Below are 278,255 nucleotides of genomic sequence, written 5' to 3' on the forward strand. Positions count from 1 at the left end.
GAGTTGGAAAGGCTTCCTCACTCCAAGAGTTATAAACGATTTTGCCCATATTTTCTTCTGGTATTTTTAGGGGGGGCTTATGCTGACAAATTGTGTGATCCATCACTTTTAAAATGAAGTTCAAGGCCAAGGTTATGGCACATGTGATCAGGAGTATCCCACATGGAGAGGCAACAAGAGAAATAGAAGCTAGCTTATGAGATTCTCAGGGGGAGAAGATGCATCCTGTTTGAAACATGTTGAATTTAAGGTGCCTATGGGACCCCCACGAAGGGATGTCCAGGAGGCAAGTGGATTCAGGGATCTGGAGCTCAAGAGAAAATTTGAGCCTGGAGATAGGTATTTGGGAGGCAGCCCATGCATGCCAGTTAAAGCCACAAGAATGTGTGTAGTGTCTGAAGAGAGGTTCTCAGATGGAACTCTAGGGAGTGGTCAAGGTCAGGCCACAAACACAATCATGAATAGAGAACTGTGGGGGCTTCCTCTTTGTGGGCCTTGGGGCTTGGCACAAAAACCACCTCAGAGACTTGTAGGATAAACAGAGGCCCTTTATGCCAAACATGCACAGATGTCTTTGCTCCTGGGGAGTGGGGAGAAGGCAAACAACTTCCCAGCAGTCAGCCCTACCCAGCAGGTGTGGAAGAGAGAACTTGTGAGGGACACCTGGGTGGCTTCGTTGGTTATGTGTCTGCCTTCTGCTCAGGTCATGATCCCAGGGTCCTGGGGTACAGTCCCGCGTGGACTCCTTGCTTAGCAGGGAGCCTGCCTCTCCCTCTGCTTGCCACTCCCCCTGCTTGTGCGCTCTCTCTCTCTCTCTCTCTCTCTCTCTGACAAATAAGTAAATAAATAAATAAAATATTTAAAAAAAAAAAAGGAAGAGAGACCCTGTGATGGGGAGGGGAAAAGGCTCAGTCTTGCAGGTAAAGTCCTCCCCTCTCCTCCCCACATTTGATCTAAAGCAGGACCTCAATAGGTGGTAGCAAGTTCCCAAAGGTAAGTGGACACAGGGAGCCGCCCCTAGCCCATGCTTTCCTTGGACCATAGTAGAGTGGACAAGAGCCCAGAACCTAGACCTCTACTTTCTGGGTTCAAATCCTGACTCTCCCCTTTGCTAGGGTGTAACCTCGGGCAAGTTACTTAATACTGCCGTGGCTCAGTTTCCTCCTCTGTAAAATGAGGACAACAATAGTACTTACCTCACCGAACTGCTATGAAAATTAAATGAGTTAATATTTACAATGTGCTTATATTGGTGCCTGGCACATAGTAAATGCTATATAAATATTAAATTTAAAAACAGTAATTTGGGGTACCTGGTTGGCTCAGTGGGTTAAAGCGTCTGCCTTCGGCTCAGGTCATGATCCCAGGGTCCTGGGATTAGGCCCCGCATCAGGCTGTCTGCTCAGTGGGGAGCCTGCTTCCTCCTCTCTCTCTCTCTGCCTGCCTCTCTGCCTACCTGTGATCTCTGTCTGTTAAATAAATAAATAAAACCTTAAAAAAATAAAAACAATAATTCCATTCATTCATGAATATTTATTGTCCAGCTACCATTTGCCAGGCACTGTTGGAGGTCCTGGAGACACAGCAGTGAATAGCACAGGTGAAAAACCCTGTCCTGGGACGCCTGGGTGGCTCAGTTGGTTAAGCAGCTGCCTTCGGCTCAGGTCATGATCCCAGCGACCTGGGATCGAGTCCCACATCGGGCTCCTTGCTCATCAGAGAGCCTGCTTCTCCCTCTGCCTCTGCCTGCCATTCTGTCTGCCTGTGCTTGCTCTCTCTCTCTCTGACAAATAAATAAATAAAATCTTAAAAAAAAAAAAAAAACCCTGTCCTCACGGAGCTTTCATTCTGGTTAGGTGGAGAGGAGGGGTGAAAACAGACAATATAGAAAATAAATATAAAAAGTATAAGAAAATATATGGTGTGTCAGATCCAGGTGGAGACATGAGAGACCTGAGAAGCTGGCAAGGCCTCCAGCCTTGCACCTGAAGCACAGCGGGGTGCAGGAGTTGGAAAGCAGGAGGAGACCCTGGACAGGCAGCAGAGTGGAATCCCTGCAGGAATCCCTGCAGAGAAACCGGGGCCGCTCACCCCCTCGGGGTAATAATCATCATCATCACTGCCATATAAAAGCAGCAAACACTTCTATAGCATTTATTCCGTACCAGGCCCCATTCTATTCACTTTACATATATCATCTCATTTAATCCTACAAGGTTGGTACCATTATTGTTCCCATTTCTCAAATGAGGGAACTGAGGCATAGCTAAGTTCTGTAACTTGCCTTCATGAGCTGTATGATGAGGGGAACAACCTAGAATTCCAGCCCAGGTCATCTGGTTCCAGTATAGGTAGGATGTTGGTAGGCTGGACCTGCAGGTGGGGGGCACCGAACGGGCTGCCATGCCTTGGGACTGGGTAGGGCCTGACCTTCCCACAGACTGGAAGGAACACACAAACAGAGCCCTAATACCTATACATCCCAGACCCAATATACTTAATGCACAGTTCAAGGTTGTTCAGAGGGCCTAAAAGGAATAACCCCAAAACCATGAAATAGAGATAAGGACTCAGCTCTGGAGAACTCTTTCCCCAGAGCCATTCTCCTTATGTGGTCCCTGCTTCCTACCCTCTCTCCATACCATTCCATGAGGCTTTAAGCCCAGCCTCCTGTGACCTTAAGTCACCATTCCAAAGCCCTGGGATCCCACCCAGAGACCACAAATACAATATATGAATGAATAAATATCATAATCCTGGGAAATTTAACAAAGGCACCAACAACTCCAGACCCAGCTGGGAACCAAGAAGGCAAACCATCAAGAGGCCAACAGAGAGGCAGGGGGGCACTGGTGATCCTAGAGAGAGCTGGAACCCACAGTCGTAAAATTCCACGGAGGGGGCAACCCTCGACAGTTCGCAAGACCTTTCCATAGCCTTTCTCACCTCATTTGATACTGTTCAATTCTTACCTTAGGCAAGGCAGAAATTACGAGACCAAGTTATCAAATTGAGAAACTGAGTCCCAGAGAAGAGCGATGAGTTATTTAAGACCACATGCAGGACTGGGAGTCAGATGTCCAAAAGCCCTTCCATTGTCCCACTCAGAGAGACAGAGTAGGAGAGAGAGAGAAGGGGGAGGAGGCAGGGAGGCAGAGGCTGATATAGAAGACCCAAGAGTGGAGAAATCCTCCTTCATGATCTCCAGGAGACCCTAAGGGGCAGGGCTTAGCCTCCTGAAAAACCCTCCAACCCTCCTGTAGGTTAATCAGAGCAGCACACCATCTTCACTTCTTCATTCCCAACCCCAGGCAAGCTGGGTTCTGAAGGGAAGAGAAGGATGAAAGCCCTTCGAGTAGAATCAGACAGCATTTTACAGTTTCCAACCTCATAATCAATGAACTTTAGAGCAGGGAATACCCATAAAGATGATTTCTCCATCCCTCTATGCTACCCATTGCATATAGATGGGAGATGGAGGCCCGGAGACAATGAAGTCACTTTTCAGAAATCCACACCAACTCAAAGGAAATCTAGATTCTCCTTACCAGGACATACTAGAGAAGGGCCATTCTTTCTTTTGGTTGACACTGTAAGTTCCCTGGAAAGAGCCCTTGGAATCCAGGAGACCTGATTTTTACTCTGGCAATGCTGAGACTCACTGAGTGGCCTTGGGAACTCCTCTTACATAATGCAAGTTTCATAAGTGAAAGGTATTTTGTCTCTAGGGCCCTGATTTTTCTCTGACCCCTTGAACAGTCTCTGCGCTATAATAAGTGCATAATAAATATCCATTGAATGGTCATCTAGAGGGCTAGGGCAGTGTCACCGTGAGAGGCTGACGCCTGAAAGACAAGACTAGGGAACCACAAGCTTTATCTTCAGATACATGAAGGGCTCAAGTTCTGTCCACAGATATTTATTGAGGGCCCATATTTGCTGGCTACTGGGTATTCAGGTAAGAACAAGACTGCCATGCCCTGACCTGAACAGCTCACAGTCCACTATAATGTGGAATGTGTGCACATTTTTTTGTGGGCTTCAGAGGGTAGACCCCGATGCTAGGCAGGGAGTTAGATGTAAGGGGCAGACTGCTCAATAGAATACAGACACTTTTCTCAGCTTTAGTTGCCCTGAAATGTTCTCATGCTCAGAAGGTGGTGAGTGCAGCGGAACTGCAGTGTTCAAGCAGGGCGCCAACCGCCCACCTGTCAGAGGCTGAGCCAGGAGTATGCGGGAAAAGAGATTTCTGCCTTGGGTGAGGTCACTTTCCACCCCCAGATCCTCTGCCTACAAAACCCTGCAATTCTCTGACGCTGGATCTTATTATTTTCCAAATTTCAAGGTCTCATGATACTGACAGCAGCGAATTCTAAGTTCTCTGTCTGCCCACACCCCCGGACCCAAAAGAAATGAAGCCGATTTCAACAAGGGTCCTACCACCCACTGCCTCAAAAGGTCTTAAGGGATAGTCAGTAGTCCCCTCCCCGCTTCGTGGGGGTGGAGGGGCGTAGCTTGGGCGCGAGGGTGCCGGAGACTTCGTAGGGAGAAGGGTGTTCCAGAGACCAAGTTGACAGCGCCGAGACACGTGACATTCGAAGCGTCACGTTCTGTGGTCCGCGAAGGTGGGACCGGGCCGGTCATGTGACGTGGGGGGGTTGCCCATGGGGTGATGTGAGATGCAGGGTCTGTCAGATTACGCACCGATGACGCACTCCCACCCGGTTTGGCAACTGGATTTCCGTTGGAAGATGGGACAGTTCCGGCAAAGGGGGCGGGTTCTCACGTCCTGGCAGCTTTGCTTCCGTTCGGGGCGCTACAGCTTCCGACCTCAGCCTCTCCCTCGGGCGAGGAAGAGACGCGACCCCGTGCGCATGCCCCGATCATCCCAGAGGGGCGGGGCCGAGGCTACAGGAGCGGGAGGGGGGGAAAGAAAAGGGAATTCCAACCTGTGGGATCTTGGGGGGGTCCCCGAGGTCGGCTTCTTCCCATTGACTGTGGATGGTGCCCGGGACAGAGCCTCTGGTGGCTCGTGGGGGAGCTTGGGGGTCTGCAGGGTGAGGGCGGGGGGGAGTGTCAGTGTCAGAGTACGAGTGGGATACAGGAGTTCCAAAACTTAGTCTTGAGGCCCTCGGGGCTCCGGCACGGGGGAGAGGGAACTCGGGCCGCCATGCGCGACAGGACCCACGAACTGAGGCAGGTGAGAAGTGGGGGCTGCTGGGTTGGGAACGGGCGGACTGGACAGGGTCTGGCTGGAATACAGGAATCCTGGACTTCGGGGCAGGGAGGGGTGGCTGAGGGTTAGGAAGGAAAGACCCGGAAGTCCCTGAGTCCTGCGGGGAGAGAGCAACAGCAAGGAAATGATGCCAGTGACCCCGGCCCTGGTAGGGGGATGACAGTTCGGACGATGAGGACAAGGAGCGGGTCGCGCTGGTGGTACACCCGGGCACTGCACGGCTGGGGAGCCCGGACGATGAGTTCTTCCAAAAGGTAAGAGGCTGGGGTCCTGCCTGTCTTCTTCGTGAGGGGGCTGGATGACTCGATTTGCAGCGCGGTCCGGAGTACCCCCATATCTCCTTCAGCCCTCTCGGTCACCTTCTCCAGGTCCGGACAATTCGACAGACTATTGTCAAGCTGGAGAATAAAGTCCGAGAGTTGGAGAAGCAGCAGGTCACCATCCTGGCCACGCCTCTTCCCGAGGAAAGTGAGCGAAACCCCAAGTGCAAACGCATGCTCAGCCGGAGGGATTGTGGGGATTGTAGTTCCGCGAAGGTGGTGGCCAGGGAGGTTTGTTGAGGTAGGGGCTGCTGTTTGGGAGTCATGGGTTTCTCTTGCTCAGGTATGAAGCAGGACCTGCAGAATCTGCGCGAGGAGATCAAACAGCTGGGGAGGGAAATCCGATCGCAGCTGAAGGGTGAGCTCCCTAGGACCTCAGATGGATCCTTCCCTGTGGTCCTGCCCAGTTCCTGGTATGTCTGGGGAGTGTGTGGCCCAGAGAGGCCAGTTATGTTTCCAGATCACACAGCAGGCCTAGGCCTAGAAGCTCTTTCTCCTGGCTTCCAGTACATAGTATTTTCATAGCACATGCCAGCCCCTTAAGTTCCTTTATTTGTAAGGAAACCATTTACTTCTATTTTTGCTGCCTAATGTGCATTCTTTGGAGGGGCAGATGGGGGTTTCTCAAAGAGTCCTCTGTATTCCTGTGGGAATGCTCTGATGTATTGCAAAGAAAAATATACTTTCTCCCATCAGAGGCTCAGAATTAGTCATTTATGATAAATTATAATTCCCAAAAGAATCCCATGGAGATAAGCACCTCTCTGTTGTATGGATGGGGTATGGCTCTGGCCCTGTGTCCTGATCTCCACATGATTTTTTGAAATCACAGCTCAAATTCCCTTCCCCACCAATACCCTTGTGTCTTCCCACAGCCATAGAGCCCCAGAATGAGGAAGCTGATGAGAATTATAACTCAGTCAATACAAGGATGAGAAAAACACAGGTGGGTTGTTAGTCCCAGAACTAAGACATTTCACATCATTAGATGGATCATTAGCTGGTTTTCAGATGGGGAAACTGAGGTTGAAAGAGAGAAAGGACTCACCCAAGGTCAAGACTCCCGATTCCCAGTCCACTTAACACCCTATCACCTTCTCCATTCAGTGACAAGTTGCTGGGTCCCCAGATATGATCTGGGCTTGACTGTGGAAGGCATGCTTTCTAGAAACCAAGATGGGAGGTCAAGCTTGAATAGGAGACAAAGACCTCACTTAGATAGGGTTTGGTAGCTAATATCCCTGCCCAGGGAAGAAGGGGGAACAGTCATAAGTAACTGGGAGGTTTCCTGCCCACGTGACAGGGACATCCTCTGCCCCATGGGCAAAATTCAAGAAGTCAGCAAGAGGAACTTCCCTGGAAGAGGAAGGTCACTGAATCAAATCTTAGCAAGGAAATTTGAGGCAATCTAACTGCCCCGCTCTGGGTTCCCAGTGAGGAGTTACTTGGACTTCCTGGAGGTCAGAGTTGGAGTAGGAAGGCCCAGAGCTCAGCAAATCCCCTAGATTGAAGATAGAGCCGTTTGGGCATCCTGCAGGGGTGCAGCTGAAGGCAGGAGAGCAGATAGGTCTCTGAGGAAAGTACTCCAAGGATTGAACACATTGAAGGCGGCAGGGGAAAAGACAAGATGAGAGGACATTTCAGGGGGAGCCTGTGGTGGTCCCTGGTGTGAGAGGCTGAGGGCCCAGATGGACCCTGTAAAATCCAGCAAGTGGACTGCCCTCCAGGTATACTAGCCCACCTTTGGTCTAAGCAGTGAGGCTGGTGTTCAGCAAGCTTTCATAGGTGTTTATTAGCTGTTTTTTTAGCTGTTTGGGATACAGCAGTGAACACCGGAGCCCTATCCTCATGGAGCTTATGTTCTGGTGGGGAGAGACAAACACCTTAATAAATATGTACATTATTTTAGAATGTAATTAAGTATTCAGGGAAAGAAACGAGGAGAAGAGGGATGGAGAGTGCCAGGAGAAGGCAGGTTGCAGTGTTTGTAAGGTAGAGAAGACTTCATTCAGAAGGTGATCTCTGTGGGGCACGAGCATTCTAGACCCAGGGAGTAGTAAATGTAAAAGTCTGAGGTGGGGGTGGCTTTCGTGGAGGCAGGAGGAGTCCACCATTGTTGGAGAGAAGGAGTGAGGCAACAGCTGGAAGAGGTAGGTCAGAGGGTACATGGGGGAAGGGAGGGTTATGTAGGCCCAGAAAGGGCTTTGGCTTTTAACTTGGAGAGAATGGTGGCCGCGGTGGCAGGCACCTAGAACAGCCTGTGCTGTTTGCTCGCTGTCCTCGTGGGGGTGTTGAGGCCAAATCCTTCTGGGGTACCCAGCCTATATTCTCTTCCATTAGCATGGGGTCCTCTCCCAGCAATTCGTGGAGCTCATCAACAAGTGCAACCTGACGCAGTCCGAGTACCGGGAGAAGAACGTGGAGCGAATCCGGAGGCAGCTGAAGATCAGTGAGTTGTGGTGTCTGGCCCACAGAGTCAGGTAACCTGACGCAGCTCTGAGCCTGGCTTTTCCCCTTCACAGCAAATGCTGGAATGGTGTCTGATGAGGAGCTGGAGCAGATGCTGGACAGTGGGCAAAGCGAGGTGTTTGTGTCCAATGTGAGTGGCCACAGCTTAGCCTCCCTCTTTTGGGATTCTCATCTTCTCCGAGGCCTGGCCCCTTCTGGTTGAGGGAATACGGAGGCCCAGAGGGGAATGAGTTAGCATGCTTAGCGTCACGTGTCAGGGCCCCAGCCCCGGTTCCAAGTCCCAGGGCTGCCTGAGAGCTCAACGGGAACTTCTGACCTGCTGCCAGGTTCCCTGTGACCTGTCTGTCCATTGCTGTCCACTCCCCAGATACTGAAGGACACACAGGTGACTCGACAGGCCCTAAATGAGATCTCGGCTCGACACAGTGAGATCCAGCAGCTTGAACGCAGTATCCGTGAACTTCATGAGATCTTCACTTTTCTGGCTACCGAAGTGGAGATGCAGGTGGGCCCCCGAGACAGCTGGCTGGGCTTGACCTGAGACCATGTTCAGTCAGAACCCCTGCTGTGACTGTCAGCCCATCTCCACCCTCAAGCCTCTCTCTCTGAAGCTTTCGTCCCCCATCTCCCCCAGGCTGGCCCTCACTCCTGAGAGGGCCTGCCTCCGCAAATCTGGATGAGGCTGGGTGGAAGGTGGTGGTCTTTTGTGGCCCTTGGCTGTATGGCTGAGGGTAAGCTTCCGGCTCTGTCCTGGGGGAGCTCACTCGCTAGTGCGGCAGCCAATAGCCTCGTGCAGCTGGGAGTCACGGGGAAGGGACTTCATTCAGTAGGAGAACCAGGACCTGAAGGCTGGCGGTGCCATGAGGAGGCAGGGGTGGGGAGGGCTTCACAGCTGTTGAGAGGCAGGCCTAGAAGAATGGGCAAATTCAGACAGATGTACGAAGGGACAAAAGTCCACACTCTGTGAAAAGGTATGGGCCTCTTAAGGCACTTGGCCCAAAGTCACAAAGGAAGGTTGTAGCGGGTAAGGGAGCAGGGCAGAAGGGACCACAGGATAAAAGGGAGCCCAGAAGCCACCCTCAGGCATGTGAACTTTTGTGGTCCTGCCCCACACCTTGTTAGTGCTGTTTGCTGCCAGAAAATGTCCTTTAGGCGGCTAGGGCGAACAAGCAGAGGAGTTGCGGGGCCCTCTGCCCCCAGTCATCCCTACCTGCCTGAACCACGCCCTCCTCTGAGCAGGGGGAGATGATCAACCGGATTGAGAAGAACATCCTGAGCTCCGCAGACTATGTGGAACGTGGGCAGGAACACGTCAAGATTGCCCTGGAGAACCAGAAGAAGGCCCGGAAGGTGAGCCTCTCCTCCCATTCCTTCCCCTCTCCTCTCCTCTCCTCCTCTCTCCTCCCCGACCCTGGTAGCCTTCCCTCCCCTCCTGAGTGAGTGTCCCTGAACTCCTCTCCCACAGAAGAAGGTCTTGATCGCCATCTGTGTGTCTGTCACTGTCGTCATTTTGGCAGTTATCATTGGGATCGCCACATTGGTTTGAGAGCATCGCACATTCTTGGTGAGATCCTGTGGGCCTGCCCCCCGGCCTGCCTCATCCCAGGCCCCAGCCTTGCCTCCTTCCCTCAGACCCTCTTCTCCCTCCTTCCCTTGCAGGCGCTAAAAGCACCAGAGACCCACGTCTGCCCTCGCTCCTAGCAACTGAGAGAAGAGGGCAGGACAGAGCCTCCAGCTGGACCCCTTCCTCCCACTGGCCCTATGCAGAGGGCAGATGGTTCTCCTGGGGTCGGCAGCCACTCATTCTTGGGGGCTTCCCCAGTCAGGCCACAATGCCTGGGGGGAGGCCTGCGGCGTCCGGTTTGGCGGGGGCACATGGTTTTGTAAGAAATTAAAAAAAAAAAAAGTGCTTGGAGCCTGCCCTGTGCGTGTGTGTTCCTGGAAGGGGTGGCCCAGGGCCTTCAGGTATCTAGCCTCCCCTTTTCCTGGCCATCCTTGGAGCCAGGCCCAGCCCAGAGAGACTCAGATCAGATTATTGTAGGTGCTGTGACCCCAGAAACTGGCATTGCCCTTCTACTCTCCCACAGGAGCAGGTGGGACAGGGAGGGACAAATGCCCCTATCTGGCTTAGTACTGCCCTTGGGTAAAGACTACTGGGAGTACCTAAGCCCAGAGCAGTGAAGCTGGGCCAGGCCAGCCTGGGCCAGGTGAGATGTGTGTGGGCATTGGTGGGCATGGGAGACCAGGGAGAGGCACCATGAGTAATGGAGGCTGTTACTTCAGATACAGTAAACAGGGAAAGGCCTATCTCAGAATGAGTGACATTTGAATGGAATATTGAGGAGGAGCCAGTTACAAGGAAGAAGCAGGGGGAGAGTTACCAGGCAAAGGAGAGCAGCCCTGTACCCAGAAAAAGGCATAGCCTTTGACAAGAGTTTGGCCTGGAGAGCCAGGGACTCTGGATCAACACACCTGGTTACTAAGGGGTTATCTGGCTGAAGCAGTAGAGGAGGCTGAAGAGCCTGACCCCTGGTTTCTATGAGGTTTCTATGAGGCACCTAAGCTCCAGACCCCAACTTTCAATTTCTAAGAGTTCCAAGTCCAGAAGCCTGGTTTCCAGAGCTGGGTGTCCCTTCCCCAGACACCTGATTTCAGGGGAAAGCTAGCTCCCAGCTCTGAAGCCTGGTTGGAGTGGGGCGGCGCCTGACCCCAAACCACGGTCTGGGTGCCGGGTTCCAGCCACCCCGACCCATCCCACTTTCGATCCCACAGGTCCCTGCTGCTGCTGTCATCGCTGCTGCTCCAACCTGCCCTTGCCCAGCCCATCTGGCCTGCAGTACCGCTTTCTTCGGGTGCTGGGGTAACGCGAGCCCTAGAAGGGCAGTCTTGCCCTTGGTCTTGTCCTTGGTGCAGTCTCGGACCCTGCCCCTGGACCTGGCCTGGGGAGGAGCCAGAGGGCACGATTAGGCCCCCACGACCCTGGCCTGCTTTGCCTCCATCCACCTGGGTACCCCCCTGCAGCGCCTCCCAGTGGCCCTAGAGAGACTCTGGCTTGGCAGTTGCAAGGCGCGTGCGCCAGGTCCCAGCGTTTGCTTGGCCCTGGGCGTGGGGGGCGTGGCCTGGCCAAAACTGGAAAACAATTGGCCCGCGGAACTAAATGTTTTTCCTAAGGAGCGTTAAGGATTGGTCTGTAGTTCGTCCAGGGAACGCCTTGGGGAGTGATTAAACCACAACCAGCCGTCTGCGGATATGAGGACTCAGTGAGTCCTCAGTCACCCCCTAAAGTGATTGGATCATAGGGCGGGGCATGACCAAACCTCTGATTGGGGGTGGGGGAGGGCTACAGGCTTGAGAGAGGCTGACCAGGATAGGTGAGTCGGGGACTTCTCTCCAGAAGGTGTGGCTGGGTCCCTCTCCCCAGCCCCCGAACTTGGCAGCTGCTCGAGTCTGGGAGGCTACCCGCGCCTTGGTCCTGCCGGAGACAATGTGTCCTGAATACAGATGAAGCCCTAGATACCTCAGGAAAGAGCTCCTCGTTCTCGCCAGTGTGCAAACACAACCTGGATGTCCACTCGATGGGAAAACCGCGGGGCCAGACGGATCTTGTCCCAGTAGAAGACTGATTTAGATACGGGACTCCGGGCTTCCCTAATTCTCCATCTCTTCCCCTGTGGCCTGCATCTTCAGCGGAATACTGTCCTCTCGGTCGCCTTTGTCCACCCCCTCATCTTTCTCCTTCGGAGGAAAACTGCACAACCCGTTGGCAGCTACTGGGATCTGATAGAGACTATCAGATCTGTGACGAGACGGAGTCACATCTATGCACCTGGGGTGTCAGTGTGTGGTATGTGACTTGGGACTGGCTTTGCTGGACGGCGCCACCCCTGAAAGCCTGCCTATGAGTCTGCCCCAGGAAGTGGTCTAGAACCTCCTGACAAAACTAGATGGCCGAGTGAGGCCTTGGATGCCAGGCCCAGTAGTTTGAACTTTTCCTGTGGGCTAGGGGACACACGGAAGGTTTTTGAACAGGTGAGTGGCAAGTTTGGGGCAGACTTACCAGTCAGGTGGACCTGTGCACTGGACATTTCACAGCCTCTCCCGCATATACCCTTTCACTGGGGGGAACTGACCTGAATGAGGGGTTAAGGGCAGGTTTTACATGGAAATCTTCTCTTGGCTGCTGTCAGCCCAACTTTCAGAGAACAGGGTCTTGTTTGGATGTGGTTTTTCTTTTCTTTTTTTTTCTTTTAAGGATTTTATGTATTTATTTGAGAGAGAGAGATCACAAGTAGGCAGAGAGGCAGGCAGAGAGAGAGGAAGGGAAGAGATCATGACCTGAGCCGAAGGCAGCGGCTTAACCCACTGAGCCACCCAGGCACCCGGATGTGGTTTTTCCAAATCCATCTTGCATCATAACTTTTCAGCTGTAGCTCTCCCTGCTTATTGCCTCATTCACTCAGTATTTTATGGTTCAAATTACCAGGAAAAATAACATATAAATTGTCTAGCCGGGTCAAGACTTTACCCTTGATCATGATGTATGTGAAGTGTTTATATGGTACGAAACACTGCAGCAGAGTGTGCATAAAGGAGGAGTGGATGGGCTCAATGACTGATATTTCTTTTTTTTTTTTTTTAAAGAGTTTATTTATTTGACAGAGAGAGAGAGAGATCACAAGTAGGCAGAGAGGCAGGCAGAGAGAGGAGGAAGCAGGCTCAGTGCTGAGCAGAGAGCCCGATGTGGGGCTCGATCCCAGGACCCTGAGATCATGACCTGAGCCGAAGGCAGAGGCTTAACCCACTGAGCCACCCAGGCGCCAATGACTGATATTTCTTGTGCAACCCTGTGATAGACTGTATTATTGTTCCCAATATATACTGTCCTTCCTACTGGACCACTCACTATAGGGTTGTATCCATTCGTGCCCCACTTAGGGGTTGGCTCTATGTCTTGCTTTGGCCAATGGATTGTGAGTAGAAATGTAAAGTATCACTTTCAGATAGAAGCTTTAAGTATCAGTGAGTAGGCTGGCAGTTTGCCTTTTCTTTTCCCGTTTGCTGCAAACCACTGATATTTGAAGACTAGTTGTGGCCACATCAGAAGAAGTCTAAACCAACTGTCACAGAGCTAGTACCCAGAAGCGGGGCGCTACCACATTAAAAAATGAAACTGAATTATGTGCCATTGGCTTTGGAGCTGGACAGCAGCTGATGAGGAAACCATGAGCAGAAGTTGGAAAGATGGTGGTGTGTTAGGCTGTGGTGAAGCATTTGGTTAAACTGTAAGCTGGAAATAAGTAAGAATATAAATCATGTCCAAATGAGCTTGGGCCTTTAGGGAAAAAAGAATTTGAGAAAGAATATCAGCAGCATGACTTGATTGCTTTGGGGGTGCATTTGACAAATTACTGTGAGAAAGAGATAACTCTGAAAATAATTGGCCAGTTTTTAAGCAATGAAAGATACAGTTGACAAAGCCCTTAAGCTGAAAAGTTTGAGTGAAATTCATCTTTGTGGCAAGGGTCTTTTTTTTTTTTTTAAGATTTTATTTATTTATTTGACAGACAGAGATCACAAGTAGGCAGAGAGGCAGGCAGAGAGAGAGAAAGGAGGAAGCAGGCTCCCCGCTGAGCAGAGAGCCCGATATGGGGCTCGATCCCAGGACCCTGGGATCATGACCTGAGCCGAAGGCAGAGGCTTTAACCCACTGAGCCACCCAGGCGCCCCTGTGGCAAGGGTCTTAATCAAGTGTATGGCTTTCATGCCTTTTGTAAAAACCTCTGAATTGATCAAAGTGGTTCCAAATAAAGCCTTTCAGTTAGTGGAGGTGATTCAGAAAAGAGAGATTAAGAGTACAACTCTCCCAGAGGAGTTAGTAGGCTTCATTTGCTTACAATTAACTCTAAAGAGAGAGGCATGTCGGAAAAGAATTGTGGCAGTTAGCCCATAGAACTGACTGGAATCAAATAGATAAGACGCTTTTTTCCCTCCTCACAAAAGCCACTAGCTTGGATTTTCAAAAGACCATGAGTGTTCAAGATCTTGAGAGCTCCCAAATTTCTATGGACATGAAGGAGACAGAAAGCTACTTTGCCTCTGAAGGGCATAACCTCCAATGTTTTCTCAAATGTGGCCAAGGAGAATACATGGGAAAGGATGAGCTACTCTATGGGAACCAGGGAACTAGCTCAGGAAGCAATCCCACCCCCAGGTAAAGGTGGTGGGCCTTCGAACATCTGCCCAGCAGGATGCTGCAGTTACCATGGATCAGTAAGTTGCTGTGTGTCTCCCATTCTTCCTTCTAAATGGGAGTGTTTACTGCTATTATCCCATCCCTGTTCCACTTCAGATGTTGGATGTGCATGAGGAAGTGGGGGCATCATCAGTTATTGATGATGTTGATGATGGTGGTGGTGGTGGTGGTGGTGATTTTGGTTCATAGCTCTCTGGATCAAGAGAAGCTACCTCTGGACCTGATACGAGACTGTTAGTGGTCCTGGACTTGAGCATGTTGCCGTGATTAGATGGGTCATTTGGGTAGTCTCCCTGGGGAAGGATATGTATATATCTTGCATGTAGAAAAAACACAAAGGCCATATTTGTGACAAAGAAGGCAGACTAGGAAGATTTCACAATTGTTCAAAACCCATCGTTCATTAACCCTTGCTGTGGGGCCCCACCATATGAGAATATATTTCCCTACCCCACAGATATCAGCTTTGGGGATGTGGCTTGCTTCAGGCCAAGGAACTCGAGTAGGAGTAACATGTACCACTTCCAAGAGGAAGCTTTAAGAGCCATCACGGGGCCTGATGCCTTTCTTCTCTTCTTTGTCTTGAGATTGAAGGATTCCAGATTGAGGCTGTTCCTTCAGACTAGATTACGATTCTGGAATGAAGATGAAGTAGAACAGAGCCACAGCTGTCCCATGGAGGACATTGGTTCACAACATACTCAGAAGCTTCCCAAGTGAAACCTGAAACCAGCCCCTGTACACAGAGCACAGGGAGAGACTGAACAAAGAGGCAGGCCACCGCAGATCAGTACCCGGTGGGGTTAAGAAGCAAGGGGACTTACATGCCACCAGACACGTAGATCTCTGCACCTCCCACCAAATCTTAAAAATCTATATAGAGGCCTTGGGGTGCCTGGCTGGCTCAGTAAGTAGAACGTGTGACTTTTGATCTCAGGGTCATGAGTTCAAGCTCCATGTTGGGCATGGAGCCTACTTAAAAAAAAAGTTTTTATAGAGGCCTTCTCTGGGTTCAGTCATGTCTACCATCCAGATGGTCTCAACAACACAGTGCTCTCTCAAGCCTGCATCCTTGGGGCAGCCTCTGGGGGCAGAGAAGTCAAGCCAAATGGACATTCCAAGGACAAGGGAGGGGTATGAGGAGCCTTTGATTACAGGGGAGGGGGGCTGCCGCTCACAGGTCAAAGAATATCAGTGAGAAAAACACATTTGTTGTGAACCACTGAAATTTTGGGATGGTTGTTACTGCAGCATAATTTGATCCTAGTTGATGGATAAAAGCTCTCTCCATGTTGCAGAGACTCTATTCAGTTCTCCTTTCCTTTTTTAATTTTTAATTTTTATTTTTAATATATATATATATTTTAAAGATTTTATTTATTTATTTGACAGACAGATCACAAGTAGGCAGAGAGGCAGGCAGAGGGAGAGAGGGGAAAGCAGGCTCCCCGCTGAGCAGAGAGCCCAACTTGGGGCTCGATCCCAGGACCCCGAGACCATAACCCAAGCTGAAGGCAGAGGCTCAACCCACTGAGCCACCCAGGTGCCCTTTAATATATTTTTTAAAGATTTTATTTATTTATTTATTTGACAGAGAGAGATCACAAGTAGGCAGAGAGGCAGGCAGAGAGAGAGGGAGAAGCAGGCTCCCCGCTGAGCAGAGACCCCGATGTGGGGCTTGATCCCAGGACCCTGGGACCATAACCTGAGCCGAAGGCAGAGGCTTAATCCTCTGAGCCACCCAGGCAGCCCCATCCTATCCTTTAAAAAAAAAAAAAAAAATTATTTATTTATTTGTTTGAGAGAGAGAGAGAGCGCGAGTGAGCGCACAGAAGGAGATTGTGAGGAAGAAGCAGACTCCCCACTGAACAGAGAGTCTTACGCAGGGCTTGATCCCAGAACCCTGACATCATGTCCTGAGCCAAAGGCAGATGCCTAACCAACTGAGCCACCCAGGTGCCCCGTAGTTCTCCTTCCCTATCATCGAGACAGTCAGCATACCAAAATGAGCTGAGGTAGTTCTCTGAGGTCTGAGGCTTTTCCCTTGTTTAGAGATATTTACCCTCAGATCCAGTGAGCCTTGCTGGTTCTTGCTGGTTCTTGGCAACCTGTGGTAGCTGCTTATGTGAACTAGAAAAACGTCTGGGGGGATGGGGCCCAGACTTTCTACCATCAGCTTGGTGCCTGGTAAATGCCAATCAAACATATATCCTAAGACATATCTTAGGATACACCATATATATCCTGAGACCACAATGGTGCTATTACAAAGGACTTGTCCAAAAGGAAAAAAAAAGTAAAACCCAAACTTGCCTTAATTACAAAGATATCTGCCCTTCCAGGAAGCCCCAACATAATGGAGTAAGTGGCAATTTGTTCTTTTGCTTATGGGTACATCTGCATGAAACAGAGAACCAAACTAACCATGGCTTATGCAAGGTAGGAGTTTATTTCTCTCTTGTATAAAAGTCCAGATTAGTATGGTAGGTCTTTGCATGAAGTCATCAGGACCAATGCATAATAATTTAAAAAAATAATAAATTATTTGTTTAAGATTTTACTTATTTATTTGACAGAGAGAGAACAAGCAGGGGAATGGCCATCAGAGGGAGAGGGAGAAGCAGGCTTCCTGCTCAGGGAGCCCGATATGGAGCTTGATCCCAGGACCCTGGGATTGTGACCCCAGCCAAAGGCAGATGCTTCAGTGACTGAGCCACCCAGGTGCCCCAGTAATAAATTCTTTTATTTGTCTTATTGCTGTTCCATCCCTGGGATATTGCCCTCACCCACGTAGTCTAAGATGGTCCACCACCACTTCCACAGTTGAGCCCTTGTGAAGCAGAAAAGTGAAGGGGATGGCTTGCCCTTTACCCTAAATTGCAGAAGTTTTACCCAGAATTTCTGCTCTAATCCTATTGGCTAGAATGTAGTCACATGGCCAAGAAATAGATTCTTCCCCTGGGCAAGCTTTTTGTCCTGCGAAAAGTTCTAGGGAGAACTGGGAAATTATTCCCAGGAAACAAGCTAACTTGGGAAGGATGGCTATTGGGGGACAATCCACAGTTACAGCCCCATACTACCAGTGTTCACCCATCCCAATTGTATTAGCTTCCTGTTACTCCTGTTACAAAGTCCCACACATGTAGTGGTAAAACAACATGCATTTATTCTTTTACAGCTCCAGAGATCAGATATCCAAAATTAGTTTCAGTGGGCTAACCCATCAAGGAGTCGGTAGGGCTGGCTCCTTCTGGAGGAACCGTTTGCTTGCCTTTTCCAGCTTCTGTTGGATGCCAGCATTCCCTGACCAGTGGCCTCATCCTCCAAAGCTTCCATTGTCGTATCACCTTCTGCTGTGATTCTGACTTTCCTGTCTCCCCCTTATAAGGATGCTTATGATTACTTTGAGCCCACCCAGATACTCCAGGATAATCTTCCGTCTTACAATTCCTAATTTCATCTGCAAAGTCCCTTTTGTCATATAAGGCAACATTCTCAGGTTCCAGGGATGAGCGTGTGGACATGGTTGGGGGCAATTGTTTAGCCTCATTTCACATGTAAGTGGAATTAAAAAAAAAAAAAAAAAAAAAATATATATATATATATATATATATATATAAAGATTTTATTTATTTATTTGACAGACAGAAATCACATGTAGGCAGAGAGGCAGGCAGAGAGAGAGAGGGGAAGCAGGCTCCCTGCTGAGCAGAGAGCCCGATGCAGGGCTCGATCCCAGGACCCTGAGATCATGACCTGAGCCGAAGGCAGAGGCTTTAACCCACTGAGCCACCCAGGCGCCCCTTAAGTGGAATTTTTAAAAATGTATTTATTCATAAAATATTTATTGAGCAAGAGTTACACACTTGGTATTTTGGAAAGTGCTGGAGAAATAGAAGTAAAAATACAGACAAGTTCTCGGCCTTTCATGGAGTTATTTTAGTGGAAAGGACAAGTAAAGAAATAACTAAGACATTCCAAAACCATGACATGTATTATTAAAAATTAAGCAGCATTCTATGACAAAAAATGACAAAGGATTGGAGATGGCCATGTTAATAGGTAGTTAGGAATGGCTTCTTAGAGAAGGTGACTAATCCAAAGGACAGACCCGGGAGCTCAGGCCAGAACTGAGCCATGGAGGATTATTTCTAGTCTGGAAACCTAAGGGAATTTGCTCAGCCGGATTTTGGAATTGCTTTGGATTAGTGACTCCTTTCTACCTTCCATTTCTCCCCATTTTGAACCAGAACGTCTATCAACTATTACCCTATGCATTTCCCACCATTGCAAGTTGGGAGTGCCTGACTTGTTTCTTTAGTTCTATAGTCCACAGATGGCAGGAGTTGTGTTCTAGGAAGGATTATAACCAGAGCCTCATCTGCATCTACTTTTGGATAATGAGATTTAGGACTCTGGACTTGATAAGATTTGTATGAGATTTTTTGGACTCTGACTTGATGCTGTAATGGGATGAGACTTTTAGGGACCTTGGGAGGAAGTGAATGTATTTTGCATGTGGAACAGACATAAATATTTGAGGGCTAGAGGGTGAACTATAGTAATGAGAAAAATGGTCCCCAAAGATTCCAACCCCTAATCTCTATGAATATGTTACCTTACATGACAAAAGAGACTTTGCACAGGTAATTAAGTTTACTAATTGGTTGACCTTAAGATAGGGAGAGTATCCTGTTATTCAGGTGAACCCAATGTAATTACATGAACTCTGAAAAGCAGAGAAGCTTCTCCAGCTAGCAACAGAAGAGGAAGACAGAAGTCAGAGAAATTTGAAACAGGAGGATTTGATGTGCCATGGCCAGTTTTGAAGGGCCCCCAGCCAAGGAACGTAGAGGGCCTTTAGAAGCTGAGATCAACCTCTGACAAACACCCAGCAAAGAAAACAGGGACCTGAGTTCTACAGCCAAATGGAACCGAATTCTGTTAATCACCTGGATAAGTCTGAAAGTGGACTCTAGGTGAAAGCCTCCAGATAAGAACCCAGACTGGCCAAGACCTTGACTTCCGTTTTGTGAGACCCTAAGTAAAGGACCCCGCTGAGTCAGACTGGACTTTGGACCTATAGAACTGTGAAATAAGAAATGGGTGGGGCGCCCCGATGGCTTGGTCGGTTGAGCAGTTGACTCTTTTTTTTTTTTGGCAGAGATCTCAAGTGGGCAGAGAGGCAGGCAGAGAGAGAGGGGGAAGAAGGCTCCCCGATGAGTAGAGAGCCCGATGCAGGGATTGATGCGGGGATCAATCCCAGGACGCTGGGATCATGACCTGAGCCGAAGGCAGAGGCTTTAACCCACTGAGCCACCCAGGCGCCAAGTATTCGACTCTTGATTTCAGCTTAGGTCATGATCTCTGGGTCCTGGGATCATGCTCAGTGGGAGACTATTTCTCTCTCTGCGCCCCACCCCCGGCTGGTGCTCTCTCCCTCTCAAATAAATAAATAAAATCTTTATTTTTTTTTAAAGATTTTATTTATTTATTTGTCATAGAGAGAGAAGCAAGAGTGAGCACAGGCAGACAGAGTGGCAGGCAGAGGCAGAGGGAGAAGCAGGCTCCCTGCCAAGCAAGGAGCCCGATGTGGGACTCGATCCCAGGACGCCAGGATCATGACCTGAGCCGAAGGCAGCTGCTTAACCAACTGAGCCACCCAGGCGTCCCAATAAATAAATCTTTAAAAAAAATGGTTTTTTTTTTTGTTTTGTTTTTAAGATTTTATTTATTTATTTGACAGAGAGAGATCACAAGCAGGCAGAGAGGCAGGCAGAGAGACAGGAGGAAGCAGGTTCCCTGCTGAGCAGAGAGCCCTATGCGGGACTCGATCCCAGGACTCCGAGATCATGACCTGAGCCAAAGGCAGCGGCTTAACCCACTGAGCCACCCAGGCGCCCCTGGGTGTTGTTTTTAAGAGGCTGAGTTTGTGGTTTTTTAGTATGCAGGGATAGAAACCTAATACTGGAGCCAAGACTTGAATGAAGAGAAAGAGCATCATGGATGGGCAAATCCTGGGCAGTGTTTTCCATCCCCAGGGAAGAGCAAGTGTAATGGCCCCAAGCCTGGGAAGAAACAAACAAATTTGTTTGTTTGCTGGGACCTGCTCTGTAGGAGTAGGTAGATGAGATCAGAGCAGGGATAGGGACTGAAAGGAAGGCAGGCCCCAGGTGGAGGGATTTCTATTGAGAGGGGACTATGTGTAGGGAATTGAGAACTGGCTTCCAAATCTTGGTCGAATCCAGAATGACTGCCCCACCTATTAAGCTTGCTGACTTCCCCTTATCTCCTTCGCAGCCCTGGCCCTGGAGCATTCTCCTGGGAGAAGCCCATAATTCATCCAGCCATTTGGCTGGGAAGCAGGTGATGACTGTCATCCATAGTACGGACGGGCCAGTGATACCAGCTGCTGCTCGTGTCAGCAGCAGGGTGTGTGATTTGGCATTCCTGAGATGTGCTCCCCCTGGGACAGTCGTGGTAGAGAGCCAGGGGGCAAAGGAAGTGAGGGCAGAAGAAAAGTGAAGGCCAGAAGTTAGACTGGACATTATCCAGATAATAAAACTGGACACAGACATCACAAAAAAAGAAAATTACAAACCAAATCTATTAATATATAAAAATTATTATACAGCATAATTTTTTTTCTGGAATGCAAGGTTGGTTTAACATCCAAAAAATCAATTGATGTAATTTTTTAAAGTTTATTTAAGTAATCTCTAAACCCAAGATGGAGCTTGAACTCATGATCCTGAGATCAAGAGTTGAAAGCTCTTTCAACTGGAGCCAGCCAGGCACCCTTCAATTAATGTAATTCTGAATATATTTAAAATATTTTATTTACTTATTTGAGAGAGAGAGAGAACATGAGCGGGTGGGGTGTAGGGACAGAGGGAGGAGGAGAAGCAGACTCTGAGCAGGGAACCAGACCCAGGGGTTGATCCCAGGACCTTGAGATCATGGCCTGAGCTGAAGAGAGATGCTTAACTGACTAAGCCACCCAGGTGCCCCTAATTCTGAATATTAATAAAGAAGAAGAACCATATAATCATCTCAATAGAAAATACATTTGAGGTGCCTGGGTGGCTCAGTGGGTTAAGCCTCTGCCTTCGGCTCGAGTCATGATCTCAGGGTCCTGGGATCGAGCCCCGCATCGGGCTCTCTGCTCAGCGGGGAGCCTGCATCCTCCTCTCTCTGCCTGCCTCTCTGCCTACTTGTGATCTCTCTGTCAAATAAATAAATAAAATCTTAAAAAAAAAAGAAAATACATTTGAGGGACTCCAACACCCTTTAATTACAACAATTAAAAAAACTTAAGAAACTATGAATAAAATGAAACTTCCTTAACTTGCTAAGTATCAAAAGGAATCTATAAAAAAATTCACAGTTAATATACTTAAATGGTGAAAGACTGGATGTTTTCCCCCTGAGATCAGTTCCCTTTAACAATGTACTGAAAGTTCTAGCTCGGGCAGTTAGGCAAGAAAAATAAGTAAAAGGTATTCAGATTACAAAAGAAGAAGTAAATTATCCAGATGACATGATCTTGTATATAGAAAACCCTTAGGGATACACACACAAAAACTATTAGAGCTAATAAACTAGTTTAGCAAGGTTGCAGAATATAAGAATAATGCACAAAAATCTATTGTATTTCTCATTGCTAGCAATGAAATAATCCAAAAATGAAATAAGAACAATGCCATTTATAATAGAAACAAAGAGAATAAAACAGTTAGATACAAATTTAACAGAAGAAGAGTAAGATTTATATGCTGAAAGTGATAAAAACACTGGAAAGAAATTTAAAATTTAAATATATATATATATTTTTTAAAGATTTTATTTATTTATTTGACAGATAGAGATCACAAGTAGGCAGAGAGGCAGGCAGAGAGAGAGAGGAGGAGGCAGGTTCCCTGCTGAGCAGAGAGCCCAATGTGGGGCTCAATCCCTGGACACTGGGACCATACCTGAGCCGAAGGCAGAGGCTTTAACCCACTGAGCCACCCAGGCGCCCCTAAAATTTAAATATATTTTTAAAAATATTTTATTTATATTTATTTATCAAAGAGAGAGCACAAGGCAGAGGGAGAAACAGGCTCTGCACTGAGCAAGGAGCCTGATGCTGGACTGGATTCCAGGACTCTGGGATTCCAGGACTCTGTCTGGCCAAAGGCCGACACAACTAACTGAGCCACCCAGGTGTCGTGAAATAGATTCTTTAAATCCCAAGTTCATGGGTCAGAAGATTTCACGTTAAGATAGTAGTATTTCTCAAACTGATCTACAGATTCAATGCAATGCCCATCAGAACCCCAGCTGCTTCTTACTTTTCACAAAAATTGTAAAGCAGATCCTAAAATTCATATGGAAATGTAGGGAATCCAGAAAAAATTGAAATAGAAGAATAAGTTAGAGGAATTACAAGTCTTCATAAAACTTACTACAAAGCTACAATAAGCAAAATAGTATGGTACTAGCAAAAAGAAAATAAAGAGATAGATAGATGATAGATAGATAGATAGATAGCTACATCTACATGGAATACATTGAGATTCCAGAAATAAACTATGTGTACAGTTAGTTTACTTTCAACAAGGGTATCAAGAGAATTCAGTGGAGAAAGAACATTCTTTTTTTTTTTTTTAAACATTTTATTTATTTATTTGAGAGAGAGAGAGAGACAGTGAGAGAGAGCATGAGCGAGGAGAAGGTCAGAGGGAGAAGCAGACTCCCAGTGGAGCTGGGAGCCTGATGCGGGACTCGATCCCGGGACTCCAGGATCATGACCTGAGCCAAAGGCAGTCGCTTAACCAACTGAGCCACCCAGGCGCCCAGAACATTCTTTTTAACTAATAGTGTTTGGATAATTGGATATGCATGTGCAAAAGAATGAAATCACATATAAAGATTAGCCCAAAATGGATCAAGTATCCAAATGTAAGAGTTTTTAGCTATAAAACGTTTATAGGGGCACCTGGGTGTCTCAGTGTGTTAAGCCTCTGCTTTTGGCTTGGGTCATGATCTCAGGGTCCTGGGATCAAGGCCCACATCAGGCTCTCTGCTCAGCAGGGAGACTGCTTCCTGCTCTCTCTGCCTGCTTCTCTGCCTACTTGTGATCTCTCTCTCTCTGTCAAATAAATAAATAAAATCTTAAAGAAAGATAAAAATAAAGCCTCTGCCTTTTTTACCAAAAAATGTTATAAATTTTTTTAAAGATTTTATTTATTTATTTGACAGATCACAAGTAGGCAGAGAGGCAGGCAGAGAGAGAGGAGGAAGCAGGCTCCCGGCCGAGCAGAGAGCCTGATGCCGGGCTAGAGCCCAGGACCCCAGGATCATGACCTGAGCTGAAGGCAGAGGCTTTAACCCACTGAGCCACCCAGGCGCCCCTGTTATAAATTTTTAAAAAAGATTTTATTTATTCATTTGACAGAGAGAGACACAGCGAGGTAGGGAACACAAGCAAGGGAAGTCAAGCAGGGAACCTGATGTGGCGCTCGATCCCAGGACCCCAGGATCATGACCTGAGCCGAAGGCAGACATCCAATGACTGAACCACCCAGGTGCCCCGATGTCACAAATTTTTTAAGAGGATTTATGTTTAGAGAGAAAGAGTGCACATGGGGTGGGGGAGGAGCAGAGGGAGAGAATCCTCAAGCAGACTCCCTGCTGAGCGTGAAGCCAGTTGCAGAGCTCCACTCTAGGACCTTGCGATCATGACCTGAGCCAAAATCAAGAGTCAGATGCTTAACCGACTCAGCCATCCAGGTGCTCACAACTTTTATAAACTTTAAGCCTTATAAGTGTAAAACTAGGTTGTAAACTTTGTATGTAAGGTTTCTAACACTTGTAGATAAAAACACAGGCATAATTCTTCATGACCTTGGATTAGGAAATGGTTTCTTATGTATGGCTCATGAAGCACAAGCAACTAAAAAAAAAAAAAAAAGATAAATGAGATATCCTCAAAATTAAATTTTTTTTCTTTTGTGCTCCAAAGGGCACCCAGAAAGTAAAAGGACAATCCACACAGTAGGAGAGAATTTTTGGAAATCATAAGAAACTTCTATCTGGAATACAGAAACAACATTTGCCCCTCGACAGCAAAAAGCCAAACAGCCTAATTTAAAAATGCACAAAGAACTTCAATAGACATTTTTCCAAAGATGAGGTACAAATGGCCAATAAGCAAACAAAAAGATGTTCAACATCAGTTTCTTTTTTTTTTAATTAAGATTTTATTTATTTATTTGACAGAGAGAGATCTCAAGTAGGCAGAGAAGCGGGCAGAGAGAGAGGGGGAAGCAGGCTCCCCGCTGAGCAGAGAGCCTGATACAGGGCTTGGTCCCAGGACCCTGAGATCATGACCTGAGCTGAAGGCAGAGGCATAACCCACTGAGCCACCCAGGTGCCCCAAGATGTTCAACATCAGTTTCCACCCAGGGAATCCAAATCACAACCACAAATTCACACCCACCAGGATGGCTATAATCAAAAGATAATAGCAGCTGTTGGTAAAGGTATGAAAAAATTGGAACAGTCATACCCTGTTGGTGGGAATGTAAAATGGTCCAGCCACTTTAGAAAACATTCTGACAGTTCTTCAAACAAGAGAATTGAAAAACATGTCCAGGGATTCCTGGGTGGCTCAGTCAGATAAGCATCTGCCTTTAGCTCCAGTCAGGATCCCAGGATACTAGGATCGAGTCCCGCATCCTGCTCCCTGCTCAGAGGGGAGCCTGTCTCTCCCTCTCCCTCTGCCTGCTTCTCCTGCTGCTTGTGGCGCTCTCTCTGATAGATAAATAAAAAAATAAGAAAAACATGTCCACATAAAAACTTTTACATGGGACGCCTGGGTGGCTCAGTTGGTTAAGCCACTGCCTTTGGCTCAGGTCATGGTCCCGGAGTCCCGGGATCGAGTCCCGCATAGGGCTCCCAGCTCCGCAGGGAGTCGGCTTCTTCCTCTGACCTTCTCCCCTCTCATGCTCTCTCACTCTCTCTCTCTCTCTCAAGTAAATAAATAAATAAAATCTTTAAACAAAAAAATTTTACATGAATGTTCATAGCAGCATTATTCACAGTAGACAAACAATGGAAAACCCAAATGTTCATCAAGTGCTGAAAGGATTAGAAAATGTATTTCTGGGTGCTTGGGTGACTCAGTCGTTAAGCGTCTGCCTCCGGCTCAGGTCATGATCCCAGTGTCCTGGGATCAAGCCCCACACCAGGCTTCCTGTTCCTTGGGAAGCCGGCTTTCCCTCTCCCATGCCCCCTGCTTGTGTTCCTGCTCTCACTGTCTCTGTCAAATAAATAAAATCTTTAAAAAAAGAAAAAAGAAAAGAGAATGTATCTCCAAGGGGCACCTGGGTGCCTCAGTAGGTTGTCACTCTTGATTTCGGCTCAGGTTATATCTCAGGGTTGTGAGATCAAGCCCAGTTTTGGGCTCATGCACTGGGCTTGGAGCCTGCTTGAGATTCTCTCTCCCCCTCTTTTTGCCCCTCCCCCCTCCCTCCCTCCCTCTCAAAAAAGTAAATGAAATTGATCTCCATACATTGGAATATTATTTGACAATGAAGAGGAATGGAGTACTGACAGCATAGCTGAACCTTGAAAACGCTGTTGGAAGTGAAAGAGGCCAGTTACAAAGAGCACATATGGTGTGATTCTGTTTGCATGAATTGTCCACAAGAGGCAAGGCAACTCCAGAAAGATAGAAAGTAGATTAGTGATTGACCAGGGCTAAGGGAAAGGAGTTGGGGTTGGGGCCAATAGGGAGTGATAGCTAATGGGTATGGAGTTGCTTTCAAGAGGATGAAAATTAGATTTCAGTAACCCTGTGGATATACTAAAATCCCAATTCAGTGATACTCTAAACAGGTTAATTGTACAGCATGTAATTTATATCTTAATGAAGCTGTTAAAATACTTAAAAAAGGGACGCCTGGGTGGCTCAGTTGGTTAAGCGGCTGCCTTCGGCTCAGGTCATGATCCCAGCGTCCTGGGATCGAGTCCCGCATCGGGCTCCTTGCTTGGCGGGGAGCCTGCTTCTCCCTCTGCCTCTGCCTGCCATTCTGTCTGTCTGTGCTTGCTCTCTCTCCCTCTCTCTGACAAATAAATAAAAAATCTTAAAAAAAAAAATAAATAAAATACTTAAAAAAAAAAGTCAGACCATCTGAGTCCTTAGGGAGCAGGCACTGGGGTATGGGATGCCTGGGGTATCAGAAAAGGGGGACCAAGAGATGGGTGCACTGTCGGGTCTCAGAAAGGGAGCAGAGGCTGTGGATTCCTTCCAAACATCCAGGGGACCCACTTCATCCTTCACTATAGATAGATACCCATGGTTATCTGTCGATTAGGGAATATGGTATCTTTGTACCAATTTTAAAAAGATGCCTAGTCATTCCCAACATAAATGATCTTGGGCAAGGTTACAAAGCAAGTTGGTAGTAACCCAAATCCCCCTGTTTCCAATACCCCAGTCCAAGTCTGTTTCTTTCCTGAACCCTGTCAGTATTTGGTTCCAGCCTGGACAGGCAGAAAGCCTGGGGTCAGTGCTTGTCCTGCTTTGGGCAGTGAGTGTCCTTGGCCAAACTGGTGTCTCCTCCTGCAGCCACGACACCCTGGTCCCTGCTGGTGCCATGTGGCCCCCTTGTCCTTGATGGTCAGCAGGAATAAGAACCTTTCTAAAACTAATTTCTGAGGATTGGTCATGACGACTGTAAGTGAGGTCCATGACATCAGGGGACACTTGATACTTCTGTTCCTGAAGCTACCTGGTGCTGCCAAAGTCCCCTTTGACTGGCATGTGGGCCTAGAGAGGGACTGCACACTGGTCACTTCCTGAGGCTGCCAGCTTGGTCTAGAGTTGGTAAGAATAAGTCTAGAGATGATAAGAGCATGGAAAGGAAGATCTGGTTCCCTGAACTTTGGCTTCATTTTGGCTTATAAATTGGGAGGTCCCTAGTGGCTGGACTTTATAATAATCCAAAATCAGTTCTGGAGTGTCCTTCTAAGAATATTCTTTTTTTTTTTAAAGATTTTATTTATTTATTTGACAGAGATCACAAGTAGGCAGAAAGGCAGGCAGAGAGAGAGAGGAGGAAGCAGGCTTCCTGCTAGCAAAGAGCCTGATGTGGGGCTCGATCCCAGGACCCTGGAATCATGACCCAAGCCGAAGGCAGAGGCTTAACCCACTGAGCCACCCAGGCGCCCCTCCTTCTAAGAATATTCTATAGGAATTTGAGTACGAATGTGTGATTAGACCCAGATGGGAGTATAATCATACTGCTTTGCATCTTATTTTTTTCACTTGACATATTTTGGGGAGACCTTTCAACAACAAGAGTTAATAAGTGTCATTTAAAAAAATAGCTGCATAATATATTTTACAGTGGCTAGCCTTATTTAATTAGTCCTTTGCTAATGGACTTTTTAAAAAGATTTTATTTATTTATTTGAGAGAGACAGTGAGAGAGAGTATGAGAGAGGAGAAGGTCAGAGGGAGAAGCAGACTCCCTGTGGAGTTGGGAGCCTGATGCAGGACTCAATCCCAGGACTCTGGGATCATGACCTGAGCTGAAGGCAGTCGCTTAACCAACTGAGCCACCCAGGCACCCTCCTGTTTGCTTTAAAAAAAAAAACCAAAAAACAACTTCTGTGGGTTTGGTCTGAGCTGAAGGCAGTTGCTTAACCAACTGAGCCACCCAGGAGCCCTGCTAGTGGACTTTTAAGGTATTCCTGGTTATCACAGATTTTGCCGCACTGAACATTCTTACCTTCAGTTTTGCTGTGGACATGGAAAAAGAACTCGTGGTGTAAATTCTTTGACATGTGCTTGCCCAGCCATGGGGTATATGCACTTAACTTTTTTTTTTTTTTAAGACTTATTTATTTCTTTATTTGACAGAGAGAGAGAGAGAGAGAGAGAGAGAGAGAGATCACAAGTAGGCAGAAAGAGAGAGAGAGAGAGGGAAGCAGGCTCCCCGCTGAGCAGAGAGCCCGATGTGATCCATCCTAGGGCTCTGGGATCATGACCTGAGCTGAAGACAGAGGCTTAACCCACTGGGCCACCCAGGTGCCCCTGCACTTAACTTTTTAATAACCATGACCAAATCATCTTCCCAAAAGATTATTCCAATTCACACTAAATGTGGGGCTTCGTTTCTTTTCTTTGAAAAGTTGTGTAGCCTTCCAGAGTATGGATAGGACTATAATTTAACAGCCTATCTTTTCCCACTGATTAGAATAATCACATTTTATGTAAACTAAATTCCCAGAAATGGGGCTGTTTCTAAACCTTTGCCCCCACTCCATTGGCTAATTTATTCTTGTCCTAATAATAACCTGTTTTAACATCAATGTGTTGCTGTTTATCTAATATGTCAAATACATCACCTCCATTTGTTCTTAAAAATGTATTATGTAGAATTTTGAGTTTTCAAAATTTGGGTTTTCAGGCCCCTTTTGGGGGGTTGCATGGGGGCTTAGTCTGTTAAGCCTTCAATTTGATTTAGGCTCAGGTCACAATCTCAGGGTCATAGGATCGAGTCCCAAGTCAGTCTTCACAGTCAGTGTGAAGTTGGCTGGAGATCCTCTCCCCTCTGCTGCTCTGCCCCCTCCCCACTCACACCTGCCCTCTCTGAAATAAATAAATACAAAAAACGACAAAAAAACCTTTTTGGGGCCGCTTGGGTGGCTCAGTCGGTTAAGTGTCTGCCTTGGGCTCCGGTCATGATCCCAGGATCCTGGGATCCAGCCCCATATCGGGCTCTCTGCTCAGCAGGGAGCCTTCTTCCCTCTCTCTCTCTCTGCCTCTCTGCTACTTGTGATCTCTGTCTCTGTCAAATAAATAAATAAAATCTTTAAAAAAAAAAACCTTTTTGGATGACAGTGAATCTAAGGATTAAACTAAAAAGAATCAACATTTTTATTTTATATTTTTAAAGATTTTATTTATTTATTTGAGAGAGAGCAAGCAAGAGAAAGCATGAGAAGGGGGGTCAGGAGAAGCAGACTCCCCGTTGAGCTGGGAGCCCGATGTGGGACTTGATCCTGGGACTCTAGGATCACGACCTGAGCTGAAGGCAGTTGCTTAACCAACTGAGCCACCTAGACACCTGAAGAATCAACATTTTTAATATGTCTTTCCATTCAGGTACTTGGTATGTCTCCTTTCACTTAGGGGTTACAACCTTCAGAACAGGGATACTGGGGCGCCTGGGTGGCTCAGTGGGTTAAGCCGCTGCCTTCAGCTCAGGTCATGATCTCAGGGTCCTGGGATCGGGTCCCGCATCAGGCTTTCTGCTCAGCAGGGAGCCTGCTTTCCTCTCTCTCTCTCTGCCTGCCTCTCTGCCTACTTTGATCTCTCTCTGTCAAATAAATAAATAAAATCTTTAAAAAAAAAAAAAAGAACAGGGATACCATTTTCTTCGTATGTGTTTTGCATGTTTCTTGTGAGGCTTATTCCTTCATAGTTGATGGGTTTTGTTGTTACTATGAATGGAACCTCTTCCTCCCCTAAGTGGGTTTTCTAGTTTGTTATTGCAGTATATGAAATACACTAATTTTGGACCTCAGTGGATTATCTATAAAAGGATGGAACTACTCAGTAAAAAGTTTCCATGACGAAATAACAGTGGGCTAAACAAAGATAAGTAGATTTGTTCATTGTTGTATCAGTGACTTTAATACACTTTTGATCACCAAAAATCCCCAAGAAGGGCACAGGGTATTTCCTGTACTTCCTTGACCAGGGAACCCTTTGTCAAGACATTCTGAAAATATACATTGGGAAACAAGCCAGCCAAAGACACTTCTGGTTTCTAATCTGTCAATCCAGGGGTCTCCACTGAACCTTATCTGATGCCCAAACTCCCAATCCGTTTCCCGCAGCCAAAACAGAAGACAACCCAGTGCCAAAGTGAATGCTTTAATGAGTGTTGCTCAGAGGACACGTGTCTCTCAACAGCTGCTGCCTGCCTCCATTGTCCCCCAACTCTTTTTTGACAAGGAAAGCTAGCTGCCCGGGGGACAGGAATCTGAAGTCTAAAGAGCAGGGGCAGAGAGGTTCAGGAGGCACCCTGTAAAGTCTGGGCTCCTGGCAGTGAGGTGGAGGGGGCATGGGCCTCAAGCTGGTCCCTCTTCAGGCATTCCTAGCAAAGCCACAAGGGGCTCCAGGGGCGTGGGGGTCCCGATGGGCACAGGGTGGGTGCGCTCGTGCTTGCGCAGGTCACTGGCACTCAAGAAGGCCTTGGGGCAGTGGGGGCAGGTGTAGGGGCGCACAGAGCTGTGGGTGCGGCTGTGTTTGCGCAGCCCTGCCCGGTCAGAGAAGCTCTTGCCGCACTGGGTGCAGGGAAAGGGACGGAGCTCCGGGTGTGAGCGCTCGTGCCGCCGCAGCAACGTCAGCGTGGAAAATGTCTCCTTGCACTCCCGGCAGGCAAACTGCGGTGGCTTCTCGTCCACCTCCTCTCCCCCCACCTCGCCTGCTCCCCGCAAGTGACCAGGAGCCTCCCCAACCCCAGCATCTTGGCACTCCACATGTTCCACCGTCATGCCCACCACTTGCCACTGGGTGGCCATCACACCACCTGATTCCGGGGGCAGCCCTAGCAGCCCTGCTGGGGGGTCACCTAGCCCTGCACCTGCGGTGGGGGCAGTGGAGCCCTCGCCTGCCACGCTGACTGGCAGGGCCAGCCCCACTACCAGCTCCTGCTGTGGGGGCGCCCCTGCGGCTTCGCTACTTCGATGGGTCCGCTCATGCTTCCTCAGGCTGGATGATACCACGAAGGACTTCCCACAGGCGTTACAGTGGAAGGGGCGCTCACCCGAGTGCACCCGACTGTGCTTAGTGAGACTGGCTCGCTCGGCGAAGGCTCGCCCACACTCCTCACAACGGAAGGGCCGCTGGCCCGAGTGCACCAACGCGTGGCGCTTGAGGTCCCAAGACGCCACAAACGTCTTGTCACACTGCAGGCACTTGAACGGCCGGTCCCCGGTGTGCACCCGCCGGTGCATGGCCAGGTCTGCGGGCTGCCGGAAGTCTTTGCCGCACTTCTCACAGCGGTAAGGCTTCACGCCCTCATGTGCCCGCTGGTGGCGCCGGAAGCTCGAGGGGTCGGAGAACATGCGGCCACAACGCGGGCACAGGAAGGGCTTCTCGCCAGAGTGAGTGCGCTCGTGGCTCTGGTAGGAGCTGAGCTGCGTGAAGCCCTTGCCACAGGCCGGACAGCGATAGGGCTTCTGCGCCGCGTGGATGCGCTGGTGGCACGTGAGCGAGGATGAACGGGAGAAGCTCTTCCCACACTCCGAGCAGAGAAAGGGGCGCTCACCGGTGTGGGACCTGTGGAGCAGGGAGGACCCGGCATGAAGGTGGCAGACCTGTCACCCAGCCCCTGCTGCCTGTCTGCACTGTACAGTAGGGGCTCCTAACGTCCCTGGGGACCACAGGGCTGCACCCGAGAGTGGGAAACCTTCCGGCTGGGTGTCTAGATCCCAGATAAGACCTTGCTCTGCACACCAAGGCCAGGCTCCACTCCCACCTACCAGCTTCCACCAGGGATCCTCTGGGTGGCACAACTTCCAGCCCTGCCCCCTTTCCAGCCCAACGCTCGGTCCACCCCGCCCCACCCAAGCTAGAGTACCCACTACACCCTGGTGCTCGGCTCTCCCCACAGCCCCGCCCCCTCACCTTCCCATTGGCTCTCCTCACTCTTTAAGACTCTACCCCTGTTCCCAGGGGTCACAGGGCAGCCTTGCCCCACCTCCACTCCACTAGTAGGCTCTTCCCCAGCTCTTTCCCCGACGGGATCACCCCCAGCACCGCGCCCTCACCGCTCGTGGTTGCGTAGGTCCTTGAGCTCGGCGTAGGCCTTGCCACAGCGCTCGCAGCCGTAGGGCCGCAGGCCCGCGTGCGTGCGCCGGTGCTTGCGGAACACTGAAGGGTCGGCGAAGCTCTTGCCGCAGTCGGTGCAAGCGTAGGGCCGCTCGCCCGTGTGACCACGCTGGTGAATCTTGAGCTTGGAGAGCGCGCCATAGGCCTTGGGGCAGTGAGCGCAGCGGAAGGGCAGCTCGCCGGCATGGGAGGCCAGATGCACGCGCAGGCACACGGGCTGCATGAAGCGGCGGCCACACTCGGGGCAAGGGAAGGGCTTTTCGCCAGTGTGACTGCGACCATGACTGCGTAGCTCAGGTGCTGTTTTGTAGGCCTTGGGGCACAGCGGGCATGCATAAGGCCGAGGCTTGGCCGATGCACCTGACACCTTGTCCCCGCCAGCATCCTCTGCCTTGGGTTCTGTCTCTGGCTTCAGCTTTGCTTCCGCCACCTCTTCTGCGCAGTCTACAGGACCATGTGTGGCAGCGTGACGCGCGGCCCTAGGCGCATTTGGAAATGTCTTGGTACAGGACAGGCACTTGTAGCGGCGGCCAGAGCGTTTGTAGCCCGGGGCGGGGGCGGGGGCCGGGGCGGGGGCCCCGGCCTCCGCAGACTCCACCTCCATGGCTTCAAAGGGTGGAGCTTCTCTAGGAAAGAAGCAAAGTTAAGACACAAGCCACGTCCCTTTGGCGTTCTCTAAGGCCTCTCCTTGCTAAGGCCTCAAAGGGGGACTCTGTCTTATCTGCATTTCTCTCACCAGGGATGGTCATATCTCTCCTTCCAAACATTCCTGGCTCTTACACTCTGAACTGGCGTTTCCTCTCTGGTCTGTTCATTGATGAAAGAAGTTGGACCAGGTAACCTTTCAGGCGTCATCAAAATGTCCACCTGTACTTTTTTCCCAAGCCTCTGAGCTTCTCCAAAGGCTGTAGCATTCCCAGAAGGCCCATGTTCCATCCATCTCCCAATCTTCCTTCAGCTCAGCAGCTAAGACCTGTGCCAGGGTACAGGGTCCCATGCAGGGCTGAAGACACAGAGGTTACCTGGATGTGGGCCCAGCCTGAAGGCTGCCAAGTTCCCAGGGAAGACAGAGGTAGGTCCCAAAGAAGGCAGAACTAGTGGGCTAACGGGCGACTGGCGCCATCTGTCTGAAGTGACAGGTCCCCAGCATATGTATTTTGTCTTTCCCTTCTGGTTAGTCAGAGGCAGCAACTTTTCACACAGAATTCTGGCTTTGCACAGCTGCAAGGGACTCCACCCCATACAGGAATCCTGGTCCGCCCTCTGCTTGGGAATCATTGTTGGGCTCCTGTTCCCATAGCTCTGGTAACGGGGAACTCATTACCCTCAGGGCAGCTTGAGCTGCTAGCAGTTGGATGTGTCTCAGTCATAATCAATATATCTGATTTAGCCTGGCCTCCTGGGGCTCTAGCTAAGGCCCCTTCTTTCTCATTCCACCCAGCTGCTCCTGGGGATCATGGCTGATAGGAAATAGGATTAATGGCTGCATTAGTCTTAACACCAGCTCATCCTCCCAAGGGGATGAAAAGAAGAGGATTATGGGCAGATCCACTTAGGGAGTACTGGGCAGCAGCTGCTGGGGGCAGCCAGTGTGGGGGGTAAGGATGCTGCTATAGGCAGTGGTGGGAGCCAGGTGTGTCCAGAAGCTAGTCTGGGCAGAAGGAGGCCTGAGTCTAGTGCTCCCTTCTAGGCCTGCTTCCTCATCTGTATACCTCAGGGGTGTGGCTTCCAAGTTATGACCCACAGGAGCCCTTGGGGTAAATGGCACGGGCTAAATCTTTAGAGACAGTACCTTTCTGCCTAGTGGCCCTGCCCCAGTCTCCCGCCCCTAGACACAAAAAAATGCTATGTGTACAGGCAGCCAGAATCTTCATTAGGTATCATGTCATACTTTGTCCCCTGCTCAGTAACTTTTCATGACTTCCATCACACCATGCAAGCTCCCAGGTCCTTCCTGGCTATTACAAAGCCCATCAAGCCTTTCTTTGAGCCCCACTTCCCCCAGGAAGCTCTTCCTGCATCTCCCCTATGGTTTTTGGCCTCAATCCCACACAACTCTGTTCCAATCTCAGCTTGTTTTAATTTGTTTCCCACCCCCCCCCTCAATTTTCCCACTAAGTGCTGGGGCTGGAAGGTGAGTTAAAGGGCATGAGGCCTAACCTTCCCCGTGGCTAGAATTCTCCCGAGAATTTCCAGGGGATTCTTCCCTATCTCTGGATGAGGCAGTCACTAACTCCTTTCTAGACCATCTCTGAACAGTCTGACTGATAAAGTTTCCCTTAAATAAAAATGATAGTTCCTGTTTACTGAGGACTTGCCTCGATAAAAGGCAGTATCCTAAGCTCTTTACATGTATTAACTCAAACTTCACGTCAACACTGTGAGAAGTGTTCTGTTATATATATTCCTTTCTTACAGAAAAGGAACCTGAGGCCCAGACAATCAGTGTAGCATTGTGGCTAAGTGTCCCATCTCTGAAGTCAAACTGCCTGGCTTCCAATCTTGCCTCACTCACTTCCTAGCTATGACCTTGTGCCATTCACTTCATGCCATGGCATCTCGATTTTCTCATCTGAAAAATGGAGATAATAATAGTACTTCCCAGTGTTGGTTGAATTCTATGAATAACTGCCCTCGATTATCGAGAGTCTTCTTAGAGCCAGACACTTCGTTGAGCATGTTACCTTAGTTCATTCTCTCATAGCTTCCTGAGCTAGAGATGCTTGTCCTCATTTCACAAAAAAATGAACTGAGGTTCCAAGAGGTTTAGTGACTAGCCCATGGTCACAAAGATAGACTCACAGCTGGGGCTTGAATCGAGGTGTTTAATTTGCCTTGAGTTACTGGGCTCTTGCATCAGTTGTCTGGGCCCTCCCTACGCTGATCAGAACCCAGAGTTCAAGCCACATCTTCATGCTCTCTCATCCCTGGGGAACGCCTTGAGACCAAAACCAGCACCCTTTATGTGTCTGTTTCCCTCTCCGAGGGTTTGACCCCTGCCTGGGTTCCAAGCTCTGGGCTTCAGTGTTCCTATCTGTGAATCAGAAGTCAGATAGCTGGAGGTGTACACCTCTCCTCCTAAAGCACTTCCTTGGGGGAAAAGGTAGGGAAGCATCAGGTTGGTTGCACTAGGAGCCCACCACGAAGAGCAGGGGAACATGGAGGCTAAAATCCCACCATTAGGGGTGCCTGGGTAGCTCAGTTGGTTAAGCATCTGCCTTCAGCTCAGGTCATTACCTTGGGGTCCTGGGATCTAGCCCTGCTTTGGACTCCCTGCTCAGTGGGCAGCCTGCTTCTCCCTTTCCCACTGCCCCTCTGACCACTCATGCTCTCTCTCTGTCTCTCAAACACTCTGTCTCTCAAATGAATAAATAAAATCTAAAAACAAAACAAACAAACCAAAAAACCCTAAAATCCCACCATTAGCTCCTCACTTCATTATTTGCCAAGGACCTTCCACCCAACACTCCCTAGACTGATATTTCTCCAGGTCAGGTCCGTGAAACCCCTGCGTGACAGTCATCATCCAGGAAGTATGGGACTTGGACACACGCTCTTGGGGTCACATCAGCCGACACTTAACACTTAAGAACCAAAGACACATCCTTAGGTCTTCACAAAGCTTCTAGGAGAGGGGCATTGTTACCAGGCCTCTCTTTCAGAGATGGAGATGCAGGCCCCCGTAAGCACTTGTACAAGGACACCTAGCTTGTCAAGAGGCCCAGACTCCAATCCAAGTTTTCAGGCCCCTGGGCTGGGTTCTTTCTCTACCAGTCTGTATTTACTTCAGGTTTATGAGCCGAATCAGGAGACTTTCCACTGCTCCCAGGACAAAGACCTGCATCTTTTCCATGTGGAGGCTACTTCACCTCCTACTCCTCTTTGCGGTCTCAGAAGGCTCAGAAGGCACCTGCCCACTCCCTTTCTTTTCCAAAGAGAGCTAAATTCCTTTCCACCTCAAGGTCTTTGTACTAGTAGCTCCCTCTGCCAGAACCACTGTTCCCCAAGGATCACTGTGTAGCTAACGCTTTTATTTCATTTGGGCCTCAGTCCCCTGTCACCTCCTCAAAGAAGGCTTTCCCTGACTACCACCTTCCTTAATGCCGTTTTCTATTCTTGCTAATCACTATTCCCTCCTCTTCAGTTTCCCATATAGTGTCATCTGGATAACATTCCTTGCAAGCTTACCACTGGCCAGGTATCATTCTATGCATTTTGTGGATACTACTCAGGCTAAGCCTCACGACTGCTTAGAAATGTCTTATGACATTTATGAATGAGCACATGCATGGAGAAGGCCCTGTTGAGGCTATAACCAGAGGGAGGACACCTACAGGCCAGGAAAAGGGTCCTCACCAGGAAGTGAATTGGCCAGCATCTTGATCTTGGACTTCCCAGCCTCCAGAACTGTAAGAAATAAATTTCTGTTGTTTAAGCCCCTTCAGTCTGTGTGGGTTTTTGTTGTTGTTGTTGTTGTTGTTATGCTTAGCCTGAACAGACTAAGTTAAACAGTATTATTTCCCCATTTTACAGACAAGGATACTGAGGGAAACAGATATGAACTCGTGGCCACAGCTAATATTCAAAGCCAAGTGGTCTGGCTCTCAAACTTCTGCTTTCTGGGTTGCCTGGGTGGCTCAGTTTGTTGAGCACCTGCCTTCGGCTCAGGTCATGATCCCAGGTTCCTGGGACTGAGCCCTGCATTGGGCTCTCTCCTCAGTGGGGAGCCTGCTTCGTTTCTCTCTGCCCCTCCCTTGCTTGTGCTCTGTCTCTCTCTCTCAAATAAATAAATAAAATCTTTTTAAAAATCCAGAAAACAAAAAACTTCTGCTTTCTGTGCTGATTGTTGCTTATACATTTTATGTTGCACTTGCACATTTTATGGCTGGATTATTCATCCTCTGTCTCCAGCACCAGAGTCTAGGCTGGCAAAGAGCCAGGAACCTTTATTTATCAATTATTATTATTATTTTTTGTATCCTGTACACCTAGAACTGTGGCTGATGCCCCAAAACAAAGTGAATGAATCAACCTCTGAGACAGAATTCAAACCCAGGTCTATTGCCTCCCCTATACTGGGGGTTTGTGAGACTATCTGTCAACAACTATTTATTAACTGAATTTCTCTGCCTTTTCAAGTTCACAACGTCCAAATACCACCCAGTATCCCACAGTGCGTTCACTGTTCTGGTGAGGGAGGCTTGTCTTTGCTTCACTACTGGTTTAGGAGGGAGATGCAGGGCTGCTCCCTGAACAGGCTGTAAATGCTAGAGAGGCATTGATTTAATTCCCAGACAGCTTAGGCTAGGACCCTGCCAGCAGGGATGAGGTTAAAAAAGGAATCAGTTTTTATCCCTTCTGCACCTTGGTCTCCCCATGTGTAAATAAGCAGACATCAGTAAGGCCTCAACAGGCCATGAGACCTGATGAGATGGTGAATGGGGAACTATAAACCGTGCAGAAGTGAGGGCTAATCATCTCCTAAGCCTCCAAGCTAGTCAGTTCACAACCTAATCCTAACCTACTTTTTCAGCCTCAGCTCCAGTGGCAGTGTCCCCCTCCTAAGAGCAAACTAATCCCCAGCCTCAATTCTCCAACTTTCTCACCTAAATGCATCTCCGCTTGCAGTTCTCTCTGCCTCCGGAGCCCTTGCTTGCCTTCTCCCATGGGAAAAACTCTTGCATCCTTCAAATACCCCCTTCCTCGGTGCCCTCAAGAATACTGAATAGGCAGTAGAGGTAGGGGCGCCACGGCGCTCTGGGCCTCAGTTTTCTAAACAGTAAAATGGGGTCTCTGAGGTACGTGGGAGTTTGAAGGGCTTTCGGGCCTAGAAGCGCTGAGAAGGGGCCTAAAGGTGCAGAAACCTTGTGCCTCCCGCTCCCACCAACTATCTACACGTCGGCGCCCCCACCAGACAACCCCTGCCCTGCGGGGCTGACTCGTCTCCGAAGGCTGGGGAAAACGTGGCCTCAGAGAATGAGTCAAGAAGGAGTGAACGAAGAACGAGAGAATGAACAAATGAATGGGCAAAGGGCCGGACGCCGGACAAAGGCCTGCAAGATGGCGTTCTCTAGGACCGCGGGAGGGGCGACCAGGACCTCGGCCGGGGAGGGGTGCCGCAGGCGCCGGGGACCTTGTTAGGCGGGCCGCGCGCCTGGGACAAAAGCCCGCAACATGGCGGGCTCTAGGACCCCCAAGGCCCGCACCGTACGAGGCGGGCAGCCGCGCCGGCCGAGCCCAGGAGTCCGCAGCAGCGGGCCCGTGGGGACAACCGGCGGGTTCTAGGACCCGCTGGGCCGGAGCCCGCCGGCGCCCTCCCGGGGCTGCACTCCTCCTGCCCCGCCCGCGCTGCTCGCGCCAGGCCAACCCCATCCGCCCTCTGCACCCGCGGGAAACTGAGGCCTCTCGGACTGCGTCCGCGCTGGGGCGGCCCGGGGGTCCCCGCGGCTTCCCGCCGGCATTTCCTACCTCCGCGAACTTGGGTTGGGTCCGTGGCGACAGCAGCAGCTGCTCTCGCCGATGGAGTCCGGGACACTGCCAGGGAGGGGCAGGCGCTAGGACCCAGCGGGGGGGAGGGGGAGGCGGGGCCGGCAAGCGGAAGTGGGCGGGAGCTTTTCCCGCCCGGGAAGGAGGCAAAGTTTATCCCAGCACTGCAGGCGAAGGTGGCGGAGAAACATCTTGCAAGGGTTCTCTTTGGGTGCTAATGACAGGGGACGCCAGACAGGTTTACGGTATATACCGGGCTACTGCTAGCTTGGGGACAGATCACCAAGAACTGGAAGGCGGGAGGAGAGAAGGGTCATGGCAAGATTTGTAGTACCCAAATCCGCTTCTATTCTACCAAATTTCTCTCAGTATCACGGAGTGAACGAGATTCCCTCCATTTGCCTTGGGAAGTTTCTCAGGGAACCCCACGAAAAGTGTCGCTGAAGTATCGAGGCCAGAGCAGCAGAACGCTTTTTTTTTCCTCTTTTGCTTTCGTCCAATATGCACCGGAACAATTTTCGCAGCTCTTGCCGGAAGTGTGGCTAATGCTGGTGCAAAACTACGTACCGATTTGACCCTCCTGGGCGGGGTCAGAGTCGTGTTTCAGCAACCTCTCCCTCAACCCCGGAAGTGTGTCTGTGTAGAACTGCTGTCTTGGAGGCGGCGCAGGAAGTGTTCTCGAGACAGAGGTTTCGAGGGGAACCTTTTGCGGCTAGGACACTTCCTGTTTCCTAGTAACAATAGGAAGTGTCCGCGGAGCTGGGGGTAGACTCTGGCTCCGGCCAGCTGCGGCCTCTTTCCCTCTCCCTTTTCTCCTTTCCTTCTTTCCCTCCTTTCCCGCCTTCAGGAGCCCTGGCGAAGTGTGCGTGTGTGGGAGCGCGAGAGCCCCCCCACAGCCACCCCTTGGGGCTCGCGGCTGCAGTTAGGGTGAGGGTCCCAGTGCGCAGGCGCGCTCCCGTTCGCGGTCCCCAACGGACTCACCCGCGGCGGGAACGAAAAAGGGGCCACGCGAGCGAGGTAGGGGGCCCGAGAGGAAATTGGCCGAGGAGATGAGTGAGGCGAGAAGACCCGATTGGTGGTTGATCAGAAGAGGGGGCTCGAGCGAAGGGGCTTTGTGAGGTGAGAAGTCGGGGAGCAGGTTCTGTGAGGGGGTTTAGATCCCGAGATACGAGTTGTGTGTATAGGGGTCCCATGGGAGTGAGGAATCAGAGCCAGTGAAGGCCAAGGTGTTGGAGGAGGCATAAAGGTCTGCTGTGGACAGAGTAAGGGCTTTGGAAAGAAGATTGCCCCAGTCATTGGGTTTGCTCCTGTGTAAACTGGGATAACAGCGCTGCAGTGTGTCTCGATTCAGTGACACAACGAATATTCTTTACTTAGCACAGTGCCTCGCACGTGGTAATGCCCACTTAGCATGCGTTGATGTCATCGTAAATATTTCAAGAGGAGATAGGAGAAAAAATGAGAAGGGTGTAGTGATGAGGTGTAACAAAAATGTAGGGAGTGGGAAACAACCAGAAATGGGTTGGAATTTCCAAGATACATGATAATTTGGGCTCAGTGGAAGTAGGTGAAGGAAGTGGCCAAGAGAGTCTTTTAGAAAGGAGACCTTGTGACCCTGAAAGGAATAGGGGAGCTGGGGGAACAAGCCAGTGCTTTCTCTGAAGAGGATTCTGACCCTACCTCTCAGGTCCTCAGCTGTCAACTGGAGTAAAAGGCTGCTTTTCAGTGCCTGTAGGCCACTCTGTTTAGCTGAGGGGTCAAGGAGAGAGGATTGGACTTCTCACACTGAAGGTCCTAGAAAAGGTACAGATTTCCTTTTCAGAGGTCATAGGAGATAGGTTGGTTGGTTGTTTTGGGATTATACAGCAGTGAAGGTTAGGGACAGTAGATTTTTTGGATTTGGTCTGATGAATAGAGGTAGGTGGGTCTGTGATCAGAGATAGGTTGCATCCCTCTAGGCTTTAGTTTTCTTACCTATATCTCTAGGGATGAGTTAGGCCTAGGGGAGCTTCCATATTTGGGGAGCTTGTGTGCAGGGAGGCCTTAAAAGATGGGTGCTTTCAGATCTAACAGAAAGCAGGTCCCTGGGCATTATTGCTTGGGGAACATTTCTGTGAGCTCTGATGAGCTTGTTGCTTATAGAGCCATGAGGCAATGTTAACTCAGGCCTGCCTTCTGACCACTGCCCCCTCTCCCTAGGCCGTTGCCCTGCCACTAGAGGAGGATGCTGCTGCCGCCTGCCTGGTCTTCCTGAACCTCCAGATTTTTGCCACACTGCCTCATGGAGGACACGCCCACCTCACTCAGCTGCTCTGACTGTCAGCGCCACTTTCCTAGTCTCCCGGAACTGTCCCGGCACCGAGAGCTGCTCCATCCATCTTCCAAGCAGGACAGTGAGGAGGCAGACAGCATCCCTCGGCCCTACCGCTGTCAGCAGTGTGGGCGGGGCTACCGTCACCCAGGGAGCTTGGTCAACCACCGTCGGACCCACGAGACTGGCCTCTACCCCTGTACCACCTGTGGCAAGGACTTTACCAATCCCGTGGCCCTCAAGAGCCATATGAGGACTCATGCTCCTGAGGGCCGCCGTAGGCGCAGGCCTCCCCGATCCAAGGAAGTCATTCCACACCTGCAGGGGGAACCAGCATCCCGTGACTCTAGGGACCAGAGGCTCAGCCCTGGGGAAAGCTGGATGAGCCAGAAAAAACAGGCTGAAGAGACATCTGGCTGTGAGTCTGGGCCTGACCCCAGGGCAGCTCTGAGCACTTGGAAAGATCTACCCACCAGACAAAGAGAAGGCTGGCAAAGCCAGCCAGATTCTGAGGGGGGTGCAGAGAGCTGGGGGCCCACTACTAATTCTGCCAGAGCCACCCCGCTCCCCACCCCAGCGAGCAGTCTCCTTAGTAATTTGGAACAGTATTTAGCTGAATCAGTAGTGAACTTCACAGGGGGCCAGGAGCCCACTCAGTCACCTCCTGCTGAGGAGGAACGGCGGTACAAGTGTAGTCAATGTGGCAAGACTTACAAGCATGCTGGGAGCCTCACCAACCACCGCCAGAGCCACACCCTTGGCATCTACCCTTGTGCTGTCTGCTTCAAGGAGTTCTCTAACCTCATGGCTCTGAAGAACCACTCCCGACTCCATGCCCAATATCAGCCTTACCAGTGTCCCCACTGTCCCCGTGCCTTCCGGCTCCCCCGAGAGCTGCTGGACCACCAACAGACCCATGAGGGTGAAAGGCAGGAGCAGCTATGGGAAGAGAAAGGGATGCCCACCACCAACGGGCACACAGATGAGAGCAGCCAGGACCAGCTCCCGACTACACAGATGCTGAACTGCTCCGGGGAGCTCAGCACCTCTGGGGAGCTGGAGGACGGTGGCCTAGAGGAGTACCGGCCTTTCCGCTGTGGGGACTGTGGCCGTACTTACCGCCATGCTGGGAGCCTCATCAACCATCGTAAGAGCCACCAGACAGGAGTCTACCCCTGCTCCATCTGTTCCAAACAGCTGTTCAATGCAGCTGCCCTCAAAAACCACGTGCGGGCTCATCACAGGCCCCGGCAAGGAGCTGGGGAGGATGGGCAGCCATCAGTGCCAGCAACTCCCCTGCCCATGGCTGATACCAGCCACAAAGAGGAAGAGGTCCCCACCACCACCCTGGACCACCGGCCCTATAAGTGTGATGAGTGTGGTCGGGCTTACCGCCACCGGGGGAGCCTGGTGAACCACCGCCATAGCCATCGGACAGGAGAGTACCAGTGCTCACTCTGTCCCCGCAAGTACCCCAACCTTATGGCCCTGCGTAACCACGTGCGGGTACATTGCAAAGCTGCTCGCCGCAGTGCAGGCCCAGGGGCTGAGGGGCCCCCCAGCCTCCTCAAGGTAGAGCTCCCTTGTGACCAAGTGGAAGCAGAGGCAGCCCCGCATACAGATCAGGGGCATGGGTGCAAACATGAAGAGGAGGCAGCTGATGTCCCACCAGCAACAAATAAGACAGCACCCCAGATCTGTAGCACGTGTGGGATGCTCTTTGAAGACCTTGAGAGCCTTGAATGTCACAGCCAGATCCACGGGGAAGGGGAAGACAGCAGGACAGAGACCAGGGTGTCCCCTCCTCGGGCATTTGCCTGCAAAGATTGTGGAAAGAGCTATCGCCACTCGGGCAGCCTTATCAACCACAGGCAGACCCACCAGACGGGGGACTTCAGCTGTGGGGCCTGCGCCAAGCACTTCCACACCATGGCTGCCATGAAGAACCATTTGCGACGTCACAGCGGGCGGTGGAGCAGGCAGCACCGGAGGCGGGCTAGCAGTGCTGGCAGCGGCGGAGAGGCCAGACTCCCGTTGGGTGGGAACTGGGCCCAAGAGTTGGTGGAAAATGAGGGCCCAGACTGCCTGCAAGACCCTTCTGGCGGAGGCCCTAATGGAACTGAAGGCAACTTGGAACGTGATGGGGACTGTTTGCAGGCCGAAACTGAAAGGACTGGATGTGGGCTTGAGCAAGCTGAGGCCCATATCCAGGGTGCTAAAGAGAGCAGGCATACTGAGGAAGGGCTGGAAAGGAAGGAGGCCTGTTTCCTAGACAACTTGGATATCCCAGGCGATGAGGAAAGTGGTGGGACTCGCTTCTGTGATGGTCTCACCAGGCTGGATGGAGACCCGAAACCAGCCACTGGCCAGCCCAGCTCCCCTCCCCAGTCTCCCGAAGCTGGACCTGGCTGGCAGGCTGAGGTCTCCCACACGTGTTCTGACTGTGGGCATTCTTTCCCTCATGCCACTGGCCTGCTGAGCCACCGGCCCTGCCATCTGCCAGGCATCTATCAGTGCTCCCTCTGCCCAAAGGAGTTTGACTCTCTTCCTGCCCTGCGCAGCCACTTCCAGAACCATGGGCCGGGGGAGGCAGCCCCTGCACAGCCTTTCCTCTGCTGCCTCTGTGGCATGATCTTCCCGGGCCGGGCTGGCTACAGGCTTCACCGGCGCCAGGCTCATGACTCCTCTGGCCTGACGGAGGGCTCAGAAGAGGAGGGAGAAGAGGAAGGAGCCGCAGGGGCAGCCTCTACCCAGAGCCCTCCGCTGCAACTCTCAGAAGCAGAGCTGTTGAATCAGCTGCAGCGGGAGGTGGAGGCACTGGACGGAGCCGGTTATGGGCACATCTGTGGCTGCTGTGGTCACACCTATGATGACCTAGGGAGCCTGGAGCGTCACCACCAAAGTCAGAGTTCTGGGAACACCACAGACGAAGCTCCCAGCCACTTAGGAGAGCCCAGTGATGCCATGGGAAGGGCTGCAGGTGGTGACCGTGTCTTTGAGGGCACAGTGACCTCTCTGTCTGGGGAGGGCGAGGACACAAAGTCTGGAGAGGGAGCCGGTGCCATGGTTGTGGACAGCCTTTGCAGGCCCGGTGAGGAGAGCGCGCCAGAGGCCCAGCCCCGCCCCTTCCGCTGCAACCAGTGCGGCAAGACCTATCGCCACGGGGGCAGCCTGGTGAACCACCGCAAGATCCACCAAACTGGTGACTTCACCTGTCCTGTCTGCTCCCGCTGCTACCCGAACCTGGCCGCCTACCGGAATCACCTGCGGAACCACCCGCGCTGCAAGGGCTCTGAGCCCCACGTGGGACCCATCCCGGAGGCAGGGGGCAGCGGCGAGGCTCAGGACGTGGCCGAAGAAGGGCTGGGTCAGGCAGACGGGGGAAGGTTCCAGGAAGACCTGAAAGTGGAGCCCTTGGAGGAGGCGGCAAGTGTGAAAGAGGAGGAGTGGGAGGAGGCCGCGAGGAAAGGGGAGGAGGAGCTGAGGCTGGAGACGGCGGAGAAGAGCTGCCAGACTGAGGCCAGCACCGAGCGGCCCTTCAGCTGCGAGGTGTGTGGCCGGTCGTACAAGCACGCCGGCAGCCTTATCAATCACCGCCAGAGCCACCAGACCGGCCACTTTGGCTGCCACGCCTGCTCCAAAGGCTTCTCGAACCTCATGTCCCTGAAGAACCACCGGCGCATCCACGCCGACCCCCGGCGTTTCCGCTGCGGCGAGTGCGGGAAAGCCTTCCGCCTGCGGAAGCAGCTGGCCAGCCACCAGCGGGTCCATGCTGAGCGGGCTGGGAGTGGGGGCGCCCGGAAGCTGCCGCGGGAGGATCGGCCCTTCAGGTGCGGGCAGTGCGGGCGCACCTACCGCCACGCAGGCAGCCTCCTGAACCACCGGCGCAGCCACGAGACGGGTCAGTACAGGTGCCCCACGTGCCCCAAGACCTACTCCAACAGCATGGCCCTGAAGGACCACCAGCGGCTACACTCAGAGAGCCGGCGGCGGCGAGCGGGGTTGTCCCGGCGGGCAGCGGTGCGATGTGCCCTGTGTGGACGGGGCTTCCCTGGCCGGGGATCTCTGGAGCAGCACCTGCGGGATCACGAAGAGGAGACCACAAGTAGTCCGGGAGACACAGAGGGCCATGAGGGGAACCTGGCCAGTGACCAGGGACCAGAGGACAGAGCGGGTGGTCCTGAATCAGTTCTCCAGCTGGAGGGTGGAGCCAAGAGGCTGGGGGAGCAGAGTCTGAGTCCCATCATGGCAGCGGAGCCGGGATTCCGGGACGTGGGGAAGGCAGAAGGGAGGCAAGGAGAGGGGGGACCAGTGAATCATGGTGGAGGTTGGGTTCCTCAGGGTCATGTACTGGCCAAGCCAGCAGATCAGTCGGAGGAAAGTATCCCCAAGAGTCCTTGTTGTCATGGCAACACCCAGCCCAATGGACCCAGTCTGAGTCCTGTGGATAGCTGGGACAGTGGAGACAGCCGACTTCAGGTCCAGCCAGAGAGTCACCCCTTTTCCTGCACCCGTTGTGGCGAGATGTACTGCCTGTCGTCAGAAGGCCCTTTGAACCGCCACAGCACCCCTGAGACGGACTGCCATCATTGCCTGCCCTGCCCTGAGGAGTTCGCGAATCCTGTGGCCACTAAGAGCCACAGCCACAACCACATAGCTGCCCAGACCTTTGCCTGCTCTGACTGTGACAAGGCCTTTCAGTCCCATCACGAACTAGCCAGTCACCTGCACACACATGCCAGTGGCCTCAGTCAGATGCTACCCCAGATACAGGAGGCCACAGGTCCTGAAGGTGGGACTGTGGAGGATGAGGTAGATACCCCTGGCCAAGGGGAAATCCAGAAGTCCCCATCAGAAACCCCCAGGGTCCCAGGAGAGGATGCTGGGAGAGCTAATGGGGGAAAAGGAGTAAAGTCCACTGTGGCTGAAGAGGAGGAACGGCCCTTCCGCTGTGCCCAGTGTGGGCGGTCCTACCGCCACGCTGGGAGCCTGCTGAACCACCAAAAGGCCCACACCACTGGACTTTACCCCTGCTCCCTCTGCCCCAAACTTCTACCCAACCTGCTGTCCCTTAAGAACCACGGCAGGACCCACACAGACCCCAAGCGCCACCGCTGCAGCATCTGTGGCAAGGCCTTCCGGACAGCTGCCCGGCTGGAGGGTCACGGGCGGGTCCATGCGCCTCGGGAGGGGCCCTTCTCCTGCCCTCATTGTCCCCGCCACTTCCGCCGCCGAATCAGCTTCCAGCAGCACCAGCAGCAGCACCAGGAGGAATGGACGGTGGCCAGCTCTGGTACGGGGGCATGAATGGCTTGGGCAGAGGATAGAAAGGTTCCAGAGGAGGTGGGCACAGAGTCGGGGTGGGGGGGGGCACGGAATGAGAGGAGAGGGTCATACGGCTTCCAGGAGGTGTGAAGTAGGTGTGGGGGAGCTTCCATATGGAGGAAAAATAGTTTGAAGATGCTGCCTTGTGAGGGCTGAGATTGAAACCCTGGGTGAGGTCAACAGCATGGTGTGTGTGATGGTGGGGTGGGGTAGGGGCATGGGCAGCTGCTGAGCCAAAGAGGAAGGGGCTTTTTATTTGGGGAAGGGAGGCACCTATTACATCTGGCTACTTCCCTGATCTAGCAGAAAAGGAATGATTTCCAGAGGAAAAAATGGTCTAGGCAGTGCTCTTTCCTTGAGGCAGGGAGCAGGAGAGTGAGGAAGGGCGTGGGAGCCACCCCCAGACTCGACTGCTCTGTGGCTTTTGTGCTGACTTGGCCAGGGAAACCAGGCCACTGATTGGCCCCCAGCTCCCTGTCCCTCTTCCCTGCATCTTGTCCCCCTCCTCTTTTCTTGGAATCTAGACCTTTGGTCCTTTGCTAGTGATACTGCCCCATGTCTCATCTTCCCCTCATCGAACCCTTTCTTCTCTCTGCTGTGCATCTCCTTTTTAGGAGCCAACCAAACCACTCTTTCTACCTGCATACCCCCGTTCCTGCCAACACACCTTTAACTGGAGGACTGAGTCACAGATAATTGTTTCTTTGAAGCCAGGCCCAGCTGTAGTAACAACAGTCATTAGCCCCTGTCTCCCATCCTCTATCAGGGGAATCTCCATGGAAAGTCACCCCACCCAGCCCAGCTGGAGGATGAGCCTGCGGGGGAGTGGGGCAGCCTGTTTCTGAGCCCTGGGCTCAAGCCTTCAGCTTCCCCTCGAGATCTCTAGGCCTTCTCCCAGGACCCATTCCATTTAGTGGCCACCGAGGGTGGGTGTCCCTAAGATGGCAGGTCCTTGACCAGAGATTGTCAAGGAGGGAGGGCGTGGTGGGTGAGAGTCCCCTGAGAGAGCTGACGAGATGGCTTTCAGGATAAAAGATTTCTTGTGACCTCAAGGGAATGAGCGAGAAGCCAGTTAATCAGGCCTGGAAAAATAATTGGGAGTTTCTCATGTAGGCTTCTGGGGCCACGGTGGGGGCGGGGGTGGGGGCAGTGGGGGCGGTGGCGGCAGGATGGCCTACAGGGCTTGGGAACAGGGTGCAAGCTGTGTGCAGTTTGCTGCCCTCAGTGACCTCCTCTCTTTCTCCCCAGGATCCCCAAAGGCACCAGCGGCAGGGAGAGGGGACTTGTCATTGCCCCCTCCTCCCACCCCCACGACCTCACTTCTGGATCCTTCATCCCAGTGGCCTGCAGACCTCAGCTTCTCCCTCTAAACTCCCAAGTCTCCAAAGATCAGAATACGGGCGGGGTGGAGGGGGCGGGTTGCAGGGAAAGGCTTGATCTCCATGTTTTGCTCAGGAGTAGTTAGGCATCCCCAACTCTCATTCTCCTCTCCCACGGTGCAGAGGACCCGGATCTGGCTTCTTGCCCAAGGAGGGGGTAAGGTTTTCCTCACGTCCCTGTCCTTGAAGACCCTCCTTTTTCCAGCCTTGGTCACTATGCTCTTCCCTATGACGAGCCCTGCAAGAAACCCGGTGCCAGGCTCTGCCACAAATTGGGGCCACTGTCACCAGCCAGATTCCAACGCCAGGGAGAGGCAGAATCAGAGAGCTACAGGTGGGAATGTTGCCTGTGGAAGGGGAGCCTTTTGCTACAATTTGTAACTTATTTTCTAAAGTCTATTTTGTAACAATTTATTTAAGTTTAGAAAAAAAAAAAGGAAAATTGCTCCCCTCCACCCCCCCAAAAAAAACCTCGAATTTTCAAAGTAAGTGACTGGTGTGATCCTATCTGGGTCTGAAGAATAGGGAAGGCTGGGGACGCCTGTGTCTGACAGCAGAGCTGAGTGTGTCGGGGAGCATCCCGCAGGCGACATCTCCCCGTCCTGCAGGGGTTGGGAGTGAGGGCAGCCGCCGGTCCAGAAGGGCTCCAGCCCTGAGCCCACTGGGCTGGTGGGCCTGCCCCGGTGCCTGGAATCATGTGCAGGCAGGGACTACAGGAGAGGGACATGGGTGGTGACTCAGAAATTGTCTGACGGTGTCTGCAGCAGCATCGCAGAGCCACCTATCAACAGCCAGCTGGTTTGCCTGTCAGAGGAAGGAGGGTAGGGTTGACCTCATCCTCAATACTCTCCCTCCCTCCCTGGAAGGTACTATTTAAGCCCCATGACAGATAAGAAAACGGAGGTTTGAAGAAGTTGGGAGGCCTGCTCCAAGGCAGAGTGATGAAGAACCAGTGTTTTGCCCATGACCCCACCCAGGGAGCTTGAGGTGGGCCAGAACTATCTTTCCCCGGGTTGAGAGAGCATGCGGGTTGAGAGAGCATGCATCTAGAGAGAGAAGTGTCAGCAGAGAGGCCCTAGGGCCACATACTCGTGTTGGCCAAGCAGCTTCCAGTCTCGGCCTCGGGTTCTGGCTCCTCAGCAAAGTAGACCTGCCAGTCCAAGCTGCTGACCCAGTTCTCATAGGCGGGAAGCGCCACGAACACTGCAGGCCTTGCGGGGCCCTGGCAGGCATCTCCAAAGCTGTGTAGCCCAGCCAGGAACCATGTGCCCCTCACCTTGTGCACCAGTGGTGCCCCAGACAGGCCCTGTCAGGGGTCAGGTGACAGTGGGTGACTTTCTCTTCTCCCTAGGCAACTGTGGGGGCTGAGGCTCTGGCCATTTGGGAACTAGTCAGCAGAAAGACCAAATTTTGAGGGACAGGCAAGTCTGGAGGCCAAGCCTGGCTAAGGTTCGTTCATGAATTAGAGGATAAAGATGTCAGCCCTCTAGGGGGTAAGGTTTGGGGGACCGGGGCTTACCTCACAGTGGGGTGGCTCACCCACGACACTGGAACACACCATGCCTGGCAGAATGGGGACACTGTCGCTCCCAAGAGTTGTACGCAGCCGACTGCAGGCCCTGGGTCCCAAGAGGGTCACAGGCACTGTCTGAGGGGAGCTGGTGCCTGTAGGGCAGGGGACAAGACCCAGCTGCCCAGCAGCCTCTAGGCTGGATGGACAGCTGCTGGTGGGCCTGTCCTACGTACCTGTTTCTGGGCGGGGCAGCCCCAGGACCCATCCGCGTTCCCCATCAGGCAGATGGTGGTCAGAATAGGGCAGGCAGAGCGGCCGAAGGTTGGGGCCTAGTGTCACGGGTTGGGCCAGCAACAGGAGGGCTACATCATAGCCCGCCTCTGGATGGGTGTAGGCCCCATGCAGGATGAGTTGCTTCAGGCCCCGCTCCTCTAGTCCGGACCCCAGCCTGATGCTCCATTCTTCTGGGGTCTGGCGCCTGAGCAGAGGCAGCATTGACAGCCACGGGTGTCAGGGCTGCCGGCAAGGGCAGGGGGCACGAAGGCAATAGAGACATGGCTCACCCAATGAAGCAGTGGGCAGCAGTCAGCACGACCTCCTCTGACACCAGGGCTCCGCCACAGGCCAGCTTCCCCTGGTGCATCAGCCTGGCATCCCAGGGCCATGGGGAGGGGGCTCCTGCCTGGGGGCCTTCTCTCCTCAAGGATCCACAGGCTGGAACAGACAGGATGACCTCACCTGCCTTCTTGCTAAGTGCTCACTGCATGTCTGGCCCTGTGCAAAGTGCTTCCCACAAACTATCAGATCCTCACAATATCCTTTTAAGCTGGATTTTGTTACCCTCGTTACCAAAGTAACCAAGTCCCAGCGAGGTTAAGTACTTTCTAACTCAGTAACCACAGGCAGGTAGCCAACTTGAGACTCAAAAGCCAGGGCCCAAGCTTTTAAACCCTGATGGTCTAGCCTCATGGGAGTGGCCCAGCTCATCATACTCCCACCCCAGCTGTCTGCACCCCCAGGGCTTGAACTGGCCCCAGAATTCCTGGCTCACTAGTACTTCTCTTACCATCAAGACACAGCTTCCGCCCTAGGAACTCTTTTGCATGTTAGTCAGCCTGGCATCCCAGGGCCATGGCTAGAATTTTGAGTGGGAGCCCTGCCCTGTCCCATCTCCCTAGGTCCCTGCTTAGAAACTTGGAGCTTACTCCCACAACCTTCAGTTAGACCTCAGATCCCTCTTCTTACCTAAGCTCCAAATGCACAGAGTTCTTAGGTATGTATGCCTCTCAGCCCTCAGTAGGGCTGTTCCTCTCTTAAGGGCTGAAAGGGCCCTTAAAAGCTGCCTAATTCGCCCCTGACAGTGTGTGAATGCCTTGTCCCAGTTCTCTGTTCTGAGCTGAAATTGGCTTTGCGATGCATCTATCTGCTCCCCAGAGGTCCTTAGCCAGGCCCGGTTGTCCCCACCTGTCCCACTCCTAATGCCCCCCGCTCATACCTACACAGCTGTCCTCGTCACTGATCTCCGGGGTCCCCGGGTTCTGGGACAGGAAGGCCGCCCCCTGAGCTCGAGCGCGCAGCCAGGAGCTGTGAGCGGCCGTGCTGGTCAGCAGCACGGGGGTGTCTTCTTGGGCACAGCTTGATGCAAAGCTGATGATCCCAGCCTGAACCCAGCGTCCATCAGGCTCACGGCACAGCACGGGGCCCCCAGAATCTCCCTGGAGCCAGGCAAGGGAGTCAAGGGTGGACACTTGAGCCCCAGCCACAGGCAGACCCCCTCTAACAGTGGCATGTCCACCTGTCCCTAGGAACTGAGTACCAAGCCCGGGGCTAGGCCCCTTCTCTTTCTTTCCCCTCCCTTATCTCCCCCATCACACCTGACAGGGACCCTGCACCCCAGGCTGGGCACCCCCACACAGCATCCCAGGTCGAGCTGGGCTGGCCAGCAGCCGCTGGTGCAGCCGGTTGTAGAGACAGTTACAGGTAGGGCGGCTGATTAGACGCAGGCGCAGATTCCGCAGAGTCCTGGGAGCTGGCAGAAGAAAGGGGCTTGGTGGGGAGCAAGGGAGATGGAGCAGAGGGACAGCTGGCAGCTGAGGCTGTGTGACCCTGGGCAAGCGTAGTGCCTCTCTGGGCTTTAGGCTGCGCCAGCACTTACCACCGTTGGTGTCCTGATCCCAGCCTGTGGCCCAGCAGGAGGTCCCGAAAGGAAAGCGATGGGTGGGCCGGGGCAGGCAGAGGGGTGTGCGGGCCGTGGGCTGGGCGAGCCTCAGCAGGGCCAGGTCTGAGCCCTGGCTGTAGTGGTTGTAGGCCCTTGGCAGCTGCAGAGCTGTTACCCCCACCGCCTCGGCCCCTGGGCTCAGCCCCTCACGTTGCAGAGAACCCAGGACAACTGACCAGGAGTTCAGTTCTGTCATTGCTGCCCTAGAAGGGGAGGGATATAAAGCTGGGGCATTGAACACAAGAGGGGACAGTGACACCATGAGAGACACCACGGGTAGGTGAAGGATGGACAGAAGTCAGCCCGAAGCCTTAAGCCAGGTTCTTCCCTTCCCCAACCTCCATTTGCTCGCTTATAAGGCTTCCACCATGAAAGGTTCAGATTAACCTGATAATGTGTGCCTAGCACGTGGCCTGTTCTCAGGACATGGTACCGTGTTACTCTAGGGGCACAGCGTGGGTCAGTTTTATGGAGTTTGGGGACATAGCATCCACGCCCCCCAAAAGCCAGAAACTCTGCTTGACCCCAGCCAGGACTCACTTTTCAAAGCAGTGAGCAGCAGTGAGGACCCAGGTATCTGCCACCAGGGACCCGCTGCAGAGGTGGACCCCCCGCCGCCTCACACTCGCTTGCCATGGCCACTCGCCAGGTACTGTGATGCCTTCCTGAGGCTCAGGGGGGCCAGGGCCACGCTGCCCACAAACTGTAAAGGGGTGGGGGATAGGTCAGACTGACAGAAGTCCCCGTCCTGCCCTCCCCACAGGCCTGAGCCCATGTCCCCAGAGCTTACCGGGCTGAGCTGCTTGAAGACCTGGGAAAAGAGACACGGGTGAGACTTGAGGGAACCTTACCTGCCTGGCCCAGCCTTGGTGGAAGGCAGACGTTTTGGGGGACTGGCCCTGGATCCTTGCCTATGATTGTGTGGCTACCTTACCAGCCTCTCCCAGAATGAAAATATATGAGGTCAAGAAACAGCTTTTATTGGAACCTATTCAGCGCGTATACTCAGTAATTAATTCTCCTCCTTCAGCTGTGCTCAGCACTCCTAGGCCTGTGAAGGAGAGCCAGGGTTCAGCCTGGGACTGGCCCAGCCCTCCTCCAGGCTTCAGAACCCCCAACTCCAGCCCCCGCCACTGAGTCAGGGAGGCGGCCTGCGTATGTGGAGAGCATTAGCTTAATTGTGCCCTCAGCCGTGATGCCTAAGAGGAAGGATTAGAGGCAGACATCATGTCCAAGTTGGGGAGGGCGCCAGGAGATGGAGACTCACCCCACCCCTGTTCTGACGACTCAGAGTCCCCCACCTTTCCAGAATCTGCCAGAAACTCTACCAAAGGATCCCCTGCCCTGCCTCTTTCCCATCACAGGCACATCGGCATCTGGGCCAGGAGAGGCCAGGAGAGATGGGACAGAGAGATGAGGACACAGAGCCAAAGGGCTCCCAGAACCTGCCGAAGGTCATTCTGGAATTAGAGAAGTAGAGAGGCAGAGAGGGGTGCAGGGTACACACACAGGCACAGCGACAGCAGACATGGACTGTCATCTGGCCCAAGAAAATCCCACCTGTTCTGACATAGGTGGCCTGCTCCACAGGCAGACACGGTTACACCAGCACCAGCCGACTGTCGCCCCACGGGCTCGCACCCTCACACACCCTGAGCTGCAAGCCTGCTGGGACAGCGGGCGGCCCACCACACCACTCCCCTCCCCGCTCACCCGCAGTGGCTTACCCTCTACGAGGACCACTGCTGCCAGGATGAGCAGTGCTGGCCCCCAGCCCTGCTGCATGCTGCTCCCGGCCACTCTGCCGCCTCTGCTCAGGTTTTCAGAGGCCGCCTGGGTCTCCCTAGCTCCACCTCTGCTCCGCCCCCCGGCTGGCTAAGAGTCAGGTGTCATTGCTTTTCCTCCAGCTGGAAGGGAGCCTGCAGCTCCTAGGTGGCTGTGACTATGTTACCCTGGGCTCTTCAGCACCCCTCCGTGGGGCTCCACCATGGCCAGACTGCATGGGTTCAAATCCTCATTCCCCCAGTTACTGCCTAAGTGACCTTGGACAAGTAGCCTGTCTGTGGACTTAGAATTGCTGAATGTGAAAATGCTTGGGCCAGAGTCTGACACAGAGAAGACTTGCTCCCAGCATGGAAGCTGTCCTCTGGGAACTGGGAACTGGGAGGGGCACTGTGGGCAGAGCCTCCCAGGTCACAATTTGTTTCAGCTTCCCTAGCTCTCCCCCAGGCGCACGAGCAGATGGGTCTCACATACCTTCTCCCACCTTGCTTCAGAGGCCGTGTGTGTGGGCCCGGGACTCTCTGCCACTCGCTGCAGCGAGTTTGACAAATCCCAGAACCTCTCTGCCACCTTCCCAGGGACCAAGGTTACAGCGGCGCCCACCCTTCTGGCAGGTGGTGGAAGATTCAGTTGGGAAGGAGGAACACTCAGGGTGCACCCTTTTTCTCTTCCCCACTTCTAACTCAGGCCAGCCCAAACTACTCAGGAACCCTGACCCCCAACACAGGCAGTTGTGGTAAGGGCAGACGTGAGCCAGACAGCCCCAGTGGATCTGAATCCCCAGCGCCCCTTAACCCCCTCCCTGGCGCCAGCTGTGTGGTCTTAGGTAAATTACTTACGCTCTCTGTATCACAGTTTCCTCTTCAAGATGGGGATAAGAACATCTACCTCATACAATTGGATATGTAAGGGTTAGAGGAGTTAACATATGTCATGTTCTTTTTTTTTTTTTAAGATTTTTATTTATTCATAGACAGAGATCACAAGTAGACAGAGAGAAAGGCAGAGAGAGGAGGAAGCAGGCTCCCTGCTGAGCAGAAAGCCCGACTCGGGGCTCAATCCCAGGATCGTGAGACCATGACCCGAGCTGAAGGCAGAAGCCTTAACCCACTGAGCCACCCAGGCGCCCCCGTATGTCATGTTCTTATGCAGTGCTTAGCATGTGGATAGGTGCTTAGTACATATTAGGAAAACTAAGACAGAAATACTCAAAATGTGTTCCTGGTCCTCAGGGTGGCCAAGACTGGCTTGCGGTGGTAGATAAGGCAGCTGGAGGGGTGAAGGTTGGACCATAGGAAGAACTTCCCAGTTAGCACGCACAGAAGTAGAAGGGTAGTTTGCCCTTTCAAGTGTGTGCTTGGCCCCCAAGAAGAGAAACCCTGGCTCCCGTTGGGCAGCAAGGACAAGCTGCCAGCCTCTTTTTGGGGGGTGGGGCTGATGGCACCCCAAGTCTTACCAACTCCACACACTGGAGAAGGGACCAACCATCCTTTCCAGGTAGGCCCTACACTCTCCCTCTGACTCATTTGCTTCCAATCCAGAGGAGACGAGACTGGGGGAAGCCCAACACTAGGGTCCCTCACAGACAGATGGCTCAGACTTAGCCAGTTTATTTAAGAAATTTTATTGCTCAGAACCTTCCCTTCTTGGGCAATGGCAGGAGCTTTGAAACCCAGCCCTTGGGGACAGAGCCAGAGGCACTGACGTGGAGGAAAGAATGTGGCACATTTGGTCCATTGTCCTGTGTGGGAGTATGGTGGGGTCAGGCTGCAGACTCTTCTAAGGACCCAGACATGGGCCCCTGGGCAAGGCTCCCATGCCAAGGCAGAGCGTGAGGTCAGCCTGGCTTGGGTGAGGGCTCAGTGCCCCTTGATCTTGCCCTGCGGTTCCCGGACCTTCCGGAAGCTGAGCACCACCAGGCCTACATTGATGGCATAGGTAGTGATGCAAACGATGCAGAAATCATGGAGTACGAAGAACAGGATCCAGGCCAGGTAGACAGAACCGACAAGAGACACCAGGGAACTCAGCATCAGCAGGATAGATGCCCAGCGGGCCCGGAGGCAACCTGCAAGGCAGACAAGGCTCAGGCAGGGCTTCAGGGACTGGCCATCTCTAGAACACTGCCTTGACTTCAGGGTACCACCCAGACCTCAGGATCTGCTTGAGAAGAGTCTCTAAAATGAGAGACTCTGATGGGCCTCACCAAGGCCTTGGTTCTCCTATTTGTTCATTGAGCCCTAGAACCCAAAGAGTGAATTTCCCTGCTGAGCTCTGCATGTGATGAAAGAGATGCTGTCCTTGGAGTCCCCCCAGAGAGTAACTCCTGAGTCTTTCCCACAAAGTGGAGTGAGTCCTAGGAGGTCTTTAAGGGCCCTTCTGGCTCTGACAGGACCTTAACCAAGTGATAGACTTGGTAGTTCCTGCCCCCTCCAGGGGGCTCACGGATGTGCAGCGGGCTCTAGGCTGTCTGGGTCACCGAGATTCCGAGGGATGGGGCTGGGCGGGCCAAGGGGGGAAGGGGCCTATCAGGAAGAGGTGGAGCCTTAAGGGAAGGGGCGGGGTCACTCACCTAACAACAGCTGTAAAGTGTAGAAGATGCAACCGAATATGCTATTGGATTGATTGAGAATGCTGTCCTGGCCGAGCACATGTTCCACCAGCCCGAAGCCCCGGCCCCACCTGGTGGAGGGCAGGACCCCGGTTAGGAGTAGCAATCCAGTGCCTTGGCCCTGTCCTGGAGGGGTGATTTCCAAAAAGCCACCTAGGTTGTACTTCCCCTTCCCTCCCCCACACCCTCCTGAGTCCAAGGGTCGATGAACTCCTGGCTACCCTCCCTTTGGCTACGTCAGGATTCCATGTCCCTGCCCCGGTGTTCCCCTATCCCCAGGCCAGGGCTGGCCATGGCTCCACCATATGCCCCTCTTTTCATCCCTAGGCCTTCAGTAATTCTTAAGATGGCAAGGTAAGTAGAACGGTTGACCTTGCTTTCCTGGGAATCAGGTGCAGAATCTCTCTGCCCTGGACCTCTAAATCTCCAGCTCCCTTCCCGCCCACTCCCCTCTTATGTATTCTGTCAACCCCAGGCCCTCAAGCATAGTCAGAGCTGGCCACCTTATCCTAGTCACGGCCATCCTCAAGACCTCAAGCCCATCATCGGTCCCCATACGCTAAGCCATTCCCCCTTCTACCCGGTTACCGTTATTCCTTGGCATTCGGATCTACGTGCTACTCCCCAAAACAACCACAGTGCCCAGTACTACCTGCACCACCCGGCCCCAGCCCGAGGCCCCACACGCCTTTCTTGGAACACAGTCTCCCCAGGCAACGCCCCCTCGAGCAGCCCCGCCCCCAAGCGTCCGATCCCAAACTCCAGAAGCCGCCGGCAACCTGTCCCCCAAGACGAGCAGACCAGCCCCGCAAGCCTTCCACTCCCATACTCACCTGGAGGAGAAAACGCGCGAACAGCTGATGGCAGTGCCCACGTCGCAGAGCGCGCGATAATCCCGGTCCCGGGCGCGCGCCGCCTTCACGTGCAGCGCGTAGAGAGAGAGCACTAAACCCGCGAGGCACAGCGCCAGCCGCACCCATCCGGGGTTCCCCCAGGTAGCGCCCATGTCTTCAGATCCCGCCCGGAGGCACTAGCCGGTAGGGAACCAGCCACGGAGCTGGGGGAGGACAGGATGTGGCCACGCCTTCTCCCGCCCCTCTGGGCGATTGGCCTTACTGGCCTCGCACTCCCTGATCCAATTGGTTGTTCCTACGACTTTGATGGGCGTGCGGTGGTAAGGGAGGAAAACAGGGAGGAACGCTAGGTTTGGAAAACCAGATTAGGGACAGGGGTAATTACGGGAGCGCACGGCCTGCCAGGCATCATGGGAGTTGTAGTCGGAGTGGCCGCAATGCCTTAAGGGAAATGGAGTCTCCGAGTTTTAAAAATTATATTAATGTGGCTAACCGTGTAGAGTTTACGCTATGCCGAGCTCTGTTCTAAACTTTGGAACATCCAGGGATTAGGGACCGGCGGACCAGGGAACTCAGAGAATACTGCGATCCGATAAAAAACCAGCATTTTCACTGAAATTATTATTTCAGATACTATTAGGACCCTATAATCTCCAATCGTCCTATCTTGCTCAGTTTTCCCCTTCTATCTCATCTTCAGCGCCGCCTGCAGGCCAGTCTCTCTCTCTCTCTCCCCGCCTCTCCCTCTTGCCCTTAAATTCCCAGCTCCACACTGGATGTGTGCATTAACAGTGAATTCTGGAACACTGAAAAGAAATTTAAAAAATAAATTAGGGGAGCCTGGGTGGCTCAGTGGGTTAAGCCACTGCCTTCAACTCGGGTCATGATTCCAGAGTCCTGGGATCGAGCCCCACATAGGGCTCCCTGTTCAGGCTCCCACTCCTCCTACTTGTGTTCCCTCTCTCACTGTGTCTTTCTCTCTGTCAAATAAATATATAAAATCTTTTAAAAAATAAATAAATTAATTAAAATTTTTAAAAAATTCCTAGCTCCATTATCACGCCGCACGCTTGACATTATCCTAACCTCTGTTCCGTCGTGGTGCCAGCCTGGCAAAAACCTGAGTCTGGATCAACCCCACAGTCCCTCTTTTCCAAGCCTTCCGTGGGCTAGCTGCGCTGTTTCCCTCCCAGACATCACGTTTGTTGATGACCCGTCTCTCCTACACCTCTCCTGCCTTCTCATCTGCATTGAAAGTCGCTTCTCTTTCCCCATTTTAGAAATAGTAACAAATTTCCCTTCACAATAGAGTTTTTGGGAAGATTTTACAATTCCAGCGTGTACTTTCTCACTTCTTCCTTACTGCCCAGCACAGCATAAACTAGCTCCTGCCCCCAAATACTCCCCTTACAACTAATGGCTGATGTCATCACAATGCTAAATCCAATGGGTATGTATATATGTGTGGGGTGGGGGTTGGAAAGAGAGAGAGAAAGAGAAAGAGAAAGAAAGAGAGAGAAATCTCTATACCCAATGTAGGTCTCAAACTCAGGACCCTGACGTTAAGAGTCACATGCTTCTCCTACTGCGCCAGCTAGGTACCCCTCCAATGGATATCTTTGAGTTCTTATCATGCTTGACCTCCAACAGTGGTAGTCACTCCTGTCCAGGAACTCTTTTTCTCTGGATTCTGTGATATTTCACTCTCCTTCTGGCTCCTCTCTCTGTGCCTGCTCCTTCTCAAACCCATTCTTTCAGGCAGCATGGTCCCCAGAATAATGGCTCCCAAAGATGCCAATGTTTAATCCTAGCGACCTATGCATATGTGAGTTTCCATGGCAAACAGGAATTAGGACTGCAGATGGAATTAAGCTTACGAATCTGCTGGCTTTAAAACAGATTATCCTGTGTAACCAATATAATCACTTAAAAGTGAAAAGGGGCAGGGGGAAAATGAGAAGCAGGAGCAGAAGAGAGTCAGAGGGAGGTGTGACTATGTAAGGAAGGTACAGAGAGGATGCAGTGTTGCTGGCTTTGAAGATGGAAGAAGGAGGTCATGAACTGAGGAATGTTGGGTGGCCTCTAGAAGAAGGAAAAGGCAAGGAAATGGATTCTGCCCAAAAGTGTCTGGAAAGGATCTATTGATATCTTGATTTTAGCCCAGTGAGAGCCTTGTTGGGCTTCTGAACTGCAGAACTATAAGAGAATAGATTTATGTTGCTTTAAGCCACTAAATTTGTGGTAATTTGTTATAGCAGCCTTAGTCCTATGTCTTGTCTCCAGTATCCTATGGGGTCACATCAGCCCTAGGCAGTGCTGGAAGATACTACAGAGTGGTGTGAATACCAGAAGGTGGGAATTGTTGAGGACATACTGCTGTTCAACAAATCATCTCAACAAAGAATGGCATGAAACAAAAACGGTCATTTTATTTTCTCTTACAGATTTTATAGGTTGGGAATTTGGGAAGAGAATTTTGGCTCAGAAGCCCGGGTCCCATTGTTGCAGTCCAATGATGGCTAACGCTGGAACAATGGGAGATTGAAGTCACTGAGGGCTAACCTAGTGATTCTTTCTCCTTCTCTTGTAATCTCAGGATCCATATAGTCTCTCTGTAGGGACTAGTCTGGGCTTCCTCACAGTATGGCAGTCTCCAGGCTACAATAGTCAGCTTTCAAAATTGTCCTAAATGATTTCCATTTTCTAGTATTCATATCATTCATTGTGTAGTCTCTTTCCACACTAGATGGGGGCCAACCTGGGCCCATAGGCTAATCCAGAAATTATCGTGTGTCATGTTCATGGGTAAGTCATAAAGATATTGTGGCTTCCATCTTGCTCCTTCTTAGATCACTGGCTCTGTGTGAAGCCAGTAACGATGTTATGAGGACACTCAGGCAGCCCTAGGGAATGGACCACTTAGTAAGGAACTGAGGCTTTTTGCCAACAACCAGCATGACCTTGTTAGGCATGTGGGAGAGCCACCATGGAACTGGATTCTCCAGCACCAGTCAAGCCTTTAGATGCCTGTAGTTTTAGTCAACATCTTGACTGGAACTTCGTGAGAAATCCTGAGCCAGAACCACCTAGCTTAGCTGCTTCCGGATCCCTGACCCAAAGAAACTGTGAGATACCAAAGGTTTATTGTTTTGAGCACTGCGATGCTCTGGGAGTAATCTGCTACACAGCCATAGATGATGAATACAGGACAGTCAGACTGCGGCTTAGCAAGGCAGCTCTGGATTCTAGGACAAGTGCTTCAGGGAATGAGGGGGAAGCTGTATCATCTCTTATGATTTAGCTTTAAAAGTCACATGGTAGTGTCCCAGCTCAGTTGGTGGAGCATGTGACTCTTGATCTTGGGGTTGTAAGTTTGAGCCCTACGTCGAGCATAGAGATCACTTAAAAATAAAACTTTTTTTTTTAAAGTCACATGTATCTCTTCCACTGTAACACAAGCTCCTCTGTTCCAAGGGGAGGAACATAGGACTCCGTCTCTTGATTTGAGAAGTGTCAAAGTCATATTCTAAGACGTTCATGTGGGGTGGACCATTTTTGGAAATACAAACTACCACATGGGAAGGTATTGTTTTCTCCTCTGTCTTTTCTTACTCTCTCCAGGTCACAGCTTCCAACCTCTGCCCTGAGCCTAGATCTTTCTCCTGGTTCCAAACCCCATTGTAGGATCACCTCTTGGATGTCGCCACCTGGATGCTTCCCAGGCCATTCAGATGCAATGCAATGCCTCCCAAAATGAGCTCCTTAAACTTCTCCAAACCTGTTCCTCCTCGGGCTTTCCCATCCACCCAAGCCACTGCTCCAGCATTACTCTCTCAATCCCTGTAATCTATGCAGACCACTACCCTGGTCCAAGCTACCTTCACCTCCTACCCAGATAAATGCAATAGTCTCCTCACTGGTCTCCCAGGTATCCTTGCCCCTCATCCACAGACTGATTCTCCACATCACAATCAAAGTGATTCTTTCAAATGGGAAAAAAAAAAAACAACAAATTAAGCCAACCCCATGTACAAGAAGGGAAATAATCAAGATTAGAGCAGAGATCAATGAGTTAGAAACTAGAGATATAGTAGAAAACATCAATGAAACTAGAAGCTGGTTCTTTTACAGAATCAATAAGATCGATAAACCACTGGCCAAACCAATTCAAACGAAAAGAGAGAGGACACAAATTAATAAAATTATGAATGTAAAGGGAGAGATCACAACTAACACCAAGGAAATAGAAACAATCATCAGAAATTATTATCAACAGTTATATGCCAACTAGTTAAGCAACCTAGAAGAAATATATGCATTCCTGGAAACCTATAAACTTCCAATTGAATCAGGAAGAAATTGACAACCTGAATAGACCAATATCTAGTAATGAGATTGAAGCAGTGATCAAAAACCTCCCAAAAAACAAGAGCCCAGGACCTGACAGATTCCCTGGGGAATTCTACCAAACATTCAAAGAAGAAATAATACCTATTCTCCTGGAGCTGTTTAAAAAAAAAAAAAGAAAGAAAGAAAGAAAAAAAAGAGAAAGAAACAGAAGGAAAACTTCCAGACTCTATCTATGAAGCCAGCATTACCCTGATCCCCAAGCCAGGCAAAGACCCCAGCAAAAAGGAGAATTTCAGACCAATATCCCTGATGAATATGGATGCCAAGATTCTCAACAAGATCCTAGCTAATAGGATCCAACAGTACACCATGTACCAGGTGGGATTTATCCCTGGGATGCAAGGGTGTTCAACATTCGCAAATCAATCAATGTGATAGAACAAATCAATAAGAGAAGAGAGAAGAACCACATCATCCTCTCAATTACTGCAGAACAAGCATTTGACAAGATACAGCATTTGTTCCTGATTAAAAAGCTTCAAAGTACAGAGACAGAGGGAACATTCCTCAACTGCATAAAATCTACATATGAAAAGCCCACAGCAAATATCATTCTCAACGGGGGAAAAACTGACAAGCATTTCCTTTGAGATCAGGAACACAACAAGGATGTCCACTCTCACCACTGTTGTTCAAAGTAGTACTAGAAGTCCTAGCAACAGCAATCAGACAACAAAAAGAAATAAAAGATATTCAAATTGGCAAAGAAGAAGTCAAACTCTTTCTCTTCGCAGATGACATGACACTTTACAAGGAAAACCCAAAAGACTCCACCCCCAAACTATCAGAACTCATACAGCAATTCAGTAATGTGGCAGGATACAAAATCAATGTACAGAAATCAGTTGCTTTCTTATGCACTGACAAGAAAATATAGAAAGGGAAATTAGAGAATAGATTCCATTTACTATAGCACCAAGAACCACAAGATACCTTGGAATAAACCTAACCAAAGAGATAAAGGATCTGTACTCAAGGAACTACAGAACACTCATGAAAAAAATTGAAGAAGACACAAAAAGATGGAAAAGCACTCCATGCTCATGGATTGGAGGAATAAACATTGTTAAAATGTCTATACTGCCTGGAGCAATCTATACTTTCAATGCCATCCTGATCAAAATTCCACCAGCATTTTTCAAAGAGCTGGAACAAACAATTCTAAAATTTGTATGGAACCAGAAGATACCCTGAATTGCTAAGGAAATGTTCAAAAAGAAAAACAAAACCGGGGGCATCACGTTGCCCGATTCCAAGCTTTACTACAAAGCTGTGATCACCAAGACAGCACGGTACTGACAAAAAAACAGACACTTAGACCAGTAGAGCAGAGTAGAGAGCCCAGATATGGACCCTCAGCTCTATGGTCAAATAATTTTCGACAATGCAGGAAAAAATATCCAGTGGAAAAAAGACAGTCTTTCAATAAACGGTGCTGGGAAAATTGGACAGCTATGTATAGAAGAATGAAACTTGACCATTCTCTTACACCATACACAAAGATAAACTCGAGATGGATAAAAGATCTCAATGTGAGGCAGGAATCTATCAAAATCCTTCAGGAGAACATAGGCAGTAACCTCTTCGACATTAGCCACAGCAACTTCTTTCGAGATATGTCTCCAAAGGCAAAGGAAACAAAAGCGAAAATGAACTTTTGGGACTTCATCAAGATAAAAAGCTTCTGGGGCACCTGGGTGACTCAGTGGGTTAAAGCCTCCGATTTTAGCTCAGGTCATGGTCCCAGGGTCCTGGGATCGAGCCCACATCGGGCTCTCTGCTCAGCAGGGAGCCTGCTTCCCTCTCTCTCTGCCTACTTGTGATCTCTGTCTGTCAAATAAATAAAATCTTAAAAAAAATAAAAAATTTTAAAAAAAGATAAAAAGCTTCTGCACAGTAAGGGAAACAGTCAACAAAACAAAGAGGCAACCCACGGAATGGGAGAAGATATTCGCAAATGACACAACAGACACAAGGCTGATAATCCAAGATCTAATAAAGAACTCCTCAAACTCAACACTCAAAAAACAGAAAATCAGGGGGCGCCTGGGTGGCTCAGTGGGTTAAGCCGCTGCCTTCAGCTCAGGTCATGATCCCAGGTCCTGGGTTCGAGCCCCGCATCGGGCTTTCTGCTCAGCAGGGAGCCTGCTTCCTCCTCTCTCTCTCTGTCTGCCTCTCTGCCTACTTGTGATTTCTCTCTGTCAAATAAATAAATAAAATCTTTAAAACAAAACAAAACAAAACAAAAAAAACAGAAAATCACATCAAAAAATGGGCAGAAGACATGAACAGACACTTCTCCAAAGAAGACATACAGATGGCTAACAGACATGAAAAAATGTTCATCATCATTAGCCACCAGGGAGATTCAAATCAAAACCACACTGAGATACCACCTTACACCAGTTAGAATGGCCAAAATGAACAAGACAGCAAACAACGTGTGTTAGAGAGGATGTGGATCTTACACTGTTGGTGGGAATGCAAGTTGGTGCAGCCACTTTGGAAAACAGTGTGGACATTCCTTAAGAAATTAAAAATAGAGGGGCGCCTGCGTGGCTCAGTGGGTTAAGCCTCTGACTTCAGCTCAGGTCATAATCTCAGGGTCCTGGAACTGAGCCCTGCATTGGGTTCTCTGCTTGGCCTGCTTTCCGCCCCCTCTCTCTGCCTGCCTCTCTGCCTACTTGTGATCTCTCTTTCTCTGTCAAATAAATAAATAAGATCTTTATTAAAAAAAAGAAATAAAAAATAGAGGTAATAGGGTTACTGACTGGCTCAATCATTAAGTGTCTGCCTTCGGCTCAGGTCATGATCTCAGGGTTCTGGGATCAAGTCTCACATCAGGCTCCCTGCTCTGCAGGAAGGCTGCTTCTCCCTCTCCTGCTCCCCTTGCTTGTGTTCCTTCTCTCACTCTCTCTCTGTCAAATACATAAAATCTTTTTAAAAAAGATTTTATTTATTTGATAGACAGAGATCAAAGTTGGCAAAGAAGCAGGCAGAGAGAGAGGAAGGGAATCAGGCTCCCTGCCAAGCAGAGAGCCCGATGCGGGGCTCGATCCAAGGATCCCGGGATCATGACCCGAGCTGAAGGCAGAGGCCCCAACCCACTGAGCCACCCAGGTGCCCCAATAAATAAATCTTTAAAAAAAAAAATAGATGGGCGCCTGGGTGGCTCAGCGGGTTACGCCGCTGCCTTCGGCTCAGGTCATGATCCCAGGGTCCTGGGATCGAGGCCCGCATCGGGCTCTCTGCTCAGCAGGAAGCCTGCTTCCCCCTCTCTCTCTCTCTGCCTGCCTCTCCGTCTACTTGTGATCTCTCTCTGTCAATAAATAAATAAATAAATAAAAAATAAAAAAAAAATAGAGCTACTCTATGACCCTGCAATTGCACTATTGGGTATTTGCCCCAAAGATACAGATGTAGTGAAAAGAAGGGCCATCTGTACCCCAATGTTCATAGCAGCAATGACCACAGTCACCAAACTGTGGAAAGAGCCAAGATGTCCTTCAACAGACGAATGGATAAGGAAGATGTGGTCCATATATGCAATGGAGTATTATGCCTCCATCAGAAATGATGAATACCCAACTTTTGTATCAACATGGACAGGACTGGAGGAGATTATGCTGAGTGAAAGAAGTCAAGCAGAGAGAGTTAATTATCATATGGTTTCACTTACTTGTGGAGCATAAGGAATGACATGGTGGATATTGATTGAAGGAAGAAGTGAATTTGGGGAAATCAGAGTGGGAGACAAACCACGAGAGGACTGTGACTCTGAGAAACAAACTGAGGGTTTTTGGAGGGGAGGGGATGGGTGTTGGGAGACCCTGGTGTGGGTATTAAGGAGCACTGGGTGTGTGGTATCTAAACAATGAATTTTGGAACACTGAAAAATTAAATTAATTAAAAAATGTTTTTGAGGACATTAAAAAAAAAAAAGATGTGATCCTTTCAGGGGTGCCTGGGTGGCTCACTTGTTAAGCATCTGGCTTTGGCTCAGGTCATGATCCCAGAGTCCAAGGATGGAGCCCCGAATTGGGGTTTTTGCTCTGCGGGAGGTCTGTTTCTCCCTCTCCCACTTCCCTCCTTGTGCTCTCTCTCTCACTGTCTCTCTGTCAATTAAATAAATAAATAAAATTTTAAAAAACAAAAAGAAAGTGATCCTTTGAGAAATGGATGATTGTAGGGGTGTTTGGCTGGCTCAGCTGGTAAAGCATGTGACTCTTGATCTTGGGGTCATGAATTCAAGTCCCACTTTTGGCCTAGAGCTTATTAAAAAAAAATAATGATGTAGTCCTGTCACTTTCTGCCTTTCAATAGCATCCCATTTCAATAGCTCAGAAAATAAAGCCCCAGATTTCCTTCACTTATTTAACAAATGTTTATGGAGCCCATGTTATGTGCCAGAGATTGTGTTAGGAGCTTGGGATAAATCAGGAAAGCAGACAAATATTCATGCTCTGGTGTTACATTTTATTTTATTAAAGATTTTATTCATTTGAGAGAAAGAGAGAGCGAGCACAAGTGGGAGAGGGGCAGAGAGAAGCAGGCTCCCTACTGGGTGGGGAGCCCCACACGGGGCTCAATTCTAGGACCTTGGGATCATGACCTGAGCGGAAGTCAGATGCTTAACCAGTTGAACCACCCAGGCACCCCTGGTCTTATATTTTAGAAGAGAAGATAAAAGGGGCATCTGGGTGGTTCAGTTGATTGAGCATCCGCCTTTTGATTTGGGCTCAGATCATGACCTCAGGGTCATGGGATGGAGCCCCACGGTGAGGCTCAGGGCTCAGGGCTCAGGGCTCCATGCTCAGAGGGGAGTCTGCCTGAGATTCTCTCTCTCCTTCTCCTTCTGCCCCTCCCCCTACTCTTTCAAACAAATAAATAAGTAAATCCTTTTAAAAAGATGAAAAAGTGCACAATCAATACATAAAGTATATAGGATCTTGTTGGTGACAAATGCTACAAATAAAATAAAAACTAGAGTGAGGGGAATGGAGGTGACTGCAAGTTCAAATAGGATGGTCAGTGTGGGCTTCATTCAGTTGACATTTGGGGGAAGGCTTGAAGGAGGTGAGGGGTCAGCTATGTGGGTATCTAGGGAAGGGCGTTCCAGACAGAGAGGACAGCCAGTAAGAGGCTCTGAGGCAGAACCTACCTGCTTTGCTTAGGGAGCAACAGGGAGGACAGTGTGGCTGGAGCCATTGCGTGTGGGGGGTAAGGACAGAGAGAAAAGAGCAGAACAAGTCTTTTAATCGTTCTGTAAAATAATAATAATAGTTGCTGCCTCATGGGTTGCTATGAAGATTAAATTAATACAACACACGACTCATCAAAGAGTGCCCAAGCAGTGGTGGACTGTGCACGAGTGTTATGAAACGCCCGGGTGCATGTCCACCCTCCGCCGCCAAGTGTCAGCAACGAGTTTAGGCCGAGCCGGGGGCCAAGACAGCCAGGTCAGTTGGGGTGAAGTCCTGCCCAGACGCCTCCGCCTCTGGGCCACTACAGCAACCCTCTCCCGGACACGCCCCGGCCACGTGAGCGCCGAGCTCTGGCACACTGCAAGCACTCCGAGTCCTTTGCTTCTCTGCGCATGCTGTCCTCCCCACCGGAACCAGCCTTCCTTCTCCCTTCTTCCACCGGCTGGAGCCGTGCCTGCCTCCAGAGCTCAGAGGCCTCGTGGCTCCGTCCAGGATATTGCCAGGAAGCTGGAAAAGAAAGGGTGGGAATGGTGTGGGGATGAGGGGGCGCAATGGAAATCCAGAGACTCAGGGAGCCCTATCCTCGTGGTATCGCAGACCTTCCTCCAGTTTCCTCAGGCCCTCTGGCCGTGGGTAAATGGTCCACCTCTGCTGAAGTTTAAAGATAGCCTTTGGGCTTCCAAAGATGTTTGCCTGCTCCATTTAATCCTTTTTTAATTTAAAAAATTAAAAAAAAAAAAAAACAAAAGGATGCCTGGGTTGTCTCAGTCAGTTAAGTGTCTGCCTTGCACTCAGTCATAACACCCTGGGATCCTGGATGGAGTCCGCATCCGGCTCCTTGCTCCCTGGGAATCTCCTTCTCTCCTGCCTACCATTCCCCCTGCTTGTGCTCTCTCTGACAAATAAATAAGTAAATACAATATTAAAAGAAAACATATCAAAAATTTAAAAAGTGAAAAAATTTTTTTAAGATTTATTTAGTTGACAGACAGATCACAAGTAGGCAGAGAAGCAGGCAGAGAGATAGAGAGTGGAGGAAGCAGACTCCCCATGGAGCTGGGAGCCCGATGTGGGGCTCGATCCCAGGGCCCTGAGATCATGACCTGAGCCGAAGGCAGAGGCTTTAACCCACTGAACCACCCAGGCGCCCCTAAAAAGTGAAATTTAAAAAAATATTTAGAAAATACATAATCATGGTAAAGAAAAATCCGATCAGTACAAATACAAGTACACACACATACACACACACACACAGTAAAGTCTCTCCATCACCTCCTGCCTAGGAAAAGTAAATAGTTTTTTTCACTGGTCTCTGCATTTGGTCTCACCAACAACCAATCTTGCAAACATTATAGCAACAGGATTCTATCTAAGGAGCAGATCAAATTAAAACTCTTCAATGACTTCTTACTATCTCAGGATGAATTGCAGGCTCCTTGCCCTTCACGATCAGGCTCTAGTCACCCCATTCGGCCCTTCTTCCTAGACTCCACATGGCTTCAGGCATATCCTCAGATTATCCAGACTATTCTCTGTCTTGTCATGCCCTTCCCACTAAGGCTTGGGTACCTGACCACATCCTACTCATGCTGCACCTGTACCAATGTCCCAGACCCTATCTGATGCTTCCTTCCTGTGCAGCCTTCATCAGGATTTATGACACTGAAACTTTCTTCTTCTGTGGGTCAGGGGAGGGTCCATTTATTTGATTCAATACCCCAGCTCCTCTTCTGCACAGAAAAGTCACCCAATAAGCATGTCAGGCATGAATGAATAATAACATACTCACATCGTGCTAATTTCATGCCTGGCACTGTTCTAGGCACTTTACATCTATAAACTCATATACCCACACAATCCCAAGTTTGGTACATCCTAATTTTACGAACACAGAAATTAAAGCATGAGGCAGTTTAAGTCAAGTCATTCCAGATGGTAAAAGTGGCTGAACTAGGGTTTGAACTAGCAGTCTGGTTTTCCACAAATGAGTCAAGAAATAATGGTAGGGAGGGATGGGACCGCAGGGAAGGGAAGCAGGAAGGATTTCGTCTGTGTGCTTCACATCTAAGGGTCTTCTCGTCCTCTCCTATTTCGCTCCCAGGAAGCCTGTTTTATAAAACAGGAGACAGAGACCCAGGGAGACCACAGGAAGGAGCCGTGGAAATTTATTTGGGGGTCCAGGAGCAGGGCCGTAGCTGATATGGTCTGGCTCCAAACTACAACTCCCAGGAGGCACCGGGCCCCCAAAGCCCATACGACGTCACGGCGGCAGAGGGCGCAGGCGGCTCGGCTCTCCCGGCCCGTCTACTGTTGGGCCATCCGCTCGGACCTCGGCCCTGGCCCTGGCCCTGGCCCTGGCCCTGGCCCTGGCCCCGGCCCCGCGGTAAGTGGAGCAGCCGGCGCGGACCCTGCCTGCCGAGGCTTGCGGCGCGTGCTCGTAGCCTCCGGCATTGAGCTGGACCGCGGGGTGCGCGCGGACCGGGGTGGCATCTACCGTAAAGGGGGGGATCCGGGCCGAACCAAGTGACCCTGCGGAGGGGGAACCCAGACGGCGACTCCCGGGCCGCTACTTCGATGCAGCCGGCCCCCGGGGGCACAAAGCTGTGTGCCACACACAGGCAGGCCACGTTCGTGGGGGGCCCGGGTCTGAAGGCGCTGGGTAGGGGTCAGCCCCGCCCCCTGAACGAGGGTGCCCAGGAGCACCGGGGAGGGGTGTTGTTTTCGGGCTGGACGCGTCTGAGGATCCCCTCCCCTCCAGGCACCAGATAGAGCCTCAAGTTGAAGAATAGCCCGGGAAAACAAGGTTGTACGGGCCCGGCCCGTGTGTGTTTGGGGAGGTGGTTGCATGGGTGGGTATAGAGATTGCCCGGGTCTGATGATACCAGTGTCCACGTGGAGAGATGGTGCAAATTGTCTGGATTCGGATCCTTACAACTACCCCTTCCCTTTCCCTGGCAGATGGGAGCTGCTCCCTGGGGGCTGAGCTTGTCAGCATCCCTGACCTGCCGTCGTTGCTCCTGAAGTCAGAGAAAAGCCCCTGCCCACCCATACACCCCCTGCCCCGCTTTGGGGTCGCCTTGGTGTATCCGGCGCTCTGCCCTAGCAGCTGCCTAGTCTGAAAAGAAACAAAGGAGCAGAGCCGGACAATGATACTGGCGTCTGTGCTGGGGAGTGGTCCCCGGAGCGGACCTCCACTCCGGCCCTTACTGGGGCCTGCACTCTCGCTCCGGGCCCGCTCCACATCAGCCACCGATACGCACCACGTGGAGATGGCGCGGGAGCGCTCCAAGACTGTCACCTCCTTTTACAACCAGTCGGCCATCGATGTGGCCGCTGAGAAGGTGCGCAACTGGGCAGAGGTCCGGTCTGGAGCTGGGGACGATGTTCAGGGAAGGGGTGGAGCTAATGTGGTGGGGACGGGTGTTGCAGATCCAGTCCTCAAAGTCCCCTCGCCCCTCCAGCCCTCAGTCCGCCTCACTCCGACCATGATGCTCTATGCTGGCCGCTCTCAGGATGGCAGCCACCTTCTGGTAAGATTCCAGCCCCCTTGGTTGGTTCTTGGTTCCTGCAGCCGGGGCACAGCCTGTCCGGCCCTGGTCCTGACTTCCCTCATTTTTCCTAGAAAAGTGCCAGGTACTTGCATCAAGAGCTGCCAGTGAGGATTGCTCACCGCATCAAGGGTTTCCGGAGCCTTCCTTTTATCATTGGCTGCAACCCCACCATACTGCACGTGGTAAGGTGGCCTCAGGGGGTGTGAGTTTTTCTAGAGGGGACTGTAGATCAGTGTGCCCACTGCCCACGAGGCGTATCAGGAGATGGGACCAGAGTGGGAGAACCTTGTCTGCCAAAAGGTTTCAGGGCCAGAGGGCTCAGACACAAGACCTCGGAGGCCAAAGCTGCATATTTACTGAGACTTAAAAGGCCACAATGGAGGTTTAAACCAAGTGCATTGGGGTGGATGGCAATCCCCATGGGTAAGCATGGGTGGCTGTTCTCTACCCAGTGCCCACAGCATCCCTGTGAACTTCCACACCTCTTCCTTGCAGCACGAGTTGTACATCCGTGCCTTCCAGAAGCTGACAGACTTCCCTCCGGTGAGGGCTGGGCCAGGGCAGGGTGAGGGGCTGAGAGGTCAGGGCCAAAATATCCAAGCTCATGACTCTGTGGCCTGTAGATCAAGGACCAGGCGGACGAGGCTCAGTACTGCCAGCTGGTGCGACAGCTGCTGGACGACCACAAGGATGTGGTGACCCTCTTAGCGGAGGGCCTGCGCGAGAGCCGGAAGCACATAGAGGTCAGGGGCAGCACAGTGGGCACCCGGGCCTATTGGGGGGCCTGGGAAAGGCACGGGGTTTCTGAGGACCCACTCTTCACAGGATGAGAAACTCGTCCGCTACTTCTTGGACAAGACACTGACCTCGAGGCTTGGGATCCGCATGTTGGCCACACATCACTTGGCGCTGCATGAGGACAAGGTGGGGGTGTTGGGATCTGAGACCTACCAGATGGGGTGCTGGGATCTGAGACCTTCCAGGTGGGGTGCTGGGATCTGAGACCTTCCAGGTGGGGTGCTGGGATCTGACACCTACCAGGTGGGTGCTGGCATCTGAGAACTTCCAGGTGGGATAGACAGGACCAAGCCAGGGTCCCCTGGGGCTAGGGGCTGGGCCAAGGGCCTGGAAGAGGCTTGGGGCTGCTTCAGGGGTCCAGAGATGGCAAGGTGTGGGTCAAGGTACTGCTAAGTCCTGACTTTCTTTCTCCTGCCAGCCTGACTTTGTTGGCATCATCTGCACTCGCTTGTCGCCAAAGAAGATTATTGAAAAGTGGGTGGACTTCGCCAGGTGAGGCTAGAACAGCTAAGGGGGTGGAGGGCTTCTGGCTGGGAAGGGTTGGGTCTGAGCCCTTGCCTGGGACAGGGTTTCTCAAATGTGGCACTATTAACATTTTGGGTCAGATAAATCTTAGGGGCTGTCCTGTGCTTATTCAGATCTTTAGAAGGAATCCTGGCTTCTATTCAGTACAACTCGCAGTTGTGGCAAGGAAAAATCTCTCTAGAAATTGCATCTGGGGTTGGTGGAGGCAGAACCACCTCTGTCTGAGAATCACTGGCTAGGTTTGCTCCTATCCACAGACGCCTGTGTGAACACAAGTATGGCAATGCCCCCCGCGTCCGCATCAATGGACACGTGGCCGCCCGTTTCCCCTTCATCCCTATGCCGTTGGACTACATCCTGCCTGAGCTCCTCAAGAATGCCATGAGGTAGGCTGGCTGGATATGTTGGAAGGGGGCAGACAGGAACTGGGGTGAGGCTGGGGCACCACCGCCTACTGGTGTTTCCTCCCCACATAGAGCCACGATGGAGAGTCACCTCGACACTCCCTACAATGTCCCAGATGTGGTCATCACCATCGCCAACAATGATATTGATCTTGTCATCAGGTTTGCCCTGAGTGGGAGTTAGGCTGGGAATGTGGGGGTCGCTATTTCTGCCTTGCTGCATGACCTTGAGCCAGGAGCTGCTCTACTCTGAGACTTGGTCCCTGGTCAGACAGAATGCTCTCTGGTTTTGAATGCCGTGAGCTGGATAGGAATGGATCTGGGGCTGGCTGCAGGTGCCAAGTCCTATCCTTGTCAGCAACTGAGGGGCCTGGAGTGGGGAGTTAGGAGTAACCAGTCCACGATGTTGGGTTGGTAGTAAGTGTAAAATCCCATGACCACGATGTTGGGTTGGTAATAAGTGTAAAATCCCGTGAGAAGGTGTAAGCAGCTAGGGGCCCAGGCAGAAGTGAGGATGGAAGGATGTTCCTTAAAAAAACAAGGGCCAGGGTCTGGATGGATCCCATCCCATCCTTGGGTGGAAGGGGCAGGAAGGCAGACTTGGCACTGTTTATTTGAGAGGTAGTGAGGCTCCCACCAAAGCAGAGCCAAGCCTATGTTATCAACATCTTGCCAGGATTTCAGACCGGGGTGGGGGCATCGCTCACAAGGACCTGGACCGGGTAATGGACTACCACTTCACTACAGCTGAGGCCAGCACCCAGGACCCCCGGATCAGCCCCCTTTTTGGCCACCTGGACATGCACAGTGGCGGCCAATCAGGGCCCATGCACGGGTGAGGCCCCACCTGGCCAGGATGGAGGGGTATGGGGGCCCCAGGAGACCTAAGCCTCTGAAGCTTCTATCCTGTCCCCCTGCCCATCCCAGCTTTGGCTTCGGGCTGCCCACCTCACGGGCCTACGCGGAGTACCTCGGCGGTTCCCTTCGACTGCAGTCTCTGCAGGGCATTGGCACAGACGTCTACTTGCGGCTCCGGCACATTGATGGTCGAGAGGAAAGCTTCCGCATCTGACCCCACAGCCCTCGGCCTACTTGCCTGCCTCACCTGGGCCCCACACCCTGCCAGGACCTTTTGGGCGAGGCAGGGTGCCACCCTGGTCCACATGCTGCTGCATCTTGGGTCTTCGGGCCCCAAACAGATGGAATTCCATGGAGCTCGGTGCCACCCCTCCTCTACAGAGATCCACTGCTTCCCTGCCTCCAGGTCTTGGAGGAGAGGAAGTGGGGTCCCTTGAGGCCTCCAGCACCATCTCCTTTATTCTCGTTCCTGGGGAACCCCGACCTTGACCTGCTGTTTGTTATTAAAGTTCACATTTTGAATGCCCTCTTGGGCCCCGTGTGTGGGGAGGGCAGGTGAGCTTTTGTTGCCATCCTGTTCTGGTTCCCTGGGCCCTTGGGTTTATGTAGCTTGTGTCCCAGTCTCGAACTGTCCAGACAGCCTGTCAGGCCAGGTATAGAATTGCCCCCAAATCTCTTTTCATTTAACAAATGTTCAGTTTTGTTTAACATGTTTCTGGGTCCCAGGCTATATTGAAGGCCCAAGCTGGCCCAGCCTCAGGCCTCAGTTCTGACACCTCCCTTCCTGGCAGTCACAGATTCTAGAGGTGAAGGTTACCAGACTGGGCAACCTCCTTGAGCCACCTGATTCCTGAGTAAGGTTAAAAATACTGCCTGCCAGCTGTGCCTGCTTCTGCCAAGAAAAAGGAACACATAAAATTATATCCTGGCAGGCCCCAGGGGACAGTGGGGCCCTGGTAGGGGAGGGCAAAAGGAAAGGGCTCCAGACAGTAGGTGGGGACCCAAGGGAGGGGAATAAGGGCCTGAAACCCTGCTTGGTAGGACTGGTGATAGAAGTAGGGGATTGAGGAAGACAGAAATTGTATCTGGAGGTCAAAAGCCAGGTGGTGGAAACCATAGTGACTTACCAGGCTGAAAATCCTGCTGGCTGTGGCGCAGGGGACGTGCTTGGAGTCTGGCCAGGAAATACAGGCTTTTATCCTGTAGGCAGCACGAATCCATGGACAGATTTTCAGCAGGGCAGAGATGTTTCCGGTTGGATTTCCTAGAAGCAGACGCTGAAAGGAGGCTTTGTGTCTATGTGATTTGTTGAGAAAGTGCTCCAGTTAGGGAGTAGGAGAAGCAGGAAAGGGAAGGGCAGGAGGCCAGACAAGGATATCATCTCAGGCAAAAGTGCAGGGCTAGCTAGTAAGTTCTGCCTTAGAGTTGGAGGCAAGAGAGCTAAGTTCCACAGTCATTGATGAACTCTGCTTGATAATCATTGGTTAATGTCTGTATTGGAAAGTAGGGGTGGATAGGTACTTAAACTTCCAAACTGAAAACTTCCCTTTGCTTTTTTAAGATTTTATTTACTTATTTGAGAGAGAGAAGAGGACAGAGAGAATCCCAAGCAGAATCTGTACTGAGCCCAGACCCCACCACAGGGCTTGATCTCATGACCCTGAGATCATGACCTGAGCCAAAATCAGAGTCGAACACATCACTGAGATCATGACCTGAGCCAAAAGTGGGAGTCGGATGGATATGAAATCAACTGAGCCACCTAGGCTGAGCCACCCAGGCGTGTCCCCACCCCACCCCCACTCCTCCCAGCCCCCCACCTGCCTTTTCAGCTTTATTTAGGCAAAACAGCTTTATTGGCCCAAGGGATAGTTTGATAAAGAGCCTCTGGCTTTTGAATGCACATCAGAAGTAATCTGGATCTGAAGAAGCAACAAAAAGAGATTCCAAAGGGTCTGGGTGAAGCATCCACACAGTTCTAGAAATAACAGATTTGCACATTAGAAGGAGGATTAGAGGGAGACTAGTCAAGAGGTTGGTGTAGTAACCTGGATCAGGGATTTATAAAGCCTGGGCTAATCCTCAACTAGAAAGGACAGCAGCCCTGTAACAAGATGTTGGGTGAAGTCAAAAGTGAGGCACCAGAACCATGGGTGGAGAGAATAACAGTCTTGAAGATGGGGGGGGGGGGGGCGCGGTAGGATGGGGAGTAGGAGAAGGCACTGTGATTTTTTTTTTTTAAAGATTTGTTTTAGAGGGTGGGGAGGGGCAGAGGGAGAGGGAAACCATCCTAGGCAGATACTGTGCTGAGCACAGAGCCTCATGAGGGGCTCTATCTCATGACCTGAGCAGAAGCCAAGAGTCCAAAGCTTAACTGACTGTGCTACCCAGGCGCCCCAAGGCATTACAATGTTTTTTTCTTGCCTGACTTATTTCTTTGGCTTATTATGCAGCCAAACACTTGGCATTCACTGCTCACTCTCCCACCAATTCTCTGATTTCCCCAAGTTACTAGTGCTTCCCACTGCCATCACCTCACCCCCAGCGAACTCCTCTAGTTCTTGATCTGAAACTCGAGTCCCAACTCCGTTAGAATTGAGCATTCCACTCAATTAGAACTGCTTTTAATCCCAATAACCAATCTGTAAGTCAAAGAAAATTCAGAGAATGGCCAAAAAGAATGTTTATTGAGTACCTACCCTGTTTGACACTGTGCAACACACTTTATATACCAAAGAGATAGGTAAATATATGGCTTACCCTTTATATAGCTATATGGTTTATACACTTATATATAATTTAACCTTCACCGGCACTCTGAGGTTGAACAACCTTGCACAATTTACCCAGAGCAGGGTCAGAACCCAAGATTCCTCACTAAGCTCAAGATGCTCTCCAGTATGTCCACTGCCTTTGACTAGTTTGTTTAGGGGATGTCTGTTATGCAGCGCCTGGTTCTTTTCTTAGAAAGGTTTCATTTAAAAAAGAAAAAAAAAAAGGTTTCATTCTATGAGAGCAATTTACTGGCTATCTCTGGACACAGCCATCCTGTTCCCCTCACCCTGACTGAAGGAAGGCGGCTCCTTCAATCTTTATAAAAGGGGTGATCTGGATTAGTCTGGCGGAGATGGGCGGCGAAATGGTGGGTGTTAAATCCGGGCTCAAAGCCTTAATGCCAGGCAGCCAGGGAGGCCGCTCTAGCTCGCCCCGGTACCGGGTAAAGTGGGGGTAGCACCTCTGCCAAGGGGCACACCCTCGCTTCCTCGGGTACCAGGCCCTAAAAGACCGGGCTGAGTCATCACACCAGGAAAATCTCCTCTTTCAACTCGGGGTCCAGCCATATTTCCAGACTGAAAAAAATTCCAGGGCAATTGGCACAGAAAGATCAAACTTGGGCCGGGGCGGGGGCAGGCCGCACTAACCAATGAGCTCTTGCTATGTCACAGATCCCACCCTCAAGCGGGCAGCGGCCTCTGCCACGCGTCGCTGACCCGGAACTAAAGGGCTGCGCGGCGCCGGATTCTGGCGTCATCTCCACTACAGCGATGGCGGCGCAGGGAGCAGCTGCTGCGGTTGCGGCGGCGACTTCAGGGGTCGCGGGGGAGGGCGAGCCCAGGCCCGGGGAGAATGCGGCGGTCGAGGGGACCGCCCCGTCCCCGGGCCGCGTCTCTCCTCCGACCCCGGCGCGCGGCGAGCCCGAAGTCACCGTGGAGATCGGAGAAACGTACCTGTGCCGACGCCCGGACAGCACCTGGCGTGAGGGCGGGGCCCAAAAGGCCACGGGGCGGGGTCTGAGGGCGTGTTCTCTGAGGGCCTGGGGTCATGGGGGCGGGACTTTGAGGGAGGAACGCGGAACTTCTGGCGGTCCCCGGCGCCGCCTCCAAACCCCACTAGTCAAGACAGTCACCGAGTTCTTCTAATGCTATGTAGAGCTCCCATTTCACTTGCTCGTCCAATCTCAGGCTTCATTGCCTTTTCAACAAAATCTTGGTTCTTTGCTGGTGTCTCTTGTCTCTGCGACTTCCTCTTCCAGCCCTCTTTAACAAGCGCCAGTGAAGAGGACCTACGGAAACAACAAAAACGAGCTTCCCTTCCCCTTCCCTCCTCTCATCTTCAGAATAAAACCCAAATTCCTTAGAATGGCGTGCATCTTTTTGACCTTTCTGGTTCCTAGCCACCCCTAGCAAAGGCCCTTACCAGAGCAGACCACATTGTACCTTCTGAAGACCATATGCCTTTTACCGCCTTTGCCCGCTGCTTTGCATGTCCTTTCTTTCCTTTCTCCTGGTTCGCCTGGCTAGCTCTTACTCAGCCTTTTAACATACCATAACTCCTGTGATGCCATTACTGACTCCCTTCAGGCAGAGTGAGTCGTTCCCTTCTGTATGTGCCTGCAACATTTTCTTCATACTTCAGCCATGGTATATGTGACCTATGTTGTCATTGTCTGTCTGCGTCTTCCTCTGTCAAAGTGGGAATTTCTGGAGGGCAGGACCTCTGGTGATTCACTGCTATGTCTTCTCTACCCAGCAGTAGCACAGCATAGGACCAGACACACAGTGGTTGTCTTACTCATTTGTTGAATGGTCTGCTAGTTGTCAGGTACTATGCTAAAACCTTTAGAAGCATTAAGTCACCCTCTGAGATGGGCACTATTATCCGTGTTTTGTAGACGAAGAAACTGAAGCTCAACCAAAATAATTTGCAGTTAAATAAAGGACGTGGGGAGCTAGGGTTATATATAAACGCAGAGCCAGCCCTCATGACTCCTGAACAAATGAACAACTGAGTATAAAACAAACATTGAGTTTGGAGCCAGACTTAAGCTCAGTTAAGTGTTAACTTCTTAGCACTTTGTACATATGTGAGCCTGGGTAAGCCTCAGTTTTTCACCTGCAAAGTAAGAGTAACAGTTCCAACCTGGCCCACTTAACAGGCAGTGATCAATGGAATGGCAGATGTGGCCAGGTGCTGTTAGCTTATGTGTGACCCTGGAATCTGGAAACTGCTCCTCCGTGTGAAGGATCCTTCTTGTTCATTCCTGCCTTCCTTCCTGATAATCCTAGCCTTTTTCTTTCACAGATTCTGCTGAAGTGATTCAGTCTCGAGTGAATGATCAGGAGGGCCGAGAGGAATTCTATGTACACTACGTAGGCTGTGAGTGACTTGGGGATATTCGGGCCTGGGTTGGGGGAGAGGGGTGGAAGGGCAGCTCACTCATGGCCCATCCTCACAGTTAACCGGCGACTGGACGAATGGGTAGACAAGAACCGGCTGGCGCTGACCAAGACGGTAAAAGATGCTGTGCAGAAGAACTCTGAGAAGTACTTGAGTGAGCTGGCTGAGCAGCCCGAGCGCAAGATCACTCGCAACCAGAAGCGCAAGCACGATGAGATCAATCATGTGCAGAAGGTCCGGGCCCCCTTCCCTTCTCCAAGGCCTCAGGAGGCTCAGCTGCCTCTGCCAACTCCCTTGAGTCCCGGTGCTAGAACCACAACAGCTTCAGTTTCTTAAGCTTCTACAATGTGCCAGGGACTTTGCCCATGTTTTGCCAGATAGTCTTTGCAGAGAAAAGTGAGGCTCAGAGAGGGCAAGCACTTGGCTATAGTCTCACAACAAGGAAGTGGCACAGCTGGGACTGGAACTCAGGGCCTCCTGCAGCAGTAGGCTTCTTTGTCTCCTATTTGCCACGCCACCTTAGACAAAGGTTTGAAGTCCAAAAGGAAGGAAAAGAATGAATGATTTTGGGCACTGCTGCTGCCCAGCACTGTGCTGACTCCTGCACATATATAAGCTGCTCATATCCTTCCTGACCATCCAGTGCCATGGCGATCATGGTTTCTGTAGATGAGGAAGCAGCATCAGAGAGGTTAGGTAACATGCCCAAGGTTACACAGCTAGTAAAAGGGTGGGCTGGAATTAGAATAATAATGGCAGACATTTATTGGCTTGTGAGCCGAAGTTATAGGCTTAGTATTTTAATATATGATCTCACTGAAGTTTCACAGCAGCCTTGTGAGGTAAGCAGCGTTATTATCTCCAGTTTACAGGGAGGAACAGATAAGTTTTAAGAATCTGGTCAGGAAGTAGATTTGCCAGCTTCTGGATTGTCTGACTTCAGGGCACCAGAGTCCTTAATCATGACTTCACCACGTCCTTAGAAACTCAGGCTACTTGATCCAAAACCTGGAAGGATCCTTCTTGATCCAAAAGCTGGGTATTTTTATCCCCAATCCATGCCACCCGTGGGGGTTGCTCTTCCCTCCACTCTGAGCCTCAGTTTCTTGATTTGTAAAATGGGGAGCGCAGATGAGACCAGGATTTATTGAGTTCTCAAGCACTTAGACATTCCTTAGTTTCAGCCAACTGTGATTTCCTTTTGAGTGCTCATTGTGTGCATATTCTGTGTGCTTGCTTCTGAGTGCTCATTGTGGCAATGTTTTTCCAACTGGGGGGGGCACGGCCAAATTCAGTGGGTTGTAACAGGCTTTTAAATTTAAAAATGAAAGAAAGAGGGGTGTCTGACTGGTTCCGTTGGCGGAGCATGTGACTTGATCTTGGGGTTGTGAGTTCCAGCCCCATGTTGGGTGGAGAGATTACTTAAAATGAAAATATGGGGCGCTTGGGTGGCTCAGTTGGTCAAGTGTCCAACTCTGATCTCAGCTCAGGTCTTGATCTCAGGTTCATGAGTTCAAGCCCCGCATTGGGTTCCACGTTGAGTGTGGGGCCTGGTTAAAAAAAAGAAAAGAAAAGAAAAATAGGGTAAGATAGGAAATGTCAGAGTACGTTGCACTTTATTAAACGTTATATATTGTTTTTGAGAAGCTTTTATTTCACGTACAAATACATGTAATGTGTATGCACGGACAGGTCAGCTGGGTTACAGTGCTAACCATTCCCGGCTGTGGATCGTGATAAAAAAATTTTGAAATACCCTAAGCTGCAAAGACCCTGCAAGGTCTAAGGCAGCAGTGTCCTACTGACCTTCCAGTGATAGGTGGAAATATATCTGTACCGTCCGATAGAGTAGTGCCGCTAACCATATGTGGTGACCGAGCACTTGGGATGTGTTTCGTGTGGCTAAAAATTAAATTTGTGTTAAATTTAATGAATTCAAATAGCCACCTGTGGCCAGGTCTCAGTTTCTCTTAGTTCCTCGAACAGGTTGTGCTGGCACATTAAAGTCTCAAAAATGTACCTGGAAGCTGGTAGTCAGCAGGGATGACAATGGGCCAGTTGTGATAAAATCAAAGGATGATGGATAATCGGGGAGTTAATAATAAGCAAGGTTCTTCAGAGCCAAATTAATGTTTAATTTTAAATAAATTGTAGCATTTAAGAAAAGTGTTTTTGTAATTCTTTAACACATACACAGAAGAGGATTGTCTTTTGTGAGAATTGGGAAGTGGGTTTTTAAAGAGGCATGTGAGGAGAAAAATCCTTCTTCCCTCATCTTTGCAGGGGTTAGGCTTGGAGTTGGACCAGCCAGGGGCCTGTGTTCAGCGGTGCTGGGTACCAGTTCTGTAACCTGACCTCTCTGTGCCTCAGTTTCCTCTTTGTGCCATGTGGATGACGAGCGCTCCTGTCTCAGGGTCTTTGTGAGGGTTAAAGAAAATAATGCCTGTGGCGTGTTTGGCACTTGAAATAAATGGCAGTTAGCTAGTCCCCAAAGGCAAGTGACCTCATCTCTCCCTGCCTCTTTACTTCTCTAAAATAGAAATAAAAAGGCTATGTCTCAGCGTGGCTGAAAAGGTTACATGAGGCCACACAGGCCAGGTGCTTAGTGGAAAGGGATCTGGGGAAAATGCTGACCCCCTCCTGCCTTCCCAGCCACAGGGCAAAGCTGCCATCTCCCATGGTGTAGGTCATAGGCCTTCCTGGGGTCCCTTTCCATTATCAGGCTGTGTGCTTGGTTCCTCCTACAGAGTCTGGCTTAGGAACAGGATGTGCTATGAGGGTGACATGACTTTTAGTCCCTGATTTCTTTTTTTTTTTTTTTTAAAGATTTTATTTATTTGTCAGAGAGAGAGGGAGAGAGAGCAAGCACAGGCAGACAGAATGGCAGGCAGAGGCAGAGGGAGAAGCAGGCTCCTGCTGAGCAAGGAGCCTGATGCGGGACTCGATCCCAGGACGCTGGAGTCATGACCTGAGCCGAAGGTAGCTGCTTAACCAACTGAGCCACCCAGGTGTCCCTAGTCCCTGATTTCTAAGGACTTGGAAGATTGGGGAAACTAAGTGGCAGCAGGGAGAGTGGATTGTTGTTAACAATGCATTACAAAACTTGGAAGGGAGAGGGCGTGTTCTGTGGCGGAAGGATTCAGTCAGGTCTCCCAGAGGGGGTGGGCAAGGTGCAAGGCCTTGAAGGACAGGAAAGAGCACAGTAAAAACAGTTTACACACGATGGCTCACAAAACTGCCTCACTTCACACTCCCCTGCCTCACGCTCCATGCGAGGCTGAATAAGCAGTTTTTGGAGGTCAGGGAGAGGGAGCTGCGTGCGCACAGCATGAAGGCCACAGAAAGAGGGGCGTTGAGAGCGTAGATGTGAAGGGGCTGTGCCTGGAGGCTGGGAATCCGTGGAAGCTTAGTTAGGGGTCCAGACTGGAGATGGTGGCAGTGGCTCTTCGGAGTTGGCCAGAGAAGAGTTTTAGAGAGGGACCAATGGCAGAGACATCAAGGAGGAAGAATTGACAGACCTTGGCCCCTCATCAGATGCCAGGCTAAGAGGAGGAGGAGTCCGAAGAGCAGACCTGCTATTGGTCTTGGGCAGCTGGACTGAGGGTGCTGCTTCCAGTGAGAGGGGGACCCCAGGAGGATTAAGAGGTTTGCGGGGAGGACCGGTTGAGTTCCTTTCTGGATACCTAGAGCCTGCTGTGGCTGCGGAAGGGAGCAGGCAGCTCCCTGGATCTGGTGCTCAGGAAAGAGGCCCAGTCACACTGGGAAATCCAGCACCAGTTCCTGCTCTGGGCACAGAAGATAAGATCCGGTATTCATCTGTCTCATGACAGTTTGAGCAGAGCTGGATTGATCCTTTTGTGTAGCTGAAGCTCTTACCAGCCCGAGGGCTGGAACCAGACCTCCTGATCCTAGTCCTGTTCATCTGGCAAAAGGTCCAAACTTGGATGTGTGGATGGATGGGTAAGGCAGGAGAGGAGCTTGGCCCAGCCAGCTTCAAAACCACGTCAAACAAGTTAGCTGTTCATGTGGTTATTAGTGTCATATAGGGGATGAGATCTGGAAGACAGGAGGGAAGCACTGGGTTCTGGTGCAGGGGATACCACTTGACCACCACTTCTGTTTACCTCTGTTCACGGCTCTGTCCTTGCACAGACCTACGCAGAGATGGACCCCACCACAGCAGCCTTGGAGAAGGAACACGAAGCGGTAAGCAGGGGCCGGGCTCCTGACTGTGGGCCTCTCCCTTGCCTGGCTTTCCTTGGCCCTGAGCCAGCCACTGCCCTGCCCTCCCACCTTACCCGCAGATCACCAAGGTGAAGTATGTGGACAAGATCCACATCGGGAACTACGAAATCGATGCCTGGTACTTCTCACCGTTCCCTGAAGACTACGGGAAACAGCCCAAACTGTGGCTCTGCGAGTACTGCCTCAAGTACATGAAATTTGAGAAGAGCTACCGCTTCCACTTGGTGAGACGGGGCTCCCTGGACCTGGCGAGAGGGGTGTGCAGGCTGAGGGGCTGAGGCAGCAGCCATAGGGAAGAGAGACAGGTCCAGAGGAGTTGAGTGCGAGGAAAAGCTGCCCGTGGCTCAAGAGCCCTGGGTTCTAGGCCTGGCTTTGCCTGGCTCGAGTGACTGTGGCCAATTTGCTGCCTTCCCCCAGGCCTGAGTTTCCTCTTCTGTGGAATGGGGATGGTAATCCCAGCCCTTACCGCCTCCTCAGGTCAACCTAGACCCCACATGTTCATCAAGGCCGGCCCAGTGCCAGATTCCTCAGGAAAAAAGAGGAAGTGAGCATAGCCCCTGAGCAGTGGAAGGTGTGGACCAGATGGGAAGCGTTGGCAGAGGCGGGATGGGGGTGTGGGATGCTGGGGGCTCACAGCACTAGCACAGGAGGGCGGGTCCGGAAGGGCGCAACCTGAGGCAAATGTATGCGGTTAAGGGATTGCCACTGTCATGGATGAGAGCCCTCCAGAGTCCTCCAGAGCCAGGCTGACCTGAACTTGAGACCGTCTAGCTGTGTGATATTCAAGCCAGTTACTTAGCCTCTCTGTGCCTTGGTTTCTTCATCTGTAAAATGGGCTCTGTCTCCTCATGTAGTTGGGAGGATTACTTGATGTAGGTGAAGTATGGAGCCCAGGGTCTATAGATGGGGAAACAGAAGTGGAGACCTGTTGCAAGCCACACACGGTGGGATGGGGGCTCCCAGCAGAAAACCTTAAGGTCTCAAGCCCTCATCTCCCCAATCCACACCCCCAGGGCCAGTGTCAGTGGCGGCAGCCCCCCGGGAAGGAGATCTATCGCAAGAGCAACATCTCTGTGTATGAGGTCGACGGCAAAGACCACAAGGTGAGTTAGGGGGCCTAAGTGCTTTGGGGAGGTGGGGGCAAGCACCTCCTGGGTGATCCTCATTGTCACCAAAGGGTAGAGGCCGGTCTGAGGACAAGCCCCAACCTGGGAAAGGCCTGTGAGATCATGCTTAGCCTGGCGAGGGGCCTGTGGTGGGGCACAGTAAACACCCGACCATGGGGTACCAGCCTTGGGGACCAGGTTTCTGTTCTGTCCCTGAAGACTTTTCTACTGATGGGGTGGCTTAGCTTGGGTGAAGATTGTTGTGCCAGAGGCTGCTTCTAAAAGAGCTTTCTCTTTCTGCCTGAAGGAAAGCTTTCTTCCCTGGGAGGGGATGGCTTTGTGTGAGACTTGCTGCCCAAGAGCTGTGTAGCTCCGAGAGCGGAGTTCCCGGTTTCTGGCCGCAGGACCTCAGGGGGCAGGGTGGGGCATTTGCAGCCTGCTTTGCTGCCATTGAGCACCTGGCCTTTGCCTGGTCAGTCTGGGAACCTCTCACCAAATGTCCCTGTTTCCCAGGGCAGGGGGACAGACAGTAGAGGGTAAGGCAAAGAGGGCAGGTTTCTGAGTGGTTCCTGCTTCCAGTTGTGCTGTGGTTGATTAGCTGACCTTGGACAAGTTACTTAACACTGTTTGTTCCTGTTTCCTCATCTGTAAGATAGGAGTCATGATAATGTTTACCCAATAGGATTGTTGGTGGAACAAATGAGACAGCAATGTCAAGTACTTAACACAGTGTCTGGTATCAAGAAGATGCTTAGTAAACATGGGCCTTTATTATTATTGGTGACCTCCTTGTGTTCAGCCAGCCTTGAGATAAATAGCTCAATGGGAAGTATTTGCTCTTAGCCTGACCTGGGTCCCCTGGTTTGCCTTTCTGAGCATGAACAGTGGGAGTGGCAGAACGGGCTCCAGCAGGAGGTGTGGGTGTTCTTTCTAGCTCTACCCTGTGAACTTTGAAGCCTCAGCCAAGGACTTCCCCTTCCCAGAACCTCAGTTTCCTCCTAGGTAAAATGGGCTAGCAATTCTGGACTTCACAATCGTTGGGTCAAATAAGAGTGGATGTAAAAGGTGTCATAAACCAGAGGGCCTCTTGGTCTGTGCCATGAAGCCATCCATTCTCCGTCCTGATGTTGGTCTAGCCTGGGTGCATAAGGAGGGCTGCCGAGGCCCAGCAGAGGAGTATGGCCAGGTGGGCAGACAGCTCAGGCTTTGCAAATCGGCTCAGAGCCATCCATTCAGCAAATATTTATCAAGCACCAAGCTTCCCGCTTAGCCATGTGCTGGCTGTTGAGGATACAGCTATGAACAAGACAGAACTTGTATACCAGTTTGAATCCTGCCCTAGCACTCAATAGCCTTAGATCAGCCACTTACCTCCTCTGAGCCTCGGTTTCCTGATTTGAAGTGTAAGAGTTAATGTCCCTGAAAATTCAACTCCTACTTAGCACTCAGAAGTGGTAACTGATTGGGATGCGTGGCTGGTTCAGTCAGTGGAGTGTAAGACCCTGATCTTGGGGTTGTGAGTTCCAGCCCCATGCTGGTGTAGAGATTACTTAAGAATAAAATCTTAAAAAAAACCAAAAAATCTTTTTTGCCCATGAGTCCTATCCCCATGCTTTAACTAAAAAAACAAACAAACAAACAAAAAAACACCTTTGGGGCACCTGAGTGGCTCCGTTGCGTGTCTGACTCTTGATTTTGGCCCAGGTCATGATCTCAGGGTCATGAGATCAAGCCCTGCGTCAGGCTCTGTGCTCAGTGTGGAGTTGGCTTGGGATTCTCCATCTCCCTCTGACCCTCCCCACGCTTGCACATATTCTCTCTGAATAAATAAATAAAATCCTAAAAAAGCCAAAACAACTCACCTTTTTGCACCGGGGAGAAAAAAAAGAAGTTGTCATTGATTAATCCAGCTGTCTGGTTTTTAGTTTCCCTGTCCATCAGAAAATGACTGTAAGACTCCTCTCAGTTCTAAAACTGCTATTCTGGGGAGGAGCCCACTTCTCCCTAGTGTGGCACTGGCTGCTCTCTGAAGGCTGGCATTTGCAGAGCAGGGTAGCAGCCACTGTCCAGGCCTCACTGAAGTTGGGGGTGGGGAGCAGCTACACCTGCTCACTGAGCCTGCCTCCACCTTCCCCACCCCTCAGATTTACTGTCAGAACCTGTGTCTGCTGGCCAAGCTTTTCCTGGACCACAAGACCTTGTACTTCGACGTGGAGCCCTTCGTCTTTTACATCTTGACCGAGGTGGACAGGCAGGGGGCCCACATCGTTGGCTACTTCTCTAAGGTGCTGGATTGGGAAGCCCAGGTTGAGGGAGGGTGGGGACTCTGACCTGGAGAGGTCAGGCTGAGCCTCCCCAGTGGTCCTGACCACACACTACTGTAGGAGAAAGAGTCTCCAGATGGCAACAATGTGGCCTGCATCCTGACTCTGCCCCCCTACCAACGCCGTGGCTATGGAAAATTCCTCATTGCTTTCAGTGAGTGGTTCCTGGCCTGTGGAGGAAGGGGCAGCCAGGGCGGGGGTGCCGGGGCAGGGCTGGGTCCTCCGGAGCCTCCTTCCCTCTGCCACCAGGTTATGAGCTCTCCAAGCTGGAGAGCACGGTCGGCTCCCCAGAGAAGCCACTGTCTGACCTGGGCAAGCTCAGCTACCGAAGCTACTGGTCTTGGGTCCTGTTGGAGATCCTGCGAGACTTCCGGGGCACACTGTCCATCAAGGACCTTAGGTGAGGGCCCTGGAACCCTTAAAGAGGAAAGGACTCCTCTAAGATGCTGTGATCCTGTGTCCTTTTCCCCTTTTGCTGTCCCAGTCAGACACCACAAGGGGACTGTCTGCAACATCTGTGCTAATCCTTTTCTGCAGCCAGATGACTAGCATCACCCAGAATGACATCATCAGCACCCTACAGTCCCTCAACATGGTCAAGTACTGGAAGGGCCAGCATGTGATCTGTGTCACACCCAAGCTGGTAGAAGAGCACCTCAAAAGCGCCCAGTATAAGAAACCACCCATAACAGGTGGGTGGGGGGCTGCCCAGGGTGTGTGTGGTGGGGGGTAGGTGTTAAGATCTCCTGGGATCCAAAGCCACCTTTTGGCTGTTATGTGATCCCAAACTAGTTTGACCAGCTCCCAGGACGGAAGCCCCGCCCCCTCCCCAGGACTCAGTATGCCCTTGTTCTCACCTGGAGGTGAAACCTGGCCTGGGCCCAGGGGCCCAGCCCCGCCTCTCATGCCTCTCTCCCCACAGTGGACTCAGTCTGTCTCAAGTGGGCACCCCCCAAGCACAAGCAGGTCAAACTCTCCAAGAAGTGAGTGGGCTACGCCCCTGCTGCCGGACCCGTGCTTCCCTCCCTACCACTCCCCTTCCTGCCTGTAAATATGTACAGACCTGTTTCATCACTTTTTTTTTTTTTAATAAAGTAAATTCTGCCAGTGGTTCTGGACTTTGGAAGTGGGAGGGAGAGGCCAAGAGCTGCTGTTCTTCGTCGCACGTCACACACACAGCCAGTGGCGCTCAAAACTTCACTCGTGCTTGTTCTTTCTATCCCTCACCCCAAGCCCAAGTCCAGTTCCGGTGGGGGCTCAGTCCTCCGGAGTCTAGAAGTCGAGGTTCAAGGAGGGCATGGCAGCCGATGGGGCAAGATTAGGGCCTTTTTTGTTCTTGAGAACATGCCGCCCAGAGGCACCCCCAGCTCAGGAGACAAGAGGGGGAAGTGACGGGGCTCGTCAGGCAGATGGAGTGCTCTGGGTGCTGGAGCCGGCCCTCCGGCAGCAACTGGCTAGGCAGGTGCCCCGTCTTCTGGAAACAAAGCGGGGAATCAGGGCTCATTTTCATCATTAAGGGTCCTCAGGGGCTCCATAGGAGTCCAACCAGCAGGTGAAGGTGGACAGAGGTTCTAGCCAATACCACAGGTGGGAAACCACCTGACTGTGGGTTGTAGTCCCAAAGAACAGACCCAGAAGAGGGGGCTCCTGCAGGTCCGGGGAGGAAGGAGTGGCTCCAGCCAGTCCCCAGGCCCAGAAGATGTAAGGAAAGGGCCAGGTCCATTCCCGGGCCAGGTGTCTGTCCTCGGGTACAGTGTGGAAGTCCAGGAAGCAGGGTCAGCTCCAGGATGACCCGCTTAGCAGATGAGGCCCAGGGTCAGGCCTAATGGCAGCAGAAGGATGAGCCCCAATAAGCCCCGGACTGGGGCTGAGCTGAAGGCCTGATGGTTGACACAGAGATGGCCGTCAGGCTGGGATTCCTCCACATGGGGCACCACATGAGGCTGGAGCTCTGTCACGTGATAGTGAATCCAGGAGGCATAGCTGGAGGTCAGAGTGTACACACCAGGCCTGTTGGGGGCCCCACAGGCATCCCCCCAGCTTACGATGCCTGCCAGGTACCAGAGGCCCCCCACAGGGCAGGAGAGTGGGCCCCCAGAGTCTCCCTGAAAAGAAATAGAGTGACTGTCAGGATGAAGCCCCGGGGCCTCAGGTCAGCCCTGCCAGACACGCCGACCCTCATCTGCCAAGAGGCACTTGTCTCCCAGGACCCCCTGCATTTACCTGGCAGGCATCTTTGCCCCCCTTCACGTAGCCAGCACACACCATGTCCTGCTGGATGCTGTGGGGCTCCTCGGGCTTGGCGCCAATGTTGTATAGACACTTACACGTCTCACGGCTGATCAGTGGCACCTCAAGTTGCTGTAGCTGCCGGGGCGCCAGGAGGCTCACTGTGGGAGCAAAAGATGCTCGCCTGGGGCCTCCTACCCCTGAGTCAGGTGCGCCCCCCACGCATGCCTCTAGAGGTCTGCGCCCACCTCACCTGAGGGTGCCACGTGGCCCCATCCAGTGACAGTGCACTGGAGGCCATTGGGGAAGGAGGCGTTGGCCGCAGGGAGGCAGATGGGCCGGATATGGCGGGAGAAGGTGACAGGCCTATTGAGCCGGAGGAGTGCGATGTCACCCTGGGAGCCCTCCTGGCGGTAGCTGGAGTGGGAGATGACCTGGGCCACGGTGCGGACCTCGGCCTCAGAGCTGTAGGAGTCCAGCTGGTGGGCCCCCAGCTTTACTTCATAGTCTTCCCTGAGGTGCTCCCTGCAGGCAGAGGGGCCAAGACTGGGACCCAGGAGATCTCTCCTAGTTCCCTGATCCCTGCTAGGGATCCCTGTTCCAACCAACCCCAGGTTCTGTTCCCAAATGAAGGGCATTTTAGATTCTGAACTGCGTATTAGTTTTATTCTGTGACTTGTGACCTCTGACTTTCACTCCTGACACATCCTTTCAGACTTCATTATTGCTACCCCTAGACCCAACCCAAGCATCCCAACCTCTGGCCTAGATTGATCCCTCAACTTTGACCTTAGCCCATTTTTGACTCCCTGCCCAGCTGCCCTCTGCCCAGCCGGTACCTTGGGAAGCAGTGAGCGGCGGAGAGCACCCACTGCTCAGACACGAGAGAACCGCCACACACGTGGGTGCCATCGTAGGTAATGCTGACCTGCCAGGGCCACTGGCCGGCGGCTGCGCCACTACCACCAGTGATGCGTGCTTGGAAGGTCACACCGCAGGAAGCTGTCCAGAGAGGAAGGGGAAGGGGTCAGGTCCTTCTGGGGCGCACCCCCTACATCAGGTTCCTCGGGCCTGCCACGTCGCGACAATCTGGTTTGGAGCTTGGGAAGTGAGTTCACAGGAGCCAGCCACCTGTTTGTCCCCGTCCCACTGCTCAGTGGGCATGGTTAGTTCTGCCCCCTTACCATCCTCATTACCTAACCGGGTTTCATCCAGCTTCCTTTCTCTCAGGTCCTACCTTCCGTCCACTCCTCACAAGTCAGAAGATCTTTATAAATGACAAATGTGATTAGGTCACACCTCAGCTGAAATCCTTTCCTGGCTCCTCACTGCCCTTAAGATACATTCCAGACCTTCTATGACACTACCACCTACTCTAGCCATCCCTCGGGACGCTTCCTGCCACACACACTGGGCCACACACTTGTTTGCCTCTAGACCTTTGCTTATCCAGGTCACTCTGGCGCTCGGGCATACCTTTCCGCACCCCTTCTCAGCTCAGCAAACCTATTTGCCTGTGGAGGTGATTCAAATGTCAGCCTCTCCTGACTGGGCAGGCTGAGTTGGACGACACTGGCAGCTCTTGGCGGGGGGTGTGTGTGTGTGTGTGCATGCTTCCCCCAACACTGTCCCATCACACAACGGTGGTGCTGGTGTCTGCGACTCTGTTTCAGCTGTCCCCAGTCCGGGCATTCCCTAGTGACAGGGACTGGAGCAGATCTCCTTGTCCCCCTGGGCCAAGTCCAGGGTTGGGCACACACACAGCTGGAGTCATGGATATGTGTTGACCAAACAACTGGACTCCCACCCGGAACATCTTGTTTCCAGGACAGCCTCACCCCCACTAAGGCTGTGGCCGTTTGGAGCCGGACCCAACAGCCCATCACAAAGTCACCTTGCCTGGTACAGCGAAACTGTCCAGCCAAGCTCCTCCTCCTGCCCTCATCATAACGACAATAGCTACTATCTAGTGGCTGATCAAGCACCTCACTGGGCTGCGAGAGGGCTTTCACTTCCTTTATGTCCCGGAGTCCTCACTGGGCCACGGGAGACAACCAACATCGACTTCATTTTTGAGGCAAGAGGACTGGCCAAGAATACACAGCTAGCAGTATGCGGTGAGGCTGGGCGTGAAAACCAGATTCAGAGTCGGGTGGTGTGCCTTGCCAGGAAGTAACCCTTGGTTGGTTTTCCGCAAAGGTCATACCTTTGGAGTCAGACCTGGGTTTAAAATCCCAGCTATCAGGGCTCCTGGGTGGCTCAGTGGGTTGGCCTCTGCTTTCAGCTCAGGTCATGATCCCAGAGTCCTGGGATGGAGCCCCGCATCGGGCTCTCTGCTCACGGGGAGCCTGCTTCCCTTCCTCTCTCTCTGCCTGCCTCTCTGCCTACTTGTGATCTCTGTCTGTCAAGTAAATTTTAAAAAATAAATAAATAAAAATAAAATAAAATAAAATCCCAGCTATGCCTCCAACTGGCTGTGTGCTCTTGGGCAAGTCACTTCTCAGTACCTCAGTTTCTTTCTCCATGGAATGAGGGCTATAATCCCCATCTCCTGTACTAATGGGAGGATTTACATAAGGCAATAAGGGTGGGTAAGACGGCCCTCCTGGGAGAGGGGGTCAGGCACTCAGGAAACATTCCATTGGAATCTGAATCCAAGTCCCCTTCGTTTCCCCTCCCCCACACAACCCTCACCTTCATCCCCATCAGCCCCTGGAGGAGAGAAAGAGGGAAGGGAAACAGGAAAGACTAGAGGTCCCAGACCCCTCAGCACCTGCCACTTCTCCAGAGGATTGTCCCTCACCCTGTGCCCCTCAGGAGGCCAAAGCTGAAGGGAAGGGGGAGGCCCAGAGCTAGGGAGGTTGAAGCCGGGCGTTCCTGAGCCCAGGATAAGGGATGTGCCCAGAAAAGTGTTATAACCTCTGCTTATGTCCACCACCCCTCCCCCGAGCCCCACACTCTGACCAATGCAAATACTCACCAAGTCCGGACTGGAATAATCCAAGAAAAAGCAGAATGGCCACAGCCCCCAGCCACCCAGGCCCCAGGCCTGCCCTGTGGGCCATGGCCCAGGACCAGGGCCCCTGGGGAGAGACACCAGGCACCGAAGGGAAGGTACCTAGGGCTGGTTTCAAAGACAAGTTCCAGGTATCGGCCCCAGAGGGAAGGGATCTTGGAATCCGAGCTGCGAAGGGGGAAGAGACGTCCAAGGCTAGCTTCCAAGTCAGGGATAAGGCACAAAGGGAGACGCTGGGGTCTGCACAGCCCGCCTAGTGGACACGTCTCCAGCGGGGCCTGGCTAGTAGAGACCTTCCAGAGCGCGGATCCCTGGGGAAAGGCACCTACCTGCCTGCCCCTCCCCTAGCCCCGCCCTTCTTGCTTAGCTCCACCAGCTTTTCCTGCTAACAGAGTCCTAAGCCCTCCCAGACCCCCAGGCTCTCTGTGTGTGTTTCTGTGCGCATGCGCGCGCAAATCCCTGATAGACTCCCTAGAATGTGACCCCACTGCCCCCTGTCCCAGGTCTTGCAAGTCTCCCAGACCAGTTATGTCCCCCAGGGCCTGGCCCAGCCTTGGTTGTCCTGGGGCGGTTGTGGTTCTGACCTTTTTTTCCCTCCTTAGGCCTGGTGGCCAAGCCCAGGACACCTGGGGCTGCTCCAGGCCGGCCATTTCATTCAGGCCCCTCTGTAGAGTCTGCAGCGTCACCTGTGTGCGGTGAGGTGTGCTGAGTGGGATGGCAGAGCCAGTCATCTTACAGATATTTCCTGAGTGCCTACTATGTTCCAGGCACAGGAGACAAAAACAGACACCATCTCTGCCTTCGCTGAGCTCCCCGTGAAATAGGGTGACAGGTCTGAATCAAATAATCACACAGAAATTATGGAATAATTTCAAGCCAGGCACTATGGTAAAGAAGAATGGGGGCTCTGGGGGCCTGTTCACAGAAGTTTGACATAGGTTCACATCAAGAAGGGCTCCTCAGGAAGGCTGGAGGGGCTCTGGGAAGGTGTCAAGGCAGGTAGAGGAGAAGGGCAATCCAGGGAAAACCTTCTCAGGTAGAGGAAACAGGTGGCACAGGCTCACATGACGGAGGTCCATGGGACCAGTTTGGGGGTCAGGTTCATCCTCTGACCCTGTATGGGTCTGTGGGCAACTGGGCATGTATGTTGGCTTCAAGCCTCAGAAAAATAGAGCCCCACTCCCCCACTTACTTTCTATATGGGACCTCTTAGCCAAAACTTCAGGGCCCCTCCTGGAGGGCAGGGAATTCCTAGAGTCGGTGAGGGGCTAGAGGCTAATTGCTGTGGAGGAGGGGGCAACATTGGACACTGTGGTGGGTTTGGGTAGAGGATGGGTGTATGAAATGTTTGTGGGGGATGGCATATGGGTGACTGTCTGGGTACAGGACCCGGGTGGGGAGGTAATACTCTTTGGGATCTGGCAGCTAATGATAAGCCCGGTTCTTTAAGAACCTCTGTCCAGCTCCTTAATCTCCCAAGAACCTCCTACTTCCCCTCCCCTATTCTCTGCCCACTCAACCCAGAGATGGTGACTCCAGCCCCAGAGGGGACCCCTCTGCTACCCTCATCAGCTGGCTTCCACGCCAAGCCTCCTCTTTCCCCTGGTCTCCATTTGTCCCTTTTCTGTACTCAGACATCACCTCTTCTGTGACCCTTTCCAAATCCCCAGCCATGGGTGTACATATGTGCCCCCTTTTCCCTTGGGAGCACTTCAGGGGCTGATCTATCAGACCCCAGACCCCCTGACTTCGTAATTAGCAGGGAATGTGGTTGAATTCACACAGGGAGGGGCACTCATAAATGGTGGGTGAGAGGGGACGCCTGGGAGGCTAGGTCGGTTAGGCGTCTGGCTTTGGCTCTGGTCATGATCCCGGGGTCCTGGGATGGAGCCCCGAATCCACTTCTGGCTCCCTGCTCAGCGGGGAGCCTGCTTCTCTCTCTGCCTCTGCCCCCAACTCCCTTGCTCTCTCTTTCATTCTCTATCTCAAATAAATAAAATCTTTCAAAAAATGAAGGGAGAGGGAGTGGGATGTACACCCAAGGATGCATGATGGTGCCCTAACTCTGGGGACACTGAGCAAGATGTAAAAATGGGGGACCATTGAAGAATATGTCATGTGTGAACTGGGGACCCTGGAGGGTGCACACTCTGGGGGTGTATATGAGAGGGCAGCTGTCTGTGGATATAGAATATGGTAGACCCTGGACTCCCAGACTGTGACCCTTCCTCAACCCTCACCCTCAATCCTTGCTCTGGGAGGCGGGGCAAGGGCAGTAGGGTCTGAGCTAGGGCTGAGGTGTCTGGCAGGTGCTAGGGATGCTGATTCTACTGGGGAGGTGACACACACCCAGCTGCCACCCCACCTCCCCCGCCCTGGGGCAGGAATGAGGGGCAGCTGCCACGTTATCAGGGACACATTTCCTGGGAGCCCAAGGCCTGACTCACAGAGGCCCAGAAGGGATGGGCCCTATTCTTGGGCTTCCCCCAGCCCCTCGGCCTGCCCCTAGCCATGCCACAAGGCCACGTGTCTGTGTTTACACCTTTATTGTCCGCTTCCCGCTGCCCCCAAGGATTCCCATGCCCGAAATAGCCGGGCACGGGGACCCAATTATCCAAAGCCGCTGCAGCCCAGGTGGGTGGGGCGCTCTGGAGGTTCCGGCGAGGGAACAAAGCCGGTTGGGCCACATTCCAGCCCTACTGGGCGGGAAGTGGAAGGCAGGAGGGAGTAGGGGGGAGGGGAAGGTTGAGCGGCCAGAGACCCCGGCTCCTTCAGCCATGGATCAGGGGGGTTAGTAGCAGCAGGAATAGAGCAGCCTGAGGGGAGCCTGAGGCCCTGGCCATGTCGGGGGGACAGAGATTGCTGCCTTCTGGGGGCCAGTAGGGGTAGCCACTGGGAGGCAGAAAATGGGCCTCCTCCACTGTCTGGGAGATCCAGGCCTCTTCAGGGGCAATGGCAGCAAACAGCTCCCGGCTCCCTCGAACAGCCATGCCCATAAGGACCCAGGAGCCCTCCTCGGTCTGGCACAGGAGTGGAGGTGCTGAGGTCACCTGCGGTATCAGAGTCAAATCCCAAAGGGTCTCTTACTCTTTCTTCCTCCTGATTCCCTGCCCCTTCGTAGAGTCCAGCTACAAAGCACTGCTTGTCCCCATCCTTAGGCTTCCTGGCCCCAGTCTCTCTCTGAAGTCCGGCAAGGAAGCGCTGCTTCTTCCCACTTGGGGCCCAGCACTCAAGAATTCCAACCCCGTTCTCTCTCTAGGACCTGGTTGCCCAGCACCACCTCTCCCCTCCCTTTACCTCACATCTGTCCTCCTGACCTTCTGAATACAGAACACAGAGAGTCCCAGAGGGCAGAACGCCCTGATAGAGACAGTGACAGAGTCGAGGCATCAAGATGGAGACAGCTGCAGCCACAGGGACTAGAGAGGAGAGAGAGTTGTCACAGGATTTCTGGCCTTCAGTCACTTCTCACCCCCAGGACCCTGGGCTCTCACCTCGGTCCCGGGAGTTCTTCCAGCCCAAGACCCAACAGCTGGCCCCCAGGGGGACACCCCCTGGGTGAAGGCAGATGGGCAAGGCTGATGGGGAGGGCTCCACCTGGGAGCTCAGCTCCAGGAGGGCCAAGGGGGGCTGAAGTCCCAGGTGCCGGGGCAGGCGGATGCTGATGACCAACCGGGATACCTGGTGGCCCTGTGGGAGGGGGATGGCCCCTGCCCGGCCCAGGTATACTTCAATATAAGGGACGGTTGTAGAGCCTGGCCTGTTGGAAAAAAAAACCCAATGTCACCTCCTCCCCCAGTCCTATAGTGTAGGGGACAGGGCAGAATGAACTCCAAGGTCACTCCATTCATGATTCCTCCTTCCAAATCTCTCTTCAATCTCAAAACACTTGTTGCAATTCCCTGTACTGTCAGAACCCTAAAGAGAGAATATCCCACTATTTTAAGATTCCTTTTGCCCATCTCAATTTTCCCCTCTTGTCCAAGAGATGGGTGAGACCCACCTGAGGACACAGTGAGTGGCTGCCAGGACCCAGCCTGGGGCCACGAGGATCCCAGTGCAGACTCGATCTCCAGCTACGTGCACCTCTGCCAGCCAGGGCCATAGGACCCCCATCACAGCGGGCTCTGGTCTCAGGCCACAGGCTAGGGAGAGGAGATGTCCACTTAAGTGGGGGCTCCACAGCTGAACCCTGAAGACACTCTCATGGATCTCAGCCCATGTAGGAGCCTCTAAGTCCCAAAGCCCTAAGGAGACTTTGAGCCCTCACCACCATGTTCTGTGGTGGGGGGACAAGTCTGTGTCTCAGTCTCCTCCCCCTCAGGACCCCAGTCCCAGGTCAGCTGGTCTTCGAGGTAGGCTCCCCGAGTCACATGGCTGATCCATGGGCCATGGGTCTGCAGCGGGTAGAAGACTCTGGGACGTAGGCAGCCACTGGAGAGATCGCTGATTCCGGCCAGGAACCAGGTCCCCTCCTCCTGACACAGAAGGCTCCAGTGAGAGTAGTTCTGCAGCAACAGTGTGTGAGCGGTGGTAAGCAAGCGGTTCTCAAAGGTCCTGGGGCTTTTCTGTACTCCACTATCTCTCCCCGTACTCAGGCATAACAAGTCCCCCTTCCTCCCAGCCAGGCTCCAGTACTAATCAGTCTAAGTCAGCCCTCACTTTAGGATCCTCTTTAAACTAGGGGTAGCAAGAAGGCCAGACATCCCCCAGGGCCCATCCCAGGGCCCTTCCAAGAGTCCTCAAGGGCCAGACTCCGCCCCCAGAACCTTCAGGACCCGCCTTAATCTCCGCCCCGGCCCCGGAGCTCGCGGCCTCCTTCCTAGGCCCCTCAGCCCCTGCCCCGCCAGCCCCGCCCCCGTCACTCACCCAGCAGCGGCCCGCCTCCTCCTCCTCCTGGTAGGCGGGGCACAGCGCGTGCGGCGGGTCTCCCGGCGGCGGCACCGACGCCCCCTGGCGGCCGTACAGGCAGTGACACCACCAGCCGCTCAACAGCTCCGCCTCAAGCTGTGCGTTGGGGCCGGCCGGGAGTTCTGGAAGGGAGGAGAAAGGGAGCCCGCGGTGCGGAGGAGTCCCACCCGACAACGTACGGCCGCGCGCAGGCCCCCTGCTCACCCCCGCGACCCCAGAGAGCCAGGCGGCAGCGGCTCCTGGGCAGGAAATAGTGTTCTGGTTGAGGTAGGCACACTGGCCGCGGGGCGGTGCTGAGGTTCACGGGCGCTCGCAGCTGCAGCAGCGCCAGGTCCGAGGCGTCGTCCCACGAGGCATTCTCGTGCGGCACGAGGCGCGCCACCAGCTCTGCGCGCGGACGCGAGGGCAGCAGCACGCGCCAGCTGTCCAGGTCGCCGGGCGAGCTGTCTGGGTTGATGGGGCTGCGGGATGGGGGAAACTGGGGACGTGGCTGGATCCTACACACTCAGCTCAAAAGCCACGCACGTCTGGCTTGGACTTTGGACTTCCAGAGAACTGTGTACTGAGAACCCAGCGTCCTGGATCGAACCTATACTACCTCCTACTTGTCCCCAGTAGACCTGGGCCCTGCTTTGCAAGCTGGTCCTACACCTGCCAGTAAGACCCCTAGCTCCAGACCATTGTGCCCCTCCACCTCTACTCCCACCCCACACAAGGGAAGGGCCAGGGTCAGGGAGATAATGTCTCAGGCCAGTGCGGGGGGTGGGGGGGCCGGGCAAGAGTATGTCTGGGACTGGGTTTTCACTCACTCCAGAAAGCAGCTGGCAGGTGCCAAGACCCAGCTTTCAGACACCAGCGCCCCACGGCAGGGTCTGGATCCTGGCACCATCACCTGGGCCTCCCAGGGCCAGGCCCCTGGCCTTGGGGCCTTCCCGCACTCTGAGGGGTGAGAGGCCTGAGTCAGGGGGCCTCCCAGACCCCCAGCAGTTTCCACCCCAACTCAAATCTCTCATGTCCAGCCACCATCTAGGGGTCCTGCTCCCTCACCTGGCAGGGCAATGGTGCAGTTCTCTTCCCTGGGCTCCCGCGGACCTGACTGGGGCTCCCAGGAATGGGTGGGAAAGGCAGGCCCAGGCTCTGAGCCCATCACCCGTTCCCGTATCCATGCCTCGTAGGGAGCCACAGCCGTGAAGACTCCAGGACGGTTCCTTCGTCCACAGCCAAAGCCAAAGCTGGTGATTCCCGCCTGGAACCATCGGCCACCTTCCTCACAGACCAGGGGACCCCCAGAGTCTCCCTGGTGATAGATAATCCAGTGTTACAGGATCAACGCAGGGACCCACCAGTTTATACTGGGTCACCTCACGAAGGTTCTGCACCTCTTCTTCTTGCCCAATACAGAGCCACATTCTAGAAATCTGTCCTCTCTGAGCCTTGTCCTCTGCATTCCCTACAACTTTATTTTTATTTTTTTATTTTTTATTTAGTTTTTTAAAAAGATTTATTTATTTATTTATTTGACAGAGAGAGATCACAAGCAGGCAGAGAGGCAGGCAGAGAGAGAGGAGGAAGCAGGCTCCCTGCTGAGCAGAGCCCGATGCGGGGTTCGATCCCAGGACCCTAAGATCATGACCTGAGCCGAAGGCAGCGGCCTAACCCACTGAGCCACCCAGGCACCCCCTCTACAACTTTAAACAGAAGAAAGCCTTGTAAGGCAGAAAGGCTGATGAGCAGCCAAAACCACAGGCACAAAGTTAATGCACCAAAGGCATTACACTCTACAGAGATCTGCAGGTCTTGTTCAGAGCCAAATGATTCTTGTTCAATAAATGGCTCAAATAAACACTGTTTTGGGTTTCTAAGTGCAACCAATTGTTAAAGTAAATCAGAGATGCCAACTTCAGGAGGAAGAGGCTTCTAGAAATAAGCCATTAGAAAAACAGCAAGGGGGGATGCCTGGGTGGCTCAGTTGGTTAAGCAGCTAGCTTCGGTTCAGGTCATGATCCCAGCGTCCTGGGATCGAGTCCCACATCGGGCTCCTTGCTCGTCAGGGAACCTGCTTCTCCCTCTGCCTCTGCCTGCTATTCTGTCTGCCTGTGCTCGCTCTCTCTCCCTCTCTCTCTCTGACAAATAAATAAATAAAATCTTTAAAAAAAAAATTAAAAAAAGAAAAAGAAAAACAGCAAGGGGGCGCCTGGGTGGCTCAGTTGGTTGAGTGCCCAACTCTTGTTTTTGGCTCAGGTCATGATCTTGGTGTCATGAGATCTGGCTTGTGCTCAGTGGGGAGTCTGCTTGTCCCTCTCCCTCTTCTCCTCACCTTGCTTGCACACTCACTCTCTCTTTGTCACTATCTATCTCTAAAATAAATAAATAAAATTTTTTTAAAAAGCAGCAAGAAGGGATAGTTTGAAAGCAAGTAAGCAGGGATAACTACAATGAACAAACACTAAAGCAGCATTGTTCCTAAGGCATCTTCTGTAGTCTGGGTCAGGCATCTCTGTGACCTGAGGAGGTCCCAGAGAAGGCTTGGAATCATTGAGAACTGTGCTGTGCAGTGTGGTAGATGCCACCCACATGTGGCTATCTGAATTTAAATTTAAACTAAAAATTTAAAATTCAATTTTTCAGTCACACCGAAAATGTTTCAAATATTCACTAGCTACTGTGGCTGGTGACTGGCATACTGGATAGTGCATGGTTTAGAGCAATCTGAATTGTTTGCAATCCTGTTCAAGAAGGCAGGGGATTACGTCCATAGGTTCTGGAACCTCATAATTGGGAGGGATCCTGAAGACTGTGTAGCTCAAATTCCCATCACCACCATGCATGCTTGAGCATCCTCAAAAATGTGTGCCATTGGGGCGCCTGGGTGGCTCAGTGGGTTAAGCCTCTGCCTTCGGCCCAGGTCATTATCTCAGGGTCCTGGGATCAAGCCCCACTTCGGGCTCTCTGCTCAGCGGGGAGTCTGCTTCCCCACTCCCTTCTGCCTGCCTCTCTGCCTACTTGTGATCTCTCTCTCTGTCAAATAAATAAATAAAATTTTTTAAAAAATGTGTGCCATTGGGGGCGCCTGGGTGGCTCAGTCAGTTAAACATCTGACTCTTTCTTATTTTAGAGAATAAAAAAAAAACTTATTTATTTAAAGATTCTATTTGTTTATTTGAGAGAGAGAGAGAGAGAGAGAGAGAGCATGAGTGGGGTGGGGGGAGGAGCAGAGGGAGAGGGAGAAGCAGACCCCCCCACTGAGCAGGGAGCCCAATGCGGGACTCCATCCAAGGACCTGGATATCATGACCTGAGCCCAAGGCAGATGTTTATCTGACTAAGCCACGCAGGTGCCCCTATTTACTTATTTGAGAGAGAGAAACACTCTCAGGGAGGAGCAGGGAGAGGGAAAGAGGAAGCAGACTCCCGGCTGAGTAGGCAGCCCAGATTCGGGGTGATCTCCCAAGCAGGAGATTAGGAACTGAGCCCAAACCAAGAGTAGGACGCTCAACTTACTGAGCTGTCCAGACACTCCAAAGCATCTGACTCTTGATTTTGGCTCAGGTCACGATCTCAAGATGGTGGGATCGAGTATGGAGTCTGCTTCTCCCTCTCCCTCCCCCTGCTTGTACTCTCTCAAATAAATAGATAAATCTTAAAAAGAAATATGTGCCATTGGAGGAAAGTTTCTGGGGAAGATGGCTAAAATATACTATGTGCTGGCTTTCAGCAAGATAACTGGGAACTTCTATAAAGGATTAATCCTTCTTCTACTTTTTACAATTTTATTTTTAAGTAATCTCTACACCCAATGTGGGGCTTGAATTCACAACCCTGAGATCAAGAGTCCCCCGCTCAATGGACTGAGCCAGCCAGGGACTCCAGATTAATTCATTTTTGAAAAAAATAACTATTTGCTGAATATCTACTAAGTAACAGGTGCTGTGCTGTGGCCTGGAATGTGGGATGATAATAATAATAGCTAATACTTATTGTAGCTCTTATTAAAGACCAAGGCACTGTCGTAAGTATTACATATTCCTGCTGTCGTCGTAACCACCCTATGAGGTAAGTAGTGCTATCACCTACGTCTTCCAGATGAGAAAGTCTGGACATATGGAGGTTAAATAATTTGGCCACGGTCACACAGCTAATAAACGGTGGCGCTGGACTTGTCAGCAGGCTGACTCCCTCTGGAGTCGCGCATGTAACCTCTGCACCACCGTAAGGAACAACGGCCTCTTGTTGAGCTCCGAGTTCTTATAATCTCATCCATCCCATCCACTGGCAATCTTGCCCTCTTTTTGTAGATATGAGAGAGATGAGATTGCTCTATTCCTCTTGTTTCCTAATGGTCAGGGCTCTGCCTGGCCCTGCGGGGCAGATGCGGCGGCCTCCCCTCACCTGGCAGCTGTCCCTGCGGCCCTCTGGGTAGCCAGCACACAGCATCCCTGGCAAGAGCTGGAAAGTGAGGTTGAAGGGGCCGGGCCGGCTGTAGAGACACTGACAGGCGGCCTCTCCCAGCAGCCTCAGCTCCACTTCCTGTAGCACCCACGGGAGAGGCAGGCGGTCTGCAGGCAGAACCAGAGAGCAAATGCTGTGAGGCAGATATGAAGTCCCCTGATCCCCAGCTCAGCGTTGTGCCCTTGAGGCGCCTCCTGGACATCTCTGTCTAGATGTCCCGTGGCACCCGAGCCAGCTATGTTCAAAACCAGTCATTGTCACCTCCCGCTCCTCTCTGTTCTTCCCACATCCTCATCTCAGGGATTGCCTCACCCAGAACCCAGTGAGAGCTTCCACGGATGGTTGTGCAGTGGAGAAAGTTATCTAGACGACACAAGATGCATGTGGGGGCTAAAATCACTGAGCCCCAGTGTAGGTTGTATAGTCTTGAGAGGGTAACCTTTTCAACAAAGACGCCATTTAGCCTAGCGTGGTCCCACACTAAGTTGACAAGTTGGCAAGCATGGAGTCTGTGCATCATCCTTGACCCCATCTCAGCTTCCCTTCCCCAATCAGTTCCCAAGTCCTGAAAACCTTTCATTTATGACTTCTTGGAATTTTCACTACAACTGCCCTAGTTCAGGAGGCACAACTTTGGGTCTGGATGATTGGCCTAGGCTTCTACTGGTCCATTCCCCAACCCACCCTTCACTTTTTGCTGACAGAGAAATGTTATTTTTTTTTTAATTTTTAAATTTTTAAAAAATTTAAATAAACTCCACGCCCAAAGTGGAGCCCAACTTGGAGCTTAAACCCATGACCCTGAGATCAGGACCTGAGCGGAGATCAGGAGTCGGATGCTTAATTTACTGAGCCAGCCAGGCACCCCCTGACAGAGGTATGTTTTTAAAACTCAGCTCTGATCTTACCAAAAACAATCAATGGACCCCACTGTTTACATCTGAGGCCTCAGCCCTTTCCCGAGGTGAACCTACCTTTGATGGAAACAAAGTCTCAGATTCCAGGAACGGGTGGGGGGAGAGTTGTGGACAGGGCTCCTTCCCTCCCCACCCGGTCACGTGATGGTGAAGCTGTACCTGAGGGTCAACCAGGGAGGTTTGGGGATTGTCCTAGGGATCCTGGAGCTGGTGGGGGTACTCTGGCCCTCGGTTTGACCTTAAGGCTTTCATGGTCCAGCCCTAGCAGCTTTTGTGGCCTCTGTTGCCTCTTCCCCTTCCACTCCAGCCTCACAACCTGGCCCTTCTCCAATTAATATGTCTCATGTGGGTTCCCAGAGTGGCCTCCATCTCCCCCTACTTTCTTGTAATGCTAACTTATGTCCTCTTTACAAAGCCTCCCCAGGAATCCCCTGTTCTGGGGACGCCTGGGTGGCTCAGATGGTTAAGCATCTGCCTTTGGCTCAGATTGTGATCCCAGGGTCCTGGGATCGAGCCCCACATCAGGCTCCCTGCTGAGCAGGGAGTTTGCTTCTCCCTCTGCCTGCTGCTCCCCCTGCTTGTACTCTCTTTCTCTGTCAAATTAATAAAATCTAAAAAAAAAAAAAAAAAAAAAAAAAAAATAGAAAGAAAGAAAAAAAAAAGAAAAATCTCCTGTTCTGGGTGCCCTTTGTCAGGATGGTCTAGGGTCATCACCAGACTTCCCAGGTGCTGAGAATGACCCTTTCTTGTCATCTCTCCCCTTGATGGGGGCCCCTCCAAGTACAGGCTGTGGCATCTTCCTCATCCTTGCCAAAGCCCTGGGCACTACACAGGTCTGATCACGGCACATGCAGAATAATTGTGGGGGCCTTGCTAACATGGAAAGGTAGCACTGGATTATAGGGATGATGAGGAATGGGAAAGTGGTTTATTTCCCCCCACACCTTCCAACATAGTGTTTGTTTATCTACTGAATTTCTAGCTTGTCTGCCTACTAGAACTTAAGCTCTGAGAAGGCAGGGAGTTTTGCTTATGTTCGCTGATATATCTCTGATGCCTAAGTCAGTGCCTGGCCCAAGAAGGTGCTCAAGAAGTAACCTGTTGAATGAATGAAAGATGAACTGAATGGAGGAGAGTGACTTGGGAGAAGACAGGAGGTGGGCAAGTAGAAAAGGAGTGAGGGGAGGGGAAGATGGGAGGAAGAGGAACAGGGGAAAAGAGGGCAGAAGCTGCCATCTGCTGAATGAGCTTACAATATTCCAGACGCTATGCTCTAGTGCACGATTGCCTAGGGCAAAAATATCTAACGTGCATGAGTTACTGCTATGTTAGGCAGCGTGCTATAAACCTGACAGGGATTTTCTCATTTAATCCACCCAACAACCCCATGGACTGGGCACTATTTTCCTCAATTTTCACAGGAGGGAATGGATTGGGTGAAGTGCTTTGTCTAAAGTAGCAGAGCTAGGGTGGGAACCCTAGTCAGATCCTAAATCAAGGAAAGAAAAATCTGGAAAGAAAGGTGAGGAGGGAATGGGGGTGGATGAGTCCGGAGTCTTAATTTGCGAGCCCTGGGGGAGGAGGATTGACGGAGATGGGGTAGGGGCCTTCGCAGCCGCTAGGCAGAAATCTGCGCTCCAGGGCCCCGCCCCGTGGGTTCCACCTCCGGAGCTCCAGCCCCAAAGACCCACTCACCGCGGCCGCGGCTTTTCCAACTCGCCCCGAGGTCCCGCCCCGAGGACCGCTCGGGAGGCTCCACCTCTCCGGTTACCCACCTCCCCGGTTACCCACCTCCCCGGTCCCCTCCCCCCCCCACCTCACTTACCTTCTTCCTGAATGTCCCCCCAGCCCGTGGCCCAGCAGGCCGCGCCGTGAGCGAAGCGGTGCGAGGCGCGCGGCAGGCAAACCGGCCGTACGGCGGGGCCCAGCTGGGCGGGCGAGGCCAGGCGCAGCAGGGCCAGGTCTGCGCCCAGTTCCACACGGGTGTAGTTGTCCGGCACGAGGATGGCGGCCACCGCGCGGATGTGCGCGCCGTCCAGGGGACCGTCCTGGGAGTGCACGCCCAGCAGTACGGACCACTCGGTCGCAGGCTCCAAGGTCCCGTTCCTGCGCCGAGGCCCAGGCAGGAGGGGATTAAGTTGACCCTAAGATGGGGGCCGACTGTCGTGGGGGGTGGGGGCTCAGAGGCCAGGGAGAAGGTGGGATTAGTGGGAACCCAGGAGGGGCGGAGTCGGATCTAGATTTGGGGCTGGGGCGATCCAGGTTGAGATAGGTTCCCCGAAGGGGGAGGAGTGGATCCGATTTTGAGGCGGTGGATAGAGGACACCGGGCAGACGGAATTCAGATTCGGATATTTGGTGGAGTGGTGGGGCGAGTCTCCTGGCGGCGGTGTCACCCACATTCAGAACCAAGATACCCCCGCAGAGGGGCGGGGCGGGGGGGACGCGCGCAACTCGGTTCCAAGTTAGCGATTGAATACACTGGGTCGAGCTGCGGGGCAGGCTTGGCTTTTGGAGAGGGTTCCGACGTGGGCGAGTACTCACGTCACGAAACAGTGAGCAGCCGAGAGCACCCAGGAGGGGGCGATGAGGGAGCCCCCACAGATGTGGCCCCCACTCTGTTGCAGGCTCACCTGCCACGGCCAGCTGCCTGGCTGTGCGTCTGAGCCCCCCACGATTCGGGCAGAGGGCTCAGGGCGACCGCAGTCTGTGATGGAGTACCATAGAGGTCATAGCCTGCCGGGTCCCTGACACCAGAGGCCCAAGCAACTCAAGACAAAGCCTGTCTCCCACCCGACTTTAATTTGCCCCTTTGAACAAAGAATCAAGAGGATGTAGGCACTGCTAATTTTCTGGACACTTCCACCTCCCTCCTCACCTAACCAGACTTATCTTTTTTTTCTTTTTTCTTTTCTTTTTTTTTTTTTTTTAAGATCTGAGGAACCCCCATTCTTCCTTACCTAGATCATCTGGTTCTTCCTGGGTGGGACTGAGAGCTGGGGGTTGGGGGGTAAAGAGGGGAAGGTACTGTGACTTCCAGCCCCTGACACTGCCGGCCTCCATCTTCCTGTTCTCCATCCCTTACCCCCTACCTGTCCCTTCCCCAGTTCCCTTTTTCAGCGTCCCCCCTGTCAACACCATGCTACTCCTCCTCCTATCTTTAATGCCTCCCACGTGATTTCCCCCAGTGTGACTGCCTTACCTGAGTCCTGGAAAGCTCCTGGGATGCGGCTGAAGGCTGGAAAGAGGGAAGCAGGAAGAGGCTGGAGACCTACACTTTGAGATGCCCTCCGTGACTCCCCTCCCCCACAAGCTTTACAGCTACTCCATCTCCCCAGGACACTCGGGCCCCTATTCCCCTCTCATACACTATTCCTCTCCCTTCTGACGCCTTACTCCCTCCTTTTTCTGACGTCCTCCTTCCCTTCCTCTGACACCCCTACTACCCACACAGAACCCAGAAGTCCTGCTTTCTGACTCCCCAGGTACTAGGACCCAGGCCCATTAAAGCCATCTCCTGTCCCCTGAAGTTACCGAGGATCACAAGTGGAAGGAGCAGGTGCTGGGACATGGCACATTTGAGTCAGCTGGAGGCACGGAGATGGGTGAAGGTCTGCTCCCAGCCACAGCTCTGTCACTGCCTAGGCAGCCTGTGACACCCAATGACCCAGGACCAGCCCCACCCTCCCTGGCTGGAGCCCATCTCTGGCAATCTGAGAGGATCTGGGGCTGGAAGGGGGAAATAGGGAGCCTAAGGCCCCACCCAGAGCGCTGTGAGCATCTCACATCTCTGGAGGCCCAAGGTGGGGGTGGGAGGCAGATGTCCTAGCTCCAGGACACTGTTGGGTGGGGGATGGAGGAATGGAGAACCCTGTGGGCAAAGGTGGAAGGAGAGGACAGCCAGGTGCTGGGAGGCTGATGTACTGGGTCCTTGGTGAGGCATGGCTGTAGGTGAGCCCAGGCCCTTGGGACAAGAGGAGGTGGCCCCTCAGTGGCGTGACTCACCTGAGACCTCACCTCTGTTCAGGGTGTGGCTTACCCCAGTGGCCTGGCCTTTTCTTCTCACACAGCTCTGGTTACTGGAGTTGCTGGCCAGGTCTGGGAAGGGAGCTCTAGGGAATTCAATCCCATCCCAACAAAGGGATCACAGATTCCGTCTGGTTGGGCAGGGCCGAGGATTCTGGGGTGGGGGTGGGGGCTGAGCAGCCTAGCAAAACCAAGAAGGACACCACCCTTTTTTGTGTTAGAGTAGTCTCCATTGTGTTGTCATTCTTTGTGTGACCCTGGGAAAGTCACTCAACCCTTAAGTGTATATCAATAGGAGGCCACTAAGAAACATGTGGTGCCTCAAAGAGGAATTATGGGGAGTTTAGTGAAGGAACTATTTACAGAGGTACAGGCAGGGTTAAGGGAAACCAACAAGGGCTGATGAAGCAACCCTGGGGCTAGCAATAATGGAGAGCTCTGCCCTGCCCCGCTGGGAGGAAGCTGGGGAGTAAGTCTCCATCTCAAGTTCCTCCTACCCTCTGATCACCTGCTAGCTCCTCCAAGCTCTGAAACTTCCCGGAACCAGAGTGATCCGGAGCCCGTGATGTGGCCCATAAAGATCACTCTGGGGAAACAGATCAGGATGGAGAAGGGGTGGAGGAGAATGGAAATGGAGAGTCACAGTATAGCCACACACAGGTTTCCCCTGCCACACATGAGAAGAGCATTTCTTTCTTTCTTTTTAAAAAGATTTTATTTATTTATCTGACACAGAGAGAGAGATCACAAATAGGCAGAGAGGCAGGCAGAGAGAGAGGGGGAATCAGGCTCCCCACTGAGCAGAGAGCCTGATATGGGGCTCAATCTCAGGACCCTGAGACCATGACTCAAGTCAAAGGCAGAGGCTTAATCCACCGAGCCACCCAGGTGCCCAGAGAAGAGCATTTCTGTGAAAACTTTTGGAAGTAGAAATGACATAAAGCAAAGAAGCCATTACTATCAATTTATATGGAAAATATTTTGAGCATTCCCAGATCTAAAAAATCACCTCTCTTAGGCTCTCCATTCTTTCTTCTTTCAAAGATTTCATTTTTAAGTCATCTCTGCGCCCAGTGTGGGACTTGAACCCACAACCCTGACAACATGGGTTGCACGTTCCATTGACAGAGCCACCCAGACGCCTCTCTTTTAGGCTTTTCCGATACTTTAGGACATATTTTGGTAACAAAAGCACAATATAAATTGAGATCAAGCACAGATGCTTGCATAGTTCAATGGTATGATGGCTTGCTGCTGAGACACTGAGCGTAGTTCTGGGGAGGAGATCTTGGAGTGCTTGCTGCCTGAAAAGCCAACCCGGAGCCCTATTTTCATTTTTCACCTTTTTTCAAAAAAGTGAAAATCTTCTTTGGATTTCTTTTGGTTAGCAAAAACACATTCAATGTAGGCTTTCCTAAAATCCAAGTGGCACAATGCGAACTTTTGAAAAGCAGGGGATACCTGAATGTCTATTTTCTTACCAATAATATAGGCTAGTAATAATATACAACTCTGTTAGTCCAGTTTCCCTAGAAAATAGGGGCCTGGGTAAAGGCCACATTCCTCGGGCAGCAAGAGCAGGGGAAATGAGATGTGATTAGGAAGGGAGTAAATGCAAACACAAGGACCCAACAATGGACCGAGTTAATTGATAAGTTTGCTAACCTTAGCTAGTCCACAGAGACAATGAAGGTAAACTCGGTGGAAACAGCTTCAGAATCATTAACACAATCCTGGAGTTTTAGCTTGTTTGTTTGTTTTTAAAGATTGTATTTATTTGTCAGAAAGAGAGAGCACTAGCAGGGGGAGCGACCTGTAGAGCAGGCGGAGGGAGAAGCAGGCTCTCCACTGAGCACGGATCATGACCTGAGCTGAAGGCAGATGCTTAACGGACTGAGCCACCCAGGCGTCCCTGCTTGTTTGTTTATTTAAAGTAAGCTCTAGGGGCGTCTGGGTGGCTCAGTGGGTTGAGCCGGCTGCCTTCGGCTCAGGTCATGATCTCAGGGTCCTGGGATCGAGTCCCGCATCGGGCTCTCTGCTCAGCAGGGAGTCTGCTTCCCTTCCTCTCTCTCTGCCTGCCTCTCTGCCTACTTGTGATCTCTGTCTGTCAAATAAATAAATAAAATCTTTAAAAAAAAAAATAAAGTAAGCTCTACGTCCAATGTGGGGCTTGAACTCACAACCCAAGATCAAGAGTCACAATTCCTGGGGTTTCTAAGTCTCCTCAGATACTCGTTGGAAAGCATTAGCCCCTCCAACGATGAGGAACCAGTCATTTATACAACAAACACTCAGAGAAATGAGGCAGTGGGCAAACAAAGGTATGAAAGCAAAGAGGGTGTAGGTTGGTTATGGCAAAACGTGCAAGGCATGAACACCTTCACTTACAAACCGCTGGCTGCAGTTCAGTAGTTCTCAAACATTTTGGTTTCAGGACCTCTTTACACTCTTTTTTTTTTTTTTTAAAGATTTTTATTTATTTATTTGAGAGAGAGAGAAAGTATGAGAAGGGGGAGGGTCAGAGGGAGAAGCAGACTCCCCGCCAAGCAGGGAGCCCGATGCGGGACTCTATCCCAGGACTCCAGGATCATGACCTGAGCCGAAGGCAGTCTCTTAACCAACTGAGCCACCCAGGCGACCAGGACCTCTTTACACTCTTAAATATTACTGAGGAATCTAGAGAGTTTTTGCTCATGTAGGTTATATCTATCAATATTTACTACCTTTGAAATTAAAACTCAGAAACACTTAGGGGAGCCTGGGTGGCTCAGTTGGTTAAGTGTCTGCCTTTGGCTCAGGTCATGATCCCAGGGTCTTGGGATCAAATCCCACATTGGGCTACTTGCTCAGCAGGGAGCCTGCCTCTCCCTCTGCCTGCTGTTCCCTCTGCTTGCGCTCTCTTTCTCTCTGACAAATAAATAAATGAAATCTTAAAAAAATAAGATAAAGGGGCACCTGGGTGGCTCAGTGGGTTAAGCCGCTGCCTTCGGCTCAGGTCATGATCCCAGGTCCTGGGTTCGAGCCCCACATCGGGCTTTCTGCTCAGCGGGGAGCCTGCTTCCTCCTCTCTCTCTGCCTGCCTCTCTGTCTACTTGTGATTTCTCTCTGTCAAATAAATAAATAAAATCTTTAAAAAAAATAAGATAAAACTCAGAAACACTTAAAATTACTTATTAATTCACTAAAATTAATCTGTTACATATTAATGAGGATAACACATTTTTTATGAAAAATAACTATTTTCAAAAAAAAATAGTGAAAAGAATGACATCGTTTTGAAAGTGAAAAGAGCAAAGAGCAACATTTTTGCTAACCTTGCTAGAGTCTGGATGAATAGACTACAGCTGGATTCTCATAACTGCTTTTGCAACCAGCTTTTTGGAATATCACTGGCCAAGTAGCCTTTGGAAACCTGTATTGTAGACTCGATATCATGAAAATAGTTTTAGCCTTAGGGCACCCCTTGAAAGGGTCTTGGGAACCCTTTCAGGAGCTCCCAAACCATATTTGAGAACTGCTGCTCTAAGACAATAATTCCTCTTTTTTTTTTTTTTTTTTAAGTAAACAACATCCAATGTAGGGCTCAAACTCATGATCCTGAGATCAAGAGTCACATGATCTATTGATTTAGTCAGCCAGGAACCCCAAAGGCAAGAAGTCTTAATCCTTTCTCCAACTCAACAGATTTGAGGAATAGGACTTGCTCCTTTAAATGTGCTGATGCAAAATGAACAAAATTTTCGGAATCCCTAAGTAAGAAAGAAAGTTTTATTGGAGCCCAAGGTAGGACAACTGCCTGGGAAACACAGTCTTCACAGGGAAGAAAGTGCTCCAAAGAATGAACGGTTCTTACAGGGTTATTTACAGGATTATATACTTGTTTATATCTTACAAAAGTCAAAAGATTATAGATTAACATATAGGCAGGAATCATAAGTTTTAATGTCAAGGAATTCAGGGAGTAGGAGCATCAACCTTACCTTAAGGATAAGATGGCTTTCCTTTAGGCTACTCATTTACAATATATGCTTGGTAGGCCATAAATCGGGCTTTTGGTTTTTTGTTTTAATCTTTATAAAGATTTTATTTTTGGGGGTGCCTGGGTGGCTCAGTTGTTAAGCGTCCGCCTTTGGCTTAGGTCATGATCCCAGAGCCCTGGAATCGAGCCCCTGCATCGGGCTCCCTGCTCAGTGGGGAGCCTGCTTCTCCCTCTGCCACTCCCCATGCTTGTATTCCCTCTCTCGCTGTGTCTCTCTCTGTCAAATAAATAAAACCTTAAAAAAAAGATTTTAGGGGCACCTGGGTGGCTCAGTGGGTTAAAGCCTCTGCCTTTGGCTCAGGTCGTGATCCCAGGGTCCTGGGATCGAGCCCCGCATCGGGGTCTCCGTTCAGCGGGGAGCCTGCTTCTCCCTCTCCCTCTGCCTGCCTCTCTGTCTACTTGTGATCTGTCTGTCAAATAAAGAAATAAAATCTTTAAAAAAAAAGATTTTATTTTTTAAGTAATCTTTACACCCAACGCAAGGCATGAACTCACACCCTGAAATCAAGGGTTCCATGCTCAGGGTGCCTGGGTGGCTCAGTCGGTTATGTTTCCAACTCTTGATTTCAGCTCTGGTCTGTCACAATTTCGGGGTCCTGAGATCAAGCCCCACATTAGGCTCTGTGCTCAGTGGAGTCTGCTGGAGATTCTCCATCCCCATGTCGTCTCTTGCTCTCTCTCTCTCTGATTCTCTCAAATAAATAAATAAGTAAATAAGTAAATAAATGTTTTTTTTTTAAAGATTTTATTTACTTATTTGACAGAGAAAGATCACAAACAGGCAGAGAGGCAGGCAGAGAGAGAGGAGGAAGCAGGCTCCCTGCTGAGCAGAGAGTCCAATGCGGGGTTGGATCCCAGGACCCTGAGATCATGACCTGAGCTGAAGGCAGAGGCGTAACCCACTGAGCCACCCAGGCACCCCAACAAATAAATCTTAAAAAAAAAAAAAAAAGAGTCGTGTCTTCTACTGACTGAGCCAGCCAAGCACTCTCCGGCTTTTAGTTTAAACAAAGTTTATGTAGTCATGCTGAGTTAGAAAGAAATGTAGGGGCACCTGGGTAGCTCAGTTGGTTGAGTGTATGCCTTTGATTCATGTCATTATCTTGGGGTCCTGGGATGGAGACATGGTGGAGTCTGACTCCCTGCTCAGTGGGGAGTCTGGTTATCCCTCTCCCTCTGGCCTCCCCCTTCACTCCAGCTCGCATGCGCGGGAGCTCGCTCTCTTTCTCAAATAAATAAATTAAATATTAAAAAAAAAAAGAAGTCTAAAATGACTTCCCTTATATATCAGGCCTTTAGGGAGTTTTGTCTATCATCAAATAGCACAGTGGCTCACCAAAGCAAAGGTTCTTGTGGGGGGAAGGGGGAACACTTTCCTTTAGGGAGACAGATTGAAATTTCTGGGTTGCAAGTACGGTTTGCAAAAGCTGCCCCTGGGAATTCTGATAGTTCTTCCAGCCCAAGATGTGTTTGCTTGAGAATCACTGTTCTAAGCTTCCTAACAACCAACAAACACAAAGAGGGAAACCCAAGCAGAGTCTCCTCCAGGTACTAGGATGGAAGCTAATTTTCTCCTGCAGGTTCTAATGGAGAGGAAACTTCTGGGTAATGAACTCTTCCTCAATAGCACCATTATGGCAAAAGCAACAAAGAGTGTCATGAGGTTGATTTTTATTGTGCTGCTTAATGGCAGCCAATAACACTATAGTCAAACCACAAGTCAATAAAATAATTATGTGGTGGTTGCCTCTGGGTAATAGAAACAATAATAGACACACCTGGTTCTCTGCTGGTCTGATCAGTGGAAGGGGAACTTACAGATCAGCTAACGTACTCGTTTTCTATTGCCGATAGAACAAATTATCATACAATCAATGGCTTAAAACTATAAAAACTTGTTACCCTATACTTCTGAGAGTTAAAAATATGTCGAGTTTTGCTAGGCAGGGCTGGGTTCCTTCCTGGAGGCACTAAGGGAGAAGCCATTTCCTTGCCTTTTCAGCTGCTAGAGGCTGCTCTCATTCATTGGGTCCTGGCTCTCCTCCTCCATCTTCAGAGCCAAGAAGGTTGCATCTCTCTGACTTCTTCTCTTTTGCATAAAGAGACTTCTTCTCTTCCCCCGCAATGTGGGGCTTGAATTTATGACCGGAGATCAAGAGTCAGACGCTCTACTGACAGCCAACCAGAAACCCCTCTCTGACCTTTCATCTGTCTTTACATCTTTCTGTCTGACCAAACCAGGAAGGGTTCTCCGAGTTTAAGGATTCACATGATTAATGGGCCCAAAGTCCTTTTTGCCATATAAGGTAAAATATACCTTAAAAATAAATAAAACATTAAAAAAAAGAAAATTGGCAGTATTGACTTAAGCTGTATGCATACTTGTATTATGATTTCAAAATACTTACGATTAGACACAAGAGAAACAAGTGTGCCAAAAGACACGAGCATAATATAGTGCCCATAGCAGTTTTATTCACAAAAGTCAAAACCTAGAAACAGCACAGATGTCTCATAACCAGAAAATTGATAATTTATACCACAATTTATTATTGTGGTGCTTTGATACAATGGAATACTGTGTAGCAATAAAAAAGAATGACCCGTTTTTTGTTCACCAAAGAGAAGGATCAGACTCTATGATTCCAATTATATGCAACTTAAGAGTAGGGCTCCTAGGTGGCTCACTTAGCTAGGTGTCTGCCTTCCGTTCAGGTCATAATCCCAGGGTCCTGGGATAGAGTCCCCCATCAGGATCCCTGCTCAGCTGGGAGTCTGCGTCTGCCTCTGCCCCTCCTCACTGCTTGTGCTCTCTCTCTCTCTCTCTGTCAAATAAAGAAATAAATCATTTAAAAAAAAACAAACCTTATCCTTAAAAAAAAAAGTCTATTGATAAAAAAAAAAAACCATCAAAAACAAAACTAGGGGTGCCTGGATGGCTCAGCCTGTTAAGCGTCTGTATTTGGCTCAGGTCATGATCTCAGGATCCTGGGATTGAGCCCTGAGTTGGGCGCCCTGCTCAGCAGAGAGTCGCTTCTCCCTGCCCTTCTGTCCCTTCCCAACTCACCCCCCCCCAGCTTGTGCTCTCTTCCTCACTCTCTATCTCAAAAAAAAAAAAAAAAATCTTAAAAAAAAAAAGAACAAATAAAACTAATTGATATTGATGAAGTCAGAATATTGGTTACCACTGTGGAAGTACTGACCAGGAAGGAATAAAAAGGAACTTGCTAGAGTGCAGGAAAGTTCTATATCTTGATCTGGGTGGTGGCCACACAGGTGTACACAAACGGACAATTTCATTAAGCCGACCCTTTAAGATTAGTACACTTCATGCACTTTACTGTAGGGTTGTTACACCTGAATGAAAAAAGACAAAACACATTTTGCAAGTAAGTGAATTCCAGGGTCAGTTAAGGATAAACAAACTGAACCAGATCCAAAAATGCTTTCCTAGACCACAAGCTTTGGTAGAGGGTGGAATATTACATCAGATACACCAGGGAATAAGGGTTATGTAGTTTCTGAAAGTTTAGCCAAAATAATGAAACCCCTTAGCAATTGGAGAAGCAATAAAAACATGCTTAAGCAAAGTTGTTGCCATCACCTCCCTGATAAAAAAAGATAATTTCTTTAAAAAAAAAATTTGGTAACAGGTTACTTATTTTCTGAATTGGCCTTCTCAGTAAGAAGGTTATCACTGACCTAAAAAAAAAAAAAGACATCCTTCAGATAATCCTTTAAAAATATTGTTTCTCTCATAGGTCAGTTACTTCTCAAGAAAACTGGAAGAAAAATATTGTTTCTCTCAGCCAAGCTTTGAAAGGTGCTGGATGGAGGGAGCAGGAGACTGTTTCAACAGGTTAAGGGCAGAGCCGCCTACGTGTCACAGAAGCTACTGGTGGGCCGGTGGCACTGCGTCTCCTTGTGGAGAGAGAATGTGCACTCACGTGAAGTTGCTCTGCTTCTGGTCAGGGCTGCTCGGTGAAGAGCTCGTGGGCAGGACCATGTGTCTCCTCAGAAAAGAATCGGGAGTGTCTGCATTAATGCGCCCCAGAATGGGTGCCCTTACAGAGTAAGCCTGCAAATATTTCCGTCTGGGTAACGTTCAAGCAGATGTAATCGCCCATAGGGTCTGGCTAGATGAAAACAGAGGATGTTCAGTTAAAGCTCAGGTAATCAATGAGTAATTGTTTTTGTATAACTATGTCCCTTGCAATATTGGGGATATAGTTAAACTAAAAAATAATTTGTGTTTTTCTGAGATTTAGATTTAATTGGGTGTCCTGTATTTTTATTTGCTAAATCTGGCTACCCTATTACCTTGGCCATAATATTGTCTTGCTAAGTTACTGTGCTGTTGCCTCTGCTTGGGAAGAATGAGACTTTCTGGAGTGAGCTCCAGAATAACTTGAGGTAGGGTCTAAAATGCCTGGTCCACCTTACTTGTCGGGGTGATCTTCTGAATGGGGATATTTGAGAAATTGTTGATGAAAGTTGAGGACATACTGACTCCACTCTGTAGAAGGCTAGTTAGCTGATTCAGACCCGCCTTCTGGTGCTCCCCCTTGTGACGGGAAGAGTAACTGCTTCTCCTCCCATTTCACTGGGAGACACCAGCACCACCTGCCTCTAACACCTGGTCTCCAGGGACCAGAGTGGTCACCACAAACCCCCAACCTTTCTCTCAATATAGTGCCTGAGCAGCTGAGGCCTACTAGAGCCAGAAATTGCCCCAGGAGGTGCCTGGGTGGCTCAGATGGTTAAAAGTCCACTTTCGGCTCAGGTCATGATCTCCAGGTCCTGGGATGGAGCCCAGTGCCGGGCACCAGGCTTGACAGTGAGCCTGCTTCTCCCTCTCCCTCTGCCACTCACCGTGCTTGTGTTTTCTCTGTCTCTTGAATGAACAAATTAAAATATATATATATATATTTTAAAGATTTTATTTATTTATTTATTGGATGAAGAACATTTAATTTCCTATTGAAAATATTGAGAAAAAAGATTTTATTTATTTATTTGACAGAGAATGAGAGAACGAGAGAGGGAATACAAGAAGGGGAGTGGGAGAGGGAGAAGCAGGCTTCCGGCCCAGCAGCGAGCCCGATGCAGGGCTCCATCCCAGGACCTTGGGATCATGACCTGATCTGAAGGCAGACGCTTGATGACTGAGCCACCCAGGTGTCCCCAAATTAAAAACAAAACAAAACAAAAAAACTCTTTAAAAAAAAGAAAAAAGAAATCGCCCCAGGACTCAGTACTTTGGTCTCAAATGAGCAGTCCTACTTTAACTAAGAATACCTCACTATTTTTTTAAAAGATTTATTTATTTTGGGGGAGTAGGGGAGAAGGAAGAGGGAGAGAGAGAATCCCAAGCAGACTCATGCTGAGCACAGGGCTCGATGGTGGGCTCAATCCCGTGACCTCAAGATCATGACCTGAGACAAAATCAAGAGTTGGATGCTCAACCAACCGACTGTGCCACACAGGTGCCCTAAGAGTACCTCAGTTTATTGAGAGCTGTTACGTGCCATTCGGAGGGTGGTTCCTGAGAAACAGAGGGAATGATCTGACTTGTGTCTGGGATAGAGACCCTCTCCCTCAGCGGAGAGCAGCTGTGGGGTTCTCCTGCACAAAACAGAAGAGTGTGGCTGAGCCAGTGCAGTCCCTGCAGGTGAGACAGGTGACCAAGAGGATGGAGGTGAGGGCAAGATTTTTGATAAGTGGCTAGAAGCAATAGGGCCCTGACTTGGAGGCTGAACCAGGAAGCTTCTGGACTCCTCTGGTCAACAGGGGGCGTGGGGCAGGGTAGGACCTCAGGCATTCATACCACAGCAGTTACTTCTCCTGTGGGTGGTTTTTGTTCTCTGAATTCTAAACATCGAAAATGAGTATATAGGTACCAACTGGCTCATTTACCAAATGAGTAAAATGAGTATCAACTGGCTGGCTTGGTTGGTAGAGCATGGAACTCTTGATATCAGGGTTGTGAGTTCAAACCTCACGTTGGGCATAGAGCTTATTGCAAATAAATATATAAATTAAGTATACCTAATTAATTAATTAATAAAATGAGTGTATGAGGAAGAAAACTGTAGGTAACAGAAACCCATTCAGACTCTTACTACAGAAACAGGTGCATTATTATCAGGATATCGAGGGTTTCTCATTGAATCCCAAAAGCTCCCATGGGACTAGAGCTATATGTGCTAGACTTCTAGACCTGTACTGTCCACACAGAGGTAACTAATCACATGTGGCTGCTAAAATTAAAATTAAAACTGATTAAGTGGAAATTGATATTCATTTCCTTAGTCACACTAACCGCATTTCAAATGCCCGATACCACGTGTGGCTAGTGGTTCCCACACTAGACAGCAGATATGTAGAACATTTCTTTACTGCAGAAAGTCCTATTGGACAGCTGCTGTTCTAGATTATGTATCCAGCTTACTATTGCTCCTATCTGCTCCCATGGTCCACAGGAATGGGATCTTGGATGCTATTACATCAAATTTTGAAATTATTTGCCCCTGCTTAAAAAATTTTCTGTGGATGGAGTGCCTACTTGTCCCAGTTGGAAAAGGATGTGACTCTTGATACCAGGTTCCTGATTTTGAGCCCCATGTTGGGTGTAAAGATTCCGTAAATAAAAAATTAACTTTATGGTGTGCTGGGTGGCTCAGTTGGTTAAGTGTCTGACTCTTGGTTTCCGCTGAGGTTATGATCTCCAGGTCATGAAATCAAGCCGCATGTAGGGTTCTGTTCTCAGTGTGGAGTCTGCTTGTCCCTCTCCCTGCTCCCTATAATAAATAATTTTTTAAAAAACTTAAAAAGACAAACTTTAAAAAATCTTCTGTGGCTGCTCAAGGCTCTTATAATTAAATTGAGCTGCTTAGTATGGCCAGCAATGCCCACAAGAAATGTCCTTGATGCCTTTTTCCAGTATCATACTACCAGTCATTTTGAAAGGCACAACCTTACGTCCCTGGCAAGTTCTTGGTCCAGAACCATAGACTCAAGCTGGGCTGATCAGGGTGTTAGAATGAATGGTGGTCTGCAGGGGATCTTGACTGGCCCTGCCATCTGATAGATCATTATTTCTCATAGTTCTTTACAGAGGAGCACCTGCTTTGTATCTTGGTTTTGGAATTGGGTTAGCTGCTTTGGTAGTTGACTCTTCCTAGAAATGATCTTAAATTTCTGATCACTACAGGCCATTGCCTGGGTTAGGTTAGTACACGAACTGTCAAAGGTATGACAGGTTGATTTGTACTTGGCCCCAATCAGCTCATAGAAGAAATCATGTGGCTTTCTGATCCTTTTTCTGCTGGGGACTATTCCACAGAGGAGATATCTCGGGAGATTTGGGTTTACCCAGGCATCTGCAACTTGATTTTTACCCTGCTTTCAGATTAGTTTTTATAATAGATCATAGTTCAGTGGTTTTAATTCTAATTCAGGAGCTGGCAGACTGGCCCTCTGGCCAAATCCAGCCATCAACCTCTTTTTGTAAGTCAAGTCTCATTGTACCACAGCTACTCCCATTCATTGACCTGTTGTCTAGGGCTGCTTTAGTGCTACGAAGACAGGGTTGAGTACTTGCTACAGAGACCTTTACAAAGCCTAAAATATTTACTGTCTGTGCTTTATGGAAAATGTTTAATTGACTCTTGTTCTAGATGGTCAACTTGTGGACAAAATTCCCATTTTTATTATTTAAAAGATTTTATTTATTTATTTGTGAGAGAGAGCTGGAGGGAGAGAGAATCTGAAGCAGACTCCACGCTGAGTGAAGAGCCCCCTACTCCGGGCTTGATCCTGTCACCACGAGATCATGACCCGAGCTGAAACCAAGAGTTGGGTGCTTAACCAACTGAGCCACCCAGGTGCCCCTAACATTGTATCGTTTCTATCAATGAATAAAACAAAGATCACCAAAGTTTGAAATAGCTTTTTTAGCTGAATGTGTTTGACAGAAGAAGAAATTCACTGGGAGGGTTGCTGAGTAGGAGAGGTCAAGAGTTCTGAATATTAAGAGGGGGTTTTTATGGTAATATGCTAATTAGGAATGAAAACTGAACACTTTGGATAGAATGGAATGAATCCATAGGTTTGACCCAGGTGGTTAAAACAAGGCCCATTGTTCATTGGTCAAGAAGGAGTCTTCAGTTCCGTCCCATAAGGGTCTGGCATCTGGAACTCACTCAAAGTCCACGCCTATTTATTAGTTTCAGCTGGTTGGAACTAGCTGTGATGAAATACAATATTCAGTTTTGCTATCTCGTAGACAAGTCTTGCTCCAAATGGAAATCTTCCCATTTAGGAGATACACTTTGGAGCCCCTGGTGGACTCAGTTGGTAGAGCATGTGACTCTTGATCTTGTGAGTTTGAGCCCCATGTGGGGGGATAGAGTTTACTTAAAAAAATAAAAAAGAAAAAAAAAAGAGATACATTCTAGGTGTGTTTCCTGCCTATTTCATTATACTATTTGAGATTGCTAGTGTGAGAGCCCACTGAAACCAAAAGGAAGGGGGAAGACGGTGAAAGCTATTCCTTTCCTTTTTTCTTGCTAACCAGACCCCAATTTTGTTCAGCCGCTGGATGGGCAGCAATATGTTCATGGAGGTAAGGTGCCCTGCCCTCTGCCCTGAAGTTCTGAGCCTCTGGGTTAACACTGCTCCTCTTTATCAGAAATTGATCCAATTCTGACCCACGGACAGTCTGCTGGGGCTTCTGAGAAAGAAGAATTTTTTCAAGGAGAAAGAATCATTTTCACAGGGCAGGATTGTCCTTCCCCGACCCCCGCCCTGTGCTTGAGGAAAGCCACGTGACTAGTTCTGCCCAATGAATTGTAAATGGAAATGAATGTACAACTACTGGACCAAAGCTTTAATTTGGAGACCTCTGGCGCTTGTTTTCCCCCCCTCGCCCCCAAAACCCCCAGTGTTCTAGTTTGGTCCCATTATGAGGATGATGCAGGGCAGAGCTCTCGGTGGACATGAGGCATAAGCAAGAAGTAAACTCATGTGTGTTATTTTATTACTATAGCATAATAATCTAGCTTAGCAGTTCTCAAAGTGAGGTCCGGAGAACTCTTTGGGTTCCCAGACACTTTAAGAGGGGCTGTAACATCAAACCTATTTTCATAATAATACAAAGAGATCATTTGCCTTTTTCACTCTCTGGAGTTTTCCAGAGACTACATAACATGTAATGATAAATAAAAGTTTATCAATTTCTAATGTGGTAGCTGTAGATAGCTGTAACCTACCTAAAGAAAAGTTTTTTGGGGTTACTTTCTTCTTTCTTCGTTTCCTTACTTTCTTTTCATACATATTGACATTTCTCCAAAGTATTTGTTTTATAACATGTCTTATCACACAAAAGTATATCTTTAAATTACTGTACTATCTAGAGCTTTGTATTTTATCCATAAGGGAGCATCTTTGCCCATCCACTGGGCTTCTGATGTACCAACATAATTTACAAACAGAGTAGCTGGCCAGCACATCTGTTGAAGCAGGTGCAATGGTCCCTGTGGCCTGAGGGACAGCCTCTGTAGTGTGCAGGTCCCAGCTGGCCTGTTGAACACTTCCAGCCATAAGGTCCCCAGCATGCCAACTAGAATCAATGCTGTTGGAACCTGACTTTTTTAAATTAAAGATTTTATTTATTTATTTGAGGGACAGAGGGAGAGAGAGCATGAACAGGGGGAGTGGAAGGCAGAGGCAGAGGGAGGAACAGACTCTCCAAGGAGCAGGGATCCCGATGTGGGGCTTGATCCCAGGACCCCAAGATCACGACCTGAGCTGAGGGCAGACGCTTGACCAACTGAGGCACCCAGGCGCCCCTGGAACCTAATTTTATATTATCGGATTTATAAAATCATAGACCCTCTCTGTTACAGGAATTTTCCTTGATGTTCTTTTCCTTATGTTGGAGGGGGGAAGCTTACATCCTTGTGTTTTATTTTTGCATCTCTATGTCCCTCTTCCTCTGTTCCACATTAAAAGATGTTTTCAGGCCTCTGCCCATTTGCCTTCTGTTTCCTGAGTACAGAGTTTAAAGATTAAAGGTTTTATTACTCAGACATTTTATAAGGCAAAGTAAAGGGCACCTAGGTGGCTCAGTTGGTCAAGCCTCTGACTCTTGATTTTGGCTCAATTCATGTGGGATCAAGCCCCGTCTCAGGCTCCGTGCTCAGTGCAATCTGCTTGAGATTCTCCCTCTGACCCTCGCTCTCTCTCAAATGAAATAAATAAATAAAATCTTAAAAAAAAAAAATAAAAGGGGCGCCTGGGTGGCTCAGTTGGTTAAGCGACTGCCTTTGGCTCAGTATGATCCTGTAGTCCCTGGATGGAGTCCCGCATCAGGCTCCCTGCTCAGCAGGGAGTCTTGCTTCTCCTGCTGACCTCTCTCCTCTCATGCTCTCTCTCCCTCTCTCTTTCTCTCAAATAAATAAATAAAATCTTAAAAAAATAAAAAAAATAAAAAAAGAAGGTAAAATAAACGTCTGAATTATTGAGAATTACTAGGTAAAGCAAGCCTATACGTCTATTTGCTTTTGGTAATAATTAAATAGCTTAGACCAAAGCTGGAACAAAGGTATCTTTGGGGCGCTTGGCTGGTTCAGTCAGTAGAGTATGTGATTCTTGATCTCTGGGTCACAAGATTGAGCCCTAGGTTGGGTGTAACTATCCTAGAAAGTCCTGAGGTTTTTCCCCATAAATTCCAATTACTCTCTAGTACTTGGGTGTATTCAAGTGTTTATTACATTCCTTAGGTAACACCACTGAATAAGAGTTCTGGAAACTAATTCAAGATTATTCCAGAAGACTCACCCAGGGAGTTTACTTGAACCATTTCAATGTAAATACTACATGTTGTCTTAGATCAGGCTCTGAAATATGAAATATGAAAACTCTGGCGAATCACAAACCCATAACTCCCCTACATTTGGGTACATTTTGATACGATTATCAGTGAATTTCCACACGATTTTGGTACTGGTCCAGAAGGTTTTGCCTATTGTCATAGAAAAGTAGCAAATAATAATTACATTGAGCGGGGTTATGTTATTTTTCTCTGTGGACTAGAATAAACCATGCCTGTATCTTCAATTTTACACTCAGTGGTGGTTGGGCTTTAGGGATAATGTCTTTCTCCTCCTACCACAGAGAAGAAACACATCTTCCGCTAAAAATTACGAAGGCCAAATTTACCCATAAAAATGTCTTCTTATTTCAGTAAGGACCATCAGGAAAGAAAATGTCTAAAATGAGAAGCAAATCTTCCAGTTTATTATGCCATGTTTTTCAGAACTATTTTTTCAAAAAAAAAGTTTCTAAGTTATCTCATATGAAACTTTCATTAAAGAAAGGAGTTGCTAGGGGCGTCTGGGTGGCTCAGTGGGTTAAGCCTCTGCCTTCAGCTCAGGTCATGATCTCAGAGTCCTGGGATGGAGCCCCGCAACCAGCTCCCTGCTCAGCAGGGAGCCTGCTCCCTCCTGCCTCTCTGCCTGCTTGTGATCTCTCTGTCAAATAAATAAATAAAATCTTTAAAAAAAAAAAAAGAAAGGAGTTGCTAAATTCTCTGGCTTCTAATCAGCTAAAAGGTATGAGCCTTAGGACAAATTCTTTTTTTTTTTTTTTAACTTTTTTCAAAATTCTTTTTTTTTTTAAGATTTTATTTATTTTTTCTGACAGAGACACAGTGAGAGAGGAAACACAAGCAGGGGGAGTGGGAGAGAGAGAAGCAGGCTCCCCGCTGAGCAGGGAGCTGGTTGCGGGGCTCCATCCCAGGCCCCGGCATCATGACCTGAGCCCAAGGCAGACCCTTAACCACTGAGCCACTCAGGCACCCCTTTTTTTTCTGAATTCTTTTTTTATTTTTATTTTCTTCTTCTTCTTCTTCTTCTTCTTCTTCTTCTTCTTCTTCTTCTTCTTCTTCTTCTTCTTCTTCTTCTTTTTTCAAAATTCTTAACAACATTGGAAAAACAACTGTTTAGTGGGAAACAGAAAAAGCTGTCATGGAAATTACCAGAGATGTCCTTCTAAGTGTGTGCATGTATCTGTTTGTGACTTTTTGGTGTGTATAGCCTTTTCAGACTCATCTTGGTGGCCCATATGATTTCAAAAACTTAGTAGGGAAAGCAAATAATGTAAACTATCTCACTGATTTGTTTTCCTTTTTTTTTTAATTTTAAAAATTTAGGGACGCCTGGGTGGCTCAGTTGGTTAAGCAGCTGCCTTCGGCTCAGGTCATGATCCCAGCGTCCTGGGATCGAGTCCCACATCGGGCTTCTTGCTTGGCAGGGAGCCTGCTTCTCCCTCTGCCTCTGCCTGCCATTCTGTCCACCTGTGCTCGCTCTCTCTCCCTCTCTCTCTGACAAATAAATAAAATCTTTAAAAAAAATTTATTTGAAATCGAGGGTACATAAGCAGAGGTAGAGGCAGAAGCAGGTTCCCTGCTGAGGAAGGAGCCTGATGGAGGGCTTGACCCCAGGACCCTGGGATCAAAACCTGAGCCAAAGGCAGACTCTTAACAATTAAGCCACCCAAGCACCATGATTTGTTTTACTTTTTATTATTTTTATTTATTTTCAAGTTTTTAAAAAAATTTTTAATTTATTTGACAGACAGAGATCACAAGTAGGCAGAGAGGCAGGCGGAGAGAGAGGGGGGGAAGCTGGCTCCCCACTGAGCAGAGAGCCAGATGCAGGACTCGATCCCACGACCCTGAGATCATGACCTGAGCCGAAGGCAGAGGTTTTAACCCACTGAGCCACCCAGGCACTCCTTATTTTACTTTTTTAAAATGTCACTCCTAGGGGTGCCTGGGTGGCTCAGTTGGTTAAGGGAATGTCTTCGGCTCAGGTCATGAGCCTGGAGTCCTGGGATCGAGTCCCACATTGGGTTCCCTGCTTGGCGGGGAGTTGCTTCTCCCTCTGACCTCTTCCTTCTCAGGGTCTCTTTCTCTCTCATCCTCTCTCTCTCTCAAATAAATAAATAAAATCTTTAAAATGTCACTCCTAGGGGTGAGTGGGATTGAGCTCCTGAGTTGGGCTCTGCACTTAGCACAGGGTCTGCTTGTCCCTCTTCCTGTCACCGCCTCCCTGTCCCCGCCTCTCACACACTCTCTCTCCAAATAAATAAAATCTTTAAAACAAAATAAGTAAAATGTCATTCCTAGCAAGTTTAAAGTACATAGGTGGATCATACTGCTCTAGATAATTTCCTTGAAACTTCCACTCAAAAAAAGGTTTTCATATTTATAAATTTCCTTTTAGTTGCCCCACAGAGAAAGTCAGAACTCTTCTTAATAGTTCTACTTGTATCTTCCTGTCAAAATAAGCAAATGAATCTGATATATATTTTTAGCATGCGAGGGTTCAAATCTTTGCATGAACAAGTCAAGCATAAACAAGTTTTGTCAGATTCTTCTGCATATTTGTCGGGAAGCCCCTATTCTGCTACTCTTTCTCGGCCCTTTTTTCTTTTCCTTTGTCTTTAGAATTGAAAACCCGAAGGTCCAGGGTCTTTGAGAAAGGCAATGATGCTGGAATGCCACCAGAGTCTTTTACACTACAATTTTCACGAACCAGGTGCCAGGATTCAGGGTTGCCTAATTTGTTCCCCTGGGACATCTAGCCCATTTGGTGGTGATTGTGGCACAATGATGGGAAAGTTTCCCACTGTCCCCAGACTCTTCACCCCGTGCCTGCTCAGTTTCCTGACCCTGCCTCCGGGGAGGCCTTGCCCTTCCTGCTCAGACCCAGTGACCTGTGCGGCCCTTTACGAGCCGGTGCATGCAGCTTTTCTCTTAGTGCAGCCCAATTTTCTGCCCAGTATTTACTTTCCAGTTCTGTTTACTGTGACAGCCTCTCCTAGAGACACAAAACCCGAGGGAGATACCCCTAGAGGCCCTCCCTATCCTGCCCAAAGAAATAATAAAGCATTTATTTCTTTCTAGAAGCCATTTATCTTGAAGGATGGGTGAGAGAGAAAAGGACATTTGCTCATGCCTACTATGTTCCAAGCCAAGTTACAGATGACTTGTAAATGGAAATATCATTTGATATTTACAATTAATCTCCAAGGTCACTTTCTTCTATTCCTGTTTTGAGTGATATGAAGTAGCGGAATCTTTTCATGCCTCGAGGCCTCTGCTTAGGATGGTGTGGGTTTTGTCCTACAGAATAGCTGTTGGGACCGAGTGAACTTCAGCTCTTGGGGTGACTGGCTGGCTCAGTTGGTAAGGCACACAACTTGTGATCTTGGGGTTGTAAGTTCGAACCCCAGGTTGGGAGTAGAGATTACTTATAAAAAAGAGAAAAAAATAAGAAAGAAAGAAGTTCAGCTCCTGCTCCTTTCCTCAAACCTTGAGCCCTGCTTTGGCTGCACTGGTCTGGAGGAAGGGATGCTTTTCTCTACTTAGCACTGCAGGCTGGAAGTGAACACCATCGCTCCACACTGCTCCTCAGGCTCAGTAAACACTCTTGAGAAGAGGGACATTTTCAGCTCTCCCTTCTGAGCTTTGTAGACAGGGCGCCAGCCAAAGTGCAAGGCCAAGACAAGAACCCAGTCAGGCGGTTTCCTCCCTTTTTCTGTTCTTGTTGGTCTTGGGCTGACAAACCCTTTTTCAGCTGGGAAACTCCTAGGTGAAATGTCATCACCTCAGGGAAGGCTGACCCATCACATCCTACTCACTGCAAAACGAATTACCCCTCCCACCCTGGTGGTCCCACCCTGTAACATCCTTTCACCGACTTTGCTGGGCTGTTCTGTAAGTCAATTTCTTTTTTGAATTGGTCAATATACATTCATAGTAAGAAATTAAAATATAAAAGAGGATCTAGGGAAAATTGAGTTTTCGTCATACACTTGATCCCAAGTGTCTCAGATTCCTTCCCCAGAAATAACCATTGTCACTAGTTTTTTTTTCCAGATATTTTATGCATAAAGACACACACATGTGTCAGTTATTCACGCTCCCTCTTTAAGACCCAAATGATAGCACAGTACACACATTGTTCAGCAACTTGCCCCCCCCCCCCCGACATTAATAATAGAGCTTGGGTATTCTTCGTTATCTGCGCATTTAAATCCACTTCATTTTTTTTAATTTTTTTTTTAAAGATTTTATTTATTTATTTGACAGACAGAGATCACAAGTAGGCAGAGAGGCAGGCAGAGAGAGAGGAAGGGAAGCAGGCTCCCTGCTGAGCAGAGAGCCCGATGCGGGACTCGATCCCAGGACCCAGAGATCACGACCTGAGCCGAAGGCAGCGGCTTAACCCACTGAGCCACCCAGGCGCCCTCCACTTCATTTTTAAAAAAAGATTTTATTTATCTATTTGACAGAGAGAGATCACAAGTAGGCAGAGAGGCAGGCAGAGAGAGAGAGGAAGGGAAGCAGGCTCCCTGCTGAGCAGAGAGCCCGATGTGGGGCTCCATTCTAGGACCCTGAGATCATGACCTGAGCCGAATGCAGAGGCTTTAACCCACTGAGCCACTCAGGCGCCCCGTTAAAACCAATTTTTAACCGGAAGTCCCCACTAGGGGTCTGAGAACAGCATCCAGGTGGTGCAGACTCAGACAGGAAAATATTGCATTTTTATTTTCGCCAACCTCCAATTGACATTTAGCATTTTCTCAATATGATGTCTGAAGTATTAGGCAGTAAGAGAGACGCTAGTTAACTGCAGGCACATGCTCAGTGGCTTCTTGCTCCAGCTGACCCTTGCCCTAATGGAAAGTGGGCCCAGGATGGCCAGAGCCTCCAATTTTCAAGAAAAGCAAGAAGTTTGGATTTTTGCTCTACTTTTAGTGTTGGAAAATAGTTAAAAAAAATTAGAAACAACATGTAGTCTACACAAAACCTGTCTGCAGGCTGCATTTCACACCATTTATCACCTTGGGTCTTCAGGTGAGCAGAGGAAGAGAATACAGGGGAAGATGACAGATGTACAGTGGGAAAGGTGAGCAGGAATGTCAAGAAAGGAGACTTTAAGGAGGCGTGAGAGATCATAATTTCAGACTGTTACTCCCTGCTGCTCTGCTCCATAGGTGCTCTCTCCCACCCATGCCTTTGGCTTTCCTTCTACCTGTTAGACCCTTTCTTCTCTCTGTTTGGTGGCCTCTTTCTTATCCTATAAGGCCTGGCTTTAATGTTACCAACTCTCCCCTTCTGTGGTTGTCCACCTGATGGATGACTGCTGTCCCAGCAGAGTTTCCAGAGTTCTCTATTCCTTGTTATAGCACTTACCACATTTGATTCAAGTACACTCTGGGGTCTGTGGGTCTTACCGACATTTCACGCACTGGCTCTAAGGTCCTATGGTTCAGGGACTAGATCTTTTTCATCCTCCTCTCTCCAGGTCTGCCCCATGCTTGGTACATATTATGCAGGGCTTGAGCTGTGTTTGCTGAAGTGTAGACATTAAAGAGAGGGAACTGCTAGTTAGTGGGAACCTTGCTCTGCTCCCTTCTGTATAGCTCTGGGCATGGCTTTGGACCCTTATGTGTCTATTTGCTCATCTGTAAAATGTAATCCTCACATCAACATTTTACTGTGAAGAGTAAGATTTAAATTACACTCAAAGCACTCAGAACAGTGTTTGGTTAGTAAGTGGTTTAGTTAGTTTAGCCTTATCATAGTTTAGTTAGTAAGCCTTATCATAGTATTACCCTATTATAAATACGTGTTAGATATATAATAAACATAAAATTATCATTATTAGATATTAGTTATGTCATTAATTTGCTTATTTTGTACACTAATGCATCTTCAGTGCCCAGAACAGTGTCTGGAACACTGTAGGTGCTTAGTAAATATTTGTTGAATGAATAAAGTAATGAGTCATCAACTTCCTTTTGTCTTACTCCCTTTGTCCCCTCACTTGTCCTTCCAGTGGGATAGGTGACAAAGTGTTCAAGACCAACAGGGCCTAAATCAGGAACTTTATTTATTTTTTTTAAAGATTTTTATTTATTTATTTGGACAGACAGAGATCACAAGTAGGCAGAGAGGCAGGCAGAGAGAGACTGGGAAGCAGGCTCCCCACGGTGCAGAAAGCCCGTCGTGGGGCTTGATCCCAGGACCCTGAGACCATGACCTGAGCCGAAGGAAGAGGCTTAACCCACTGAGCCACCCAGACGCCCCTCAATCAGGAATTTTAGTAGAAGTTGTGGGCATGCCTAGGGCATAGTCCTCAATTGTTTTTCTAGGAAAAAGTGTCAAATCTACAAAGAAGTTCTGGAACCCAGGTCAAAGGTAATTTGAGAAGGAAAATCTGCTTGGCAAGTGTAACAGGATTAATTTCATTTGTCTTGTTTTATTTAATACTTTAAAATTTCCTTCTCTAGGCCAAACTGATTAGAGTGCAAGTTGCAAGTTAATTTGAATTTCATTTTTTGTCCTTGTTCTCACAAGGAGTGAACAGGCTTCAGAACACTGCAAAGCGTTCATGTAACTAACAAAAACAGTGTTTTGCAGCCACACAGACCTGGACTGGAATCAGGTTGAACCCTCAATCACTCTATAATCTGGATTGCACTTGGCCTTATTCTGACGTTTCTTGTCTATAAAATGGAGGTACCTTTACTTTCTTCACAAGATGGTGATGGGAAAGCAATCAGTTATCTTTTTTTCCTTAAGATTTTATTTTTTGAAATATTTTATTTATTTGGGAGGGAGAGAGCACATGAGCAGGCTCACGAGCAGGAGAGAGGGGCAGAGGGAGAGGAAGCCTCAAGCGGACTCTGGCAGAGCAAGGAGACAATGAGGGGCTGGGTCTCATCACCCTGAGATCATCACCTGAGTGGAAACCAAGAGTCCAATGCTTAACCATTGAGCCAGAGAGGCGCCCCTAAAGATTTTATTTTTAAGTAATCTCTACACCCAACATGGGGCTGGAACTCATAACCCCAAGGTCAAGTCACACGCTCCATTGACCAAGGCAGCCAGGCGCCCCTGATTGTATATTTTGAAAACACTTAAACTCTCTATAAGTATCAGTCATTGCTGGATCTCCACATTGGTTACTTGGCAGGGCTTTGGGAAAATAATAAGCTCCTTATCAGTAAAAGGAGTAAGGGAGACCCCTAATCAAATCTCAACGCTGAGGTTCAGAAGGCCTGGGTTTTCCAGTTCCATCGCCAGTCGAGAGCAAAGTCAAGAGGGTTTGGTGGCAGATCAGTGCTGGACCAGATTGGGACTCAGGGATCCGGGGTAAACTCCATGTTTTCTTTTAGGTCAACCGTCACAATCCACAAATCCTGGTAGGGACTAAGGAAACACAACCCCAAAGGACGACGAAGTGGAAACCGAGACGCAAGGGTGTGTGCTGTCGGGGAAGGAACGTTTGAGCCAGAAAGGGAGGTTGGAGCGGGAGGAACCAAGCGTCTGGTGCAGAGGAAGGGCAATGGGGCACAGGAGCTTGCCATCCTAAGTGAAAGTGGGGCCCAGTGAAAGGGGCCAGTGAGAAGAATTTCGGTTCCCGCCCCGCGACTCCCGGCTTTGACTACAGTTGCGTCCGCAGACGCCCTGGGCCCCTCGCTCCGCCCCCAGAGGTTAATCAGACCGTACCATACCTTTATAGGGGTGGGGGCTATCGTGGGGTAGTCCTGCAGGGCGAGTCAGAGTGTTTTGCCAGAAAAAGTGGGATTATACATGTTACTCTGAAGGTTGTTAGTTAGTATTCTTCCCCTCTTTGTCTGTTAGAATCCTCCATAATCCCTGAAGAGCTGTAGGAGTCCGTCCATGCTCCCCCCCTCCTTTCCACATTTGGTGCATTCCTCCGCGGTACGTAGGCGGGAGGCGTACATAAACCTCGACGCAGGAGGCGGGGCGGCTCAGTCCTCGAGGCGTCGGTGCTCTGTGGTGTTGGAATTTTGTTGCTTGTCGGCCTGTGCGCGCGTGCGCGGACATGGCCTCAAACGGTATGTAAGGGCGCGAGGCGGCGGTGGCGTGCCAGCCTGGGGCTTCGTTTCCTCTGAGCTGGGCTTTTGTTTTTCGGTGGGACTTGGGCGGCGATCGCGCGTAGGGTCTTCTCGCACCACTGGCGGGAAGCAGCGAGAGGGGTGGAACGGGGAGGCCCGTGTCGCCATTTTGTTTCGCTCCTCTGGCGCCTCGCGCGGGGTAGGGGGGATCTTGCCTTCGCAGTCCCTTTACTTGAGATGAGATTTGAAAGGAACGTTTCTGGGTGATTGGAAACGTGAGACACAGATCGAAATGCTCGGTCCCGAAGCCTTTTTTCCCCTCGTTCCCGGCCGCGAGCTCAGGCCCGCTTTGTCGCAGTGCTGCATCCGGGCACTCGGTGCGCGCACGCGCTCTGCTGGCCCCTCCCCCCTTTCTCGCGGCGCGAACCCCCTCCCGCCTCGTGTTAGTCCTGCTTTTTGTCGCGATAGCCTCCGCCGGGGACTCCGCTGCGCGCGTCCGGTGTGGGCCTCGCCCCCGGGGTCCCTCGGGAAGGGGCGGGACCGCCTGGTTCCCGCCTTGTTTGCCACGCGGCCGGGGGCGGAGGCTCGGGATCAGGGCGGTGCGCCCGCTTAACGGTTTGGGGGAGCCCTTGAGGGGGGTCGTCTAACGGACTTGGGACTGGTCCCGAGGGTTTTGCCGCCTAAATTTCCGCTTTCTGAGGTGGGACCGAAAGGAACGGCTGCCCGAGGCCACACCCTCTCCTGGTCCTTGGCCCTTTTCCTGCGGGGGAAGCGCTTCGTTTCCTGTACTGAGGAGATGGGTTGATCTGGTTGTTGGGCCTTCAGTAGGGCGATTTAAAAGCGCTTTCACTACCTTAGCTTTGCCGAAACTCCCCACAGCCCCGGGGAAGGCAGGGTAGATGAGAAAGTGGAATCACTTGGAGATACGGGCTCGGGACTTGAGTACCAGTTGACTGGCCTTCCAAGGCGAACTGTTTGATGATCCCTGTCATTTGGATTCAAGAGAATTCTCTTGGTTACCTGGCTTTGCACTAAAAGCCCACTTTGCCATTCTCCAAGATGGGGCAGAGGGTGAAGAATGGCCTCATTTGAGATGTACCTATTCCTAAGGCCTTGGTTGAGAGAGAGGAGGCCACATCCACAGGATTGCTGCCTCCAGCTTGCAGTGAAATGTCCCACTTAAGTTTGTGATGTTAGCTTGACTGTTGGTGATACCTTTCTACAGAGTGGGCAAGAAAATAAAATACGTATAGATTTGTGGAGTTCCTGACATGAGTTAAATTTTCGGAAAACTAGTTTTCTAACAAGATTCCATTGTTTTTTCCCTCAGTGGTAAGACTTACCGGTTTGTAAAAGTTTGGTTTTCCTTTCATCATTTCATTCCTTTCAATTTCCTTGATTATGACCTGCCAGCTTGTCCTTCCTATCACGAGGAAATTTTTGCCTTTCTTGCAACATAGTTGATATTATCTCCAGGCCCCAGGGCTTGAGTTAAGAAATTTAATTCTATTCGACTCTCAGAGATGGCTGAAGGTAATGAAATTGTGTTTTCTTTTGCAGACTATACCCAACAAGCAACCCAAAGGTGAGTGTCATTTCAGGGTTTCCAGTTTGTAGAGTGCAAGGGGTGGCTAAGGTATCTTTTCGTGATTGAACCGTTATTCTTTTTTTCTAGCTATGGGGCCTACCCCACCCAGCCTGGGCAGGGCTATTCCCAGCAGAGCAATCAGCCCTATGGACAGCAGAGTTACAGTGGTTACGGCCAGTCAGACACTTCAGGCTATGGCCAGAGCAGCTACGGTTCTTCTTATGGACAGACCCAGAACAGTGAGTCTTTTTTATCGGGCTACCCCGCCTCTTCCTGTTCTTTTTGAATGTAGCTTTTCTTAATTTTAAGCAGTGCTGAAATGTTGAAACTTTCTTTCTCTCCAGTTAGTCTGTAACCCTTAAAAGTTTGTGGAGTCTGAATCTTTCCAGACAAACACTTAATTGGTTGGTAATTCTGGTTCCTTTTATTTTTGACTTTTTAATCTTTCTGTTTATGCTTTCCTTTTCCCCATTTCCCCTCCACAATGAAATGTGGGGGAGAGTATTCCCTAAAGGGAGAGTTTTAGGCTTTTCATACAAGGAGGGGGTGATTTTCATTATGATGTTTGAATTTAGGCTACTATATATATCGTGATGATACACAAGGGGTAGAATTTGCCCTTAGGTCCTGATATGTAAATAATGTGGGTTGTCGTGTTTGTATTACACATCTGTAAGCAGGTTAAAATGTTAATGAATAGGACTTTCTTGGGTTATGATTAGTAGTGGTCCTGAAGACTGGCTTCGGGATAGGTGGGATGAGAATGGCACTAATTAATACTAATAAGTTAGTATTAGCTTTACGGTGGAAGGGGAAGGGCATCTTCGACCAAGATATAAAAGATTCCCAAGCAGCTTTTAAAAGGCTGACTTTTCAAGTACGGGGAGCATTAGGATGTAGATGTTTTCTTCAACCTGTTCTGTCGCTTTTCTCATAGTCTTTGTGACTTTTCTTTTTCTCATAGCAGGCTATGGCACTCAGTCAGCTCCCCAGGGATATGGCTCAACTGGTGGCTATGGCAGTAGCCAGAGTTCTCAGTCATCTTATGGGCAACAGTCCTCTTATCCTGGCTATGGCCAGCAGCCAGCTCCTAGCAGCACCTCGGGAAGGTAAGAAATTTTGAGGGGAAGACTTGGAATGTGGTTAGGGCTGAATTGATAAGGAATGGTGCGTCAGCAACAGGAGCAATTAGGAGTAATTGTGGGGGGAGGGGGTAGGAATCTTTGAAATGGGGGTTGGGTACAGAGATGGGATGTGCCAAACATGAAGTTTTAGACCTGCTGGCATTATGATTCTGTTTTTTTTTTTTTTTTTTTTCTTTTTCCTTAGTTATGGTAGTGGTTCTCAGAGCAGCGGCTACGGGCAGCCCCAGAGTGGGGGCTATGGCCAGCAGTCTGGCTATAGTGGACAGCAGCAAGGCTATGGACAGCAGCAAAGCTCCTATAATCCCCCTCAAGGCTATGGACAGCAGAACCAGTACAACAGTAGCAGTGGAGGTGGTGGCGGAGGGGGTGGTGGAGGTGAGGGGTCTTCAGCTTTGTCTCATTTCTATTTTCTGTAGAGATTTATATACATTGCTTGGCCCCTTGCCCTAAAAGGTTCTTAAAATTTTTGCATTCTTGTTTCTCATCTGGCTTTATTTTCATTGTCTTACATCTTTTGGCAGTGTTTAATGGCAATGTGCATTTTTTTCTTTAAAGAATCCTTTCTCTCCTGACAGGTAACTACGGCCAAGATCAGTCCTCCATGAGTGGTGGCAGCGGCGGTTATGGCAATCAGGACCAGAGTGGTGGTGGCGGTGGCTACGGGGGAGGCCAGCAGGACCGTGGGGGCCGCGGCCGGGGCGGTGGCGGTGGTTACAACCGTAGCAGCGGTGGCTATGAACCCAGAGGTCGTGGAGGTGGCCGTGGAGGCAGAGGCGGCATGGGGTAGGTGTTCTTGTGAGCTAGGGAGTAACTAACATCAGTGGGGAGTGTGGAGGGTTGCATGAATCTCCCTTGAGGCTCAGTTTCTTAGTGCATGGTTAGTTTTATTCTAGGGATCTATGAGGGTTTGGAGTTGGGTGCATTGGTGGTTTCTTTGTACATCCCCATTTTTTGGAGAGAATTTGGGAGCCTGAACTCGTATCACCCACACCTCTGAATAGAGATTTGAGTACTGACACTTGTATATCCAAAGAAAAGGGAAAAAATACATAAGTGTATATGGATTGGGAGTCATTGATATCCTAGGCAAGAAACATGGAAGTAAAGTCTACTTTTTCTGCAAAGGAAACTGATGATCCCACTCCTGGTAATAGGGAAACTTGTTACATGTATTCCCATGTGTCCTCTAAAGGAGTTGTTAATGCTTAACCTGATGACTTCAGCTTCCAGGAGTTGGCTACTCTTCCCGTATTCTGTAGTCATTTGAATCCATGAGCTTGATTTGTAGTAATTTTGACTGGCAGTAATGATTTTGTGTGTGACTCGGTTTATGGGGCTGTCTGAAGTGTGCAGACCTTTTGGACAAAATAACGCTTGACAGTGGTATCTGATCTATTTGCTCCACTGTCCCCTTCCCTGGTTACTTGTCCAGTTGGACCTTCTCTTTCTTCCCCTTCCCGCTGTAGTTGATTTTGAAGTAAAACCTTAGATTTGATGTTAAAGCATTGGTCAAATCTGTTGGTAAATATGATTGGAAGGACCCTCCTGTGTCTCCCTTTGAAAAGGGGGGGAATGTCAGTGTGTTAACTCCTTTTTTGGAAAAAGTAGGTTTTTTAAATGAGGTTGTATGTGGTAAGTATTCAGAGGTGGGTGGGGGCAATCTCAAAAACTGTACAAAAATAAGGAAAACTCTGTTGTGTGCGTGTGTTTAATGCAAAACTTTAAAAAGAAAAACAACTGTTATGTGACTGTTAACTTGCTCTGCATTTTATGTGCCACAGGTATGAAAGGTGACATTGCAAAATACTCCGCTCTTCTCGCAGTGTAGAAGGGGTGACCCCGGGGGTGGGGGGAGATCAAAAACAGCTCAGTAGTTAGGATAGGGCTTAGCTAAGTTTGTCTTGCTTTAAGGGGACATTGCCTTTGGTTTTGACTTTTTATGGAATGGGGTTGGGTCTGCTTGCTGCTTTCAAAGCAAAAACCACAAAAATGTGTTCAGGGCTACCCCAGCCTGGTGTGAAATGTCTTCTGGGTGAATTGGGGTAGGGTTTTTAAACCAACTACTGGGTTGTCAACCACTCACGACAAGAGGAATAAACATCTGCTACGTCGGAAGAACAACCAAGGAAAAATGGGTCATTTTTTTTTCCAGAGGAAATAGATACATAACCTTTTAAAAGCAAAATCCTTAAAAACTGTGTCTGAGAAATTGCACACGTGTGTGTGACATGCTCAAAGGTCAGACAAGGGGTGGTCAGGAAGGGGAATGTATTTTAGTAGCCACTTGTATCTTTTTCCCAAAACACCTACCCATGTTTGGGGAATGTTAAACAAAAACAAAAACAAAAAAAAAACGCCCTTTTGTAGCCGTTGGAAGCTTCATGTCCTTTCTTCTAACTTGTCTTCTCCAGCGGAAGTGACCGTGGTGGCTTCAATAAATTTGGTGGTAAGTGAACAGAGTTTCCAAAATTCCCAACTCCCAGCAATGCTTTGTCTGATTGTTCATTTGCAGATGTCTTAGCGTGTTTTAAGTGTCAAAGGTTTTGAAGTGTCCAGAACCACCTCCAGAAAGGGGTGGGGTAGAATGCCACCTGCTGCCAGATGTGTGCTAAACCTGGAGGCAGGCGGGGTAAGACTCAGCAGTCGTCTGGTGCCAAATTGGTTTGACCCAGGTTAAAAAGAGGTGTTCAGTAGGCCTCTGACAGGAGTGTTGCCACCTCTGGCACTTAGTGACCACCATTATGAAAAACTGGAGAGTGTGTGCTGGAACACATGGTGCCAACTTGGCTTTAGGATCCTTTTGATCAGTGTGTCCAAGGTTAGTGTGTGTGTGTGTGTGTGTGTGTGTAACAACCTCCAAATGTTTGAATTCTGGAAGGGGGATGTGAAATGCTGTCCTGCCCTGAGGATGGTGAAGTTGGTATATATTTATTATATATTAAATGCTGAATGGTGTCAATGCAATTCTACATATATGTGCTTAAACTCAACTAAGACGGGCAAATAGAAACTAGCTCTGGGAAGGAAGGTGTGGACTACTATACTACAAGAAAGGTTTGGGAGCATGTGTGGCTCATGGGAAATAACCAGGTCTTAACAGCACAAACTGAATTCATGGAAAAATGGCAAATTTGAGAAGTCTCCCAGTAAGCTGGAACTTTTCTGGTTTGGTTAACTAACAAAAAGGTTTTTTGATTTGTCTCAACATTTAAAGCCAAAGGCTTGGGTTCATGATTTAGGTGTCATTTGAGTGTGGGTACACTATATATGGTGGATTCAGATAAACTTCGGTCAAAGATGGTCTCTGGAAAAAATAGAGGCTGCATTATGGAAATAAGATTTCTGGTCTGTTCCCTGGGACATGCTTTAAAAATACAATAGTTATTATGTATGTTTTTTTATTTTCATGTGGTTGGGGAAACAACATGGTTTTAAGAATGGTTTGTAAAGATGAAATTAAAAATTGTTCCACAAGGGATAAGTGTCTTTGGTGTTAAAGTTTGGAGAAACTGGATGGATGCATATCACATTGCTGGTGGTGAGCCCATTTCTCTCTGGGGTGAGAGAATAGGGCCAAGCTATGAGTTGGTTTTGTTAACTGCAATGGGTCTCCCTCCTGACCCCTCCAGTCTGTGCTGAGGACATTTCCCAGCCTGAGCTGGGGGAGGCAGATTTTTCTGAAGTGTGGAGTTGTTCCTGTGGGGATTCAAGTTACATACAGATCTTAAGAAAAGGGGCCTGTGTCTTCCCCAGCCCTGTCTAGGATTTTCTCTGGGTAGGCAACCCAGGACAGGGTTTGGATGAGGCTATGAGCACTTACCTGAAAATTTTGCAAGAGTTTGAATTGGTGTTAATTTTTTTCCTTATCTGTCTCTCCCTGTTGACTAACAGCTTCTCTTTCCTTGTTTTTTTTTTTTTTTTTTTCATGTCACTTAAGGCCCTCGGGACCAAGGATCACGTCATGACTCTGGTGAGTCCATAGGTGGCATGAAAGAATAGCTAATGTGGTATTGGGACTTTTCTGGGCTGTTCTTTGACACTTCAGAAATCTGAAAAAGAGCAGGGGTAGAGGGGTGCCTAGGTGGCTTGGTTGTTAAACTGCCTTCTGCTCAGGTCATGATCCAGGGTCGTGGCATCAGCCCCACATTGGGCTCCTTGCTCTGGGTGGGGTGGGGGAGTCTGCTGCTCCCTCCGTCTCTGCCTGCCACACCCCATTTGTGTGCACTGTCTCTGTCAAATAAACACGCAGAGTCTTTAAAAAAGAAGAGGGGCACCTGGGTGGCCCAGTCGATAAGCATCTGTCTTTAGCTTATGTCATGATCCCCTGGGGTCCTTGGTAGAATCCAGGGTTAAGTTCTTTGCTCATCTGGGGAGTCTGCTGCTCCCTTGCCCTCTGCCTGCTCCTCTCCTTGAGTGTGTTCTTTGTCAGAATGAATGGATAAAATCTTTAAAAAAAGAAAAAGGGTAGAGAAGGAAGAAAATGAAGGGAAGGGAGTTTAGGTGTAGTCATAATCAGTAGTGATTTTTTTTTTTTAAAGATTTTATTTATTTATTTGACAGAGATCACAAGTAGGCAGAGAGGAAGGTAGAGAGAGAGAGGAGGAGGAGGCAGGCTCCCTGCTGAGCATAGAGCCCCATGCGGGGCTCCATCCTAGGACCCTGGGATCATGACCTGAGCCGAAGGCAGAGGCTTTAACCCACTGAGCTACCCAGGCGCCCCTCAGTAGTGATCTTTAAATGAGTATCCGAAATACCTCCTCAGTGGTTTCTTTCCCCAGCAACTTAGTAGGTCTACGAGGATCCTGATAATCTGTATTTCTAAAAAGTCCAAGGAGATGGTGATATATGTGTGTGTAGACCATGTTCTGGTACTGCTGATTTAAAGCAGTGGATTTTAAAAATGTGGATCATGACCAAAATAGTAAATGCAAAAGACCCATAAAGGGAAGGATTTAGTCTCTTTTGGTTGTGTGTTGGATTTTAGTGTAAAAAAGGTTTCTTATCTTGGGTCTTCTTTTGAAAATCACAAACACTGGTGTACTTAGTGTGTGATCTTGCAGTGAACTCCTGAGCCCTGGGTTTCTTCTATGGATATTAACACATTTCAAGGGATAGTTAAAAATTAAATTTAAATTTGTGAAATGGCTTAGCATATAGCCACTTAAACAATAGAAGGGAAGTGGATTTTTTTTTCCTTATTTGTCTTACCTTAAATCAGATTGGTTTCTTCAGAATTTTTTTCTTTGAAAGTTTAATATCCAGTATTAAAGTTGGGTTAAGAGTCACTGACTTGTTTTACCTTTGCTGGTTTTCTTCAAATTCACATTTTGTTTTTTTGTTTTTTGTTCAAGCAGAACAGGATAATTCAGACAACAACACCATCTTCGTGCAGGGCTTGGGCGAAAATGTTACAATTGAGTCTGTGGCTGATTACTTCAAGCAGATTGGTATTATTAAGGTACTGTAGAACATAGGGTGCTTCTCTGTTTTGCAGGCTTTTAGATCTCACACATTAGTAAAAATAAAAAAGTCTTTAATGTCCTCTCAACTTGTTGAGGAAAGAGTATTAGATGTTGCCATTTTCTAAAAGGAAAGCACACTTCACACAGAAAAGCGTAGTTGATTTAAAAAAAAAAGGAGTGTCCTAAACTTTGTAGTTTTATTGGTAAACATAAAGTGAGAGATTGTTGTAATAACTTTAACTCAAGTTACATGTGAGATAGGAAACAGTAACTGGGAAGGGAGGAGTTGAAATATGGTTATGATAAACCTCAGGTTCTTGAGAAGGAAGGTGGAAGGTGGGTTGTCCCATCATCTAAGACTCATGTTATCTCATGTTGCTTTTTTTCAGACAAATAAGAAAACAGGACAGCCCATGATTAATCTGTACACAGACAGGGAAACCGGCAAGCTGAAGGGAGAGGCAACAGTGTCGTTTGATGACCCACCATCTGCTAAAGCAGCTATTGACTGGTTTGATGGTATGTATGAGGAGGCTGGGGGTGGGGGGTGGTGGGATAGGGCAACTAGCCTTGGGAACAAGGTTACATTTTGAAGGTTCCTTTTATGTCTCCCAATACTTTCTGTCTGCTCCTTTAGTGTATATACACTTGACCATAACACAGGTTTAGGGCTGCCCGACCCCTGTGCAGTTAACAAATCTGCATATAACTTGACTTACCCAAAACTCAAATCATATGGCTCCTTTGGACTAGAAGCCTTAGTAATTAGTTGATAAACACATACTTTGTGTATTGAATATTGAACTTAAGACAGGTATAAAGAGAAAATTCACTTAATGTACTGTGCTGTATTAAAAAAAACTCTGCATGTAAGTTCTAACCCATGTTCAAGGGTAAACTGTTGTCTTTGGTTTATATGTCATCTGATTGTAAATCTTTACAGGAAGGTGTAGAGTCTTGGATTGTATAAACTTGGTTTTGGATCCACAAGTCTTTTTTTTTTTTTTTTTTAAGATTTTATTTATTTATTTGACAGAGATCACAAGTAGGCAGACAGGCAGGCAGAGAGAGAGGAGGAAGCAGGCTCTCCACTTAGCAGAGAGCCTGATGCGGGGCTCGATCCCGGGACCCCGGGATTCATGACCTGAGCCGAAGGCAGAGGCTTTAACCCACTGAGCCACCCAGGTGCCCCTGGATCCACAAGTCTTAATAGAAGGTCTCTTTTTATATCTTTACTTCATTAGGTAAAGAATTCTCTGGGAATCCTATCAAGGTCTCATTTGCTACTCGGCGAGCAGACTTCAATCGGGGCGGTGGCAATGGTCGTGGAGGCCGAGGGCGAGGAGGTGAGCTTCTTGCTGCTGGTGTAAAGAGGTGATGGGTAGAGTAAGGAGAGGGAAAGGAGGTTAGGCTAATCAAACTTGGAAGGGGAGCAGACCCATATTTCTGTCTTTACTAGGACCTATGGGCCGTGGAGGCTACGGAGGTGGTGGCAGTGGTGGCGGTGGCCGGGGAGGATTCCCTAGTGGAGGTGGTGGTGGCGGTGGCCAGCAGCGAGCTGGTGACTGGAAGTGTCCTAATCCGTGAGTGAAACTTTTTTTTCTTAGTCCTGTAAATGTGTGCCATTTGATATAAGAGTTGGGATGTTTTCTGGACAAATGTCAAGGTCACAGCGAGGGGGATGGATTTGGCCGAGAGCTTACCTAATTAAGGTTGTTACAGTGGGAAAGATACTGGACTGGGTTCAGTAATCTGTAGTTTTTGTTTCTGGTTCTCCTCCTGAGAAGCTTTTTTTTTTTTTTTTTTTTTTTTGCCTTTTGAGGCCCCTGTTTCTTCACTGTTCTCTCTAAGGTCACTGGACTCTTTTCCTAATTCTTGGTCTTGTTTACTCCCACCCTTCCAAACTAATTTTCTGTCTTTTTCTCAGTATATGTGAGAACATGAACTTCTCCTGGAGGAATGAATGCAACCAGTGTAAGGCCCCTAAACCAGATGGCCCAGGAGGGGGACCAGGAGGCTCTCATATGGGTAAGAAGGGACAGAGCTGATGATGAGGAGTTGGGATCACAAAGCCTCCCCACCCTCATGAAGATTATTTATTATAGGCGGGGGGTAGAGGAAGCAAGCCAACTCCACGCTTAGTGTCTCTGCTCAGTGTGGAGCTTGAAGCAAGGCTCAGTCCCACAACCTTGCCTGACCTGAGCTAAAACCAAAAGTCAGATGCTTTTAACTGGCTGGGCCACCCAGGTGCCCCAGAAAGCCCTTAACTTTAAGCAGGGAGGTTACAGGAAAATGTAGGAAGGATTTGGGGGGCATGTGGTCTGTCATATTTCTTTTGTCCTAGGGGGTAACTATGGAGATGATCGTCGTGGTGGAAGAGGAGGCTATGATCGGGGCGGCTACCGAGGCCGAGGCGGGGACCGTGGGGGCTTCCGAGGGGGCCGGGGTGGTGGGGACAGAGGTGGCTTTGGCCCTGGCAAGATGGACTCCAGGTAAGACTCTAAATTAAATGAGGGCTTGACTGGAAATTTGTTAAACCAAAGTGGGGAGGGAGCGAGGGAGGGTGAGAGAATTACCTAGGGGAACTAATCTGTAGATGCACGTTTACATTCTTTACTTGTAAAGGTGAGACCTTTCTTGGGAGTGGGTTAGCAGGGAAAGATGGGATTTTGGGGGTTTGGTGGATGGAGAGGTTGGCAACTCAGACCTAATAGATACTCTTTTTTGCAGGGGTGAGCACAGACAGGATCGCAGGGAGAGGCCGTATTAGCTTGGCTCCTGAGGTTCTGCAACAGTTTTTCTTCTTGTACCCAGTGTTACCCTCATTATTTTGTAACCTTCCAACTCCTGATCACCCACGGGTTTTTTGTGTCGGACTATGTAATTGTAACCGTACCTCTGGTTCCCATTAAAAACCATCGTTTTAGTTAAACTTTTTTCCTCTTCCCCCTCTTCACTCCACTGGAGGATTGATATCTGGGTCAGGAATGTGGGGAGTTTTTCTCTTTCAGATGGTCCTGCCTAGCAGGAACTGGAATAATTTGTTTCTGCTTAGCAGGAACTGGAATAAAGTGTTTGATACTTGGTCCAGGGGAGAAAAAGTCAAGTGGCATTTTTGAAAGTAGAGATTAAAACTTTTTTCTAATGGCAAAAATTGGATGTGTGAATGGGGTAAGTGAAGAACATGCGGTGTCATGACTGTGGCCTCGTATGTTCAACTGTGTGCGAGTTTGTCTTTTACCACATTTATTTACATGCTGGTCTTAGCTTACTATTCTATCAGTTTGATTTACCCTTTTTTAATGTTCTTGGCTCTTTTGACACTTTTCTAAGGGTGGGGCTCAAATAAATTAGATTAGCTTTTGTGGCAGTATTCAGATTGACAGTTTTCAGATTAGCCAGCACCTAGCTAGCTAAATTGGATCTTTGGGACCTTTAGGATGGACTGTGTACCTATTTCATGGCAGAGGTTCTGTGGCCTCAGGAGATAGGAGAGGCAGGAGATGGAGTGCCTGGGTATTTGGCTCTCAGAATCAGAAGATGGTAGAGCCAAGATTGAGGCCTAGTCTTAGGAATTAATTTTCATTCCTTAGCATTTGGTTCTGAGATCACTGTTCTTAAAGGAGTCAAAATGCTATCTCAAAACCTTCATTTGCTTAGGTCTTTTTTTTTTTAAAGGTTTTTTTTTTATATTTATTTGACAGATCACAAGTAGGCAGAGAGGCAGGCAGAGAGGAGGAGGAGGCAGGCTCCCTGCTGAGCAGAGAGCCTGATGTGGGACTCGATCCCAGGACCCTGAGATCATGACCTGAGCTGAAGGCAGATGCTTTAACCACTGAGCCACCCAGGCGCCCCAGGTCTTTTTTTTTTTTTTTTTTTTTTAAATTTAAAGCCAATAAATTTTTATTTAAGGAGTTTTTACATGTGATTCCTTCCGCTGCCAGTAGCTGCCAGTCACCATAGTTCCTCCAAAGTCAGAATCATAATCTTCAAAATAACCCTTTTTAAAAGATCTTGATTAATACACAGTTGTCACTGTCACTCCTATATAACAGGAACATAAAGTAAGGTTCCATTTCCAGAGACGATCATGTAAACTGAAGCCAACCTCCCTCTACTAAATCTGTAATACTACAAGTTGCGTGGTTGTTAGCAATACAGAAGGATTTAGCAAAGGACATCTGCAAGAGTAGAGGTCTAGGTATGCACTGTTCAATATACTCTTCATGTATGGTCAGATGAGAATATGAAATATGACCATTACCAAATCACGTATGGCCTATGTTAAGTTTATACTGGACGGTGTTGATCCTAGGCAGTGGAAGTAGAAAAGTTGATAAAATGTTCCCAATAGTCTGAATGCTAGCAAGGTAGCAGAAAACCTAGTGGGAAGATGTTTTTATGGTTGTGTCCACAGCAAATGAGCAACTGCGTTCTCAAAGCCTTGGTAATGACTATCATTTGCTCAGGTCTTAAAGAGGTTGCTAGGTTTGAGGAAAGAGGGTTGGGAATGAGTTGATAAGGTTAGCTGGGAAAGGAAGGTTGAGGTAGGTAGCTCCTTGTATTTGAAGGTGAGTGCTCTGCCCATTTTCCTGAAGGTGGGGCTTGGGTAGGAGCTATTAGGAGACTGTGTTGCTTCATATCCTGCCTAGACTTAGGGCTGAAGTCACAGTATTTTGAGATTTTAGGAGGGTGTTGGGAGATAAAGGGTAGGGCTAATGAGTTAAAACCTTAGACATTTCCCCTCTGCTTTACCATATGGCTTTCCTGACTCCCAAAATATTTTTTTTTTTTAATTTTCCAAAGAAATAGTATTTATATTTTTTTAAAGATTTTATTTACTTATTTGACACAGATCACAAGTAGGCAGAGAGGCAGGCAGAGAGAGAGAGAGAGGGAAACAGACTCCCTGCTGAGCAGAGAGCCCGATGCGGGACTCGATCCCAGGACCCTGAGATCACGACCTGAGCCGAAGGCAGCGGCCCAACCCGCTGAGCCACCCAGGCGCCCCCAAAATCTTCCCCCCGCCCCCAGCTAAGAGTCTTGAGTTTTGAAGACTTGTTTGACTTGTCAGAAGCCTAGTTTGTGGAGTTCCTGGGACTCTTCTTTGGGAGGTGCTTTCTTCTCTGTTGAAAGTTGTGTGTTGAAGGTGTTTCCTAGAGAATGATGCTTCAAATCTGGTGACAAGGCAGGGAAGTGATTGCCTTGTAAAAAGTAGTAGTTACTTTACTCTCCCTACTGAGTAAGGGTGCTTAGTAACCAAGAGTAGGTTGAGAATGGATGAAGTTCTTCCAAGTAATCCTTTGGTTTGGCTGTTGAATTTGGTACATGTGAGAAGCCCTCATTTAGAGCCAAGGATGTGGCGGTTCTTCTTGGTGTGATCAGGCTGCCTTTACTGTTGCTTTTTTTTTTTTTTTTTAAAGATTTTATTTATTTGACAGAGATCACAAGTAGGCACAGAGGCAGGCAGAAAGAGAGGGGGAAGCCAGCTCCCCGCTGAGCAGAGAGCCTCAAGCAGAGGGCCCCATGCGGGCTCAATCCCAGGACCCTGGGATCATGACCTGAGCTGAAGGCAGAGGCTTTAATCCACTGAGCCATCCAGGCGCCCCACATTTACTGTTTCTTTGATCTCTTTGCTTAAATGATTGGTTTGAATGACATGGTATCTCTAAGAAGTTTGTTTCTGCTTCACCTAATAGAGTTCTAGTGTTAGGGTTCAGTTGTGGTTCCCGGATCCCTGCCGCAGGGGGTGAGGGAGGTTGGAGCTCCTTGTGAATTTGATTACTGACTTGCGACTGTTAGTATTACAATTTAAACATCCTTGGGACGCCTGGGTGGCTCAGTTGGTTAAGCAGCTGCCTTCGGCTCAGGTCATGATCCCAGCGTCCTGGGATTGAGTCCCACATCGGGCTCCTTGCTTGGCGGGGAGCCTGCTTCTCCCTCTGCCTCTGCCTGCCATTCTGTCTGCCTGTGCTCGCTCGCTCTCCCCTCTCTCCGACAAATAAATAAAATCTTAAAAAAAAAAAAAAATCCTTGAAAGGGCTTAGTGATCGGCCTTTTTTTTTTTTTTTTCTTTTTTTTAATTTTAAAGATTTTTATTTGAGAGCAGGAGAGCCAGGAGTGGGAGGAGGGGCTGAGGGAGAGGGAGGCCAGCAGATTCCCTGAGTGGGGAGCCTGATGTGGGGCATGGTCTCAGGATCATGACCTGAGCCAAAATTCTTCAACTGACTGAGCCACCCAGGCGCCTGGTGATTGGCCTTGCTTTTTTCTTTTTTAAGATTTTATTTATTTGGGGCACCTGGGTGGCTCAGTGGGTTAAAGCCTCTGCCTTCGGCTCAGGTCATGATCCCAGGGTCCTGGGATAGAGCCCCATATCGGGCTCTTCACTCAGCGGGGAGCCTGCTTCCTCCTCTCTCTCTGCCTGCCTCTCTGCCTACTTGTGATCTCTATCTGTCAAATAAGTAAATAAACTCTTAAAAAAAAGTTAAAAAGTTTATTTATTTGACAGACTGAGATCACAAGTAGGCAGAGAGGCAGCAGGGGGGAAGCAGGCCCCCCTCCCAACAGGCCCCCCTCCTCCTGCTGAGCAGAGAAAGGATGTAGGGTCAGATGTCTGACTAACGGGTGAATTGGTCTGGGGGCTTTTCCAGGACAGTGGATGAAGGTGGAAATACCAGCAGAGGGAGTTGGTTTGGTTCTGAGCAGCTTGTTCCGGTCTCAAGCACATTGGTGAGAAAAACACGAGACCTGTGGGCTTTTGGAATTTGGACCCTTTCTGTTTGTCGGGTTGCCTTGTAATAATATCCTGGCCAGGGATAAGCAGTAGCTAGTCCTGTTTTTTCTCATGGGTGAGCATTTTAGATTTTTAGTCCTTTGTCTTCTAACGAATACATTAATCTTACTGAAGTATTGAAAACAGCCTCCTGTCTTGAAAGCACTAGGTGTCTAACAATTTTGGATTGAGATCAGCAGGCTAAGAGAGGAGGGAGTTTGGTGGTGGGTGGGGAGAGGTGTGCTGCAGGTCTGTTGACTGCCTCCTTTGATTTAGTTCTTGGCTAGGGTCCAGACCCCATGAGACAGTACATCTTTATTTCTGTGTATTTCTTCACACTCCACTGGATTCTCTTTTGTTCCTTGGTGATCTGCTATGGATTTTGTCACCAGATCTCGTTTCCACATTAGTATGCAACAGAACCTACACTTAAGTATTAGCTGGAGGATCCCATCAGCAACCATTCCTGCCCAGTTTTTCCAGACCTTCCTTTGAGCCCTCAGTACTTGGCCTGTTTTTTCTGATCTTTATTATTTTATTTATCTAATTTTAAAAAAAGATTTTATTTGACATAGTGAGAATGAGAGAGGAAATATAAGTGGGGGGGTAGTGGGAGAGGGAGAAGCAGGCTTCTTGCCGAGCAGGGAGCCTAATGCGGAGCTCCATCTCAGGGCCCTGGGATCGTGACCTGAGTTGAAGGCAGACCCTTAGTGACTGAGCCACCCTGGTGTCCCTTCTTTATTATTTTAAAATTTTATGTTATTTAAAGATTTTATTTATTTGATGAAGATCACAAGTAGGCAGAGAGGCAAGCAGAGAGAAAGGGGGAAGCAGGCTCGCTGCTGAGCAGAGAGCCTGATGGGCTTGATTCCAGGACCCTGAGATCATGACCTGAGCCGAAGGCAGAGGCTTTAATCCACTGAGTCACCCAGGCGCCCCTTAAAATTTTTATTTTTAAGCAATCTCTACACCCAGTGAGGGGCTTGAGTCCCCATGCATCAGGAGTCACATGCTCTTCTCATTGAGCCAGCTCAGGTGCCCTTCTCATTTTGAACTTAGTATCTTGAAATGATTTTAGACTTAGAGGAAGAATTACTAAATTTATTTTTTAAAAGACTTTATTTGAGAAAGAAAGCGAGCATGAGAAGGGGGAAGGTAAAAGGGAGAAGCAGACTCCCTGCTGAGCAAGAGCCTGATGGTGGGACTCTACTTTCGGGACTCCACGATCATGACCTGAGCTGAGGGCAGTCGCTTAACCAACTGAGCCACCCAGGTGCCGTATTTATTCAATTTATTAGAAGTTGTTTCACTTCTGTGAAATTCTTTTTTTTTTTTTAAAGATTTTATTTATTTATTTGACAGAGATCACAAGCAGGCATAGAGGCAGGCAGAGAGACAGGAGGAAGCAGGCTCCCCGCTGAGCAGAGAGCCCGATGCGGGACTCGATCCCAGGACTCCGAGATCATGACCTGAGCCGAAGGCAGTGGCTTAACCCACTGAGCCACCCAGGCGCCACTGTGAAATTCTTTTTTAAAGATTTTATTTGACAGAGATCACAAGTAGGTAGAGAGGCAGGGAGAGAGAGAGAGGGAAGTAGGCTCCCTACTGAGCAGGGAGCCAGATGCAGGGCTGGATTCCAGGACCCTGAGATCATGACTTGAGCCGAAGGCAGAGGCTTAACCCACTGAGCCACCCAGGTGCCCCTGAAATGCAGTCTTCATGGTGTTGATACATAAGAGCCAAAGAAGTTGAGTCAGGTGGATCTTGCCAACACATTTGACTTTCTGGGCTTGTAGAAATTATTGGGTCCTAAAACTCCTGGTGTTAGTAGTTAGAAAAGCTTTTTTTAAATTAAAATTTTTTTTTTTTTAGTTATTTGACAGCGAGAGCAGGAACATGAGCAGGGGCAGTAAGAGGGAGAGCAGGCTTCCTGCCCAGCAGGGAGCCCAATGCAGGGCACCATGCCAGGATCATGACCTGAGCCAAAGGCAGACGCCTAACGACTGAGCCACCCAGGCACCCGTCGAAAAGCTTTTGGAGGGTGTTCAATCTTAAAGTTCCTAGTACTGAAGCAGGAATAGATGAGGAAAGTACTTACGAGGAGTTTGGGTCTGGAAATAGTGCTCCCTGCTGATACTGCTCTTTTTGCTGTTGGACAGTGGCTTTTGTTCCTAAATTTTGGGGTTGTAGTGCCAGAAGGGCTTTTTTTTTCTTGGATTATTTTTAGAGTGTGCAAATTTGGGGGGAGGGGCAGAGGGAGAGGGAATCTCATTGAGCCTGCTCAGAGCATGGAGACCATGACACTGAGAGTGAGACCTGAGCCAAAATCAGAGTTTGATGATGTGGATGCCCAACTGAGTGTGTCACGTAGGGACCCCAGGGAGAAGGGCTGCTCTAACAGAACAGTTGAGAGCCACTAGTGTGAGGAGTAAAGGCAGGAGAGGAGCTGAGACTATCCTTGGGTTAAGGGTTTTGGATTCTTTGTCGTGCAGTGGGACCCAAATTAGATGGTTAACTTTAATAAGGAGGGTGAGTGGGATGGGTATGGAAAGAAGGGAAGAGAACAGGAGCCAAGCCTTCCAGGTAGCATTCTGCACGCACGCCTCAGGGTGGCAGTGTTGCACAGCTACACCAATAATACCCTGTAGCTTTTACACTGCCCGTGACCCTAGGGTTCAACTGCCACCCCTAAGGGAGTGAGGACCTGTCAGATTTAAACTGACAGGGCTTCTGTGTATTTCCCCCCCCCCCCCCCCCCCCAGAGTTTGAGAGAAGGCTGGCCTATTCTCTTTACTGTCTCCCTGAGTAAAAAATCACATGCACATCCTGATATGGGAAGGCCTCTGCAAACCTCAGACAGATGGTGGAGCCAGATCCCCTCCAGCAGTGTGTCTTAAGTTGAACACATGAATCATTTGGGAATTTTGTTAACATCTGGATTCTGATTCACTGTAGATCCAGGTGGGACACACGTTCTCTGGCCGTGTTTATGTTGCTGCTTCAACTGTATGCTAAGATCCATACCTTCTAAGTTTCGCAGAGATTGCTTTTCTGCTGTTTCCCTGTACCTTTCCGGTGAAGAGCTTGGCTCTAAAACTTCTATATAGATGGTGCTAGTTAGGAGCTAAGCTAAATGTCACCTTATGAAAGGTTGGGTCCTGCTTACAGATTTTTATTCTAATTAGCACAGGATTAGCCAACATTAGCTCTTGTTCTTATTTTCCTCCTTTTTAACTTTTTTTAGAAAGATCTATGGGGCACCTGGGTGGCTCAGTGGGTTAAGCGCTTGCCTTCAGCTCAGGACATGATCTCTGGGTCCTGGGATCAAGCCCCATGTTGGGCTTCCTGCTTGGCAGAGGGAGTCTGCTGCTTTCCTGCCCCTCCCCACTGCTCCTTCTCTCTCAAGTAAAAAAAAAAATTTTTTTAAACATTTTCTAAAATTGACACACAGAGGGAACACAACCAGGGGGAGTGGGAGGAGAAGCAGACTTCCCACTGAGCAGGGAGTCCAATGTGGGGCTTGATTCCAGTACCCCGGGATCATGACCTGAGGTGAAGGCAGATACTTAAGGACTGAGTCACCCAGGTGCCCAATAAATAAAAGATTTCATTTGTCAGAGTTGGGGCACAAGCAGGGGGAGCAGCAGGCAGAGAAGTGGCTCCTTGGTTCTTGTTCTTTTTAAAACTTATTTTCTTAAAGATTTTTATTTGACAGAGAGAGATCACAAGTAGGCAGAGAGACAGAGAGAGAGGGGAAGCAGGCTCCCTGCCAAGCAGACAGCCCAATGTGGGACTCGATCCCAGGACCCTGAGATCATGACCTGAGCTGAAGGCAGAAGCTTAACCCACTAAGCCACACAGGTGCCCCTCTTGTTCTTTTTAAAAATTCTTTGTTCTGGTGATAGAATAACAGGCATGGTACTGGGTAGGGCATATTCAAATTTGCAAGGGGGTCAGTAATAACTATATATATATTTTTAAGATTTTTATTTGTCAGAACAAGAGAGTATGCACAAGCAAGGGGAGTGGCAGGCGAAGGGAGAGAAGCAGGCTGGAGCAAGGAGCCTGATGTGGGATTCCATCCCAGGGTCCTGGGATCCTGACCTGAGTGGAAGGCAGATGCTTAACCAACTGAGCCACTGAGACATCCCGCTTCCCCCTTTTTAAATAAGATCTTTAATTATACCCAACATGGAGCTCAAACTTAAAACCCTGAGATCAAGAGGCACATTTTCCACCAGCTGAGCCAGCCAGGTACCCCTGTTGTTCTTTTTTCAGTCTTAACGATGCTTGGAGATGAGAGAAAAATTTGATTCCAGTGTTATTTATGTTAAGCCATTGGGGAGCTCAAGATCAAAAACGTCCTAGTGGAAATATTTGGACTGAAGTGTACTAGTTAATGGACCAGTTGCTGTTATCCCTACTTTATAGATGGAGATGCTGAGGCACAAACTGGCCTTAAGGCTCATAACTGATGTGAGGTGGAGCAGGGATTTGAGTTGATACCCTTTGGGTGTAGAACTGTCTGACCACTATGTTGTGCTGTGCTTAAAGACTTAGGTAGAATTCAGTTCTCCTGGGGTACCTTGGGTGGTGTAGTTGGTTAGGCATCTGGCTCTTGCTTTCTGCTCAGGTGGTGATCTGGGATGGAGCCCCCAGCTGAGCCCTGTGTCAGGCTTTGTGCATAGTGTGGAGTCTGCTTCAGGTTCTCTTTCTTGCTTTGTCTCTGTCCCCCTGCTTGTGCTCTCTCTCAAAAAAAGTAAAGAAATACTGCAAAAAAGAAATTCAGTTCTCCCTTTCCCCCAATCATCTCCCCAAGGGAAAAAGGCCCCCCAAAATTTTAACCTAAGGAACAGTTTATTAGAGCCATTTCTTTTGCTTCAGGACTGCATTGGTTTTTGTAACTGACTTTTTTTTTTTTTTTTTTTTTAAGATTTTATTTGTCAGAATAAGAAGGGGGAAGCAGCAGGCAGAGAGAGCAAGGAGCCTGCTGATCAAAGAGCCTACTTAGGGACTCAATCCCAACACCCTGGGATTATGACTGGAGCTGAAGGCAGACACTTAACTGACTGAGCCACCCAGGTGTTCCTGTAACTGCTCTTTTTAAGGATAACTTGGCAAGAAAGTATTATTTAAGGCCTCATCATCTGAGAATCATTAGTTTTATGTGAAGTCTTATTTTTTAGAGATTTTATTTATTTGAGAGCAAGAGAGAGTGTGAGCAGAGGGAGGAGAAGCAGGCTCCTGTCTGAGGTGGGCCTCTCTCCCAGGACCCGAAGGTAGGCTTAACTGTCTGTGTCACCAAGGGGTCCCTTCATGTGGAGTTTTTAAAAAAAAATTGTTAAGACATTGGAGATACATAGTAGTACCATTTGTTCCTTTCTTTAAAAAGATTTTATTTATTTGACAGATCACAAGTAGGTAGAGAGGGGGAAGTAGGCTCCCTGCTGAGCAGAGAGCCCAATGCAGGGCTCGATCCCAGGACTTTGAGCTCATGACCTGAGTCAAAGGCAGAGGCTTTAACCCTCTGAGCCACCCTGGTGCCCCCATTTATTACTTTTTGCATGCAAGGCACTTAAGAGGTTGAAAAGCTGCCTTTTTATTAGGGCTCAGCCCTATGTAAAAGACCCCAAAAGGTTTGCTTTACCACAGCAATCCTGGGAAATACCACTGGAACCCAGATAAAGGCATGTCTATAAGGCACTCTAGGACAGGTTTCAAGGTGTCCAGAGTTAAGGGACCAGCATATTCTAGGGAATGGGGTGTGAGCAAATATTGCTGGAATCATGGGATATGTTAAAGGAAGAGAGGTTGGATGGAGTCCTTAAAGGTTGGGCTGAAAGAGTTGAGGTGTCCTAATGTTAGAAGTAAGGCTGTCCTATCCATTTTGGTCACTCCAGCCCTTAAAGGTAGACTAGAGGTGGAGAACCTGTTGTGGGTGAGACATTAGGTATAAGCCAGGTGGAAGCAGTGAAGTTGAAAGAAGGTGATTGCGTGTAAGTTGGAAGAGCTAGTAGCATAGGCAACATTAGTCTTGAATGTTAGTCTGCTTTTTCTTTGTTTTTAAGTAAGCTTCATGCCCAGCATGGGGCTTGAACTCCCAACTCCAAGATCAGGGAGCCACACACTCCACTGACTGAGCCAGCCAGGCACGCCTGGATGTTAGTCTTAGAAGTCAGGTGGAAGAGCTCGCATCCCCAAGACTGACTAAATCTGTGCTTTGTTGGAACATGTTAGGATGTACTGTTTGCTAGTTAAGGTGATACCATGTCAAGATACAGAAATAGTGAAAGGAAGACCACTTCAGTTTGGATGTGGCAAGGTCCTTGCAGAGCATATAAGTGACATAAGAACAGAACATTTCAGTGTCGAATATGGAGTGGGGAGCATTAGCATTTATTTTGTGGGGTGGCTGGCTAAAGGACGATGAGCCTGGGGCGCCTTGGTGGCTCAGTTGGTTGTCTGCCTTTGGCAGGGGTCATGGGCCCAGGGTCCTGGGATCCAGTCCTGCATTGGGCTCCCTGCTCAGTGGGGAGCCTGCTTCTCTCTGCCCTGCCCATGTGTGCTTGTGCTCTCAAATAAATAAAACCTTAAAAAAAAAATGATGAGGGACGCCTGGGTGGCTCAGTGGGTTAAAGCCTCTGCCTTGGGCTCAGGTCATGATCCCAGGGTCCTGGGATGGAACCCCGCATCCGGCTCTCTGCTCAGCAGGCAGCCTGTTTCCCCCTCTCTGCCTGCCTCTCTGCCTACTTGTGATCTCTTTCTGTCAAATAAAAACCAAAAAAAACAAAAAAAAAACTCCCAAACTTTAAAAACAAAGCAAAACAAAACGAAAAACTGATGAGCCTACAGGAAACTGGTAGGGCTGATAGCTGCTTTTGGAAAGCTCTGCTTTCCTCCTGGAATCCCAAGTAGCATTAGGAGCAGTTACTCCCATGTGATGAGTGGGTGACCTTGTCTTACCTTGATGCTTTCTCTTGTAGCAAATTACCTGTTTTCTCCTGTTGCTCAGGTGATCCAGTAGATGAGGATAGGGAAATTTTTTATAGACTCACAATATTGTGCGTACACCCCTAAGGGAGTGTATGGGAAGCATACACACATTTCTAGTTTTTGTGTCCTCTGGGTGAGGGAGTCCACACAGCTTTGTTCATTGTGAACTGGGGTGTCATTGTGATTGGCACAGAACCACTCATGTACCTACATACCTGAATCCTCTGTGTCTGATGATCTGACCCCCTAAGACTAGGACAGCTGGGCTGGTGTGCCCGCCCATTGCTTTGCCTACCAAACCCTATCTTGCTTCAAAGCCAGGAAGAATTTTGGGTGCAAAGGGTATGGAGGATGTAATCCTAGGATCCTGGCTCCTCAGCAGCCTTTGCAAAGGCTCCTTAAGTGCTGTTCTGGAGAAAAATCTATATCCCTTGAGGCAAAAATTCAACCAAGAGAATAAATGGCTCCTAGAATGGTCAGTTTTGTGGGCAAAGTATAACCTATAACCCCTTCCTCCAGGTGGGTGGCAGGGTGCAGAGGGAGTGGTGAGGCTTGCCCAAGGCTGTGCTGGGGCCAGAAGAAACCCTAGGAGGATACTTGATTTCTTGTCGTCTTCTTTATTTAGAGGATACTCTGTCTCTCCCTCTGAAAAGTGGTCTAATTTTACAATTTTTTTTCCTAAGTGAAAGTGAAACCACATAGACCCCTCTGTTGTCAAATACCTGACAAAGCTGGCCTGTTAGTTCCAGACCCTTTGCACATATGTTTGCACATATGTTTTAGACCTTGGCCCCAGGGCTAACTACTGGTGGCACTGGAGGAGCTGTCAGATGGTAAATGTGAGGGGCCAGTCTGGGGTGACCGTGAGGGTAAAGTGGGGAACCTGCTGCTCTGGGAACAGGCAGTGAAAGTAGAGCTTTGCTCGGCCTCTGTGCTGTTTGTCTCTGTAGCTTAGCTCTGCCTGTGCTTCCAGGCTCGAAGTAGGAAAAACACACACGTACAAGCTGGCTTTTCATATATTGTAAATAAAAAAGTCAGATTTGAGTGAGTGGACTGGAACTGCCCCAGATTCTGTGTGGGGCTGCTGCTGTGGGAGACACCTCAGCTTTTCTCCAGGTCTGCCACCAGGTAGGGGTGGGTGTTTCTCAGGGCCTGAAGGAGCAGATCTTTGCAGGTCTTGTCCCAGGCTGGAGCAAAGCTGAGGAGCTTCCTCATCTTCATTGTATTGGTGGACTCCGCCCGCACTGCCTCATACTGCCCGTCTGACAGGACCTTCCCGTACAGGGTGTCCAGCACCCCTTCCACGTCTGTGACGCGTGTGATGAGGGCTGCCCGGTGCTGGTCCACAAAGTGCGGTGCTGTAGGCAGAACAGAGAGCCCCTGAGCCAGTTCCCCAGGGTGGGTACTGGCGTCTGTTCCAGCACTGCTTGCTTCAGAAATTGCTCTAACTCTTAAGGGGTGGGGCTCAAGGTGGGCAACCCACCCACACTACAGATATAGTAGGATGAGTAGAACTTTGTTTCTCTTTCCCTCCTACCAGCAACCCCCCAACGGGTGTGGCCCAAGGAGTGTGTAGGTGGGTGGGAAGGGTGGGCCCAATCTTGCTCCCCTTGTTCCTGGCTGTGGGACACAGCTGCTTTGTTTCAGGCTGATGGGGTGTGATGGGGTGTGGCTGAGAAGTTCGGAGTGGAGGCCTCACCTGGCTTGGTTCCAGTCTGGTGATCCTGGATCCCAGTAGGCCCTGGAGCGGGGCCTATAAGGGAATTAGTCAAGTGGTCCCCTTCCAGTCTTACCATATTTTTGGTCTCTCTGGGGTTAGGGGCCCCTTGGTCTGGAAGCCAAGTTCAAGGCCAAGCACAGGAAACCTCCCTTCCCAGAAGGAGAAGCTTTTGTAATTTTAGAGGGTAGGAGGAACAGGAAGTGAAAGAGCCCCAGGGGCAAGTGTTGGGGCGGGCCTGGTGCAGTGAGGGGGTTTAGGAGGTGGCCCCTGCAGAGTGTGTAGGGGGCGAGCTCACCTTTGCACTTGATCTGCAGGTGTTCTGCTATCTCCTGCATGCCAATCTCACGCAGCACGATCATGGTGAGCTCTGCACTGTATTCTTCCAGATAGGAAGAGACGAGCTTGTCTGTGAGGTCCATGGCGTCCATGGACATCAGTGTCCCCCGTGGAATGCGCCCATAGCCTTCGCGAAGGGGCACTGAAAGTAGCTTCAGCTTGAACTTCTTGAACTCGTCTGCAGTCAGGTTCTCCAGTGCGTCCAGGATGGCGTCTCGAGTGCACCCCATGGCTCTGGGGTCCTCTGCTGCTCTCGCTCACCCGGGATGTGTGCAGATCAGGAAGTCTGCTCTGGGGCGGGACCTGGAACTCCCCGCCTTCTCCCGATTCCCGCCTTTGCCCCAGGCCTGTGGCAGAGGGAAACCCTGATTATTCCATTGGTTCCCACCCACCAAGGTCTCCAGACTCAATAGCCTAGCCATGGGGGGGTGCCCAGATTGCATCCTGCAGCTGATGTGTAAGGGTGGGACCAGGGAGATGCCACTGAGGGCCTTCTAGGGTAGTGCCTGCATCTCCAGGCTTGCAGTAAAGACCACAGACCAGGGGAACCTGGTTTATTGAAGTGCCAAGGTTTAGAATCTTGAAGTTCTAGAAAACTATAATGTCCACATTTCCTTGAACCTTAGCATCCACTCTCACAAGTCATAGAATCTTAGAATCATAGAATTCTAACAGCCAGAACCATGTAGCTTACCAAATTCCACATAGTGGGAAGAAAAGAGATGTAAAAAAAGGGTAGAGGGGCACCTGGGTGGCTCAGTTGGTTAAAGGTCTGCCTTCAGCTCGGGTCATGATCCCAGGACCCTGGGATGGGCTCCCTGCTCAGCAAGGAATCTGCTTATCCCTCTCCCTCTGCCCCTTACCCTTGCTCATGCATGCTTGCTCGCTCTCTCTTGCTCTCACTCAAAACCTTACACTTTTTTTTTTTTTTTTTAAGATTTTGTTTATTCATTAGAGAAAGCATGAGAGGCAGGGAGGTCAGAGGGAGAAGCTCCTGTGGAGCTGGGAGACTGGTGTACGATTCGATTCTGGGACTCCGGGATCATGACCCGAGCCGAAGGCAGTTGTTTAACCAACTGAGCCAGCCAGGCGCCCAAGTTGTATACTTTATCTGCCTCGGTTTCCTTATCTGTGAAATGGTATCATAACATCCACTTATCCACTTAATATTCTTAATATTCCAGCATAACATGGGGTACCTGATGCCTTCTGAAACCTCCTAGATACTTCCTGGGACAACCAGGATTTGGTCCCAGCAGCTGAATTTCTGGGGAAATGATGATGAGACACTTGTGAAACTTCTTGACTGGAGGGAAAGTTATGGAGCCACTCTGGGCCCAGAGGGCTTGATGTAGAAGAGCAAGTGAAAGGTGGCATGAGTAGGCATTGGAGCCCAAGCTGTGCCCAGAATCCTTAACTTGCCTTTAACATGTCTGGGAAGGCCCTGCTGGTCTGGCCCCTCGTGAACCTCAGCAGCCTTGTCTTGTGCCACACCCTGTCCTCCTTCCATCTCTGAGTTTCAACCACACTGGCCTCTCAGTTCCTCAAATGTGCAACACTACTTTGTTTCTCCAAGCCTTTTTTTGGTTTTGTTTTTTAAAGATTTTATTTCAGAGAGAGAGACCATAGTGGTAGACAGGCAGAGGGAGAAGTGGACTCCCCACTGATGTGGGACTCTGTCCCAAGACCCTGGGATTATGACCCCAGCTGAAGGCAGACACTTAACCTACTGAGCTACCCAGGTGCCCCTCTCCAAGCCTTTCAACATGTTCCCTTGATGTGAGAATCTCTTCCCTTACTCTTGGCCTGCTAAATTCTTGAGACTTTAGGTCTCCAGTTAACTGTCACTTCCTCTGGCCAACCAGGTTTAGAATTCCTCCCAGACTAGTTCATAACCCCTGCTGTCATAGCAATTGTGACTGGATTGTAACTACGTGGATTTGCTTGGCATCAGTCTTCCCTGCCAGTCTGTAAATTGTGCCTGTCCAGATCATTGTTGCATCCACAGCATCTAGAGCAAGGCTATGGTGGAATCAGTAATGAATGAAGGGACCTTGTGGGAAGCAAATCATGAGAGAGAACAAACTGAGGGTTGATGGAGAGAGATGGGTATTAAGGAGGGCATGTGTTATAATGAACACTGGGCATTACATGTAAACCGCTGAACTGTACTCCTGAAACCAATATTGAACTATATATCAACTAACTAGAATTTAAATTAAAAAACAACAACGAAGCCACCTTGTGGTTCAAGGGAGGATACCAGTAACTGGAGGGCTTGGTTTACATACAAACTTTCGAAGAGGCAGCTGCCAGGAGCTTGAAGACTGGGCTTGAAGCTGTACAGTGTCTAGTTTGAATCTGGGCTCTCCTTCCTAGGTGGGTATTGGGAACCCATTTTTCCAGTTCAGCTGGGTTGTAGCAATCACCATTCCTTTTGCTGATGTGCTCCTGACATCCACATTTATTTATTCATTTATTGGACATCCGTTGCCCATCAGAATGTGAGCTCAGTGAGAGCAGGGACCTAGTCTGTCTTGTTCATTGCTGAATCCCCGACATCAAGAGAGTGATACGTAGGAAGTGCGCAGTGAAGGTTTGCTAAAGGAAGGAATAAATGAGGCCGTGGTACCTGCAGCGTGTTGTATTCAAGAGCTCCCAGCAAGGGTAGTGGCAGGGCTCACTCCCCATCCTTGTTCATGTTGCCCCATGTGGTCTGGGTATGTTGTGTGCCAACATCCTCACCATGGTGGCACTTGTGGTCCAATAGCCAATGTTCCTTGGCTTATGGCTGTTTATTATTGTGCCTCTTCACTGGTCTTTATCCTTTTAGAATCTCTAGTTCATTTTGTACGCTGTGGCCGACAGGCTACCTCTTCCTACCACACATATCGACCTTACTCCTTCCCTGCTCAGAAACCTGTGACTCTCCAGTGCCCTCAGAATCAAGTCCAAGCTCCTTGGCTTGGCCTTTAAGATCCTTGCCAACCTCCTTAGCTATACTTTTGACCCTGTTAGCCTCTGGACTTCCCTCCATAAGTGGCAGCTGTCCTCTGTTTGCCCTCCTTTCCCTTCTGGTTGGCTTGATGAGTTACTGCTTGTCCCAACATTCATCAGGAGTCAGGCTCCATGCCCAATGTGGAGCCTGACACGGGGCTTCATCTCACCATCCTGAGATCATGACCTGAGCGGAAATCAAGAGTCAGAGGCTTAACGGACTGAGCCACCCAGGCACCCCTGTTTTATTCTAAATACATGTATTAAGGATCTACTAGATGCTCACCCACGTGGTAAGTGCTGGTGGGATACAGTAATAGTAGTAATAACAGTTTCCATTATTTAGAATTTACTATGTTCTAGGCATGTGCATAACATAACATAACATAACATAACATGCATAATCTCATTTAAACCTCCTGACATCCCCGTGAGGCATGTTAATTATCCCACCTTACAGAGGAGAAAACTGAGGTTTTCAGAAATTATTCTCGAAGCCAACAATGGTAGTAAATGAGGAAACACAGATTGAACCATCTGATCCCTAGGCCCAAATTCCAACGACCATCCTTTCCTCCTTGAAAATGGACAAACGGCTTGGAGAGATTATGTATATGTAAATTTATGCCTCCTCCAGACTATCCACAAACATCTTAGGAGGGTAGATATTACGATAGGAGTAATGATAACATTAACTTCCTCCTCTTTGCAGAAAGCTCTAGAACTTACATTCAGAAGATGGTTGAATAGTGGGAAAGGAAGGAGCTGACTGGTATCAGCCCCGCTCAGATTTGATTCCCAGATCCTCTTAGCTGTGACTTAGGGAGGTCACAGCCCCTCGCTGGGTCTGTGTTCTGTAACATGAATGTGCTCACCTCATCAGCCCGTAGGGAATCAGGACCCTGAGAAGGGCAGTGACTTGGCCAAAACCAGTGACTTGGGTGTGCTTCTCCCCACCTAACCAAAGAAACCCTTGATCATTGGAACCAGATTGCTTCTTCTGCAGCCAAGACCACAGATCTCCAGAACATTGGTCAGGCCACTTAATCTTGTCCCTCATGGCCTCCTGTAAAATAGAAACAATGCTGGGTGGTTACAAGGTTATAAATGAGTTTATGAGGTTATAAATGGATTAAGAATGGTGAAATGGTGGGAACAGGCAGGTGATTTTGTCACTTGTTAAACTTGTTAAAGTTTCTGAGCCTTAGTTTTCCAGTCTCTGAAGTTGGATGATGTTATTTACCTTATAGAGTTATACAGAGGATTCCTTAGAATACTTAGTAATAGTAATTGTAATAATATCAATAGCCAACATTTATTGAACATTTCCTATGGGCTTGGCATTGATATAAGAGTTTTGTATGAATTAGTTTGCTGAACCTTCATAACAATCCAAGAATTTTTTTTTTTTTAAAGATTTATTTGAGAGACAGCGCATGAGTGAGCTGGGAGAGCGGAGTGGAAGGACAGAAGGAGATGGAGAGAGAATCTTCAGCAGACTCCCTGCTGAGAGCACAGGCTGATGTCGGGTTTCATTTCATGACCCCGAGATCATGATCTGAGCCGAAATCAAGAGCTGGATGCTCAAATAACTGAGCCACTCAGGTGTCCCAATCCAAGGGTCTTTTTTTTTTTTTTTTAAATTTTATTTATTTATTTGACAGAGAGAGAGAGAGAGAGTGAGCGCACAAGCAGGGAGAGCAGAAGGCAGATGGAGAGGGAGAAGCAGGCTCCCTGATGAGCAAGGACCCCCTCAACCCCCTGCCCAGTGTGGGGCTTGATCCCAGGACCCTGGGATCATGACCTGAGCCAAAGGCAGATGCTTAACGACTGAGCCACCCAGGCACTCCGCACCCCCAATCTAAGAGTCTTAATAAAAATCCTTACATGGGGGGCACCTGGGTGGCTCAGTGAGTTAAAGCCTCTGCCTTCGGCTCAGGTCATGATCCCGGGGTTCTGGGATCGAGCCCCGCATCCGGCTCTCCTCTCAGCAGGGAGCCTGCTTCCTCCTCTCTCTCTGCCTGCCTCTCTGACTACATGTGACCTCTCTCTCTGTCAAATAAATAAAAAATATCTTAAAAAAAAAATCCTTACATGGTTCCCATTTTACAATTGAGAAAATCAGGTTAAGTGACTTGCCCAAAGTCACATGAGGAAAGAGCAGAGTCAAGATTTGAGCCTAGTGGTGGCAGTCACTGCCCCCTAAGCCCCTGGGTGTCAGCACACTGCCTCTGGTGTTTGTTTAATATAATATCTGGTTTAATCCTCATAACAACCCTAAGGGATGGTATTATTTTCCTACTTATCCTCATGTTGCAGCTTGAGAAGTTGGAGTCCAGAGAGATAGGTAACCTTCCTGGGTGTACGCAACATGAATTTGTGACATCAGCATTCAGGACCTGCTTTTGCTCTGGCCCTGATTGGAGGATTTCTGCCTTCTTCTGCATTTACCCAATACAAGGAGCTCTTACCTTCCATGGCATTTATGACTTTAGCCATTGGGAAGCTCTCCCTTAGGACAAGCCAAAATCTGCCCCCTTTGAGCCCTGGCTGCGGGGACTTAAGAGAGCTTCATCTTAGGGTTAGCAACCCAAGTCCTTACTTCCTTCTCAATATGTTCCCTGCTGTCGACAACCAGTGTCCCTCCCATGGGTCAGAGGTCAGATCTGGCCCATGCACAGGGAGAGATTGAGTTGACTGTCACCCCCTTGTCCTGGGCACGCACTCCTTTTGACCAAAGCCTTCAGCCTCAGCCTGGCAGTAATGGAAACTCCAGGTGAGATCAACATTCAGCACATTGACTTTCTGAGTGGAAGTAAGGTAGCTTGTGGTTTCAGAGACCGCCTCCAGATATGCTGTCATCCCCACTCCCTCCTGTTCAGGGAAATCAAACCTCCCTGGGCTGCTCAGGGTTCTGGTAAAAAGCCCTGGGAGCTTCCTGAGACTTTTTAATACTTTAGTCATTTGTGTAGCCAGTGGTTCTGATCCAAAAGAATAATAAGACTTATCTCTTCCTGAGAGGCCTAAATCATGATAGTGTGTACAAGGTTCCTAGGTTAAGCCCAAAGGTGCCAGGAAGCCTGGGGAAGCTTCCTAAGTGGGCCAGCAGGCAACATGCAAGAGCTTCAAATGTTAGAGAAGAAATGAGGGGCACCTGGGTGGCTCAGTGGGTTGAGCCACTGCCTTTGGCTCGGGTCATGATCTCAGGGTCCTGGGATTGAGCCCCGAATCGGGCTCTCTGCTCAGCGGGGAGCCTGCTTCCCCCTGCCTCTCTGCCTACTTGTGATCTCTCTCTGTCAAATAAAATAAAATCTTTAAAAAAAAAGAAGAAGAAGAAATGAGCTGCAGAACTTGGATACAAGTCCGAAGACTTGTCATATTTAGGTTTTACTCATGCTTTTTGGATGCAAGTCATTGTTTATTTAGACACTGCTTTGGGATTTAACAAATTATTAAAAGAAATGGGAAGGGGTGAGAGGGAGGGGGTGGCTGGGTGATGGACATGTAGAGGGTATGTGTTGTGGTGAGCTCTGAGAATTGTGTAAGACTGATGCATCACAGACCTGTACCCCTGAAAGAAATAATACATTATATGTTAACAAAAAAAAAAAGAAGAAGAAGAAAAAAAGCATGGGTTGGGAGGGAGGGTGGGAGAAGTTACCAGAAAAAAAAAAAAACCACACAACAAAAACAAATGGGAGGTTCAGTTCATAAATATAACTTTTGTATATAAATACAAGAATGCTCTGTTTAAGTAACTGAGTTCTTCCCCCAACCCCCATTCACATTTTTCTAGGATTTTGATCAAGCACAAGGGAGCAAATCTATATTTAATCAACAAGGCTGGGGCGCCTGGGTCGCTCAGTGGTTTAACACCTCTGCCTTCCACTCAGGTCATGATCCCAAGGTCCTGGGATCCAGCCCCACATCAGGCTCTCTGCTCAGCAGGGAGCCTGCTCCCCGCCCCCACTCCTTTGCCTGCCTCTCTGCCTACTTGTGATCTCTGTCTGTCAAATAAATAAATAAGGTCTTTAAAAAAATCAGCAAGGCTTAATAAGATAATCTTAAAATTAATCTATTATAAGATCATGAAGATTATAGAGCTATGCTCTTCCATTTGATAGCTACTATCAACACATGACTCTTGAGCACCTGAAATGAGGCCAGTCTGAAATGAGATGTGCCCACAATGTAATATACACACCTGATATCAAAGACTAAGTATGAAAGAAAGAATGTAAAATATTTCGTTAGTATTTTTTTTTAGTAAGCTCTATGCCCAACATGGAGCTTAAATTCATGACCCCGACATCCAGGGTTGCGTGGTCTACCAACTGAACCAGATGGGTGCTCCACATTAGTAATTTTCATATTAGTTACAAGTCAAATGATAATATTTTGGGTACATTGGGTTAAGTAAAATATCTTTGTGAAATTAAAAAAAAACAAAACAGGATAAAAAACAGCAAAACCAAAGACTTGAGCTGAGACGTGTAGGGAGTTATCTGGCTCCTGGGGAGATATATTTACTTGTCAAAGAGTTGGAGGAAAAAAATCTTTAAGGGGGCACCTGGGTGGCTCAGTAGGTTAAGCCTCTGCCTCGTGATCTCAGGGTCCTGGGATGGAGCCCCGCATTGGGCTCTGTTTTCCGTGGGGAGCCTGCTTCCCCGCCCTCCCTCTGCCTGCCTCTCTGCCTACTTGTGATCCCTGTCTGTCAAATAAATAAATAAAATCTTAAAAAAAAAAAAGATCTTTAAGCAGGGGATAGGGGCAATTGATTTCTTCTCCTCGATAATCACGGAAAGGAATTCTTCCTTGTGGATCCTCTGTAGGGTATCTGGCTAATGTCATGGGCCAGTTAACTTGGCTCTTATCCCATCATCCTAGGGCACAGGGAGCCAGACATTTACTATTTCCTGGGAGAGATTTAGTAAGACTGTCTCTGATCCAGAACACCTCATGTGCTCATTTGGAATAAAATTAATAAGAATGGACATTACAAACCCAAGAGAGAGGCAAAAAGAGAGTCCAAAGTCCTCATGTTTCTGAAACATAAGCAGAAACTCAGATTAAGACAGGCAGAATGTGGTTGAGGGAGGGAGAAACGGACAAATCCAGGAAAAGCTGAAAGGGTGGCTGAGAGGCCAAAAGAGGACTCAGTGACCTTGTGTGTTTATTCATTCACTGAGTACTTACTGAGCACCTGTAGTGTGCACATGCTTTATTCTAAATTGGAGACAAGCAGTGTATAAAATTTATGTTCTGGTAGGAGGAATCAGTCAAAAAAACCCAAGTAAAATATTGCTTGTCAGATGGTAATAAATGTTATAGGGAAAAATAGGGCAGGGGAAGGGAGATGTGAGATTTAAAATCAGGGAGTTGGGAAAAGCCTCACTGAAAAGGTGACATTGGGTAAAGATCTGAGGGAGAGGAGGATGGAAACCATGTCTGAAAGAGTGTTCCAGGCCGAGGGGCCAGCAAGCCCAAAGGCCAAGGCTGGAGTGAGCAGGTCCTGTTCTCCTGCTGGTGGAGCTAATAGGGTCAGTGTGATCTTGGAGAGCCAGAAACTTGGGGAATAAGTGAATAAGTGGGTGACAAACTGGGGATGGGCCACAGGCAGGGAAGGGGGAGGCTGGAGAGTGCGGATTGGGGGTTGGGGGAGAAAGGAGACACTCCTCCCAATCGTGTTTCTGTCTTTTCTGTGACTTGAGAGGCCCGGTCTCCCTGCTGTAATTTCTGGCTCCAGGCTGAGCCAGGGAGGGGCCAGTGGATGGGCCAGGACAGGTGGCCTTGACATGTGACGCTTGTCCGCTGACCACTCAGTCCTTACTTTTAGAACGCTTTCCAGAAGTGATGGAAAGGGGTGGGCAGGACGACTAAATATAGTCCTGGGGCCAAGACAGCCTGGGAGGGTCTGTCTGTGATTCACTCTGTGCCCTCACCAGTGGGGTCCACTGCTAGCTGCGCCTGTGAGCCCCCGACTCTGCTCTGAGCTTGCTGTTTGCCTTTTGCCTGTTTTCAGACACAGCTCTGACCCTGCTAAGTTTGGGCCTGACCTTGAGTGGGCCTCCCAGGACTCTCTTTTTGCCCAAGATCTCCAACCAGACCTGTGAGTCCTGTGGGTCCCGTGGGCCTGAATATATGGGGGGAGGGGAGGCCTGGGGATCCTGGAGAGGTAGAGGGGCAGGGGTGGGGGCTCTGGGGAACTTGGGGCAGGGGCTGAGGCTGGGGCTAAGACAAGGGAAGGACTGCAACCTGGATCCCGTTTAGGAACTGGGATTGAGACAAGGTCCCTGTTAGTGGCTGTTTCGGGGGCTGGAGCTGAGAAGTGCAGCTGAGACTGCTTTTGGGATCGAAATCGAGTCCCTCCTCCGCGTTGGCCAGAACCAGAGTCCTTTTCTGTATGAGAAATGAGGTCTTTATAGGCTGGGGATCCTTCATGTCTGGGGCTGGGGCTCCTTCCTGTCTGGGGCTGGGGCTGGGCCTACCTCGGGGCTCTCCACGGAGCCTCCCTGACTGACCCCTCCTCTACTCAGGACCGTCATGTCGGCTGCGCCGGGCCTCCTGCACCAAGAGCTGTCCTGCCCGCTCTGCCTGCAGCTGTTCGAAGCGCCGGTGACGGCCGAGTGCGGCCACAGCTTCTGCCGCGCCTGCCTGAGCCGCGTGGCTGGGGAGCCGGCGGCGGACGGCACGGTGCCCTGCCCGTGCTGCCAGGCACTCACGCGGCCACAGGCGCTCAACACCAACCTGCAGCTGGCGCGCCTGGTGGAGGGGCTGGCGCAGGTGCCGCAGGGCCACTGCGAGGAGCACCTCGACCCGCTCAGCATCTACTGCGAGCAGGACCGAGCGCTCGTGTGCGGCGTGTGCGCCTCGCTCGGTTCGCACCGCGGCCACCGCCTGCTGCCCGCCGCCGAAGCCCATGCGCGCCTCAAGGTGCGGGAATCGATCCGGCTGCCTGCGGAGGCGGGGGAACCGGGGCGGCACCGGATTGTTGGCGGGAGCGGGGTCTGGCCGATCCGGAGGTCCCCGCATTGACCTGGATTCTGCGCTTCGGGGCCAGGGGCGCCTGCAGCTGTGGGGGACGCTGGCTGGGCGAGGCCGCTGGGGAATCGGGGCAGACGAGTTGAAGGAGGAGCCTGGCGGAGATGAGAGCCTGGTCCAGAGGCACTCAGGGGCAGGCCCTGGGAAACCGCTGCGGCCCCAACCTAGGTTTTCCGGGCTTAGCGGGGGCCGCCGCTGCACGGCAGAGCTGGCTGAGCCGGGAGGAGAACAGGTGTCTGGGCCGGCGAGTCGCGGCCCTTCCGCGGGTGTAGGCGGGGAAGCTGGAACTAGAGGGGCGGGGCTTGGGGGAGGGCGGCGGGGGCGGTGTGGGTGGAGGCCACCAAGCTGCTTCGCTGAGCCCCGTTCTCCTCGGAGCTGCTGAACTTGTGCGCACCGCATCCGGCGGGGAGGGCAAGGCAGGCCTGGGAACGCTCCTCTATGCGCAGGCCCAGGTTGGTACCGAGACCCAAATCCACCTGTTTTTCTGGATGGAGCTGGGAGTCTTGAACGCTTGCTTACAGAGCCAACACACAGTTGTGCTCACCCCAAGGTTTGCGATTCCCACGGGTGCTCAGAAAAGATACCCGGAGATTAGTGAATAGAGACGCACATACACACACTGGCTCGTTCATGTCAGACGTGTGGCAAGTCACAGGCATGCAGCTATGGGAGAGTATGTGTCTACACAGGCCCAGGAAGGTCTGCCACGAAGCATTTGTGGGGCTGGGGAACAATAAACGACAGGTGCGGGAGAGGGGCAAGGTGGATTCTGGAGGTAGGGAACCGTCCTTAAATCCCGGCAGTGAAGCCGCCATTGGCTTCTCAGGAATGATGAGTGGGGTGGGCTTCTGCGGGTTATCTTTAGCCACAAACAGCGTACTGCGCTTCTGCTTCGCCCCCAGACTTCTAAAGAGGGTAGACCACTGTCCTCAGGCGGGTATTCGAGGCCCCCAGACTCTCCCAGGGACGGAGCCTAACATTCTGTCCCCCTCCTGCCTTGTCCAGTCCTGCCCAGTGCTGATTAGTGGCTCTTAGACCAGTGCAGAAGCTTCCTCTTTCCAGGGGCCTTTCCAACCGAGACTCACCTTTGCTGGTAACCCCAGGACTCCCAGTCTGGGCCCAAGAGAGAGATCTGCGAAGAGGAAATAGAGTCCATGACATGGAACAGAGCACCAGGTGACCCAGGAGTCCTAAGGGGGCAGAGAGGTGGGATACATTCTGCCAGGATCCGAATCAGCCCCAGCCCTAAGACACAGGGAAGGGCTGGCAGGAATTCTGAAGAAGGGACCCAAGAAGGGTCTGATGGAGGAGGGAGACAGGAAAGCTGGGGCTGGGCTGGATGCCTGGGTCCTCGACGACAAAGAGGGCTTGGGTCAGAGACCATGTACCAGGACTCAAGAGTGGTCAAATGGGATGTGCTGGGAACGGGGGACTGATGCGACCCCCCGAAACTGAGCTGCATCCTCCTGAGTGCCAATGTCGCACAGCATGACTGCCTTGGGTTCGGATCCCTACAGAGCCCGAGCTGTAGTGCTTACCGCTTGTGAGGGCAACCAGCTTGTGGGGACTCTAGCTGCTGGAGTGGCCACTGCAGGACATTCTGAAAGCCTTGGCACAGCGATTCCTCCTCCAGCTTCTGTTTGAACTTCTTGAGGTCATCAGCGGTCAAGTTTTCCCTGTGCAGCCAGGATGGCGTCACGCTTCTTCCTCATGGCTTAGCCCTGTTGCTGCTGAACCTCTGAGGGCTCCATGCTGAGAGCCACCAGGTCTGCCCTGTCCTGTGACAGGCTGGGCTAATCCTGGGGCATTTGCTAAGACTGGGACTCATCTGCAGGCAGAGCCCAGAGGGTCTCTCCGTTTCCCTTAGGGGGAGTAGGGAGGAGGCCACAGATCTGTCACAGCTATGGGTGAGGGGAGGAAGACTGCTTCCATTCTGCAAAAGACGAAACCGAGGTTGGAAGCCATTGGGGTGGGCCTGGGACCGTCTGATTCCAGGGCCATGCAGTTTTCCCACTAAGAGTGATTTCGGCAGGAGCTCTTAGTTTCTCTACACCTGCATTTCAGGGCTTATGAACTGGCAGGCCTACAGTAGGATCCCCCCACAAATGTGTTTGGTAGACACAGCAGATATATATATATATATATATATATATATATATATATTTTTTTTTTTTTTTTTTAAGATTTTATTTATTTATTTGACAGAGAGAGAGATCACAACTAGGCAGAGAGGCAGACAGAGAGAGAGGGGGAAGCAGGCTCCCCGCTGAGCAGAGAGCCCGACACGGGACTTGATCCCAGGATCCTAAGATCATGACCTGAGCCGAAGGCAGAGGCTTAACCCACTGAGCCACCCAGCGTCCCTATATATATATATTTTAAAGTAAGATTTATCCCCAAGGTGGGACTGGAGCTCACCACCAGGAGATCAGGAGTCCCGTGCTCTACCTGCTGAAAGAGCCAGCTGCCCCAACACGGCAGACATTTTCACTAAATTGCCTGCCCCCATAGCCCTTGGGTAGGTAGGAAGGCTGACTGGGGTGTTTTGCTGTTGTTCTGCTTTTAAGGATGGGGTAAAGCCCCAGGAGAGGAGGAGGTTGCATTTCTTCCTCATACACCCCACACTGACCCCAAGAGGCCTTCTGGGTCAGCGCTGTACCCCTCTGCTGGAGGACACCAAGCCACGTTTGCATTTGTCACCCTCACAAAGACTTGTGCTAAGGGTGCTAACTGCGCAGGGTGTGGGATGAGGGATGGGAGGCCAGGGAGGACTTCCTGAAATAGTGGGAGAGTAGGGCGTTCTCGCCATCGGGACCAGTGCCGGTGAGGGCCCAGAGATCTGCCCATGAGTCTGGGGAGTGGGGAGATGCCCACCTGACTGGGGGAGAGCTGGTGTTCAGGCCAAGCCAGAGACGGCAGGCCCAGGGAGGGGCCGGTGGGGCCGGGGCAGCCCTGTCACTTTCTGCCTCTGCCCCTCAGACGCAACTGCCCCAGCAGAAGCTGCAGCTGCAGGAGGCGTGTATGTGCAAGGAAAAGAGTGTGGCTGTGCTGGAGCACCAGCTGCTGGAGGTGGAGGTGAGTGGCTCAGCGCGGCAGGGCCTGGGTACCAGGCGTCGGGCAGGGGCTCCTAGCCTAGTGCTCTTGCCTGTCTGCTCCTGCAGGAGACGGTGCGTCAGTTCCGGGGGGCTGTCGGGGATCAGCTGGGCAAGATGCGGGTGTTCCTGGCGGCACTGGAGGGCTCCTTGGATCGGGAGGCAGAGCGTGTGCGGAGTGAGGCGGGGGTCGCCTTGAGACGAGAGCTGGGCAGCCTGAACTCTTACCTGGAGCAGCTACGGCAGATGGAGAAAGTCCTGGAGGAGGTGGCCGACAAGCCACAGACAGAGTTCCTCATGGTGAGCACTGGGTGACCTACCCTCTCTGCTTCTCAGCCAGGGTTCGGTACCTAGAGACCTCATCCCATTGTCAGACATGGACTTTGAGGTCCAGAGAGGGACAGGGACAAGGCTGGGTTACACATCGGAGAGGGATGGGCCCCTGGGGCTGCTGTTATGGTTGTTTAGGTTACACACTGCACAAGGACACTGAATCTAAATGGTCATCATTCATATCATAGACATTATAGGTTTGTGTGTTTATTTGGACAATCATCTACCCGGTGGAATTGGTCTCTTGAGGAAAGGGAGTGCAGTTTTATAGTTCACACAGAGGCAAAGAGCTAGGGTTGGCCTTAAATTCTGGGTTCCTTTTGGCTCTTTCTGATTCTTCCTGACCTCCCACTTAGCATTCCTGGTGGTCCGTCCATCCTCAGAAGTCCCCAGTGTCTCCCCTGCCTGCCTCACCTCCATCTCTTTATCTCTCTTTCCAGAAATACTGTCTGGTGACCAGCAGGTGAGATCCACTTGGCCCTGCCCCTCTTCCCAACTTGCCCTAGTCTTCACACTTGCTGGCTCACCCTCTAATCGCAGCAAGACTGTACACCCCCATTCCATCCACCGCCATCTGCCTGCATTTGTGTTGAGCACAGAAATGACCCTGACCCTGACCTGGTCCTTATCCTCAGGGACCTCCCAGACAGGTGCTGGGGATGGACATGGGCGGGGACACAGGCGTCAGTAGGTGCTCAGTGCTGCCCTGGTGGGAAGGGGGTGGCTGGGGTAGGCTTCGCAGAGCAGGTCACATTTGCATGGGGCCGTGGAGGAGTGATGGGAATTGATGAGGTGAAGAGTTGGGGGAGGAGACACAGCAGACAATGAGAAGGGCAAGAGCCAAGACTGGAAAGAGGGAGAGAGGATGAAGCCAGTGTGGGAGGTGAGGTCAAACTGAAGGGCTAAGGAGCCTGGCCCTTATCCCAACAGAAGGTTCTTCTTCTTCTTTTTGGTGGGGGCTCCTGGCTGGCTCAGTCGGTGGAATCTGTGACCCTTGATCTTGGGGTCGTGACTTTTGAGTCCCACACTGGGTGTAGAGATAAGTAAGTAAGTAAAAAATTATGATAGAATATACACCATGTAAAGTTTGCCATCTCAATCATTTTTTGGCATGTAATTTTAAGTTCAGTGGCATCTACCATCTCCCTCTAGAACTTTCTCATCCTTCCAAAGGGAAACTCTGACAGAGTTTTAAGCCAGGGGTGACACAGGAGAGATCCTGGAACTCCACCACAGCCCAGTCATCCTCTCTTTGGGGTAACACCTTGTGCCCTGCCCCTGCACCATGCCTCCTCTAAGAAGTCCCTCCACACACACACCTGCCCCCACTTCCCTGCCCCCAGGCTACAGAAGATCCTGGCAGAATCACCACCACCTGCCCGGCTGGATATCCAGTTGCCTGTCATCTCAGATGACTTCAAATTCCAGGTGTGGAGGAAGATGTTCCGGGCTCTGATGCCAGGTACGGGGGAGGGGCTGTCTCCGGGTTTGTGTTTGTCACCGTGTGGTTGAGGGGAGGTCCTGACTACACAAGAGAGACCTCTCAGTCCCAGATGGGAGGTCATCGAAGAAGGTGCCCATTGCTCCTTTACCTCTGGTGTTTGCTCTGCACCTTGTAACCTGTGCTCAGAGAAGAACCTCTGAGGCATGGGGTTCATGGGTGGGTGACTGACGTGGGGAGGACTCTGCTTGCCGGGAAGCTGCTGCTGCCGTTGGCAAGCAAGGGAGGCTGGGGCCTGGGGGTTGAGCCCTGTGTGATCCTGGGTCAGTTCCTCCCACCGCTGGATGGCGGCGATGATCATGGCTGCTAGCTGGAGGCTGAGGATGTGCAGAGCTGGTGCCCTGGGGATGGGCCTAAGCCAGAGAGTGACTCTTGTGGCCACCCCTGAGAGCTAGGTCACAGTGAAGTGGCATTAGTTACAGAACTCCAGGACACGTGCACAGGGCTGGTATAGTCCTGACTGCCCTGGGGTGGGGAGGGGAGGGGATTCTGTTTTATCCAAGGCAAGAGTAAGGCCCAGAGACTGGCTCAAGACTTGACTGCCCTGGGTGTGGTGCATAAACAATGAATCGTGGAGCACTGAGAAGATAAAATAAAATTTAAAAAGAAAAAAAAAAAAAAAAAGACTTGACTGTAGTCATACAGCTGGGCGAGGTGGGGGCTAGCCTAGGACCAGGCTTCCTGTCTCCTGCTTTGTGACCTGGGCTTTAGCTACAGACTTACAAGCCCCGTATCCACGGAATCCTTCCTACCTTGGAAGGAGGCAGTTATGGCCTCGTTTTTCAGCAGAGTCAACTGAAGCTCAGAGACATCCAGTCTTTGGCCCAGGGCAGGAAGCAGAGAGGGGCTCACCTCTCAAAGATGCTGGGAGGGATGAGGGCAGACCCGCTGGCCTCTAAATTGATTGGGAGGAGCTTGCGGTAGGCAGACACGCAGGGGCCTGACCACTCTTCCCCCCGCCCCCCCACAGTTATGAAGGACCTGACCTTTGACCCGAGCACCGCCCACCCGAGTCTGGTGCTGTCTCCCTCTGGCCGCCGCGTGGAGTGTTGCGATCAGAAGGCGCCGCCGGCCGGGGAGGACCCGTGCCAGTTCGACAAGGCTGTGGCGGTGGTGGCGCACCAGCTACTGTCCGATGGCGAGCACTACTGGGAGGTGGAGGTGGGCGACAAGCCGCGCTGGGCCCTCGGCGTGATTGCGGCCCAGGCCAGCCGCCGCGGCCGGCTGCACGCCTTGCCCTCGCAAGGCCTCTGGCTGATCGGGCTGCGGGACGGCAAGATCCTGGAGGCGCACATCGAGGCCAAAGAGCCGCGCGCCCTGCGCACTGCGGAGAGGCGGCCGACGCGAATCGGGATCTACCTGAGCTTTGCCGACGGAGTCCTCTCCTTTTATGATGCCAGTGACGCCGACGCCCTCGAGCTGCTCTTTGCCTTCCATGAGCGCCTGCCCGGGCCCGTGTACCCCTTTTTCGACGTGTGTTGGCACGACAAGGGCAAAAACGCTCAGCCGCTGCTCCTCGTGGGGGCTGATGGCGAGGAGGCCTGAGCCGCCTGCTGGGCTGGGGAGTGTTGCAGGGTCCTCATGCCTGGAAGGCGGCTGGGCAGGCAGGGGCTGTTGGGACTGAAGGCAGGGCGGAGGGGGTTGGGGACTGGAGACTCTTAAGAGTTCTGAGATGTTCGGGGTTGGAGGGGTTGGGGTGGGTGTGGGGGAGGGATATCTAAAGTCAGGTCAGCGAGGAAACCCCAGTTTGGGAACCAGGAAGCCCCAAGGGTTCCAGCAAGAAATTGAAGTTGAGGGAAGGATTGAAAAGGGTCAGGTTTCGGGTCGGGATGGGGTGGGGGAACTGAAGAACTCTGGAGAGCAAAGAGCCCCTTTTCCCTCCTTCCTGGTGGCCTTGGGGCTTGTGTGTGTGTGTGTGTGTGGAGTCCAGACTCACCACACAGAAAGATCTTTCCCTTTATGGTTCTACAACTTAAGGGTGCATCAAAATAACTTTTTCAAAGCATGTGACAGTGACTTGTTGAAGCAGAGTGTTGTGTTTCTGGTTCGCTAGGTCTGGGGGCAGACCAAAATTTTGCTTTCCTTACAAGTTCCTGGGGCCATGCTGTTGCTGCAGGTTACAAGTAGGATCACCTGGAGAACCCCGGACTTGGACCCTGGTCTGTTCAGTCAGCTCTCCATTACACAGAGGTAGTTATCAGATAGCTCTCAGCTCGCAGGAATAGAAAACCCACACTATATTCCTCTGGAGATTCAACAGTCATTGAAAAACTGCCAGATACCATGCTGAGTGAATAAACTGACCCCTAACTAGTTCCTTTCGCCTCTGGAGTATGATTACTGAGTGTCTTGGACATTGAAGTAATCCCCCAAGCTGCCAACCCAGAGAAAGAGCCTGATGCGGATCCCAGCCTGGGCCCTGCTGCTTGTGGAGAATAGAAGGCCTCCCCCACCAACCCCGCTTCTCCTGGGTTGGCCCCTCACTGCTTACTCACTGGTTCACACCTTCTTTGGTTTTAGCTCAATGGCCCATTTCTTGGGCCCTGGAGTTACCACTGAGGCCCAGAGTGACAGTTCCTCTTCCTTAGAGGGAAAGGCCTGTGGGGACTCAAGCAGGTGGGACTGGAGGCTGATGTCTCTCCTATCCGAGAGGTGACGGTATGGGGCCATTTGCTCTCTGTGCCAGCATGCTGCTGCTGATGTGTGAAAGGGCATGGGAACTCCTGGAAACAGGTGCCAGTATGGGAATTTTCTTGGGGATAGAGTGAAAGGAAGGTGTGGGTAGGATAAGAAAGGCCTCAAGGTCTGGCTGGGGGGCATTCCTGGCTGTGTCTCCCAGAGGAATAGTTCTTGGACACTAAGGGTATTTGGTTGTAAAATTCAGTAGCATTAATAGAGACGGTTATATTCAGATTCCTTCCCCATTAAATCTTAGCGAAGAGACAAGTGACCTATTGCTAGGCCTAATAACCTCTTATTGTCCACCTGGCTTTTAGTCTTGACCCATCTCATCTTAGCAAAAACACAAATGTGGGGGCACCTGGGTGGCTCAGTGGGTTAAAGCCTCTGCCTTTGGCTCAGGTCATAATCTCAGGGTCCTGGGATAGAGTCCCGCATCAGCCTCTCTGCTCAGCAGGGAACCTGCTTCCTCCTCTCTCTCTGCCTGCCTCTCTGCCTACTTGTGATCTCTCTCTCTCTGTCAAATAAATAAATAAAATTAAAAAACAACAACAACAACAACCCACAAATGTGGTGGTGGGATCCGGTTGCTCAAAACTTTCAACAACTCCGTGTTCCCTGCAAAAGAAAGCCCTAGATCTTTGGCTCAGCACTTGGGACACCCTGCTATTCTCCAGCCACATCTACACTCTGGCCCTACTGACCTCTCGGGGTCCGTGTCGCCACACCACATAACTCTGTTAGGAATGCTTTTTTCTGTTTCCCACTCATCCTATAGGAATTTCCTAAAACACTATTTCACACGATTTCCTATGCTCTCTAGACCCCAGCTCACCTTTACAAGGTGCATTCCGATGTCCTCCTTGTCACGGACTGGCGACATCCAAGAACCCAAAGCCCCTTCCTGAAGAATTAGGTGCTCTGAGAAACAGGTGCCAAGACAGCATTAAATGTCAAGGGTTCTCTCATTAAATGAGGGAAGATGCCCATGTGGGAGCAAACAGGGCTGTCAGATTGTGATGCCAGTCTGACCCTGAGTGAAGGAGAGAGGGAGGGAATTTTGGATGAAAGTGTCCTTGATGGTTGTGGGGACTTCTCTACAAGCTGCCTGTGCAGAAAGCCCTGTGTGTCCCAGTATGGGCCCACCTTTGTGTCCCTGCCGTGTTTGGGTCATTTTTGGGAGCTGGCTTTGGGAGCTGTGCTTGGCACAGGTGCAGGGATGGATTTCATGGCTCTTCAGCTGCTGCCCTCAGTCTTTGCTCCCCTTTGTTGGAGTTCTGTCAAGAAAATTTCTTTTCACAGCTGCTGCAGTTTCTTTCTACATAAAGTTACCTTGGCTTGAGCTGTGTGCATTGCGGGAAACGACCCTGGGATCTTGCCTATGGCTGACTGAGTGAGAGAGGTGGGGTCCCTGAGGCAAAGGCTTTCATGATGGGACATGTCTGTGGCAAACTTTGCCTAGTCAGAGTGTTCCTTGTTGGATGTTGGCCACCTGAACAATCCAGAATCTTCCTGGTGATGTAGGAAGTTGAAATGGGAGCACAGAGCTGGGTTACTCCATCACCCATGCCTCCAAAGACCAGAACCTTCTCCTTTAGTCCTTCCCCTTCATGGAGACTCTAAGAACACAGAGCAACCGGCTGCTGAGAGGTTTCCTGTACCTCCTGACTTCTTTGTGTACAGGAACAAACTGGCACCTGCCAGGGTCATGCTACACTGCAAAAACAAACAAACAAACAAACAAACAAACAAACAAGACCCCAAAAAACCCTTTTATTGAGAGCCTGTTATCTGATATTTTATCTGTCTTCATAACTCAAGATCTACTAGGCTTTTTATTTTAAAAAGCAATTATTTGAGGGGCGCCTGGGTGGCTCAGTGGATTAAGCCTCTGCCTTCAGCCTAGGTTGTGATCTCAGGATCCTGAGATCGAGCCCCGAATCGGGCTCTCTGCTCGGCGGGGAGCCTGCTTCCTCCTCTCTCTCTCTCTCTGCCTGCCTCTCTGCCTACTTGTGATCTCTGTCTGTCAAATAAATAAAATAAAAAAAAAACAAAAAAACCCACAATTATTTGAGAGAGTGAGTGAGTTGGGGAGAGTCAGAGGCAGAGGGAGAAGCAGGCTCCCTGATCACACAGGGTGATCCCAGGACCCTGGGATCATGACCTGAGCTGAAGGTGGATGCTTAACCTACTGAGCCACCCAGATGCTCTGGTTCTGTTGCCTCTATCCCTGAGGTTCAAGTAGCCTCTGGGAACGTGATGATATAGCCATGAAGGACCTCCATTAGTGCATGATGCCTCTTGGAGTATCAACTTTATACTAAGATTATTATTATTCTTGATGGTAGTGGTAGTGAAAAAGTTCTATAATTTAACCCATAAGTAAACATTGCAAACGGTTTCATATTAAAACAAACATATTATGCAGTACAAAATTGATGAAAATTTTTGAGATCAAATAAGAGATGTCCACAAACTTCTGCATTTGTACTGGCGATGTGGATCTAGCCTTCTAGACCCTCAGGGATATGAATTCCTAAAATTATTTTAAAAAATTAAAGAAATGCACATGTATACTTAAAATTTTTTTATTATGTGATGTTAGTCACCATACAGTACATCATTAATTTTTTTTATTAATCATTTTTTAAAATTTATTTTCAGCATAACAGTATTCATTGTTTTTGTACCACACCCAGTGTTCCATGCAATCTGTGCACTCTCTAATACCCACCACCTGGTTCCCCCAACCTCCCACCCCCCCACCTCTTCAAACCCTTCAGATTGTTTTTCAGAGTCCATAGTCTCTCATTGTTCACCTCCCCTTCACATCATTAATTTTTGATGTAGTGTTCAGTGATTCATTGTTTGCATATAACACCCAGTGCTCCATGCAATCCATGCTCTCCTTAATATCCATCACCCACAATAGCCAAACTGTGGAAATAGCTGAGATACCCTCAGCAGATGAATGGATGAAGAAGATGTGGTCCATATACACAAGGGATATTACTCAGTCATCAGAAAGGATGAATACCCAACTTTTGCATCAACATGGATGGGACTGGAGGAGATTATACTGGTGAAGTAAGTAAAGCAGAGAAAGTCAATTGTCATATGGTTTTACTTACTTGTGGAACATAAGGAATAGCATGGAGGACATTAGGAGAAGGAAGGGAAAAATGAAGGGGAGAACTCAGAGGGGGAGATGAAACATGAGAGACTATGGACCCTGGGAAACAAACTGAGGGTTTCAGAGGGAAGGGATTGGGGGGATGGGTGAGCCTGGTGATGTACAAATATACTTAATAATATCTTACAGATAAGGGGAATGTTCTCTGACCATGTTTCCCTCCCCCACCCATTCCTAATTTCTTCTTTTTCTTCTTCATCAGAAATAATATCTGTTGTCAGTTTGGGGAGTAGTTTGCTGGGACTTCCTGTACATATATGTTCCACAGAAAATACATAGTATTATATTTTTCTTTCTATATAAATGATATCATACTCTTCATAAACATGACATATTCTACAACATGTTTTTTCATTTAGTCGTATAGTTAGGAGATCTATCCATGTAATATGTAAAGTGTACCTTCTCCTTTTAACTGCTCTATAGTATTCCACTATATGAATGTGGCATTGCTTACTTAATCATTCCCTGATTAATTGGTATTTGTTTCTATTTTTTGTAATTACGAACTTGCTGCAATGAGCATCCTTGTATATGCTCCTATATGCACACGCACAAGGGTTTCTCTAGGGTAGATTCTGAGTGGTGGAGTTTCTGTGGTCTAGCATGTGTGCCTTTAAAGTTTGAATAGGTGGGGTACTAAACAAGAAAAGTATGCAGCTAGGCTGTCACTGAAGATAGAAGGAGTGATAAAAAGCTTCCAGGACAAACAGAAGCTAAAAGAATTGTGATCACTGGGGCACCTGGGTGGATCAGTGGGTTAAGCCTCTGCCTTTGGCTCAGGTCATAGTCTCAGGGTCCTGGGATTGAGCCTCATGTTGAACTCTCTGCTCAGCAGGGAGCCTACTTCCTCTTCTCTCTCTGCCTGCCTCTCTGCCTACTTGTGATCTCTCTCTGTCAAATAAATAAAATTTTAAAAAAAATTGCAATCAGGGGCGCCTGAGTGGCTCAGTGGGTTGGGCCGCTGCCTTCGGCTCAGGTCATGATCCCAGGTCCTGGGTTCGAGCCCCGCATCGGGCTTTCTGCTCAGCAGGGAGCCTGCTTCCTCCTCTCTCTCTGCCTGCCTCTCTGCTTACTTGTGATTTCTCTCTGTCAAATAAATAAATAAAATCTTAAAAAAAAATTGCAATCACCAAACCAGCCCTACAAGAAATATTGAAAGGGGTCCTCTAAGCAAACGGAGATCCTAAAAATAACATAGACCAGAAGGGAACAGAGACAATATACAGTAGCAATCACCTTACAGGCACTACGATGGCACTAAATTCATATCTTTCAATAGTTACCCTGAATGCAAATGGGCTAAATACCCCAGTCAAAAAACACAGGGCATCAGATTGGATAAAAAAGCAAGACCCTTTGATATGCTGTCTGCAAAGGATTCATTTTAGACCCAAAGACACCTCCAGATTTAAAGTGAGAGGGTGGAAAACCATTTATCATGATAATGTACATCAAAAGAAAGCTAGGGTGGCAATCCTTGTATCAGACAAATAAGATTTTAAACCAAAGATTTTAATAAGAAATGAGGAAGGGCACTATATCATACTTAAAAGATCTATCCAACAAGAAGATCTAACAATTGTAAATATTTATGCTCCTAAAATGGGAGCACCCAATTCTATGAGCCAATTAGTAACAAAATCAAGGAAACACATCAGCAATAATACAATAATAGTAGAGGACTTTAACACCACCTCACTGATAAGGACAGATCATCTAAGTAAAGATTAACAAGGAAATAAAGGCCTTAAATGACAGGCTGGACCAGATGGACATCATAGATATATTCAGAACATTCTGTCCCAAAGTAACAGAATACACATTCTTCTCTAGTGCACATGAAACATTCTCCAGAATAGACCACATCATGGGTCACAAATAAGGTCTCAATTGGCACCAAAAGATTGGGATCTTTCCCTGCATATTTTTGGAATATGCTTTGAAACTCAAACTCAGTCACAAGAAGAACGTTTGAAAGAACTCAAATACATGGAGGCTAAAGATCATCCTACTAAAGAATGAATGAACCAACCAGGAAGTTAAAGAAAAGTTAAAAAAAATTTGTGGAAACAAATGAAATGAAAACACAACTGTTCAAAATATTTGGGATGCAGCAAAGGTCTTCCTAAGAGGAAAGTATATAGCAATACAAGCCATTCTCAGGAAACAAGAAAGGTCTCAAGAACACAACCCAACCTTATACCTAAGGAAGCTGGAGAAAGAACAGCAAATAAAGCCTAAACCCAGCAGGAAAAAAGAAATGATAGAGACCAGAGCAGAAATCAATGAAATAGAAACCAAAAGAATAGTAGAGCAGATCAATAAAACTAGGAGCTTGTTCTTTGAAAGAATTAATAAGATTGATTAACCCCTAGCCAGACTTATCAAAAAGAAAAGGGAGAGGACCCAAATAAATAAAATCATGAATGAAAGAGGACAGATCACAACCAACACCAAAGAAATACAATTATAAATATATAAAATATAATATGAGCAACTATATGCCAACAAATTAGATAATTTAGAAGAAACAGATGCATTCCTAGAGACATATAGACTACCAAAACTGAACCAGGAAGAAATAGAAAACCTGAACAGATGCCTAACAAATGCCAGGAAAAGACACCATCAGAAAGGAAAATTACAGACCAATATCCTTCTTTTTTTTTTTTAAATTTAAATTTTATTATTATTTTTTAAACATATAATATGTTTTTATCCCCAGGGGTACAGGTCTGTGAATCGCCAGGTTTACACACTTCACAACACTCACCATAGCACATACCCTCCCCAATATCCATAACCGCACCCCCTCTCCCAACCCCCTCCCCCCATCAACCCTCAGTTTGTTTTGTGAGATTAAGAGTCACTTAAGGTTTGTCTCCCTCCCAATCCCATCTTGTTTCATTTACTCTTCTCCTACCCCCTCAACCCCCATGTTGCATCTCCTCTCCCTCATATCAGGGAGATCATATGATAGTTGTCTTTCTCCGATTGACTTATTTCGCTAAGCATGATACCCTCTAGTTCCATCCACGTCATCGCAAATGGCAAGATTTCATTTCTTTTGATGGCTGCATAGTATTCCATTGTGTATATATACCACATCTTCTTTATCCATTCGTCTGTAGATGGACATCTAGGTTCTTTCCATAGTTTGGCTATTGTAGACATTGCTGCTATAAACATTCGGGTGCACGTGCCCCTTCGGATCACTACGTTTGTATCTTTAGGGTAAATACCCAGCAGTGCAATTGCAGGGTCATAGGGTAGTTCTATTTTCAACATTTTGAGGAACCTCCATGCTGTTTTCCAGAGTGGTTGCACCAGCTTGCATTCCCACCAACAGTGTAGGAGGGTTCCCCTTTCTCCGCATCCTCGCCAGCATCTGTCATTTCCTGACTTGTTAATTTTAGCCATTCTGACTGGTGTGAGGTGATATCTCATGGTGGTTTTGATTTGTATTTCCCTGATGCCGAGTGATATGGAGCACTTTTTCATGTGTCTGTTGGCCATCTGGATGTCTTCTTTGCAGAAATGTCTGTTCATGTCCTCTGCCCATTTCTTGATTGGATTATTTGTTCTTTGGGTGTTGAGTTTGCTAAGTTCTTTATAGATTGTGGACACTAGCCCTTTATCTGATATGTCATTTGCAAATATCTTCTCCCATTCTGTCAGTTGTCTTTTGGTTTTGTTAACTGTTTCCTTTGCTGTGCAAAAGCTTTTGATCTTGATAAAATCCCAAAAGTTCATTTTTGCCCTTGCTTCCCTTGCCTTTGGTGATGTTCCTAGGAAGATGTTGCTGCGGCTGAGGTCGAAGAGGTTGCTGCCTGTGTTCTCCTCGAGGATTTTGATGGATTCCTTTCTCACATTGAGATCCTTCATCCATTTTGAGTCTATTTTCGTGTGTGGTGTAAGGAAATGATCCAATTTCATTTTTCTGCATGTGGCTGTCCAATTTTCCCAACACCATTTATTGAAGAGGCTGTCTTTGTTCCATTGGACATTCTTTCCTGCTTTGTCGAAGATGAGTTGACCATAGAGTTGAGGGTCCATTTCTGGGCTCTCTATTCTGTTCCATTGATCTATGTGTCTGTTTTTGTGCCAGTACCATGCTGTCTTGATGATGACAGCTTTGTAATAGAGCTTGAAGTCCGGAATTGTGATGCCACCAACTTTGGCTTTCTTTTTCAATATTCCTTTGGCTATTCGAGGTCTTTTCTGGTTCCATATAAATTTTAGGATTATTTGTTCCATTTCTTTGAAAAAAATGGATGGTACTTTGATAGGAATTGCATTAAATGTGTAGATTGCTTTAGGTAGCATAGACATTTTCACAATATTTATTCTTCCAATCCAGGAGCATGGAACATTTTTCCATTTCTTTGTGTCTTCCTCAATTTCTTTCATGAGTACTTTATAGTTTTCTGAGTATAGATTCTTAGTCTCTTTGGTTAGGTTTATTCATAGGTATCTTATAGTTTTGGGTGCAATTGTAAATGGGATGGACTCCTTAATTTCTCTTTCTTCTGTCTTGTTGTTGGTGTAGAGAAATGCAACTGATTTCTGTGCATTGATTTTATATCCTGACACTTTACTGAATTCCTGTACAAGTTCTAGCAGTTGTGGAGTGGAGTCTTTTGGGTTTTCCACATAGAGTATCATATCATCTGCGAAGAGTGATAGTTTGACTTCTTCTTTGCCGATTTGGATGCCTTTAATTTCCTTTTGTTGTCTGATTGCTGAGGCTAGGACTTCTAGTACTATGTTGAATAGCCGTGGTGATAACGGACATCCCTGCCGTGTTCCTGACCTTAGCGGAAAAGCTTTCAGTTTTTCTCCATTGAGAATGATATTTGCGGTGGGTTTTTCATAGATGGCTTTGATAATATTGAGGTATGTGCCGTCTATCCCTACACTTTGAAGAGTTTTGATCAGGAAGGGATGCTGTACTTTGTCAAATGCTTTTTCAGCATCTATGGAGAGTATCATATGGTTCTTGTTCTTTCTTTTATTAATGTGTTGTATCACATTGATTGATTTGCGGATGTTGAACCAGCCTTGCAGCCCTGGAATAAATCCCACTTGGTCGTGGTGAATAATCCTTTTAATGTACTGTTGAATCCTATTGGCTAGTATTTTGGCGAGAATTTTTGCATCTGTGTTCATCAAGGATATTGGTCTGTAGTTCTCTTTTTTGTTGGGATCCTTGTCTGGTTTTGGGATCAAGGTGATGCTGGCCTCATAAAATGAGTTTGGAAGTTTTCCTTCTATTTCTATTTTTTGGAACAGTTTCAGGAGAATAGGAATTAGTTCTTCTTTAAATGTTTGGTAGAATTCTCCCGGGAAGCCGTCTGGCCCTGGGCTTTTGTTTGTTTGGAGATTTTTGATGACTGTTTCAATCTCCTTACTGGTTATGGGTCTGTTGAGGCTTTCTATTTCTTCCTGGTTCAGTTGTGGTAGTTTATATGTCTCTAGGAATGCATCCATTTCTTCCAGATTGTCAAATTTGTTGGCGTAGAGTTGCTCATAGTATGTTCTTATAATTGTCTGTATTTCTTTGGTGTTCGTTGTGATCTCTCCTCTTTCATTCATGATTTTATTTATTTGGGTCCTTTCTCTTTTCTTTTTGATAAGTCTGGCCAGGGGTTTATCGATCTTATTAATTCTTTCAAAGAACCAGCTCCTAGTTTCGTTGATTTGTTCTATTGTTTTCTTGGTTTCTATTTCATTGATTTCTGCTCTGATCTTTATGATTTCTCTTCTCCTGCTGGGTTTAGGGTTTCTTTCTTGTTCTTTCTCCAGCTCCTTTAGGTGTAGGGTTAGGTTGTGTACCTGAGACCTTTCTTGTTTCTTGAGAAAGGCTTGTACCGCTATATATTTTCCTCTCAGGACTGCCTTTGTTGTGTCCCACAGATTCTGAACCGTTGTGTTTTCATTATCATTTGTTTCCATGAATTTTTTCAATTCTTCTTTAATTTCCTGGTTGACCCATTCATTCTTTAGAAGGATGCTGTTTAGTCTCCATGTATTTGGGTTCTTTTCAAATTTCCTCTTGTGATTGAGTTCTAGCTTTAGAGCATTGTGGTCTGAAAATATGCAGGGAATGATCCCAATCTTTTGATACCGGTTGAGACTTGATTTAGGACCAAGAATGTGATCTATTCTGGAGAATGTTCCATGTGCACTAGGAAGAATGTGTATTCTGTTGCTTTGGGATGAAATGTTCTGAATATATCTGTGATGTCCATCTGGTCCAGTGTGTCATTTAAGGCCTTGATTTCCTTGTTGATCTTTTGCTTGGATGATCTGTCCATTTCCGTGAGGGGAGTGTTAAAATCCCCTACTATTATTGTATTCTTGTCGATGTGTTTCTTTGATTTTGTTATTAATTGGTTTATATAGTTGGCTGCTCCCACGTTAGGGGCATAGATATTTAAAATTGTTAGATCTTCTTGTTGGACAGTTCCTTTGAGTATGATATAGTGTCCTTCCTCATCTCTTATTATAGTCTTTGCCTTAAAATCTAATTGATCTGATCTAAGGATTGCCACTCCTGCTTTCTTCTGATGTCCATTAGCATGGTAAATTCTTTCCATCCCCTCACTTTAAACCTGGAGGTGTCTTCGGGTTTAAGATGAGTTTCTTGTAGGCAACATATAGATGGTTTTTGTTTTTTGATCCATTCTGATACCCACTGTCTTTTGATTGGGGCATTTAGCCCATTAACATTCAGGGTAAGTATTGAGAGATATGAATTTAGTGCCATTGTATTGCCTGTAAGGTGACTGTTATTGTATATTGTCTCTGTTTCTTTCTGATCTGCTACTTTTAGGGTCTCTCTTTGCTTAGAGGACCCCTTTCAATATTTCCTGTAGAGCTGGTTTGGTATTTGCAAATTCTTTCAGTTTTTGTTTGTCCTGGAAGCTTTTAATCTCTCCTTCTATTTTCAATGATAGCCTAGCTGGATATAGTATTCTTGGCTGCATGTTTTTCTCATTTAGTACTCTGAATATATCATGCCAGCTCTTTCTGGCCTGCCAGGTCTCTGTAGATAAGTCTGCTGCCAATCTAATATTTTACCATTGTACGTTACAGACTTCTTTTCCCGGGCTGCTTTCAGAATCTTTTCTTTGTCACTAAGACTTGTCAATTTTACTATTAGGTGACGGGGTGTGGACCTATTCTTATTGATTTTGAGGGGGGTTCTCTGAACCTCCTGGATTTTGATGCTTGTTCCCTTTGCCATATTGGGGAAATTCTCTCCAATAATTCTCTCCAATATACCTTCTGCTCCCCTCTCTGTTTCCTCTTCTTCTGGAATCCCAATTATTCTAATGTTGTTTCATCTTATGGTGTCACTTATCTCTCGAATTCTCCCCTCGTGGTCCAGTAGCTGTTTGTCCCTCTTTTGCTCAGCTTCTTTATTCTCTGTCATTTGGTCTTCTATATCGCTAATTCTTTCTTCTGCCTCATTTATCCTAGCAGTGAGAGCCTCCATTTTTGATTGCACCTCATTAATAGCTTTTTTTATTTCAACTTGGTTAGATTTTAGTTCTTTTATTTCTCCAGAAAGGGCTTTTATATATCCTGAGAGGGTTGCTTTAGTATCTTCCATGCCTTTTTCAAGCCCGGCTAGAACCTTGAGAATCATCATTCTGAACTCTATATCTGACATATTACCAATGTCTGTATTGATTAGGTCCCTAGCCTTTGGTACTGCCTCTTGTTCTTTTTTTTGTTGTGAATTTTTCCGCCTTGTCATTTTGTCCAGATAAGAGTATATGAAGGAGCAAGTAAAATACTAAAAGGGTGGCAACAACCCCAGGAAAATATGCTTTAGCCAAATCAGAAGAGATCCCGAATTGTGAGGGGGGAGAAAGGGGATAAAAAGGGGTTCAGAAAGAAAGAAAAAAAAAACTATTAAAAAAAAGAAAGCCGATAAAGAAAAAATATAAAAAGAGGAAAAAAATATATATATTAGATAAACTATTTAAAAAACGTTAAAAAAAGAAAACGGTAAAAGTTAAAAAAAATTCAGCAGAAGAAGAGAAAAAGAAAAAAAAATTGAAAAAGAAAAAAAAATTAAATTAACTGCAAGGCTAAAAAATCATGGGGAGAAAGCCATGAGTTCCGTGCTTTGCTTTCTTCTCCTCTGGAATTCCGCCGCTCTCCTTGGTAGGTGAACTTGGTCCTGGCTGGGTTTCCCGTTGATCTTCTGGGGGAGGGGCCCGTTGTAGTGATTCTCAAGCGTCTTTGCCCCAGGCGGAGTTGCACCGCCCTTACCCGGGGCCGCGCTGAGTAATCCGCTCGGGTTTGCTTTCGGGAGCTTTTGTTCCCTGAGCGCTTTCCGTAGAGTTCGGGAGGACGGGAATGAAGATGGCGGCCTCCCGGTCTCCGGCCCGGTGGAGCCGAGAGCCAGGGGCCCCACTCCTCAGTGCGCCCTCAGAGAACAGCGCCCAATGACTCCCGCCACCCTGGCCTCCGGCCACGCTCCGAGCTGACCGAGCCTTCGACCGGTTCAAGGCAACCCCGAGCTGAGAGTCACTCCTCGGCTCTGTCTCTGCAGCCGGCTTCCCTGTTCTAATACCGGTAAGCTCTGCAACACTCAGACACCCCTGATCCTTCTGCGACCCTGCGGGACCTGAGGCCGCGCTGACCCCGCCTGGGCTTCCAGTTAAGCCTCTGGAGCGATGTCCCTCAGCGGAACAGACTTTTAAAAGTCCTGATTTTGCTCCGTTGCTCCGCCGCTCGCCGGGAGCCGGCCCCTCCCCCCGCGGTCTATCTTCCCGTCGCTTTGGATTCACTTCTCCGCCAGTCCTACCTTGCAGAAAGTGGTTGATTTTCTGTTTCTGGAATTGCTGTTCTTCTTCTCTTCAATCTCCCGTTGGATTTGTAGGTGTTTGCAATCTTTAGATAAGCTATTTAGCTGATCTCCCGCTACCCGAAGTAGTCTCAGCCTGCTACTTCTCCGCCATCTTGACTCCTCCCCCCTCTAAATTTTTTATTTCTTTTCAGCGTTAACAGTATTCATTGTTTTGGCACCACACCCAGTGCTCCATGCAATCCGTGCTCTCTCTAATACCCACCACCTGGTTAAATAAGATTTTATTTATTTGTCAGAGAGAGAGAGGGAGAGAGAGAGAAAGAGAGAGAGAGAACAGGCAGGCTAAATAAATAAAATCTTAAAAAAAACCCCACCTGTTCACATCACTTGCTCACTTTTCTTTTTTTTTTTAAATAAGATTTTATTTATTTATTTGTCAGAGGGAGAGAGAGAGAGAAAGAGAGAGAACAGGCAAGCAGAGGTTAGAAAGAAGCTGACTTCCAGCTGAGCAAGGAGCCCAATGAGGGACTTGATCCCAGGACCCTGGGATCATGACCTGAGCTGAAGGCTGATGCTTAACTGACTGAGCCACCCAGGCATCCCCATTTGCTCATTTTTCTTAATGGGTTATAGTGGCTCTTTATGTATTCTGCATACTTTTCCTTTATCAATTACAGACATATATGGTAAATATTTTTTCCTAATTGGAAACTTATCCTTTAACTTTATGGGGTTCTTTTTCTTGCAGTTTTTGGAGGAAGACTTTAAAAATCTCTGGCCTAAGTGTCATCTGAGCAGTATATTTTGTGCCCTCTAAGTGCCTGAGGGCACGCTTCTCTCTACACTATGAGCTCTTCCCAGCAAGAAGGGACTTCTGAATCCTAAGCATGCACTCTTTGTAATACCACCACTGTTCAGTCTGGTAGAAAAATTCCTGTCCCTAAAATATTTCGAACTGGAGTATGAACTTTGATCCTTAATTTGTTTAGAGCATCCTAATTCCTAATTTTTGTTACAAAAGGAGTGCTTTAGAATTTATGTTTAGGGACACTTGGGTGGCAGTCACTGAACCAACTGAGCCCCCAGGTGCCTGAATTATTTATTTATTTATGTATTTACTTAAAACTTAAAAAAGATTTTATTTATTTATTTGAGAGAGAGAGCGAGAATGGGAGGAGTGTCAGAGGGAGAGGGAGAGACAGAATCCTTAAGTAGGTTCCTTACTGAATGCAGAGCCTGATGCAGGTCTCTATCCCAGGATTCTGGGATCATGGTATGAGTCAAAATCAAGAGTTGGCCACTCAACAGACTGAGCCACCCAGGTGCCCCTGTTGTTTTCTTCAAACCAATGAGTGTCAGTATGCGGATAGGTATACTGGTAGGAGGTGGCAAAGCTGATTCTAACTCAGAGCTAGTTTACAGTTCAAAGACGAAGTAAGTTCTGCCTCTGGAAGGAATGTTCTACAAATTTTAAGTTGGTTTTACTAGGACAACCTTGGCATTCATTAGTGACTGACACATGAGAATATTATTTTCTTTTTGGTGGTTCCATAAACTTGCTGATTCAGTTCAGGAGAAAGTCTCCATTTGGTACTTAGCACCTCTCTGACACTTACTCATTTTTTAACAGAGAAATCGCATCTCCAGCTCAGACCATTTAATAAGCAAAGACTTCTAGGAATTTAATTTTATTTTGTATTTATTATATTTATGTGTTGCTCTTACCTTCTATTCATAAACAAGTGATACTGGTTTTTAGATATAGTTTTGACATATTAACCTTTAAAATACATGTATTAGAGGAGCACCTGACTGGCTCAGTCAGTTGAGCATGTGACTCTTGATCCTGGGGTTGCAGTTTGAGCCCCATGCTGTGTGTAGAGATTTCTTTTTCTTTTTTTAAGATTATTTATTTATTTATTTGACAGACAGAGATCACAAGTGGGCAGAGAGACAGGCAGGGGACGGGGAAACAGGCTCCCCACTGAGCAGAGAGCCCAATGTGGGGTTCGATCCCAGGATCCTGAGATCATGACCTGAGCCAAAGGTAGAGGCCTTATCCCACTGAGCCACCCAGGTGCCCCTGTAGAGATTTCTTAATTATATATATATATATATATATATATATATATATATATATATATATTTTACAAAGCAGGAAAGAATATCCAATGGTAAAAAGACAGTCTCTTTAACACATGAAGATATTGAAAAAATTAGCAGCCACATGCAGAGGATGAAACCAGACCTCTTTGTTACTCCATACACAAAAATAAACTCAAAATGGATGGAAGACCTAAATGTGAGACAGGAATCCATCAAAATCCTAGAGAACACAGGCAGCAACTTCTTTGACCTCACTGCAGCAACATCTTGCTAGACACGTCTCCAAAGGCAAATAAAAACAAAAATGAACAATTGGTACTTCAACAAAATAAAAAGCTCTTGAACAGCAAAAGAAACAGTCAACAAAACTAAAGGGGTAATATTCAAAATCTATAAAGAACTTATCAAACTCAGCACCAAAAATCAATCTAACCAAGAAATGGGCAGAAGAGGGGCCCCTGGGTGGCTCAGTTGGTTGAGTGTCTGCCTTGGGCTCAGGTCATGATCCTGGAACCAGGAATTGAGCCCCATGGCAGACTCCCTATTCAATGGGGAATCTGCTTCTCCCTCTTGAGCCTCTGCTCCCCCTGCACTTGTGCTTGTGTGCTTGTGTATCTCTCAAATCAATAAGTAAAATCCCCCCAAAATGCAGAAGACATGAAGAGACATTTTTCCAAATAAGAAATAAAAATGGCCAATAGACACATGAAAAAATACTCTAAATCACTGGGGTGATTTAGGGAAATCAGGGAAATACAGATCAAAACCACAATAAGCTACCTTCTCACACCAGTCAGAATGGCTAAAATTAACAAGTCAGAGACAACAGATGTTGGTGAGGATGTGGAGAAAGGGAACCCTCTTACACTGTTTGTGGGAATACAAACTGGTATAGCCACTCTAGAAAACAGTATGAGGGTTCCTCAAAAAATGAAAAATAGAACTACCCTATGACCCAGAAATTGCACTACTTCGTACTTACCCAAAGGATACAAACATAGTGATTCAAAGGGGCACATGCACCCCAATGTTTATAGCAGCAATGTCCACAACAGCTAAAATATGGAAAGAGCCCATATGTCCAGTGACAGATGAAAGGATAAAGATGTGGCAAACACACACACACACACACACACACACACACACACACACGAATATTACTCAGCCATCAAAAAGGATGAACTCTTGCTATTTGCAATGATGTGATGGAAATAGAGGGTATTGGGGCACCTGGGTGGCTCAGTGGGTTAAGCCTCTGCCTTTGGCTCAGGTCATGATCTCAGGGTCCCGGGATCAAGTCCTGCATCGGCCTCTCTGCTCAGCAGGGAGCCTGCCTCCCTTTCTCTCTCTGTGCCTCCCTCTTTCCCTACTTGTGATCTGTCAAATAAATAAATAAAATCTTAAAAAAAAGGAAATAGAGGGTATTATGCTAAGCAAAATAAGTCAGTCAGAGAAAGACAAATACCATATGGTTTCACTCAAATGTGGAATTTAAGAAACCAAACAGATGAACATAGGGGAAGGTAGGGAAAAATAAAATAAGACAAAATCAGCAAACCACAAGAGATGGCTGAACTTGAAGAAACAAACTGACCATTGCTGGAGGGGAGGTGGGTTGGGGAAAGGGACAATTGGGTGATGGGTATTAAGGAAGGCACTTGACGTAATGAGTGTTATATGCAACTGATGAATCACTAAATTCTTCTCCTGAAACGAAAAAACAAAAACAAAAACAAAAAAAGATGTTTTCTTAAAAAAAAAAAAATTCAGGGGCACCTGGGTGGCTCAGTAGGTTGAGGTGTCTAACTCTTGATCTCAGCTCAGGTCTTGATCTCAGGGTCATGAGTTCAAGCCCTGCACTGGGCTCCATGCTGGGAGTGGAGTCTACTTAAAAAAAAAAGTCTTAACGGGGTGCCTGGGTGGCTCAGTGGGTTAAGCCGCTGCCTTCGGCTCGGGTCATGATCTCAGGGTCCTGGGATCGAGTCCCACATCGGGCTCTCTGCTCAGCAAGAAGCCTGCTTCCCTCGCTCTCTCTCTCTCTGCCTTCCTCTCCGTCTACTTGTGATCTCTCTCTGTCAAAAAAAAAAAAAAAGTCTTAAAAATTGAAATAAATAATAAAAAAGTACATGTATTAGAGAAAACACACACATGAGCACATGTATAGTCCTAGATTATCTTGGGAAAGAAGTATGAGAAACTGGTACTATGATTCTGGGAGGACAAGGAGAGAAATTTTTCACTGTGTACATTATTGTACCTTTTGAATCTTGAATCATATGAATATATAATATATTAAAATATAATTTTTATTTTATTATTATTTTAAAAGATTTTATTTATTTATTTGAGAGAGAGTGAGAAAGAATGTGTGTGCATGATTGGTGGGGTGGAAGGGCAGAGGGAGAGGGAGAAGAAAACTCCCCATTGACCAAGGAGCCCAGTACCCCAAGATCATGAGCTGAGTGAAGAGCCTTAACCAACTAAGCCACCCAGGCGCCCCTATAACTTTTATTTTAAAGATAGAAATTAACATGGAAAAAGGAAATTTAAAGAGTCTATTAAAATGTATTAATTTACAATTATCATGACAAACACTGAGTAATGTATGGAATTGTCGAATCATTATATTGCAAGCCTGATACAAATATAACACTAATGATAATTATACTTGAATTAAAAAAGTAAATTAAAAGTATATTAATTAGATACTATAGGTGGTAATGTGGATATGACAAATATAAAAAGGGCATGTGGTTTGTGGCAAAAATTGTAAAGGCAGTATGTGAGTAAAGGAAGGCTGGAAACACTACTTAAAGGATCTGAGGTATTTTGGCAGGTTCCCTTTCAAGTAGAGGTGGCCATGTGGTTGAATGGGGTCTTTGGTGATGACCAGGTGTTGAGGGAACAGCTCATCTTTCCTTTCCAGGTCTCAGTCTTATCTGTAGTGGGAAGGGGCTGGCCTGGAGTTTTCTCTGAGATCCAACTGTCTTCGTTTGAGTTCCCCAGAAGCAGACCTTAAGGCAAAGATCCCAGTGAAAGCACTTCCTTATTTAGGAAGTGCAAGAAGCACCATTGGTTGTGAAGAAGTGAGCCAAGGAGTCAGGGAAGGTGCATTATGAGGCAGGTTAGCACTGTGGGGAGTGACACTTGCTTCCACTGAGAAACCATAAAAAGCACTCCTCTCAGTCCACATGAGGCTAAAGAATCTGGGCATTTAGACACTGACTCCTATCTGTCCCTGGCTGATGGTGACCCCAAGGGAAGATAATTCTCCTGCACTTGTAGTCTGCTTTTCACAGGGGCAGGTCACCTGAGACTCGGGAGAAAGTCCTCATGCTGGGGGAAGCACCTATGGTGGTGACACGTCCTGGAGCCCACAGGAGTCCCCCGTCTCAGTCACACCCTCCTACTCTGACTAGCTTAAAGATTGACTTATTTATTGCGGGGAGGGGCAGAGAAAGAGGGAGGGAATCTCAGGCAGACTTCCTGCTGAGCCAAGCCCAAGTGGGGCTTGATCTCATTACAACTGAGATCATGACTTGAGCCAAAATCAAGAGTTGGACGCTTAACCCACTGAGCCACCTGGGCTCCCCCAATTTTGACTAGCTTAGAGTCTCTGCTTGCAGGCTTCCTGAGAAAGGTGGAGGCAGTGAGAGGGCTGGATGTAGACTTAGTTCCTGTATACGAGCAAGACAGAAGAGGAGAGGCAGGAGGACACGTGGAAGCGGCATGGGAGGAACACAGTAGCAAAACAGTTTCCCTGGGTGTTTCCAGTTTCAGCTGAGTCACCCCTGTTGTCAAGACCCATTTATACTCTCCGGCCCTGCCTGCTGCTGCATGTCTAGGAGCAAACGTTCTGGGCCTGGAGAAGGGAGTGTGTAGGTGGCTTCATGAACTACCAGTTCTTGCACCGTTTCTTCAGGTACTGTAGGCAGAAGGATTTCCCAAGAATACTTAGGGGCTAGGCCAGGATGGCTCTGTTTCTGGGTGGAGAACACACATGGCAGAGGGAGAAGGGAGGTTGAAGGGGCAGATGTTGGGTTTGGAGACCTCAGGAAATGGGCTCAGCCCTGGTTCTACAACAGAGAGCAACCAGGGAAGAATGAAGACCAGATCCAGGGTCCTGGAAGCAAGAATCGAGGGCCTGGAGGAGGTTGTGAGCAGTGAGGTCACTCTGCTGTGGGGAGGGGCTGCAAGCCTGGTGCCAGAGATGTTTGTTGTGTTTGCCTCTCAGCCCAGTACCCAATCATCCTTTCTGTCTTTTTTTTTTTTTAAAGATTTATTTATTTATTTAAATTTTTTTTTTAAAGATTTTTATTTATTTATTTGACAGAGAGAAATCACAAGTAGGCAGAGAGGCAGGCAGAGAGAGAGAGGAGGAAGCAGGCTCCCTGCTGAGCAGAAAGCCCGATGCGGGGCTCGAACCCAGGACCTGGGATCACGACCTGAGCCGAAGGCAGCGGCTTAACCCACTGAGCCACCCAGGCGCCCCAAGATTTTATTTATTTGACAGAGATCGCAACTAGGCAGAAAGGCAGAGAGGAGGAAGCAGGCTCCCTGCTGAGCAGAGAGCCTGATGCGGGGCTCGATCCCAGGACCCTGAGATCATGACCTGAGCTGAAGGCAGAGGCTTTAACCCACTGAGCCACCCAGGCGCCCCCCTTCCTGTCTTTTTAACTTTTTAAATTAATTTTTATTTTTTAAAGATTTTATTCATTTGACAGAGAGAAAGAGAATGAGTGGGGGGCGGAAGGAGAGGAATCAAACCCAATGGCTTGTGGGGTTTGATCCCAGGACCCCAAGATTATGACCTAAGCTGAAGTAAAACACTTAACCAGCGGAGCCCCCAGGCTTCCCTCATTCTTTCTGTCTTTTTCTTTTCTTTTTTTTTTTTTTTCATTCTTCCTGTCTTAACAGAACTTCAGCAATGATTTGACAAAATTGCTTGCTCATTCTATAGGTGAGGAAACTGAACTACCCACAGGAATTAGTTTCTAAAGCAATGTGGCAAGTCAGTGGCAGAACAAAGGCCAGGACCTCTCTTTCCCAACTCCTAGTTCAGAAATCTTTTCAAGATATTACTCCTACTTTTGGAAGTGTAAGATCTCTGGTAGAGAAACAATATACTGTACTTTTTTGCTAAACTTCAGCTGCACAGAATTAAGTTATGTGCAGTGCCTCATTTGTACATTATCATTAATTGGCCTATGAATGCCCCTCTTGTATTCTGTTACCACTTTATTATAAAATCTGAGCAATCATGAATTCAGTACTTAACCCAATAAGTAGATTATTCCAAAGAATTTACTCATGGATGGATTTCTCCTCCTCTATCCCCAGAAGTGACAATTTATCTGGATTTGTGTTTTTCATTTTTCCTGCTCCTTCTTTTAATTATCACACGTGTTGTTAGTTTCATTTACTTGTTTTTGAACTATATGACTATGGTAAGAAAATGCTCTGTTTTGGGGGAACTGATTTATTTATTAAAATTTTTCTTATTGTGAAAATTTCAAACCCACGAAACACAGAAGAGGAATACTATGAACCTCAGTATGCCCATCACGCAGCTTCAACAATTATCAAGATTTTGCCACTCTTGCTTTACCTATCATGTTTTTCTTGGAATGCTTTATTTATTTATCATAAAGATTTTATTTTAAAGTATTCCCTACTTGCAATGTGGGTTCAAACTCACAACCCCAAGATCAAGAGTCACATGCTCTATCAATTGAACTAGCCAGGCACCTCTCCTTGGAATACTTATTCATTCATTCATTCATTCATTCATTCATGTTGCAATTTGTTTATTTCTTTATTTTTATTATGTTACATTAGTCACCATACTGTACATCATTAGTTTTTTAAAAATTAATTAATTAATTAATTTTATTTAAAAAAATTTAGCTTATTTTCTTTTCAGTGTAACAGAATTCATTGTTTATGCACCACACCCAGTGCTCCATGCAATACGTGCCCTTCATAATACCCACCACCAGGCTCCCCCAACCTCCCACCCCCACACCCCTCCAAAACCCTCAGATTGGTTTTTGATGTAGTGTTCCACAATTCATTATTTGCATATAATACCCAGTGCTCATTGCAATTGCAATACTTGCCCTCCTTAATATGCATTACCAGGCTAGCCCATCCGCAATCCCCCTTCCCTCTGAAACCCTCAATTTGTTTCCCAGAGTCCATAGTCTCTCATGGTTCGTCTCCCTCCTCTGGTTTTACCCCCTTCATTTTTTCCCTTCCTTCTCCTAATGTCCTCCATGCTATTCCTTAAGTTCCACAAATAAGTGAAACCATATGATAATTGTCTTTCTCTGCTTGCCTTATTTCACTTAGCATAACCCTCATGTCAATGGAAATGGTGGGTATTCATCTTTTCTGATGGCTGAGTAATATTGCATTGTATATATGAACCACAACCTCCCTGGAATACTTTAAGGCAAATCTTAGATATCATTACACCAAAGCCCTTCTTATTAGGAATGTAAATTTGCAAAGCACGTGTTAAAGTAAAAAGCAACCTTTCCGTATTAGGAGATACAAATTTGTAAAAATAATCTTAATAAAGCCTACAATTCAGTTGTCAAAAAAGTATACCTGTTGTGGGTAGGGGGATGGGTGAAATAGGTGAATGGGATTAACAGTACGCTTATTGTGATGAGCACTGAGTAATGCATAGAATTGTTGAATCATTATATTGTACACCTGAAACCAATATAACACTGTATGTTAATTATACTTGAATTAAAAAAATAAATTAAAAATTACTTGTACGTAGTCACTTATACATACTTCAGAACTCATTTCTGAAAACTGTTGATTTTTTTCTTTCAAGATTTTATTTGTTTATTTGACTGAGAGAGAGAGAGAGCAGGAGCAGGGAGAGCAGCAGAGGGAGAGGGAGAAGCAGACTCCTGCTGAGTAAGGAGCCCGATGTGGGGCTGCATCCCAAGATGCTGGGATCAAGACCCAGCCACCCAGATGCCCCAACTGTTGACTTTTTAATGTAATCATATTACTATCATCACACCTGACAAAAATCAACAATTTGGATTCTTTAGCATGCAGTACTAGGCACCTGCTAATTTGACTTAACATTGTGTTGCTAGGATTATCATCCATGGTATTCCATTTGGCTGTATAATATTCTATTTATGGATTGTATCTGTTTGTTCTCTTATCACAGACATTGGATCATTTCCAGTTTTTAGTCATTATGGAGTGTGAATATGAATATTATTGCATGTTTCTCCTGGTGCATATGTGCTAAATTTACTTTGACAAATTTGTAAAAGTAGACTTGTTGGGCAGGATATGCAGTGTTTGAATCTGTGTTTCAAAAGTAATTCTTTCGGTTTTCACACTAACCAGTAATGTGTTAGCGATCCCACTGGTTCACAAACCCCTTAATACTGGTATGTATGGACTGGGTTGTAAAGTAAAATTCAGGTTTTTAAAAATTATTTATTATTATTATTACTACTACTATTTTTTACTGTGGTTACATTCAGAAATGTTTGAAGAACCTTGGTTTAAGAGCCAAACAGTTAGGGGGTCCCTAGGTGGCTGAGTCAGTTAAGGGTCTGCCTTCAGCTTAGGTCATGGTCTCTAGGTCCTGGGATGGGTCCTTTGTCAGGCTCCCTGTTCAGCGGGGAGACCACTTCTCCCTGGCCCCCCCGCCCATCTTGTGCATCTTTTTCTCTCATAAATAATAAAATCTTAAAAAAAAGAAAAAAAAAGCCAAATGATTATACAAGTTTTGTTACAAACCTACAGTCCTCTCCACCTACCCCAGGCTATCACTTGCTAATTTTGGCATTTATTTTCGTAACTGTGAGCAATACACATATAATGTGATTTCTCAACTTTTAGGCATAATCTATTAGGCTTTCTTGGGTTGGGTCATGATCCCAGGGTCCCGGGATTGAGTCCCACATCGGGCTCCATGCTCAGCAGGGAGCCTGCTTCTCCCTCTGCCCCTCTTCCCTGCTTGTGTGCATGCTCTCTCTCTCTCAAGTAAATTAATAAAATCTTTAAAAAATTGATGTTCTGGATTTACATTATTATGACTATGTAAGTGCTATTCTTGGCTGAGCAATGTACTATATTCTGATTTGTTTTTCTCTCTTGTGTAACTTTTTGTTTTCTCTATATTTATGTTATAGATATATTTTCTATAATCTTGATTTTATATATATATGCATATGTGTACATATATATAAAATAGATAATAATAATTGCTTTTTTTTCTGAGTTATCTTGGTGGTTACCACTAATTCAGTTGCAAGCCTATTTTTCAGTTGTCTAAATCTCCCGAGTATGTCCAGAAACATTAGATGCTCCATACAGTGTGGTATCTGTGCATCTTATCTATCTCTCTGTCTTTTGTGGCCACAGTCCCCAAGGCTATCACCTTTTCACCTCTTCCTCTTCCTGGTGTAGAGATCACATCTGCTTATTTTTTGAAACTTATTCTTCAAGCCACAGCAGTGTGGTTTCCACATGCCCCATGCCTCTGCGATGACCTTTTGCAAGGTCAGGTTTATGCTGCTAAATCTGTTGGGCATTTTTTTTTTTTTTCATCTTCACCTCTCAGCTGCATTTCACACCCAGGGCACTGGACTTCCTTGAAGCAGTCTCTTCTCTCGTGCTTATCATCTGTATCGACCTTGGGTTATGTTCTCCCAGAAGTAGAGCCTGAGACAAAGATTTGGGTACAAGGAGTTTGTTTGAGAGGAATGACAGCCAATAAAAGGTACATTTAAAAATTTTTTTCTCCAGCTTTATTGAGGTATAGTTGATAAATAAAAATTGTATATGTTTAGAGTATACAGATGTTTTCATATATGTATACATTGTGAAATGATTACCACAATCAAGCTAATTAACATATCCATCATCTCACAGTCATCTTTTTAAAAAAAGTTTATTTAAGTAATCTCTACATCCAACTCAGGACTCAAACCCATGACCCCAAGATCACGAGCTGCAGGGTATTCTGACTGAGCCAGCCAGGCACCTCTCTCATAGTCAGGTTTTTTTTTTTGGGTGAGAACATTAAAGAACATTAAAGATCTACTCTCTTAGCAGGCTTCAAGTATATAACATCACATTATTAACTACAGTCACCATGCTATACATTAAATCTCCAGAATTTATTGATCCTGTATAACTGAAACTTTGTATAAAGGGTGCATTGTTAAATCAGCTACTTCAGTGGGTGACTGGACCATAATCCAGAGGGAAAATCCTGGGAAACAATGAAAAATATACCTCAGAATTACCCCACCTAATGTGCGAGGAAGCTAGGGTATTTATATTCCAACTTCTGAAAGTTATTGGTTGAGAGCTGCTTTGTGGTGAGATGGGCATTAATTTCTTTGCATTTCTGGCTTAATGGGTTGCAGGCCTAGCAACTCTCTGGAAGTTGTCTGGCAGGTTCTGAGGTGTTAGGATCTGAGGGATTTGAGGGCAGGGTGCTGACAGTATCTGCTACACTTCCCAAATAGAGTTGACCCTTGAACAATAGGTTTGAACTGCTTGGGTCCACTTATACCCAGATTTTTTTCAATAAATATATATATATTTCTGTAAATGTATTTACCCTTATGATTTTCTTAGTAACATTTTCTTTTCTCTGGATTATTGCAGTGTAAGAATAAAGTATGTACTACATATAACATACAAAATGTGTTATTTGCCTGTTTATGTTGTCACTAAGCCTTGGTATTTATATATATATATTTATATAAATATGTATATTTACATAAATTATATATAAATATAAATTTATATAATAAATTTATATTTATATATAATTAATGTAAATATACATATTTATATAAATATATATATATTTAAGTTTCTGGGAAGTGAAAAGTTATATGTAGATTTTTGAGTGCGTGGCAGTCAGTGCCTCTAACCTGTGTATTGTTCAAGGGTCAACTGTAGAAAGGTAGAGGAGGGCAGGGACTTTTTGTGCTTCGCTTTCTTCTGATCTCCAATGTCTGGCACATAATAATTGCTTAGTATATAATACTGAATTTTAATGAACAATGAACAAATGAATGAATGAGAAATTCAGGAGTTCAGTTTTAAGGATCTAGCAAGAGGTGAAACAAACTGTAGTACTGGATATGATGAAAGTTAAATATTTTAGGCAAAGGAGCCTCATTTTCATATGGAAAAGAGTAAGCAAGGAGAACCCTTGTAAAAAGGAGCTTGAGAACAATTCAGTTTAACATAATCATGTAATTTAAAAACATGACATGAAATCACTGGGTTCTTGTTTTTTTGGGGGGTTCTTGTTTTTATAATTTTATTTTTAATTTTTTATAAGGCTGAGGAAGATTTTAAATTTTATTATTATCATTATTTTTTGGGTAATCTCTACACCCAACATGGGGCTTGAACTGATGATCCTAAGATCATGAGTCATGCTCTACTAACTGAGCCAGCCAGGCACCCTGAAATCACTGTTTTTTTTTTTTTTTAAGATTTTATTTATTTATTTGACAGAGAGAGATCACAAGTAGACAGAGAGGCAGGCAAAGAGAGAGAGAGAGAGAGAGAGAGAGAGAAGCAGGCTCCCTGCCGAGCAGAGAGCCCGATGCGGGACTCGATCCCAGGACCCTAAGATCATGACCTGAGCCGAAGGCAGCGGCTTAACCCACTGAGCCACCCAGGCGCCCCAATCACTGGGTTTTTAATAATGCCATTGAGCTGAATACCCAGCTCTAGAATCCACCTCTGATCTTGTTCTGTGATATGATATATGGGCTATTGTTTGAATTAGGATCTCTATTATTATTATTATTATTTTTAGAATCTCTATTATTTGTAACCCAAAGCATACCAACCGATATAAGCTCTATCATAAAAACTTGGTATGTAATTATATAACTTTAATGTGCCTCAGTTTCTGCATCTGCAAATGGGGGTAATAATACCCTCTTCATAGGACTTCTATGAAGATTAGAAGAGTTAACATACTTAGAACTGGCATAGAGTAATTGCTCAATCAATGTCAGTTGTAATTAGTTTTTTTGGTTATTATTTTATTTTTATTTATTTATTTATTTTAAAAGATTTTATTTGTTTATTTGACAGACAGAGATCACAAGTAGGCAGAGAGGCAGGCAGAGAGAGTGGAGGAAGCAGACTCCCTGCTGAGCAGAGAGCCCGATGTGGGGCTCGATCCCAGGACCTTGGGATCATGACCTGAGCTGAAGGCTTTAACCCCCTGAGCCACCCAGGTGCCCCTATTATTTTGTTTTTAAAAAGATTTATATGAGAGAGAGTGAGAGAGCAGGGGAGGGGCAGAGGGAGAGGGAGAGAGAATCTCTCTCTTTAAAAAAATTCTTTATCTAAATTCCATTTAGTTAACATATACTGTATTATTAGTTACCAGGGTAGAATTTAGTGATTTATCAGTTGCATATAACACCCAGTGTTTATTATATCAAGTGCCCTTCTTAATGCCCATAACCCAATTACCCTTTCCCTTCAGCAACCCTCAGTTTGTTTCCAAGAGTTCAGTGTCTCTTATGGTTTCCTTACCTCTCTATTTTCACCTTATTTTTCCTTCCCTTCCCCTATGTTCACCTGTTTTGCTTTTAAATTCCACATATGAGTGAAATCATACGATATTTGTCTTTTTCTGGCTGACTTATTTTGCTTAGCACAATACCCTCTACTTGTATCCATGTCATTGCAAATGGCAAGATTTCATTCTTTTTGATGGCTGAGTAATATTCCATTATATCTATCTATTGATCAATCATCCATCTATTTATCTATCATCTCACATCTTCTTTATCCATTCATCTGTTACTTGAGATATATGATCTTTCCATATTTTGACTATTGTAGACATTGCTGCTATAAATATTGGGGCACATATGCCCTTTTGAAACATGATGTTTGTATCTACTACTACCAAGTAGTAGAATTGCTGGGTTGTAGGGTAGCTCTATTTTTGACTTTCTGAGGAATCTCCATACTGTTTTCCAGAGTGGCTGCACCAGTTTGCATTCCCACCAGTAGTGTAAGACATTTCAAGGGAGAGAGAATTTTAAGTAGACTCTGTGCTGAGCATGGAGTCAGATGTGGGTCCCCTTCCTTGTCCCTGAGATCACAACCTGAGCTGAAATCAAGAGATAGCTACTTAACTGACTGTGCTACCTAGGCACCCCTGTTATTATTATTTTGAATTATGTTATCATACTATGTGTTCACCATTTGTTCTATGTTCTTAAAATGTTCAATTTTCAAAATTTGGCATTTTTAGTTCCATTTTTGATATTTTCTCTTTCTTACCTTAATGTATCATGATTAGAGAGTATGGTATGCATCATTTCTTGTCTTTTGTGGCATAAAATTGGAATGGTTCTTGTAAAATGTGCTTCAGTGTTTAAAAAAAACCTTTTATTTCTGAAAGTTAATCTTCACATATATCTACTAATGTTGCCTTTCTAGTTGTGTTGTTCAGATCAATTAGTTCATTCCCACATCTATAAATCTGAACTTGTCCCCTTTCCTACTTTCTAAATCTTTCCAAGATCCATCTCCCCCTTCCAGGTTCTAACTGGATATCAACCTCTTCTCAATTTTCAGTTTGTTTCTAACCTCTAAGATCTTCCTGTTCTCTACTCTCAAAAGAACTTTCATTATCAAGATTCTGGAAAAAGACTCCAAGCTATGGCTTTTCTAGCATCACTGCTGGATTTTTATATATTTATTTATTTAAAAATTTTAAAATTTAAATTCAACTTAGTTCACATATAGTGTATTATTAGTTTTGGGGGATAGAATTTAGTGATTAACTAGTTGTATATAATACCCAAGATACCTTCTTAATGCCCATCACCTAATCAGCCCATCTTCCTACCCATCTCCCCTCCAAGAACCCTACTGGTGGATCCCTTAAACCATACTTCCTCTAGGGCACCTGAGTGGCTCAGTCAGTTAACCATCCAACTCTTGATTTCACCTTGTGTCATGATCTCAGGGTCATGAGATCAAGCCCCATGTCAGGCTCCACATTGTGGAGCATGTCAGCGTGGAGTCTGCTTGAGATTGTCTCTCTGCTACTGCCTCTGCCCCTTCCCCTGCTTGCTCTCTCTCTCTCTCTCAAAATAAATAAACAATAAATAAATAATAAATAAATAAGTAAATAAACAAATAAATAAATATCTTAAAAAAACCCTCCACGCTTCTTGTCCCATCTGTGAGCAGGAAGTGTCTGAAACCAGATGTTCCTCTTTTCTAGATGCTGTCAAAATTTAACCTCCTTCCCTCTCCCCACCCTGTTGTGGGTGCTCAGCTTTTGGCCACATTATTGCTTCAGTTCTCTGTTGCAAGTTCTTACGCTTTTTGATCTGCAGACTAATTCTTTTGAGAGCAAAAACCACTATGGAACCACCCACTACAGCTTACCTAGGCTTCATTGGCATTTTTATAACCCAGGAAAGGAGTTTTTAAAAAAATTTATTTTTAAAATTTCTTTTCAGTGTTCCAGAATTCATTGTTTATGCACCACACCCAGTGCTCCATGCAATACATGACCTCCATAATACCCACCACCAGCTCCCCAAATCTTCCATCCCCTTCTCCTCCTAAATCCTCAGTTTGTTTCTCAGAGTCCACAGTCTCTCATGGTTCGTCTCCCCCTCCAATTTCTCCCAACTCCCTTCTCCTCTCCAGCTCCTCATATCCTCCGAGTTATTCCTTATGCTCCACAGATGACCGAAACCATATGAAAATTGACTCTCTCTGCTTGACTTATTACAGCATAATCTCTTCCAGTCCCATCCACGTTGATAGAAAAGTTGGGTATTCATCCTTTCTGATGGAGGAGACATAACACTCCATAGTATAGATGGACCACATCTTCCTTATCCATTTGTCCGTTGAAAGGTATCTTGGTTCTTTCCACAGTTTGGCGACTGTGGCCATTGTTGCTATGAACATTGGGGTACAGATGGCCCTTCTTTTCACTACATCTGTATCTTTCGGGTTAATACGCAGTAGTGCAATTGTAGGGTCATAGGGAAGCTCTATTTTGAATTTCTTAAGGAATCTCCACACTGTTCTGCACCAACTTGCATTCAAGTGGCTGCACCAACTTGCATTCCCACCAGCAGTGTAAGAGGGTTCCCCTTTCTCCACATCCTTTCCAACACATGTTGTTAACTGTTTTGTTAATTTTGGCCATTCTAACTGGTATAAGGTGGTACCTCAATGTGGTTTTGAATTGAATCTCCCTGATGGCTAGTGATGATGACCATTTTTTCATGTGTCTGTTAGCCATTTGTAGGTCTTCATTGGAGAAGTGTCTGTTCATGTCTTCTGCCCATTTTTTGACATGATTATCTGTTTTGTGTGTGTTGAGTCTGAGAAGTTCTTTATAGATCTTGGATATCAGCCCTTTGTATGGTCATTTGCGAACATCTTCTCCCATTCTTTGGGTTGCCTCTTTGTTTTGTTGACTGTTTCCTTTGCTGCACAGAAGCTTTTGATCTTGATGAAGTCCCAAAAGTTCATTTTTGCTTTTGTTTCCTTTGCCTTTGGAGACATATCTTGAAAGAAGTTGCTATGGCCGATGTTGAAGAGGTTACTGCCTAAGTTCTCCTCTAGGATTCTGATGGATTCCTGCCTCATGTTGAGGTCTTTTATCAATTTTCAAGTTTATCTTTGTGTATGGTGTAAGAGAATGGTCAAGTTTCATTCTTCTACACATAGCTGTCCAATTTTCCCAGCACCGTTTATTGAAGAGACTGTCTTTTTTCCACTGGACATTTTTTCCTGCTTTGTCGAAGATTAGTTGACCATAGAGTTGTGGGTCCATATCTGGGCTCTCTACTCTGTTCCACTGCTCTGTGTGTCTGTTTTTGTCCCAGTACCATACTGTCTTGGTGATCACAGCTTTGTAGTAAATCTTGAAATCAGGCAACATGATACTGCCAGTTTTGTTTTTCTTTTTCAACATTTTCTTAGCAGTTCGGGGTCTCTTCTGATTCTATACAAATTTTAGGATTACTTACTTAAGCTCTTTGAAAAATACCGGTGGAATTTTGATTGGAATGGCATTGAAAGTATAGATTGCTCTAGGCAGTATAGACATTTTAACAATGTTTATTCTTCTGATCCATGAGCATGGAATGCTTTTCCATCTTTTTGTGTCTTCTTCAATTTCTTTCATGAGTGTTCTGTAGTTCCATGAGTACAGATCCAGGAAGGGAGTTTTCAATGTAGGCTAAAGAGCTGGTGGTCAGATGTCAGCCAGGGTTACAGTCATTTGAAGGCTTGACTGCTGCTGAAGGATTTATTTCCAAAGTAGCTCATTGACACAGAGGGTGAGTTGGTATCGTCTATTGGTTGGTGGAAGACCTCAGTTCTTCTCCATCAAGGCCTCTTCACAGGGTAGCTTAAATGTCCTTAGCAGCATGGTGGGTGGCTTTCTTGAGACTTCAGAGAGAGTAATCCATGGGAGCAAGGCAGAAGCCAAAATTTTTTGGAAGTCACACACTTTCACTTCTGTTGTTACACAGGCCAGCCATAATTCAATGTGAAAGGGGTGTGAAAGAATACTAAGAAAGGAAGATCAGGGGTGCCTGGGTGGCTCAGTGGGTTAAAACATCTGCCTTTGGCTCAGTTTATGATCCCAGGTTCCTGGGATTGAGTCCCGCACCGGGCTCTCTGCTCAGCAGGAACACTGCTTACCCCCCTTCTCTGCCCGCCTCCCTGCCTGCTTGTGATCTGTCAAATAAATAAATAAAGTTTTTTAAAAAAAGGAAAGGAAGATCAAAGGGGCCATCTTGAATGCTGGCTATTACCTAGGGCATGCCAAGTGTAACTGATGTAGTGTGCTTGGACTATAAATGGTTAGCAATGAGGCTGAAAATTATTTATGGACTAAATTATCAGGGGCTGAAGAGTTTGGTTTTTAACTGCTGGTGGTAGAGAAATCTTGAAATATTTTGAAGAGGGCACCTAGGGTTGAACTGCTTCTTCTTAACCTAATCTGGCAGCAAGCTGACCAATACATTTAAGTAAGCTCTCAATATTCTCTGCTTCTCCTTTGGGCTGTTTGAAAATTCATGTATATTTACATACATCTCATTGTTTCATTTCCGTTGGACTGACTTTTGGAAACTGTTAGTTTGTATCATATGTCAGCTTGGATTTCTTCCACTGTGTCAAACTTAGTATTTCTGCATTAGCTGGGATATTTTTAGTTGCAAATAAAAAATTCCACCCACAATGACTTAAGCAACGAAAAGAATTTATTAATCATGTGACTGTAAAGTCCAGAGGTAAAAAGGATTTCAAGTGTGGTTTGATCCAGAGCTTTACATTTGCAAGAGGGATTAGGCTTTGTTTTTATGCTAAATTGGTTTAGTCTCAAGTGGACTTTCTTCACAGTAGCAAAAATGTCTACGGTCCTTCCAGGTTTTACATTATATTGGAAAGAGAAAAAACATCTTTGTCCTCAGATCCACTTTGATGGGTCTGGATTGTCACATGCTTATATTTTAAACCAATTGCTGAAGTCAGGGGTATGGAATATATGGATTGGTTTAACTCAGTTCACATGTTCTACGCTTGGAGCTGGGGGTGAAACTTAAACCACATAGTTGTCCAAATGGTAATTAAGAGTTCTGGGAAGAGGGAATTGGATGCTGGGAAGGTTAAATAGATTATGGGGATTAAGGAGTGTACTTGTGATAAGCACCAGGTGATTCTAAAATTATTGGATTACTATATTGTACACCTGAAACTAATATTACACAGCATGTTAACTAAGGAATTTATATAAGCTTAAAAAAAGGGCACCTGGGTGGCTCAGTTGGTTGAGTGACTGCGTTTAGCTCAGGTTGTGATCCCAGAGTCCTGGGATTGAGCCCGGCATTGGGCTCCCTGCTCGGTGGGGAGCCTGTTTCTCCCTCTTCCTCTGCTGCTCTGCCTGCTTGTGGTCTCTTGCTCTCTCTGTCAAATAAATGGAGAAAATCTTAAAAAAAAAAACTTAAAAAATAGTTGCTGGGAAGATGGAAATTGGATGCTCGGGAGGCAACCACAAGTGTCCAACACTAAATCAAAATTGTGATGTGGTTCATCTAAACAAGATTTCCTGGGGCACCTGGGGGGCTCAGTTGCTTAAGTGACTCTTGGTTTCAGCTCAGGTCATGATCTCAGGGTCTGGAACTCGAACCCTGCATCAGGCTCCACATGGAGTCTGCTTGAGATTCCCTCCCTCTCTTTTCTGCCCCTTCCCCTGCTCTCTCTCCCTAAAATAAGTAATTAAGTAAGTAAGTAAGTAAATAAATAAAATCTTTAAACAACATTTTCTGAGCCCCAGTCAAATATAGTGTTGGGTCTTGGGATAGAGCCATGAACAGGATACAATCCCTGCTCTCAAGTGAGACATAGTAAATATTTGTTAAATGAATAGTCTGGGGGAAAGACACATGTATACAGAGTTTGTCATACCATATAAGGTCTGTTTCTGGCTCTAGAGACTTTGAGGAGAGGGGGTGATCTGCTTTTTCATTCCTCTTTCTTCTTTTTTCCTCTTTCTTTTCTAATTGAAATCTAGCTCTTCCAGGGTGAGACACTGAGAGGAAAGAATTGGACGGATAGCAGAGGGTTCCTCACATGTGCCTTGCTGCCTGTTGGTAATCAGAGGTGTCCCCATTCTCACTCTGTTGCAGACTGGGTCCATCTCTTACTTATGATCTTCAGGATCTGAGGTTCAAGGTATTCTTGGGTGGGGGGTGATATTTAGTTTTACCATGGTCCTCTTCCCTGGTGAGGAGTCCTTTGAAGGGGGAAATACCCAACTCACTTGGCCTCTCCAGGCTTAACCCATTCTCTAACAGTATTTCTTCATTTGGAACCATAAAGTCCCCATATCCCTGCTTCTTGGTCTTATTTAAGCTGCACAAAACTTTTCTGGAGGAAGGATCTTTTATAATTTTTTTTAAAGATTTTATTTATTTATTTGACAGAGAGAGATCACAAGTAGGCAGAGAGGCAGGCAGAGAGAGAGGAAGGGAAGCAGGCTTCCTGCTGAGCAGCGAGCCCAATGCGGGACTCGATCCAAGGACTCTGGGATCATGACCTGAGCCGAAGGCAGCGGCTTAACCCACTGAGCCACCCAGGCGCCCCAGGAAGGATCTTTTATATGCAGCCCTTCTTCAAACCCTCAGGTCTGTAAAACCCTGACCATGGAGACCCTGAAGCTGAATGTGACAATAATGATACAAGATCAGGTCAAGGATCATGATTATTTGTCAAACTGTACAAGATTTTGTAACCAGAGGATGTAATGTAATTAGTGTAATGATAACAATAATGTGGCAGGGACACCTAGTTGTCTTCTGGTATCTATTTCTTCTTTAGAAGTTAAACTCCAAATTTTTCCAGAATTTAAACTCCAATTTCCTTTGCAGCTATGTGTGACTAAGGTCTGGCCAATGAGATGGGAGAGAAATAGGTATAGCTTTTGGGTCATACCCTTAAAGGAAGTTGGTTGCTATGAGCAAAACAGGGAAGAATGGATATTGAGTGGCCTAAAACAACAAATGTCCACTATGAATAAGTAATAGGATTTCCAATTATGTGAAAATTAATAAGTTAATAAAACCTCACTAAAACAGAGCCAGGAGGCTACAGTGGGAGGTTAGAAGAGAAAGCTGTAGCACTCAACCTCAGTTACAGGAAAAATTGTTAATTACAGACCCCAACAGAAGAATCCTCAACAGGAAGGAATTATAAATTATAGGTTCCTGTAACCATCCCTCAGAATAACATACTGCTTAAACTATAACTAACTAATGAGGAGGTGTACTGGTCAAGCAAGCATGCTTAAAGATGACCTTGAGAAAAACATGTACTAGCAGCAGCCCTCTGGTGGAGGGGATGATACAGGTCTTTGAAGCCGGCAGCTGGGAAGGCCCGGCTGGCTCAGGGTGGAACACCGCCTGGTTCCCTTTTTGTTTGTCTCCCCTATCTCAGAGAAAGCTTCCTGCTAAGGTAATACATTTAAGTGTGTTTGCACAGCTACAGATCTCACGCTGTTCCGCCAGCCTACTCCTTTGTTTACATCGTTTACCTCTAAAACTTGTGACCAACATATGACTCTCAATCTTCTTGTTTACCTACTAGATATACGGCTAATGTATAACCTTTTCTTCTCCTTTGTTATCTTGTATCTAAAAAATATGGGATTGAGGAGTTCGGGGTGACAGTCCTTCCAGCTGTTGTCCCCTGCTCCCATTCTTTTACAGCTGACTTGTTTGTGTCTCATTCTTCTGCCATGCACCATTAGGAAAGTGGCAGGTTACAACAGGGAAAGATGTATACTACATCTCCTACAAGAAGTTGACTATCCCAGCAATTCAGCCAATGGGAAACGGTCATCTCCTGGATCTCTGCTTCTCTTCAATGGACTTTTGTTCCAAACAATCCCTATCAGCTTCCTCAATTTCTATAAAAACATTCCTCTCCTTTGTTTGTTGTACTTGCCTGTGGTTTTGTCATAGCTTCCATAAATTGCAATTCTGTGCTATTCTTGAATAAACATATTTTTGCTAGTAAAATAATTTATTTATAAGGTTTAACTATTATAAGGAAAATGAAGCTCAGAGAGTAAGTTAACTTGCCCAAAGTCACCCAGCTAGTAGAAAACATTTAGTGACTGAACCCAGATTAACTGACATGCTCTTAACCATGATGCTGGGTGGCTTTCAATGGCTAACTCAGGTGAGGTATATTTGTGTTTGAATCTCCACAGAGCAGTTCTGTGCTCAATTGGGTTTCTACTGACTGATGCCTCTTCAAATAGGGTATAAAGATAAATCTAATGCTAGCCCTTTTCCCTCTTGATCCTTGGCTTTATTTAGCCAGAAGTTGGGGCATACTTTGATAACAGAACAAACAATCTGAAATCATCCGCAGTCTGCTTCATCCTGCAATGATCTGCAGGATACAGGTAGTTTAGACAGCTATCAATAGGCTTCTGGTGTGTGAACATCCTCCTCTCCTCTTGTGGTAAAGAACAAAATCCCTAATTGCTCTGCCCTTTGAGGTCACCAACATGCAATACACACTATAAGAACAGCGGTAATACCTGCAGGCTTGACTGTTTATAAAGAATAAATACCTCTGAATTTCTACAAGAAAATAGGGGCTTGATGTGGAGACATGGGGATCAGGTATGCAGATGTGTGAGGGTTGGACTGCCACTTTCCTAAGGGTGCACAGGAGAAGAATGAGGCACAAACATGTGAGTTGTAAGAGAGAGGGAACAGGGTTTGACAGCTGGAAGGACTGTTACCCCAAACAACTCCTCAGCCCTGTATTTATTAGATACAAGATAGCAACAAAGGAGAAGAAAAGGTTATACAATAGCCATAGGTCTAGTAGGTAAACAAGAAGGAACATGTAATATCTTGGTCACAAGTTTTAGAGGTAAACAAGAGGAGGAATAAAGTGTGTCTGGTCCAGCAGCATGAGTTTATAGTTGAGCAAGTGCACTGAAAGGGATTACCTTAATGGCAGGCTTTCTCTGAGGTAGGAGAGACAACAAAAAAAGGGAAGCAGGTGGCTTCCACCTGTGCAGGCCGGGCTTTCCCAGCCGCTTGGCTTCCATGAGGCAGGCAGTGCTCCGCTCTGGGCAAGCTGGGCATCCCCAGTCGCTCAGCTTCGAGGACATGCATCATCCTCTTCACCAGAGGCCTGTGGCCAGTACATGTTTTTCTCAAGGTCATCTTTAAGCATGCTTGCGTGACCAGTACAACTCCTCATTTAAAGTTATATTTTGAAGAGTATATTACTCTTATGGACAGTTACATTGGACTAAACTGGAAATCACCCACAGAATTCAGGCTGTTCCAGGACTCACTCTCCCTTTCTGTCTCAGGGGCTCTGTGTCTCCCTCATGTTATCTTTGCTTTTCTCTGTGAATAGACTTTATTCCCTTCCTGTGACCACTATTCCTTTACAACATAGTTTGCTCCAGTTGTCACTTCCACATTTCAGGAAGAAGGTTCAGGGAGGACAGCAGCCTCCTTGTCCATCAAGTTTTCCCTTACATCTTATTGGTTAGAATGGGATCACATGGCCACGCATGGCTTTAAGGCAGGCTGGGGAATCCTATAGGCCCCTTTTCTAGTCTCTGTCTTAGAGGCATGGGAGAGGGAGCTGGAGTTAGCCTACTAAAGTATCTGCCCCAGGAGGTGGAATTTAGATCAGCCTGCCAGCGTGATTGAGATAAAATTTATAAAATGGTTTGAAACTATAAAGCACTGTAAAATGTTGACTTCAAAATGGGATGCATGTGGGACAACCCATTGGGAGAGAGAGTCATTTAAAGGGCCCCAAAGTGTGCATCTAACTTGCCTGAGTCATTTCATCTTAAAATTATATCCGTAAAAAGGAATTACAGAGAAACAAAAAGTTATATGTAGACAAATTCTTAATGCAGAACTGCCTAAAATTACTAAAATTTCTCAACTTAATGGAATATTTTATATCCATTAAAATGGGTATAAATATGAAATATTTGTGCTAAAATGTTATATGACAAAACCATGATACAGGGTTAAACCAACCCTATCATGACAAATTTGTAAATTATATCTGTGCTGGGAGTGAGGGCAGAAAAACTGATACGTGATAGAAGTGGGACTGTATGTTGCTTTTTCTTGTTTTCTTTAATATTGTCATAATACTGTTTGTATGTTAACATAGGGAGGGGAAAAAGTGGGAGGGAAAAAAACCATACAGTGTCTTTGTAGGTGTGGCTCAACTGTCAGGGACTGAACAGAGTTGTGTATCTTAGAACATATCTGACCTACTCCCTAGAAGTGATCTGTCCTGTGGAGTTGGGGAGAAATTGCTGCTTTTTGACATTCGCATCTATCCCTCTCTTCTAGAAGCAAAAATATCAGATAAAAGAGTTTGTAGTTCTTTTCCTTCTGTTCCTTTCATATGAAGGAAGTACAACTTCCTTTCTGTCCTATTCCAGGAATTAGAAACTTTCTTTTCAGTCCTCAGGTCATGTCCTGAGCCACTTCCTCTTTCAAAGATGGGAAACAGGAAGATGTATTTCAGGGATGGTGGCAGTGCATGGTTTCTCTGCCCTGCAAGTGACTGCAGCCAAACATGTTCTTAGTGTGATCTTAGAGAGGGAATACCTAAGACTCCCAGAAAACAGATGTTTTATTTCTGTTTATTTCTCCTGCCTGAAGTTTGGATCTCTGGTTGAACAACTGAGGAAGTGTGTGGGACCATCTAGAATGCTTCTGAGAGAACAACAGGCAGCTTTGAGACCAATATTCCCTTTATGTATCATTGGGGATGTGCTACTATATCATTGGTTAACCCAAGACACAGTGGGTAGAATAATTATAGCTAATGTTGACTGAATATTCACTACATACACTTTGACATCCACTAATTTCATTTAATCATCACAACAGCTCCAAGAGGTAAGTACTATTATTACCATAATTTTCCATATGAGGACAAGGAGATCCAGAGAATAACTTGCTTAATTAAGGTCAAACACATAATTATAGAGATAGTCTGAAGCCTTAGTATGGCTTCAGACCCCAAAGGCTTAACCAGATTGTTAAGAATGACATTCAGGTGGAACTTTCCTCAGCAGTAAGTGTAATGGAAAAACAATATATTATTTGTACTTCCCAGAATCTTCTCGGAAGGGTAGATCCTATGTGGCCAGTTCCTTTGAATATGGTAGGTCAAGCAAATTGGAGAAGTTCAGACAGAGGTAACTTGTCTGTGTAGGTGGGGGCTGGGAGAAAAATTTGGAGAGATGGGTCTGGGAGATTGTGTTGGGAAGAGAGGAGCCACAATCCTGGGTGCCGTGTGGGGCATGGGAGATTAAAGAGACCCTGCTACCTTCCTCATTCTCTTGAGGGCAAAGGCAGAAAATTAGGGAGAAGAAACATGGTAAAGAGGATTTGTGAAGTTGAATATAAAGACTTATGTGATACCCCACTTATTTGGAAGTAGTTGAGAGAATAAGTCTTGAAGACATCTGGGGAAGAATAGTCCAGTTAAAGGGAACAGCCAATGTGCTGGAAATGTGCCTGGTATGTCTGGGGACCAGCAAGGAGGGCAGCATGGCTGGAGTGGAAGGAGTGAGGGGTCAAAGAGAAAGGGATGAGCTCAGAGAGGTAAAGGTGGGAGAGTGGGACAATATGCCCCATGTCGACAGATCACCCAAAGCACTGTTACTATTGACTGAATGTGTGAGAACATCTCTACCACGGTGCCTTGGCCTCCTGGAACTGCCACATAGACCACACAAGCAAAGGCTTGAACAACAGCTTGTCTGAATTTTGGGAGAGTGCCTGTGATCTTCCTAGAACAGAGAAAATGGGAGGCCTGTGAAGAGCTGCACTGGGGTCATTTTCTGCTTGCCTCTCTTCTTCCCTTAGGAGGCCATCACAAACCAGTTTCTGTGATCTCCCGGGTTCTGAAGAGTTATAGAACTTTCTTGCGCACCACCCCCCACCCCCAAGGGCTACAGATTAAAACTGCCTCATCTATTAGTCTAGAATATTGCCTCCCCTTTTCCAATTCATCCTTTCTGATTTTCAGGACAAGAAACATGTAGAAATTTGTTTGCCATCTAGGTAAGTAATAAACTGTCTGAACCTAACAGTGGCTAATTGTGTCTTTACGGATCAATCAGTCAGGCCTTGGACTGACCTAGCTTTGTTGTCTGCTTGAAGCTGAGATGGGGCCAGCTGAGGGAAGGAAGATCAAGAGCCATCAGGCATTCTGTTTTAGACCTACTTGTTTTTTTTATTTTATTTCTTTTCAGCGTAACAGTATTCATTGTTTTTGCACCACACCCAGTGCTCCATGCAATCCGTGCCCTCTCCAATACCCACCACCTGGTTCTCCCAACCTCCCACCCCCCGCCCCTTCAAAATCCTCAGATTGTTTTTCAGAGTCCATAGTCTCTCATGGTTCACATCCCCTTCCAATTTCCCTCAGCTCCCTTCTCCTCTCTAACACCCCTTGTCCTCCATGCTATTTGTTATGCTCCACAAATAAGTGAAACCATATGATAATTGACTCTCTCTGCTTGACTTATTTCACTCAGCATAATCTCTTCCAGTCCCGTCCATGTTGCTACAAAAGTTGGGTATTCATCCTTTCTGATGGAGGCATAGTACTCCATAGTGTATATGGATCACATCTTCCTTATCCATTCATCCGTTGAAGGGCATCTTGGTTCTCTCCACAGTTTGGCGACCGTGGCCATTGCTGATATAAACATTGGGGGTACAGGTGGCCCTTCTTTTCACTACATCTGTATCTTTGGGGTAAATACCCAGTAGTGCAATGGCAGGGTCATAGGGAAGCTCTATTTTTAATTTCTTGAGGAATCTCGACACTGTTTTCCAAAGTGGCTGCACCAACTTGCATTCCCACCAACAGTGGAAGAGGGTTCCCCTTTCTCCACATCCTCTCCAAAACACGTTGTTTACTGTCTTGCTAATTTTGGCCATTCTAACTGGTGTAAGGTGGTATCTCAATGTGGTTTTAATTTGAATCTCCCTGATGGCTAGTGATGAACATTTTCTCATGTGTCTGATAGCCATTTGTATGTCTTCATTGGAGAAGTGACTGCTCATATCTTCTGCCCATTTTTTGATATGATTGTCTGTTTTGTGTGTGTTGAATTTGAGGAGTTCTTTATAGATCCTGGATATCAACCTTTTGTCTGTCCTGTCATTTGCAAATATCTTCTCCTATTCCGTGGGTTGCCTCTTTGTTTTGTTGACTGTTTCCTTTGCTGCACAGAAGCTTTTGATCTTGATGAAGTCCCAAAAGTTCATTTTTGCTTTTGTTTCCTTTACCTTTGGAGACCTATCTTGAAAGAAGTTGCTGTGGCTGATATCGAAGAGGTTATTGCCTATGTTCTCCTCTAGGATTCTGATGGATTCCTAGACATATTTGGTTTGAAGTACTTGTTAGACATTGAGCAGGCAGTTGGATATCAGTCTGGAGCTCAAGAGAGGTGTCTGGGATGGAGGTATAAACTTTGATATTGTCAGCATATGGATAATATTTACAGCCCTGAGGCCACCTAAGAACAAAGTATAGATAAAAAAGAGGCCCAAAGACTGAGCTCTGGGATCCTCCTTAGGAGTTTGGGAGAGTAGAAGGGACTGACAAAAGGAAGAGGGAGGAGGGACTTGGATGAAGCCAATGTACAAATTAGTTCCAGGAAGGACTGGTCATATGTCAAAAGGTACGCTGAATCACTTAAGATGAAGATTGAGAAACAACTCCTGCAGTTAACCATGTGTCCTTGGTGATGTTGATGAAAATGGTCTTGATGGGGTAGGGGCTGGCGTGGGGCAAATGCCTGATTGAGATGGGTTTAAAGGGGAGTGGGAGGAGCAGAATTGAGCACAGCAAACAGTTGTCTACTGTTTTAGAAACTGTTCTGCAAAAAGGAAGCAAAAAATGGAGCAATGAAAAGAAAATATTTGCTTTTTCATAAAGAAAAATAAATTATTTCTGATGAGAATACCAGATTTCTGTGTATACATTCAGTATTGTTTTCATTGGCCTTATGCATTTATTCAGGAACCAATAACATACTTTAACTTACAATGGGTTTGGGGTTTTACTTTGATATGGCATCTCTGGCTGTGGAATAGTATGATCTAATAAGGTATGCTTCATAGTTTTCTAAGCTATTTCTATGTGTTTTCTCTTCCAGGTGAGTTTTATTTTCTAAAAACTTATTTATTTATTTCATTTTAAAACAATGCACATTTATTGTATAAATTTCTGAAAATCAGAAAAGTAGAAGGAATTGTTTTTCATTGTACACTATAATACCATCAAGCAGAAGATACCACGATTATATTTTTCTTTCTTCTCACATTTTTTTCCTGTCTCTCTCTCTAGATATATCTATATATATATGTGGGTGGTATTATATAATTATGATTTTTGATGGTATTTATTTATTATATTATATAAAATATATTATTTATATATAATATATAAAAATATATAAAATATATTTATTTTATTTAATTTATTTATATAATTATGATTATGATGGTATTATATAATTATGATTTTTAAAAAAGATTTTATTTATTTTTTGGCAGAGAGAGAGTGAACACACAAGTAGGTGGAACAGCAGAGGGAAAGGGAGAAGCAGACTCCCTGCTAAGCAAGGACTCCAATGCAGGGCTCCATCCCAGGACTCCAGGACCATGACCTGAGCTGAAGGCAGATGCTTAACTGATTGAACCACCCAGGCACCCCACTTCCAGATAAAATTTAGAATTCAATAATAATAATAATATAATAAATAATAATAAAAAATAAAAAATAAATAATGATAAATAAACAAATAATAAATAAATAATAAATAAAAACAAATAATAAATAAATAAATAAAGATATATAACATATAAAATATATATAATATAAATATATATTTATAGTATAAATATATAAATATAAATAAAGAAAATAATAAATAAATAATAAAATAAATAATAAATAATAAAAATAATAAAAATAAAAAATTCAAATTCAATAATAATTCTGTTGGGTGAGATCATACTGAATTACTGATTTCTTTGCTAGAGAACTGATGTATTTATAGTGTTAAGCCTTGTCATCTAAGAATATGGCTTGTCTCCCTATTCTTTGATGTCCTTGAGGAAAGCCCAATAGTTAAAAAAATACAGTTTTTCCATATTTCATATTAGATTTATGCTTATGTATTTTGCAACTTTTCAATGTTATGGATGGCGTTTTCCTGTTGTATTTTCTCATTAGAAGATTAGTCAACCTTAGCTGAACAAGGAATAGATTAGATTATATATGAACATGTAAATGTTCATCTTGCTGAATAAGATTAGTTCTAACAAGTTACTTAATGGTCTTGGATTTTCATACTTGCTGCAAATGATGACTTTTTGACCACTGAACATGCCTTGTGCAGGAAAGAGTTATGACTGGATGTTATTCCTGCCCATATTTTTTGCTCTTGGGGAGTCAACAAAATGGTCAGAACAATTATTTGAAGTGGTTTCCTAGCTGTGCCAGATTTACTCAAACTGAAAGAGAAAATAATTGCATTGGTGATGCTATGTAATACTGGAATCTTGCTTTATATTGACTTGCATAGAGAACAGATGAATGCCTAAAAAAATACACAAAAAACCCCAAATAAATATAGAGAAGTAAAATTTCCTTCTAAAAGCTTGTTTTAGGGGCGCCTGGGTGGCTCAGTGGGTTAACCCTCTGCCTTCAGCTCAGGTCATGATCTCAGGGTCCTGGGATCCAGCCCCGCATGGGGCTCTCTGCTCAGCAGGGAGCCTGCTCCCCGCCCCTCTCTGCCTGCCTCTCTGCCTACTTGTGATCTCTCTTTCTCTCTCTCTCCATCAAAAAAAAAAAAAAAAAAAGCTTGTTTTAAAATCTTTTCAATAAATGGAACTGGGAAATTATTTGTTCATTTGGACAAAAATGAAATTGGACTCCCTATTTCACACCACATACACACAAAATAAAAAATAAAAAATAAAACATTGCAGCAAGTCAGGAATTAAATGATGTAAGTAAAACAAATACTGGATAACATATCAGTAGAAAATGTTTTTTCTAACTTTGGAGATTTCTTAAGTCACAGGAAAGGCTGGTAATAATAATCTATATTAAACATAAAAAGATCTGCCCAAGAGAAATCCCAGTTATAGTTGATAACAGCATCTAACTTGCAGTTTGAACATGAGTGTCAGAAGAGATTATGTCTGTGAAAGTGACTTGTAAAGTGCTAGGTAAATGGTGGTCGTGTTTGCTTTTGAATCCCCCAGCAATTTGCTTTATTTTCTATTTAGTTTTATTTGGTGTTAAGAACACTGGTTCACTCGGGTGCCTGGATGGCTCAGTGGGTTTCTGCCTTTGGCTTAGGTCATGATCCCAGCATCCTGGGATGGAGCCCCACATTGGGCTCTCTGCTCAGCAGGGAGCTTGCTTTCCCCACCCTCTACCTGTCTCTCTGCCTACTTGTGATTTCTGTCTGTCAAATAAACAAATAAAAAATCTTAAAAAAAAGAACACTGGTTCACTCAAATTATTTCAAGTTTTGAAGATTTCATAGTTAGGATTCTATGATAGCCATCACTACTGGTCACTATTTTTTTCTTCTATTTCCAGGTACAGGAGACAATTCCACTTCCCTGCCTGGATTTCTGAGATAACACATGAAATATAACTTCTTGAGAGAATCTCTCTTTCCTGGAGTAAATTTTGGACAAATAAGAAATAAACTTCTGGGATGCCTGGGTGGCTCAGTTGGTTAAGCCGATGCCTTTGGCTCAGGTTATGATCCCAGGGTCCTGGGATGGAGTCCTGCATCAGGCTCCTTGCTCAGCAGGGAGTTTGTTTCTCTCTCCATGTCTGCCTGCCACTCTGCCTGCTTGTGCATTTGCTCTCTCTCTCTCTCTGACAAATAAATAAATAATATAATCTTTAAAAAATGTTAAAAAAAGAAATAAACTTCTATTATATCAGGCACTGAGATTTTGGTGTTGATTGTTACTGCAGCAAAACCTGATTTATCCTTACTGACACAGAAATCCATAGTCTGGATGGAAAATCCATCTGAATTTCTAGTTTCTTAAATTGTTCTTAAAAGTTAGGATGCTGATTTGAGATCTTCCTTTTATTTTAGTGTGTTTATGACTATAAATTTCCCCTTAGCACTGCTTTTACTGCATCCCATTTTAAGTTTTGTATGTTGTGGTTTTACTTTATTCATCTCTAAATATTTAAAAAATTTCCCTTGTAATTTCTTCTTTAGCCCATTGATCTTTGAGAGTATGTTGCTTAGGGTACCTGTGTGGCTCAGTTGGTTAAGTGTCTGCCTTTGGCTCAGGTTATGATCCTGGGGTCCTGGGATTGAGCCATGCATCAGGCAGAGAGCATGCATGCACAGCAGGGAGACTGCTTCTCCTTCTGCCTCTGCTGCTCCCCCTGCTTGGTCTCCCCCTCTTCCTCTCTGTCACATAAATAAATAAAATATTGAAAAAAAGAGTACATTGCTTAATTTTCACAAATCTGTGAATTTTCCAGTTTTCCTTGTATTGTTGATTCTAACTTTATCCTACCATGGTTGGAAAAGGTACTTTGTATGATATCTATCTTTTAAAATGTATTGAGACTTGGGGCACCTGGCTGGATCACTTGGTGGAGCATGCAACTCTTGATGTTGGGGTTGTGAGTTCAAGCCTCATGTTAGGCATAGTGCTTACTTAATAAAAAAATCTATTGAGACTTAATTTTTTGCATAACATAAAGTCTGTCTTAGAGAACATCCAATATGAACTTGAGAAGAATGTTTATTCTGTTCCTGTGGGGTAAATTGTTCTGTATGTCTCAATCTATTTGGCATATTTTGTTGTTCAATTCCTCTATGTCCTTACTTATCTTCTGTCTGGTTATTCTACCCATTATTGAGAACAGAGTATTGAAGTCTCCCAAGTATTATTATAGGATGGTCTGTTTGTCCCTTAAATTCTGTCAATTTTTTTCTTCATAGACCATATTCTGATGGTCTGTTATTAGGTGTGTAAATGGTTATAATTGCTATATTTTCTTGCTGTATTGAAACTTTTATTAACATATAATGTCTTTCTTTACCCTTTGTGTAAACTTTTTAAAAAAATTTTTTATTTCTTTTCAGCATAACAGTATTCATTGTTTTTGCACCACACCCAGTGCTCCATGCAATCCGTGCCCTCTCTAATACCCACCACCTGGTTCCCCCAACCTCCCACCCCCTGCCCCTTCAAAACCCTCAGATTGTTTTTCAGAGTCCATAGTCTCTCATGGTTCACCTCCCCTTCCAATTTCCCTCAGCTCACTTCTCCTCTCCATCTCCCCTTGTCCTCCATGCTATTTGTTATGCTCCACAAATAAGTGAAACCATATGATAATTGACTCTCTGCTTGGCTTATTTCACTCAGCATAATGTGTAAACTTTTTGATTTAAAATTTAACTTGGGTGGCTCAGTTGGGTTAAGTGTCTAACTCTTGATTTCGACTCAGGTCATGAGCTCAGGGTTGTGAAATTGAGCCCCAAGTTGGGCTCTGTGCTCACTGAGAATCTTCTTGATATTCTCTCCCTCTCTTTCTGCCCCATTCCCCCACCGTCTGCTCATGCATGTGGATGGGCTCTCTCGCTAGCTCTCAAATTTTTTTTAAGATTTTGTCTGATGGGGGCACCTGGGTGGCTCAGTGGGTTAATCCTCTGCCTTAGGCTCACGTCATGATCTCAGGATCCTGGGATCAAGCCCCACATCCGGCTCTCTGCTCAGCAGGGAGCCTGTTTCCCCACTCTCTCTGCCTGCATCTCTGTGTACTTGTGATCTTTCTCTCTCTGTCAAATAAATAAATAAAATCTTAAAAAAAAAGATTTTGTCTGATGATAATATAGTTACCCTTGCTCTTTCCTGGTTACTATTTGCAAGTATCTTTTTCCATCTGCTTACTTTCAATTTGTTTGTGTCTTTCTACCTAAAGTGAGTCTCTTATAGAGAGCATACAGCTTATAGTTGAATTATGGTTTTTAAATTCATTCTGCCAATCCTTGTCTTTTGTAGGGGGTAATCCATTTACATTCAGAATAATTACTGATAAGGAGGGACTTACTTCTGTCATGTTGCAGTTTATTTTCTTTATGTCTTAAAACTTTCTTAATCACCTTTTTTTGTGTTTATAAAGTTGATTTTTTTCAGTGAAACATTTCAATTCCATTCTCATTTCCATTTGTGTATATTGTGTAGTTATTTTTTTGGTTACCAAAAGATTACATTTAACATCCTAAAGTTATAACATTTTTTCTAAACATTTTTTAAAGATTTTTAAAATTTATTTGAGAGACGGAGGTCACAAGTAGGCAGAGTAGCAGGCAGAGAGATAGGAGGAAGCAGGCTCCCCGCTGAGCAGAGAGCCCGATGTGGGGCTCGATCCCAGGACCCTGAGATCATGACCTGAGCCGAAGGCAGAGGCTTTAACCCACTGAGCCACCCAGGCACCCCAAGTTATAACATTCTAATTTGAATTTATTTATTATTATTTTTTAAAAGATTTTGTTTATTTGACAGACAGGCAGGCAGAGAGAGAGAAGGGGAAGCAAGCTTCCTGCTGAGCAGAGAGCCCGATGTGGGGCTCGATCCCAGGACCCTGAGATCATGACCCGAGCCGAAGGCAGAGGCTTTAACCCACTGAGCCACCCAGGCACCCCAAGTTATAACATTCTAATTTGAATTTATTTATTATTATTTTTTAAAAGATTTTATTTGTTTATTTGACAGGCAGGCAGAGAGAGAGAAGGGGAAGCAAGCTTCCTGCTGAGCAGAAAGCCCAATGTGGGGCTCAATCCCAGGACCCTGGGATTATGACCTGAGCTGAAAGCAGAGGCTTTAACCCACTGAGCCACCCAGGCACCCCTCTAATTTGAATTTATAGCTTCACTTCAAGAATATACTAACTCTGCTCCCTTACAGCTCCATCAGCATGCCATTTTGCTTACTTACATCACTAATTTACATCTTTATACATTGTGTGACCAAAAACATAGGCTAACAGTTGTTTAAAAATATGCATTAGTTTCTTCAAATATGTAGAAAACAAAATGTGGCATACAAACCAAAGCTATAGTAATACTAGTCTTTAGACTAATGGTTTACAAAGTGTAGTAATCTCCTAAATCCTATAGAAAACCAAAAAAGTCATAATGCAACCTTATTATTATTATTTTAAAAGATTTTATTTATTTTTTTGACAGAGAGATCACACATAGGCAGAGCAGTAGGCAGAGGGAGAGGGAGAAATAGACTCTCCACTGATTGGGGAGCCCAATGTGGGGCTTGATCCCAGGACGCCAGGATCATGACCTGAGCTTGAAGGTAGCCACTTAACTGACTGCGCCACCCAGGCACCTATAATGCAACCTTTTTATAATAATACTAGTGTTTCTAATTGCAGGTATTCCTCTTTACTGAGATCTTTATTTATTCATATGACTTCAAGCTGTTGTCTAGTGTCCTTTCATTTCAAATTGCAGGACTACCTTTATTTATTTTATTATTTTTTAAAAAAGATTTTATTTATTTATTTGACAGAGAGAGATCACAAGCAGACGGAGAGGCAGGCAGAGAGAGAGAGAGAGGGAAGCAGGCTCCCTGCTGAGCAGAGAGCCCGACGCAGGACTCGATCCCAGGACCCTGAGATCATGACCTGAGCCGAAGGCAGCGGCCCAACCCACTGAGCCACCCAGGCACCCATCAGGACTACCCTTAGTATTTCTTTCTGGATAGGTCTAGTGGTAATGAGCTCCTTCAGCTTTTGTTAACCTGAGAATGTCTTGATTTCTCCTTCACTTTTGAAGGACAGTTTTGTGGGATATAAAATTCTTGGCTTACAATTTTTTTCTTTCAGCCCATTGCCTTCTGGCCTCCAAAGTTTTTGATGAGAAATCAGCTGAAATCTTATTTAATATACCTTCTATGTGATGATTCACTTCTCTTTTGCTGCTTTCAGACTCTCTTGTCTTTAGTTTTTGATAGTTTGATTATAATATATTTTGTATGGGTCTCTTTGAATTCATTCGACTTGGATTTTATTGAACTTTCGTAATATATATATATACTCAGGTCCTTCAAAAAAGCTGGGAATTTTTCAGTTATTATTACTTCAAATAATCTCTCTGATTCTCTTTCTCTTCTAGAACTCCCACAATGTTTATATTGGTCTGCTTAATGATGTTCCACAGGTCCTGTAGGCTCTTTTCACTTTTCTTTAATTTTTTTTTTCTTTCTGTTTCTTAGACTCAATAACTTCAGGTTATTGTCCTACCTTTAAGTTTGCTGATTCATGTTTCTGTCTGCTCAAACCTGCTTTGTATCCTTTTGGTGAATTTTACACTTTAGTTACTGTGGTTTTTGGCTTTAGAATTTTTTGGTTTCTTTTTAGGTTATTTTTTATTTTGGTTTTCTTTTTATTGATATTTTCATTTTCATATTTTTTTTCTTTATGTTTTCCTTTAGTTATTTGGGCAACTTTAAGACAGTTGTTTTAAAGTTTTATCTAGTAGGTCTACTATCTGGTCTTTCTCTGGAATAGTTTTTGTTTTTTCCCTTTGAATGGGCCATACTTTCTAACAATATAGTAACTCTGGAAGTCAGATTATTTCCTTTCCTCAGGGGTTTGTTCTCTCTCTTTCTCTCTCATTGTTATAGGTTATCTCTGTGCCAGGGATGAGCTTGAGTTATTAAGGTCTTCTTAGGGCAATTATAGAGACTTTCTAAACTCTTTTCTGTAGCAGTTGTTTTTTTTTAAAAAGATTTTGTTATTTCTTAGTTTTTGAAATTAAAACTTTGTTTTAGGGATACTGGTCTGTGATTCTTCAGTCTTACACAATTCACAGCATTCACCATAGCACATACCCTCCCCAATGTCCATCACCCAGCCACCCTATCCTTCCCACCCTCCTCCCCTCCAGCAACCCTGTTTGTTTCCTGAGATTAAGAGTTGCTTATGGTTTGTCTCTCTCTCTGGTTTCACTTTGTATCATTTTTCCCTCCCATCCCCTATGAGCCTCTGTCTTGTTTCTCAAATTCCTCATATCAGTGAGCTCATATGATAATTGTCTTTCTCTGCTTGGCTTACTTCATGTAGCCTAATACTCTCTAGTTCCATCCACATCATTGCAAATGGCAAGATATTTTTTGATGGCTGCATAATATTCTATTGTATATATATCTCATATCTTTATCCATTCATCTGTTGATGGACATATTGGGTCTTTCAATAGTTTGGTTATTCTGGATATTGCTGCTATAAACATTGGGGTGCAGGTGCTCCTTCATATTACTACATTTGTATCTTTGGGATTAATACCCAGTAGTGCAATTCCTGGGTTATAGGGTAGCTCTATTTTCAATTTTTTGAGGAATCTTCATACTATTTTCCAGAGTGGCTGCACCACTTGCATTCCCACCAACAGTGTAGGAGGGTTCCCCTTTCTCTGCATCCTTGACATCACCTGTCATTTCCTGACTTGTTAATTTTAGCCATTCTGACTGGTGTGAGATGGTATCTTGCTGTGGTTTTGATTTGTATTTCCCTGATGCCGAGTGATGTGGAGCACTTTTTCATGTATCTGTTGGTCATTTAGATGCCTTCTTTGTAGAAATGTCTGTTCATATCTTCTGCCCATTTCTTGATTGGATTATTTATTCTTTGGGTGTTGAGTTTGATAAGTTCTTTATAGATTTTGGATACCAGCCCTTTATCTGATATGTCATTTCCCATTCTGTTGGTTGTCTTTTGGTTTTGTTGACTGTTTCCTTTGCTGTACAGAAGTTTTTTTTTTTTTTTTGATTTTTAAAAATAAACATAATGTATTTGCTTCAGGTGTACTGGTCTGTGAATCATCAGTATTACACAATTCACAACACTCACCATAGCACATACCATCCCAAATATCCATAACCCAGCCACCCTGTCCCTCCTCCCCAACCCCCAACAATGCCCAATTTGTTTCCTGAGATTAAGAGTCTCATGGTTTGTCTCCCTCCCTAGTCCCACCTTGTTTTTTTTTTTTTCCCTCTCTATGCCCCATGACCCCTGCACCTTGCCTCTCAAATTCCTCATATCAGAAAGATCATATGATAATTGTCTTTCTCTGGTTCACTTATTTCAAAAGCTTTTTGTGTTGATGAATCCCAATAGTTCATTTTTGCCCTTGCTTCCTTTGCCTTTGGCAATGTTCCTAGGAAGAAGTTGTTGTGGCTGAGGTTGAAGAGTTTGCTGACTATGTTCTCCTCAAGGATTTTGATGGATTCCTGTCTCACATTGAGGTTTTTCATCTATTTGGAGTCTATTTTTGTGTGTGGTATAAGGAAACGGTCCAGTTTCATTCTTCTGCATGTAGCTGTCTAATTTTCCCAACACCATTTGTTGAAGAGACTATCTTTTCCATTGGATATTCTTCCTGCTTTTGTCAAATATTAATTGGCCATAGAGTTGAGGGTCCATTTCTGGGCTATCTATTCTGTTCCATTTATGTGTCTTTTTTTGTGCCATACGGTCTTGATGATTACAGCTTTGTAATAGAGCTTGAAGTCTGGAATTGTGATGCCCCCAGTTGTGGTTTTCTTTTTCAACATCCCTCTGGCTATTTTCTGGTTCCATATAAATTTTAGGATTATTTGTTTCATTTCTTTGAAAAAAGTTGGTGGTATTTTGATAGGGATTAGCAGTTGCTTTTGAATGTCCTAGTTCTTTTTTTTTTTTAAAAGATTTTATTTATTTATTTGTCACAGAGAGAGACAGAGCATAAGTGGGGGGAGTGGCAGGCAAAGGGAGAAGGGGAAGCAGGCTCCCCGCTGAGCAAGGAGCCTGATGTGGGACTCCAACCCAGGACCCAGAGATCATGACCTGAATTGAAGGCAGACACTTAACTGACTGAGCCACTCAGGCATCCCAAATGTCCTAGTTTTTGAAAAGCATGTGTTACTCTGGTTCCCAAAAGTGGAAAAGGAGAAAAATGGAGGAGAAAAAGGCACCAGCCCATTAAATCTCCTGGAAGTTGATTCTGCCAGAGATGGAAGTGCTTGCACAAATGGGTGGGGTCCAACATGGTTGCCTGGCTGTGTCTGAACTTCTGAGATCAGAAGGGGCAATCAGCAATCAGAACACTCCTGCAAGCTGCATGCAAGCTGCTCCTGGAACACAAGCACAGTTTCCTTCCACCTGTGGGAGATGGGGGATTCATAGCTGCTGTAGTGCTGGGAACTGAAATAGACTGAAATTTGCCACTAGTCTCTGAATAGACTCCAGAATTCCTATATAGTCACATAAGACACGTTCTGCCAGTACAATTGCCGTCTAGGTAGGGAGAAGGATTCCTGATACTCCCTCCTCTGCTATCTTTCTGAAATTTTCATTCTGATTCAATTAATTTTTATTATGAATCTTTTCTATGAGCCAGCCACTGTCCTGTGCACTGGAAATAGAGTGATGAGCAAGATACATAAGAATTTCTGCTCTCAGGGAGCTTATATAGTCTAGTTGGGGGTTAGACAATAAAAAACCCCAAATCAATATATAATTTCATGTAATGATAAGTGCTAAGAAAAAAACATTTGAGTATTTGTAGCAGACATTGTAGTTTCTCTCCTCACACGCCATCGGTATTTAACATTCTCATGCAAACTGGCCAGATTTCTAGCTGTCATTGCCTGCAAGTGGTTGCCTGAGGGCTCTTTCTGCCTCTGGAGCCTCTTCTTCCTGAGCATAATGGCAGGCAGGTTGGGAGTACCAAAGAATTAAGGCTACTCCAGAGAGTACCCCTCAACTAATAGCTGATCATTTGTTACTGTCTAATAAAATCTTAGTTATGAGACCCTTCAGATTATATCGGTGGGCCATATGCTTGAGGAATGATTGACAAAACGTATCTTGGGGGTTTTAGAGATAAAGGAGGTTTCCAAAGGAATTTTTATAGTTAAAGTAGACTTACGGGATCCTGGGGTGATGGGGTCAGGCTAGCATTGCCTTTTGCCCTTAAGAAAGTATTAACATCGAGGCAGTTGAGTCCCTAGAGGAATGTTTCAAGGACTTGTCAATGGGCTGTACTTAATAAGGAAATTTAATAATTTTTTCTTCTGCCTTTGTTTCCCACATCACTTGGGACAATGAACTTGATGGTTTGGGCCAGGAAATCTGGTTAGGAAGGGAGCACAGGCTGTTTGCAGCCCCAGGAAAATGTTAAGCAGGGATGGTGTGCTCCCTGAGCCTCCGCCCTCTTCCTTTGAATTGCTACCAGACTTCTGCCTCAAGCTTCTCCTTTTCTGTTCTTCCTGTGCTTGGTGGCTTTCTTGAAGTGGCTCAGTGGTATGTGCAGCCCCGCAGTTCCTGCTCCCTCCAGCTATGACTCACGGAGTCCTTCTGTTAACAGGTACACCAGGGACTTCAGGGGGAGGGGGACTCAGGGTAAGGAGGGGTTTTATGAGTCTGAGTGGAGAGAGGCGGCACAGAATATGTAGGAAATAGCCTGAGGGAATATAAAGAGGGTTTGGGGAAAGATAAGGGATTCAAAAAGAAGCCGAGAGTAGAACCAGATCAAGATACCCAGAGAAGCTTGGATGAATAATTAAATTCATGGACTATGCAATGGGGTTTGGCTGTCCCCTTCACTTTACAGATCAGGAAACTGAGGCCCCAGAGAGGTGGAATGATATGCCCAAGGGTGCACAACGCCTATTGGATTCTGAGTGTTTTTTTCTTGGATTCCATCTTATCACCTTCACTTTGTCCAGAGTTCTGTTTTCCAAGAATCCAGGTGTAAATGTTGAGTGGCTGGCCAAAATTTTTCAGTTTTGTTTCCTTTTATGCCCATGCTTTGTAGAGAATTTGTAGAGAATGAACCAAAGGGAAAAAAAGTGCTTGATAATTGCACAGGAAGGAAATTACCTAATTGAGAGTCTTTAGGAACTTGATTGTTGGGCAAATCAGTAGGTGGGAGCACAGGGTGGAGATAGAGACCGCCTGAATGCACCCCGTTCAACTATCAGGAATCAGCAACTGGGGCTTGTGGGGATTCAGGGAGGCTTCCTCCCACCTGTTTTTAAGCCACTTGTGAGCCATAGGTCTCAGATGAGCATTTATTTATTTTTATTTAGGAATTTTCTCAAGTAGGCTCTACATCCAGCATTGAGCTCAATGTGGTGCTTGAATTCAGGACCCTGAGATCAAGACCCGAGCTGAGATCAAGAGTTGGTTGCTCATCCCTCTGAGTCACTCAGACACCCCTCAAATGAGCATTTATAATCTATTTATGATAGGGAATACTAACTTTGAATCCCAGAGATGTTATCTTCCCCAAAGAATTCCATTTGTCTCATTAGTACATTTTTTGAAAAGATTTTATTAAGCAATCTCTACACACAACATAGGGGTTGAACGCACAAACCTGAGATCAAGAGTCATAGGCTCTACTGATCGAGCCAGCCAGGCACCCCTAATCAGTACTCAATTATTATATTTTGTATTTCCTTATTGAAAAATGTATGGAATGCATTTTCTCTCTTGTTTTATTGGGCCACAAAACCTAAAATATCTGGCCCTTTATAGAAAAAGTGTGCCAACCTCTGCCTCAGGCTAATAGAGCTGGACTTGGGAGACAGACATTTCTATGCTGGGTTTGGGTGAGTTTCAGCCGGTAGATGCATGGAGCAGGAGGGTAAGTTGCTTTCTTATCTTCTTATCCCTGCCTGATCCTCACCGCTTGTCCTTCCTCTAGCCTTGGTCTTACTATGTGATGGGTTCAATCTGGAGATTGAAAAAGCAGCGATCTTCCAAGAGAATGCAAGGAGTTTTGGGCACAGTGTGGTCCAGCTTGAGGGATCCCGGTAAGGACTGCAGGTGGAGGTCTGTCTTATACTTATTCTCTTTAAAACATATATGCCTGGGGCGCCGGGGTGGCTCAGTGGGTTAAAGCCTCTGCCTTCAGCTCAGGTCACGATCTCAGGGTCCTGGGATCGAGCCCCGCATCCGGCTCTCTGCTCAGCGGGGAGCCTGCTTCCTCCTTTCTCTCTCTCTCTCTCTGCCTGCCTCTCTGCCTACTTGTGATCTCTGTCAAATAAATAAATAAAATCTTTAAAAAAAATACATGCCTGAAAAAAACCCCACAATTTCATTTATTTTTTTCTTGATTTATTTATTTTTGTATCAGAAATACAGTTACAGAGTTCTACATTTGAAAGATAGAATGTAATAGTAAAGTCTTCTCAGCACATACTCCTTTCCCCCATTCCCTACTCAGGAGGGTCCCTGGTAAATGGTTTCTTGTGGGTTCTTCCATAGAGGTTCTATGCTGTGTGTGCCTCCACATTTCCCTAACCCCCATACCACACACAATTTGTAGCATGTTATACTCAAACTGCAGCCTGCTGCCTATTTTTGTGAAAAAATTTTATTGACACAACCTTCATCCCAACTTGCCATTCATTGTTTATGGTTGCTTTGGATTTAAAATGAATCAAGAGTCTTCAAAAGAGAGTATATGGTCTGCAAAGCCTAGAATATTTGCCTATATGAAATAATATTTATGGAAATAATAGTACCTTTCCAGAAAAAGTTTCCTGGGCTCTGCTCTATACTGAACTCTGAATTTTTTTTTTCTTAAAAGAGCTTGGTGATTTTACCTGATAAATGTATAAAGACTTTACTCATTCTTCTTTTTTTTTTTAAGATTTTTTTTTTAAAGATTTTATTTATTTATTTGTTAGAGAGAGAGAGCATGAGCACAGGCAGACAGAGTGGTAGGCAGAGGCAGAGGGAGAAGCAGGCTCCCCGCTGAGCAAGGAGCCGGATGTGGGACTCGATCCCAGGATGCTGGGATCATGACCTGAGCTGAAGGCAGCCGCTTAACCAACTGAGCCACCCAGGCGTCCCTTTTTTTTAAGATTTATTTGTTAGAGAGAAAGAGTGAGCGCGTGCGAGCAAGCATGGGTGAGGGGCAAAGGGAGAGGAAGAGAGAATCTTAAACAGACTCTATGTAGAGTGCGTGGGGCTTGATCTCATGATCCTGAGGTCATGGCCTAAGCTGAAACCAAGAGTCAGATTCTTAACCAACAGCGCCACCCAGGCACCCCATTTTTTAGAAAGATTTATTTATCTTACTCTTTCTTTTTTATGCTTGCTTCATAATCTATTATTTTGATGTATTATAATTTACATTGATATTACACTTAAATCTCTCTATTTATTTATTTATTTATTTTTATTTCTTTTCAGCATAACAGTATTCATTTTTTTGCACCACACCCAGTGCTCCATGCAATCCGTGCCCTCTCTAGTCCCCACCACCTGGTTCCCCCAACCTCCCACCCCCGTCCCCTTCAAAATCCTCAGATTGTTTTTCAGAGTCCATAGTCTCTCATGGTTCACTTCCTCTTCCAATTTCCCTCAACTTCCTTCTCCTCTCCATCTCCCCTTGTCTTCTTAATCGACATTAGATTGTTTCCAGACTTCTGTGATGTGAAAAGTGCTGTCATTTTGCACATGTGCAAGTATGTTTGGAAGTAAGTTTCCAGAACTAGGATTCTAGGATCAAAGGATACATATGCATGTGTAATGTTAATAGGTTTTTCCAGATTACTCTTTATGGAGGTGGCAACAATTTTCATTCACACCAGAAATTTATTGAAACACCTTCTTCCCCACCCATTTGCCAGCCCAGTGTGTTATCAAACTTAATTGATCTTTGCAAATTGAATAGGTGAGATATGGTATCTCAATTTAGTTTTAGATTGCACTTATGTTTAAATGAGAGATAGATTTCCTTTTCTGTGAACACCTTTTTCTTATTTGTTGCCCATTTTTCTGTTGTTTTTTCTTCCTTAATTGGTTTGTAGGAGCTCTAACTATTGAGGAAAGTAGTCTGTGGCATGAGTTGCTAATCTCCCTCTGCCCAGTTTGTTGTTTGTCCTTTGATTGCTTGTGGTAGTTTATCATGTACAGAAAATTTTTATTTAACTTCAGTTAGCCAACATAATTAGTTTCAGATGTAGAGTTTAGTAATTCATCAGTTGCATATAATACCCAATGCTCATCACATGATGTGCCCTCCTTAATGCCCATCACCCAGTTACCCCATCTCCCCACCCACTTCCCTTCTAGGAATCCTATTTGTTTCCTAAGATTAAGAGTCTCTTGTGGTTTGTCTCCATCTCTGATTTCTTCCCATTAAGTTTTCCCTCCCTTTTCTATGATCCTCTGCACTATTTATCATATTCCATATATGAGTGAAACCATATGATAGTTGTCTTTCTTTGATTGGCTTATTTTTCTCAGCATAATACCCTCCAGTTCCATCCACATCGATGTAAAAGGTAAGATTTCATCTTTTTTGATGGCTGACTGATAATCCATTGTATATTTATACTGCATCTTCTTTATTCATTCATCTGTTGATGGGCATCTGGGCTTTTTCCATAGTTTAGCTATTGTGGACATTGCTGCTATAAATATTGGGGTGCAAGTTCCCTGTCAGATTACTATGTTTGTATCTTGGGGTAAATACTTAGTAGTGCAATTGCTGGGTCATAGGGTAGCTCTATTTTTAACCTCTATATGGTTTTCCAGAGTGGCCATACCAGGTTGCATTCCCACCAACAGTGTAAGAGAGTTCCCTTTTCTCCATATCCTCACCAACATTTGTTGTTTTCTGACTTGTTAGTTTCAGCCATTCTGACTGGTATGAAGTAGTATCTCTTTGTGATTTATATTTCCCTGATGCCCAGTGATGTAGAACGCTTTTTTTTTTCCATGTGTCTGTTGCCATTTGCACATACAGAAAAAATTTAAAAGGTTTTAATTTAAATTCTAGGTGGTTAACATACAGTGGCATATTAGTTTCAGGTGTACAATACAGTGACTCAACACTTCCATACAATGCCTAGTGCTCATTACAAATGGCACTCCTTAATCCCCATCACTTATTTAATCCATCCCCAATCCTTCTCCCTTTTAGTCACCATCAGTTTGTTCTCTATAGTTGAGTCTGTTTCTTGGTTTGCCTCTCTCCTTTTCTTTTTTGTGTTCCTTAGTTTGTTTTCTTAAATTCCACATATAAGTGAAGTCTTACGGTATTTGTCTTTCTCTGATTGACTTATTTCACTTAGCATAATACTCTCTAACTCATCCATGTCATTGCAAATGGCAAGATTTCATTCTTTATTTTGGTTGAGTAATATTCCTTTGTATATATGTACCATAACTTCTTTTTTTTTTTAAGATTTTATTTATTTATTTGACAGAGAGAGATCACAAGCAGACAGAGAGGCAGGCAGAGAGAGAGAGAGAGAGGGAAGCAGGCTCCCCGCTGAGCAGAGAGCCCGATGCGGGACTCGATCCCAGGACCCTGAGATCATGACCTGAGCCGAAGGCAGTGGCTTAACCCACTGAGCCACCCAGGCGCCCTCTTTTTTTTTTTTTAAGGTTTTATTTGTAAGTAATCTCTACATCCAGCATGGGGCTCAAAATCACAACCCCAGTATTAAGAGTCACATGCTCCACTGACTTAGCCAGTAATGCACCCCAGTATACCACACCTTCTTTATCCATTCATCAATTTATAGACATATGGGCTCTTTCATAATTTGGCTATTGTGGATAATGCTGGTAAAAACATTGAGATGCATGTATCCTTTTGAATTAGTGTTTTTATATTCTTTGGGTAAATATCCAATAATGTAATTGCTGGATCATAAGGTAGTACTGTTTTTAACTTTTTTTTTGTTTGTTTGTTTTTAACTTCTTGAGGAACCTCCATGCTATTTTTCTAGAGTGGCTGCCCCTGTTTGCATTCCTACCAACAGTGCAAGAGGGTTCCCCTTTCTCCATATCCTTTCAGCACCTGTTGTTTCTTGTGTTTTTTTGATTTTAGCCATGCTGCAGGTATAAGGTGATACCTCATTATGGTTTTGGTTTGGATTTCCCTGATACCACATACAGAAATTTATTTAAAATGACTGTGGTCTGTATTCATTTTTAAAAAAATTTAATTCTGGTATAGTTAATGTACAGTGTTATATTAGTTTCGGATGTACAATATAGGATTTAACAACTTTTAAATGACTTCTTGGTTTTGTATCATTCTTAGAGAGGCCCTTCCCCTTCCACAACTTAAAATTTTCCAATTTTTTTCTTTGCGGAGTCTTCCTCCTATTTCTGGGGAATTGGGAAATACCTGTGAGGGTCATGGGTCCTCACTTTCCTCTGGGTGGCTGAACTTCTATGATCTCTTTCTCTCCTCAGACATCAGAGTTCGCTCCTGTCCCTGTGGTGATTTGTTCCTATCTCACCTCCCCAGGTTTGTTGTTGGAGCCCCCCAGGAGATAAAGGCTGCCAACCAAACAGGTGGTCTCTACCAGTGTGACTACAGCACGGGCAAGTGTGAGTCCATCCGCCTGCAGGGTGAGTCACTGCCCCTCCCTGGGACCCAGGGCTAGGTTTCCACCTGTCCATACACCCAACTTTCCAGGAATTCCTTTTGCTTTGGGAGTGTGTGATTGAGGGGCCCAGGCGTTCAGCTCCCCAGCCTCTGTGTGTATACAGACTTGACCTCAGACATCCTCAGGTACTCCCTTCATGTTCCTTTCCTAGGACTTGGGTTCCTTCTTTAACTGTCAGGTCTCCATGTCTCCCAGGTCAAAGTGACCTCTATCCACCTTCACAGAGTCCCTTTTACTCCACAAAGCTGAACATGTATTTCTGTCTCCCCAGTCCCCCTGGAGGCGGTGAATATGTCTCTGGGCCTGTCTCTGGCATTTGCCACCAACCCTTTCCGACTGCTGGTGAGTTGTCCTGGGTCATGGGAGTGTCCTGAGGGAAGGAGTTGAGGGTCCATGGCTGCTGGAGCTGTTGTCTGTGGAGGGTGGAGGTACTGGGGTGAAAGGACAGGAAATAGGAACAACCCCTCCCACCTGCAACCTTTCCCAGGCCTGTGGCCCCACCGTGCACCAAACTTGTAAGGAGAACACCTATGTGAATGGCTTATGCTTCCTGTTTGGATACAACCTATGGCAGCAGCCCCAGACTTTTCCATCAAAGCTCAGAGGTAAGTGGCTTTTGGCAGAAACTGCAGATGGGCAGTGTGAGGGAAAGGGGAGGACTGTTTATAGCTTAAGTGGTGACTTAGAGGTCTAGGTGCAGAAGCTGGAGGGACTGGGCTCCAGTAGAGAAGGTGGGGGGAGATGTGAGGGTCTTCAACTTTAAGAAAAGTCCAGAGAGAATCCATCAAAATCCTAGAGGTGTACAGAGGTAGTAACCTCTTCAGCATCAGCTATAGTAACTTCATTCAAGACATGTCTCCAAAGGCAAAGGAAACAAAATGAAAAAGAACTTTGGGACCTCATCAAGATAAAAAGTTTCTGCACAGCAAAGGAAACAGTCAACAAAACAAAGAGGTAACCCATGAAATGGGATAAGATACTCGCAAATGACACTACAGACAAAGGGCTGATATCCAATCTATAAAGAACTTCTCAATCTCAACACCCAAAAAATAAATAATCAAGTCAAAACATGGGCAGAAGACATGAACAGACACTCTCCAATGGAAGACATACAAATGATTAATTGACACATGAAAAAATGTTCATCATCATTAGCCATCAGGGAAATTAAAATTGAAACCACACTGAGATACCACCTTATACCAGTTAGAATGGCAAAAATTAACAAGGCAGGAAACAAATGTTGGAGAGGATGTGGAGAAAGGGGAACCCTCTTATGCTGTTGGTGGGAATGCAAGTTGGTATAGGCATTTGGAAAACAGTATGGAGATTCCTCAAAAAGTTGAAAATAGAGCTACCCTAATGACCCAGCAATTACACTACTGGGTATTTACCCCAAAGATACAGATGCAGTGAAGAGAAGGGCCATATGCACCACAATGTTCATAGCAGCCATGTTCACAATAGCCACTCTGTGGAAAGAGTGAATATGCCCTTCAACAGATGAATGGATAAAGAAGATGTGGTCCATATACACAATGGGATATTACTCAGCCATCAGAAAGGATGAATACCTAACTTTTGCATTAACATCGATGGAACTGGAGGAGATTATACTGAGTGAAGTAGGTCAAGCAGAGAAAGCCAATTATCATATGGTTTCACTTACTTGTGGAACATAAAGAATACCATGGAGGACTTTAGGAGAAGGAAGGGAAAAATGAAGGAGGGAAACTGGAGGGGGAGATGATCCATGAGAGACTGTGGACTCTGAGAAACAGGGTTTTAGAAGGGAGCGGGGTGGGGTGATGGGTATTAAGGAGGGCATATATTGAAAGGAGCACTGGGTGTTAACATGTAAACAATGAATCTTGGAACACTATATCAAAAAGTAATGATGCACTGTATGGTGACTAATATAACAATAAAAAATAATAATAGAAAAGTCCTGAGATGGCTACTCATCTTTGTGAGATGATTCTCCCCACCCAGCCCCTGCCATCATCCTTAGAGTAAGTGTCTAAGTCTCCTGATCATAGCCTTCGAGACTCTCCCAACATTATTATTTCATCCACTGTGCTCCAGGCACCCTGGCTGCCTTTCTTCTCCAAGAATGACACCAAGTTGTCCCTGCCTCAGGGCCTTTACTATTCCTCCGGGCTGGAATGCTCTTCCCTCAGATCTTAGCTCACAACCCATTATTGTCATCTCTGCTCAAATGTCATCTCTCCAAAGAGGCCTTTCCTGAGTGGCTCTTATAATCATTTCCACCATTAATTCCTACCACGTTGTTATACTTTACCATCTTCATATCTGTATATACATATTTTGTTTCTTTTCTGTGTTTTATTCTAGAATGTAGGCTTCATGATAACAGGGATACTGCTTACCTTTGTTGATTGCTCTATGCTCTTGTATCTATTGCTGCTTAACAAATTGCCCCTAAACTTAGCAGCTAAAAACAATAAACATGTATATTACTGTTCTTATGAATCAGGAATCTGGGCATGGTTTAGCTGGGTGCCTCTGCCTCAGGTTTTTCATGAAATTGAAGTTAATCTGTTAAATTGGAGCTGTGGTCTCATAAAGGCTTGACTGGAGGAAGAAGATCCATTTCCAAGCACATTTACAAGATTGTTGAACTGGGGACCTCAATTTTTACTGGCTAGTGGCTGGAGGTTTCTCTCAGTTGCTTGTCACATGAGGTCCCCCATAAAGCAGCTTACAATTGCTCCCCCTAGAGCAGTTGACTTCCCTCAGAGTGAGTAAACAAGGGAGTAGGAAAACAAGAGAGAAAACACCCAAGAAAGAAATTAGTCTTTCCATAATGTAATCTGAGAAGTAATAATACATTACCTCTGGCATCTTATGTTCCTTTGAAGTGAGTAAAAAAATCCATCTCCCACTCAAGAGAAGGTGATTATGTAAGGGTGTTATTTCTAGAAGGTGAGAACCTTGTGCACCATCTTGGTGTCTGCCTACCACATCCTTGTTCTCCAAACATTTGTTGATTGATAGTGAGTGAGTGAGAGTGATCAAATCTTTTTTTCGAGCTGCTTTCTGCCACTTACTTCTTCAATTGCTTGGCCATCCTTTTGCTTGTTTTTCTAGTTGGGTCTGTTAACAAAGGCAGATATGTCTTTCTTTTGTAGTTTTTTCCCCCCCTCAAGCTCTGCTCCTTTGTACTTTACTCTAAACAGATAACCTTCATTCCTTCTTCACAAAGAAAATCAAGGTTTCCAGGGATGAACTCCCTCTACTTACTCCTTCTTCTTGTTCAAATTTTTGCAATGGTACCACCCTTGGCAGTGTCTCACTGGTTTTAGAGGGAGACCTAACTGTCTACCTTTCCATGAATCACTCTTCTATCTGGGCTTTTGAGGCTTTATCATATCACCAGCTTGAAGCCCACATCGTCAATCATCATCTCTCCAGGAGCTAAATTCCCCCCCTCCTTTGAATGTAAACATGCTCATGCTTACCTAGATCTTAAAAAAATCAACCACCAGAATTGATAGCATTGAAAATAAAGTTTCCTCTCTCTGGTCTTCTCCACATCTTCTGCTATTTCTCCTTTCCTTCACCACCAAACTTCTTGTAAGAGTTCTCTCATCTTATTTCCATTTCCCCCATATCACCATTCTTCACCCTCTGAAATTTGGCTTCTGTTCAACCATCATATCTATCTTCCTCTTACAGATGGCATTTGTGATTCCCTAAATGCCAAATCTCTATCCTGTCCTCATGTTTACTGACTCTGATGTGACCTATAGATCATCTCTTCCTTCCCTAAACACCTTGGTTCCAGATTTCTCCCTTCTCCTCTCCTCCCTTCTTCTCCTATCCCACTTCCCCTTACCACTTCTGCCTCTCTTGCACTCCCCCTCCCCTCCTTCCTCTTGCTTCTTCCCCTGCCAAGGCTTCTGCTAAACTTCATCTCCAGGCCATCTTCCTCTGTCGCCTTTGCATATGTAGGTAGGGGTACCAGGTTACAGCTTCTGTTCTTGTCCATGTGTTCTTCCTGCCCAATTGCATTCAATTCTGTGGCTTCAGCTCTTACCCTCACATTGCTCTCTTCAGTCCTCACTCTTGGGATTCCATACTTTTCTTTTTAAAACACATTTTCAGCTCTTTAAAAATTATTCAGAATTCAAACAGCACTCAAGCACATAACACTTCTCTCTCTTGGTTCCCCCAGCCAACGTTTTCTTCCTGGCATTCAATCTCTGTTACCAGTTTCTTGTGTCTTCTGGTAATACTCTATATTCACAAACATATACATATCTTTAATCTTCATTTTGTGCCACAAATAGTATCATGTTGTACACACTTGATTCTTTTCATTTAACATATCTGAGATTTTCAAAATTTTTTTCTGGTTAATTTTTTTTGTATATGTTCCATACAGATATTAGAATCTGCTTATCTATTTTTGAAAAGCCAATACTTTTTGGGGTAATTTTATTTTTTCAAAGATAATACAGTTAAATTGGCCTTTTTTCTTTTAGTATACACTTCCCTGAATTTTAAGGTATATATAGATTTTCATTAGAAGACAACATGAACATGGGCTGCCTGGGGGGCTCAGTCAGTAGAGCATGTGACTCTTGAGCTCCAGGTTGTGAATTCCAGCCCCATGCTGGTTGTAAAGATTACTTAAAGATAAAATCTTTTTTCCAAAAAAAGATTTTATTTATTTATTTGTGTGTGTGTGAGAGAGAGAGAGAGAGAGAAAGTGCACAAGCAGGGGGAGCAGCAGGCAAAGAGAGAAGCAGACTTCCTGCTGAGAAAGGAGCCCAATGCAGGACTCCATCCCAGGCCCCTGGGATCATGACCCAAGCCAAGGACAGATGCTTACTGACTGAGCCACCCAGGCATCCCTAAAAATAAAATCTTAAAAAAAAAAACCCAACATGGACAGAATACAAGAGTTCTGTTACTCTCCTAAAAACATCCTTCATGCTCTCTCTCTTTTAAAAAGTATTTTATTTATTTATTTGACACAGAGAGAATGAGTCTGAGCAGGGTGAGTGGCAGGCAGAAGGTGAGGAAGAAGCAGACTCCTCGCTGAGAAGAGAGCCCAACATGGCGCTCTATCCCAGGACTCTGGGATCATGACCAGAGTTGAAAGCAGAAACTTAACCTACTGGACCACCCAGGGGCCCCTCAGTGCTATCTCTTTATAGTTAGTTGTCTTCTCCCTCTCCATCCTAGCCCTTGGCACTCACTGGTCTGTTCTCCATCACTATTTAGTTTGTCTTAAGAAAGCTACATAAATGGAATTATAACCTTTTGAGATTGGCATCTTTCACTAGCATAATATGCAAATATTTGTATCCATGTTGCATCCATTGTTCATCCATGTTGTTGTGTGTATCAGTAGTTCTTTCCCTTTTTATTGCCAAATAGTATTCCATTGCATAGATTTACCATAGTCCCAGAACACAGTCTGTTCACACATTGAAAGATGTTTGGGTTGTTTCCAGTGTTTGGCAATCATGAATAGAGTGGCTAGAAACTTTTCATTGCTACAGTAATCTTCCTAAATACAAAAAAGATCACCTCACCTCCTTTTCTAAGAAAACTTCTGTGGCTTTCCACTGCCTAAGGGACAAAGTCTAACTATTTTGGGGGGATGGAAAGGCCCTTCCCAACTTTCCTCTGCTTAATGACATAGGCTTATCTCCATTCTCTTCATATAGATTGATTTTAGTAGAGCCATTTCAATCCCTCAATTCTGCAGAATTATTTTAAGTTCATTTCCTTTGTATCAGTCAGGGTTTTGACTGGAATAGATGGTACACTACAGTTAGAATAATTTGAGAAGGTTTTATTTACAAAGGGACTAATTTTTAAGGTTTGTTAGAGTCTTAGAGAACTACAATGGATGATCCAGGAACCCAGGGCAGGCAGCAGCAGAGCTGTTACCACTCCTAGGTTGATTGGACAAGGAGAGGGAGAAGTAACCAGAATTCAGAAGGAGAGAGTTGTGTGGAGTGTGCCTCCTTGAAGGAGCAGTGATTTTCCACTGAGGGCCACAGCTGGCCCAAAGCAAACTTCCAGGAAGGGAGTAAGGGGAGAATACTCTGATCTCACTCTTCCCTCCCTCCAATCTTCTATTGAGGCTCCTAATTGGGCAAATCCAAGTAGAAATCAGAGTCAAAGGAATCCAGAATGCATGTGGTTTATGTGGGCTGACTTCCTGGGGTGCAGAGCAGATTGGGGGAGGGTAGAAAGTGGATTTGGGCCTCGGAACAGAAAGGAGGAAGATATCCAGCATATTGTTGTATGTGCTGTTCCTTTTTTTCCTGTAATTTATTTCACCCTTTGTATTTCTGGCAAATTATTTCTCCTTCTCAGAGTTAGCTCTGATACTACTACTTTTCCTGACCTCCTTGGGCAGAATTTACCAAATTTTCCCACACTTCATCCATATTCCAAATTGTATTAAACAATATTCAAGTTTATTAAACAGATCTTAAAAAGTATTATAAAATGGTTAACTTTCATCAGCATCAAGGTTTATTTTGCTCCCAAATTTTGCATATAATTGAACTTTTTAATATGCTAACACCTGCTGAATTGATTCTACTGTAGACTCTAAGGCTTCAGTTTCTTCCTGCAAATTTTTCTTTGCTTCTCCTAACATTTCCTGTGTTTATTCTTGTGAATGGCTAATGAAAACATCACAAAATTGATAAGGAATCATTAAGCAGTAGTCATCTATCTGCAAGTTTGATGTCCTTACAAGCATCTTTAAATTTTGTAGTTTTCTTTTTTACTTCTATTTCTTCCTTCAGTTATGTGAATCTACTTGTATTCATGAAAATTTGTTTATCTTTTGTTGATCTTCAAAAGTAACATTGGCACTGTGGAAAGAACCAAGATGCCCTTCAATGGACAAATGGATAAGGAAGATGTGGTCCATATACACTATGGAGTATTATGCCTCCATCAGAAAGGATGAATACCCAACTTTTGTATCAATATGGATGGGACTGGAAGAGATTATGCTGAGTGAAATAAGACAAGCAGACAGAGTCAATTATCATATGGTTTCACTTATTTGTGGAGCATAACAAATAACATGGAGGACATGGGGAGATGGAGAGGAGAAGGGAGTTGAGGGAAATTGGAAGGGGAGGTGAACCATGAAAGACTATGGACTCTGAAAAACAATCTGAGGGTTTTGAAGGGGCGGGGGGTGGGAGATTGGGGGAGCCAGGTGGTGGGTATTATGGAGGGCACGTATTGCATGGAGCACTGGGTGTGTTGCATAAACAATGAATTCTGTTACGCTGAAAAGAAAGTAAAAAAAAAAGTAACATTGGCATCTTCTGGCAGATGTCTTCTTCATGGTGGCTGTGATCTTGAGATTGTGTCCATGTTTTTATTAAGCTTGGAACATGGGTTGGATATTGTTTACCTTTTATTTTAACTTTTAGCAGAGAGCTGACATGCAAAAAAATGAATGCATTTAGTTAGTGCATGTACTAGTACTTAATTAGTTCATCCTTTCTTTTGTTCCCCAAGAGTGCCCTCGGCAAGACAGTGATATTGCCTTCTTGATTGATGGCTCTGGTAGCATCAACCCAAGTGACTTTCAGCGGATGAAGGCCTTTGTCTCAACTGTGATGGATCTATTCAAGAAGTCCAAAACCTTGGTGAGGGCATATGGGTAGGTTAGGAAATAGCTCATAAAAGGTTGGCAAATACATGGCATCCAGGTCTCCACTTTCCCCTTTTACTTCCATTGCAGACATTGTTAAATTGCAAATTGATCATGGTTTTCTTTCATGATTCTTTTTCCTTCTCTGTCTGGATGCAGCCTCAACTTCTTCCAGCCCTCTGTATAGCATACGACTCTGACTCATTGATAAGGGTTGATATGGGAGATAAAACTCACATATCATCTCTGGGTGAGTTCTAGTACTTAGAAGTGGGAGCTGATGGCAGATCTCTGTCCTGGTGAGGGAGAAGGATTGGGGACAGTATAGAATTTGGAGGGATTTGGAGACTGGAATGTTTCAAGATCTATGTAGAGCTTCCTGGGAGATGAGTAAGTGTGAGGAGAGTCATCTTCTCCAATGTAATGGCAGATGCCTGTTCCCAGTTTTCTTTGATGCAGTTCTCTGAAGACTTCCAGCTTCATTTCACCTTCAATCAGTTCAAGAAAAACCCTAACCCAGAATTTCTGGTGAAGCCAATAAGACAGCTGTATGGGAGGACACACACTGCCACAGGAATCCGCAAAGTAGTGTAAGATCTTTGCTTGGGAACAACATGGAGGACATTAGGGGAAGGAAGGGAAAAGTGAAATGGGGGATATCAGAGGGGGAGACAAACCATGAGAGCCTGGGGACTCTGAGAAACAAACTGACAGTTTTAGAGGTGAGAGGGATGGGGATATGGGTGAGCCTTGTGGTGGGTGTTAAGGAGTTATGTATTACATGGAGCACTGGGTGTTGTACATAAACAATAAATCTTGGAACACTACATCAAAAACTAATGATGTATTTTATGGTGACTAACAATGCACACAAAAAGATCTTTGCTTAGGGTGGAAGGAGGAGATGATTTTTTTTTTTTTTTGCTGGGATTTGAAGAATGAAGGGGCTTATTCAGACAGGGATGGGGTAAAGGACATGAGTAAAGGTGGAGGAGAGACTCTACTCTGCATGGTACACTCATGAAATACAAGTTGTGAGTAAAGGTAGGACTGAAGGAGAGATGTGAGGGTAAGGCTAGAAAGAGGCTACAGAGATCATTTGAGGCCAGGTCACTTAAGGCAACTGAGAAGTGAGTGGGGATCTACTGAATGTATTAAGCAGTGAGGAGATGTCACCATATCTTGTTTTGGAAGTTCACTCTGATATGATGTGATGTGTGTGTGTGTAGAGGTGAGGGTGGGGGTTGGGACAGAAGTTCAGGAAGATGAGCTAGAGAGTTGTTGAATCAAACCAGGAAAGGTTTGTGAAAGCCCAATTAAGCTTAAAAATTTCTTTTAATTTAAGGGTGTAATACTCAGTTAAAAATCAGTTTATGCAAAAGTATATAAAGGCAGCGATGCTTTCCTTTCCTTCCACTCTTTTCCCTTCTCTTGCTGCCTTTCCAGGTCTTGGGGCAACCACATCTCAATGTTCACTCCAGGGGAGCCTAAACTTCTCTTAGCTGCATCTGTGCCTGTGACTGCTGACATTCCCTCCCTAGCATAACGAGTATCTCTGTCTATTCACATTTGACTTTTCTTTCCTCTTCCCTGGACAGAAGAGAACTGTTTCACAGTAGCAGAGGAGCCCGGGAGAATGTCTTTAAGATCCTAGTTGTCATCACAGATGGAGAAAAGTTTGATGATCCCTTGGATTACAAGGATGTCATCCCTGAAGCAGACAGAGAGGGGATCATTCGCTATGTCATTGGGGTAGGAGATGTGGCTCTCTGGCCTGATGTTTCTGTGGAGGGTTTCTGTTTGGATATACCTTTCCTTCAGTTTGAAAATATCCCTAAAACCAAGGTGGACCAAGGGTCACTGCTAGCCCATATGGGCCTATATCACTTAAGTGTAACAAATTAGAATTCAGTCTTTGAAACAAATGATTCTGTAGTTCAGCTGGGGAGTTTTTCTGATTTTGACTGGCTCACTCTTATATCTGTATTCATTTGAAGGTTGGTTGGCAGCTTTGCTGATCTTGGCTGAGCTCTCTCCATTTCTGAGGGTTTCCAGTTATGTCTGTTTGCTGGACTGGAATGGCTGGAACAACTGGAGTAACTTGGTTCTTTTGCTCCTTGTGTTATCCTTCTGTGCGCTAGCCTGGACATGTCCTCATGGTGAAGGCAGGGGAACAAAAGAGCAAATGGAAATGTTGCAAACACTCTTTGAAGCCTCTGTCTGCATCATTATGATAATATCCATTACCAATGGATATTAGCAAGATGCATGGCTGCACCCAGAGACGTAAGCAGGGTAGATCACTCTGCCATGAGTGAGAAGATACAGCAAAGTTCTGGGGGGAAAGACCTTGGATATAGGAACAGGTAAAGAGTTCAGATCATCATTGTAGTCAAACTACCACATTACTTTGTATAACAGAAAAAGGTATCATCTTTGGTGCATGGTTTGACAAGTAGGAAACCTCTTTATATAGAGGAAAAGACTCTTTACTCTGGGGAGAGGTCAGCCCCACACCAGGACGCATGGCACAACAAAGGAACCAAAGGCTGTATTTCAGCTCCTAATAACTTCCTTGACAGAATACCTCATTATGCAGTGCATAATCTGTTTTACTCAACTTGGTGGCCCTGTCCCAGGGGCCTTATGGTGCATTCCCTCATTTGACATATTCTGTTTCAGAATCTTTTTTTTCAGATTTTTTTTTTTTTTTTTTTTTTTTTTTTTTTTGCTGGATGAGACAGCTAACTCCAGATGGTGTCTGATTGTCACTGTCCTTGGTAACAGGTGGGAGATGCTTTCAATATTCCAAAAAATCGTGAAGAGCTTAATATCATTGCATCCAAGCCTTCTCGTGATCATGTGTTCCGGGTGAATAACTTTGAAGCTCTGAAGACCATTCAAAACCAGCTTCAGGAAAAGATATTTGCAATTGAGGGTAAGCTGCATTCCTGCAGCAGCTCCAGAAGCAGTCCTTTACCCTCCAATATGCATTTATCCTTTAGAAACTAGAACTTCCTAACACTTGGTGTCTTGACTCTTAGGATTAATTCAATTCTCTCCACTTCCCCTAGTTCCCAGCAACTCTGGCCTCACTTGGTCCTTTCCTTTGAAATCAAAGGATCTGGACTTTATCTCTACTTTGCATTGGCTATAGGCTGGAAAATTGGAGGGTAGGGGAGCCAAACTTCACACACTATTTTTCCAAGAATTTGGATATGTTGCCAGTATTTGTGTGTTTGTTTCATTGCTGAATCTCCAGTGTCTAGAATAGTGTCTGGTACACATAGGGTGCTCAATAAATGTTAACTGATTAAGAGAATTTAAAAAACTGGGGGAGGGTTATACAATATGGATTTATGGTTTGTCTTAAAAAGTTGGAACATTAGACTGCATTCTCATGTGGCAAAAACCAGATGGAGCCAAATAGCTACCATCTTTATAAATGGGGTATATACTTTCTAATTCAGTATAACTGCCATCTGAGCCTCCTTTTGTCTGGTCACCATAGCATTTGAGTTCCAGCTCTTCTGCTTTCTTTATTATAGAAATCTCTCCTCCTCACAGGTACTCAGACAGGGAGTGCCAGCTCCTTTGAGCATGAGATGTCTCAGGAAGGCTTCAGTGCTGCCATCACCTCTGTAAGTGGTCCTTCATTAAATTGGGATTGGGCAAGAGGTTTGGTTACTTTTATCTGCAATGAGTACTTGTTGGGAGGCATTTCTTTGATGGGGAGCAGTGGTCCCTTTTCTTTTCCTTTTTAATCCTGTTTTTTTTTTTTTTTTTGGTTTGTTTTTGTTGTCATTGAGGATATATGACACAGATATGGATATACGATAAGATTTTAGCTTCAAGGGGTGCCTGGGTGGCTTAGTCGGTTAAAGCCTCTGCCTTTGGCTCAGGTCATGATCCCAGAGTCCTGGGATCGAGCCCCATCTTGGGCTCTCTGCTCAGCAGGGACCCTGCTTCCTCCTCTCTCTCCCTGCCTGCCTATCTACTTGTAATCTCTGTCTATCAAATAAATAAATAAAATCTTTAAAAAAAAGATTTTAGCTTCAAGTGTACAACATAAGGATTTGATATATGTGTATATTGTGAAAACATCACTACAATAAGTCTAATTAATATGTATCACTACATATGTTACAAAATTTTTTTTCTTTTGATGAAAACTTTAAGATTTATTTTCTTTTTTTCTTTATTTAAATTCAATTTAGTTAACATATATTGTATTATTAGTTTCAGGGGAGGAATTTAGTGATTCATCAGTTGCATCTAGCAATCCTCAGTTTGTTTCCTTAAGCTCAGCATCTCAGCATCTCTTTGCTACCCTCTCTATTTTCATCTTATTTCATTTTTCCTTTGCTCCTTACTTTCCCCTATGTTCATGTTTTATTTCTTAAATTACACATATGAGTGAAATCATATTGTATTTGTCTTTCTCTGACTTATTTCACTTAGCATAATACTCTCTATTTCCATCCATGTCATTCCAAATGGTAAGAGTTCATTCTTTTTGATGGCTGGGTAATATTCCATAGTACATCTTCATCCATTCATCTGTCACGAGACATCTGGCCTCTTTCCATATTTTGGCTACTGTGGACATTGGTGCTATAAACCTTGGGGTTCATGTGCCCGTTCAAATCATGATGTTTGTATCCTTTGGGTAAATACCGAGTTGTGCAGTTGCTGGGTGTAGGGTAGCTCTATTTTTCACTTTTTGAGGAACCTTCCTACTGTTTTCTAGAGTGGCTGCACCAGTTTGTATTCTCACCAACAGTGTAAGAGAGTTTCTCTTTCTGCACATCCTTGCCAACATCTGTTGTTTCCTGAGTTGTTCAATTTAACCAGTCTGACTGGTGTGAAGTGGTGTCTCATTGTGGTTTTGATTTGTCTTTCCCTGATGCCCAGTGATGTAGAGCATTTGTTTAATGTTCTGTTAGCCATCTGGATGTCTTCTTTGGAAAAGTGTCTATTCATGTCTTCTGCCCATTTCTTCTTTTTTTTTTTTAATATTTTATTTATTTATTTGACAGAGATCACAAATAGGCAGAAAGGCAGGCAGAGAGAGAGGAGGATGCAGGCTCCCCACGGAGCAGAGAGCCTGATGTGGGGCTTGATCCCAGGACCCTGGGATCATGACCTGAGCCGAAGGCAGAGGCTTTAACCCACTGAGCCACCCAGGCGCCCCATCTTCTGCCCATTTCTTGATTGGATTTTTGGTTTTTTGGGTGTTGAGTTTGATAAGTTTTTTTTTTTTTAAAGATTTTTTATTTATTTATTTGACAGACAGAGATCACAAGCAGGCAGAGAGGCAGGCAGAGAGAGAGGAGGAAGCAGGCTCCCCGCTGAGCAGAGAGCCCTATGCGGGGCTCAATCCCAGGACCCTGAGATCACGACCTGAGCCGAAGGCAGCGGCTCAACCCACTGAGCCACCCAGGCGCCCCAGTTTTTTTTTTTTTTTTTTTTTTGATAAGTTCTTTATAGATCTTGGCTACTAGCCTTTTATTTGATAAGACATTTGCAAATATCTTCTTCCATTCCATAAGTTGCCTTTTAGTTTTGTTGATCATTTCCTTTGCTATGCAAAAGCTTTTCATTTGGATGAGATCCCAATAGTTCATCTTTGTTTTTGTTTCTCTTGCCATTGGAGATGTGTCTGACAGGAAGCTGCTGTGGTTGAGGTCAGAGGTTGCTGCCTGTGTTCTCCTCTAGAATTTTGATGGATTCCTGTTTCACATTTAGGTCTGTCATCTGTTTTGAGGTTATTTTTGTGTATGGTATAAGAAAGTGGTACAGTTTCATTCTTTGCATGTTGGCGTCCAGTTTTCCCAGTACCATTTGTTGAAAAGACTCTCTCCATTGGATATTCTTTCCTGCTTTGTCAAAGATTAGTTGAGCATAGAGGTGAAGGTCCATTTCTGGGTTCTCTATTCTGTTCCATTGATTTATCTGTCTGTTTTTGTGCCAGTACCATACTGTCTTGATGATTATAGCCTTGTAATATGGCTTGAAGTCTGGATTGTGATGCCTCCAGCTTTGGTTTTCTTTTTTTCTTTTCTTTTCTTTTTTTTTTTTTAAAGATTTTTTATTTATTTATTTGACAGAGAGAGATCACAAGCAGGCAGAGAGGCAGGCAGAGAGAGAGGAGGAAGCAGGTTCTTTGCTGAGCAGAGAGCCCAATGCGGGGCTCAATCCCAGGACCCTGAGATCATGACCTGAGCCGAAGGCAGCGGCTTAACCCGCTGAGCCACCCAGGCGCCCCTCTTTTTTTTTTTTTTCTTTTTTCTTTTTAAACATTCCTGTGGCTATTCAGGGTTTTTCTGGTTCCATACAAATTTTAGGATCATTTGTTCCAGCATTGTGGAAAATGCTGATGGTATCTTGATAGTGATTGCATTACATGTGTAGATTGCTCGAGGTAGCATAGACATTTTAACAATATTTGTTTTTCTGATCCATGAGCATGGAATGTTTTTCCATTTCTTTGTGCTTTCCTCAATTTCTGTCATAAATATTTTTTAGTTTTCAGAGTACAGATCCTTTACCTTTTTGGTTAGGTTTATTCCTAGGTATCTTACAGTTCTTGGTGCAATTGTAAATGGGACTGATTCCTTGATTTCTCTTTCTTCTGCCTCATTGTTAGTGTATAGAAATGCAAATGACCGATGTGCATTGATTTTATATCCTGCAACTTTGCTGAATTCCTCTATCAGTTTTAGCACTTTCTGGTGGAGTCTTTTGGGTTTTCTGCAGAGAGTATCGTATCATCTGCAAAGAGTTCTTCTTTGCAGATTTGGATACCTTTTATTTCTTTTTATTGTCTGATTGCTGGTGCTAGGTTTTCCAGTATTATTTTGAACACCAGTGGTGAGAATGGGCATCCCTGTCATGTTCCTGACCATAGGGGAAAAAGCTCTCAGTCTTTCCTTGTGGAGGATGATATTCACTGTGGACCTTTCACATATGGCTTTTCTGATGTTGAGGTATGTTCCCTTTATCCCTAAACAGTGGAGAGTTTTAATCAAGAAAGGATGCTGTATTTTGTCAAATGTTTTTTCTGCACCAATCGAGAGGATCATATGGTTCTTGTCCTTTCTTTTATTAATGTGGTATATTTTGTTGATTGATTTGTGGATGTTGAACCACTCTTCTAGCCCAGGATTAAATCCCACTTGGTCATAGTGAATAATCCTTTTAATGTACTGTTGGAACCTATTAACCAGTATCTTGGTGAGAATTTTTGGATTCATGTTCATCAGGGATATTGGTCTGTAATTCTTTTTGGTGGGGTCTTTGTCTGGTTTTGGGGTAAAGGTAATGCTGGCTTCATAGAAAGAGTTTGGAAGTTTTCCTTCCCTTTTTATTTTTTGAAACACCTTCAGAAAAATAGGTATTAATTCTTCTTTAAATGTTTGGTGGAATTCCCCTGGGAAATCATCTGGGCCTGGAGTCTTGTTTTTTGGGAGGTTTTTTATTACTGCTTCAATTTCCTTGGTGGGTATAGGTCTCTTCACATTTTTCATTTCTTCCTGTTTCAGTTTTGGTAGTTTGTGTTTCTAGGATTGCATCTATTTCTTCCAGATCGCTTAATTTGTTGGCATACAGTTGCTCATAATATGTTCTTATAACTGTATTTCTTTGGTGTTGGTTGTGATCTTTTGTCTTTCATTCATGATTTTATTTATTTGTTCTTTCTCTTTTCTTTTTGATAAGCCTGGCTAGGGCTTTATCTATCTTACTAAGTCTTTCAAAGGATCTGTTCTACCAATTTTCTTAAACTTATATATCATTGATTTTTGTTCTAATCTTTATTATTTCTCTTGTCCTGCTGGATTTAGGCTTTGTTTCCTGTTCTTTTTCCCAGCCCCTTTAGGTATAAGGTTAGCTTGCATATTTGAGACTTTTCTTGTTTCTTGAGGAAGGGCTGTATTCATATATACTGCATCCCAAAGCTTCTGATCTGTAGTGTTTTCACTTTCATTTACTTCCATGTATTTTAAAATTCTTCTTTAATTTCTTTGTTGACCCATTCATTCTTTAGTAGGATGTTTTTAAACCTCCATATATTTGTGTTTCTTCCCAAGTTTTTCTTGTGGTTGTCTTTAAGTTTTAAAGCATTGTAGTCTGGATATATGCATGATATAATCTCAGTCTTCACGTACCAGTTGAGAACCTGATTTGTGACCCAGTAAGTGAGATATTCTGGAGAATGTTTCATGTGCAATCAAGAAGAATGTGTATTCTCCTGCTTTAGGATGAAATGCTCTGAATATATCTGTGAAGTCCATCTGGTCCAGTGTGTCATTCAAAGCCCTTGTTTACTCTTTGATCTTCTGCTTAGATGATCTGTCCATTGCTGTCAGTGGGGTGTTAATATTCCTTACCATTATTGTATTATTTTAAATGTGTTTCTTCAGTTTTGTTATTAATTGGTTTATATAGTTGTCAGCTCCCAAGTTTGGGGCATAAATATTTACAGCTGTTAGATCTTCCTGTTGGGTAGACCCTACTATTATGAAACAGTGTCCTTCTTCATCTCTTATTACAGTCTTTGGTTTAAAATCTAGTTTTCTGATATAAGGATTGCTACTCCAGCTTTCTTTTGAAGTCCATTTGGATGATAGATGCTTCTCTACCTCTTGCTTTCAATCTGGAGGTGTCTGGTTTTAAATGAGTTTAAATGAGGTTTAAAATGAGTCTTTTGTAAGCAGCATATCAGTGGGTCTTTTTTTTAAAATCCAATTTGATATCCTTTGTCTTTTTTTTTTTTAAAGATTTTATTTATTTATTTGACAGATCACAAGTAGGCAGAGAGGCAGTCAGAGAGAGAGAGGAGGAAGCAGGCTCCCTGCTGAGCAGAGAGCCCGATGTGGGGCTCTATCGCAGGACCCTGGGATCATGACCTGAGCTGAAGGCAGAGGCTTTAACCCACTGAGCCACCCAGGTGCCCCATCCTGTGTCTTTTGATAGGAACATTTAATCAATTTACATTCCAATTAATTATTATTTAAAAAAACTATTCTATATGTTTTTCTCTTTCTTTCTTTCTTTTTTTTTTTTTTTTAAGATTTATTTATTTATTTGACAGAGGGAAAGCAAAAGAAGGCAGAGTGTCAGGCAGAGGGAGAGGGAGAAGCAAGCTCCCACTGAGCAGGGAACCCAATGCGGGGCTCAATCTCAGGACCCTGGATCATGACCTGAGGCAAAGGCAGATGTTGTCAACTGAGCCATCCAGGCGCCCCTACCTTCAGTAAGATTTATGAAGTATACAAACAAACACAGACAAACAGAAAGACTGATAAAAGTATATGACAAGAGAAAAAAAATATGTATATACATAAAAGCAAAAAAAAAAAAAAAAAGAAGAGCCTCGTCAAAAAGAACCCCAAGTATAAGATTTATATACTATCAGGACAAACACAAATACACAGAAACACTGGAGGAAGAAAAACATGGGAGAGTGGTTATAAATTCTCAGTGTGGGCGAGGAAGGTTTTTTGATTCTTCCTGGATTTATCTTGATATCTTTGTTAAAGGACTCAACTTTCCTAAGATAAAGGGGGATTAAAAATTGGTTTACCTATAGGGGTAGCATTGGTTGGGGAAAGGGGATTACCTTGAAGTTTAACTCTACATGAATATTAAAAAATAAAAATAAACCAAAAGAATAAACTAAACTAAACAAAACTAAACTAAAATTTAAAAAAAATTAAAAAATAGAAAAGCAAAAGAAAAACCATGGGTATAGGCATCAAAAAGTTCAGGTTAAAAGGTTATTATGGAATTTGATATACTGGACATCTCACTGTGATGGTAAGTAGGTTAAAAAATTATCTATCTATCTATCTATCTATCTATCTATCTATATATATATATAAAAGAACCAGAATAGTGGGAATGAATAAAAAACAAAAGTTGTATCTATGAAGTAGTGGTGGTGGTTCTCTTGTCGTCTTTTTTTTTTTCCTGGTTGGTTTTCTGGGGGAGGGGCCTGCTGCGTGGGTTTTCAGTCAATGATGTTCCCTGAGTTAAGTCCTCCCGCCCCCCTCAAGGGGGTGGGCTCTGAGGAAACCGGTTTTTCAGGCTTTTGTTCTCTGGAGGTTTTTATGTTTGTTTCTTTTCTTTCGCCTTGACAGCTTTTGATGGTTTTGGGAGGTTTAGAGGAAAGCAAACAGCACCCCGACCCCCCTCTCAGAAAGAAGCCTCAGTCTGTTCCCCTCTGGGTCTCCAGAGCACATTAAGTTCCCCCTCGGCTGCTAGCAGAGCAGGTTCCAAGTTGCGGTCCCTGGGGACACAGGAACTCCTGCTTGTACCCAATACCACCACAGCGGCGGCTGTCTGGGCAGCTCCAGACCGCCAGAGAGATTCCAAGCAGCAATAGCACGCTGAGATTTTCCCGCTGGCCCAGGCTGGGAGTGCCTGGTCTTTCTGGGTCCGAGCACCGGGCTGGTGCCTGCGCGCACCTCTCTTAGGGGAGGCTGTGACACGACTCGGCGTTCTGCTGCCTGCGAGGCTCCCAGCACCTCATGGGAGCTGGACCCCACACATTCTCAGGTGCGCTGGCAGCTCAGGGACCAAGACCTGGTATCTCTGCTGCAATCTCTCCAGCTCAGTGCCAGGGGTGGCTGTCCTCGGTCCGGGGACTTAAGCCCCTGCCCCTAAACGCCCTGATTCCCACAATTTCCCCCCATGATCCTTTGCTCTTTTTGAGTGCTTTCAACCAGACTCCAAGTTAATGCTGGTCCCCAGATGCAGGGCACTCTCGTATTGGGGTATTACTTTCCAATGGGTCGCCTCTGGTGGCTCCCTCCCCCTTTTGTTTATCCTCCAATATCAGTCCGACGTTCCCACTCCTCTTTACCTGTCCACTGGCATCTTCTGCCTCTGTAGAGATCCAGATGTGTATAATTCTGATCTCAGGCTGATTTCATGGGTGATCGGAGTTCTTTAGTAGGTAATCAGCTCACTTTAGGGTACAGGTTGAAACGGCTCCTCCTCCTACTTCCCCGCCATCTTGTCTTCCCCGTGCCCCTACATTCAGATTAATTATCGAAAGATACGAATTTAGTGCTATTGTATTATCTGTAAAGTTGCTATTTCTGTAGATTGTCTCTGTTCCTTTCTGGTCTTTGTTACCATTGGGCTCTCTCTTCACTCAAAGGATCCCCTTTAATATTTCTTGCAGGGTTGGTTTAATGTTCACAGATTCATTTAGTTTTTGTTTGTACTGAAATTCTTTATTCCTCCTTTCATTCTGAATGACAGCCTTGCTGGATAAAGTATTTTTGGCTGCATATTTTTCCCATTTAGCACATTGAATATATCATGCCAGTTCTTTTTGGCCTGCCCCGTCTCTGTGGGCATGTCTGCTGACAGCCTTATGTTTCTACCCTTGGAGGTTAGGGACCTCTTGTCCCAAGGTGCTTTTAGGATTTTCTGTTTATCTCTGAAATTTGAAAAATTCATTATCATATGCTGATGTGTTGACCTATTTTTATGGACTTTTTTGTACTTGAATGCCTGTTTCCTTCTTTTATGGACTTGAATGCCTGTTTCCTTCTTCAGATTAGGGAAGTTCTCAGCTATAATTTGTTCAAATAAGCCTTCTGTCCCTCTCCCCTGCCCCTCATCTTCTGGGATCCCTACTATCAAGCTGTTACTTCACTTTATGGAACTGCTGAGTTCTATTTAAGTATGCCTTTGTTGTTCAGTAGTTTTCTTTCTCTCTTTTTAGAAGATTTTTAAAATTTATTTGACAGAGAGAGAGTGTGAGTACAAGCAGGGGGAGCAGCAGGCAGAGGGAAAAGCAGGCTCCCTGAGGGAGCCTGATGTGGGAATCGATCCCAGGACTCTGAGATCATGATGTGAGCTGAAGGCAGATGCTTAACCACCCACCCAGGTGCCCTCTTTCTCTCTTCTTTTCAGTTTCCTTATTTTTTGTCATTTTATCTTCTATATCACTGAGTTGTTCTTCTGTCTCATTCATTCTAATTTTTATAGCCTCCATTTGGGACTGATTCTTGGTAATAAGATTTATTTTCTTAGCAATTTCAAATATACATTACAGTTTAGTTAACTATACTCACTATGCTTTATATTGCATCCCTGCATTTATTTATTTATTTAATAACTGGAAATTTGTACCTTTTGACCACCATCACCCATTTTGCCTACTCTCCCAACTCATTGCCTTTTGCAACCCCCAATCTGTTCTCTGCATCTATATAATTCAGTTTTGTTTTGTCTTTAGATTCCACATATAAGGGAGATCATACCCTACTTGTCTCTCTCTGACTTATTTTGCTTAGCATAATGCCTTCAAGGTGGGTACATACATGTTGTCACAAATGGCAGGATTTTCTTTTTTTATGGCCAAATAATATTCCATTGTATTATATATCACATTTTCTTTATTCATGCCTTGATGGATAGTTAGATTATTTCCATATCTTGGGTATTTTTAAATTTTTAATTTTTTAATTTTTTCAGTGCTCCAAGATTCATTGTTATGCACCACACCCAGTGCTCCATGCAATACATGCCCTCCTTAATACCCACCACCAGTCTCATCCATCCCCCCCATTCCCCTCCCTTCCAAAACTGTCAGTTTGTTTCTCAGAGTCCACAGTCTCTCATGCCTTGTCTCCCCCTCCAATTTCCCCCAATTCACTTTTCCTTTCCTTCTCCTAATATCCTCCATGTTATTCCTTATGCTTCACAAGGGAAACCATATGATAATTGACTGTCTCTGCTTGACTGATTTCACTCAGCATAATCTCCTCCAGTCCAGTCTGTGTTGCAACAAAAGCTGGGTATTCATCTTTTCTGATGGCTGAGTAATATTCCATTATATATATGGACCATATCTTCTTTATCCATTCATCTGTTGAAGAGCATCTTCACTCTTTCCACAGTTTGGTGATTGTGGCCATTGATGCTATGAACATTGTGGTACAGATGGCCCTTCTTTTCACTACATCTGTATCTTTGTGGTAAATACCCAGTAGTGCAATTGCAGGGTCATAGGGTAGCTCTATTTTTAATTTTTTTTTTTAAGATTTTATTTATTTATTTGACAGACAGAGATCACAAGTAGGCAGAGAGGCAGGCAGAGAGAGAGGAAGGGAAGCAGGCTCCCTGCCGAGCAGAGAGCCCGATGCGGGACTCAATCCCAGGACCCTGAGATCATGACCTGAGCCGAAGGCAGCGGCTTAACCCACTGAGCCACCCAGGCGCCCTATTTTTAATTTTTTGAGGAATCTCCACACTGTTTTCCAAAGTGGCTGCACCAACTTGCATTCCCACCAACAGTGTAAGAGGGTTCCCCTTTCTCCACATCCTTGGCTATTGTTTTCTTAAATTATTTTTTTCAAGATTTTATTTGAAAGAGAGAGTGAGTGAGTGAGTGTGAGTGGGGGGAGGGGCAGAGCCAGAGGGAGAGAATCTCAAGTGAATTCCATGCTGAGCATGGAGCCAAACGTGGGTCTCAGTCCCACAACCTCAAGACCATGATCTGAGCTGAAATAAAGAGTTGAATTCCCAACTGAATGAACTACCCAGGGGTCCCTATGTCTTGGCTATTGTAAATAATGCTTCATGAACCTGGGATATCTCTTGATTTAGGGTTTTCATTTCCTTTGGATAAATACTCAGAAGTAGGATTGTTGGGTAATTTGGTAATTCTATTTAAAAATTTTTGAGGAACCTCCATTCTGTTGTCCACAGCTGCTGCACCAAATTGCTTTGGGTATTTGGGGTCTTTTGTGGTTCCATACAAATTTTAGGATTGTTTGTTCTATTTCTGTGAAAAATGCCATTGGAATTTTGATAAAGATTGAACTGAAATTGCAGGCTGCTCAATCTTTTTCTACCCTGTTTCCCAGAATGGTCTCTTGCTAGGTGCTGTGGGAAGCTTTGACTGGGCTGGTGGAGCTTTTCTTCATGTGTCAAAGGATAAATTTACCTTCATCAACACAACCAGGGTAGATTCAGACTTGAATGATGCTTACTTGGGTAAGTGGAAAGGGCAGGGTAACTTTAAGAAGGGGGGGTCAGGATATGGCCTAATTCAATTAACATATATATCATTGGCTCTTTTGTGGACCCTTGGAATAACTGTAAGGACAGAAATTTCAAAATTTCAATTTAATTGTGTTAACAAATGGGAATATAGTGCAGGGTCCAGTTATCCCAACCTACTAAGCATGGGGCTACTGCATTGCCCCTACTCAAGGGATAGGTCTCTCAGAGGGAGCAGGGTCTGTGAAGGAAACACTTACCTTCTCCAGATCACCATCTTCAGGTTATGCTGCTGAAGTCATCTTGAGGAGCAGGGTACAAAACCTGGTTCTTGGTGCACCTCGATATCAGCACACTGGCCTGGTGGCGATGTTCAGAGAGAGTGCTGGTACCTGGGAGAACAGTGCTGTTATCAAGGGCAGCCAGGTAAGTGCAGAGCACTTCCCTAATACTCTTTGAACTTCCCCATGATCCAGCAACTATGAGGTCAGACAGGCCACCTCAAAGGAGGAGTTCAGACATACTCCAGCTAAGCCCCTGGTTAGTGCCTGAGCGCCCCAGGAGTTTGAATTTTTGAGTATCACCCCTGCAAAAGCAGTGTGATTTCATCTTATGTGGAGTATCTTATGTGGTATGAGAGGCAAAAATTTCTAGTTCAAATTATCCTTGCAAATTCCTGAAATAGTACTGTGCTTATGACATTGTGTCTGTAGTTCTGTGTGTATTCCTTTAATTTTCATCACTGGTTTGCCGGTAATTAATGCATCATATGTGGATGAAACCAGTTTAGTCTGTTTTTCATAATTCTTTATGATTACTCAAATTCTTCAAATGGTCTTTTCATAGGTTTTATCAACACAAGTTGACTGTTGATGGCATAAGTGCCTGACACATACAAGGAGTGGGGTTGGGGAGAATGTGTAGGGGAGTTCCAGGAAGTCAACTGTGGATGTGATACTACTTCTCTCTTTTGTGTGTGAGTCCAAGATCACATGGAGAAGGATAGCTAGTGAACTCCTTCACCACACACAGGTATTACACATGCAAATTATAATCAAGGGTGATAAATACTTAAACTGGGACAGTCTGGGTGTTATGAGAGCAAATGGGAGGGGCATCTACACAAGAGTATGGGGGAAGGTTTCCTGGAGAAAGTGATAGTTAAGGTGGAAGAACTAGAGAAGTGAAGAATGGGGAAATAAAGCACCAAAGAAGGGAGAGAGCAAGAGAGAGTTCAGGGTGTGTATATTGGGGTTGAGGGAGTGTAGGTGAATACACTGGGAACAAGGGCAAGAAAAAGATCAATCTCAAATCTATCCACTCCCTCCAATTCTACTGAAATCAGCTTGGTCCAGGCCATCATCATTTTTCCTGTGGATCTAGCTGTAGCCTTGCTGGTCTCTCATAGTCTCATGTTGTCTCCCTCTAATCCATAGAGGGAGGGTGGACTTTCCAAATGAGAAACTGTTTATATCAATCTGCAGTTTAAAACTCTTTGTTGACTACAGAGCAATATTTAATAAAAATTTAAGTCTATACAAGTAGTACTTATACAAAGGATAATACATCATGATCAAGTGTGGTTTATCCCAGGAATGGAAGGCTTGTTCAATAGTGCTGAGAAATGGGCAAGCTGATTCTAAAATTCATATGGAAATGCAAAGGACACAGAATAGCCAAAATAATCTTGAAAGAGAAGAATTTCCAATTTCAAAACTTACTACCAATCTACAGTAATTAAGATGGTGTGGTACCACCAAAAGGATAGGCCTACAGATCAATGGAATGGAAGTGACAGTCCAGAAATAAACCCATATGTCTGCAATCAATTGATTTTTGACAAAGGTACCAAGTTCATTTAATGAGGAAAAGTAATCTTTCAACAAATGGTTCTGGGCCATTTGGATATGCCCCGCCTCATGATATACAAAAATTAACTCAAAATAGATAAAAACCCAAAGGTAAGAAATAAAGCTATAAACCTCTTAGGAGGTTTCACATTAATTTTTGTAACCTTAGATTTGGCAGTGATCTTTTCCCACTTTTCTGGATTTAAAAAAAATTAAAATCAATTAATTGACATACATCAAGTACCCTCCTTAATGTCCATCACCCAGTTACCCCATCCCCTCCTCCCACCTCCCTGCCAGCGACTCTCAGTCTGTTTCCTCAAGTTCAGCATCTCTATGGCTTGCTTCCCTCTCTGATTTCATCTCCATTTTCCCCTTCCTCCCACCATGTTCATCTGTTTTGTTTCATAAATTCCACATATCAGTGAAATCATATGGTATTTGTCTTTCTCTGACTTATTTCACTTAGCATAATACCCTCTACTTCCATCCATGTCATTCCAAATGGTAAGAGTTCATTCTTTTTGATGGCTGGGTAATATTCCACAGTACATCCTCATCCATTCATCTGTCACAAGAGATCTGGCCTCTTTCCATATTTTGGCTACTGTGGACATTGGTGCTATAAACCTTGGGGTTCATGTGCCCGTTCAAATCATGATGTTTGTATACTTTGGGTAAATACCGAGTAGTGTGGTTGCTGGGTGTAGGGTAGCTCTATTTTTCACTTTTTGAGGAACCTTCCTACTGTTTTCTAGAGTGGCTGCACCAGTTTGTATTCTCACCAACAGTGTAAGAGAGTTTCTCTTTCTGCACATCCTTGCCAACATCTGTTGTTTCCTGAGTTGTTCAATTTAACCAGTCTGACTGGTGTGAAGTGGTGTCTCATTGTGGTTTTGATTTGTATTTCCCTGATGCCCAGTGATGTAGAGCATTTTTCATGTGTCTGTTGGCCATTTGTATGTCTTCTTTGGAGAAATGTCTGTTGATGTCTACTTTGGCAGTGATTTCTTAGCTATAACACCAGAAGCACAAGTCATTAAAGAAAAAATAGATAAATTTGACCTCATCCAATGGAAAACTTTTAAGCATCAAAGGACACTATCAAAATGAAAAGAACGGAAGAAACTATTTATAAAATAATATATCTGATAAAGATTTGGTATTTAAAATATATAAAGAACTCTTAAAGCTCAACAATAAAAAAGAGATGATGTAATTGAAAAATGGGCATAGGATTTGAATAGAGATTTCTCTAAAAGAGGATATACAAATGGCCAATAGGCACATGAAAAGAAGTTCAACATTATTAGTTATTAGGGAAATGCAAATCAAAACCACAATAGAGGGGCAATTGGGTGGCTTGGTTCATGATCCTGGAGTCCTGGGATCAAGCCCCACATGGGGCTCCCTGATCAGTGGGGAGCCTGCTTCTCCCTTTCCCTCTGCTACCCCCCTTGCTTGTGCTCTCTCTCTCTTTCTCCCAAATAAATAAATAAATAAGTAAAATATTAAAAAAAAAAAACCCAAACCACAATAGAGATACTACTAGAATGGCTATTTAAAGAAATGAAAAATAAGTATTGGTGAGGATGTGGAAAAACTGGAGCCTTCATACATTGTTGGTGGGAATGTTTCAAATAAAAAAATCAATGTACATAGCACCATTGTTCATAACAGTCAAAAAGTGGAAAGAAACTAAAGTTCATCAGCTTATGAAGAGATAAACAAAATGTGGTATATCTTTATAATAAAATACTATTTAGTCATAAGAAAGATGAACTGTTTATACATGTCACATGGATAAAACTTGAAAACTTTATGCTAAGTGAAAATAACCAGTAACAAAAGGCCACATATTGTATGATTTTATCTGCCTGAAATGTCCAGATTAGACAAATCCATAGAACTGGAGAGTAGATTAATAGTTGCCAGGAAATAGAGGAAAGAAGGAATTGGATTTACTTCTAATAGATACAGAGTTTCTTTCTGGGGTGATGAAAATGTTCTGGAATTAGTGGAGATAGTTACATAACAATATAACAATATAAACATTGTTTATATACTAAAAACAACTGAACTTTATACTTTGAAATGGTGAATTTTATGTTATGTAAACTTTATCTAAATTAAAAAAGACTATTCTGAGAAAAAGAGCAGTCAATGAAACTCACCATAACAGACTAGAGAAGAAAAAAACACCATAATCTTAATAGATGCAGATAAAGGATTTGACAAAATACAACGTTTGTGATGTTTAGCTCTCAGCAAACTTGGAACTAAAAGAACTTAATTAACCTGAAAAAGAGCTCTTATTAAAAAAAAGTCCAAGGGAACCTCAGTGGCTCAGTTTGTTAAGCATCTGCCTTCAGCTCTGGGTATGATCTCAGAGTCCTGGGATTGATCCCCACTTCAGTCTCCCTGCTAAGCAGGGAGTCTGGTTCTCCCTCTCCCTCTGCCTCCTCCCTCCACCTACTCATGCTCACACACACACACACACACACACACTCTCTCTCTCTCTAATTAATAAATAAACAAAACCTAAAAAAAGTCCAGCTAACAACACACTAAAAAATAGAACTTTTCTCCCCTAAAATTGGAAATAAAACAAGAATATTCACTTTCATAAAGAAAGGATGAAAAAGAACAGAACAGAAAAGAAAAAGAATATAAAATAAAATAAGATGAAACCAGAGGGAGACAAACCACAAATGACTCTTTTTAAATTTTTTTAAAATTTTATTTTAATTTTTCAGTGTTCAGTGTGAACAAAGATTCATTGTTTATGCACCACACCCATTGCTCCATGCAATACGTGCTCTCCGTAATATCCACCACCAGGCTCACCCATCCTCCACCCTCTCCCTCCCAAAACCCTCAGTTTGTTTTTCAGAGTCCACAGTCTCTCATGCTTTGTCTCCCCCTCTGATTTCCCCCAATTTACTTTTCCTTTCCTTTTCCTAATGTCCTCCGTGTTATTCCTTATGCTCTGCAAGTGAAACCATAGGATAATTGACTGTCTCTGCTTGACTGATTTCACTCAGAATAATCTCCAGTCCCATCCATGTTGATACAAAAGTTGGGTGGGTATTCATCCTTTCTGATGGCTCCGTAATATTCCATTGTATATATGGACCATATCTTCTTTATCCTTTCATCTGTTGAAGGGCATCTTCACTCTTTCCACAGTTTGGCAATTGTGGCCATTGATGCTATGAACATTGTGGTGCAGATGGCCCTTCTTTTCACTACATCTGTATCTTTGTGGTAAATAGCCAGTAGTGCAATTGCAGGGCCATAGGGAAGCTCTATTTTTAATTTTTTTGAGGAATCTCCACACTGTTTTCCAAAGTGGTTGTACCAACTTGCATTCCCACCAACAGTGTAAGAGGATTCCCCTTTTGGAGACATGTCTTGAAGTTGCTGTGGCTGATGTCGAAGAGGTTACTGCCTATGTTCTCCTCTAGGATTTTGATGGACTCCTGTCTCACGTTGAAGTCTTTCATCCATTCTGAGTTACTTTGTTTATGGTGTAAGAGAATGGTCTAGTTTCATTCTTCTATACATAGCTGTCCAGTGAAGACATACAAATGGCTAGGAGACATATGAAAAAATGCTGATTAGCCATCAGGGAAACTCAAATCAAAACCATATTGAGATACCACCTGACACCAGTTAGAATGGCAAAGATAAACAATGAAGGAAACAACAAATGTTGGAGAGGATGTGGAGAAAGGGGAACCCTCTTACACTGTTGGTGGGAATGCAAGTTGGTGCAGCCACTTTGGAAAACAGTGTGGAGATTCCTTAAGAAATTCAAAATAGAGCTACCCTATGACTCTGCAATTGTACTACTGGGTATTTACGTCAAAGAGACAGATGTAGAGAAAAGAAGGGTGATCTATACCCCAATGTTCATAGTAGCAATGGCCACAATTGCCAAACTGTGGGAAGAGTGAAGATGCCCTTCAACAGACGAAAGGATAAAGAAGATATGGTCCATATATACAATGGGATATTACACCTCTATCAGAAAGGATGAACACCCAAGTTTTGTATCAACATGGATGGGGCTGGAGATTATGCTGAGTGAAATCAGTCAAGCAGAGACAGTCAATTATCATATGGTTTCACTTGTGGAGCATAAGGAATAACATGGAGGATATTAGGAGAAGGAAAAGAAAAGTGAATTGGGGGAAATTGGAGGGGGAGACAAGGCATGAGAGACCGTGGACTCTGAGAAACAAACAGCATTTTAGAGGGGGAGGGGAATGGGGGGATAGGTGAACCTGGTGGTGGGTGTTAAGGAGGGCATGTATTGCATGGAGCACTGGGTGTTGTACATAAACAATGAATCTTGGAACACTGCATCAAAAAGTTATGTATTTTATGGTGACTAACATAACATAATTAAAAAAAAGATACACTTAAGAGAATGAACAGACAAGCTACAGATTGGGAGAAAATATTTGCCAATTTTTCTTCTTTTTAAAATTATGTAGCTGACAAAAGACTTATATCCAGAATATATAAAAGATTCTCAAAAACTCAACACTAAGAAATTAAACAATCCAATTAAGAAGTAAGCTAAATATTTTTTTTTTAGTATATATGTTGCCAAAGTGAGCACAAGCTAAATATTTTTTAAAAGATTTTATTTGTCAGAGAAGTAAGAGAGAGCACAAGCAGGGGAAGCAAAAAAGGAAGCGGGGAGAAGCAGGCTCCCCACTGAGCAAGGAACCTGATGTGGAACTTGATCCCAGGACCCTGGGATCATGATCTGAGCCGAAGGCAGACGCATAACTGACTGAGCCACCCAGGCATCCCAGTAAGCTAAATATTTTAACAGACACTTCACCAAAGAAGATAGAGATGGCAAGTAAGCACATGAAAACATCCTCCATGTCATTAATCATTACAAAAAGGCAAATTAGAATGACTATTAGATACTATCACATAGCTATTAGAATGATTAACAGAAGGTAGTAAACTGGCAATATCAAGTCCTGGCAAGGATGTGCTACAACTAAAATCCTCATACATTTCTGTCTGAATGAAAAATGGCATGCCTACTTTGGAAACAATTTGTCAATGTCTTACAAAGTTTAATATGCTGTTACCATACCGGCAATCTCACTTTGAGGTATTTACTTAGGAAAAACAATAACAGATGTTCACATGAAAACCTATATGTGAATGTTTCCAGTGGCTCTATTCATAATTGCTAAAAACGAGAAACAGTCCAAGTGTCACTCAACTGGGGAATGAATAAACAAACTGTGGTACATCCATATAATGGAATATCAGAAATATTGGAAATAAAAAGGAATGGACTACTTATATATGTAACAACCTGACTGAATCTTAAATGCATTTCTCTGGGTGAAAGGAGCCAGACATGAAAGGCTACATACTATATAATTCCATTCATACAACATTTTGGAAAAGGAAAAACTGAGGGACAGAAAACAGATCAGTGGCTGCCAGGGGTTAGTGTTGGAGGGAAGAGGTTGATTACATTAGAACATGGAATATTTTGGGAGTGATGAAACTTATATCTTGATCATTGGTGGTGGTTACATTACTTCATGCATTTGTCAAAACTTACAAAACTGTACTAAAGAGGCTGAATTTTATTGTATGTAAATTATACCCTAATCAACTTGACCTAAAGACAAAAAATCCTACTGACTTTAGGTTAAAGCTTAAATGCCTTTATTGGGCAATGAGTGAGGCCTTCATCAATGGTGTGTGGTGCAGAAATCAGATTGTATTGACTCATGTCTTGACATCTCCTACACTTTTCCTTCCTGGAACTTGCCCCACTTTGAAATTGCTAAATACATCTCCCTGTTTGTCTCCTGCTCCATGGAGAGCCCTGGAAAGCACTGTGTTTCCACTACCCAGTCTCATGCTCAGCAAAGAACAAAACTTTGTAAATGAATGAATGAATGAATGAATGAATGACTAAATGGACGAGTCTTGTGGGTGAATTCTACAGAATGAACATATTTTTGTTTTTTGGAAACATACTTTAAAAATTATTTTAGGGGCGCCTGGGTGGCTCAGTGGGTTAAGCCGCTGCCTTCAGCTCAGGTCATGATCTCAGGGTCCTGGGATCGAGTCCCGCATCGGGCTCTCTGCTCAGCAGGAAGCCTGCTTCCCTCTCTCTCTCTCTCTCTGCCTGCCTCTCCGTCTACTTGTGATCTCTCTCTCTGTCAAATAAATAAATAAAAAATCTTAAAAAAAAATAAAAATTATTTTAAAAGATAGACAATACTGCTCAATACCATGCAAAAAAAATTCCTGTAGCAAGTTATTTTTAACTTAAGCCAGTTGATTCCTTACTAGCCAGACTGTCAACATTGAAGATATTCTGTATTCTCTCCTAGGCTTTTCTGTGTAGTTTCTTTGCTGTACTAATCATCTCCCTGGAACACCATTGTTGGTAAATACTCAGCCTCTTCCCATCAACTCTCTAATATTTTCCTCTAGCTGGCAGTACATTCAAATGAGAATTTGAATCATAAAGAAAATAACATCTGCTTCCAAGTCCTTTCCCCAGCTGGTATGATTTTTTCCTCACAGGGAGAAAACACTCACACATTGATTTTGGTGGCAAGAGATGTGATCCTGGGCTCATTTCTTTCAGATTGGCTCCTACTTTGGGTCCTCCCTCTGCTCTGTGGATATTGACAAAGATGGCACCTCGGACCTGGTCCTCATCGGGGCCCCCCATTACTATGAGCAGACAAGGGGAGGCCAGGTGTCTGTATGCCCTTTGCCTCGGGGGGTAAGTGGCTCCTGGAGCCTGGGCTGGGTGTGGCCTGGGTGTGGAGTTGAGGAATTGCCTGGGTTGGGACTTGACATTCTTTTTATTCAACAGAGGGCTAAGTGGCAGTGTGGGGCTATTCTCCGCGGGGAGCTGGGCCATCCCTGGGGCCGCTTTGGGGCAGCCATGACTGTGCTGGGGGATGTAAATGGGGACAAGCTGACAGATGTGGCCATCGGGGCCCCAGGAGAGCAGGAGAACGAGGGTGCTGTCTACCTATTTCATGGAACCTCAGGACCGGGCATCAGCCTGTCCCACAGCCAGGTAAGGTCGGGTCACTGTCCCCATTATGTCAGTAGCCTCTTTGTTGATCTGTCCCTTTCTCATTCAGCATCCCCATGGCTGCCAGATCAATTCTCCCAATACTACTATTCAGAACCTTTAAAAGTAATAACACATTTTATGAAAATTCTTGCCACAACTATAGGAGGCGCATGGGACATCACCACCCCCACTTTATAGATTAGATGAGGAGATTAAAACTCAGAGGTTGTACCTGACCAGCTGGAAGTATTGGGATGTAGGCGTTGTTTTCTTCTGAATCTCAGTCAGTCTTGGTAGGGAGACCAATAGTCCTGGTTTGCTCAAATCTGTCCTAGTTTTAGTACTGAAAGTAAGAAGGATCTTGCTCTTAGTTTAATGCTCTGCTCTTGCTTTCTTGAAATTATTAATTTTTGAACAAGGTGTTCTGCACTTTTATTTTATTTATTTATTTTTTTTTGGGTACTCGATCCTGCAAATTATGTAGCCCATCTTGGTAGTTGGTCACTTGAAATTTTGGTTGCCACAACTGGTTTCCTCTCTGAAATACCTCCCTATTACCTGCTAAATGGAGTCCACTATTTAGAGGGACTCCCACAGTATGGTTCCTTCCCCTCACTGCCATCACACCCACTGCTCTTCCACCCTTGGGTCTCTGGCTTTTTTCCAGCTTCACATTTTTCTTAAGTGTTTTTCCTTTCAGTCCCTCCATAGCTTCTGCCAAATCTCTCATGCCAGAGGTTCAATCCTATCAACACAATGAAATTACCTGAAGGATTTTTAAAAAACACAGATGCTTAGGCCCTGCTAGTATGGGTTCTAATTTAATTAGTCTGGAGTTGGTGCCCCAGGTATCAATAGAGATTTCCAGCATCTTATTTGGAAAATTTTCAAATTTACAGCAAAGTTGAAGGAATTGTACAACGAACACCCATATATTTACAACCTAGATCTACAGTTAACATTGACCACTTATGTTATCACACATACATTCCTTGATTCACTCTATTTCCATCCATCCATGAGTCTATCCTGTTTTTTAATGCATTTCCAAGTAAGTTACAATGCCCTTAACTACTTAAGTAGTTAACTAGAATTCACTAGTTAGAATATCTAGTTGGATATTCTAGTTAAATATATCTAGTTAGAATATCACTAATTAGAATTCAATATTTACTGACTGTTGTTTTTAAGATAACATTTATAGATAGGAGATGCACAAATCCTTTGCCATTCAATGATTTTCACAAATGCATACATCTGTGTAACCCACATTCCTATCAAGATATAGAACATAATTACCACTCCAGGAAGTTCTCTCCTGCCACTATCCAGTCAATTTCTGACACTGCTCTATTTGAAAGGAAACCACTGTTCTGATTATTTTCCACCATAGATTAGTTTTACTCATTCTAGAACTTCATATAAATAGAATAGTATACCATGTAGGCGCCAGCATTTTACTTATTTATTAAATTTATTTATTTATTTATTAAAAGTTTTATATTTTTATTATTTTATTGTGTCTTTAAAATTTTACTTAAATTCTAGTTAGTTAACATACAGTGCAATATTGGTCTCAGGAATAGAATTCAGTGATTCATCACTTACATGCTACACCCACTCTAGTATTTTAAAGATGTTTGTTGCTGCCAGGGCTAAGAACCACTGCCTTACTTCTCTCTGCATCATGGAGCCTCTTTCCACCATTGTGTGACTCTTATAATTAGGCCTTTTTTCACTCACACCTGTTGCTTCTCTGTGTATATGGGGTGTGAAGGCTCTAGTTTTACTTTATCTTCAAAAAAGATCATTCTGTCCTTTTCTGCTGTTCTACTTATCCTATCCTGTTCCACTGTTTGTGTTTTGTCTTGCTTTTTCTCTACGGTTAGGGATGGAGGGTGGTTAGTGTTTGGATAAGTAAGCATGCTGTGGCTCTCCCAACTACTTAATTTTACATTATACTTAATTACAAAACAAAACTTCCTCCCAACAGAATACCATAATTTTTTCTCAAAAAACTTTGAGGCATAATGTACATTCAGTAAACACACAAATCTTAAATGATGAATTTTTACATATCAGTGAAGCTGAGTAAGCACCATCTAGATTAAGATTTAGCACATTCCCAGTAACTCATGCTTCCTCATCCTTCGTTTTAGTTGACAAAGTCACTTTTTAAAAAACTGAGGTAAAATATACATGACGTAAAATTTACCATCTTAACCATTTTTCAGGTGTGCAATTCAGTGGTATTAAATGCATGACAAAAATCACTTTTAAAATTTCCTTTAAATTTATTTGGCTGTTATTCGTAGAGTTTTTTTTTAATCATCATTTTTAAAATTTATTTTCAACATAACAGTATTCATTGTTTTTGTATCACACCCAGTGCTCCATACAATCTGTGCCCTCTCTAATACCCACCACCTGGTTCCCTCAACCTCCCACCCCCCCCCACCTATTCAAACCCTTCAGATTGTTTTTCAGAGTCCATAGTCTCTCATTGTTCATCTCCCCTTCCGATTTCCCCCAACTCCCTTCTCCTAACTCCCCATGTCTTCCATGCTATTTGTTATGCTCCACAAATAAGTGAAACCATATGATAATTGACTCTCTCTGCTTGATTTATTTCACTCAGCATAATCTCTTCCAGTCCCGTCCATGTTGCTACAAAAGTTGGGTATTCATCCTTTCTGATGGAGGTTCATCATCACTAGCCATCAGGGAGATTCAAATTAAAACCACATTGAGATATCACCTTACACCAGTCAGAATGGCCAAAATTAGCAAGACAGGAAACAACATGTGTTGGAGGGGATGTGGAGAAAGGGGAACCCTCTTACACTGTTGGTGGGAATGCAATTGGTGCAGCCTCTTTGGAGAAGAGTGTGGAGATTCCTCAAGAAATTAAAAATAGAGCTTCCCTATGACCCTGCAATTGCACCACTGGGTACTTACCCCAAAGATACAGATGTAGTGAAAAGAAGGGCCATCTGTACCCCAATGTTTATAGCAGCAATGGCCACGGTTGCCAAACTGTGGAAAGAACCAAGATGCCCTTCAACGGACGAATGGATAAGGAAGATGTGGTCCATATACACTATGGAGTATTATGCCTCCATTGTAGAGTGTTTTTTTTAAAATTTAAATTTAGTTAGTCAACATAAGTACATCATTACTTTCAGATTTAGTGTTCAATAATTCATCAGTTGAACATTACACCTAGTGCTCATCACATCACATGCCCTCTTTAATGTTACAGTGTTATTCTTGCACATAGATTAAAAGAGTTAAAATTATTCTTAAAGTATCATTATGAAAAATAACAATCACCACCCTCACACAGTGACTTCTCTTTATTTTCTCTTCTCTTGAAACTTCTTGCAGCTCTTTCAACGATTCTCCATAATTCTCAATGACATGATGATTTTGTTGCTTCTTCATTATTTTTTTAACATTGACTTCCCATTATGGGAGGTGAGGACTGAGCTTGCTTTCAGAAATCTTGCCACCTCTGACCTTTTGCCCTCTTGCTCCACTCCTTAGATGAGAATTTTGGTAAGATCAATATTCAGTGTTTGCTTTATTCTGACCATGTTAAAAGATTCAGCTTGGTCAAATAGCATGCTGTATCACGTCTTTCCTGTATAACTTTGTTTTTCTTGGAAAACCTGGGTAATTGATAGAAATTTTGGGTGTCATCTCAAGGCTGTGGTCTAAAGCTGAATAATGCCTTAATTTCCTCGAGAAGCTGTAGGAGATGCGACTAAGTGGAGCCCTGGGGTCACTCTGGGCAATTGAATTACACACTTTCCTATTCTTTCCCACTCCCTTTCTCTCCCCCTTTCTACCCTCAGAGGATTCAAGGCTCCCAGGTCTCCCCCAGGCTCCAGTACTTTGGTCAGTCACTAAGTGGGGGCCAGGACCTCACAATGGATGGACTGGTAGACCTGGCTATAGGGGCCCAAGGCCATGTGATGCTGCTCAGGTGAGAGCTTCTTTTAGAGCACACCAAATATCTTCTCTTTAAGAAATGGCTTTATTGCCTGAAGGCCCCTGATGGCCCTCTGGTGTCCCTACAGATCCCAGCCTGTGCTGCGTCTTGAGGTGACCATGGAGTTCACACCCAAAGAAGTGGCAAGAAATGTGTTTGAGTGTCATGAAAAGGTGGAGAAAGGCCAGACTGCTGGAGAGGTCAGAGTTTGCCTCCATGTTCGCAAGAACACACGAGACCGACTAAGAGTAGGTGAGGCTGGGTAGGTAAGTCTGAAAGGGTTAAATGACTAGAGACATTGATGGGTGGACCACTCCAGTCTTCCCAGCCTTCTGTCAGTTTAGAGCAAACTTCCAGACAGGTTTTGGCAGGCTTTTATAAGCTTAGCTGGAGTGAATAGGCACTTCTCTGGCTGGGGGGAGAGCCCCAGCAAACTCCACCAAAAAGTGAGTATGTGGTACTCCCTTACTCTCTCAGTTCTCCAGAGAAGCAATGGCCCCACACCTGTGAACTAACCAGGATTTTTTTAAAGCTCAAGAGATGACTCATTTAAATGGGAGTTTGGGTTGATGAAGCTAAACACAAATTCACAAAACATTCAAACATGCATTTTTTCACAACTAACTTGACTTTCTCCTTATCTCTATTCTGAAAAAGTAGCATTGTGCTTGATATGGAGGAATAGTAACAGTGGTACTAGGGAGAAATGGGAAGGAAATAAAATTAGGTTTCTAGCAGTAATCTTACTGGGCTGAGGAGATAGTAGTCAGTTTGGGGCAGCCAGCATGGCAAGACACTGAGAGCAAAATGTTGGAGAGTAGAGAATTGCACAGAAGGTGCAGTATAAATTCCTCTCAAGTCATTGGCTGACTTCTTAACCCATGTACATCTAGGTCAGTACTCTAAGAAACTCAGTAGAAGATAGAAGCTAAAGAGTTGAGTAGAAGTTGAGCTCTCCAGTGCTGGGGAGACAGAAATGTGAGAGAGATATTGGTAAGCAACTTGGTCTTTCTATTGGAACAATGTCTATTCAGACCAGCAACGAAGAGAAACAGTAGATAATAGAAATAGACTGATAGGTGATTCAGGAATTAGAGTTATTAGGAATTTAAAAATAACTACAGTGAATATCTTTAAGAAAAAAGAGGAAGTGGTGAAGTTTAGAAAAGACCTGGAAATCATAAAATAGATTAAAATGGCAATCTAGCACTGAAAAATAGAGAGACTGATAATAAGAGCTCAATAAATACATTTAATAGATTAGAAGCAGAACAGAGAATTGGTGAACTGGAAAATAAATCAACTGAAAATATTTCAGTTAACACATGGAGAGAAAAAAGGATGAAAAATACAGAGAAAAATCACAAGACATATGGAACACAGTGAAAAATTTAATAAATACATAATTGGAATTCCAAACAGAAGAAAGAGAGAGAATAAGAAAGAAGCAACAAAATAGTGGTAACACGTTTTCTAAAACTGATGAAAGACATCAAGATTCTCTGCCAAATCAAAGAAGGATAAATATAAAGGAAACCATACCAGAGTATATTATTCCAATGTATAAGACATTATATATTGTACCATACCAAAGCACAAACTTCTGAAGACCAAAGTAAAGAAAAAAGTTGAGAGTTTCCAGGAAAATATACTTAATATTTTAGTATGTAACAGAATAACTGCCATTTATTGAGCACTTGCTATGTAGCAGGCATTGTGCTAAATGCTTCATGAACACTATTTCATTTAATTTTCACCATGAAGAAGGTACAATTATTATTCTCAAATTAAAAATAAGGAATGGAGATTCAAAGAGGTCATATAACATGCCAAAAATTATATGGTTGGAGAGCAATAGATCTGAACCTCAAACTCATGCTTGTTTGACTCCAAAGCTGGCCTCCTCACCACCATGCTGCCCTGCCCCCCTCAGGAGAGATCCAGAGCATCGTTACATATGACCTGGCTCTGGACCCAAGTCTCCCACATCCCCGAGTTGTCTTTGATGAGACAAAGAACAGCACACGCAGACAGACAAGGATCTTGACGCTGAATCAAGAATGTGAAACCCTAAAGCTACTGTTAGTGGTGAGCAAGAGATGGCCACACTTCTGGGTCTTTCAAGCATGGGGTGGGCTTGGGAAGCTGAGGAAGGCAGACCCTTAAACCCCTGTTATCTCTCAGTATTGTGTAGAGGACTCAGTGACCCCCATCATCCTGCACTTCAACTTCTCTCTGGTGGGGAAGCCTTTGTCCTCATTCAAGAACCTCCAGCCATTGCTGGCTGTGGATGCTCAGAGACACTTCACAGCTTTGGTGAGTCCTCAACTTGTGGTCCTGCAGGGGCATGGAAGGGACCAGAGGCCAAGATCACTGAAGCACATTTTATTTCATTTCACGTAATTTTATTTCAATAATTTGTTTTATTGTTTCATTTCACATCATTTCATTCTTTCCTTTCTCTCTCTCTTTTTTTTTTTTTTTTTGGTAGTTTCCCTTTGAGCAGAATTGTGGCAGTGACAGCATCTGCCATGATGACCTCAGCATCACCTTCACTTTTATGGGGTGAGTTTCTTTTCCTCACTGCTACCTGCAAATCTGCACCACAACCTGGTGCTTTGTTCTTCTCCAGGCCTGTAAGGGAGCCTGGCACAGAGCAGCTGCTTCAGAGGTGTTTGTGTGGCTGCCCCATCCACTGTCTTCTCTCTCCAAGCATCTGTGCCTCCTTCCCACCAGGGCAGACTTGCCACATGGAAGCCCTCAGCATCTCATGGCCTGGCTTATTCTTCCCACAGCCTGGACACCTTGGTGGTGGGTGGTCTCCGAGACTTCAACGTGACACTGACTGTGAGAAACCAGGGTGAGGACTCCTACAGAACTCAGGTCACCATCTTCTACCCGCCTGGCTTGTCCTATCGGAGGGTGTCGGTGGCCCAGGTAACCAAATCCTTCTCAGGCTCTGTTTGATTTTATTTTCCCTCTCTCTACAGTGGGTGCTTGACATCACTACCTCTGTCTCCCTTGCCTTCCAGAAGCAGCTCTCATGGCGACGTTGGCGCCTGATTTGTGAGTCTGATGACTTCACCAATGGGCCTGAGGGCTTGAAGAACAGCAGCTGCAGCATAAACCACCCCATCTTCCCAAACTCCTCAGAGGTCAGGCTGCTGTCCTCCTCTCTTTTTCTCTTTTGTTTTCTCCTGAATTCTTCTCTCTCTCTTTTTGACTCTCTTTTTTTGAAAGATAGTTTTATTGAGATATAATTGAATTCACCCATTTCAAGCACACAGTTCAATGGCTTTTAGTGTGTTCACAGAGTTAATACATTCATCGCCATGATCAATTTTAGAATTTTTTTTACCTCAAGAAAATACCCTGCTCTCCTTAGCCATCAGCTCCAGTTCTGTCATTTCTCCAAGTTCTAGGCAGCCAGTAATTTGTTTTCTGTGTCTAGATTCACCTATTCTGGACATTTCGTGTAAATGGGTTTATACAGTATGTGGCCATGTTTTCAAGGATCATCCATGTTTGCAGCATGTATCAATACTTCGTTTCTTTTTACTGCTGGATAGCAGTCTGATATATGGATGCACCACATTTTTAAAAATTTCTTTTCAGCGTAACAGAATTCATTGTTTATGTACCACACCCAGTGCTCCATGCAATCCGTGCCCTCCATAATACCCACCAACTGGCTCCCCCAACCTCCCACCCTCCGCCCCTTCAAAACCCTCAGGTTGTTTTTCAGAGTCCATAGTCTCTCATGGTTCACCTCCCCTTCCAATTTACCTCAACTCCCTTCTCCTCTCCATCTCCCCGTGTCCTCCATGTTATTTGTTATGCTCCACAAATAAGTGAAACCATATGATAATTGACTCTCTCTGCTTGACTTATTTCACTCAGCATAATCTCTTCCAGTCCCGTCCATGTTGCTACAAAAGTTGGGTATTCATCCTTTCTGATGGAGGTATAATACTCCATAGTGTATATGGATGCACCACATTTTTAAAATTAACATGTAATGTATTATTTGTTTCAGGGGTACAGGTCTGTGAATCAGCAGTCTTACACAATTCACAGCACTCACCATAGCACATACCCTCCTCAGTGTCCATCACCCAGCCGCCCTATCCCTCCCCGCTGCCAGCAGCCCTCAGTTTGTTTCCTGATATTAAGAATCTTTTAGGTTTTCTCCCTTCCTGGTCCCATCTTGTTTCACTTTTCCCTCCCTTCCCCCCATGAACCCCCACCCCTGCCTTTCAAATTCCTCATATCAGAGAGATCATATGATGATTGTCTTTCTCTGATTGACTTATTTTGCTTAGCATAATATCCTCTAGTTCCATCCATGTCATTGAAAATGGCAAGATTTCATTTTTTCCCCAAGTGATTTGTTTTTCTTTTTTTTCTTTAATTTTTAAAATTTTAAAAATATACATGTATATATGTATACATGTGTATATATGTATATACATGTATATACATATGTATGTATACATATACAGATACATATATGAATACTATGCAGCCATCAAAAAATGAAATCTCTCTGGAACACTGAAAAGAAATAAAATATGTATATACATGTATATACATATGTATGTATACATATACAGATACATATACGAATACTATATTTATATATGTAAATATATATATATTCACATATGTATAGGTACATATATATGAGTACTATGCAGCCATCAAAAAATGAAATCTTTCTGGAATATCTATATATCTATATATCTATATATATATGGAGATATATATGAATGGATAAATATGGAGATATATATATATATCGATATATATATATGTATATATATATCCATATCTTTTTTATCCATTCATCTGTTGATAGACATCTAGGTTCTTTCCATTGTTTGGGTATTGTGGACATTGCTGGTATAAACATTCGGGTGCATGTGTCCCTTCGGATCACCACATTTGTATCTTTAGGGTAAATACCCAGTAGTCAATTCCTGGGTGATGCACCACATTTTATTTATTCATTCTTTAGTTGATAGACATTTGGGTTGTTTCTTCTATTCTTTTCACTGTCTCTCTTTTCTCTAACCCCAGGTCACTTTTACTATCACATTTGGTGTGGAATCTGATGCTTCCTTTGGAAACAGACTACTCCTCAAGGCCAATGTGACCAGGTGTGCTGTGCTCAGCTTCCCCACTTTAAGGTCCCAAACCCCTCCCCAGTGTGGACCACAGCCCTCTCCCCACTGGTTCTCCCTTCAGCGTATTCATTCATTCATTCATTCATTCAGTAAATACCAACTGAGCATCCACCATGTACCAGGCATTGTACTCAGTGCTGCTGGTGTGACAGCATGGATAAGACATCCGTGGTTCCTGCCCTTACAGAGATTATAATTTAGTGGAAAAGATATACAAGAAAGCTCTCTGTTTCCCTTCAGTGAGAACAACACGACTAGGACCAACAAAACTGAATTCCAGCTGGAGCTGCCTGTGAAATACACTGTCTTCGTGGTAGTCACCAGGTGCTGGCTTCTAGGGCTTTAGCCCTGCCTTTACCACTGGGCCAAACATGGCCCATTGTGTATTTGTGTGTGTTTGTGTGTGTGTGTGTGTGTCTGTATTTGTGCATGTGTGTGTGCATGTGTGTGCATGGCCCAAACTAGCACATTCTGTGTGTCTGACACATATGGCCTCCTATACACCATCCTACTGGCACCCTCTCAGGGCAGAATTACCCTTGTGTCTGTTTATTCCCTAAGACACTTAGCCCAAGACCTCCTCTCAGGACACATTTGAAGTCCTGATATCTCCTTTACTTTCTTCTTTCTCCCATCAGCCATGAGGTCTCCACTAAATATCTCAACTTCATAGCTGCAGAGAAGACCAGCCACATTATAGAGCATAAGTATGAGGTGGGTAGCTGAGAAGGAGGCCCGGGAGGGAAATCAATGTGATGGGAATGTGATAATGGGAAATAATGATGGGAGACATACATCAGATGCTTACTACGTGCTGGGCTCTGTTGCAGGCTCACTTTCATTCTGTACACACCCAGGACTGTGTGAGCATGTGCGCGCGCACACACACACACACACACACACACACACACTTAACTCATTTTATCATTACAATGATTCTTTGAAGGAGGGACTGTCATTATCTCCAGTTTGTAGATGGAACAAATGAGGCTCAGAGAGGTTAACAGAAAATAGTCATGGTCTCACCACTAGTAGTGGAAGAGCCACTACTTAGTAGTGGCTTTCAAATGTGTGTTTAACTCCTACCCTCTTCTGACTCCCAGAAAGCATTAAGAGGCAGGCTGCTTGGGATTATGAGGCCTTATTAGGTGTACTGGGCTTTCATGAGTGGGGAGGCTATCTCTGGTTGCTGGTGGGAGCAGAAAGGACAGAGCGCTGATATCCACTGCCCTCCTCCCACTGTGCAGTTCAACAATTTGGGGCAAAGGAGCCTCCCCATCAGCGTGGTCTTCTGGGTGCCTACCATGCTGAACCAGGTCACTGTGTGGGACAACCCCCAAGTCACCTTTTCCAAGGTAAGTCTAGCTGGGCTTGAGGAGTGACCCAACTCCTACCACCATGGCCCTGGTCTTTCCTAAAATCTCTGTTTTTGTTGTTGTTGTTGTTGTTGTTGTTGTTGTTGTTGGATTCTGGAGCCATTTTGACCCTCTCCTGGACCTTGGCCATTTCGGTCTCCTTGATGGTGGACCCATGAGCCCTCATTTTCTGCCCTTCTCACAGTGTCTCTCTTTCCTTAGAACCTTTCCAGCACTTGCCACAGCAAGGAGTGGGAACCCCCTCTCTCTGATTTCCTGGTGGAGCTTAAGAAGACTCCAGTTGTGGTAAGAATAAACCTAACCCAGCTTTAGGGACACGTGCAGACTAGCACTGTTCCTTTATTAGTGCTGAGTACCATCTGTCAACAGTGTGGACTGGGTGCATGGATATTTTCTGTATCCAGCTTAGTCATTCCTGCCCTCTGCTCCCTCCCCAGAACTGTTCCATCGCTGTCTGCCAGAGAATCCAGTGTGACATCCTGACCTTTGGCATCCAGGAAAAAGTCAATATCACCCTCCAAGGCAACCTCTCATTTGACTGGTATATCAAGGTATGTGAGGGCCAAGTCTCAGCTGGGCACAGACATGATGCCCACAGGTCGAACTCCCGTCCTCTCTCTCCCATAGACTTCAACAAACTATCTTCAGGTTGTGAGCACAGCAGAGGTCTTGTTTAATGATTCGAAGTTTGCCATGCTTCCAGGACAGGAGGCATTTCTGAGGGCCCAGGTATTTTTCTCTGACCCAGAGGGACTATTGGAGGGAGGAGGGGAGGCTGGGCTTGTGGCAATCTCTAGGTAAAGCAATAGAGTGAGACGAGGGAGGAGGAGGAGAAGGAGGAGGAGGGGAAGGAGGAGGAGTGAGGGGGCGCCCGGGTGGTTCAGTGGGTTAAAGCCTCTGCCTTCAGCTCAGGTCATGATCTCAGGGTCCTGGGATAGAGCCCCACATTGGGCTCTCCGCTTGGCAGGGAACCTGCTTCCTTCTCCCTCACCCTCTGCCTGCTGCACTGTTTACTTGTGATCTCTCTCTCTCTGTCAAATAAAGAAATAAAATCTTTTTTAAAAAAAGGAGGAGTGAGGCTACAGGGAGGGGCTAGTCATTGGATTCAGGGAGTGCTCAAGTTCTGTTGGGGGAACCCCTAGAAATCTGAAGTTCATCATTACCCCTCTCTCCCTCTGCCACAGACAGAAACCAAAGTGGAGCCAACTGAAGTGCACAACCCTTTACCACTTATAGTGGGCAGTTCAGTGGGGGGGTTCGTGCTTCTGGCCCTCATCACTGCTGGACTGTACAAGGTATCCCTTTTTCCTGTCTGCTCCCCTCTCCCTCACTGCTTCTTACTCAGCAGCTCATTACTGGCTTTGACTCCCAGCAAGTCACAGAGTCTGTTTCTTCAGCTATAAAATGAGAGTGTCAATACCATTTTGTGAAGGTAATTGGGTATTAACCCAATATATGTAGTACACTTAGAATGGTCCCTGGTATAGAATGACACTATATGGGTATTAATTTTCCTTTCTCCTTCTGTATTTTATTTCTTTTCTATCTTTCCTGTCTCTAACATTAATGCCTCTCTTTCCCTGCCCCATTCCCCCCAGGTCTCTTTAGAGTCTGCCACATTTTTCTTTGTGCCTCCTGATCTCATTCTCTCCCCTCCTGGTTTGCATGGCCTTCACCACTTCCCTGGCTTTGCTGGTCCTTACTCCTTTGTCTCTGCCTCCGCAGCTCGGCTTCTTCAAACGGCAGTACAAGGACATGATGAGTGAAGCTGGTCCCAGTGCTGCCCAGCCCCAGTAGCAGCTCCTTCCCCCTCGAGTGGCCTCTCCTGCAGGAAGTAAGACATTGGTTAGACCTACAGCGCAGGTCCTCAGGCTGTTGGACAGATTCATGTATTAGGGGAGTGGGGTGGTAGCAACTCATTTAGGAAAGAACAGCTTGGACTTCCATTCATGTGTGTATATGTTTGTTCAAGTGTGTGTACAAGCATATGCATGAGTTGTATGCATGACTCATATGTCTCTTGGAAGGGGATGAGTGCTTTCAATACAACCTCTCAGGAAGAAGGGAATTGCTTCAGATTCCTTACGTGTGGGTGAAGGTGCCATTGGACCTTCCTCCTGACAGAAGTGATGGCAGCTTCTGTGGGTGAACATAAAGGGAAATGCAACAGATTCTGATCCTGCTAAAGGAAGAGAGACCTCCTTTCATGGGCAAGGACATAGACCTGCGGGAGCCTGTGCAGTTGGGTGGAGACCACACAGGAAGAATCATGGTGGAGTCAGGATCTGGTCAGCCACCAGGAGCCTGCCCACCCATTCCACACTTGAGGTCCTTAAGGCCCAAGGAGCAGTGGCGCACCTCCCTTTATCTATGCATTTACTTACTATTTTAATGTTATTTTTATTTTTTGGATAGATAAACCCATCAGTTACAAAAATCAAAAGATGTGCAAGCATTTGTGGTGAAGTTTCCCTTCATTCTGGTCCCCACAGCCATTCAGGTCCCTCCTAAGGGGCTGTCAAGGTTGTGTGTATTTTGGGGTCTCCACAAAGATTCTAGGCATATGCAAACACATACACAAATACAAGCTTTTTACACAAATTATAACATGTTATTTATACTGTTCTGCATCTTGCTTTATTCATTAATATAGCTCAGATGTTTTATATCAATGCATAAAGCATTTTTTCATTCTTTTATACAGCTGCATAGTGTCCCTTTGTGTGGGTGGGTCATAATGTATTTAACTGGTTTCCTTTTGATATTCCCAACCTCTAGCAAATAAAAACAATGGTGAATTAATAAATTGAATATGTTATTTTTGCATATGTATAATTTATAGGTTATGTTCTCAGAAGTTTGAGTTCTCCCAGAAGTAAACCCAAGATAAGAATTTGAGTGACACTGAAAAACAACCTGAGGGTTTTGAAGTGGTGGGGGGTGGGAGGTTGGGGGAACCAGGTGGTGGGTATTGGGGAGGGCACATATTGCATGGAGCAACAGGGTGTGGTGCAAAAACAATGAATACTGTTACGCTGAAAAGAAATTTAAAAAATGTAAAAAAAAAAGAATGAAATAAAAAAAAAAAGAATTTGAGTGAAAGAAGTTTATTTAAGAGTGTCCCCAAGAAATAGGGGAGGGATGTGAGCTGGGAAGGAAAGTATTTTTAAGAGACACCACTGTGTATCCCTGGAGAGTAACCTCATTGGGAGTTCTGGGAGACAGTAGAATGCAAATCTCAGCATTGTCCCATTTGAAGACAGAAGGAACTGGAGTATGTCTATGGTTGGCCCTCGAACAATGCTGGGATTAGGGGCACTGATTCCTCATGCCATTGTAAATCCATGTATTTGACTCCCCAAGAACCTAATTACTAAGCCTTACTGATAACATAAACAAACACCTAATTTGCATATTGTGTGTATTATGTATTCTTACAATAAAACTCGAGAAAAGAAAATGTTATTAAGAAAATCATAAGGATAGGGGCACCTGGGTGGCTCAGTGGGTTAAGCCTCTGCCTTTGGCTCAGGTCATGATCTCAGGGTCCTGGGATCGAGCCCTGCATGGGGCTCTCTGCTCAGTGGGGAGCCTGCTTCCCCCTCTCTCTCTGCCTGTCTCTCAGCCTACTTGTTGTCTCTCTCATTCATTCAAATAAATAAATAAAAGCTTAAAAAAAAAAAGAAAATCGTAAGGAGAGAGGGGGCAAGATGGCAGAGAAGTAGGAGGCACTGTTTCAACCGGTCCCCTAAAGTGAGCTGATTTTCTACCAAAGAACTCTGATCACCCATGAAATCAGCCTGAGATTAGAATTATACACTTCTGGATCTCTATGGGGGCAGAAGACTCCAGTGGACAAATAAAGCAGAGTGGGAACATCGGACTGATATCAGAAGATAAACAAAAGGGGGAGGGAGCCACCAGAAGCCACCCATTGGAAAGTAATACCCAATACAAGAGTGCCCGGTGATTGGGGACCAGCATTAACTTGGAGTCTGGTTAAAAGCACTCAAAAAGAACAAAAGATCTTAAGGGGAAATTGGTGGAATCAGGCGGTTAGGGATGTGGCTTAAGCCCACAGACCCAGGATGGCCACCGCTGGTGCTGTGCCAGAGAGAGTGCGGCAAAGAAACCAGGCCTTGGTCCCTGGGCTGCTGGTGCCCATGAGAGCATCTGGGTGGCAGCGCACATGAGAGAGTCTGGTGTGGATGCCAGCTGGTGTTCTCTAGAACCACAGCTTTTTGCACTCTGTGCTCACACTGGGGTCTGAGTCACGCTCCGCATCCTCCCCTGAGAGAGGTCTGTGCAGGCATTAGTTGGTGTTCTCTAGGACCAGTGAGAGTCTGAACACTCCCAGCCTGGGCCAGCATGAAAATCTCAGTGTGCTGTCTCTGGTTGGGACCTCTCCAGTGGTCTGGACCTGCCCAGACAGCCATGGCGGAGGCAGCCACTGGAAGCCAGCTCTCTGGACTAGTTAGTACTTCTTGTGGTTTTGGTAGCACCAGGGTAGAAGCAGGAGCTCCTGTGACCCCTGAGACTTGGCTGGGGTTGTGCTCTGCTGGTGGGAGGTGGCAGAGGGAGAATTTATGTGCTCTGGAGCACCCAGAGGGGAACAGACTGAGGCTTCTCTGTGAGACAGAGGTCTCAGCAAACTGCAGTTTGCTTTTGTCTAAACCTCCAAAGTATCACCAAAAGCCACCAAGGGAGGAAAAAGAAAAACAAACAAAACAAGACAAGCAAAAATAACCTCCAGAGAACAAAAGCCTGAAAAACCGGTTTCCTCAGAGCCCAGCCCCTTGATAGGGGGCAGGACTCAACTCCAGCAAGACTGCTTGAAAAACCAAGTGGCAGGCCCCTCCCCCAGAAAGCCAGCCAAAAACAAAACTAAACAAAACAAAAACAAAAAACAAGAGGACAACTACCACAGGGCCCGCATAAAACTGTAAAACCCCTATCAGGGGAAAAGAAGATATTAAGCTCCTGTTATTGCCCTAAAGCCTGTATACTTCATAGATACAACTTTTATTTTTAATTTGTTCCCACTATTCTCATTCTTTTTAATTTTTTAATAATTTTTTAACCTATTTACCCTCATGATGAGAGGTTCAGAACAACAAATTCCATAATCACCTTTTTTTTAAAAAAGATTTTATTTATTTATTTGACAGAGAGAAATCACAAGCAGGCAGAGAGGCAGGCAGAGAGAGAGGAGGAAGCAGGCTCCCTGCTGAGCAGAGAGCCTGACTCGGGGCTCGATCCCAGGACCCTGAGATCATGAACTGAGCCGGAGGCAGTGGCTTAACCCACTGAGCCACCCAGGTGCCCCCCATAATCACCTTTTAACTTGAACATTTTTAACTTGAACACATATACCTGTGTTTTTCTTTTGATTTTCTATTTTTAAAAATATTTATATAGATATAAGCTTCAAGGTAATCATCTTTTCCCAGTTAATACTACCTCTCTATGTAAACCAGTTTGAATCCCTCTTTATCTCGGGAAAGTTGAGTCCTTTAACAAAGATATCAAGATATACCCAGGAGCACTGGGTGTGGTACAAAAACAATGAATACTGTTATGCTGAAAATAAATTAAAAAAGTGATTAAAAAATAAAAGAAAAAAAAATTAAACTCTTCTCTAACAACAACAACAACAAAAAGATATACCCAGGAAGAATCAAAATAACCTTTCTGGCTCACACTGAGCATTTATTCCCATCCTCCCATCTTTTTTCTTATGTCAGTGTTTCTGTGTATTTGTTTTTGTTCTGCTAGTATATAAATCATATACTTGGGGTTCATTTTGGCTGGTTCTTTTTTTTTCCCTTGTCATTTACTTTTGTCAGTCTTTTTGTCTGTTCTTGTTTGTATACTTTATAAATCTTACCTTTGGGGCCCATTTAGGCTGGGTTTCTCTCTCTCTCTCTCTCTTTTTTCCCCATCTCTCTCTTTTTTCTCTCTTTTTGGTGGGGACTCCTGATTGCTCAGAAGTGTTTCAGGGTGCACCTTGCCTGGATCACGGTTGATACATTCAGCTACACATCCCCTCAGCCCTCTCTCACCAAAATGACTAGGAGGAGGAATTCCCAGAAGAGGAAAAATTCAGATACTGGGCCCTCTCCATCAGAGCTATTGGATATGGACATAAACAGCATGTCAGAAAGGGAATTCAGGCTAACAATTATCCAGGAAATGGCTAGGTTGAAGAAAGCCATTAATGACAAAATGGAATTGATTAGGGCAGAAGTGAAAGCCACCAGGGATGATGTTAACAATGCTATCAATGAGTTCCTATCTAATCTAAATTCTCTAGCAGCTAGGGTAACTGAGGCAGAAGATAGAATTAGTGATCTAGAGGACAAACTGATAGAGAAAAAGGATCAGGAGGAGAAATGGAACAGTTTAGAAGCCATGAAAACAGAATTAGGGAAATAAATGATGCCATGAAACTTTCCAAAGTCAGAATTATAGGAATCCCTAAGGGGGGAGGAGAAAGAAAGAAGACTAGAGGATATAGTTGAACAAACTCGCCATGAAAATTTTCCCAGTCTGGAGACTGGAATCAGCGTTCGTGTCGTACAGTCAGAAAGGTCTCCCCCCAAGATCATAGAATCTAGAAAGACCTTGAGAGACACCTGGTTGTGAAAATGATGAATCATAATTTTAGACAGGAGCTATTGAAAGCATCTAGGAGGAAGATATTCCTTATGTACAGAGGAAGGCCCATCAGAATAACATCAGACCTGTCCACAGAAACCTGGCAAGCCAGAAAGGGCTGGCAAGATGTATTAAGGGCACTAAAGGAAAAGAACATGCAGCTAAGAATACTTTATCCAGCAAGGTTGACATTCAAAATGGATGGAGAGATAAAGAGCTTCTAAGACCAGCAAGGTCTAAAAGAGTATGTGAACCTTTTGAACCTAAGGATACATCCAGACTGAAAGTGAAGGGATGGAGAAGCATCTTTCATGCCAATGGGCCTCAAAAGAAGGCTGTGGTAGTGATTCTCATATCAGATAAATTAGATTTTAAACTGAAGACTGTAGTCATAGATACAGAAGGACACTACATCATTTTTAAAGAGTCTCTCCACCAAGAAGATCTAACAATTGTAAATATTTATGCCCCCAATATGGGAGCAGCCAATTACATAAGACAACTGTTAATCAAGATAAGAGTCATATTGATATAAATACATTAATAGTAGGAGATCTTAACATGCCTCTCTCAGAAATAGACAGATCATCAAAGCAGAAAATCAATAAAGAAACAAGAGCATTGAATGACACATTGGACCAGATGGACCTCATAGACATATACAGAACATTCCACCCTAAAACAACAGATTACTCATTCTTCTAGAGTGCAGATGGAACCTTCTCAAGAATAGACCACATACTGGGTCACAAATCAGGGCTCAACTGATACCAAAAGACTGAGATTATTCCTTGCATAGTCTCAGATCACAATGCTTTGAAACTGGAGCTCAACCACAAGAAAAAGTTTGGGAGGAATTCAAACAACTGGAAGCTAAAGACCACCTTGCTTAAGAATGTTTGGTTCAACCAGGCAATCAAAGAAGAACTTAAGCAATTCATTGAAACCAATGAGAATGAAGACACTTTGGTCCAAAACCTATGGGATATGGCAAAGGTAGTCCTAAGGGGGAAATACATAGCCATCCAAGCCTCCCTCAAAAAAAATAAAGGAAAAATCCAGAATACACCAGCTCTCTTTACACCTTAAAGAACAAGAGAATCAACAACAAATTTAGTCATCCCCAAACTCAAGAAGGGAAATAATCAAGATTAGAGCAGAGATCAATGAGATAGAAACTAGAGATAGAGTAGAACTCATCAATGAAACTAGAAGCTGGTTTTTTGAAAGAAACAATAAGATCTATAAACCATTGGCCAAAGTAATCCAAAAGAAAAGAAAGAAGACCCAAATTCATAGAATTATGACTGCAAAGGGAGAGATCACGACTAACAATAAGGAAATAGAAACAATCATCAGAAATTATTATCAACAGTTACATGCCAATAAGTTAAGCAACCTAGATGAAATGAATGCATTCCTAGAAACCTATAAACTTCCAAAACTGAATCAGGAAGAAACTGATAACCTGAATAGACCAATATCTAGTAACAAGATTGAAACAGTGATCAAAAACCTCCCAAAAAACAAGAGCCCAGGACCTGGTGGATTCCCTGGAGAATTCTACCAAACTTTCAAAGAAGAAATAATACCTATTCTTCTGAAGCTGTTTCAAAAAATTGAAGCAGAAGGAAAACTTCCAGTCTCTTTTTATGAAACCAGCATTATCCTGATCCCCAAATCAGGCAAAGATCCCATCAAAAAGGAGAATTTCAGACCAATATACCCAATGAATATGGATGCCAAGATTCTCAACAAGATCCTAGCTAATAGGATCCAACAGTACATTAAAAAGATTATCCACCATGACCAGGTGGGATTTATCCCTGGGATGCAAGGGTGGTTCAACATTTGCAAATCCATCAATGTGATAGAACAAATCAATAAGAGAAGAGAGAAGAACCACATCGTCCTCTCAATTACTGCAGAACAAGCATTTGACAAGATATAGCATCCGTTCCTGATTAAAACCATTCAAAGTACAGGGATAGAGGGAACACTCCTCAACTTCATAAAATCCACCTATGAGAAACCCAGAGCGAATATTATCCTCAATGGGGAAAATCTGACAGTCTTCCCTTTGAGATCAGGAACATGACAAGGATGCCCACTCTCACCATTGTTGCTCAAAGTAGTACTAGAAGTCCTAGCAACAGCAATCAGACAACAAAAAGAAATAAAAGGTATTCAAATTAACAAAGAAGAAGTCAAACTTTCGTAGAGATGACATGATACTTTATATGGAAAACCCAAAAGACTCCACTCCCACACCACTAGAACTCCTACAGCAATTCAGTAATGTGGCAGCATACAAAATCAATGCACAGAAATCAGTTGCTTTCTTATACACTAGCAATGAAAACAGACAAAGGGAAATTAGAGAATCAATTCCATTTACTATAACACCAATAACCATAAAATACCTGGGAATAAACCTAACCAAAGAAGTAAAGTATCTGTACCCTTGATCCTTCTGAATGAGGAATGCAGGAATTGCAGAACACTCATGAGAGAAATTGAAGAAGACATGAAAAGATGGAAAAGCATTCCATGCTCATGGATCAGAAAAATAAACATTGTTAAAATGTCTATACTGCCTAGAGCAATCTATACTTTCAATGTTATCCCAATCAGAATTCCACTGGATTTTTCAAAGAGCTGGAGCAAACAATCCTAAAATTTGCATGGATCCAGAAGAGACCCCAAATTGCTAAGGAAATGTTGAAAAAAAAAACAAAAACAAAACTAGTGGCATCACATTGCCTGATTTCAAGCTTTACTACAAGCTGTGATCACCAAGACAGCATGGTACTGGCATAAAAACAGACACATAGACCAGTGGAACAGAGTAGAGAGCCCAGATATGGATCCTCAATTCTATGGTCAAATAATCTTTGACAAAGCAGGAAAAAATATCCAGTGGAAAAAAGACAGTCTTTTCAATAGAAAGTGTTGGGAAAATTGGACAGCTATGTGTAGAAGAATGAAACTCGACCATTCTCTTACATCATACACAAAGACAAACTTGAAATGGACAAAAGACCTCAATGTGAGACAGGAATCCATCAGAGGACAACATAGGCAGCAACCTCTTCGACATTGGCCACAGCAACTTCTTTCAAGATATGTCTCCAAAGGCAAAGGAAACAAAAGCAAAAATGAAATTTTGGGATTTCACAAGATCAAAAGCTTCTGCACAGCATAGGAAACAGTCCACAAAACAAAGAGACAACCCATGGAATGGGAGAAGATATTTGCAAATGACAGGACAGACAAAAGGTTGATATCCAGGATCTATAAAGAACTCCTCAAACTAAACACACACAAAACAGACAATCATATCAAAAAATGGGCAGAAGATATGAGCAGACACCTCTCCAATGAAGACATACAAATGGCTATCAGACACATGAAAAAATGTTCATCATCACTAGCCATCAGGGAGATTCAAATTAAAACCACATTGAGATATCACCTTACATCAGTTAGAATGGCCAAAATTAGCAGGACAGGAAACAACATGTGTTAGAGGGGATGTGGAGAAAGGGGAACCCTCTTACACTTGGGAATGCAAGTTGGTGCAGCCTCTTTGGAGAACAGTGTGGAGATTCCTCAAGAAATTAAAAATAGAACTTCCCTATGACCCTGCAATTGCACTACTGGGTATTTACCCCAAAGATACAGATGTAGTGAAAAGAAGGGCC

General features: G+C 46.3%; 13 protein-coding genes, 2 long non-coding RNA genes and 1 other non-coding gene across 40 annotated transcripts; 7 read left to right on the forward strand and 9 right to left on the reverse strand.

Annotated features, from left to right (window-relative positions):
- The first annotated feature begins 4,864 nt into the window (after positions 1–4,864).
- Positions 4,865–9,935, forward strand: STX4 (syntaxin 4). The gene is made up of 11 exons (XM_047712717.1): positions 4,865–5,200; positions 5,389–5,490; positions 5,605–5,704; positions 5,840–5,914; positions 6,432–6,502; positions 7,897–8,005; positions 8,079–8,155; positions 8,393–8,530; positions 9,265–9,375; positions 9,491–9,589; positions 9,685–9,935. The coding sequence occupies exons 1-10, from the start codon at positions 5,171–5,173 to the stop codon at positions 9,569–9,571; spliced, it is 894 nt and encodes a 297-aa protein (XP_047568673.1). The 5' UTR covers positions 4,865–5,170; the 3' UTR covers positions 9,572–9,589; positions 9,685–9,935.
- A 20,264-nt stretch (positions 9,936–30,199) lies between these two features.
- ZNF668 (zinc finger protein 668) lies at positions 30,200–38,772 on the reverse strand. 7 transcript variants are annotated; one of them, XM_047712712.1, is made up of 4 exons: positions 38,643–38,711; positions 32,911–33,015; positions 32,114–32,800; positions 30,200–31,622 (listed from the first exon to the last, which is right to left on the reverse strand). In XM_047712712.1, the coding sequence occupies exons 3-4, from the start codon at positions 32,776–32,778 to the stop codon at positions 30,410–30,412; spliced, it is 1,878 nt and encodes a 625-aa protein (XP_047568668.1). In that variant the 5' UTR covers positions 32,779–32,800; positions 32,911–33,015; positions 38,643–38,711; the 3' UTR covers positions 30,200–30,409. The 7 variants fall into 7 exon arrangements, with proteins under 7 accessions (XP_047568668.1, XP_047568667.1, XP_047568664.1 ...); XM_047712711.1 differs by lacking the exon at positions 32,911–33,015 and adding an exon at positions 36,531–36,581 and having other exon boundaries at positions 38,643–38,704; XM_047712708.1 differs by lacking the exon at positions 32,911–33,015 and having other exon boundaries at positions 38,643–38,772.
- Positions 38,773–38,778: 6 nt separating this feature from the next.
- ZNF646 (zinc finger protein 646) lies at positions 38,779–47,862 on the forward strand. 5 transcript variants are annotated; one of them, XM_047712703.1, is made up of 3 exons: positions 38,779–38,905; positions 40,860–46,264; positions 47,545–47,858. In XM_047712703.1, the coding sequence occupies exons 2-3, from the start codon at positions 40,942–40,944 to the stop codon at positions 47,664–47,666; spliced, it is 5,445 nt and encodes a 1,814-aa protein (XP_047568659.1). In that variant the 5' UTR covers positions 38,779–38,905; positions 40,860–40,941; the 3' UTR covers positions 47,667–47,858. The 5 variants fall into 5 exon arrangements, with proteins under 5 accessions (XP_047568659.1, XP_047568658.1, XP_047568660.1 ...); XM_047712702.1 differs by lacking the exon at positions 38,779–38,905 and adding an exon at positions 39,234–39,779 and having other exon boundaries at positions 47,545–47,862; XM_047712704.1 differs by lacking the exon at positions 38,779–38,905 and adding an exon at positions 39,234–39,677 and having other exon boundaries at positions 47,545–47,862.
- Positions 47,863–47,994: 132 nt separating this feature from the next.
- Positions 47,995–54,085, reverse strand: PRSS53 (serine protease 53). 4 transcript variants are annotated; one of them, XR_007124235.1, is made up of 11 exons: positions 53,134–54,085; positions 52,197–52,217; positions 51,947–52,109; positions 51,063–51,609; positions 50,684–50,903; positions 49,752–49,902; positions 49,422–49,666; positions 49,195–49,340; positions 48,765–48,981; positions 48,387–48,479; positions 47,995–48,350 (listed from the first exon to the last, which is right to left on the reverse strand). XR_007124235.1 is itself a non-coding variant. In XM_047712715.1 (11 exons), the coding sequence occupies exons 1-11, from the start codon at positions 53,189–53,191 to the stop codon at positions 48,460–48,462; spliced, it is 1,662 nt and encodes a 553-aa protein (XP_047568671.1). In that variant the 5' UTR covers positions 53,192–54,085; the 3' UTR covers positions 47,998–48,459. The 4 variants fall into 4 exon arrangements, 3 of the variants coding, with proteins under 3 accessions (XP_047568670.1, XP_047568671.1, XP_047568672.1); XM_047712715.1 differs by having other exon boundaries at positions 47,998–48,479; positions 51,063–51,217; positions 51,344–51,609; XM_047712714.1 differs by having other exon boundaries at positions 47,996–48,479.
- A 527-nt stretch (positions 54,086–54,612) lies between these two features.
- Positions 54,613–56,889, reverse strand: VKORC1 (vitamin K epoxide reductase complex subunit 1). 2 transcript variants are annotated; one of them, XM_047712718.1, is made up of 3 exons: positions 56,633–56,878; positions 55,761–55,870; positions 54,613–55,256 (listed from the first exon to the last, which is right to left on the reverse strand). In XM_047712718.1, exons 1-3 carry the CDS (start codon positions 56,803–56,805, stop codon positions 55,048–55,050), a joined length of 492 nt encoding a protein of 163 aa, XP_047568674.1. In that variant the 5' UTR covers positions 56,806–56,878; the 3' UTR covers positions 54,613–55,047. The 2 variants fall into 2 exon arrangements, with proteins under 2 accessions (XP_047568674.1, XP_047568675.1); XM_047712719.1 differs by lacking the exon at positions 55,761–55,870 and having other exon boundaries at positions 56,633–56,889.
- Positions 56,890–65,887: 8,998 nt separating this feature from the next.
- LOC125090577 (uncharacterized) lies at positions 65,888–74,628 on the reverse strand. The gene is made up of 3 exons (XR_007124382.1): positions 74,119–74,628; positions 73,531–74,076; positions 65,888–66,774 (listed from the first exon to the last, which is right to left on the reverse strand). It is a non-coding gene; the product is annotated as an uncharacterized LOC125090577 (long non-coding RNA).
- On the forward strand, positions 68,517–72,929 carry BCKDK (branched chain keto acid dehydrogenase kinase). 2 transcript variants are annotated; one of them, XM_047713363.1, is made up of 13 exons: positions 68,552–68,650; positions 69,026–69,070; positions 69,226–69,608; positions 69,729–69,797; positions 69,890–70,000; positions 70,314–70,361; positions 70,442–70,561; positions 70,644–70,742; positions 71,035–71,108; positions 71,399–71,527; positions 71,618–71,707; positions 72,222–72,380; positions 72,473–72,929. In XM_047713363.1, exons 3-13 carry the CDS (start codon positions 69,414–69,416, stop codon positions 72,615–72,617), a joined length of 1,239 nt encoding a protein of 412 aa, XP_047569319.1. In that variant the 5' UTR covers positions 68,552–68,650; positions 69,026–69,070; positions 69,226–69,413; the 3' UTR covers positions 72,618–72,929. The 2 variants fall into 2 exon arrangements, with proteins under 2 accessions (XP_047569320.1, XP_047569319.1); XM_047713364.1 differs by lacking the exon at positions 69,026–69,070 and having other exon boundaries at positions 68,517–68,650.
- A 1,304-nt stretch (positions 74,629–75,932) lies between the features above and the next one.
- On the forward strand, positions 75,933–86,366 carry KAT8 (lysine acetyltransferase 8). Its single transcript, XM_047713362.1, has 11 exons — positions 75,933–76,159; positions 77,486–77,560; positions 77,640–77,815; positions 81,734–81,787; positions 81,886–82,050; positions 82,840–82,929; positions 85,077–85,217; positions 85,317–85,410; positions 85,506–85,656; positions 85,794–85,948; positions 86,179–86,366. Exons 1-11 carry the CDS (start codon positions 75,949–75,951, stop codon positions 86,241–86,243), a joined length of 1,377 nt encoding a protein of 458 aa, XP_047569318.1. The 5' UTR covers positions 75,933–75,948; the 3' UTR covers positions 86,244–86,366.
- Positions 86,367–86,516: 150 nt separating this feature from the next.
- PRSS8 (serine protease 8) lies at positions 86,517–90,851 on the reverse strand. Of its 2 annotated transcripts, XM_047713365.1 has the most exons (6): positions 90,466–90,851; positions 90,180–90,197; positions 88,325–88,487; positions 87,739–88,010; positions 87,480–87,646; positions 86,517–87,361 (listed from the first exon to the last, which is right to left on the reverse strand). In XM_047713365.1, exons 1-6 carry the CDS (start codon positions 90,548–90,550, stop codon positions 87,053–87,055), a joined length of 1,014 nt encoding a protein of 337 aa, XP_047569321.1. In that variant the 5' UTR covers positions 90,551–90,851; the 3' UTR covers positions 86,517–87,052. The 2 variants fall into 2 exon arrangements, with proteins under 2 accessions (XP_047569321.1, XP_047569322.1); XM_047713366.1 differs by lacking the exon at positions 90,180–90,197 and having other exon boundaries at positions 90,466–90,844.
- A 2,179-nt stretch (positions 90,852–93,030) lies between these two features.
- On the reverse strand, positions 93,031–104,610 carry PRSS36 (serine protease 36). Its single transcript, XM_047713459.1, has 15 exons — positions 104,311–104,610; positions 103,979–104,014; positions 103,737–103,772; positions 103,321–103,483; positions 102,603–102,883; positions 99,801–99,967; positions 96,460–96,709; positions 96,222–96,351; positions 95,617–95,873; positions 95,371–95,534; positions 94,772–95,009; positions 94,505–94,646; positions 93,996–94,261; positions 93,799–93,920; positions 93,031–93,551 (listed from the first exon to the last, which is right to left on the reverse strand). The coding sequence occupies exons 1-15, from the start codon at positions 104,345–104,347 to the stop codon at positions 93,273–93,275; spliced, it is 2,568 nt and encodes an 855-aa protein (XP_047569415.1). The 5' UTR covers positions 104,348–104,610; the 3' UTR covers positions 93,031–93,272.
- Positions 104,611–127,668: 23,058 nt separating this feature from the next.
- Positions 127,669–138,910, forward strand: FUS (FUS RNA binding protein). Of its 5 annotated transcripts, none has more exons than XM_047713453.1 (15): positions 127,669–127,783; positions 129,344–129,368; positions 129,459–129,610; positions 130,336–130,480; positions 130,701–130,891; positions 131,092–131,299; positions 132,928–132,962; positions 134,454–134,486; positions 135,868–135,974; positions 136,368–136,497; positions 137,223–137,324; positions 137,438–137,561; positions 137,906–138,006; positions 138,323–138,470; positions 138,709–138,910. In XM_047713453.1, the coding sequence occupies exons 1-15, from the start codon at positions 127,771–127,773 to the stop codon at positions 138,746–138,748; spliced, it is 1,554 nt and encodes a 517-aa protein (XP_047569409.1). In that variant the 5' UTR covers positions 127,669–127,770; the 3' UTR covers positions 138,749–138,910. The 5 variants fall into 5 exon arrangements, with proteins under 5 accessions (XP_047569409.1, XP_047569410.1, XP_047569414.1 ...); XM_047713454.1 differs by having other exon boundaries at positions 135,871–135,974; XM_047713458.1 differs by having other exon boundaries at positions 130,701–130,867.
- A 1,407-nt stretch (positions 138,911–140,317) lies between these two features.
- On the reverse strand, positions 140,318–140,435 carry LOC125091227 (small nucleolar RNA SNORA32). The gene has a single exon (XR_007124624.1). It is a non-coding gene; the product is annotated as a small nucleolar RNA SNORA32 (small nucleolar RNA).
- A 10,306-nt stretch (positions 140,436–150,741) lies between these two features.
- On the reverse strand, positions 150,742–152,094 carry LOC125091174 (apoptosis-associated speck-like protein containing a CARD). 2 transcript variants are annotated; one of them, XM_047714652.1, is made up of 3 exons: positions 151,759–152,092; positions 151,443–151,496; positions 150,742–151,101 (listed from the first exon to the last, which is right to left on the reverse strand). In XM_047714652.1, the coding sequence occupies exons 1-3, from the start codon at positions 152,027–152,029 to the stop codon at positions 150,845–150,847; spliced, it is 582 nt and encodes a 193-aa protein (XP_047570608.1). In that variant the 5' UTR covers positions 152,030–152,092; the 3' UTR covers positions 150,742–150,844. The 2 variants fall into 2 exon arrangements, with proteins under 2 accessions (XP_047570608.1, XP_047570609.1); XM_047714653.1 differs by lacking the exon at positions 151,443–151,496 and having other exon boundaries at positions 151,759–152,094.
- Positions 152,095–160,628: 8,534 nt separating this feature from the next.
- On the forward strand, positions 160,629–169,080 carry TRIM72 (tripartite motif containing 72). Its single transcript, XM_047714376.1, has 7 exons — positions 160,629–160,905; positions 161,333–161,729; positions 164,817–164,912; positions 164,999–165,229; positions 165,703–165,725; positions 166,606–166,724; positions 167,734–169,080. The coding sequence occupies exons 2-7, from the start codon at positions 161,340–161,342 to the stop codon at positions 168,306–168,308; spliced, it is 1,434 nt and encodes a 477-aa protein (XP_047570332.1). The 5' UTR covers positions 160,629–160,905; positions 161,333–161,339; the 3' UTR covers positions 168,309–169,080.
- A 1,038-nt stretch (positions 169,081–170,118) lies between these two features.
- On the reverse strand, positions 170,119–185,522 carry LOC125091016 (uncharacterized). Its single transcript, XR_007124555.1, has 3 exons — positions 185,480–185,522; positions 173,460–173,462; positions 170,119–170,198 (listed from the first exon to the last, which is right to left on the reverse strand). It is a non-coding gene; the product is annotated as an uncharacterized LOC125091016 (long non-coding RNA).
- A 34,934-nt stretch (positions 185,523–220,456) lies between these two features.
- Positions 220,457–270,856, forward strand: ITGAM (integrin subunit alpha M). Of its 4 annotated transcripts, XM_047714409.1 has the most exons (31): positions 220,458–220,634; positions 221,979–222,087; positions 226,554–226,657; positions 226,967–227,037; positions 227,183–227,300; positions 234,232–234,362; positions 234,812–234,957; positions 235,966–236,119; positions 237,155–237,305; positions 237,935–238,008; positions 248,257–248,386; positions 248,676–248,818; positions 256,895–257,035; positions 257,129–257,338; positions 261,196–261,326; positions 261,421–261,584; positions 263,266–263,420; positions 263,517–263,648; positions 263,824–263,897; positions 264,128–264,269; positions 264,365–264,487; positions 266,412–266,491; positions 266,759–266,842; positions 267,157–267,232; positions 267,766–267,873; positions 268,096–268,179; positions 268,332–268,445; positions 268,522–268,623; positions 269,079–269,189; positions 269,620–269,728; positions 270,019–270,856. In XM_047714409.1, exons 1-30 carry the CDS (start codon positions 220,607–220,609, stop codon positions 269,689–269,691), a joined length of 3,462 nt encoding a protein of 1,153 aa, XP_047570365.1. In that variant the 5' UTR covers positions 220,458–220,606; the 3' UTR covers positions 269,692–269,728; positions 270,019–270,856. The 4 variants fall into 4 exon arrangements, with proteins under 4 accessions (XP_047570367.1, XP_047570365.1, XP_047570364.1 ...); XM_047714411.1 differs by having other exon boundaries at positions 220,457–220,634; positions 264,368–264,487; positions 269,620–270,856; XM_047714408.1 differs by having other exon boundaries at positions 269,620–270,856.
- The last annotated feature ends 7,399 nt before the right edge of the window (positions 270,857–278,255 follow it).

Source organism: Lutra lutra, chromosome 18 (genome assembly GCF_902655055.1).
Source record: "Lutra lutra chromosome 18, mLutLut1.2, whole genome shotgun sequence".
NCBI classification, from domain to species: domain Eukaryota; kingdom Metazoa; phylum Chordata; class Mammalia; order Carnivora; family Mustelidae; genus Lutra; species Lutra lutra.

What these genes read in the sequence shown, in the direction of transcription:
- STX4 (XM_047712717.1), top strand. Translation starts at nt 5,171, where the DNA reads ATGCGCGACAGGACCCACGAACTGAGGCAG. An exon ending in CACGCCTCTTCCCGAGGAAA is followed by an intron (nt 5,705 to 5,839) that starts GTGAGCGAAACC and finishes TCTCTTGCTCAG; the next exon opens with GTATGAAGCAGGACCTGCAG. An exon ending in AATCCGATCGCAGCTGAAGG is followed by an intron (nt 5,915 to 6,431) that starts GTGAGCTCCCTA and finishes GTCTTCCCACAG; the next exon opens with CCATAGAGCCCCAGAATGAG.
- ZNF668 (XM_047712708.1), bottom strand. Translation starts at nt 32,778, where the DNA reads ATGGAGGTGGAGTCTGCGGAGGCCGGGGCCCCCGCCCCGGCCCCCGCC. An exon ending in GACCTACGCAACCACGAGCG is followed by an intron (nt 31,623 to 32,113) that starts GTGAGGGCGCGG and finishes CCTGCTCCACAG; the next exon opens with GTCCCACACCGGTGAGCGCC.
- ZNF646 (XM_047712703.1), top strand. Translation starts at nt 40,942, where the DNA reads ATGGAGGACACGCCCACCTCACTCAGCTGCTCTGACTGTCAGCGCCAC. An exon ending in ATGGACGGTGGCCAGCTCTG is followed by an intron (nt 46,265 to 47,544) that starts GTACGGGGGCAT and finishes CTTTCTCCCCAG; the next exon opens with GATCCCCAAAGGCACCAGCG.
- PRSS53 (XM_047712714.1), bottom strand. Translation starts at nt 53,191, where the DNA reads ATGCAGCAGGGCTGGGGGCCAGCACTGCTCATCCTGGCAGCAGTGGTC. An exon ending in GCTGCTCACTGCTTTGAAAA is followed by an intron (nt 51,610 to 51,946) that starts GTGAGTCCTGGC and finishes CTCCCCTTCTAG; the next exon opens with GGCAGCAATGACAGAACTGA. An exon ending in TGACGAGGACAGCTGTGTAG is followed by an intron (nt 49,903 to 50,683) that starts GTATGAGCGGGG and finishes TGTCTGTTCCAG; the next exon opens with CCTGTGGATCCTTGAGGAGA.
- VKORC1 (XM_047712718.1), bottom strand. Translation starts at nt 56,805, where the DNA reads ATGGGCGCTACCTGGGGGAACCCCGGATGGGTGCGGCTGGCGCTGTGC. An exon ending in TCGCGCGTTTTCTCCTCCAG is followed by an intron (nt 55,871 to 56,632) that starts GTGAGTATGGGA and finishes GCCCTCCACCAG; the next exon opens with GTGGGGCCGGGGCTTCGGGC. An exon ending in CACTTTACAGCTGTTGTTAG is followed by an intron (nt 55,257 to 55,760) that starts GTGAGTGACCCC and finishes TCTGCCTTGCAG; the next exon opens with GTTGCCTCCGGGCCCGCTGG.
- BCKDK (XM_047713364.1), top strand. Translation starts at nt 69,414, where the DNA reads ATGATACTGGCGTCTGTGCTGGGGAGTGGTCCCCGGAGCGGACCTCCA. An exon ending in TGGCGCTGCATGAGGACAAG is followed by an intron (nt 70,743 to 71,034) that starts GTGGGGGTGTTG and finishes TTCTCCTGCCAG; the next exon opens with CCTGACTTTGTTGGCATCAT. An exon ending in CAATCAGGGCCCATGCACGG is followed by an intron (nt 72,381 to 72,472) that starts GTGAGGCCCCAC and finishes TGCCCATCCCAG; the next exon opens with CTTTGGCTTCGGGCTGCCCA.
- KAT8 (XM_047713362.1), top strand. Translation starts at nt 75,949, where the DNA reads ATGGCGGCGCAGGGAGCAGCTGCTGCGGTTGCGGCGGCGACTTCAGGG. An exon ending in CTATGTACACTACGTAGGCT is followed by an intron (nt 77,561 to 77,639) that starts GTGAGTGACTTG and finishes CCATCCTCACAG; the next exon opens with TTAACCGGCGACTGGACGAA. An exon ending in TCGTTGGCTACTTCTCTAAG is followed by an intron (nt 85,218 to 85,316) that starts GTGCTGGATTGG and finishes ACACTACTGTAG; the next exon opens with GAGAAAGAGTCTCCAGATGG.
- PRSS8 (XM_047713365.1), bottom strand. Translation starts at nt 90,550, where the DNA reads ATGGCCCACAGGGCAGGCCTGGGGCCTGGGTGGCTGGGGGCTGTGGCC. An exon ending in GGGCCACGTGGCACCCTCAG is followed by an intron (nt 87,647 to 87,738) that starts GTGAGGTGGGCG and finishes TTGCTCCCACAG; the next exon opens with TGAGCCTCCTGGCGCCCCGG. An exon ending in GGGGCAAAGATGCCTGCCAG is followed by an intron (nt 87,362 to 87,479) that starts GTAAATGCAGGG and finishes ATTTCTTTTCAG; the next exon opens with GGAGACTCTGGGGGCCCACT.
- PRSS36 (XM_047713459.1), bottom strand. Translation starts at nt 104,347, where the DNA reads ATGTCCCAGCACCTGCTCCTTCCACTTGTGATCCTCG. An exon ending in GGAAGAACCAGATGATCTAG is followed by an intron (nt 103,484 to 103,736) that starts GTAAGGAAGAAT and finishes ACTCCATCACAG; the next exon opens with ACTGCGGTCGCCCTGAGCCC. An exon ending in CCCCACCACAGAACATGGTG is followed by an intron (nt 94,647 to 94,771) that starts GTGAGGGCTCAA and finishes TCCTCTCCCTAG; the next exon opens with CCTGTGGCCTGAGACCAGAG.
- FUS (XM_047713453.1), top strand. An exon ending in CCTAGCAGCACCTCGGGAAG is followed by an intron (nt 130,481 to 130,700) that starts GTAAGAAATTTT and finishes CTTTTTCCTTAG; the next exon opens with TTATGGTAGTGGTTCTCAGA. An exon ending in GACTGGAAGTGTCCTAATCC is followed by an intron (nt 137,562 to 137,905) that starts GTGAGTGAAACT and finishes TCTTTTTCTCAG; the next exon opens with TATATGTGAGAACATGAACT.
- LOC125091174 (XM_047714652.1), bottom strand. Translation starts at nt 152,029, where the DNA reads ATGGGGTGCACTCGAGACGCCATCCTGGACGCACTGGAGAACCTGACT. An exon ending in CCTGCAGATCAAGTGCAAAG is followed by an intron (nt 151,497 to 151,758) that starts GTGAGCTCGCCC and finishes ATTCCCTTATAG; the next exon opens with GCCCCGCTCCAGGGCCTACT. An exon ending in CCAGACTGGAACCAAGCCAG is followed by an intron (nt 151,102 to 151,442) that starts GTGAGGCCTCCA and finishes TTCTGCCTACAG; the next exon opens with CACCGCACTTTGTGGACCAG.
- TRIM72 (XM_047714376.1), top strand. Translation starts at nt 161,340, where the DNA reads ATGTCGGCTGCGCCGGGCCTCCTGCACCAAGAGCTGTCCTGCCCGCTC. An exon ending in ACCAGCTGCTGGAGGTGGAG is followed by an intron (nt 164,913 to 164,998) that starts GTGAGTGGCTCA and finishes CTGCTCCTGCAG; the next exon opens with GAGACGGTGCGTCAGTTCCG. An exon ending in GTTCCGGGCTCTGATGCCAG is followed by an intron (nt 166,725 to 167,733) that starts GTACGGGGGAGG and finishes GCCCCCCCACAG; the next exon opens with TTATGAAGGACCTGACCTTT.
- ITGAM (XM_047714408.1), top strand. Translation starts at nt 220,607, where the DNA reads ATGACTCACGGAGTCCTTCTGTTAACAG. An exon ending in TCAGTGCTGCCATCACCTCT is followed by an intron (nt 238,009 to 248,256) that starts GTAAGTGGTCCT and finishes CCTGTTTCCCAG; the next exon opens with AATGGTCTCTTGCTAGGTGC. An exon ending in GTCTTCGTGGTAGTCACCAG is followed by an intron (nt 266,843 to 267,156) that starts GTGCTGGCTTCT and finishes TTCTCCCATCAG; the next exon opens with CCATGAGGTCTCCACTAAAT.